This window comes from Scyliorhinus canicula, chromosome 9, assembly GCF_902713615.1.
Source record: "Scyliorhinus canicula chromosome 9, sScyCan1.1, whole genome shotgun sequence".
NCBI lineage: Eukaryota > Metazoa > Chordata > Chondrichthyes > Carcharhiniformes > Scyliorhinidae > Scyliorhinus > Scyliorhinus canicula.
Window position 1 is genome coordinate 115,598,878 of NC_052154.1, and position 288,358 is coordinate 115,887,235.

The 288,358-nt window shown below is 48.6% G+C and overlaps 2 protein-coding genes across 13 annotated transcripts; one reads left to right on the forward strand and one right to left on the reverse strand.

Moving 5' to 3' along the window:
* Window positions 1-1,612: 1,612 nt before the first annotated feature.
* On the forward strand, window positions 1,613-94,331 carry mdka (midkine a). Its single transcript, XM_038807437.1, has 5 exons — window positions 1,613-1,793; window positions 77,066-77,154; window positions 80,913-81,080; window positions 83,417-83,575; window positions 93,588-94,331. The coding sequence occupies exons 2-5, from the start codon at window positions 77,067-77,069 to the stop codon at window positions 93,611-93,613; spliced, it is 441 nt and encodes a 146-aa protein (XP_038663365.1). The 5' UTR covers window positions 1,613-1,793; window position 77,066; the 3' UTR covers window positions 93,614-94,331.
* Window positions 94,332-105,153: 10,822 nt separating this feature from the next.
* chrm4a (cholinergic receptor, muscarinic 4a) lies at window positions 105,154-223,596 on the reverse strand. Of its 12 annotated transcripts, XM_038807446.1 has the most exons (5): window positions 221,705-222,935; window positions 168,146-168,249; window positions 165,599-165,702; window positions 158,106-158,249; window positions 105,154-107,400 (listed from the first exon to the last, which is right to left on the reverse strand). In XM_038807446.1, exon 5 carries the CDS (start codon window positions 107,393-107,395, stop codon window positions 105,932-105,934), a length of 1,464 nt encoding a protein of 487 aa, XP_038663374.1. In that variant the 5' UTR covers window positions 107,396-107,400; window positions 158,106-158,249; window positions 165,599-165,702; window positions 168,146-168,249; window positions 221,705-222,935; the 3' UTR covers window positions 105,154-105,931. The 12 variants fall into 12 exon arrangements, 10 of the variants coding, with proteins under 10 accessions (XP_038663374.1, XP_038663377.1, XP_038663368.1 ...); XM_038807449.1 differs by lacking the exon at window positions 168,146-168,249; XM_038807440.1 differs by lacking the exon at window positions 158,106-158,249 and having other exon boundaries at window positions 221,705-222,932.
* Between the last annotated feature and the right edge of the window lie 64,762 nt (window positions 223,597-288,358).

Here is a 288,358-nt window from a genome sequence, read left to right on the forward strand (position 1 = left end):
ATTTTGCCTCTGCATCCTGCGGGTCGAGTTCCAGTCACTCAGGCTTGAGGGCTGATTCCATGATTGATCCTGACTGTTTCTTAAGTAGATTAAATTGATGGAACCATCAATTCACTAGACACGTGCTTTAAGATATGAACAGTGGTTTTAATCTACTTACAACAGAGCCAGCCTGTTCCGCGTTGAACTCTCGATGAACTGAACAACTGGCTCTGAGCATTGGTATTTATACAGCAGTCCAGGGGGAGGAGTCGTGGACGGAGCCAAGGGTGGAGCCCTGTACAAAGTCCTAAGCTTGCCCAGCGCTACTCCCCCTAGTGGTCGGGCAATGCAACTGCGCTTACAAATGCATGGTCTCATGTATATACAATACAGTGTGAATTACGGAGTTACATTCACCACACTCACTACCAAGCCTGCTGGAGAGAGGGCTCAGGAGAATCCACAACAGGACAAAGCAGTGGTGCTGTGAGCTCCAGGACCTCTGATGAACAAACCATACAGAAATATAACATTGAATGACAAAGCAAGTGAGATTGTGAGGACTAAGCAGGCTCACCTGTCATGTTAAAGATAAGTGAATATGGTGCGTCACGAAGGTTGGCCGGCGTGGGTCCTGACGGTTGGCCGGTTGATAAAAATGGGTCCCTGGAAAAATGTTTGAAAAACACTGGTAGAAAGTGAGATTGGGTAGTTTAGGCCTATGCACTCCAGAGTTTAGAAGAATGAGGGGCAATAAAATTCAGGTATATAAGATGAAAGAATATATGGATAAAGTAGATGTGGAGCGGCTGCTTCCTCCTCTGGGGCATTCTAGAACCTGTGGTAATAGTCTCAGGATAAGGGGGAGCAAATTTAAAACAGGGATGGGGAGAAACTACTTCTCCCAAAGGGTTGTGACTCTGTGGAATTCGCTATCCCAGAGTGTGGTGGATGCTGGAGTGAGAAAAGTTAAGGCGGAGTTAGACAGATTTTTAATTGGTAATGGGTTGAAGAGTAATGGAGAACAGACAGGACGGTGGAATTGAGGCTATGATGAGATCAGCCATGATCATATTAAATGGTGGAGCAGGCTCGAGAGGCTAAATTGCCTACTCCGAGCTCTGATGTGCTAAGAACTATTCTGTCTGATTTCACCTTCCAGCTCTTGGTCTGTAACCCTGTCGGTAACAGCACCTCAGGCACAATTCTGGTGTTCTTGATTAATAAGGAGATTTTTTGACTGATATGGAGATAAAGGATTACGGGGAGAAGGCAGGAGAATGGGGATGAGGAACATATCAGCCATGATCGAATGGCAGAGCAGATTCAATGGGCCAAATGGCCTAATTCTGCTCCTTTATCTTATGGTCAGAGCACCTCACAATCAGTGCACCAACTGATCAACATGCTGTGACTTTTTTGGACCCTCCCCTCCCAACTTGTGAAGACTGTATCGCTGTTAGAACTATACTTCAACCTTGTGTGTGTCCAAATCTTCAAACAAGAGAAAGGAAGCGAAGCGGGGTCAGGAATATCAAATGAATGCCTGATCTCGTAAGTCTAATGAAAGGCTGCGCCCCGCGACCAGCAACTCCCAAAGCCTTTGCTCAAGTTAACACTTTCCAATCCATTATTTTGAAAGGTGTTTCCGTCACGTGTGCGTGACGTCGCTGTCGGGGTAATTTAAATGTTTTTTCCCAGCTTCAATTAGTTTCAAAAGACTTAGAGAGACTGCAGAGAGAGAGAGAGAGGACTGACTGACTGACTGAGAGAGATCCTGAGCTGAAGAACCACACCACAAAGCCTTACAAGTAAGTCAGTGAATGAGTGGATGCTTTTAGATTTGACTGAAATGCCAGTCCTTGCTTCACCTTCAAGCTTTAAAACAACATGCAGAATCTGACTGACCTCTGACTGCACACGGGTTAGTTCCATTGTGATGTGTGTGTGTGGTTGGGGGGGGGGGGGGGGGGGCAAGAGAACGCTGCAAAGAGGCTCCAAATCTGCATTTCGAGGACCGATCCCGGTGGCTTAAGTTTGAACAATGTAATTAGGAGTCCATCTGGAATTGGGAGTTTCAATGTCCTGGGAAAACTGGCAGACGGATGGATGGGAGGGGGGTGAGGTGGGGGCAGGATTCCCTGAAAGTGGGGCGCGGATAGAAGTGCATGCGTCTCAACCTTGCTAGGGCAAGGGGTATTGGGGGGGGGGGGGGGAGGCTGTGTTAACAATGAACAAGTAGGCGTGAGGGGAAATGTACAGTGTGGAGGAGCTTTAGCTTTATTTGCTGCAAAGTAGGGGTAACTCTGATTAGAGCACTTCTAGTCATAACTGATGTAACAAAAAGTTGATGAAGTGGTAGGGGAGGGTGTGCGAGGACTGCTGGGCTGATGTAGTTGAGTGGAGACTGGAGAGCATTGGATATGAGAGAGTGTTGGACGAATGGGTATTCGGGTTCAATGGTCCAAACTGTTGATGTTGAGATTAGAGAAGGAGCGGGGGTCAGCAAGCGAGGGTGTTGGGTCTTTGAATGGGAGGGTTTGAGGTGGAGAAACTGAATTGGAGGGTTTGGGGGTCTTAAACGGGAGTGTTTGGAAGGGTTATCAGATGGGAGAGTTGGAGGGGTATTAGAGGGGAGAGTTTTTGGGGTATTAGAGGGGAGAGTTTTCGTGGTATTAGATGGGAGAGTTTGGGAGTATTTGAGAGAGTTTGGGGCTTTTTGAGAGTTTTGAGGTATTTCCGAGGTTGGGTATTGGAGGGGAACGTTTGGAGGTATTTGAGAGAGTTTGGGGAGTATTAGAGGGGAGAGTTTGTGGAGTATTAGAGGGGTTGGTTTGGAGGGGGTATTAGAGGGGGAGTTTGGAGAGGGTATTCGAGGGCGAGTTTGGAGGGGGTATTCGAGGGGGAGTTTGGAGGGGGTATTCGAGGGGGAGTTTGGAGGGGGTATTCGAGGGGGAGTTTGGAGGGGGTATTAGAGGGGGAGTTTGGAGGGGGTATTAGAGGGGGAGTTTGGAGGGGGTATTAGAGGGGGAGTTTGGAGGGGGTATTAGAGGGGGAGTTTGGAGGGGGTATTAGAGGGGGAGTTTGGAGGGGGTATTAGAGGGGGAGTTTGGAGGGGGTATTAGAGGGGGAGTTTGGAGGGGGTATTAGAGGGGGAGAGTTTGGAGGGGGTATTAGAGGGGGAGTTTGGAGGGGGTATCAGATGGGGAGTTTGGAGGGGGTATCAGAGGGGGAGTTTGGAGGGGGTATTTGAGAGAGTTTGAGGGGCATTAGATGGGAGATTTTGAGGGGTATTCAATGGGAATGTTTGAGAGGCATTAGCTGGGAATGTTTGGGGTATTTGAAAGAGTTTGTGGTATTAGATGGGGGAGTTTCGAGGATTAGATTAGAGTTTGTTAGGTGGGAGAGTTTTTTGGGGTGCATACAATGGGAGAGTTTGGGGGACACATTGGAAGGGTCTCGGAAAAGGATATCAGATGGAGAATTTGGTTCTGGCTTCCCCAATGTGGAATTGACAGTCAAGAGGTTCAGTCAGTTCATTCAGCAGTCGTCCCCCCCCCCCCCCCCTCCCCCTCCCCCTCCCCACCGGGAGGTACCATTCACTTGTTCCCTATTGCCTGGTGGAGTTCCTACTCTGGGTCAAACTGAAAAAACTTGATTTTTATTGTCAGCGTTTTATTGAGCTTCTGGGGCCCGTGGGTTGACTTGGTGTCCACGCGCCCCCCCGCCCCCCCCCCCCTTCCGCGGAGCTCCAACCCCGGCCAGGATGTGCGTTACAGTCCCAGTTTGGGAGAGGAGGGAGGGGTTAGCGTCAAGGTTAACACCAGCCGACTAGTCAATTGGACAGGGGCACGAATCCTGTTCTTTCCAACTGGGCAACTCGATCCCAGGAAATCCTTCAAACCAATGCCCAGAGGGGCGGAGATAGGGAGGGAGGAAGGGAGAGGGAAAGGGGTTGGTCACAGAAGAAACAAATGGAACGGAGAGAGAAACAAGAGAGAGAGACAAGGTGGAGGAAGAAGAGGAGGGAGCAGATAAAACTGCAGGGGAGAGGGAATTGAGAGATAAGTAAGCAGGTCTCCAGAAAGTAAATGGTGACTAGGCGCAGGAGCTAGCCACTGGGTTACACATGGACCTGGGAACACCCTAGCATGGTCAGGACAGAGGGTGGGCTGTGTCACTGAATGTTAGAGCTCTGTAATCAGCAAAGGAATGTGGAGGTTGGTTTGAAATGTGCTTAAGATGCCATTGCTCTCGACTCGCCAAAACACTCAACCGATGTTTTTCACACCATCGGATGGATGAGTGAGGTGCTGCTGATTTCAGAGAGAAAATTCCCAAAGAGAAAATAACCATTCATCCGTCAATAACAGAACTGGTCACCATTATACCAGTGTGGAGGACCTGACTACATACATTGGCCGCTGGAGTTGTTTATATAGAAACCCTGACGACACTTCTACAAATAATTCATTAATTATATGTAAACGAGTTTGGGGTGTCGAAGACTGAAAAGCCAAATTTTGTTAAAAGCCTCCCCCTCCCCGCAACCTCAGCCCCCACTACCCTGCTGCTGGGGTAAGACTTACTGCCACAATCCTGTGCACATTACACTAAGTGGAGCCAAATCCTGCCAACACTTAAACATTTCAGTACGGTTACTGGGGAGCAATAAGGGGAATGGGAGGCTTCTTTTACTCCACTTTGTCAAGCATGGGTACATAAACAACAAACACCTCTGCCCCAATATTGCCCTGACTCAGATCAGGGTGCAGACCAGGGAGCTGAAATGAACCCATCTTGGCCATGCCATTAGGAATCAGAAAGGAAATGAATGTGTCATGGGAAGCTGGGAGCTCTTTTTAGTAAAAGGGCAGTAATTCTGAGAATATACTGTTTAAAATAAATCGGGCTCCTTGCAGAGCTGTTGCCGTGGGTTTCTCTATTCAAATGGAACTGAGGCTTGTTCATGTAACATAAAGAACGATTTGCTTTTATATAGTGTCTTTCACAACTTCAGGATCTTCAGAAGTGTTTTACAACCAATGAAGTACGACTGCAGTGTTGCCTTTGTTGCGAAATAGGAAATAATTGGTGTTCCTTTGTGAGTTTTCTGATGTGATATGATTAATGCTCTGCGATCACACTGAAAAGTTTGCCTTTGTGGCCTGAAAAGTTACATTTTAAGAGGTGCAAACTGTAAATATGTGGCCTTTACTTGATAAAGGAAGATAGATGATAATGAAAGCTTTGAACACACTGCCACACTGCTTTAGTGAGTAACTGCAATTGCCTATTTCAAAAGAACTGCAACTTTGTGTCAAATTAAACCAAAGGCCTTTGATTAATTAAATACTACATTTTAAACTATTGATGTACATTTTCTCTCCAGTTTTAATTGAGCGGGTGGATATATAATTGCTCTTGGTGAGGATATGGGCTTTTTGGTGGTATTTGAGGGGGACAGGGTTTGATCTTTCCCCTGCTGTGAAAAAACTCAACATTGCACAGTTGACATTGGGAACTTGTTATAAAGACAACTCCATAGTTTAAAAATAGCAATCAGAAATCCACAGATATTTCTATCAAATTTTACTAAGTTTTTAACATCTGAAAATCCCCAGATGGCATTTGAATGTTGAATCTATTGGTATTTACTGCGCTGTTGGCTACTTCCTGCAATACCTCACAACTTCTCACAACAACTTTAGGTTTTTGCATTTCTCACCAGCAAATTTAACCTGCCAGCCACATTAGGTTTGTTCTAAGTGCTGGCCAGCTTAAACAGTCTATCAACTGCAAAAAGAAAATACTAGTTTTAACCGGATTGAAGCAGACCCAACTAACTGGGTCATGCACAGGCTTAAAGCTTCCTTGCATCAAAATGTATGCCAACTCGCAAAGTGAAGCTGTTCTTCATTCTTCTTCCCCTCCCCTCCCCCCACTCCACCCCACCCCCAATGAGTCTGTAAATCTAAACCTTGCACTCAGACAGCCACAAGCAAAAAAAAAACTGCTGGATTTTTGCCTCTTCAATAATGTGGGTCCCCATATTCCAGGTTGAAGCATTGCAAAGAATAGCACCAACCAGTGTGATAACTCCAAACGTTTTCTTTAAATCTCTGTTCTTTGCATACTTTGCGTAGAGTTTATAATACAGAAACAGGGCATTTGACCCAACTGGTCTATTCCATTGCTTGTGGTGCTAAGCTGAGCACTGACTCCTAGATTTGTGATGGGACCCAGATTTAAGGAGCAATGAAAATAGCTTTGATGTGTACCGTGCAAAGCTATAACATTGTAATGGGTGACTTATTTACTTCAAAATATGCTTTGTTTATCCCTCATTATATGGCACCTGGGTTACTTTACTGCTGAGAACTAGGTTCTTTTAAGGGGAAAAAAAGCTGTGTTGCTTGGAAACTCTGTTCAGTAACCATTGCCTCCCTGTAGATTGCAACAAATGGCCTGTTACCAGAATTATTTATGGTGCGGAAAATCAATGTAATTCTATGCAGCTTGAGGGGGTTTTGTCCCACATTTATCCTTTGCCTATTTGAAAACAACTTTCAAAGGTGGATGGGGTGGACAATTGGTAAAGGGTTCAAGGGTCAGCAAATTCGATAGGAGAAGCAGAAATGCGGAGAGGAAACAATGGCAAATACTTTGTAAGCCATTAATAATTGTCTTCCAGGCATCCAGCACCAGAAAACTGTAAGTTTTTATATTAAAGCTATCTGCGTGTGTTGCTAAACCTGCTGTACAGGATGGATAAATATTTCCAACTGCCTCAAAGTTGAGAGAGATCGTCTTCTAATGCCTCCCAGCTCAACGGTCCAGCTACAATGGGATAAAATGTGATTTAGCAGTCTCTAACCTCTTCCTCTCTAAATGACTGCTGAATGTCCTTTGAAAGCTCCCATCTGCAACCTGAGTTTTGGGCAATTGTATTAATCCTGGCTTTCCCCACTTCCACAGAAGGACAGTGGTCTGCTCTGACTGATGCTCGGAGGCATCCCCAGAAAGGCTTGAGGGGTTCCTTCTCCCTTTGGTTAATGGTAGAATAGGACTGAAGGGCATAAGGTTTGCTGACCCTTTCATGATTGCACAGCTAAGTTTGGTAATACACTGTGTGGAGGAATTACCATTGCAAGTTGAAATCTTTTGGGACATTGCATTGAATCATCTTTTGTGTAATCCCTCCACTAAATCTGGTTTGCAAGCCAACTCCAAAGTGCGGAAGACGGTTTATTCACAAAGGCATATACAGTACAGCAGAAATTCAGAGGTTAACCTGTTAGCTGGGATTGCAGTGAGAAAGACTGGCTTTTTGCATCTGCTCACCTCCATAGCCTTCCTTTCATCAATTTACACAGAAGTAGATTTTGTTTGAGTTCATGTTGACAGTTTAAAGGTGCTGGACATCAAGTCAGAGCCCAGAGGAATGTTGCAGAGTTGTAAGACCACCCTGATGAAATGCTCCAATGTTCTTTGTGACAGCTGCAGAATGATCAGATATCTATCACATATCATTTCTGGTCTCTTCATGTGGGGGAAGGTACACTCGAGGGGCAAGATATTTGTAACAACCCTGTTGTCCTTCTGTCCATTTGCTGCTATTGTGCTCTGCAAATTTGCGTGAACCTAGCTAATGAGACTTTTGCTGGCTTTTTGAAATGTAAGTCATGACATCCCAACACCGGAAGAAAAGGGGGTCAGAAAAGCAGGAGGGCCTTGGGGTGGAGTGGTAGTGTGTGTGGTAGACACAGACTAATGGACTTAGCGAGAAGAGTTGACTTAATGAGAAGGACCGCCTAGGCACTGACTTCCATGTAAAACAAAATCGTTGGATGGTTTACAATTTTGCAGCCCATGGATACATTTTAATTTTCAAAGTGTTGAAGATTTTGCCATGTCACGTACCTCCTAAATGTGCAATTACAACTAGTTTACTGACTCAGAGGGCAGCACGGTGGCGCAGTGGGTTAGCCCTGCTGCCTCACGGTGCCGAGGTCCCAGGTTCGATCCCGGCTCTGGGTCACTGTCGGTGTGGAGTTTCCACATTCTCCCCGTGTCTGTGTGGGTTTCGCCCCCACAACCCAAAAATGTGCAGGGTAGGTGGATTGGCCACGCTAAATTGCCCCTTAATTGGAAAAAAATAATTGGGTACTTTAAATTTAAAAAAAAGCTTACTGACTCAGCACGACAATAGGGCTCTGCAAGATCTTATCCTTTAAATAATAAAGTAAGAAATTCTTGGTGAAAGAATGCTTCTGACATATTGGAGTTTTTTTGGATTCAGCCAGGCCCTTGGGATGGTTGGCATTAGGCTTGAATGTGAAAATGTCAAAGTGTCTGCAGTGTATTTTTGTAAGTGTCTGGGGCTGCTAGTGATTCATCCTATTGTCATAATACATGTCTCTGTGTTTACAAATTGGCGAGCTGTCTTGCAAGAGATTTTCCAGCTGACTATGGCCCCTTTAAAGTTCTGTTCCCTTCAGAGCCGGTACTTTCAGAATGGCGACCTGTGGTTTTCTCTTCTAGCCTTTTGTTTATATCTATCTTGGAACAAAAGTGCTTTCTCTCATTAAGCCAGGCTTAAGGTTGAAAGGTTGACGTTGACATCACTGGTATGGTGGGGGTTTGATTAAAAAAAAAGCAAAACCAATTCTCGTGGGAGACTTATTGATCCTTACTGGGGAAAATCAAATTGCTCTTTAGAAGAATTGGAGTCAGTAAAACTTTTCTGATAAAGAGCTGTAAAAGGTTTCCACTTGGGAAGCATCACTCTGATCATAATGTTCCCCAGGTCTCTAAAGTTGTTGGATTCGGAGAGCTATTGTGAGTTTTTCCTGAGTGATATACCTGTAAAAGAAATGGTCAATCAAAGATTCTAACTTCTGGCATGTCCTAAAATACTATTTCATCTTGAGTTTTAAAAAGGTGTCGACAATGGTTATTTCAAAATCTTAAATTGGGGCAAAGATTGAAATGGCAGTGGCTAACTGGACAATGGCTTCAAATGTTGTACTTCACTGTATCACTCAAGCTCCATGAAGTTCAATCAGGAAATACTTCAGGATAGCAGAACTCCAGCAGATAATTTCTTCCACTCCTTTTTTTAAAAAAAGGTTGATGGGATGTGAGTTTTGCTGAAAGAGAGCATTTATTACCCATCCCTAATTGCCCTTGAGAAGTTGGTGGTGAACCGTCTTCTTGAACCACTGCAGTCCACGTGGTGTAGGCGCATCCACGGTGCTGTTAGGGAGAGTTCCAGGATTTTGACCCAACGACAGTGAAGGAACATCAATATATTTCCAAATCAGGATAGTGAGTGACTTTGAGTGGAATGTTCCCATGCATCTGCTGTCCTTGTTCTTTTAAGTGGTGGAGGTTGTGAATTTGGAAGGTGCTGTAAAAGTGAGTTGTTGCAGTGCATCTTGTAGATAGACACACTACAGCCATGGCGTCCCAGTCATGGAAAGAGTGAACATTTATGGAGGTAAGTGAGATGATAATCAAGCGGGTGGCTTTGTCTTGGTTGGTGTTGAGTTTCTTAAGTGTTTTATTGGAGCTATTCTCAATCTGGCAAGTGAACAGTATTTCATCACACTCCTGACTTGTTCCTTGTAAATGGTGGACAGACTTTAGGAGTAAGGAGATGAACTACTCAATGCAGAATATCCAGCTTCTGACTGCTTTTGTAGCCACGGTATTAATGTGGTTCATCCAGTAAAGTTGCTGGTTAAGGTGCCCCCAGATTGTTGATGGTGGGGAAGTAATGGTGGTAATACCATTCAATGTCAAGGGAAGGTGTTTAGAATCTATTTTGTAAGAGATGATCATTACTTGACACTTGTGTGCTGTGAATGTTATTTGCTACTTACCATCCCAAGCTTGAATGTTTTCCCGGCTTCCTGCTTGCAGGCGCAGACTTCCTGAGAATTTGGCGTGTTGCAAATGGAACTGAATGCTGTGCGACCATTTGTGAACATGCCTGTTGTGCATTTTAATAGAATATGCAAATGATCAAAGAACCTAATGTAAAGCAGCATGTGATTAACAGTCAGATAATCGTGTGCGTGAATGGTTGCAGCTATAAGACTGAGTAATGGGGATTGCTGAATCCCTGGAGTATACCATTTTGTTGAACATAGAAAATACAGCACAGAACAGGCCCTTCGGCCCATGATGTTGTGCCAAACTTTTGTCCTTGATTAAGAACAAATTGATCTACACCCCATCATTCAACTGTAATCCATGTACTTATCTAATAGACGCTTGAAGATCCCTCATGTTTCCGACTCAACTACTTCCATGCCCCCACTACTCTCTGGATAAAGAATCTACCTGTGACATCCCCCCTATATCTTCCACCATTCACCTTGAATTTATGTCCCCTTGTAATGGTTTGTTCCACCTGGGGAAAAAGTCTCTGACTGTGAATCATAGAATCCCTACAGTGCAGAGGAGGGTATTTGGCCCATTGAGTCTGCACTCCATCCAAGCCAACTTCCCTGCCTGATCCCAAAAACCCCTTAACCTAACCTACACATCCCTGGACACTTGAGGGGCAATTTAGCATGGTCAATCCGCCTAACGTGCATATCTTTGGACTGTGGGAGGAAACCGGAGCCCGTAGGAAACCCATGCAGACACAGAGAGAATGTGCAAACTCCACACTGTTACCTAAGACCAGAATTGAACCCGGGTCCCTGGTGCTGTGAGGCAGCGGTGCTAACCACTGCGCTACCATGCTGCCCTGGTGTCGGATTTCCTAGGGTAGGGTTCTTTGTTTTTGTTATTTCACTGAGGGCCTTTGAAAGACTAATTTCACTGTTGCTTAATCTGACTGAAGCAAAGTGAGGGATGGTGGTGCACATTGTGTCATGATGGGGAATAGATAGAGTAGACAAGCTACCTTGTAAGATGTATATATTAGTTGGAATCTTCAAATAAATTAAACCAACTTCTAGTTTACGCATCCTGTGTGTAAAATTGCTGAGTTTCAATAAAGGAGCCAGAAACACAACATGGTGGCAGTGGTTTGAGTTTGCAGACTATAGGAGGAGCCATAGGCAAGATTTGGTGCAATACAGAGGCTGCATGTGCATTGAAACCCCAGGAGGCAGAGTCCCTCTCCAGATAGTGCTTTGCAGAACCTGATTTGTGAGATAGCTGGATGAGTGGTGAATGGGAGCAATGAATTAGTTCAGAGTTGAGCTGTGTAGACAGTTTTTGAATTGGACAGCAAAGCTGCCAGGGCCATTGTAACATCCGGGGTGCCATTCCCATGTAAAAGACAAAAAGGTGCAAGTGGGAAAACAGCACACTGGGATGAGTGCGGCAAAAGCCTGAACCACATTCAAAAAAGGAGGAAACAGAATTAAAAAATAACAGCAGTTGCAATTTTGAATCTCTCCATGGAATTGAGAGCTTACAAATCCCCTGTATGTCGGGAGCATCTGTAAAACACAGCAAACAGCAGGAATGTGACCACCAAATTCCCCAGTGTGAATTGGAAGGTCACAGATGTTCTAACTGAATTTAGACCTTTTTAAACAAAAGGTGAAAATATGCTTTTTAGATTTATCCGTTGCAAAACCGGATAAACAAGCAGGAAAATAAGGATTGCCACTGGAAACGAGGGAATGCATAGAGTCAATACTTTGGACCTGTCAGAGGAGGATTCTTCTTGTCAAGCTGTGGAACATGCTGGAAGATCAGCTTCATGTAACGATGAATTTCAGAATACACCAATTGGATCACAAGAATCAATCGATAAGTTCTTCAGCAGGTGCCGTGATAAGGGCAAGGACTGTGACTTTTCAGAAGCTGCGTTGTCAGAATATATAATGGAGCTAGTTATAGCTTCAACATTGTTTGAAGCCTTCCAAAAAGACCTTTTGGAGAAAAAGAAAGGTCACAATATTGACATACTACAAAATGGTGGCAAAAATATGAAGCAACGAGAATTGGGCAGCAATTCCTGAAAGCATCAGCTACCAGTAATGATGCACTAGCCAGGACACAGAAAGCAAGCAAGCCATGTGGGAAGTCCCACCTCACAGCTGACCTGTATTCCAAAACCTTTTCAAGATGTTTTAAGAGGACAAAATGTAGGAAATCTGGTTCTGGAGGTGTGACCAAAGGTTACAATAAGATACCACCAAACCAAAAGTATGCAGTCTGCTGGCAACAGTAAAAGGAGTGTGGCAGAGACCCAGATAAGTGCAAGCACAATCACGAAGTTAGCGGACTGACAAACCTGGGTGAAGATTCAGAGTGGAGAGATCTTCAACCAGAAAGTGAACAGGCTTTCCACACTGAATGTGAACCGATGTGCTAATAAAGTCAAACTATTAGAGGCTTTTGCTACTATCAGCATCTTATGCCCGAAGAAAAGTGGTGAACACATGCTCACAGCCAAAGGACCGAGAGTGAATATTTTATGTGTCAGTATCCGGAAGCATATATATCTGGCTCATTATGAATCAATGATACAACCTACAGCCAAACAGACTATGTACAATGGATCACCCATTCCTTGCATTAATAAGTAAAGTCTTCATAGTCCCAGATGACCATAGGCTGCTTTCCCCTTTTAATAACCGGCTGAGGTTATTCATGAAGGCCCCGCCTTCTCAACCTTGTCCCTCGCCTGAGAAGTGGAATCCTCCGGTTAGATCACCACCAGTCAGCTCTCTGCCTCAAAGGGGAGAGCAACCTATGGCCCTCCGGGACTATGGTGCACCATCTTCAGCTGCTTCACCAATGGTCTTCTTTCCAACATAAGGTCAGAGATGTCTCTTTGAATAATGCTTGGTTAAATGATTGGAACACATATTGATGGTCTTCCTGCCATACATATGGGACACCTTTCCTCAGCAACTCCCTAAGTGATGATACTCTATCAGTGAGGGTGGGTATGTATGATGCTAAGAAAATTGAAGAATCTGAGACATCTCTGTAAGTCCTCTCTGCCCCGGGAGTAAGTATATGTTGTACATCACTGAGTCTGCCTAGGTCAGGATGGATTCCGAAACTCAAATAATTAAGAGCCACACTCACCTGGAATTTCCTGCTGTTGTCGGCGGGTCCTTCACGACAAACTGCAGTGTAGGTTCTGTACTGAGCATACATGAATGGGTATATGTTGTAACTGTACATATGCTGCTGGAACAGATCCTGACAAATGGATCAACTGGGCTGAATGGCTTGCTCCTGCTCCCAATTTGTATGAAGTAAGTTCTAGTTTTGCGACACCGGGTGGGATTCTCTGCCACGCCTGCCCAGCGACTGAAAATCCCCGCCCGAGATCAATGGGCCTTTACATGGTCCGCGTCGCACCAATGGCGATTTTGCAGTGGGCGGGGCAGAAGATTCCAGCTCACCATTGCAACAACTTGTCTCCTAAATAGCTTATGGACTCAATAAACTCAACAATAAACTCATTTCAACCAGTGCAGCACTGTAATAGCTGAGACCTTCATTTAACCCAGTGTTGCTCAATAAAAAAAACACTGACTAACCGCAGCTGGCAAATAGATTAATACAGGGCCACGGTTGCCTCATGGCGCCGTGGTCCCAGGTTCGATCCCGGCTCTGGGTCACTGTCCGTGTGGAGTTTGCACATTCTCCGTGGGTTTCGCCCCCACAACCCAAAGATGTGCAGGCTAGGTGGATTGGCCAGGCTAAATTGCCCCTTAGTTGGAAACAATGAATTGGGGACACTAAATTTATAACAACAAAAATAGATTAATACTGTTCACTTGCGCTCAGTACGGAACCTATACTGTACCTGTGTATATTCATTTGACAAACATTTACTACCTCAGGTAACAAAGCTCTCTCGATGATCAGAAAACACTCACACTGCTTGAAACAGATACACAAAGGAGGTTAAAAGTAAACATGCGTACCAAGTGTGATTATGGGCATCGAGGTCGCATATCCAATGGCTTTGTCTATTTTTATTTTACTTACTGTTCAGAAATGGTCAAAGTTGAAGCTGTGCACATCTGAACCTCACTATTTTTGTGTTGTCTGATTTGCCTTTCAGTTGCCTAGAAAAGTGTGAAATTGATGGATGAATGTAATTTGTTGAAAGCATTTTTTAGTTGTGTGAAGTGGCTAGAAAATAGGTTTTGCCCTTATGTTTCCACTTATCACTGCTATTCCACCCCCCCCCCCCCCCACCCCATTCCTCCAGTACCTTATTCCAAGAGACTCTGATGTATAATAGAAACTGTGTACTGAAACTAAAATTCCTCCTACATTAGATAGGATATAGCTCAAAAGTCTGGTATCAATGGTGTGCGACTTGAAGTGTTGAATGATTTAACTTAAAGGTGCGTCTGAGGAATGAGCTAGAGCTCCTTAATATCTCAGGTATTTTTGTTTTTCACTGGGAGTGTGGTGGAGGAGAATGCAGATGTCAAACATTGCTGGATGACATTCGCCACTAGAGAGGATAAAACATCATGGTCCAAAGGTGAAGCCAGATGATTCAATTACTTTCCAGAACAAGCCAGGTTTCAAAGTCATGGTCAACAAAGTGGGAGCAGCCACACCAGATGGTGTGAGTTTCAGATTGTGCTTTAGCCTTCGGGTCCACTGTTTAATTCTTGCGCTCCTCAACTTAAAAAAATATATATATTCAGAGCACCCAATTCTTTTTTATTCCAATTAAGGGGCAATTATAGCGTGGCCAATCCACCAACCTGCACATCTCTGGGTTGTGGTTGTGAGACCTATGCAGACATGGGGAGAAAGTGCAAACTCCACATGGACACTGACCCGGGGCCAGGGTCGAACCCGGGTCTTCGGCGCCATGAGGCGGTAGTGCTAGCCACTGTGTTTAAGGTGTGAAGCATTGTCTTTGTTTTGCAGAGATCAGGGGTGGGATTTACCGACCAACAGTCCGTGTGTTTATTGGCAACGGAAGTGGCCCACTTGAAAGATTTTCTGATCCCACCGTTGTCAATGGGATTTCCCATTGAATGCACACCTTGTCGCTGGGAAACTGGCGCGCCGTTGGTGGGACCGGATTATCCGGCCGGCGTGAACAGCTGGTAAATTCTGCCACAGCACTCTAATCTCTGTGAAGTTTTCATTTATAGTCAAGAGTGGTGAGAGTCAAGTTTGTAAGTCCTGGAATTGAGCAGGTTAAAGGGTGAATTGATTAAAGTTTGTCATATATTTAGGGGAACAGATGTAAAGTGGATCTCCCCTGGGAGATCCCTAAAAGTGCCGTTCCGTCTGGCCCCTGTTTGTAGAGACCAGTACTGAACTGTGCTCGTCCGAGGTCTCCAAGGCGAAGGGGATAGATCCCAGAGTGAGGTTAGCTTTCTCACTCTAATATGCAGATTTCCCAAGGGCAGGGTATACATTGCAACATCTCGCGAGATTGTGTAGATCAGGTAGATCCTGGGAGTGGGGTCTCGTGACTTTGTCGGCCATGTTGTGTTGTGGCGCGCTTCTTTCTGGGCGCAGGGTGGCCGTTCGAGCACTGGAGGAAACCCACACAGGCACAGGGAGAACAAGTAGACTCTGCACAGACAGTGACTCCAAGCCGGGAATCAAACCTGGGACCCTGGCGCTGTGAAGCCACAGTGCGAACCATTGTGCTACCGTGCCGCCCTTGTTGGGTGACTCCTGAGAATATAAAAATTGGTCCTTCAGAAAGTGCCATTTATGAGGGAATGAGTGCATGGTACAATCCCTGTGCCTCCTCCAGAGACGTCACTAAGCTGTCAGGTGAGTGGGAACTCTGGGCTGGATTCCTTCACCCCACCCGCCGCAAGACCGCCACGGGCCGGACACGGACCATGTAACGGTCCATTGACCTCAGGTGGGACTTTCCAGTCACCGGGCATACGCGACCGGAGAATCCCACACTCTGTAAATGTTGTCCAACTGACCCTGGAATGGATGGCCCATCATGGCCTTTCCCAAGGAAAGAACTGTCTGTGCTGCCTATTCACAGTGGACTACACTGAAGCACTTAAAGCACAGGGTGACTTCACAAGACACAGCCAGAGAAATGGCATCACCTTGGCATGACTACCTGATAAATGTACTTAGCTGCTCCAGTGGATATATGATGAACAATGTCACAGGGCTTAGCCCATCCACTTGCCCTTGTACCATCCACCTGTCAGGATGGCCACACAGTTGACTCTTGACCAGGTCCCTCATATCTGTACACTGTCATGGCATAACAGTTTGACTAACAGGGAAAACACCAGTAGGGTTGTCAGTGTTCATGGAGCACAGTGTGCTACCTTAGATGACAGCCGCAACATGCATGGCACCATGCACATGAGCAGAGGCATCTTTGCATTAATCATTGATGATCTGCTGAAATTGGTGCATGTAAGCACTCAAATGTGAATGAGAGAATTGTAAGATGCCTGGCTCGTGCCACATTTTGCTTTACGTTTATACTGAGAGAATGTCACACAGTGGAGACATTGGGGAAGGAGTGGATCCAGGTGTCCCAAGGTTCAGCGATCAGGAGCTGCAAATATTGGTGGATGGGGGGGCAGAAGAGGAGAGCAGTACTGTACCCTGCTGGCCAACCCAACACTCCAGCCACCACAGAGAAAGCTTGGTTTGAGAGTTCTGCTGCAGCAGAGTGGAGCAGGGGAGCACCAAAGATCTTGGATCCAGTGCCAGAAAAGGGTCCATGACCTGCTACGTTCCGGCAAGGTGGGTAATTTTGTTCATCCGCACACCGATCCGAGTGAATGGTCACATCAGCATGCTGCAGCTGGCACACACTTCTGCTTCAGTATTGCGGCTTGTATGTGTAAGCTGCTCATCCAAAGGGCGCACAAAACAGACGTGAATGAGCTCTCGGATGCACAAACACATTCAAGAGAATTCTCCCTACATGTGCAACATAACAGGCAAACATAAATTCATGTTGTCTTTGCAGTTGAAGAGGCCACAGAATGCCAAGGAGATGCCTGACTGGGGAGCGGGTCAGCCTGGCTGTAGCGAATTTGAGCCATTGAGCAGATAAGCATGGAAGTAACCTTTGGAGTTGGCTGTCGATGATGGTGAATTGTCGGCAGCAGGTGATAAAGGTGGTGTTAAGTGCACCTTGGAACATGGTGACAAAGGTGGAGGTCATGCTGTCAGTTCACTACAAACAAGAGGGCAGTGGCATGGGAAGGAGTGGAAGGATGGGCTTACATCACAAGGACAGTGTGAGAATGGTTAAAAGCAATGGGGTGCATCAGGGCCTGCTTTCACAATGTGAAGGGCTGTGCTGAAATAACTCTTTTTGTGTCTCACCCAGGTCTCAGCTCCACTCCCTCACCAATCATCATGCCCCAGAAGGTCGGATCATCCCTTGGACATGAGGAGGAGGAAGAGATGTCTAAGGAGGCAGCATCACATCAGACTGGCCCACACCCCATCAGTTCAGATACCAGCATAACACAGGGATGTAGTGTGTGAATAGAGTCAGTGACACAGAGTGAAAACCATTGTGCTAGTGTGCAGGAGGCATCAGAGTCAGATACATCTGTGCACAGTCTGCTCGGTGGAGGGGGGAAAGTCAACATGAAGCTCCAGTAGGCTGAAATGTGGAGAGTCCGGAGTCACCTTTTGGGCACAGTATTTAGGTAATCAGCCCCAGATGTGTGGACATCTGGAAGAGTTATTTGAGGCAGTGGCAGCTCTTGGGCTGCAAATGAAGGAGTCCATCACCATCATGAGCTCCACATTGTTTCAGGACTCAAATGCATGAACTCTGGCCATGAGAGATTGACCAATCTTATTGGGAGACACATGGAGCAGCACCCGGAGCGGATGCAAGAGCAGCCCCATTAATCCGACCTGAAAGCCATCCCAGGCCTTTGGAGGTCACTGAAGAGGGCAAGGTACCAGGAGCTCCTCAGCGCCTTCATATACCTCCCCAGCCCCTCTGCCAGTGTCCTCATCTGCTCTACAGGTGCCAGTGACCATTGCTGCCCTTGCAGAGCGGCAGTCTGAAGGAGATCCCCCAACATATGCCTGACCGACAAGGCCAGTCACCATGTTCTTCATGACTGTATAGACAGAGAAGTGAGCTGCCTGCCTGCCTCCACCTCCTCCGAGGCAACACAGGATGCACTTCATAGGAGTGCGCAGGGTGCTGTCTCTCCTAAATCACTCATGGTCTCACTGTGGTTACACTTTTGACTTTGTAAATATCAAAACTCAGTACTTTTTGAAAACATATACATACATTCTTAAATGTGTCTTGGTGTGTGTTTGTATAATACCAACCTCAATGGGAATGTTAACATAACAGAGGATGTCCTTATCAGTGACCGTGGAGGTGACATACTGTGATCTGCTCAGATTGACATCATCAGCAACAAGGGTGTGACTATATTTGCGAGGTGATAGAGGGCTTCTTCCTTCTCTGGTCTTTCATGTAAGGTTACAGTGAACAAAGGGTCAAGGGCTCAGGTGCACCTTGCATCATTCGTTGTCTATCCAAACTTGACTTTAAGGGAGGATCAATGATCAGACTGCTTGAATAGATGCTGGGCCTCAGGTGCTTTTCAAGTATGAGTGCTGGGTGCAAGTCGTTCATCCATAGGGCAGGATTACACATTGGCCAAGGTGTAGGAAACACAGGGTGAGAGGCCAGCTATGCTCCAGGGAATATTGTTTGTCTGTTGTCTACATTACTTTGGTTTCCTATCAAACCCAGGTGGTAGAGGATTTACATTGTGAGAGTAGATGAGGCTTCTGGAAACTGAGTGTTGCATGTGACATCCTCTCTGAAACTGGACCATGGGGTTAAACGGATGTTCAGCCAGCTCATCCACCGAGCTGTAGATCCACAGTTGTGGCCTCAACCTGCACAATATAAGCCAGGAAGTAACCTATCACACCCTGGACCTATACTTTATATTTAGATGGTGGACATGTTTTGGGGAGTCAGGAAGTGAGATACTCACCACAGACTATCCAGCCTCTGACCTGCTCTTTTAGCCTCAGTATTTAAATGGCTATTCCAGTTCAGCATCTGGTCAATGGTAACCCGCAGGATATTGATAGTGGGGGAATTTCAGCAATGGCAATGCCATGGGGAACTAGTTAGATTTTATCACTTGCTACATAATGGTCATTGTCTGGCACTTGTATAGCATGAATGTTACTTGTTACTTAGTCTCTGAGGACTTCCGGTGACGGCCATGGAATGAGTGGTCGCACACTTGGCTCAAGGTGGCTTTTAAGGACCATTTCCCCTCTTGCTGGGTGGATGTTTGGGTGGAAAAAGGTGTAGAGATGACTGAAGAAAGTTAAATGCCGCTGGTGGATGGATCCATGGCCCAGAAGTGGGTCAAGAAGAAGGGAGCAGTTGGAGCAAGAGATTGTTTGTGAATGACAGGTCAAGATGGTGGAGAGTAGTCAACAGAGCAACTGGTGGACTTCTAAAATGAGATGTTCGACTGGCAGAGGAGGGATGCCCAGGAAGATCTAGCCAAGATGGCAGAACCATTAAAAGCGGGAATTGATCATGTGAACCAGAGGCTGGAGTCCCAGGGCCAGGCTATTCGGAAAGTGGAGAAGGTGGTGGGTGAGCATGAGGAGCAGCTTACCTTGTAGGTGGCTGAGATTGGAATGATGCGGGACACCCAGAAGTGGTTAAAGGAGAAGGTAGAGGACCTGGAGAATCGCTACTGGAGATAAAACTTAAGAATTGTGGGGATGCCTGAAGGCATCGAGGGAGTGAACGATTGCTCGTATGTAGCCAGGATGCTGGAGAAGTTGATTGGGGGAGGGGGCTTTTGACTCACCCCTGGAGGTCAACTGGGCGCACAGGGTGCTGATGAGGAAGCAGTAGGCGAATGAGCCGCTGAGGGTGATGGTGGTGCGTCTTCACTGATTCCTGGATAAGGAGATGATATTGAGGTGAATAAGGCAGACGAGGGGGTGCACTGAGAAGGCAACGAGCTTCAGATGTACCAGGACCCGGGCATGGACCTGGCAAAGAGGAGAGCCGGTTTCATTCGGGTGAAGGCTGCCCTCTTCAAAAAGGGGGTGAAGTTTGGGATGATGTACCCGACCCGCCTCTGGGTGACTTTTAACAGCCGAGAACGGACAGGGGCTGGTTTAGCACAGTGGGCTAAACAGTTGGCTTTCAAATCAGAACAAGGCTAGCAGCGCGGGTGCAATTCCCGTACAAGCCTCCCCGAACAGGCACCAGAATGTGGCGACTAGGGGCTTTTCATAGTAACTTCATTTGAAGCCTACTTGTGACAATAAGCGATTTTCATTTCATTTCATTCATTTCAGAGGAGGCAACGGGGCTTTTAAGAGACAATGGACTGGCAGGTGAAGGCGGACATTGATCTGTGGCGGAGGGGTGAGGAGATGTTTGCTTTTTCGGTCTTTTTTCGTTCGTTAGTTGTTGGAGAACTTCTCTCCTTTGAGATATTTTGTTGGGCTTGGTGGCGGGATATTTGGGGAGCATTGAGGGTGAGTGCACCTTTTTTTCTTGTTCCATTGTTGTTTGGGTTATGGCGGTATGCGACGGGGAGAGGGGATCAGTGGGGAGCGAGGTGTTGGGAGCCTTGGCCGGGATGTACTCTCGGATTGATTTTTTTTGTGGTGGACAAGACGCTGCTGGTGGGGGTCGTTGACTTGGGGTACACAGTGATCATGGTTTCAGACCATTCATCGCATTGGGTGGTCTTGCGAGTGGACGGGGGGGGGGGGGGGGGGGGGGAGATAGTGCCTGTGAGGGAGGCTGGACGTAGGGTTGTTAGCGGATGAGATGTGCAAGCAGGTGAGGGCCGCCGTTCAGGATATCTGAAACTGAATGATACAGGTGAGGTCTTGGCCTCTACAATGTGGGAGGCGCTCAAGGCACTGGTTAGAAGGGGAGTTCATATCGATCTGGGTGCACAAGGAAAAGATGGAGCGCGCAGAGCAACAAGGCTGGTGGATGAGATTCTGCGGGTGAACCGGAGGTATTCGGACACCCCGGGGGCGGGATTGTTGAAGGAGAGGCAAAAATTCCAGATGAAATTCAAGCTGGTGTCCACGGGGAACACAGTGGGGCAGCGGAGGGCCAGAGGGGCGGTGTATGAGTATGGGGAGAAGGCGAGTAGGATGCTGTCCCACCAACTCAGGAAGCAGGAGGTGGCGAGGCAGATTGAAAGGGTGAAGGATGGGAGGGAAGAGTGGTATTGGGTGGGGATGAATGGGGCATTCAAGGAGCTTTACAGAAGGCTTTATGAATTGGAGCCCCGGCAGTGGGGAGGGAATGTGGCAGTTCCTGGATGGGCTGGAGTTCCCCACGGTGAAGGAGGACCTGGTGGAGGGGCTGGGAGCCCCTATTGGACTGGTAGGGGTGATGGAGCGCATGGGGGCGATGCAGGCAGGAAAGGCTCCGGCCCGGATGGGTTTCCTGTAGAATTTTATAAGATGTTGGGGGCTGTCTAGGGCCCTGCTGGTGAGGGCATTTATTGATGCGAGGGGGAAAAGGGGGAGCTCCGCCTCTACATTTTCGCAGGTATCTATATCCCTAATACTAAAGAAGGATAAAGTTACTTCGCAGTCCAAGGCTGGATATTGTCTAGGGTCTTGTTGGCTTTGGACATGGCCTGCTTCAATATCTGAGGAGTCACAAATGGTGCTGAACATCATCGGGCAGCCCTACTTTGGACTTTATGATGGAGGGAAGGTCAAACTGGCGTTGAGGAGGTAGGAATCATATTGGCAGACTCCCAGAGAAATAAAAATATAGAAAAACTATCGAACCAGGCGCATATTTCCAAAAAGGATTAAAAAGCTAAAAACTTCACTACACCAAAGCTGGCAACAGAGTGGTGCCAAATATTGGTAGCAGCCATCGAAGGAACTGAAAAGAAGCTCGCCATGTGCTCCGCCCAGAAAGATCTGGAACAGCACAGTGAACACTGTTAGCAAATCTCCTGCAACCCATACTGGTAGTGAGGTTGGACATGGCCCTCTTCGCCGACAAGGCATTTTGTGAAAAGGTGACACTGGCCGTCAACAACTACCTGAGTTGCAACCAAAATGAAATGAAAATCGCTTATTGTCACGAGTAGACTTCAATTAAGTTACTGTGAAAAGCCCCTAGTCGCCACATTCCGGCGCCTGTCCGAGGAGGCTGGTACGGGAATCTAACCGTGCTGCTGGCCTGCTTGGTCTGCTTTAAAAGCCAGCGATTTAGCCCAGTGAGCTAAACCAGCCCCTAAATGGGGAGGTTTCACCCTCTACATTCTGAGAAGCACTGAAGGCCATGGTCAAGGGGAGATAATATCACACAGGATGTATAGGGAAAGGCGATAGAGGGCAACTTGACAGCGGTTGATCAAATCCATATTGGAGGTGGATCGGCAGTCCCAACTTTGGAAGCACTGTTGGGTCTAGAGGAGGTCTGCAGTGCATCAACTCTATGTAATCCAGGAAGATGCTGGGACCAAATGGGTTCCTGGTGGACATCTACAACATTTTTGCAGCGGTCCTGGCTCCACACCTGCTGGGGATGTTCAACAACTCACTGTCGACGGTGGCCTTGCTGCCCACATTGGCACAGGCTTCGATCTCATTGATACTGAAGAAAGACAAAGACCTGGTGGAGTATGGATCAGACAGACCAAGCTCACTCCTGAACACTGACGCAAAGGTTCTGGTAAGGTGACCGGAGAGTTGCTTGCCAGAAGTGATTGCAGAGGATCAAACCGGATTTGACAAAGACCGACAGCTGACGGCGACCATCAGACGACTGTTGAACCTGGTCATGTCGCCACCCAGGGAGGAGACATCAAAATTGATCATCTCCCTGGATGCAAAGAAGGCCTTTGACCGGGTGGAGTGGAAGGAGCTGTTTGAGGTACTGGAACGGTTTGGGTTTGGGCCAATGTTCACCTCATGGGTGAAACTGCTGTACTGCGTTCCCATGACGAGTGTCTGGACGAGCACCACAATTTCGGAATTCTTCAGGCTGCATAGAGGAATAAGACAGGGATGCCCACTGTTCTTGCTTTCTATTCGCTCTGGCAATTGAGTCACTGGCTATCGCGCTGAGGTCGCTGAGTGGGTGGACAGGCATTCAGAGGGCAGAGTGGTTAGCACTGGTGTTTCACAGCGGCGAGGATTCGGGGTTGATCCCAGCCCCGGGATACTGTTCATGTGGAGTTTTCACATTCTCACCGGGTTTGTATGGGTCTCACCCCACAACCCAAAGATGTGCAGGGTAAATGGATTGGCCATACTAAATTGCTCCTTAATTGGAAATGTTTAAAAAATGTTAAATTAAAAAAGGACACAAACTAAACCTGAGTAAGAGCGAAAGCTTCCCGGTCAACCCCCAGGGAGGCGAGGCAGAGCTGGGGGCACTGCCATTCAAGTTGGCCCAAACTAAGTTTAGGTACTTGGGGATCCACATGGCCCACAACTGGGCCCAACTCCAAAAACTGAACCTAACTAGTTCAGTGGAAGGGGTGAAGATGAACCTGCAAAGGTGGGACTTACCCCTGCTTTCCATAATGGGGAGAGTGCAAATAATAAAAATGAACGCCCTGCCGAGATTCCTGTTCATGTTTCAGTTGCTCCCGCTCTTGCTCCCCAACTCATTCTTCGCCAAGGTACACAAGCTGATCTCGGCCTTCGTAAGGACAGGGAAGAATCCCAGAATACATAGAACCGACTTGCAGAGGGGACGACGCTTGGGAGGTGTGGCACTGCCAACCTCCTGTTTTATTATTGGGCAGCAAAGGTTGAAAGGGTGCGAGGTTGGCTTGGGGAGCTGGGCGTGGAGTGGGTTCAGGTGGAGGAACCATCACGTGGTGGGACTTCCCTGTGGGCGCTGGTTCACCTTGGCCAGGTTCTCAACAAGCCCGGTGGGGTAGCATCATTAAGTGCCTGCAGCCAACTCCGACACCACTTCAAGCTAAGGGTCATGTCCATCTCTGCACCAATCTGAAACAACCACAGATTCATACCAGCGAGAATGGATGCAAGCTACAAAACCTGAAAGGGGGTGGAGCGTGATGAGGTGTAGGGACATGTACGTGAACAGCAGGTTGACAAGCCTGGAGGAACTAATGGATAAGTTAAAATTCCCGAAAGGGAGAGAGTTCAGATGCCTCCAGATACAGGACTTTCTCCACAGGGAGGCCCCCTCATACTCTCAGCTGCCTAAGCACACCTTACTAGACCGATTGATATCACAGGATGAGTTGGGAATTGACGCTGCTAAACCAGAAACTGCACATTGTTTGCGCTACATGTACCTGTTTTATTGATACTCTCAACTTGTATTGTTGTGTATTGCTATGTTTGGAATAAAAATATATAAAAAGATAAAGTACCCTGCAACGGTAGTTTGGAGCTGGCGGTGTTCCAAAACTTGAAAGGAAACAGCCTGAGCTCAGGGGTACCTTGTTCAGAAAAAAAAGAAGTGAGGCTCTGCTAAATATCTCATGGCACACTGTGTTTACACAAGCCCTTTCCATAGGAAATATGGTAAGACCTTTTGGTAGCGTGGGAATGATGAGAACAGTGAGCGGCAGAGCTCATATCCTTAAAGGTTTGATTTATTTTGTGAATAAAATTGCAGCAGATACTGTAGTCCCAACTTTCTAAATACGGTGTTGGGGGGGGGGGGGGGGGGGGGGGGGGGGGAGGAAAGAGAGACAGTCAACCTCCAGCGAAGTCTGATGCAGCTAGAAAAATCCAGGCTTATAAACCTATCATGAGACCGTGGAGACATTGCAGGGCCACTTCTCAGCTGAAACACAACCAGCAAGAAGGTGATTCAATTGCAGTTCGTAGCTACTTTCAAGAAATAAGCTGAATACGTAAATATCTTAAACGATATTAGTGTGCGGGTTAAGGAGCGAAGCTATCCAAAAAAGGCTGTTAACAGAAAGCAACTTAAACCTAAAGAAGACTCGAGAACATTAATTTTCAAACCAGGGGTTGAATTGCGGGTGGGCCGTGGGTGTCGGTAGGGCCACGGAGCGATCAGTCGCGGCGTTCCCAATCGCAGTAAGTGCCCAAGGACTGTGAGCAGCTTTTTAAAATGCTGGCTGCGACCGGCTTTCAAGAATGCCGGCTTCCAGTGCATGCTTGCCCCCTCAGCCAGATTTAGCAGCACATATGCCCGGAACCCAGAGGAGCAGACCGCCTCCTCCCGACATCAGCACGCTGTCCCAGGACCAGATTTTTTTTAAATCGATGGGGATTCCTCCATTTTGTAGCTGCCATTAAGCGAACAACAGGACAGTGTGAAGAACTGAAAATGGATCATTTTGTAAAAGGAAGAGAGGGCCATTGACACAAACAGGCCAGGATCTCACAATTGATTCTGATGGAATGAGCCTCACAGGGGAGTCTATGGCAACACAAAGCAGTGCTGGTGTGAGCTGATCCAGGTCCTCTGGTGAACAGACTGAAGTCGGGAACAAAACAGTATAAAGACGATTTCTTGAGGTATGGCTTGTTAATTTTGCCAATACAAATCAGAATGCAAAGCCCATATGTTAAATGCAGGGAAGTACTGGCAAATGAAAGTTTAAAAACTTCAAAGGCAATTTGAAGAGTAGGCATAGCGAGTTCGAGGACAAACCTCTTGATTATTTTCAGAGGATGCAGCGAGAACTTAAATGGCCAGCCAAGTCCTTAGCAGAAATGTAACATTGAATGACAAAGCAGGTGAGATTGGGATGACCAAGCAGGCTCACCTGTTTCATTAAAGGTAAGCAATAATGGTGTGTCGTGACGGTCAGCCGGTTGGTAAAAGTGGTCGTGGGAAAATAAGTTTGAAACACAGTGCTCCAGAAATCACGATCTCTGTGGAATTAGCAGCTAAGGAAGTCCAACAATTAAGTTCGAGCACTAGAATTCATAAAATGCTGAGAACCAACCACAAACACCGGTTCAGAATTGCCACCGATGTGCAAAAACTGGGCACACAGCAGAAGACTGCTGATGTAAAGATGCAAAATGCAGGAATTGTGGTAAAAAGGAGCACATTGAACGTGTGTGTTGGGGAAAGAAGCAACAAGTTCCAAAGCAAAAACCAAGTTTCAAATGGAAAACCGAATCGAGGGAAAATAATCCATGTGATACAAAAAGGGCGCAAAAAAGGACTTGAGTCACGGTCAGATGGCAAACTGTCGTTGAATGTACTCATCATTGTAGGCGCAACAACCCCATTACTGGGTCACTCCTTTACGAGACGGGCAAACGGTGAAAATGGAGGTGGACACTGAACAGCAGTTTCATTTGTTTGAGAAATGTTACCAAGAAAGTATTACATATCACCGTAAAACCCTGAAAGATAATATTAAAGACCCATTCTCCGAAGTGGTTCAATTGAAGGGCTCTATCAATATAAATGTGCAGCTAAATGGACAGACCGCAGACTTGTCCCTGCACGTCGTTAAAGGTAGCGATGTCCCTGCACATCGTTAAATCCAGCCCTAATGGGGAGAACCTGTCTGAAGAATTCTAAAAAGGCCAAGATGAATCTCAAGTTGGAATTCGAAACAAGTCCACGTGTTTTTAATGAAGTGCTTGGAAGCATGAAAGAGATCTCAGTTAAGCTAAAGATTAAGGACGAAAGCCAAGCAAGATGCTTAAAGGCTAGGTCAGTGGCGTATACCATCAGGCCTAAAGTTGAGACAGAATTAAAGAGGCTGGTCAAGACAGGGGTCCTCAAAGCCATTAATGTAAGTGATTGGGCTACACCAATAGTAACTGTAATGAAGAAAGATGGTTCGGTACACATATGTGGCAATTTTAAAGTTACTATCAATCTGGTACTGGGTGCAGAACAAATACCCCTTGCCTTTATTTGATGATTTATTTGCTTGACTGGAGTTAGCATTTCAGTAAAGTTGACCTTAGTCAAGCTAATCGCCAGATAAATGTGGAACCAGATTGACAACAATATTTGACAATTGTGACACACAAAGGGCTCTTCAGATACAAAAGACATCCATTTGGCATCATGTCCGCACCTGCATTGTTCCAACTTGCTCGGGATCAAATTCTAAATGGGCTAGAAGGAGTTCATTGCAACTTTGACGATATCTTAATTACTGGAGAGAATAAAGAAGAGCCCTTTCAAAATTTAGATGCAACATTCCAGAGACTAGAAGATTACAGACTAGCAGTAAGGAAGGATAAATATGAATTCTTCAAATCTTCTGTTGAATACCTTGGAACGTCATAGATGCAAAGGGACGGCACAAATCATTATCAAAAGTAAAAGCCTTAACTGAGGGACCTACACCTCAAAACGTAAACCAACTTCAATCATTTTTGGGCTTACTAAACTACTCTGGAATGTTTGTGCCCAATCTAACAACTATTCTCAAGTCTTTACGCAACTTATTGTGTCAAAACAAGAAATGGAAATGGGCGAATTGGTGTAAGAAAGCCTTCGTACAAGATAAAGAGGCTCTATTAAAATCAAAGGCGGCACGGTGGTTAGAACTGCTGCCTCATGGCGCCAAGGACCTGGGTCGATCCCGGCCCCGGGTCACTGTCTGTGTGGAGTTTGCACATTCTCCCCATGACTGTGTGGGTCAACCCAAAGATGTGCAGGGTAAGTGGATTGGCCACGTTAAATTGCCCCATAATTGGGGGGAAAAAATCAGACGTCCTGATACATTCTGATCTGAAGTTACTCTTACAACTATCTTATGACACATCACCTTATTTTGGGAGCAGTGGTTTCTCACATAATAGCCAATGGTGAAGAGAAGCCATTAGCATTTGCATCAAGACCCTTGAACAAAGCAGAAATGGACAATATGCAGATAGAAAAGGAAGCTCCAGGCATCATTTATGGAATCAAATGTTTTGCCAATACCAATATGGAAGGAAATTTAATTTACTAATGGATCAACCACTGACACCCACTTGGGCCCTGCACCGGTGTTCCATCGCTAGCAGTGAACCAAATGCAGAGTTGGACATGGCTGTTGTCAGTCAGCGCATACATACATGATAAAATATTGTCAATCAAATCTCCTTGGGAAGGCTGACGGACTCTCTAGATTAACTGTTAACGAGTCGTCAATGAATAGTTCCAGTGGTAATATTCTCTTTTCCAAAGGAGTTGACAACATTCCTGTAACTACAGTACAAGTTAAGAAGCATACCAGAAATACTGTCAGGACTTAGGGAGATGGTACTTCGTGGCAAGACCACAAGAACAAACCTGGAGTTGAAGTCATATGTTACCCAGACTCAAACTATCCGAACAAGCGTTGTCTCCTGGGGAATGAGGATCATCATTCCGCCATTGTTAAGGAAACGTGTCTTAAATTAACTTTGTGAAGGCCGTTGTGGGAAAGTAAGGATGAAGGAGAAAGCCAGAAGTTATTTTTGGTAGCCAAGGCTCGATAGCAAAATCGAGGAGATGGCGGCCATGGGTTTGGCTTGTGCAAAGGTTTGAAACCTTCCACCACTAGTGCCATTACACCCATGGGAATGACAAAAAGGGCTATGGCAAAGAGTTCACTGTGGGGGCACTCTATTCCTCCGCGTCGGCTGCTGTGGACCTCTGTGATGGCCGACGCAGAGATTACCCCCCCCCCCCCCGCGCGCATATGCTGGGGTGACGCCAGCACATGCTGGCGCTCCTGCGCATGCGCCAACTCGCGCCGGCCGTCGGAGGCCCTTCGGCGCTGGCCGGCGTGGCGCAAACCACTCCGGCACTGGCCTAGCCCCTGAAGGTGCGGAGGATTCCGCACCTTTTGGGGCGGCCCGATGCTGGAGTGGTTCACACCACTCCTTCGCGCCGGAGTTGCCCGCCCTGCCGATTCCCGCAGAATCCCACCCCATAATCTTAATTGGTTTGTGAGAGGATTGTCTGACATATCAGTTTACAAATAAGTCAAATATTTAGGCAAAACTACTTTCTGTCTTTGGGGCGAAGAAAGGACTGCATACATGGGTAACCAGCATGCATATTGAAAAAATAATAATAATTTAAAGTTGCTGGCAAGGCTTGGATTTATTGCCCATCTTCAAACTGATTGGTTTGCAAGATCATTTCAGTGGGAAGAAAAGAATCAACCACCAGTTTCTAACTGGAGTCACTTTTAAAAATATTTGTTCATGGGCTGTGGGTGTTGTTGGCTAGGTCAGTATTTATTGCTCATCCCTAATTGCCCTTGAGAAGGTTGTTGAGAGCTGCCTTTATGAACCCCTGGAGGCCACAAGGTGTAGGTTCACCCACAGTGCTGTTAGGGTGGGACTTCCAGCGACAGTGAAGGAATGGCAAGTGGTTTGAAAGGGAACCTCCAGGTGATGGTGGTGTTCCCAAATAACTATTGCCTGTGTCCTTCGAGATGGTAGCGATCGTGGGTTTGAAAGGTGCTGTCTGTAGTTCAGATTGGATGAGGGTTGGAGTTTTCCTTCCTTAAAGGACATTAGTGAATCAGCTAGGTTTGTACAACAATCTGATAGCCTCATGTTCATAGGAATATGAGTAGGCCATTTAGCCCTCAAGCCTGTTCCGAAAATTACTAAGATTATGGCTGATTGCCAACCTTAATTCACATACCCCTTCTGACCCATTTCCCTTAATACTTTGAGACAACATAAATATATCAAGCTCAGTATAAAATGTGCATGGATCCCACATCAATTGCCTGTTTTGGAAGAGGGTTCCAAATTTCTAACATCCGCTGCATGAAGTCTTTTACAATGCCAGGGACCGAGATTCAATTCCCCGCTGGGTCACTCTCTGTGTGGAGTCTGCATGTTCTCCCCGTGTCTGCATGGGTTTCCTCCGGGTGCTCCGGTTTCCTCTCACAGTCCAAAGACGTACAGGTTAGGTGGATTGGCCATGCTAAATTGCCCTTAGTGTTCAAAAAGGTTAGGAGGGATTATTGGGTTACGGGGATAGGGTGGAAGTGAGGGCTGAAGTGGGCCGGTGCAGACTCGATGGGCCGAATGGCCTCCTTCTGCACTATATGTTCTATGATTTCAGCCTCTCTGAAAACTCCTGAAAGATCTGGCTCTACCTTTTGGACTCTGGGTGGGATTAAATACTGATTTAGAGGTGACAGGGTTCTCAACTTACTTCAGCTGTCACATGGTCCCATACATACTTGGAAAAATGAGTTAATTACAGTGCGGTTAATAATGAGTGAGAGTGGGCACCCTAACTTTTAAAAAGCTTTTTTAAAAGGGCAGGAAAGAAGTGTACATCGGGGATAGTCCCCCTATGGTAGTACCCTCCCTTCCTTCCTACCCGCCTGCTCTCTATTGTGGTTTTTCTCTTTTCCACAAAATAATCAGAAGAGTCTTGGGGTCAGAACGATTGTTTATTGACCAACGTGTTGGGAGAGCCCAGCTTCAGAGGTAGACCTCCAGAGCTGCCCCTGCCAACGTGAAGAATCAGGTAACATTTATAGAGAGTTTGGTCATGTAGGCAAGAATATTGTTTACATTAGATCATACCTGTTTTAAATTTTGCATTAAACAAGTTACGTTTGTATACCCAGGCAGAGTAAGTGTTATCTACCCTTATCTACCCTTCATTTTTCTATGGAACCCTCCCTAACCTCCCTACTTGGTGCCTGGCCTCGGATAGATGTGCCAGGCACTTAGAGTTAGGCTGAAAAACATGTTTGTTAATCTTTATACTGACTGTTCTTAATTGTGTCTTAAGAACAAGCTGTTTAAGGTTACTGAAACCAGGTTTAACTGGAACATGTTGCTTGACCCTTATGTTGACTGCTGCAGATGGTGCCAAGTTAGCTTTTAGCTGACATCTTTATGAAAATTGCTTTCGTATACTGTTATACACTATATAGAACTAAGAAAAGTACAGCACAGGAACAGGCCCTACGGTCCTCCAAGCTGACCATGCTGTCCTTAACCTAAAACCTTTTACACTTCTGGGCGCATATCCTTCTATTCCCATGCTATTAATGTATTTGTCAAAACGTCACTATTGTACCTGCTTCCACCATCTCCTCCGGCACCAAATTCCAGGCACCCACTACCCTCGTGTAAAAAAAACTTCCCTCACAAACCTCCCCTAAACTTTGCCCCTCACATCTTAATCTATGACCCCTCGTAATTGATTTTCCACCCTGGGGAAAAAACTTCTGAATATCCACTCTGTCTATGCTCCTCATAATTTTGTAGACTTCTATCAGGTCACCCCTCAACCTCTGTCATTCCAGTCAGAACAAACTGAGTTTATCCAACCTCTCCTCATAGCTAATGCCCTCCATACCAGGCAACATCCTGGTAAACTCCTTCTGCACCCTCTCCGAAGCCTCCATATTCTTCTGGTAGTGTGGCAATCAGAACTGAACACCATATTCCACGTGTGGCGTAACTAAGGTTCTATACAGCTGCAGCATGACTTGCCAATTTTTATACTCAATGCCCCGGCTATTGAAGGCAAGCATGCCAAATGCCTTCTTGACTACCTTCTCCACCTATGTTGCCATTTTCAGTGACCTGTGGACCTGTACACCCAGATCCCTCTGCCTCTTTTAAGGGTTCTGCCATTTACTGTATATTTCCCACCTGTATTAGACCTTCCAAAATGGATTACCTCACATTTGTCCAGATTAAACACCTGCCATCTCTCCGCCCAAGTCTCTAACCGACCTATATCCTGCTGTATCCTCTGATACAGTCCTCATCGCTATCCACAATTCCACCAACCATTGTGTCATCCGCAAACTTATTAATCAGACCAGTTACATTTTCTCTCAAATTATTTATATATGCTACAAACAGCAAAGGTCCCAGCACTGATCCCTGTGGAACACCACTAGTCACAGCCCTCCATTCAGAATTACACCCTTCCATTGCTACCCTCTGTCTTCTATGACCAAGCCAGTTCTGTATCCAGCTCACCTCTGATTCCATGTGATTTCACCTTCTGCCATGTCACGTCTGCCATGAAGGGACAACATTCACTGCCCTATCTTCATCAATCATCTTTGTCACTTCCTCGAAATTAGTGAGACACGACCTTCCATTCACAAAACCATGCTGCCTCTCGACTATACGTCCACTTGTTTCCAAATGAGAATACATCCTGCCCAAGATTAAAAATCCCTAGGATTAAGTGTTAATTGCCCTAATAGATTGTTGTTAATAAATCCTAATCCTAATAAATCAGTGGGGGACTGGAGTTTTTTGGCCACCGCTGGATTCTCCGCCACATCGGGAACTCCGCTGCCAGCGGCTGATGGCGCAGAATCCAGCCCATGGTGTAGTCTGATGAGGATAGTTCCAGGGAAGGGAAAGTACGACTATGAGAATCTCAAGACACTGGGACAATATTCATTGGTGCAGTGAAGGCTACAAGGGAAGTTGATAGTTTTAAAAATTATGAGGTGTTTTGCTAATGAGTTTTCAGAGGTTTGAGGAGCTTATCAACGTAAGATTATCACTAAGAGTGGGGAGCGAGGTTAGGAGAAATTTCTCAACAAAACAGATAGTTGCAATGTAATTGCGTAGGGTGTAGTTGAAGCAAAGGAAAGATTAGATAAACATTGGAAACTGAGGAATATGCAGGACTATTTTAAAAAACATTTAAAGTACCTAATTATTTTTCTAATTAAGGGGCAATTTGGTGTGGCCAAACTACCTACCCTGCACATCTTTCCCACCCAGACACGGGGGGGAATGTGTAAACTCCACAAGGACAGTGACCCGGGGTCAGGATCGAAGCCGGGTCCTCCGTGTCGTGAGAATATGCAGGATATAAGGAGAGTGTGGGGAGTGGCGTTAGTTTTGGATTTAATGGAGGTAATGGGGTCTAGCCCACTGCCTGGTGAGCAGGCGAGAGGCCACTGTACCCAGTTTCGAGGGAAAGTCCACAGCATTAAGTTCCCCCCAGGCTTTTAACTGGGCAGTGCTGACTTTCCCCGCGATCAAGGATCCTGGTCCTTGCAGCTGCTGCCCTCTTTTACAAAGCCCTGCTCAAAGTCTGAAAAATGGTGGCCTGGCGCCACAGCTCTCTCTCCTGTCAGGAGTAGTGGCTGTCATAAGGGAGTTACTTCTCAAAAGCCCTCACCTCTACCACTACCATTTTGAGTGGCTCGTGAAGAGCAAGGCCGCGGGTGACCAGGATCACAGATGGGCGAAGGAGTGGGCTGGATGACGCCCCGAAAATTGGCATATTATGCGGTGGTGGGTGTCTACCTTGTGGCCAGTGCCATCCATGAGCTCAAAAAGGTCGTACTCGGACCCAACGGCACAAATGGTGTTGCGAATGCGCAGGTGTGCGGTGGACTCCAATCTGCGCTGACCCTTGCTCAGACGGATATTTCACGCTGGCCCCAAGCCCCAAATCCCCCCTCGGGAGCCGGAGCTCCACAATCCCAGCTGCCTCGAGGAAATGCCCTCCGTGCCCTTTCGCAATGCACGGAGGGGTTTCCTGTATGGGCTGATGCTGCACACCCTTCACTCCCTTGCCCTTGCCCGTCACCCGACACGCCCCAAAATAGTTCAATGACTCTGGGGTGGAAGTCGCACCCACCAGGAGCTGCCAGCCAATCAGAGGCCAGCTGTTTTTCCATACTCAGCAATGCTACCAGGGAAGCGGTGGTTGCTGCGGGCCTGACGCCCAGCTGAGGCCTAGGATCGAGGAGGGATCCAGGCTTGAGTAACAGTGGGATTATAGTCATGAGGTTGGAGGTGTGGGGAAGGAGTTGTCAACGAGGGGTGTGGCTCTCAGTGGGAACCCCCTTTTCAATGCTGGGTTCCTTTTACAGTCACTGAGTGTGTGAAAATGAGGGACCACCCCCGCAGCCCGGAAGAAAATATAAGCTTCCTGCATGGTGAGTCCTTTAAGTGGGCGTTTAATTACCCTCCACAGGTTCCTGACACCGATTTTAATAGGGGCAGAGGCAGGACGTTGACAAGGTTCCGACCTCTATTAAATGCCTTCTGCCACCAAAATTGTCACATGGGAAGGCATTAAACACTGTCCATAGAACTGTTAACCATAGAACCCCTACAGTGTAGAAGAAGGCCATTTGGCCCATCGAGTCTGCACCAACCCTCTGAAAGAGCACCCTACCTAGGCCCACTCCCCCACCCATTCCCTGTAACCCCACCTAATCCCACCTTTGGACACTAAGGGCCAATTTAGCATGGCCAATCTACCTAACCGCACATCTTGTGCCTTCTTTCTTATTGTACAGTTCTATTTCTAATTGAAGAGGGAAGGAACTTCTAAAATTTACAAACCAGTACAGTTTCATTATATTATAGTTATGGTGCACATAGCATACTTTGCCACATCACTGTATATTAGAAATCAAATCTACCGTTTAATTTCTTATTTATTATTCATATTACTAGTCTTTATGTAGATATTAAGCAGATAACCACAGGCTACCTTTTGCACTCTGTTACTTCTGCTAACCTGTAGTCATTAGTTTACCGTAATATTTTGTGTGCTGAATCTCCTCGTGAAAAGTTTTTTCTGAAAAATTGGCGGTGGAATAATGCACCTCACTAACTTGGCTGGGAGGTTACAGAGCTGTATCAGGTACTGACCTCCAATGTACCTTTCCCATACATTGAGGGAACCTGAGCATTGATGTTGATGTAGAGCATGTTTTTCTTCAGCTGGGAATCTTGCCATCAAAACAGCTCAAAATAACATCTAGCATAAGCAGCTATGTATTGAAGAGCACATTGGCCTGAGAGCCCCAGCTGACTGATTTATAATGTTGTAGATGGATGTTTGGACATGAGCTGCCACATTGACCTATGCAGATTTAATGACACCAAGTGAGAGGAACGGCAGGTTTTTGTGACTAGATGTACGCTTTTTTTCTCTTGGCTGGATCCAATTATTCATTATTCCCTGTTCTCGGTTTTAGATGCTCAGTAAATCACTTTCGGCGATTCACTGCTAAATGTTTCCCTCGGGAGATAGCAGGAGGCTTTTGAAATCCATGCACTTTACTTAATGTATGGTCTGTTTTATTTTGCTTGATTTGTTCAGTGAATTATTAACCAGGATCTGGAGTTGAAACCGCGAATTAAGCAAAATGGATACTCGCTTTATTAAAATTGTGCTTGTTGCCGATGTAGTGCAGACTGCAACTTGCAATGACTATTTAGGTCTGAAATCTCATTGACCCTTCCTGTGCGTGACTACTGAGGCCTTACTTTATGGGGTGTAACATTGCTACTGGTCTGGATTCTGCATGCTTGAATTAACTGCATAAATGTCGAGGCTAAGGGAGCCAACGGGCGAGTTGACAATCCAGGAGAGTTGGAATCAGCACAATCCCATGTGGTGGTATGAATGGGAGTACTGCCATTGGTGCAGAGCATTGGTTTCCTATTGGCTCTGGCTGGTCATGTGCCTCTCGTCTGATTGGCTGGGACTAGTCATGTGACTGCTCACCAATTGGTCGAGAGGCAAGTAGACCCCGCCTCCGAGGCGGGGTATAAGTACCCAGAGTTCCCGGCGGTCGACCTTACTCTGTAGTCGACCACCGGGCTAACAACTAGCTGATTAAAGCCTAAGTTTGGACCTTCACCGTGCCTCGCGTCCAATTGATGGTACATTATCCCAATGCACCAGTTATCCTAGAGTCTCCAACTCTTCAAGATATCTTTTGGTGTCCCCGGGAATTGAAGATGCATCTCCCGGACACTGGTGTAAGGGGAAATAATCATTGGCGCATTAAAATAAGTTGTGTGAGGGGAGCATGGTGGCGCAGTGGTTAGCACAACTGTCTCACGGTGCAGAGGTCCCAGTTTCGATCCCGGCTCTGGGTCACTACGTGGAGTTTGCACATTCTCCCCAAGTTTGCGTGGGCTTCGCCCCCACAACACAAAGATGTGCAGGGTTGGTGGATTGGCCAGGCTAAATTGCCGCTTAATTGGAAAAAATGAATTGGGTACTCTAAATTTTAAAAAATAATAATAATTGTGTGGTTTGTTTTAAATTTTTTAGCATTTTTATTTATTTGCTATGAATATATAAAAGATGAGAAACTAAAGAATGTTTTACAGAGTGGGACAATTGGATGCAGAGGTCATGAAATGAAATCTCCAGTATTATATCCAACGAGAGTTACTTACACTGAACATCTCGCTTGTCCCTGTGTGGTCCCACACTGAAGGCAAATTAAGCAATAATCATAGAATAGGATTCCTACAACGCAGAAGGAGGCCATTCAGCCCATCATGTCTCCACCGATCCTCTGAATGAGCACCTGATCCCCGTAACCCCACGTAGGGGAAATTTAGCATAGCCAATCCACCTAACCTGGACATCTGTGGACTGCGGGAGAAAACCCTCGGCACCTGGAAGAACCCATGAAGACACAGGAAGAATGTGTAAACTTCACAGTCACCCAAGGTCAGAATTGAACCTGAGTCCCTGGCGCTGTGAGGCAGCAGTGCTAACACTGTGCCACTTCCCCCCCCCCCCCCCCTCCGCTCGCCCTTGATAATTCAGTCATTTTGTTTGTGCTCAGTTGAGGATGAAGACAGCTGCATGTTTTCTTCCTTTTATCAGCAGACCTATTTCTATGTACTTCAAGCAATAATAATGGACACCTGGAATTTCTTCAGACATTTTCCTGCTTTTCCATTGTAACCTCAGCTGAAAGCCAGGGATATGGCACAGATACCCACTGCACTTGTGACAGGAGGGTGGGACATGCCCTTTGTGCATGCTGCCCTCTTCTCATAACATAGAGTGTGAGCCTAACATGTTGAGGTTTGTGCTGTAATGGGGAGTTCCTTCGTTGGCTCTGCTTTTACTCAGTCTCCCTGCATGTCCCATCGAGTTTGCACTTTGACACGGTTCAGGTCGGTCTCTGGCAGTGTGTTTGATCTTTTGAAATTGATGATTGTCATTGTGTACTGCCCTCTGGATAAGATTCTGCAGAGAGGTGTAAAGTGCCCCTTACGATGGTACTTAATGGTGAATGCTTGCTTTTACACCTGTTATCTGACCGTGTTTGGGTGCTTTTTTCCTGAGTCATTAACTTGAAATATGCCCCTGAGGTGTAGTTACTGTCTCGTGCTGATTTAGTTTCGACCTCTTAAATTTGCCATCCGCATGGAGGCTTTAAAAGGAGATTTAAATAACACTGGCCTTCTCATAAAATCTACGCTATTGCTCAAGGCTTGTGTGGTACGATTAACTCTTCTGAAATCGGACTTTGAGTAGATCTGAAAGGGTTGACTGTCATTTTGTGCTGTTGATTCTGAAGTTAATTAAAAGTGACTATTGTAATATAATTGACTGTGCTTGAATATACTCCTGACAGTCTCTAGATTAGAGAAGTCCTTTGAGCGTGAAATGGTTTTCATCTGTCTCAAGGTTTCCCTGGTGCTGGTTTTCAGACGCTCAGAAGTTGACTGTGCTGGCAGGGGCCCTATGGTTAAAAGCAGCTTTTCCATCTTGGCGCTGTCACATTGTATCTAAGAGAAAGATAGAAAGTTTGAAATATCTATTCTTTACAGCCCCTGAGGCCTGCAGTTGAGAAATTAAAAGGGCCTGAGTTGGGGGTATATTAAAGACAAAACAATGCTGCTGCTTTTTGCGATTCCATGAGGAATAATGGGTTCCATTGTTTGCTGTGGGGGGAGGGGGGGAACACACACGCAACGGTGGTGGGAGTTGTAGGATTATGGAAAATTGAAAGCTTTTCTAAATTAACTATGTAACTATGCAGTTAAGTATCTATGCACCAATTTTCTGTTCCATTGAGATGATGGAAGAGAAGCTGGGTGTGTTGTAGGAGGGATTGCTAATTTACTGAGATCCCAGTTTGCACGATTGGCACAGACCAATTCCCTGCCCGCCTGTCTCTGCTGAACTATGCTATGGCTTTGTACCACTGAGCAGGTAGGTAGCTTCTTAATATCTTCCCAATGGAGGTTTGCTGAGCTTTTTTGAGCTAATCCTTAAAAATTAACATTTGAAACATGAGTGCTTCACTAATTGAAGTTTTAATCAAAACTCATAAATACTTCTTAACTTCAAATGGTCATCTCAATATGGTGATCAGATGACTTCCTTACTTAGTTGCATTTTGCCTGAGGCTCCATTTTAAGAGGTTGATTAATCTACTGATTGAACAGAATGGTGATGTGATGACCCAATTAAAATGACTTTGTCTCATTTCAAATTACAATCTTGTCTTGGACTGGTTCAGATTATACCTCACAAAATAATTCAAAAGGAGCTTTATTTCAAAGAATGGAACATTCACCAACTTTGTGATATATTTTCGTGCTTGTCCTTGATTTTTATTAAAATTAAAAAATACATTTGCCTGTGTATTTTTATTTTTGCAAACTATTGCTAAGCAGTGGTATCGTACAGTGCAGTATTCAGTTTGTGGGATTCTTTATGTCCAAAGGTGAATTCAAAATAGTGACGTAGAACTAATCTCCCCAGATTTTCATTTAAAAAGGAGACAGCCCAAGTCAAACTTCAAAGGCCTTCATTCTTAAAGAACGAGTCCCATCCAAATGGTTGGCTGCGTCCTTTTCAAGAAATGTGGACAATATTGTGCTAATCCGGCCCCTCACCAAAAGAAGGTGAAAGGCTTCAATTGTAATGAGCGGATTTTTTTGAATGAAGAGTAGCTCTTATTGAGAGCAGGGCGTCCAAATCTCAGATCAGTGCACACAGCTCGTTTCTTCCTGGACAGAGTAGTGTATTAGAGTATGTGGGGGGTGTGGGGAGTGGTTGATGGTATTAATCATAGGAGTATTCATACTGTGCTGTTCTCTGTGATTCTCTCTCGCTTATGCTGAGATCATGTAACCGAGTCTTCTGACCCAGTGAATAAAGGGAGCAAAGCGTGTAAAGGAAAATGGCAACTCACCAATGCATTATTTTAAATGCCTCCTTACACCTGGACCAGATCTGCACAATCAGTTGCAGTCCAGTTTTCTAATGGTTTTCCCAATCCTCTTGGTATTCACCAACTTCTTGTTTTGGTAGGTGTTTTGGTGTCTTTACTTCCACAGGCTGTACATCTAAAGGTAATAGGATAGGACATAGTCAAATCAAAACTGTGGGCACGATTCTCCGGCCTTGTTATGCTCTCGCTCGAGCGAAACAAGGCCGGTGAATAGCGGGAGAGGCTGAAAACGAGACACGCGGCAGCTTGCGATGCAACCGGCCCACTCCTGTTGGCAAAATCGGGATCTCGCCATAGCGTGACGAGAAACCAATTATCACCACTTATATTTCCATACAATTGATGGGAGCGACCCCCATCTCCAATGACCTCCCCAGCAAGTGGTCACGCTGGCGCCAATTAGTACGGGAGGTGTAAACTGTGAACCTGGCGGAAAGGTTTCTGCAAGGAGCCGAGAAGGTGAGGAGCCATCTTTTCTCACAGGCAAAGCGCCTGGGACACTGAGATTGCTGCCCCAGTGCTCGGCAGTCGCGGGGGGGTGGGGGGGGGGGGCATCCTCTGCAGGGGTGGGTCATGATGGGAAGGTGGGGAGGGGTAGGCGCTGGGGGTGGGGGGAGGCGACTGCATGTGGCTGCACCATGCCACCTCTGGATTGTGTGTACCCGAGGGGAATCTCTCCGTCTCCATCAGACCCACAGATCACCCATAGCTCCCACCAACTGCCAAGGCCTCAGGCCGTGCGGCCAAACGCTATTGATAATCGGATTTCGGCAATTGTGGTTAAATGAGCACTTCACATAACCCAATTTGGTTCTCGTGGGTGGGCCGGCCATGTAGCATGTTGGAGTCATTGACTGGTAGCCCAAACAGACTATGATGCTTGGGCACTGTGCCTGAACACTGCGGGAAGCAACACCACGCACGCAGAAGCCAACATCGGAACACTCAGGGGATGGGACACAGCTCCGGGGACATGTCTATGGCCGGAGGGTGGGTGGGTGCAATAGAGAGGGGAGCAGTGTCTGGTCCTGGTGACATTACGTTTGGGGTGCAGGGTCTAGGGTTCATTGAAGTGGGCCCACTGTGCCGGATGTGTGTGGGCAGGACGTTCCGGGCATGGGGGAGGTAGGGAGGAAAATCAGTGGATGAATGGAGGGTCTCTGGGTGGGAGCCACCACTGTTAGTTAGTCTAACAGCCTCTCTCAATCTCTTATAGATATTGAACAGTGTGGACGGTATTTTGGACCTTGCTGAACAGCTCTAGTGGTGCTGCTGGTAGGCCAGACACCGGAGACGGTGGCAGGAGCAGTATCAGCAGATGTTCAAGGCCCACATCTTGAGACCCAACCGCCCAGCAGGCCAGGGAGGGAGCCAGAGGGGGAGGCCTGTGACGGCTCAGGCATCGCTGGTCATTTGAACAGATGACGGACAGCACGTGACACAGGAGGCTCTGCCTCAACAGGAAGACGGCACCTGTGTCATGTCCTCACGGACATGGCACCATGAGGAGGAGGGCACCCGCTCCCGGTGGCCATCAAGGTCACCGCAGCTCTGAACTGTTACGCCTCGAGATCATTCCCGGGCTCGAGCGGGGACCTGTGTGACATCTCGCAGGCCACATTCTCTTCTGAGGGGGAGAATGAGGTTGATGAGGAGACGCCGGACCAGCAGGGGCTGGAGGGCGATCCCAGGGAGGAACTGGAGGACCAGCCAGAGGCTGCAGGACAGGCAGCACCGGCGAGGGTCCGGCAAGCTGGAGGGCCAGGGAGGCCCTCATACTCGCCCACTTCACTTGGGACATGGCCTAGTCCATCATCACTACCTTACCCACACCCCACCCCCATTTCCCACCCTCCAAGGATATGTGTCACATCGCTGGGACTGTTTTGGCACCGTCAGCAGGGGTGATGGTAACCCGCAGAGAGCCGGGTGTCAGTGCTCTTCAATCTATGCCAGTCTGACCCCTGCCTGTCTGCTGAGTGTTCGCTCACACCCCTTACCTACATGCCCGGGGAGCGAGAGATGCCTGGAGCGATGGGCCTTCGTGAGTCGGTCCGCATTGCGGAAGAAGGTGACCGAGGCTTCACACTGTTTGTGGTCAAGGGTTTTTAATGTGTCACAAGTATCCAACAATTGCTCACTTTCCCGATGGCGCCGCCCCACTCTTCCCACCAACGTTCTTCGCCTTCCATGGTCTACCACTACATCTGGGTGTGTCCCCAGGATGCACATCTGAGGTGACCTATGATGCCCCTGGCGGGCGTCCCCTGAGGGCTCTGTAGCTGGAGGGCTCAGGTGCACTTGTAAATGGCACATGCACATCCCACCCTGTCCCGTGTGCTGACGTCAAGACGTGGCCTCATCAGAAGGGCAGGATTCGGGAGAGCTGATGGCCACCATCCCCACTCAATGGGACGGATTCGGGTTGGCACCCAGCAGCCTCTCCTCCCGCATGGTGCCGCCTGGGGTTCACCTCAGGATGAAGGGGCAGCTGATTTTAGCCCCGGCTGCCCCTGCATAACCTGGCTCTGCCAGTCCTGGTGGCTCCCCGATGTCTGTGCCATGGTGATGCCCTCGGCGATGCTCCTCAGTGACTGGGCCATGCTCTGCAGCGCCTCGGCAATGCCCTCCTGCGACTGAGACATACTCCGCAGCGCCTCGGCTACTCCCATCTGAAAGCGGGACATTTCCTGCAGAACCTCATCAACGTGAGCCTGGTACTGGGCCATGTCCTCCAGCAAGATAGACATTCTGTCGAGATCCTGAGCTACGGCCGCCGCCAACTGCGCCACACCTTGGACACCTTCACTTATGTTGCTGACGTCAACAGGCTCTCCACTGCGGTCGCCACCCTAGCAGTGTCAGCCTTGGTGGCACGCATTGCCGGCAAAATCCCCTGCACCTGTAGCCTCTGGGACTCCTCCATGCGGCTATGGACCTGCTGGAGTGACGTTGACATCTCCCTCTGAATATCACGGCCGCTCCCTAACGTCTCCATCAGCTCCATGTAAACCTGTACCAGAAGCTCGGCATCTGGCTGGGACCCAGCTAGGTCCTGGGATGCAGCAGCCCTCTGACTGCTGTCTCGCCTGGCGTTACTGCCTGCACCTGATGTGCATCAGAAACTGTGTGGTGCTCACCAAATTGTGCCACAGAAGTCTGACCACTAACGTTTCCCACTGAGGAGCATGTATTTGCGCTGAGGAAGGGTGGGGATGACCGCTGCGCCGCATTGATCGAGCTCTCCTCCAAAGTTGTCTCATGAAGGCAGGGGAGGGGGCCACCCCCGGATGGGCTGGCACCATTGGCTGGAAGACATACTGGAGAATGGACATGTGATCAGTGAGAGAGATGGGTCAGACTCTATAGCAATAACAAGTCACATTTGATAGGTCCTCTGGTTGGGGCCCAGTGGTGATGATTCTGTCCTTCGGTCCGTTCCTTGAAACTGGTGAGAATTCATATGTCCGGTACCCATCCACCAGTCTGTGCCCACTCCCGCTGATTGTGGGAGAATGTTTCCTGTATATCATTAGCTGCATGCGTGGTCACAGTGGTGGAAGGGGTGGTGTTAAGGAAGGGATTGGGGGGTTGAAGGAAGAGAGGGTGACGGGAGGGTTGGGGGCTGCAGGCTGCATGGAGGGTTAGAGGGGATGATCGCATGGGGGTGGAAAGGTGTCTCGGTGGGGGGGCAGGACTGGGGTTGGTATACGCTCAGCCATGTTGCCCGATGTAGGTCATTGACCTTCTTGTGACACTGGCGGCCAGCCCTCCTGCTCACACTTCCCGAGCTCACAGCCGCCACTACTTCATCCCAGGCAGTGCTGGCTGCCCTGTGGCTCACCCTCCCGGACTCTCGGGGGAACAGCAGATCCCTTCTATTCTCCATCGCATCTAGGAGCCTCCCAGGTCCGCATCTCCAACTTCTGGGGCCTGCCGTCTTGGCAACATAGCTGCGAGCTGAGTGGGGTTAGCCGTGCAAGTGCTGCTTTAGAGCTGCTTGACCTTGTTTGGGGGGGGGGGGGGGGGGGGGCGGCTGGCGAGCGCGGTCCAGCTTTCATTTGTGGCGAGAAGTCCATGGAGGCTCGTTAAGTGGACCAATTAACGATGAATGGCGTTGCCAGTCCAAGCTCCGGGAAGCTCGCGGCAGTTCCCGTTCGCTATCACACTTAGAAATCATTCAGAAGAATTGCACCCGCTTTATCCAAATGTTTCTTTTATGTTAATTGTCAGATTGTTGCGCATTGATTGTCCACCCACAGTTGTCCTGAGTTAACAGTTTCATTCAACTGAATGGCTTACTAGGACACTTCAGAGGGAAGACACGATTAAATCACATTGGCATTAGACTGCAGTCATAAACAGACCAAACCAGGGAAGAACAGTTATTGTCCTACCCTCGATGGTATTAGCAAAGCAGTTTATGACAGTCCAGCAGTTTTCTGGACATTCTTTACAGATGGACAGTTTTCTGTTTCTAGATTGAAACACAATTGAATTCAAATTCTTATTTGCATTTGTGAACTCTTATTCTCTGGATCACTAGACTGGGCCTCTAGATTACTGGTCCAGCAACATAACTATTGCATCGCCATACCCGTTATGCTTATAGACAATAGTTTCTGGTGAGGTGGTATTTTGTGTCTTGATCCAGTGTAAACATAATGGGCGAGATCTTCCGGCTGTTCACGTCGGTGGGATCTTCCTGCCCTGCTGATGGCGTACTCCCACCGTGCGTTGCCCAGCGGCTCGGGGTGCATTCAATGGGAAATCACATTGATGGCAGTGGGACCAGAAGATCCCACCGCCGAACAACGTCGGGCTGCCTCCCGCTGAGAAATACACCGTGTCGAGACGAGAGAATGTCACCCAGTTAGTCTTGAGATATGGGTGGCACTGGTGAGGCTGCATTTAATGTCCAACTCTTGCTAGCTTGAGTTCATGAGGAATTAGCTACCGAGTTCACATTGAGGTCAGACCAGCTAGGGATAGAAGGCTTCCTTCCCTGATGAGCATTAGTGAACTAATTGGGGGTTTGGCCAGATTAGTTGAACTCTATTTTCTAGCTTGCCGTGATAACATTGGGCTTCATGGTTTCTGGATACGGTGAACCACTCTGCTATTGTACCTGCTTTGAAACTGTCTGTCTGTCAATGGGAGCAGAAAGGAAGCAGTGGACTATTGAAGTCAAGTTCAAACTGTATTTGAATGTCCCCACATCTAAAAGAAGTAATCACTGTCAACAATAGGAGCTTCTTCATATTGGAGCTTCTTCCAATATGAAGAGCTGTTACAAACAATTTTAATGTATTTGTGCTGGAAGTTGCAATATCATATGTCATAACCAACCTTTTGTGAAGGCCACGAAGAATCCAGCACGAGTCTCCACCCTCCCACCACCCTCCCCACCATTCACCTCGAAGGTTCTGGGTGAACCTTCTTTAAACCTCCATTTTCTTTATGGAGCTAAACAAGGAAACTCCTGGTAAGACCTCGCTTGAGTTTTGTAGAATACAGCCACTCGGTAGTGATTGTTTTCATAGAATTTACAGTGCAGAAGGAGGCCATTCGGCCCATCGAGTCTGCACCAGCTCTTGGAAAGAGCACCCTACCCAAGCCCATACCTCCACCCTATCCCCATAACCCAGTAACCCCACCTAACACCAAGGGCAATTTGGACCCAAAGGGCAATTTGGACCCTAAGGGCAATTTATCATGGCCAATCCACCTAACCTGCACATCTTTGGACTGTGGGAGGAAACCGGAGCACCCGGAGGAAACCCACGCACACACGGGGAGAACGTGCAGACTCCACACAGACAGTGACCCAAGCCGGGAATCGAACCTGGGATCCTGGAGCTGTGAAGCATTTGTGCTATCCACAATGCTACTGTGCTGCCCATGTTTTCATGGACATCTGCTCTGCCCAATGGTTGATTCACAGTGAAAGTGTACACGAGCGGAAATTAATATGCCCCCGGGTTGCAAATTACTTGGTTAAAAAAGTTAGCTTTTGGTGAATTTTGCGAGGCCATTCCTGGATAAATCTTTTTTTTAAAGCAAATACTATTTCTCAAGTCATTGTTCTTTTTCTCTCATCCCAGGATGTTCACTAAAGTTCATATGGTGATGTGCAGACCCATAGATAAATGCACGTATGTTCCTTTAAATCCACTGCTAAAAGAGATTAAAACTAGATTTTCTCAGCAGGAATACAATTCATCTGTATGAAAGGCCCCTACGATCAGTAATGTGGCTTGATTATTCGCAGTACTTCTCTATCCAGCTGATCTGATTACCAGGAAGTGGTTTAGAGTGCTAAATCTGGCCCCGTGAAGATAATTCTTTTCTTTTTATAAATTTAGAGTATCCAATTCATTTTTTCCAATTAAGGGGCAATTTAACGTGGCCAATCCACTTAGCCGGCCCATCTTTGGGTTGTGGGGGCGAAACCCACGCAAACACAGGAAGAATGGGCAAACTTCACACAGACAGTGACCCAGAGCCGGGATTCGAACCTGGGACCTCGGCGCTGTGAGGCAACAGGGCTAACCCACTGTGCCACCGTGCTGCCTGTGAAGATAATTCTAATCCCTCATCACTCTTCCTCATTTTAAAATTCACAAGTGGAAACATTCCTACTTTTATTTTCTGGAGGGTGGAGAGAGAGAGCAGCACTTGCGAATACTGCCAGCTTGTCTCTAATCGGTAAAATTTTGCACTCAAAAGAATATCAGGAAAACGGCTAATGTTGCAGTTAGGCATTGGGCAAGACTTGAACTCTTTAGTTCATGTTTGAGGATGATTGAAGCCTTTAGGACTCAGTTTCCAACATGGTTCCCCCATTACTTGGTACTAGTATTGGCTTTGTAATGGCCAACACCACTGTAATCTGTGCCTGAGGAAATATCTCCACTGGGGTTGGATGCACATCAAACAAACTCAGTTGACTAAACTTGTTTCTGTATTAATTTTTCATTGTTTATCTCTCTGAGGAGATTACATGTCTGGTTTGGAAGGAGGGTTATGTATTGTGGCTTACAAAGCATTCCAATTGGATGGGACAGACTATCCGTCAGTTTGAGTATGTTCAAATGAAGAAAAGCTGAGAGGAGTGTTAATTATCCCCAGGATTATTTTCACTCGAAGGGAAGGCTCAAAGATGTGATGAAGGGTTTTGATAAGGTGGTTCGAAAAAGATTACTACTTCTGGTTTGTTGAAGGAGGTCATTAATTTAAAACTGAATGGAGAGGCTGGGAAAAATCTCTCTTCCTCACTGAACTAAAGGTTTTAACGCAGAATTAGTTGCAGATTCTTTTAAGGGAAAATTGCCACCATAGTATGGGGAAAAACAAAGCATCAGACATGATCAGCCGCACGGTAGCACAAGTGGATAGCACTGTGGCTTCACAGCATTAGGGTCCCAGGTTCGATTCCCCGCTGGGTCACTGTCTGTGCGGAGTCTGCACGTTCTCCCCGTGTCTGCGTGGGTTTCCTCTTGGTGCTCCGGTTTCCTTCCACAGTCCAAAGATGTGCAGGTTAGGTGGATTGGACATGCTAAATTGCCCTTAGTGTTCAAAAAAAGGTTGGGAGGGGTTATTGGGTTGCGGAGATCGGGTGGAAGTGAGGGCGTAATCTGGGTTGGTGCAAACTCGATGGGCCAAATGGCCTCCTCCTGCACTGTATATTCTCCGGTCAGATTATGTGTGTACATACAATTGGACTCGATTATAAATTCTATTGAAGTATGCCATCCTGTTCACCTGAACATTCAGACTGGATCATTGGTTGATTTGGGACCATGAAGCTGGCTAGAAGCAATGATATTTGAACACCAGAGAGCTGGGAAAGATGGGAAAAGCACACAGACCGTGAGAAGGAGCAACAAAGCAAGTCGACTCACGAAGAAATGGTTCCTTTGTCAGTCCTAGTTTATTAATGGATTGGGAACTGGGTCTGAGGTGCGCCACTGTTTTGGGTTCAATAAATTAATGTCCATGACAGACCGGCTCAATGTGAACAGAAATCCAGAGCCGATGAACTACAACAGGCTTTCTTACTGTTTCCACAATCACCCCCAATATAAAGCACCGGGAACTAAGGCAGAGCAGATCAAACATGAAGTGAATATGGACAAATGTCTGTGGCAAAGTGCCTCTGGTATTCAGTTGTGCTCACAATGGGCATAAATTAAGGTTGGCACTTAATCTCAAATCAAACATCCTTCTTTAGAAGCAGACTTAAGCAGAAACATTGCTGAATTCCCTACCCTCTTTGCATTTTTTCTGACAAATGAAAAATAGATTTGCAGGTTTTCTTGCGTCTCCGAAAGATTTAACGCTGAGAACATCTCCTCTCTTTTCAAGGAAGGCCAGAATGGCATCTGAGAATTGCACTGTATTGGCGGTCTGTGCCTTAATTAGTGAGCAGGATCTCTTCCAGGCTTAGCAAACAAGGATATGCTCTGAGGCATGTTTAGTACTGCACTCTATTCCCATTCAAACACATTTGTTTAAGGAGTAAAGACTGTTCTTGGTAAATGAAAACACTAAAACTATTACTGGAAACAAGTCAGTGTGGATTAAAAAAAAAGTCCTTGAAGGAACATAGCCAAAAGGTAGCATTCATGAGGGCTTATCTCCTCGAAAACAACTTTTCATTTTGTGTCATTTAAAGCTGGTTGACACATTTTACATGCGACTAGGCTCAGGAATTGCTGTTTTCCAAAGCACCGCATCGGTTCATCACTGTGAACTGTAAATATAAAAGCAACATCCCTCTTTTTGAAAAAAATGTATAACCTGAGGCCTTATGGAGAGGCTTACTGAACATGCTGCTGGTACCCGGTTCTGACGGAGCTGGTGAGCTGCTTTAAGCCTGCAGTGTTGGAATCTGTAAGCACAACAGGCTATCTCATCAATTTGCACTCGTAGATGTTATGGTGTTGGGGGCGGTGATAGCAGAAGGAAGAATACTAGTTCAGAGCTGATGTACAGAAAGTGGACTGTCCATTAACATTATTTCAAACCGTGACGTGTCCTTCGTTTTAAATAGTGTTAAGATTTGTGTAGTGGGAGGGTCTGACCAACTGGGGTTTTGCCAATTGTGTACAGTGGGTAACTCCATTGAATGCTGAAGATTTACTTGACTGGGTGAAATGATTGAGAACCTCATTGCTGCAAGTGCATTGGCGCATGGTTAAAACAGTTCAGACAGTTCAAATGTTGGGTGGACACTTTGATTTGTACTCCTTCAACCCTTTCATTTTCATATGCCACCACAGCTGTATCACAAAATTTGGGTATCACAAAATTCAACTCGATTTGACTACTATGTCAGCCATATGTTGTTAAGTCCCTAACTTCCCTCAAATTTCCCTTTCAGTCTTCATTTCAAGGCCATAAACAATTGTCGGCCCTGCTCTTTGGATTGACCTCTACTTAAACCCTCTTGGAATTAGATATTCTACCCCCCACTCTCGCACTGATTCTCTTTCAGGGCACGGTTCGGTAAACTGAGCTCCAAGCTTTGACATTTTTTTTTCCCAGCAGAAATCCTTGAACACTGATCAGGCCTGTCTCTTTTTGTTAATCCTAAATGCTGTTGTGAATTTGTGCTCCATTCAGGCTGGCCCAGAAAACTGGGTTTTTCTTTATTCTTTCATTGCTGACAAGGCCAGCATTTGTTGCCCATCCCTTACTGTCCTTGATCTGAGTGACTTGCCACATAATTTCAGAGGGCAGTTAAGAGTCAGCCTCATTACTTTCGTCCCTCAAGGTGAACCAGATGGATTTTTTTAAAACAACAATTAACAATAATTTCACGGTCACCATTGCTGATGCTGGTTTTCAATTCCCAATTCTATTAATTCGATTCAAATTCCTCTGGATGCCATAGTGAGATTATGAGCCCATGCCCCCAGAGCCTTATCCTGGTCCTCTGGATAACTAGTCCAGTGATCCTACCATTAGGTCCCCATCTCCCTTTGTCACAAGAGCTTAAAGAAATTGTCCCAACTCCTTTCAAAGCAAATCTGACCACTGAAGTAAGAACGCTTACAAGCTCATGACATGGGACAGAAAACATTGGGCGTGTTTAACGACCTTACTAGTAATAATATAATAATAATAATAATCTTTATTAGTGATACAAGTAGGCTTACATTAACAGTGCAGTGAAGTTACTGCGAAAATCCCCCAGTCGCCACACTCCGGCGCATGTTCAGGTATGCCTCTGTAGGAAAGAGTCTGCCTCTTTTGGTGCGTTGAATAATTGGTCTTTTCCATTTAGAGAGAGTCGAAGATGGGCAGGGTGGATCATCCAAATGGCAATTCCTTTTGTATCCGTTTTTAAAATGGGATTCTGCATCATTTCTGGGCCCCGGCGAGAAATGTACTACCCTGCCCAGAGACCGACCACACAGGGGCCCACGATGACCTGGTCCACATTGGTGCAGACCAGTGCTAAACAGCGCTCACTTGGGGTCTCCGAGGCGCGGGTGTTAGATCCTGCGCCCTGGGTACATTCAAGTGAGCCTGACTGCATACTTGAATATGCAAACCTGGATCCCGCCCATTCCGTTAGATCTTGCGAGACATAACAGCGCCGTTAATCGGTCTCTCGCAAGATTTAATGGCCTCGTCGCGTCCCAAGTCAGGCATGACAAGGCCGTTAGATCATGACCATTATCAACTCAGTTTGGTTTAAACTGTTGGTGTAACCAACACTCCTTCATTTTTATTAAAACATAACAAAGTAGCTGGAGGTTGATGCTATGGGCAAAATTGACAATCATATTTTCAGGGTTGGGCTCAAGTGGATATTTCCCATTAGCAGGCTCTGAATATTTGTATTAAAAAATATGCATTCTTGTTAATTTAGGATTTTGATGCTTCACAAGAATAGGGGAAGTGACATTTGAATTTACACCTGATAAAGAAAGCATTGCTTGCCAGAAGTTAACTCAACAGTTCAGTTCCAGATTCACCTAACTCCTCACCATTTCACAGAAATGTTTTTTTTCCCACTTATTCTTCATGCTGATGATATTCCCCTCTCTCTCCTCCGGGAAGTCCAGCAGTCCTCCCAACACTGTTAAAGCTAACATTTCTCTGCTGTTCTGGATCCTGATTTCCATCCCAACACCCTTCCCTTCCCGAGCATTCATTTGCTTTTCTATATGATTCAATGTAGGACAATTAAAGTGGGATGTCTCTGTAAACCTAATGGGTGATGGAAAGGTGCAATTCTTTGTTTTGCCCCTCAATTAAGTGATCAGAAGGCGGTTTTTAACTTTAGTTGCCCTTTTTGCTTCTGAAAATAAAATGTTTTTACGTGTGTATGTGGTGTATGGAAAATGGATGAGTTAAGCATTTGCAAAACTGTTGGAAGAGTGGAATGAATAGCTTTGTATGCAGTGCTGGACTACAGGTTCAGCAGAGCCGATTACAAGTAGCACGGTCAGTTACTCAGCAACTGATATGAAAGTAATGCCCAAAGGAGGAGAGATTGAGTAGAAAGGACACAAATTCCAAGAATGTAGAAGCATTGACGGTGAGCTCATCGAAACATACTTTTAATGAGCACAGCTGAACCATGTCCAGGGTTTTCTTTAAATGATCCCATGATGGAAACTCATGGATAATGGAAATTGGAGGGCATACTTTCAGACCCCTCTGAAGCTCTTGATTAAATTGGTCTGCCGAAAACTATTCAACACCACTCTTTTCCCCCCCGCCCCGCCCCGATGCCAGTCCTTATGTTACATTCTTATAGAAATGTATATCTCTTTGAAATGTTTTGGTTATCATAACTTCTATGACAGATTGTGAGTTAATCCAGTTGGGGTCAATTCATGGTATCGGTCTTTGCAGCAGTTTAACCCATGACGGGGTGAGGACATTAAGTCCAGTGATTTATTGGAAGAATTATAGGAAGGCTATAATTAGGCCTTCCTTGTCTGTCGAGTGTTTGTCTTGAGACTGGAGTGTCATGGTAATATCGCAGGACTAGTAATCCAGAGGCCTGGTCTTGTTTTGGGGACAAGGGTTCAAATCCCCAAAATTTAAATTCAGTAAATAAACTGGAATTGAGAAGTTTGTATCTTAGTAATGGGTGATGAATCCATTGTTGATTGATGTAAAAACCATCTTGTTTACTAATGCCCATTTAGGGAAGGAAATCTGCCTTCTCTATCTGGCCTGGCCTACATGTGACTCCAGACCCTCAGCAATGTGGTTGACTGCTCTTTGAAATGGCCTAGCAAGCCACTCAATTCAAGGGTAATTAAGGGCAGGCAACAAATGTCCAGCAGTGTCCACATCCTTTGAAAGAATTTATTATTTTTTTTTTGAATCATCAAGCCTTGCATTTGCCATCCTGGTTGGAAGCTTTTTATCCAATTAAACTGCTCAACATACACCTAGAGCTGTGGAATTCCATGCTTGGTGTGGAGTTACTTGGTTACGGTGAAGCACGATATCCAGATTGATTATATGTGGCTGTGTGTGTGTATGCATATATAATTAGATATGAATAAAATTAAAATGGTGATTTGTTTTCTCTGCTTTTCCCCTCCCACCTCTACAGCCGATTTTCACGTAGAATCCAGGCTACTATGAAGAATGAGCATATATTTGAGATCTCTGAGAGCCTGAGGTTCAATATGAGTCAATGGGGTGAATTTTCATTTTTATACCAAGCAATAAAGGTGCCCATGACATCATTGCACTATTTAGCCATGTGTGGCAAAAAGGAGGCCAAGTAAAATTGAAGTCAGTGCATTCAGGGGTGAAACTTCCAACTGGAGTCATACTTATCACAAAGGAAGATGGCTGTGGTTATTAGCCGTCAATCACTGAGCTCCAGGACATCACCACATGAGTTCTTCAGAGTAGTGTCCTAACCAACCATTTTCAGCTGCTTTATCAATAACCTTCCCTCTATCCAAGATCAGAAATAGGGTTGTTCACTGATGGATGATTGCACAATGTTCAGCACCATTTGCGATGACTCAGATACTCAAGCAGTCCTTACCCATACCCAGCAAGAACTAGAAAACATTCAGACTTGGGCTGGTAGTGACAACGCAAGTGTCAAGCAATGACCATCTCTGACAAGTGAGAATCTAATCATCTCCCCCTGATGTTCACTGGCGTTACCATCACTGACTCACCTTCCATAAACATGGGGTATTACTGTTGACCAGAAACTAAACAGTCATATAAATATTGTGGCTACAAGAGGCGGTCAGAGGCTGGCAATCAGGTTGAGAGAATCAGCTTGCAAATCTTTCCAATACATCAATGGCAGGCAGTAAGTACGGGAGAGATTCCTGGTCAGCCATGTAATGGAAAGAATGCTCTACCATCACTATCCATAGCTCCAGGCTACAACAAGCAAGTAGAAATGCAGGTTGCCACAGCAACCCCGGACTCCGAATGAACTGTAACACACAACCGCCAACATTTATACTCCTCCTATTTTCGTTTCCCTGAAATCAATGGAAACCAAAACCATGCAGTGTCTAGAATGGGTGGCCAGCCCACTCCAGTCTGTTCTGCCCTTTGAAAGTAAAACATTCAGCCCCATTGTGTGTTGGAAGGGAAGAAGGTGCTAATGAGTAAAAGTGAATCCCACTAGCAATTTTCCCATATCTGATTTTCACATGGTTTCCTGGTACAAGCTTTTTCTTGGTTGAAAGATTATTCGCAATTCTATTTGAGATAGGAATCAGCTGCACTATGCTCCATGATTTGAAATATTCATTTGTGGCTACTGTGCTCTGGGAAAGTGGTCCTGTTGTGGTTCGAAAATGAAGCCAATGTAATAACCGTGCTATCCAGCGGACGTACTGATAATGCCATACCTGTCCACTGCTTTCTTTCTCCTCTTTGCTTTCATATTGGTGGCAACACTCCCTCCCCCGTCCCAAACAGGATCTTCTCAAGAAAACACATTTCCTGATGTTGTTGCATGAAAATCACAGTTCTGCCCTGGAGCATTTTGTTTTGAATTCTGCTTTCTCTTCCATTCTTACCCCTGATGTATTGCCTCACACTATTGAAGTTGCAAACTCCAAATCTCTTTCAGTGACCCTAAGGTACTTGAGCTGTTGCTAATGGTTGGAGGCATTCCTCGAGGTTTAGCCACGTGATGCCTGACCATGTGATATCTGAGGGTTATTGCACTTAAAAAGGTTGGGTGCAAGGCTGTTGAAGTAGCCTTTGCGCAAGGCCATTTGAGGTTTCATCGCAAAGTTTGATTTTCAACTTTCACAGCGCCATTTGGATTGTTTTTAGTGAGATGGTTGTACCACACAGTGAGGGCTGATGTGTATGTGCAGAGATCTGCTCACCAGACTCCTCTGCCTGTTACATTTGAACAGGTTATCTGCCTGTATTAGGGGAAAGGGTCCATTTGGTGATTAGAGACGGGCTCAAACAACTTGTAAACATGAGGAAAATTGGTGAAGGAGGGGAACTAGTTTTGATCTCGGATTGTCACTATGGATTTAGAGCCAGCGTAAAGACTCTTTTGCAGGATGTAGTCATTTGTCCCCAACTGGGAAGCACGGTTTAAGACATGTGCTGTTTGCAAACTTCGAATTTGATAGCCGGCATCGAACTGCTCAGAGACATGGGCGCGATTCTCCGCTCCCCACGCCGGGTGGGAGAATCGCGGGAGGGCCGGGCGACTCATTTCACGCCCCCCTACGATTCTCCCACACCCCGCTCGGAAGAATCGCCGCTCGCCGTTTTTCACAGCGACCAGCGATTCTCCGACCCGGATGGGCTGACCGGCCTGCCGTTCGCGACCGGTTCACGACGGCGGCAACCACACCTGGGGCGGCATTCTCCCCTACCCGGCGTGACGGAGGGTCCCGGAGTAGGGGAGTAGCGCCAACCACTCAGGGGTCGCGCCTCCCCAAAGGTGGGGAATTCTCCCCACCTTTGGGGGCCAGCCCCGCGCCGGAGCGGTTTGCACCAGAAGACTGGCGCAAAAAACCGGCACCCCCGGCAGCGGGGCTGGCCGAAAGGCTTTCGCCGGTCGGCGCATGCGCCGACAGTGACGTCAGCAGCAGCTGGCCGCTGACGTCACTGCCGGCGCATGCGCGATGTGGGGTTCTCTTCCGCCCCGTGGCGGACGCGGAGGAAAATAGTGCACCCAGGGCACTGGCCCGGAGTCTGAACGGGGGGCCCCGATCGCGGGCCAGGCCACCGTGGGGACACCCCCCCGGGGTTTAATCGCCCCCCGCGCCGCCCCCCCCCCCCCCCCCAGGACCCCGAGGCCCGCTCGCGCCGCTGATCCCGCCGTTCCAGAGGTGGTTTAAAACCTCGGCGGCGGGAGAGGCCTCCTAGCGGCGGGACTTCGGCCCATCCGGGCCGGAGAATCACCGCAGGGGCCTCTCCGATCGGAGTGGCGAGATTCCTGCCGCTGCCACTTCCCGGGTGGCGGAGAATCTCTGCCACGGCGGGGGCGGGATTTTAGGCGGCCCCAGGCGATTCTCCGATCCTGCTGGGGGTCGGAGAATTTCGCCCCTGGTCGCTGCCGTCGTGAACATGGGCGCCAAAGGCCCATTTGAAGCTTGTGGCGGGCGGAGAGGGGAGAGAGCACCACGGCCGTGCTCGGGAGGGGACTGGCCCGCAATCGGTGCCCACCGATCGTCGGGCCGGCGTCTCAAAGCGACGCACTCTTTCCCCTCCGCCGCCCCGCAAGATCAAGCCACCACATCTTGCGGGGCAGCGGAGGGGAAGATGGCCAGCGCATGCACGGGTTTGAGCCATCAGCCGTCGTGACGTCAGCCGCGCATGCGCGGGTTGGAGCCGGCCAACCTGCGCATGCGCGGCTGACGTCATATAGGCGCCGCCGTCGCATCCTTCTCGGCGCGCCGTCTTGACGCAAGCGTCAAGGCCCGGCCGCCGAGAATAACGGAGCGCCTATCCTAGCCCCCCAGGTGGGGGTGAATGCGGTGAGAGGAGCGGCCTCCGAGGCCGTTGTGAAACTCGGCCGAGTTCACGACAGCCTTCCCGATTTTTCCCGGGCGCGGAGAATTCCGCCCATGGAGCATGAGGCCGTTCAGGACTGTTATTGGTCTTGAGCTGACTTAGTTGGAGAGTTGAAAGCATTGCTCATATTCTAAGCTTCCTAAATTGTACCTCTGGCATTTTTGACACCTTAACAGTTGACAGCACAACATTTGTTGCAATCTGTTTTTCCTGAAGGCCTGAGGCCTTGGTATGGCCTGGAATATTTGCATTGGCTTGCCAGTTACATTGTCGCACTTTGTGAATTTGAGTTATTTCATTGTATAATGAAATGTGACAGGACTGCTTTGATGCACCAGTGGGTTGACTGTCATCCAGACATGGGGATGTGTCCAAATTGGACAGACTGAGAGAAAAAGACTGAGTGACAGAACCAACCATTATCACTGGCCTTTCAGTGACCAGCGAGTTTGACCTGTAAAACCATACAATGATTTTATTTTTGTTTTTGTTTTCCTTTTTATCATCAGCTGGTTTAATGGTTTCGACTTTGAATATATTTTGGCACAAGTTAGCAATCCAGAGCTGTATCAAAGGATTTGTACCAAGAGTCCAGTTACGAGTGCAGGAGCCTGTGTCTATTTTCCAGTGGGATTTTTTTTAAAACTGGCATCCCACCGGTCTTTGCACTGATACCAATGTCACGTCCTCCAGATCCTTGACTTCCCAAAGTGTGCAATGTTTCCGTATAGCTCAGTACCAATAATGGACTTGGAGTGACTGCTCATATGTAATTGTTGGTCCTAGTTCTGTGCCTTCCTGTATAGCTCCTGTATTTGTTGGTTGTGATTTTTAATACTATTGTCAATCAAATGCCAGCAGGTTTTTGATCCGAATAATTTGATGATTTTATCTATTCCCATTCTAGTTTATATATCTTTTAAAAAAAAACAAATGGCAGATTATTGCTTGGGTTTGTTATAAAACTCTAATTTTAATTTATTCGCAATATCCTGGAAGCATTGGAAACCCCTGATCCATAACCATAGAACAGGCACAGAGTACAGATAAATGGGGTCAGGGATCGCTGGGACCAGTCGGGCGGGACCCAGTGATGGTGGGGAAAAGTTGATTGCAAGGGCAGGGCTGATATGCAAATTGGGCACTGGGTGCCTGATCAGGTGCCCCCCACCCCACCTCAACCCCTCCACCTCAACCCCACCCTGTCGAGCCTGCAGATGGACCACAAGATTTTAGGGCATCAAACATTGGTCATTAATAGGCTTCAATTGACTGAAGGGAAGGTGAACCACTCACCACCTCCCCAGCCGCTGATAAAATACCAAAGGAGGTGGGCACATCCCGCCCAATTTTAGACCCCCTCACCTCTCTGCTCCTGATTGAGGGTTACATTAAATTCTGACCCATGTCCCAATGGACCACCTCATTTTTAAAACATGGATAGATGGCAATGAGCAAAAACCAAGAATGAAGGGAAGGACGTGCATTTATACAGCATCATACCCAACCTCGACTTTCCTGAAGCATCTTCCAACAAATGAAGTACTTTAGAAATGTTATAATTGTTGTAAAGCAGGGATTACAGCGAGTAAAGTACACACAGCAAAGCCCCACAAACAGCAATGAGATGGTGTGGAGATAATCTGTTTTAGCGACGTTGGTTGAAGGATGAATGTTGGCCAGGACACCAGGGAGAATTCCTCTTCATATTGCGTTGTGGCATATTTTACTCGAGGGCAGTTGGGGCTTTGGTTTCACGTCTTGTCTGAAAGACGGCACTATTGACAGTACAGCACCCCTTCAGTACTCAAAATGTCAGTCTAGATTAAGTGCTCCAACTTCTTGCCGTGGACTTTAAACCCACAATCTCCTGGCTCAACAGTGCTACCAACTGAGCCAGGCCTGACGAGCTACCTAATGAATTAGATGACAGTTGTTAAAGATTGCTGTTCTGTCATCTAAATCCATTTGAAATTGTTACCTCAGCCCCACTGTCCACTCTTAATCACTCCTCCAGTCCATGGCCATGAATAACCATCAAATGTGCTAATTAGCTGAAGTGTTGTCAGCACCTGGATGAGATGTACTGTAACCTAAAGTTGCAGGCTAATGACAGCATGAATTACGTGTGCTGTCAAAGCAATGCATTTTTACTCTGCTTATATTTCAGATCTTCCACTTTTTAAAAATCAATTTGTTTCAGATCAAATGATTAGATTACCCACCCCTTTTCTAAAACGTGTAACTGGATTTATCATTTTCAGCTCCTCACAGCTGTCGACTTGTTAACAATTGGTTAAATTGGCTGCATTGTGATTTTTTTTGCCATTTCCGCCTTCATCATCTATCGCCGATGAGCTAAGTGGGAATATTTAGGGATCAATTCAACTAAATGGGAACAAAGTCCCATAGTGAGCATGTTTTTTTTTCCCTCCCCCCTCCCATAGTGAGCATGTTTAGTCGCATGTTTCCCGGCGCTCGCAGTGCCGAGGAACACATGGCTTCTACAACACTATAAAGGGGACTATAAAGGCTTCTACAACACTATACAACTTGACTCGCGTTGTATAAAGGGCCTCAGTGGGGAATATGTGGCTGAGGCTACACATAGCCCCATTTTGTAAACTGAGGAGCTCCGCTCTCCGGAATTTCCCAGTGGAGCGAGAGATCTGACACCCCGATCTCTGAGGTCCCTGAAGCAATCCCCAACCTACCCCCTCCCCCCCCAAGCCCGAAAATACTATGGGAGGGTTCCCACGCACCCCCCCCCCCCCCCCCCCCCCCCCCCCCCCCCAGGCACACCAGCCCGATCGCAAAAAATGCCAGCTTGGCACCACTTACCTGGCACCCTGACAATACCCATGCCAGCTGTCAGGGTGCCAGGCTAGCACTGCCAGGGTGCCCAGGTGGCATCAGCAGGGCACTCTCCTGCCCAAAGGGCTTGCACGTGGAGCCTCCAATCCCCTGGGAGACCCCCATGAGTGCCGTTCCGTCTGGTCCTAGTTTGTGGAGCCCTGTGCTGAACAGCACTCGCCCAAGGTCTCTGAGGAGAAGGGGATGAATGGCAAAGCCTCGGGCACCTCGGGAATCTGCACATTAAAGTGAGACTAACAGTCTCGCTCTAACATGCAGATTTGCCAAAAAGTGATCCCATCCACAATGGGAAGAATTTACAACGCAACGTCTCGCAAGATCACTTTGGATCTCACGAGGTGTTGCAAGCCTGGTAGATCCTGGGAGCGGGGTCTCCCGGATTGTATCGGCCACGCTGCACCACAGCAAGCTGCTGTTCAGGTGTAATGTGACTTTTGGATCGCGCCCTTAGTGTTCATTGTCATGCTCTGTACTACAAACAACAGCACACACAACACACCAACACACATGGACCATTGGTTGATGCTGAGGCCTTTAGGGCCTCTCACCTTCCCCACACAAGACGATAGGAACATTTTGTGGTTTAGCCTCTTCACTGACAGCAGTAGCTGGACTTTCATCCATATTTTGTCTGCTTCTCCCACCCCCTGACTCTTTTTACTGAACACCACCTTGCACCATTCATTCCACTGCCCCCCCCCCCCCCCCCCCCCCCCAACACCCCACGCACTGTGACAGCCTAGTTTAATGAGTTCTGAGAATACCACCTGAAAAGTGCAGCCATGACATTTGCAAATAAATAAGATTCTTTTCGGATCACTGATCCTTAATGCATAACAGTGGTCGGTTCCCTGAAAATGGCAGGTTATGCAAAATGATGTTAAGCAAAATGTGTCCGCCATCTTATAAACATTATGCTTTTGGGTGGAAGACATTTTCATACAAATACGTACAGTAACATTTTAAAGTTAAGAAAATGGAGTAAAGGTCAACAATGGGCAGGATCCGCACTCTTCCCCCCCCCACCCTTTATCGCCACTGGCTGCCAACTGGATCTTCCTGTCCTGCCTGTCTAGGGCGTTTTACGTGACTCACCCGTCCCACTGCCAGAAGGTCCCACTTGGCAGTAAGGCCTGGAAAATCCAGCCCCAATATGTTTAGCCTACTGTGAGAAAAAGAAGAAAACATAGCATTTGGGTACTCTTTTGATTGTAGCCTCTTGTGGATTTAGGATCACAAGACTTTGGTGTCTATAAAATGTCAGACTGCTTATTAAATATCAAGCACTAATTTTCCAATTATGTATTGGGAAGGCCGAAGCCTTTGGGCGGGATTCTCCGACTCGTCCCCAGGATTTTCCATCTTGCCAACTGGCCAATGGGGTTTCCCATTGTGGGCAGCCGCACACCACATGGAAATCCCCAGGCTGCCGGCACAACGGAGAATCCTACTCTTTGTCTTTTGTCGTCATGACAAACTCTAGCCACTGCCTCCAATTCTCTTCCTGGCAATCGTCTGAGACACAACCTTGGTGTCACATTTGACCTGAGGTGAGCTGTCAACGATATATTCGTGCCATCACCAAGACCCCTTATTTCCACTTCCATAACATTGGGCGCAATTTAACGGGAACATTTCTAAGTGTAATTTTGGACACGATTGACGGAGTGTCTCACTTTTAAAAAAAAATGTATTTTATTCCAAACGTATATGAAAAGTTAGAACATATAAACAATTCAGGAAACCAACTTCCTAACATAGAACTATACAGTTGTAAAGATTTGTTCCCCCCCCCCCCCCCCAACCAGCACCACCCCCGTGGCAAACAACTCCTCAAACCTGCGACTAAACCACTATTAATAGAGATCGACAAAAGAAAACTAATTTAATGCAAATGCATTCTACAAACTGCCCTTGCAATAAGATGTGTTGTGTAAAAACAAAAAGGCGGACTTTATAAACACAGGCAGCACCCACTCAGGGACTGGTTTAGCACAGGGCTAAAGAGCTGGCTTTCAAAGCAGACCAAGGCAGGACAGCAGCACGGTTCAATTCCCGTACCAGCCTCCCCGAACAGGCGCCGGAATGTGGCGACTAGGGGCTTTTCACAGTAACTACATTGAAGCATACTCGTGACAATAAGCAATTTTCATTTTCATTTCAATTCCAGCCTCGGGTGACTGATTGTGTGGACTTTGCATGTTCTCCCCGTGTTTGCGTGGGGTTCCTCTAGGTTCTCTGGTTTCCTCCCACAATCCAAAGATGTGCAGGTTAGGCGGATTGGCCATGATAAAAAAAAATTGCCCCTTAGTGTCCAGGTATGTGTAGGTTAGGTAGGGTTACGGGGATAGGGTGGGGGAATGGGTCTAGGTAGGGTGCTCTTTCAGAGGGTTGGTGAAGACTTTGAGCCGAGATTCTATATTGCATTATAGAGATTCTATGAGATTTCGGGGTTGATAGAGGGGAGAGCTGTCACCAACAGCGAGGTTGCCTGCACCACAGAGGTGAGGATTCACTATCCCTTCACCCAGATGATCTGTCCGAAGTGAGTTGTTCATGCCGGACAAAATGGTCCTCACCTCTCACTGGCCATGTGTACATTCACTCGCAGGATCTCTATCCGATGGGGCTGAGCCATCCGGAGTCATTCCCATCACCCAGCAGAACACCTGTGAGGAGATCTCCGAGGAGATCACTAGCAAGGCACCTCAGCTGGTTGGGGGGTGGCGGCGGTGGGGGGGGAACGCAGAGACACTGTCTGTAGCTAGGAGAAATTGAAATGCCAAATGTTCACAATTAAAACATGTTACACCTGATACATATGACGCCTCTGTCACGTTAATCTTCACGCCAGGCCGACCTGCACCCCCATCCCCTGTTGTCCTCCGCTCCTCCCATCCATCGGGCACAGAGGTCCAAGATCAAATGCCTCGAATGCAGGCCATGTTTAGAGGATGGATGTGAGCATGCTGTCACCAGAAAGACAGGAGTCAGACTTTGGCATAAACTGTGGAGCACCAAAGCTTTCATCACAAAGAGTTATCATCACTCTCCTGACTCGTATCTTACCCCGCTGACAGTATGGTTACTGGCCCATCACCCTGGGTGATGTTACCCAGAGGGTGGAATAGGGTAGCCAGGAAAAGAGGGTGTGGGAGGGCGGGGGAATGAGGAGGACGGAAGGAGGGAAATATGGAGAACAGAGGGATTGAGGTGAAGGAGAGATTGGGGGATGGAGTGGAGGGATTGGGGAGTGGGGGGAAAGAAGGATTGGGGGTTGGGAGGGGTTGAGCTGATGGACATAGTCTCTTCCTATGAGACTCTGGCCAGAATGAGGGCCTACCTGGTCCTCCAGGCATACCAGAGTCTTGCCACGCCTGTCCTCCATCCTCCGGCTCATCCTCCATCCCCTCCTGGTCTGCCTTCTCCTCAGAAGAGGCCACATGTCCCTCCCTCTCCAGCATGTCGTCCCACTGCTGTGCCAGGTTGTGGAGGGCACAGCAGACCACCACAAAGCGTGAGTCCCTTAGGGTGGTGTACCACCAGAGTGATCCAGGCATCGGAACCTCATTTTGAGCAGTGTGGTGCACCCTCAATGACCGCAGGGGTGGCAACATGGACCTCATTATATCAGTCTTCTGCCTTTTCTCCAGCCAACCCGTCGTCCTGCGGTAGTTCTCGAAGATGTAGCTGCCATGGACACGGCACACACACATGATCCGGAGGTGGTGATTGCACACGAGTTGAACATTCAGGGAGTGGACCCCCTTCCTGTTAATAAAGGCCATGCCCTGATGCCCTGTTGTGTGCAAGGTGGCATGCATACCATCAATTACCCCCTGGACTGGGGAATACTGATGTTGGCGGAGAATCCTGCAGCTTGGGCATCTTGGTGGGCCTGGTCCAGCTCAAGGTGGACAAAATCTGCTATCCGTGACCTCACAAATGCAGTTGTGAGCTGTAGCCGCATAAGTCTCCACTCGAGTCCTGGAATGATCCGGTTACACAGAAGTTCAGGACTGCAGCGACCTTAAGGGCCACCAGGTGCAGATGTACTCCTCCTTCACGGGTTGCCAACGGCGTGGCACAGGTGCGGCACTGTCTCTTTGTTGAGATGGGAGTCGCCTGCAACACAGGTTGTCCGCCATCTCCTTGAAAGACCAACAACGCCGGTATACCTTGGGTCATCTCTGTGTCCCCGGATCTTCAGGGTGTGAGGTGGCCCCCTGCACATAGGGTGCTACCTCCAGCCTGCATCGATGGTGCTGCCTTCTCCGGCATCTGGCCTGGGCTGCCGCCAGCACCGCAAGTGCAGCCTCTGTGGGACCGACATAACCAGCCATATTGCTACATCTGTAAGGAATTGGAGAAGGCGAGAGACTGATAATCAGTTAGGGCTTCCACCCAGGACCCTCAGATCCCTCCAGGTCTTCCCCATCGTTATGTATCCTTTCTTCTCTCAGAGCACCATCCACCGAACCAGTTTTGCTGGAAAACCTCACTCTGCACACTCCCCCCGGCCACAGCAGGAGCCCCTAGACCCCCAGATCCCTGCCGGAACATGAAGGAGATCATGCTCAGGTGCCCTCCCCTGATCCACACACACTCCCTTTAGTCGCGAGGATATCCCCAGTGCTGAAGCCCAGCTCTTGAATGTTTGATTTTTGGTTGCTGTCTGTATGGTGCCGACGCTTCCAGAGTTCAGGCAAACAATTCAGACTTCAAAGTCTGATTGAAATGCGGATTGGTTGACAAATCCCGCCCATTGTCTCCTAGTTAAGCAAAGTGTTGGTTTTTAAATTCTCATCCTTGTTTACAAGGGCCTTACCTGTAACTATCTCTGTAATCTCCTCCAGCCTGAAAACCCTCTCTGAGATCTGCACTCCTCTAATTCTGACTTCCTGAACATCCCCGAGTTCATCACTCCACCAATGGTGGCTAGGCCTTTTGCTACCTTGGCTCAAAGTACTGGAACTCCTTCCTGAAATCTCTCATTGAAACTTTGACCAGGATTTGGCCATCTCGCCTAACTATCTCCCTTTATGACTTGGGGTTTTATAACCCTCCTGTGAAGTGCTCAGGGATGCTTTACAACACTGTCCATGGAGTTTGCACATTCTCCCTGTGTCTGCGTGGGTCTCACCTCCACAACCCGAAGATGTGCAGGGTAGGTGGATTGGCCACGTTAAATTGCCCCTTAATTGGAAAACATTTTTAAAAGAGGGATGTTTATTACATTAAAAGTGCTGTATAAATACATTTGGTGTAACTGTGTTGCTCCACATTTATATGTCAGTGCTTTTTGATTCTTGAGGTGGACTTTCTTGAATGTGGAACCAAATTTTCTCAATGATCAGTCAATTCAAATATTGAGCGTTTCGAATATAAATTTTTAAAAGTCAATAGCAATCTTGGGATATCTGATGCTTTTACTTGTGATCGAAAAGCAAACAAGTTTACAATTGAAATGTCCATTGCCCTTTGAGAGGCCCTTAATTCAAATCTTCTTGTGGAACAAAGTTCTTGTATTCTGACTGAGTTGCAGATCTGCTTGCGTTGTTGGTGTAGTAGTCCTGTAATAATGTCAATGGAATCATAAGCCAGGCAAATGATCTGGTGACGTGAGCTTAAATCCCACCATGGCTCCTGGGAAATTTAAATTCAGTCAACTAAACTGATCTGGAATGAGAAGTTAGTCTTGGTAATGGTAATTCTGCAACCACTGGATTGGTATAAAAACCCAACTGCCCTTTACGGAAGGAAATTTGCTGTCCTTGTCTGCCCTGACCTACATGTGACTCGTGACACACAACAATGTGGTTGGCTCTGAACTACCCTCTGAAATACCCTCCTCCTTGTGCGATATTCAAGAAGACAGCTCGCCAACACCTTCTCCAGGGAAATTAGGAAGGATGATAAATGCTGGCCTCACAAATGAATAAAACAAAATCAATAGTTTGGATCAATCTTGACATGGTGCAATTGTGTGAAACATTAATAGCAGGTGCCTAGTTTGCATATCTCCCATTTTTATCCCCATTGGCTGAAAGGTAGCTGACAAAAGGATTTTTCTGGTAAAATAGAACCCATGAACTCACCAATGCACCTTTTGTAGCATCTTCCAAAGCCATGGGGCGGAATTCTCTGCTCTCGCGAAAAATCGGGAAGGCCGTTGTGAACTCGGCCGAGTTTCACGACGGCCTCAGAGGCCGCTCCTCTCACCTTATTCACCAACACCCAGGGGGGGGCTAGAGCGGCGCTCCGTTACTCTCAGCCGCCGGTCCTTGACACTTGTGTCAAGACGGCGCGACGAGAATGACGCGACGGCGGCGCCTAAGTGACGTCAGCCGTGCATGCGCAGGTTGGCCGGCTCCAACCCGTGCATGCGCAGCTGACGTCACGACGGCTGATGGCTCAAACCCGCGCATGCGCGGTTGCTATCTTCCCCTCCGCTGCCCCGCAAGACATGGCGGCTTGATCTTGCAGGGCGGCGGAGGGGAAAGAGTGCGTCCCTTTGAGATGCCAGCCCAACGATCAGTGGGCACCTATCGCGGGCCAGTCCCCTCCCGAGCACGCCCGTGGTGCTCACTCCCCTCTCCGCCCCCCCCCCCCCCCCCCCGCCCCCCAAGCTTCAAACCAGCGTTTGGTGCCATGTTCACGACGGCAGCGACCAGGTGTGATTGCCGCCGTCGTGAACCGGTCATGAACGGCAGGCCGCTCGGACCATCCGGGTCGGAGAATCGCCGGTCGCCGTGAAAAACGGCGAGCGACGATTCTTCCAAGCGGTGGGGGGGGGGGGGGGGGGGGGGGGGTGAGAATCACGGGGGGCACCAGGGGGGCGTGTCGTGAGTCGCCCGGCCCTCCCGCGATTCTCCCACCCGGTGTGGGGAGCGGAGAATCGTGCCCTAAACCTCTACCACCCAGAAGGACAAGGTCAGCATGGGAACACCACCAGCTGCAAAATTTCCTCCAAGCCTCTCGCCATCCTGATTTTGAACTCTGTCACCGTTCCTTCACGTTCACTGGGTCAAAGACCTGGACCTCATTTCCACAGTGGATTTTCCGACAATACAGGGACTGCAGCAGTTCAAGAAGGCAGCTCTGTTCTCCAAGGCAATTAGCAATGGGCAATAAATGCTGGCCTAGCTAATGATGCCCACATCTCATGAACAATCAAAAAGCAAAATTGAGTACATCTTCAAACAAAGGGTAGTGGAAGTCTGTAACTTTCACTCCCAAAAAGTTATTGCGGCTGGGGAAAATAACTGATATTGATAAATTGTTGGAAACACTCAGCAGGTCTGGCAGCGTCTCTGGTGAGGGAAATTGAGTTTTGAGTTTGATACAGTGAAGAGTCATATCAGACTTGAAACGTTAACTATGGGTGCAATCTACCCCAATGAACAGGAATGCGACGTGGCTGGTAGATGCCGGGAGAGGTATCTCACTGAGGCATGCTGACCCGGGATCTATCAGGCTCCCAGAATCTACCGGCCTCCCCAGGGAGACCGCAGCCGGATGCCGTAATGTGGACCAGGTAGAACTGCATCCGGTTGGGGGGGGGGGGGGGGGGGGGGGGGTACTGAGTGGTCAGGGACAGGGCGGGGTGGCCCCCTGGTCCTCTCCCTTGAATACGGGCACCTTGGCACTGCCACCCTGGGACTGCCAAGTTGCCTGAGTGGCACTGCAAAGCCAGCAAAAGCACTGCCAGGGTACCAGGGTGGCGGTGCCAGGGTAGGATGGTCAAGGCCTGAGGGGGACCATGCCCATGAAAGGAGGGTGGAAGGAGGGTATGAAGCGTGGGGGATACAGGGTGAATATGAAGGGGCTTCCAGAAGGTTGGGGGGAATGAAGGGTGGGAGTCCTGGAAAGGTGGGAGCCTGAAAAGGCATGGGAAGGCCTGAACAGGGGGGCCCATCATCAACCCTATAGCGGGGTGTCATCACTTGGGGGGGAGGGGGGGTGTGGTGTAGTGCCCATGTGTGTGGGGGGGACGACATTACCCCAGGATGGAGAGGAGGGGAGTGGTGTGGGCCTCAAGCCCACCTAGAGATCAGGACACCCTTTCAAAATGGTGGCCCGATCTCTGAGGAGCCGGCCTGGCCAGCGAGTTCAGCTCCCCAGTGATGAAAATAATTCCATGCGTGGGCTAGTCCGGTGAGAAACTCTGCAGGGTCCAAGAAAGTGACTCAAAGTGTGCTTAGATAGGGGTGGGGAACTCGCCAACAGAGTCGGGGGAAACTGCCAACAAAGCCTACCACAAATGACACTGAGAAACTTTTTTGTTAGGTCGCGCCCTCTTGCTCCACAGCTACTGCAGGCCTGCTGAGTATTTCCAGCACTTTCTGATTTTGTTTCAGCATCTGCAGTATTTTGCTTTTATCTGATCAATTGTTATTGGGGAAGGTCAACTTTTTTTAAATTGAATGGAGGAACAGACTCAAGGGGCTGGCTGCATTATCCTGTTCTAACATTCTGAACCAGTATACGACAGTGTATGTCAGTCTGCACTAACCAAGCAAATTAAAAACCAACAGTGTGCTGAACTTATTTGTGAGCTGTTAGTTCTTTTGCAAGAAACACACTTAAGCCTTATATTCAAAGATAATAAAGAAGGTGTTAAAATTGCTCCCATGTTTGGTGGGCCAAGAATTAAAAAAGACAGCAGGCCTCTCATTTTACGTTTGTGCCTTGTTCCTTGAAAGCATCTGTCCCAGCTGTTTTCTGGTCACTGTCTTCCAGCCTCAGGCAGCTGTTGAAGGTGGTGAGCACTTTCCCTTCCTGCTCTGTGAAACATCTGAGGGTCTCAGATGTAAATGTGTCGGAACTGTAATGCAGCTGTGACACCCGGTCACACTGTACGTTGTTGTTTATTAAATCTCGAAGATGACCTGCAGCCTGATCAGCCACTGAACTTGTTTTCCAAATGCACCATTTGATCTGTGGCATTGAGCATAAAGAGAAAGATCGTATTTGTATCTATTTTTGATTCTTACCGTGGGAGAAAGGGTTTGGTCGGAACGAAGGAGACTTTTTTTTGGCCCAGAGGTGAAAACAGATGCTAAATGTGTGCAATGCTAATAAATCTGAATTTAGTACATAATTATGGTAGTAATTGCTGATTACCTTCATTTGAATTTGCCTGGAGGTGCTAGCGCATAAACCTGCAAGTTCAACACACATTGCTGATTAGGCCCCTTTCTTGTGGGGCAGTACTTCCACTGAGGGTGTGGCGTGTGCTGGCCTACACACAGCAACATGTTACTAGCTGGCTCAGAAACCCAGGGAGTGGCCACATAGGTTCTCTGATGGGGCCCTGGAGTTGCTGGTGGAGGAGGGTTGCCCTGTACCAAGACGAGGGAAGGACATCCCCTCCTCGCCCCCTCTACCTGCATCAGCTGCTGCTGACCTGGCTTTATGTTCGCCTCCCATTCCTTATCCAGACCACAGGGTCCACCTAGCAAGGTGCCAATGACCAATCACTGCCTTTCTTCTGGTGACTCCTATAAGTTATCCAATCAGGTGGTGTATCTCAGTGCTTACTCTTTTTAGGGTGAAGCCCCCAGGAGTTTTCAGAATAAATGTTGTTCAAGCGTTGGTAAATGGCACGATCCAATGGCCAAGCTGCACCTGAAAAGCAGCTCGCTGCAGCGCAGCATGGCTGATAAAAGCCGGGAGACCCCGCTCCCGGGATTCACCCGACTCGGAATGCCTTGCGCGATCTAACGCGGGATCACTTTTTGGGAGATTTGCATATTAGAGCGAGGCAGCTGGCATTTTTAACTGGCGTCCCGATCTCTCATTAAACTGGGGAGTTCTAGCGAGATGAGCTCCCCAGTGTACACGTGGCTATGTGTGGCCTTGGCTGCACATTCCCCGCTGAGGCCCCTTATACAACACAACATAGAACATAGTTGCTTAAACAAGCAGGTAAACATGCTCACTTTGTTCCCAATTAGCTGAAACACATCTAAATTCTTGACAAAGTGTCCCAGAGAGTCTCCTGATGTGTTTCAGAGATCCTCTTCACAGCTCCAGCTGCAAGTGAGCATGAAATAGCGAGTAACCCTTGAAGTAACGTTTGAAATACTGATATCAATGCCATGTTTACTTGCTGTTATGAGAGGGAGTTAGGACAGGCACTAGTCACCAGAATGCTACACAGCCTCCATATTGAGTGCTAGCAGCCAAGTGACTCAGCTGTTCATCAAGCTTCCAGTCAACCATTCCTAGAGCTGGCTTCAATTCCTCCCCCCCCCCCCCCCCAAGCAGCCCCCACAGATACAGGGGTTGCCCCTCAAGAAGCTTTAGGGGCTCATCCCATATGACCATCAGCATCAAGGTCTCCTCCCCCCCCCCCCCAAACAAAAGTACAACCCAACCCCATGGGGATCCCCAGCATTGCCCCCAGCAGAGGTTGGCACTGCCAAATTGGCCTAGCAACCTGGTATTGCCAAACAGCACCAGGTCAGTGCCAGAGGCAGTGCCAGGGTGCACAGTTGGCACCAGCAGTTCTAGGGTACAGCACTACCCAGCAGGCATGCATCGAGGAGCCTCCAATCCCCTGGGAGACCCCCCACGAGTGCCTGGTCCCCGTTTGTGGAGACCAGCACTGAATAGCCGAGGCCTCCAAGGCCAGCGCTGGCTTCAATTCATTTACCAAGGTGTTGATTTGTGTTAAAATGCCAACTAACCAGTGTTGCAATTTAAAATCCAACTCAGGCCATCTCAGAGAATCTTTAATACCTAAAGTAATCACTGAAAGCGCCAGTGAGTATTTCAATGTTTGCTTTTTCTTATTGGGCAGAGAACTTCAAAATGAGTTTAAATGGAGCTTAAGTTCCTCTCTTTGACTTGGCAATACTTTCCTTATCACTAGCTGAGTGATGGGCAGCTTACTGACAGGACTCTGCATGTCTCTTCAAGCCATTCTGTGTTGTTTTCAAAGGAAATATATGGTCCTGTTTAGGCTCCAAACAGTAGGCTTCATGGCACTGGGGAAGCCAACCTTTCCAGAATACAGTGCAAGTTACTAATCATCTATCTTACACTTTTAAAATAATTTAATGTTTCATATTAAACACAGTTTACTAAAAGAGGGAAGTTGCTGTATGAATCTCAGGTTAATTTGATACGTCGTGCATCTGGGGCTGATATAACCTTTACAGTGAGCACTTCAAGGTTAATGTCCAATGCTATATAGAGAACAGGATCAGTGTGTGGTAAGGCCGCTGGCCTTACTAAATGTCTTTCATCATTACCCTTTTGTACTCAGCATTACATTCCAGTCCTAGGCGTTAAGGATATGCACCAGTAATGGACAGTGAACTGTATTTGTTAAATGATAACAGTTGACACTGGAGGGAGTAGGGGTTGGGGAAGGTGGAAGGGGGGGTGGGGGGGGCCTGATTGCCACAGGCAGTCTTGTTAGTGATGGATATTGCCTTCCTGCCCTGTGATTCAGGCATTTCAAATCCTCTATTGCCTTTTATTTTCAGCCTTAATGAGTGCGAACTGCCATGATGCCCAACATGTGGAAAAAGCCAGGGGGAAAAGTTCAGGGGTCACAGCTGTTGAGCATTTCTCTACAAGGCTTGTTTTAAGAAAGCAAACTTGTAGAATTTGTCAAAGTGGCTTGGTGGGGGGAGAGAAAGAGGAATGGAGAAGTAACCAAGGAATTTGGATCTGATTGTAATCTGGACTGTATGCTGTGTAAATAATCAGAGGGCAGATGGATTAGTGATGGTTTACTGCTTGAAAGACTGATGTCTACCTTGGAGTATGGTCATAGATCTGTTTGTAGAAATACCCTTGATGCTGGCTCACTTAGTTATGCGTTCTGACAAGCATACTGTTGTAAACCTTCTTAATATCCTCAGCAATGATTCATTATTATCCATTGACTGGGGTAAGGTGAAGGGGGAGGGTGATGGATAAGAAGGAAAAAAAAACCAAAATGACCTGAAACCTGTGAAATACTTCAGACACTATTGTAGGAAATGCAGCAGCCAGGTTGCGCCCAGCAAGGCCTTACAAATGGTCGTGTGATAACGATCTATCTGGTTAGGTGATGCTGAGGGATGACTATTTATTCATTTATTGGTTCATAGGTGGTGTGTGCCACTGGCTAGACCAGCATTTATCACCCATCCCTAATTGTCCTCAAGAAGGTGTGGTGAGCTGCCTTCTTGAACCGCTGCAGTCCATGTGGTGTGGGTACACTCACCGTGCTGTTAGGGAGGGAGTTCCAGCATTTTGATCCTGTGACAGTGAAGCATCGGTGATATATTTCCAAGTCAGGATAGTGAGTGACTTGGAGGAGAATTTGCAGGTGGTGGTATTCCCATGCATCTGCAGAGGGTCGGAATAAATACTGACCAGGACAAGGAATAGGTTCTCCTGTCGTTTTGCTGGCCACAAGATTAATGCAATGGGTTTGGAACTGGCTCAGTCAAGGGTATTGTTTGCCTCTGTTCTACTTGTGCCCAATTGCAAATGTTTCTGAGCTGCTTTACTGAGCATGACCTATGAAGGTGGGCCTTGTTACTCAGTACTTTATGATACCATTAGAAAAGCCTTGATTGGGTTGGCTCACGACCTTTTTGAAAGATTCATTTCAGGAGCTACAAAACTGAGTTGACTGGGTGAGAATGTATTTGCTTCTTTTTGATGGCAGTGTTTCAGGCAGACAAGCTGGCCCTAAAAGATTGAAGGGGCTGCTTCTTGGGGTAGAGTGCCAGTGTGCAGACGCTGCTGCTAACTCTGCCAAGATCCCTAGGCTCCTAGTTTTGAGTGATTTAGGTTCCCCCCCACCTGGTATCACTGATCTTGCAGGAGGTATTGGTTGAGCTTATGTCTGTTCCAGCAGATTCCTGCCTGGCCTACAGTGGGAATCTGTTTGAACAACCTCAGAATTCTGGGCCTGGCATGTGTTTCTATTTTCTCATTGACTAAACATTTTGGTACGCTGTTTTATCCTTGAGATATATATGAAAACCCTCGGATATAACTTCCAACGACTTCACGGTTACTTCAGTAAAGCTGTACATTAAAGCTAACAACAATTCAACAGAATTTCTTTGTGTCAGAAACCATTTGATTTTCTTCACTGCATGACTGATATTTCTCACTGATTATTTGCTCCATCTCCTGCCAAGTCTTCCATCACCTAAAATCGTTTATCCACTTGAACATTTCCAACAGCTTCCTGTCCTCTATCTGCTCTCATACCTCAGCCCTTAGAAATATTGTGTGCAGAAGCTTGAGGAATAGGAAAAATCTATTTGGCTGAATGTAAATTGCAAGGGCCTGACCAATTATTTCTCCTACAAAATATTGGCAATGCTGCAAATCTGAAACATAAACCAGAAATGCTGCATATACTCAGCAGGTCTGGCAGCATCTGTGGAGAGAGAAACAGATATGGGGTGGGATTCTCCCGTACCCGGCAGGGTGGGGGGTCCCTGCGGGACGGAGTGGCGTGAACCACTCCGGCGTCGGCATGCCCCAAAGGTGCGGAATCCTCCGCACCTTCAGGGGCTAGGCCGGCGCCGGAGTGGTTTGCGCCCCGCTAACCAGCGTGGAAGGCCTTTGGCGCCACGCCAGCCAGGGCCGAAGGGACTCCGCCGGCTGGCGCGAGTCCGCACATGCGCGGGTGCATCAGCGGTTGCTGACATCATCCCCGCACATGCGCAGGGCAGGGGTCACCTACACGTCAGCCATCGCGGAGGCTGACATGGCCGACGCGTAGTAAAAGAGTGCCGCCCATGGCACAGACCCGCCCGCTGATCGGTGGGCCCCAATCGCGGGCCAGGCCATCGTGGGGGTACCCCCTGGGGCCAGATCGCCCCGCGCCCCCCCCAGGACTCCGGAGCCCGCCCACGCCACCAGGTCCCGCCGGTAAGGGGCCTAGTCTGATCCACGCCGGCGGGATCAGCAAAAAACCAGTGGGACTTCGGCCCATCGCGGGCCGGAGACTTCGGGTAGCCCCGGGGCCCATTGAGTCACGCAGGTCCCCATCATTCTCCAGGCCGGGCAGTGCGACTCAAGCCTCGCCGACTTTTGGAGGGCCGGAGAATTCGGCGGCCGGCAGGGCGGGATTCACGCCGATCCCCGGCGATTCTCTGACCCGGCGGGGGGTTGGAGAATCCCGCCCTTAATGTTTGAAGTTGACAACCTTTCATTTTGATTTCTCCAAACTAGGTGGCACGGTGGTTAGCACTGCTGCCTCATAGCTCCAGGGAGCCGGTTTCAATTGGGTGACTGTGTGCAGTTTGTACATTCTTGCCGTATCTGCCTGGGTTTCCTCCGGGTGCTCTGGTTTCCTCCCACAGTCCAAAGTTATGCAGGTTAGGAGTTTTGCCGATGCTAATTTGCCCCTTAGTGTCTAAAGATCTGCAGGTTAGGTGGTGTTATGGGGATAGGGGGGGTGCTGTGGCCTAATCAGGGAGCTCTTTCAGAGGGTTGGTGCAGACTCGAAGGGCCGAATGGCCTCCTCCTGCACTGTAGGAATTCTGTGATACAACCGCAGTCACAGAATGTTGTCCACATCCTTTGCAACCATATGATCGCAGTTATCATCATCTTGAAGTTTAAACATGCACTCACTCCACCATCAGCAGATCGTGCGTCTAGTGTTCCCTACCTACAAGATGCAGTAAGTCATCAAGGCTCCTTTAGCGCCCCTTTAGCAGCACCTCTCAATACCTCCGGCCTCCACCAACCAGAAAGACAAGGACAGCATAACACCATTCCAAATTACACACCATGCCAACTTTATTGCTGTTCCATCAGCGTTGGTGCAAAAAGCCATAAGCGGCCTAGTTTCCAGTGGAGAAATGATCCTGAATTTTTAAGGGAGAGTTATTTGCACACCTTTCTGGTTTCTTCTCTGATTATTTGAATAAGGCAGCTTGTCAGCATTCGCTTCTTCATTAACGTGCGTGAAGGGTGCATTTTTTCTTTTAACACAAAAAAAACCTGCCTATTGCGTGTGGAACATTTGGTTGGCAAGCAGTAAATCATTGAAGCATCGCACCAGGAGAAAGGATTGATGCAAGCTGTCGTATAATGTGTTAAATAGTCTCCTTTTTTAAGAGCAGGAATCAAGGGTTGGCTGCTGCCAAACTGGTCCTGCATCGGGAACCCTTGTGAACAACAGGGACTTGTTCCCCATTGACATGTTGAGGGGGGTGCTTGGCAGTTCACTCCTACTTCATAAAGCTTATCGGCAGATACTGCTGCTTTAAATGCCCTTCATGTCCGCAAAAACTATTTGTGTCCGCGTTACTGACAAAGATGCAGATGGGCTGATTTTGAAAAGATCCATTTCCAATGTCTGAGCCGTTGTTTACCCACTTCCAGGTGTTTCGGAACAGTCAGTGCAGTCATTGTGTGAAGCGTTCCAGGCGGAAATTGTCAGTAGTTTATTGGCGACCTCAATACTCCTGTGTCATTTACTGGCAACTATGCATTCAATGTTGTAGAGACAGGGAGAGAGACCTCACTTGTGTATCGGGTAGCTGAATTTATCACCTGCCATTTAGCACAATGACCACTTTGGATCAGTGGAATAGATCCCTCTGCACAAATTCCGGAGACTTGCTGTTCATTTGATCTGGGCTGACAGAAGAATTCTTTACGAGCTGAAAAGTTGGCAAGTTCTGTTGTGGACCCTCCTTCCTGGGTGGCATTGTAATGACCACCAGTGAGAGCCCATTGTAAATTCTGACTGCTTGTGGTGTGAAAGTAAGGCTGTTGCTCAGCATAAACTGCTTCTGCAATCTAATAAGCTTTTCTTAGCTTCTTACAGAACTTGCTGACCATTTAAACCAGGACGAGCTGAGCTTTTGTCAGTTAAACATTAAAAATAAGTAGTTAGTCTTGCAACAGGTGCAAATGCAAAGGTTCTCTGCAAATAAGCTTATTTTCTTTGAATGAAACACTTCTCATCAAGGAGTTTCTGATATTGAACTGGCTCCAGCAATATGTGGTACTGATGTATGACTGAAAAAATGAGGTGCATGACTTTGGAAAACCTCATCCAGTGTTGGTGGAAACATGTCGAGAAAAAGAGCCTGTTTTAAGCCACTAGAAATGACATGCGGCTGATCGTAAAATCACAAATCAGGCAACTTAAATCAATTTTGAAGCAGAAATGTGCAGACTCCTCCTGCATCCAAAGCCATTTCTCAGGCTCTCTGTGCTAGAGTAGATCTTTAGCTCCCTCCTCTTTGCTGCTTTGTCTGGGTGCCCGCTGACTGTGTGGAAATGGCATTGCCGACTTGCAGCCTGTATTAACAGCATTCTACCAACTGACTACCATCACCATCTGGCAAATGAGGCCAGAATCTTTTGGATGTTTCCTTTTTACAATGTGGCTTCGCTACAATGTATCAGAAGGACAATGCTTTTCGAGAAGCCATTGCTGAACAATTGGGGTGGCTCAGTGGTTAGCACTGCTGCCTCACACCACCAGGGACCCAGGTTCAATTCCAGCCTTGGGTGACTGTGAGGAGTTTGCACATTCTCCCCGTGTCTACATGAGTTTCCTCCGGGTGCACCGGTTTCCTCCCACAGTCCAAAGATGTGCAGGGGAGTAGGCCCAGGTAGGGTGCTTGTTTGGAGGGTCGGTGCAGACTCGATGGGTCGAATGGCTTCCTTCTGCACTGTAGAGATTCTATGATTTAATGATAAAAAGGAAACAAAAAAAGGGACAAGGTTACTCTACCTGGAACATGGTAATGGCCACATTCTGTCATTGTCCCTGATTTTCAAAACCCAATTCTTTCTGAAATGTCTACCCGCCAATGGTAAGATGGACATTATCATTTTACCTGCACCACCGTTATCATGTACTGATTTCAATTACTCCTCCTTTAACCACAAGAATTCTTCTGCTCTACTCCTGTGAAGAAAACATTAATTTCTTACGACTGGGTTGTTCAATGTTTATGGGGTTACTTGGGTATTTTGTTCCAGTACTCATTATTTTTTGTTTATTTGTTTATGAGATGTGGGCATCGCTGGCTAGGGCAGCATTTATTACTCTCCAAAATTGCCCATGAAAAGGTGGTGGTGAGCTGCCTACTTGAACGACTTCAGTCAATGTAGGTTCAGCAACACTGCTGTTGGTATGGCAGTTCCTGCAATGATTTGGCTGCAGTGCATCTTTCAGGTAGTACATAGTACTGCTGCCACTGTGAATCAGTGGTGAAGGAAGTGAATATTTAAGGTGGAGGAGGATGGGGTGCCAATCAAGCAGAGTATTCTGTCCTGGATGGTGTTGTTGAGTTTCTTGAGTTTTGTTGGAGCTGCACTCATCCAGGCAAGTGGAGAGTATTCCATTCCACTCCTGACTTGTACCTTGTAGATGGTAGACAGGCTCTGAGGGGCAGGCAATGAGTTTCTCTCTGCAGAATTCCCAGTCTCTGATCTGTTCCTGTAGCCACAGTATTTATATGGCTAGTCCAGTTCAGTTTCTGATCAATATTTACCCCCAGGCTGATGCTAGTGAGGGATTTAGCGATGGTAATGGGCCATTGAATGTCAAGGGGAGATGGCTAGATTCTCTATTGTTGGAGATGATCATTGCCTGGCACTTGTGTGGCACAAATGTAACTTGCCATTTATCCCCCAAAGCAGGATATTGTCCAGGTCTTGTTGCATTTGGAGATGGGCTGCTTCAATATCCGAGGAGTCATGAATGGTGCTGAACATTGTGCAGTCAACAGCAAACACCCCCACACATCTTATGATAGAGGGAAGGTCATTGATGAAGCAGCTGAAGATGGTTGGGCCTAGGACACTACCCTGAGGAACCCCTGCAATGATGTCTGGGAGCTAGGATTACTGACCTCAACAACCACAACCATCTTTGTGCTCGATATGACTCCAACCAGTGGAGAATTTTCCTCTGTCATGGACAGATGCACCTGTGACAAAAAGATTGGTTAGGTTGAGGACAAGTCACTTTTTCCCTCTTGTTGGTTTCCTCACCACCTATCTCAGCCCAGACTAGCAGCTATGGGGCTGAATTCTCCGATCCTGCGGCTATGTCCGTAGGAACCGTCTGGTCTTACGATTAGCAAGTCGGCGTCGCCCCCGCACCGACCCTCCGCCCGTTGGGGTGCTAGCAGCCGCACGGCTTAAAGCCCCCGGCTTTGCCTACGGTTACGGCCGCAGAATGGCCGGGTCCGTGGCCGCGCATGTGCATGGCAGCGATGTGGTGGCCGTCAGCAATCGGAGAATCCCACCCATGGTCTTTCAAGGCACGGCCAATTCAGTCTGTCATAGCGCGACTGAGCCACTCTTGGTGATGAACATTGAAGTACCCCACCCAGAGTTCATTCTGTGCCCTTGCCACCCTCAGTGCTTCTTCTAATTGGTGTTAAACATGGACGAGTACTGATACATCAGCTGAGGGGGACAGTACATGGTATTCAGCAGGAGGTTTCCTTGCCCATGTTTGACCTTCACCATGAGACTTCATGGGATCCGGAATCAATTTTATGGACTCCCAAAGCAATTCCCTCCCAGCTGTCAAACACTGTGCTGTCAACCTCTGGTGGGTCTCTCCTGCTGGTAGATAGGACATACCTGGGGATGGTAATGGTAGTGTCTGCAATATTGTCTTTCTTGAGTGCCGACTATGTCAAGCTTGATAGTCTGTGGAACAGCTCAACCAATTTTGGCATAAACCAAGTTCGGAAGGAGAACTTTGCAGGATCGACAGGGTTGGGTGTGCCATTGTTGTATCCGGCGGCTAGGTCGATAATGGGCGGTCCATCCAGTTTTATTTTGTTTAGTCTTCACAACAGTTTGATATAACCAAGTGGTTTGCTAGGCCACATCAGAGGCAGCCACATTATTCCATGTCTATAGTTGCATGTAGGCCAGGGCAGGTAAAGATTTCCTTCCCAGAAAGGTCATTTGTGAGCTACATGGGCTTTTATGACAATGGTTTCATGGTCACCATTACTGAGGCTAGGTTTTCAATTCCAGATTTATTCAATTAATTTGATTTCCACCAGCTGCCGGGGTGGGAATTGAACCCTTGAGGTTTGGGCCTCTGGATTACTCGTCCAGGGATATTACCACGATACCATCACCTCCCCTCGTTACCCATAGACTTTACAAAGTGGCAGCAGGTTTTCAATGTTTGGGGAAAGGCAAACACTGACTCTTGGTTGTGTCCCTAATGCAGTCAAAATGTCCATTGTGACCCACACCAGATCGCACGAGTGACCTGATATCCTTGGCCCAGTGAATCAATGATGCTGTATCATTTCTTTCCTTCCCAGAATGCAGCTGCGTGTCCTTTTCTCGCTGGTTCTCATGCTGCTTATTGTCCTGATGACAGGGTCCTCTGAAGCTGGCAGGAACAAAAAAGGTGAGTGGGACATTACAACTCAGACAATTTTTATTTTGTCTTAGTGCAGTGTGCTGTGCATTTTCTGAGTTTGGGCTCCAGTGTTGACATGAAGAAACATTTTGGTTCTGCCTGGAAGTGTGGATCCTTGATGTGTTTCTGTTTAACCTTGAGCGGTGTTTCATTCCTCAAAGGGTGCCAAAACTGCTCTCTCACATTTTTTTTAGTATCGTCTGACTACCCCCATCTGTTGCAACTAAAATCCTAATGCATGCTTTTATTACTTAAAACTGAACAAGGGTGTAATTTTAACTCGACCCCTGACTGGGGGGGGTTTCAGGTTTGGATCTTACCCCTGAAATTCCACTCGATGTCTAAGTATGCCCTTCTTTCTCTAATCCAGTGCTTTTCCTAAGTGTAATCGGACGACTAGGAACATAGGAATTAGGAGCAGAAGTAGGCAATTCAGCTCTTTGAGCCTGCTCGCTATTCAATCTGATCATGGCTGATCTCTTCCTCGTCTCAAATACACCTCTCCACCTGTTGCCCATATCCCTTTAACCTGTTTTTTAAAAATCCGAAATATAGCAACCTCCTTCTTAAAACCATTTAATGACTCAGATTCCACCGTACTATTTGGCAGTGAGATCTACAAATTCACCACCCTCTGCGAGAAGTAGTTTCTCCTCATCTCAGTTCTAAATCTACCGCCTCTCAACCTATATCTGTGACCTCTCATTCTAGATTGCCCAACAAGGGAGAACATTTGGTCTAGGTTTACTTTATCAATCCCATTTGGTATTTTATACACCTCGATTAGATCCCCTCTCATGCTTCTAAACTCCAGCGAGAATAAGCCCAAACTGTTTTATCTCTCCTCATATATCAACCCTTTCATCCCCGGAATCAATCTGGTGAACCTCCTCTGAATTTTTTTTTTTAATTTTAGATTACCCAATTATTTTTTCCAATTAAGGGGCAATTTAGCGTGGCCAATCCACCTACTCTGCACCTTTTTGGGTTGTGGGGGCGAAACCCGCGCAGACACGGGGAGAATGTGCGAACTCCACACAGACAGTGACCCAGAGCCGGGATCGAACCTGGGACCTCAGCGCCGTGAGGCGGTTGTGCTAACCACTAGGCCACCGTGCTGCCCTAAACCTCCTCTGAATTGCCTCCAATGCCACGACATCTTTCCTCAAATAAGGAGACCAAAACTGGACACAATACTCCAGATGTGGTCTCACCAACATCCTATAAAATTGTAACAACACTTCTTTACTTTTACTCTCCAGTCCTTTTACAATAAATGCTAACATTCCATTTGCCTTTTTAATTACATGCTGTACCTGCATACTGACATTCTGCGATTCATGAACAAAGACACCCAGATCCCTCTGCCAGGCGCATCTTGAATCTGCTTTCCATTTAGGTAATAGGCTAGATGGCTGGTTGCTCATGTGGAACAAAAGTAAATGGCAGCTTGTCCCTCAGATTAGCGGCCAATAGCATGGTACTTCGCTGGAACTCCTTACCATCTTTAAAAAATTTTTTAGAGTACCCAATTCATTTTTCTTTCCAAATAAGGGGCAACTTTAGCAATCCACCCACCCTGCACATCTTTGGGTTGTGGGGACGAGACCCATGGAAACACAGGGAGAATGTACAAACTGCACACTGACAGTGAGCCAGAGCCGGGATTGAACCTGGGACCTCGGCGCCATGAGGCAGATGGATTCCGGGGATGAACGGGTTGACATAAGAGGAGAGATAAAACAGTTTGGGCTTATTCTCGCTGGAGTTTAGAAGGATGAGAGGGGATCTAATCGAGGTGTATAAAATACCAAATGGGATTGATAAAGTAAACGTAGACCAAATGTTCTCCCTTGTTGGGCAATCTAGAATGAGAGGTCACAGATATAGTTGAGAGGCGGTAGATTTTAGAACTTAGATGAGGAGAAACTGCTTCTTGCAGAGGGTGCTAACAACTGCACCACCGCACGTCCCCTACTTACCATCTTGGCAACCTGATGCCATTTGCATGGTACTCTGAGGTGGAAGCCAGATGCCCCTCACATGTTGCTGAGAAGTGATCTTTTTTTTTCAATTAATTTGTGTTGCTGGCTGGGCCAGCATTTATTACCCATCCCTAATTGCTGGGACATTTCAGAGAGCATTTAAGAGTCATTGCTGTGGATCTGGAGTCGCATGTAGGATGGCAGTAAAGCTAGCTATCAGTCTCTAAAGTCCTGGCCCACAGGATGTGAAAGAGAGTCTGTTCAAACTCCTATTGCTATGTGTCAATGTGTTCTTCCATGGAGGCAGAGTCACTAGCTGCGATCTGTGTCTTCCCAGCCAATTCTTAACTGACCTGCAGGTCAATAAAGCTGCTACCTGCCCTGTTTGAGGCCTGCAACGAAGAACGTGTTTCCATGGTAGTTGACAAATGACAACTGTGGACTGCCACCTGTTACTCAGTGACTACCTCGGAGACTGAACTCAGTCTGCATGAAGATGGAATAGGCCTCAAATTACTCTTACTCGAGTGCCAATGGGTTGCAAACCCCATAATTCTATGAAGTCATGTGCAGGCCAAATTTATCAGAAATCAAAATCAGGAGAAATGTGCTGTCAACTCATTAAAACCATGTCATAATATCAAAAATCACCTCCATAATCCTCATGTCATCGATAAACCTGAGATTAGTTTCACCTTAGAGTCCAATTTCATACATGTTAAAAATAACTTTCTTGCATTTATTAATAGCCTTCTGTGTGTCACTTAATCAAGGCCTTCTGGAAATTCAGATAAACAATAGCTGGAATTCTCCATCCGTCCGCTCTGGCGGGATTCTCCTGTCCCGCTGCAGTGAGTGGAGTTTTGGCTGAGTGCCAAATTCTCCGTTGTCGCTGGCAGCAGTGGCGGGTGAGCCTCGGATCGGATAATTTCGGCCAATACCTGTAATGCTCCCATCATGCTCTAACTGTCATTTCTTCAAAGAATTCAACTAATGGACATTCTAATCACCAATTTTGTTCAGCTCAATTGTATCTCACACCCACCCCTAATTTCTTGAATTATTTTGTTTTGCATCTCTGTTAAATTAAGAGTTAGTTTGACTATGGATCCATGGTTAACCATTTGAAGCTTTGCCTTACCACCTACCCTGCCAGGGATGGGTGTGAGATGCAGTTGAAATGGACAAAACTGATTTATTGGGTTGGTCAAAAGAGAAGCAGAAAAATAAAAGAGGCTTCTGAATCAATGTGGCAAGGATAGTGGGGTCATTTTAATCTAAAAAGCAGCAGTGGCATCAAGAAGGATTAAGGATTTTGTGGAGTGCTTTTAGATGAATAAAATCTGATATTCTCCTGAAACATATTCTGAAATCAAGCTGCAGCACATGAAACTCACTTCCAGGTAGGGTGATGGAGACTTTTAAAACTCTGCAGGTGTTATGATGCAGTTGGGTATTATGGCGGTGGATTTGCCAGATGGATGACCCAGTGTGTGATGGTTGGCCTCTCTCTGTATCTCTATAGATGGCCCTGCGTAGGCTGGGCGGCCTTGATTCATATCTTTGTCTTCTGTATGAGTTAACTGATGTGCTGTACTCAAACTGCAGAAGAAAGTTGCATAGAGTCCAATCGCTTGTGAACTTGAGCCAATCCTAAAGAATGGGCTTTGAACTCTTTCGCTTCCACTTAATTTTTGCCACCTTTTTCCTGAACCAGCATCTAAAGTGCACAGCCTCCTACAGTATCATATTCTCTTGCAGAGAAAGGGAAGAAGTCTAGCTCAACCTGCAAAGAATGGCAGTGGGGAACATGTGAGCCGGCCTCTGGTGACTGTGGCAATGGACTCCGTGAGGGAACCTGCACGGAGAAGGAGGAGACCAAGATTGTGAAGTGCAAGGTGCCTTGTAACTGGAAGAAGCAATTTGGAGGTAAAAATTTTGTTTTTAGAACTGCTTTTAAATAGTATCAGCTTATTCTGACCCTTTACTCTATCTTCCTGCCCTCACACAGTAAAAAAAAAACATATTTCCCATCATGGCACACAGTAAAAAAAAAAACATATTTCCCATCATGGACATCTACCTCAGGCCATAGCTGATAGCAATTTTCAACAGGCTACAGTGGGGTGCACAAGAGCCACAGGAACTCCCAGGCACCCTGATAACCTGATGATTACTGCTGAGGTACAGAAGTGCATCAATTACTGTGTGGTGCACTTTATTATTGGACCAGTTGCCCCTGGCTCCTTTATCACTAAAGCCATATGTTCATGGATACATTTAACCATCTGGTTTCCATTACTGAGTCATAGACCTCTATTGTACATTATTTCCAGTGCAAAATCTTTTATTGGCTGGTTTAAATTGCTCACTGCTGGAACAGAACAACTTTGAGCTCAGTGTTCAATGTATGGCAGTTACTGTAATGGGGTAATTTTAGGCTATCATTGCACTATTTGTTTCTTGTCTGCAAAGAATTGCTTTTATTATTTCTGCATCCTATTCATTTAGGTTACTCATGCATTCACTCCTATATAGTCATCGGTAAACAATTTAAGTCATTCATTCTTTTTGGCTTTCTCATCCTCACCCCATTTATTTTTCACACACTCTTTTCCTCACAGATGCTGTGGCTCCCTTTCTTTTACTCCTGCTTATTTCATTGGTAGCACTTTGAGTCACAAGGTTCCATGGTTCAAATCCCACTCCAGGACATGGACAGAAAAATGAAGGCTAACACTCCATTGCAGTACTGGGATTCTGCTGCACTGTTGGTGGTGCTGGTGTTTTGACAAGATGTTAAACCAAGGGTCTATCTGCCTGCTCTGGTGGATGTGAATGATTCTGCGGCACTATTTTGAAGAAAAGTAGGGAATTTCACCCCAGGGTCTTGGCATCTATCCATCAATCAACATCACAAACAGATTATCCGGTCATTGTTGTTGTAGGGCGTGGGATACAGTTCGGCAGGTCTGAAGAAGTCTTTGTAGTCATATGCAGTCTTTATTAACTCTTAGAATGATTTGCAAATACACAGTAAAAGGTACAAGCCACAAGCTGTCTCCGTGCCTGCTGGTATACATAGGCCTGTCCAACACTAGACTGACTCTGAGTGTGGATCATTTAATTCACTGTGTCAGTGGCTCTGCACTCTGTCCCACATTAACCTGATTGGTGCCAGACTTTATCACATTGCTGTTTGTGGGAGATTGCTCTTCACAAATCGGCTGCCTCGTTTCCTGCATTACACAGTCATGCAGGAAACCCTTGTAAAGGAATTGACTGACTGTAAAGAACTTTGAGGTGTCCAGTGGTCATGCAAAGCACAATATAAATACATGTCTTTGGGCAGGATTTTCCAGCTCAGACACCAGGGCCGGGATTCTCCCCTAACCGGCGGGACGGGGGGTCCCAGCGTAGCAGAGTGGCGCCAACCACTCCGGCGTCGGGCCTCCCCAAAGGTGCGGAATTCTCCGCACCTTTGGGGGCTAGGCCCGCGCCGGAGTGGTTGGCGCCACGCCGACTGGCGCCAAAACCGGCGCCAACGGCCTTTGACGCCCGCCGGCCGGCGTCGGGGCTGGCCGAAAGGCCTTCGCCGGTTCGCACATGCACCGGTGCATCAGCTGCCGCTGACGTCACCACCGGCGCATGCACGGTAGGGGGGTTCTCTTCCGCCTCCGCCATGGTGGAGGCCGTGGCGGCGGTGGAAGAAAAAGAGTGCCCCCACGGCACTGGCCCGATCGCGGGCCTGGCCACCGTGGGGGCACCCCCCGGGGTCCAATCTCCCCGCTCGTGCCGCCAATCCCGCCGCCACCAGAGGTGGTTGAAACCACGGCAGCGGGATTGGCCTCTCAGCGGCGGGACTTCGGCCCATCGTGGGGGTCGGAGAATTTCGCCCCAGAGCATTATTGTGGGTGGAACATTTGGAGAGCCATTCAAAGTCAACAGTACTGTCCCACCCGCCATGATGCCCGCTGGCTTCAGGGCTGGGAAATCTCACCCTTTCTGTTTCTCCTATATATGCACTCAAACTTTCAGTCTGGGAAATGCTGAAGAGCAGGTGATGTCAGACAGGAGACATGAAAAGTGAAAAACAAAATAGTTAAATCGTTGATGGCCAAAGACTGAATTCGGCCCATTAGACACAGGTGGCTTTCAGCGACTAGCCAGTTTGGAGAACTACCTAACTTAAGCTACTGACCCTCACAAGCTAGGGAATGTAGACATCACTGTTTTGGGTTTCTGACTTGAGTATATCTTCACAGGTGACTGCAAGTACAAGTTTGGAAACTGGGGTGAATGCGACATCGAGACTGGCCTAAAGACTCGCAATGGAACCCTAAAGAAGGCACTCTTCAACGCAGAGTGCGAGCAGTCGGTGAAGGTGACAAAGCCCTGCGATAAATCCAAGTCAAAATCAAAAGGTCAGTACTTGTCCTTTTAGAGGGAGGAGTTAAATGGCCACTATCTTTTCATAGAATCCCCACAATGCAGAAGGAGGCCACCCGGCCCATTGAGTCTGCACCAGCCCCTGGAAAGAGAATCCCCACCTAAGCCCACACCCCCACCCTATCCTCATAACCCAACCTAACCTTTTGTACAGTATCGGGAAATATAGCATAGCCAATCTACCTAGCCTGCACATCTTTGGACTGTGGGAGGAAACCAGAGGAAACCCACGCAGACACTGGAGAAAGTGCAAACTCCACACAGGCAGTCACCCAAGGCCAGAATTGAACCTGGGTCGCTAGAGCTGTGTGGCAGCAGTGCTAACCACTCTGCCACCGTGCCGCCCGAAGTGAGTCTCTGCAAGCTTTTGGGGGACTGTAGCTTAGAAAGTGCAACTTCACAATCTGTGCTAGTCGAATGATTACTAGGGCTTCTGTTTCTAAACCAGCTGGTGAGCACCATGTCAATGATTTGGGGCTGTATTCTCCGCTGTCAGGATTCTCCGTTTCATCGACAGCCTGGGGATTTCCCGACGGCGTGGGGCCACCCACAATGGGAAACTCCATTGGCTGGCTGGCGACACGGAGAATCCCGCCCAAATAATTTTGAAGGAATAAGGGCTAGTCTAGTGTGTATCAGTGGTTGGTCTACCTTGAGTGGTTTATAAATTGTATCCACCTACTCTCTTGTACTTTTGATGATGGTTACTCCCACTTTTAAATTCAGTAAGGAATGTGACATACTCAACCAGGAGAGAAGATTGAATAGGACACTCTTTCACCTGAATTCATAGATCATAGAATTTACAGTGCAGAAGGATGCCATTCGGCCCATCGAGTCTGCACCGGCTCTTTGAAAGAGCACCCTACCCAAGCCCACATCTCCACCCTAACCCCATAACCCAGTAACCCCACCCAACACTAAGGGCAATTTTGGACACTAAGGGCAATTTATCATGGCCAATCCACCTAACCTGCACATCATTGGACTGTGGGAGGAAACCGGAGCACCCGGAGGAAATCCACGCAGACACGGGGAGGATGTGCAGACTCCACACAGACAGTGACCCAAGCCAGAATCGAACCTGGGACCCTGGAGCTGTGAAGCAATTGTGCTATCCACAATGCTACCGTGCTGCCCTAATGATGAGGATGGTGATGGCCTGTGTAAATTTCAGGAGCGATTCTTCAGTTTCACCCAACAGTCTCTACGTACTGCACGAGTTTCCATTTTCTCAAATGTAACCAGTCAAGAACCGAACCATCCGTAGGGTTAGAAGACGGCCCCTGATCTGCAGTTTATTCACTGATCCCAGAAGGGATAGAATGGGCTCCACATTGGACATCAATGTTCGTCAGCTGAGGAAAATAGGCTTGGGTTTTCCACCAGATTGCTATGGAATAATACCTCACATCTTCTAGTGCTTTTTTATTATTTAAAATAACATGTCCCAAGATGCTTCATAAATCAAAATTAGGGGGAATGAATGGCAAGTCACAGACAGAGAGAGAAATTAGCCAGTGTGTTTGAAAGCTTGAGCAAAATGTTAATGAGGATCAGGGAGTTCCATTGGAGGCCTTGGTGCGGCAGGAGAGGAAGAGAGATACCATTCACACACAGAGGGCCAGGAGGTCTGCCAAGCAAACTTTGCAAAGGCAGTAGGAGTTGTTAGCTGTGGAAGCTGGGAAAGACTGCCAAAGCTGTGGAGGAGCATGGGGAGATGCTGAGGGTCATGGAAGAGGCCTTATCAAGGCATGAGGATCAACTTGCCTCGTTGGAAGCTGAGATGCTGCTTATGTCAGACAGGAATAAGGACCTGAAGGCCAAAGTGGAAGATCTGGAGAACAGGTCCAGGCATGTGAACCTCAGAGTGGTGGGCTTGCCAGAGGAAGTGGAGGGCCTGAGGTGAGCCGAGTATTTCTCAGAAATGTTCCCTCGGTTGGTGGGCAGTGATGAAATATTCGCTGCACCGGAGGTGAACAGAGCACATCTGGCCTTGCAGTAGAAGCAGCGGCTGACTGTGCCAATGTGGGTGATGATCGTCCAAGTTACCAGAAAAGGAGCAGGTCCTGGAATGGGCCAAGCAGAGCCGGAACATCGATTGGGAAGGGCACATGGTACGAATCTACCAGGACATTGATACCAAACTGGCAAAGCGTTGTGTGGCTTTAATAAGGCGAAGGCGGTGCTGTTCAATAAGGGGAGCTAGCAGTGACCAAGGTTTTCTTTTTTGGTCTCACCCATTGGGTGGGGAAGGCGGCAATTTTAGGTGGGCCTAGGCCCTAGAAATTGTTGCTGAAGGTATGACACATCATGGTGGACCCGAGGTGGGAGGCCCCCAACAAGGTTAGTCACCTGGAATGTGCGCGACCTGGGGGGACTGGTAAAGAGGGTGAGGGTTTTTGCTCATTTAAAGAGCCTGGGGCTGATGTGTTTTTTTCTACAAGAGACTTGCTTGCGGGAACAGGATCAGACTAGGCTTTGGAAGGCCTGGGTGAGCCAGGTGTTTCACTTGGGTTTTGATAGTGGTGATTTTAATTAATAAGGGGTTCAATTTCGGGCAGAGAGTGTGATCGCAGATCTGGATGGAAGATATGTGATGATGGTAGGGTCATGAGAGGGGAAGCAGGTGGTTTTAATGAATGTGTATGCCCCGAATTGGGACGATGTAGCGTTTATGAAATGATTGTCGACTATGGTGTTGGACTTGAACACCCACCAATTGATTTTGAGGAGAGATTTGAACTGTGTGTTGGACCTGAAGGTGGATCGCTCTAGGGCGAGATCATTGGTCCCGGCTGGGATGGCGAAGGTATTTATGGAGGAGACGGCAGGGCAGATCCCTGGCGGTTTATGCATCCCAGATGGGAAGGAATTCCCGTTTTTCTCTCAGGTCCACAAGGTGTATTTGAGGTTTAATTATTTTATGATGAGTTGGGCTCATCTGGCTGGGGTTAGGAAGGCTGAGCACTCGGCGGTAGTTATTTCCGACGATGGCCCACATTGGGTGCACGTGGTGTTGGAGGTCGGTCGAGAGCTCCCTAAAGGTGTTGGTTGGATGTTGGGTTGCTCGCAGACTTGGGGTTTTGTGTGAGGATCTAAAGGGCCATATGGGAGTATGTGGAACATAATGATAACGGGGAGGTTTCATCCTCGATTTTGTGGGAGGCGTTGAAGATGGTGATCAGGGGAGAGGTTATTGCGTTTGAGGCACATGTGAACATGGAGGCGAGGGAGGATCAACAGAGACTAGTAGATTTGATTCTAGAGTGAGTTATAAGTATGTGAGGGACCTGAGCCTGGAGCTTTTGGCGTACAGGAAAGAACTGAAAATGTAGTTTGACTTGCTTTCCACAGATAGGGTGGTGCTGCAATTGAGGCGGGCGAACAGGGCAGTGTATGCCTATGGGGAGAAGGCCAATCATCTTTTGGCGCACCAACTGAGACAACAGGAGGGAGATTGTTCAGGTTAAGGATTTGGAGGGTAGGATGGTCTCCGCCCTGGAGAAAATGAATGGAGTGTCTAGGGCCTTCTACAAGAAATTGTATTGGTCGGAGCTGCCGGAGAATGAACGAGGCATGGCAGTGTTTCTGGGGATCTGGTGTTTCCCAATGTGGGGAGGTGCTGAATGTGCCATTGTTCCTGGAGTAGATTCAGGCAACATTGAAACAAATGCAGGCAGGGAAAATGCTGGACGGATTCCCGGTGGAATTTATAAGGCGTTTTCAGATCAGTTGAGTCCATTGTTGTTGGGCATGTTCATGGACTCCTTTGCACAGGCCACCCTTCCAGGGACTGTGCTCCTGAGGAAGGGCAAGGACCCCACTGAGTGTCTTATTCTCCCTGTTAAACATGGATGCCAAGTTATTGGCCAAGGTGTTGGTGTTAAGGTTGGAGCCTTTCCTCCAGGAGGTAGTCAGGGAGGATCAGACAGGGTTTGTGATGGGGCGCGGGTTATTGTCGAATGTGTGTCAGTTGCTGAATGTGTTGTTTGCCACTGCGGTCGGGCTGAAGATAATTGTTTTGTTTGACATGGAGAATGCGTTTGGCCGGGTGGAGTTGCGGTACCTTTTCATGCTGTTGAAGAAGTTTGGTTTAGTCCTGGATTTATACAGTGGGTGTGGTTGCTGTATGCAGCTTTAGTACCAACACCATGAGCTCCAAGCCCTTTGGGCAGAATTGGGGTACGAGGTAGGGGTGTCCGATGTCTCGCTTGTTGTTTGTATTGGCAATCGAGCCGTTGACCATTCTTTGAGGTCCTCTAATGCTTGGATTGGGATCTTTAGAGATGGGATGGAACACCGGGTGTTATACACTGACAATTTGCTGCTGTACGTGAGGGATCAGGGGACATCCACAGGGAATATTATGGGTATTTTGCATCACTTTGTTGCCTTCTCCGATTACAAGTTGAACATAGCGAAGAGTGAACATTTTGTGGTCGGGCATAAGGGTGAGAAGGATTGGGGGGGGGTTGCCGTTTCGGTTTGTGGGAACTAGTTTCTGTCACCTAGAGGCCTCGGTGGCGGGGATTGAGGTCGCTTTGGAGTTTAAACTACACTTGCCTGCTGTGAGGAGTTAAGGTGGACTTGCAGAGTGGGACAGTCTCCCACTGTCATTGGTGGGCTGGGTCCAATCGGTTAAGATGAACATCTTGCTGCGATTTCTATTTTCAGTGTCTCCTGGGCAGTATGTTTGGCATATATGCATGAACATCGGGGGAAGAGGTGAGTGTGGTGGAAGAGGTGAAGTCGAAACGGGTGGAGGAGTTGGGCCAATACTAGAGGAGGGGGTGTAGAGTGAGGCTCTGCAGAGGGTGAATTCTACATCTTTGCGTACAGTAAGAAGTCTTACGACCAGGTTAAAGTCACCAGGAGCTGCGCTCCGAAAGCTAGTGATTCAAAACAAACCTGTTGGACTTTAACCTGGTGTTGTAAGACTTCTTACTGTGCCCACCCCAGTTCAACGCCGGCATCTCCACATCACATCTTTGTTATTCAGTTAAAGGTAGTGTTTCAGGTGCACTCGCTAAGGCAAGGACGAGCCTTTTTTTGAGGGGATGGAGAATAGCTGTAAGCGCTGTTCAAGGGGGCCTGCACATCACACACACACACACACACACACACACACATGTCCTAGTCCTGTTCTAACCTGGTGAGTTTCTGGAAGTCCTTATATATGATACCATCCCAGCAATCCTAAATATTGAGCTAGAATCCTGCCCCCTGGTGGCCCTTTTGGGGGTTTCAGATATGCTGGAGCTGCGGATGGATGCAGAGGCAGATGTTTTGGCCTTCGTCTTGTTGGTAGCGTGAAGACGGATCCTGTTGAGTTGGATGTTGGCAACCCCGCTGTGTGCTTTTGCGTGGCTGGGGGATTGGTAGGAGTATTCGCACCCCGAGAAGGTCAAGTATACCGTGAGGGGTGATTGAAGAGTTCTATCAGAGGTGGCGGCTGTTTATTTGCATTTTAGAGAATTGGTCACTGTTAGCTGTTTGCAGGGGAGGGGGACATGAATGGCTGGGGTGGTTAGTTTCTGACTGTTTTTTGTTTTATTTTTCCTGTTGTTTTTTAAAGGTATTTGTTTGTGTGTTTGGAATTTTGTATAAAATGTTAAAAACTTAATAAAAACATTAAAAAAAAATCTCTATCAATATGACTTATACCCAATAGTCATTGCTTCACCCCACCCTCAAGCGCTTAACACTGCTATAAGATTCTCCCAGAATACAGCTTGCCAGCTATTCAGCCACGCCAGTCACATCGCCCAAACACATTGAGGAACATTTCCCTCTCTCTTGCAGGGAAAGGTGGTGCATCCAAAGATATGTGCAGGTTAGGTGGATTAGCCATGCTAAATTGGCCCTTCGTGTTCAAAGATGTACAAGTTACGTGGATTGGCCATGATCAATGTGCAGGGTTGCAGGGATGGGACAGGGGAGAGGACCTAGGTGAAGTACTCTTTTAGGGGGGGGGGGTTGATGCAGATTTGATGAGCCGAATGGCCTTTTCCTACACTGTAGGGATTCTATATCCAGAGGCAGCAGCAGCCCACTGGTGTCAGGTGTGGCTAAAGTGTTTGTTGGATTGATAGGCCTGCCACAAAGTGGCAGCCAATATTAAGCGTGCAGAACCTTTTCTCTCCCTCTCCCTATCCCAAAGGAAAACTCTGCAAATGGGTCTATTGTGCTGCCATTATCATTGGCATACAGACACCGGCCGAGCACCACTTTTGTGTGACAAATGTCACACAAAAGCAGCAAAAACATAGACTTACTGATGGATTCCACCTGGATGGATGAAATCCATTGGCCGCTTTGCACATTGTCTGCAGTGGAGGTGGCAGGCGACATGTCTCGCAGCACACTAGCAGCCCCCCTGTGGTCGGGCACAAGGCAGGGCCCTCCTTGGCAATCCTCCTGGCATCTGGGCACCCTGACAGTGCCACCCAAGCACCCGGAGGTGCCACCCGGGCATCCTGCAAGTGCTACCCTTGCAGTACCATTGACAGCGTGTCATGCTAATAGTGCAGAGGTGCATGGGTGCCCGGTTGGCACTGCCAGTGTCAGGCCCAGGAGGGGGGCCTTTCCCATTAAAGGAGGAATGAGGGGGGTTCCAGGGCCCACGTGAAGGTTGGGAGGATGGGTGCAGAAAGCTATGGGGGGCCTGAAAGGATATGGTGTAGAGATCGTGGCAGCCAATCAAAATGGGACCCCAATCTGCAGGATGCCGGTCCTGTTGGCAAGCTCAGCTCCCCAGTACAGGAAATCAACTCCTCCCCGAGGACCAAACAAACGACAAAATGCCGGTGAATAGCAGGATGTATCTTAGTGTATCAGCCAGTGAGAAACGTCCCGCCAGACGTGCCCGAAAACGGACTTCAGTTTCATGTCTGCTGAATCATGCTCTTTGTCTTGTTGAGATGATGAGATAAAGTTCAGGGCTGTGTCTTCATGATTGGTTCTATTAAATGGTAAGGAATCCTGACACCTGGACTAAAAGGAATATGGAAAATGGCAATAAATTACCCAATGTGAACCGGATTCACTCTACTTCAGAAATCTTTGCGAGCTGCTGCAGGAAGTGCAGTTTGAAGGTGGATGCACAGAATAGACATAGGACTAAACATAATAGACTGGTGAATGCACAGAATAGGCTAATGTTAAATGTCAGAGAATGTGGAGTCACAAATCAAGTAGCAAAACTGATTGCTATCTGGCTTTACGACAGAACGTAGAGTGGGAGTAAAGGGTAGTTATTCAGCGTGGCACAGGTGGTGAATGGAGTTCCATGAGGAGCAGTGTTGGGACCACTGTTGTTCACAATTTATATTCAAGATTTTTACTTTGGAATCGCAAGTGCTATATTTGCAGATGACACTAATTTGGTCGGGGGTGCGGGATGGGGTGGTGGTATAGTCAATACTGAAAAGGACTGTAACAAGTTAGAAGAAGATCTGAACAAACTTGCAGAATGGGCATATAATTGACAAATGAATTTCAGCATTGAGAAATGTGAGGCATTCCATTTTGGAAGAGGTTGCCTATTACCTAGAAAATAAGAATTGAAGTGATGTGCGCCAAGGCATGCAAGGTAGATCATGACATGGCCTCCTCCTGCTACTATTTTCTATACTTCTATATCAGCCAGCATGTAACAACCATTTGATCCCAGTGATGTAATTTGGATCTCAATGCTCCAGCTAACATTCCCTCTTTGGTTCTTCATCTTTTTTTTTCCCCTGGCTTACTCCTCGTTACTGACCTCGAACAGGTTTTGGAACAGGCTGACGAACTGCCCCCAAGTATCCAGGAAGCCTTCCTCTGACCCTCGGATGGCGTACTTAATCTTCTCCAGGTGGAGAAATTCCAAGAGGCCAGCGAGCCAGCCTGCAGCTCTGGGGTGATGCTGCCGATCGCCAGCTGAGCAGGATTCTCCGCCATGCGATTAGGGGAGCGAAAGCAAGGGCGTTGGCCCCCATTCCCATGTATGAAGAAGAAGTTTTAAGGCAGCAAATCTCTTACTTCACCCTGACAGGAGTACAGCATGTGTGATATCACTCAGGGAGTGCTGACTAATGCCTGCCACCTCTAACAAGCAGCCCTGCAGCCACAAAGCAGGGTCAGCATTTCATTTGAAGGCAGCTGTAGCCATAAACCGGCTGGATCCTTCAAGGCTGGAGAGTATATCTAACACCTTCCAGTTTGTTATCCAATGCTGCATAAGAGAGGTGACTGGACAGGGGAATGGAGCAGGTGGTGTGCGCATATGGCTTCACTGGAATAAAAGGATTCCCCACTGCACAGGGAGTCATCAAGTGCATTCACATAGATTTGCAGGGGCTCCATCTATATGGAAAGATGAATCACAACCGCATAGTGTTACACTTCAAGAACATGCTGTTGGTGTGTGACCATCAATGTGCACTTCGTACAGAACATTAGGGACATTTAAACACTGGACCCTGTTCCTCCACTCAATGAGATCATGGCTGATCTGTGACCTAATTTCATAAACAAACATCTATCAATCTCAGTCTTAAAATTAACTTTTAATATTGTATCAATGGATAACTAGCTTTTACATTTTGACACCAAGCCCTAGATTCCACAGCCAGTGAAATAGTTTCTCTCCATCAACTCTATTGGTTCTCCTCAATATTTTAAAAAACCTAGATCAAATGACCTCTTGGCTAAACAGTGGCTTGTGATGCAGGTCCCTGCAAATGTATGTGAATGCATTTGATGATTTGGTTTGGAATGATTTATCATGTTGATTTGGACTGATTATATGTTTTGTAATGATTTTTATTTCACCATTGTGACCAAAAGGATGCTGTGTTGGTGAGCCACAGTGGGAAGGTAATTGTTGGTGAATGGGGAATTGGGATTGTGCTCACTGGTGCCACAGTCAGACGAATGAATCGTGCGAAAGCCTGGCCAGAAGGGGCTGCGTAGGTGGCATCCAACTTCCTCTTGTTCAGCTGCTTCCTGTACACCTGTTGCAAGAGTAGTTCCCTCACCTTGGAGAGATTGTGCAGGCTGCAGAACAAAACAAACAAATGTGGGCAGCACTCCAGCAAGCACTGCAGGGCTCCACGTGAGGGGGCCCATACCGTGGAGCTGCTACTTCAGCATCCCAGCAATCTGCTGGCATTTTGTGTGGCAGAATGGCTCTCGATATATGCGTATTGTCGGGTGCGACAGGATCAGGCGCTGAAGTCATGAGCCAGATGGTCCACTGATAGCTCTTATTTCCCAGCAGCCACTGATTTGACGTGGTGGCCTATGTTACAGTGGACAAGCATGGAATAAAGTCATCTTGACTGCTTGCCAAGATGTTGCGTATTCACCTGTATGGAAGCAAAACATTCCAAAGATAGTTAATGGATTCAGTAATTGGGATATTCCATTCTAATTCTCTTCCCACACCTAATGATTCACTAAGGCAGACCTTTGTCTGTTTCCATAGCTAGTAATTACTGGAGCAGGTCAGTAGTCTGTCGCCAGGAGCTTATAGTTTGAGGGGGGCCACTCCACATCAAGTGTGGCTTACCAGAAGTCTCTCCCGCTCTTACTGCCAGCCATTAGCGTGTTGCACCATTTTGAAGGTTGACACTCCACCTGTTTGATCGTGTTGTGACCGTATCTTCCTTGGTCATCAAATCCTGGGTGGGACTCGAACCCAGAGATTCTGGCTCAGAGGCAGGGATAACCCCCCCCACCCCCTAATGTGCCACAAGCCCTCCTGAATGGGGAAAACTGTGGCAAATGGATTTCAGTGTAGTGTACATGAAGCTGATACTCTGAGCCTCAGGCAGAGCGGATGGAAGAATTTGGCAGAGGAATGTTTGCCGTTGGTTAAGTTGACAGTCTGGGTGGGGTTGACCTGTGCTCCAGAAAACAGGAGTTACATGAGAAAAAATAAATGTGGACTTGTTGTGAAACTGTAATTCCAATCTTGCTCTTTTCTTTCTTTTTGAACAGGTAAGAAGGGAAAGAAGGGCATGTGAGAAGTTCCTAGAAACTTGACAGTATAACCCACCTTCTTGTTGATCTGAGCTGCAGCACAATCGAGACAGCCACCCCTCACCAAAATACCTTTTACCAAGCTTTGTTGTAATCTTCTAATCTGTAGAATTTAATGTAAAAGAACTGCCTTTTTAAATTGTTGCTTTTTTTTAGTCTCTTTTTGCTTATAAACCTGAGACTTTGGCATGTGTACAGTACATTTCTGCAACTATATAATTTCCATGTAGAATGCCTTACAAATCTCCGGGCTTGTAGTGGTGTTATTGTCATGTGTCACTCGTCCCTTTTAATCACTTTCGAAATGCTGATGTCGCCTGCCTTTGCAGAACTCTAGACCTTTAATGTTTCCCAGCCTACCTGCGCTGAATGCGCCCAACATTCTTTTTACAAGAACAGGTAACTTTTTTTTAGATTTGAGCTACATCTTTAAGCGGCTGGTCAGAAGAGAATCAGCCATTTTGGTTTATTGACGATGCTGTGGTCTTGACAGGGGGAGTGCATTGTAACTCTGAAATGATGTAACAAATGTAGCATAACTAAACTTTTGAATACTCATTATGTTTCAAAGCCATGATTTGGAGATTTGGAAGGCACAACGTAGTTCATGAAAAATAATGCATTTCCTGTCCTAAATGTTTGCCATTCACTGAAGAGATCCTGGGCTAGAGATTTTTTCAATAAAATCTTTTTATAAACTTCTACATGTGTGCTTTCTGAGGTGATTGCAGACCATTCCTTGCCCCTAATGCTCAGGGAGAGGTTGAGCACTGGTAAATGAGCTTAAAAGGACACAAACTGAAAGGAGTTGGGACATATTGTAATTGTTTTAAAAGCTTTATTATGTATCAGCTACACCCAGTTGGTAGCATTGCTCTCCTTCCACGTTACAAGGTTGTGGATTGAAATTTCACTGCAGGGACCTGAACACAAACTCCAGGCTGATACTCTAGTGCAGTGTATAGACAGTGCTGCACTGTTGGAGCTACCACCATTCAAATGCAACATTAACCAACACATATCTACCACTCGGATCAGCAAGGAACTGCTTCGTTGAGAAAGACACCCTTCTACTTATTACCATATCTCTTCATATCCAGTCTAGAGTGGTAAACCTGACCAACCCATCCCCTTCTCAGTCTTATCTAGTCTGCCACCTTCAAAAATGAATCGGGTACTCTTAAATTTATAAAGAAAGAAAAAGGGAAACAAAGGGATTGTTTCCTTGCCCACGAATCGGTGCAGATGCATCACAATCACCCATGGTTGTTCACCTGCCTTCGGTTTCCTTCTCAGCGTCCTGTATGCGCGCTCCACCTGTGGGGAATAATTAAAAACCTCCTCATCTACCAGCGACCGCAGCAATTGTGCCACATAATCCAATGGTTTTGAACCTTCCATACCCTCTGGGCAACCCACTATCCGGACATTCAGCTGCCGCTCCAGCTTGTCCACTCTATCCCGTACCTTTGTAAAACTGCCGGCAATCAGGGAAAGCTCTGCTTCTTTCATGGCCAGCCAGTCCTCACGTTCGGCGACAGACTCCTCCATTTTATTGGAGCGAAGCACCCTGGGATTCCAACCGCTGCTCACCCCTCTCCACTGCTGCTTTTATCAGGTTAATAGCCCTTACCAGGCCTTCAGAAGTTTCCAGTCTCTGTTTTTTAAATTGGGTGGTTGAAAAGTCCATTAATTGAGCTGGAGACCATTGGGCTGGGAGCATAGGCTCCGGGCCTGCCACCATTGCGCCTTCGACCGCGCTCTCCAGAGACTCGCGGTCTGCATGTGGCCATTTTTTCCTCCTGTTATTTTTGGATGGATGCATGTCGGGTCACTCGAAACATTTTCCAGCACCTTTACTGAGTGGAGCTCAGACTTTGGGATTTTTGGTTTAAAAATAAAAAATTCTCCGTGCGGGAGCCACCAAGTTCACGGCTGTCTACCACATGGCCGCCACCGACAGTCTCCTGTGGAGAGTTATTGATAAACTCAGTTTTACAGCTCAGGTTAAATTGACCCCATTGAATGTCTCGAATGTTAATGTTGACTTGTGACTCCGGTTACACTCTTGCCAGCCTTTTAGCAGTGAAAGCAAACCAACAGTCTCTTTAGTGAGATTGCCTCCCTGTGGGCACACCTCTTTTGTTTGGAAGAAAACAATAAAACCCATAATCATTCGGAATGCGTTTGATCGATCCTTTCAATGTCAAAATCATGTCTCAAGAGGAAATGCTTCACAAAATGCTTGCTTTCAATCAATAGTTTTAAAGCATGAGGCAAAACTATGAGGGGCAATGGAGTAGTGGCAGTAAGTGCATGGATATCTCCTAAAGGAGAAGAAACATAGGCGATTGGGGTAAATTCAATAGATTGTACTTCCTCTTTGAGATAAGAATTGTAAAGACTCCTACACACATGTATCCATGCATGATAGTGTTGGGGGTGGGTGAGGTGAGGATGGAACCCAGCAGGGTATTAGAAATCGCATCTTGCTGGTCATCCAATCATGAATGTTCAATAGCCACTATCCATTGGCCACAGGTTGATTATCAGAATCCAGTAGATTATAATATGGGACCTCTTGCGTTGCATTAATGGGCGAGAGGTTCATGGACCAGACTGGAGGAAATAGTCCCTTTGATATGGTGATATTTTCCCAATTCAAGGGGGTTAATATCATGCTGAAATTTGATGCAACAGTTGTCTTGGAGCCTCAAGGAAGTTCCCTTCAGGTCCGGGAAGGGAAAGGTACCACTCTTGATAGTCTTGTTGTCTCTGAAGAATGGGGATGCAGTGATCTTTCAGGGACCTGCACAACTCCTCAATAGATTTCACGTCAAAATTGGAACTAGCACTATTACCAGTGGCACCAATAGAAAAATAGTTACTGAGTCTCATATGTAGGAGGGAAAAGTAACTCAACAGTGCTTTCCTTCAGTTTGATTTCAGGAGGTAAGAGTTGTTAACTTGCTACGTTACCACATGTGACTTATTTCAGCTGAAGTATCTACATATTTAATACTGCTGATTCATTCTCATTTCAAAAATCACAGCCTGATGAGGTCTATTTGCTCTGTGTTCTTAGGAGAACATTCCCAGCTTTTCTAGCCTCTCCGTGTAATTGAATCTCTGGCCTTAAATCACCGTTGCACCTTCTCCATGACTTTCCCTGAAGTGTGATGCACAGATTGGGCACAATACTCCAGATGAGGTCATTCGGGTGGCACGGTGACACAGTGGCTGTCTGTGTGGGGTTTGCACTTTCTCCCCATGTCTGTGCAGGTTAGGTAGCATCATGGGGATAGGGCAGGGGAGTGGGCCTGGTTAGGGTGCTGTTTTGGAGGTCAGTGCAGACTCAATGGGCCAAATCGCCTCCTGCACTGGAGCAACTCTATGGTTCTATACCATTAGATCAACGTGTGATTGGGCAAACACTGGAGACTAAAGTAACCCACGGGCGAAATTTAACTAGATAGTAACAAAGTCCCATAGTGAGCGCGTTTAGCCGTGTGTTTCTCGCTGAACATAATGCTATTAAACATCATTCGGGTTAGATAGGTGGCCTTAGCGGGGACCAGGCGGCTGAGGCCACACATGGCTCCGTTTTATGTACTGAGAATCTCCGCTTGGCAGAACTACTCGGAATAGCGAGACTTCGGGACGTCATTTAAAAATGACATCCTAATCTCTAGAGACCCCTCATGACCCCGACCCCGACACCCCCCCCCCCCCCCCCCCCCCAGCCCCAACTCGCTGTGGGGAGGCCCCCCGGGTCCCCCCACACCTCTCCAAACACCCGCTCAGGGCAACCTGGCCTGATTGCCACCACATGAAAAATGCCAGCTTGGCATCTTGGCAGCGCCAACATGGTACCCTGGCAGTGTTCTTCCAGCTGTCAGTGCTACCTGGACACCTTGGTAGTGCCAGGCTGGCACCCAGCTTGTACTGTCAGGGTACCACCCTGCACAAAGGACATGGACTTGGGGGCCTACAATCCCCAGGGAGACTTCCACGACTGCCGTTCCATCTGGTCCCCACTTGTGCAGACCAGTACTGAATGGCGCTTGCCCAAGGTCTCTGAGGCAAAGCCAGTGGATCCAAACGCCTCGGATGCTTTGGGAAACTGCATATTAAAGTGAGACTAGCTGTTTCGCTCTAATGTGCAGATTTTCCAAAAAGTGATACCACCCATATTGGGTGGGATTCACATTGCAACGTCTCGCAAGATCATATTGGATCCCACGACGAATTGTGAACTGGGTAGATCCTGGGAGTGTGTTTGTCCGATTTCTATTGGCCACTTTGCGCTGCGGCGTGCTGCTTTTCGGGTGCAGTGTGGTCGTTCGATCATGTCCCACATTTGAAAATCTGTTAATGGATCAAAGCGTAACCAATATAGGAGATGAAAACTCAATTTTATTGTCATGTAGTAGCTCATTCTGCATAAACCACTTCTAAAGGATTTGGAAGCCTGAATGTTTCTAGCTAACTTTTCCAGGAAAATGCTGTGAAATGTTTCAGATTTTTCATTGGCTCTTGTTTCAAGTAAATCTCTTGAACCGGAGGCTGAGAAACATAATCAGATTATAATTTTCTGTTCTTTCTGATGGTCGGCATGAAATCTGTCACCGACTCCATGAGTGTAACTCTCATTCTTTTTGTAGAAAATCAGCTCCCAGTGGGCATTTTCCAATGGGTGGGTGCAAAACACTGTCCATAACGTGATCCTGAGCGAGGAATCTCGTTCAGCAGGATGGCTGGTGTGGGAAATAAGAATGTCATCTTGGCGCTGTATCGAATGCTCTTCTCGATGAATTTCATTTCAGGAACAAGTACGAAGCCTGCAGCTGGGTTAGTAGTAGCATTACTGGGGTGGAATCCGGATCTTTAAAGTGCTTTGATCCTGGGGCAGGGTCTGATTCTGGATCGGGGTCCAATCCTGAGGATGCAAAGGTGGGGCCCGATCTTGAGGGTGCATGAATAGGATCCGATCGGGGTGGAGTCGGATCATGAGGGTGCAGGTGTGGGGTCCGATCCAGAGGGAGCAGGGGCCGGAAGGACGTATTTAAGTTTGGTGGGCTGGGAAAAGCCAAGAAGCAACCCTTGCCTTCATTCAGTTCTTTAAGGGGACACTGGGAGCAGTTGTCAAATCCATTAATTCAAATTCAAGTTAGATCATTTATTTCAGAAATAACATTCAGGGTTCTAGTGTGTGGCCAATTTGAAACATGGTGCTTGATAATTGTAGAGTGCTTGGAAAGCTAAAGCTTCCATAGCTACAATGGAATTGGAACTATGGTTCTCAAAGCCCTCTACCACTTGGGTTTTCCATTAAAAGTGTCTGGGTCTTTTGTACATTAATAGTTATGATTATTGATCAAGCAGGGATATCGCTCCTCACTAGTTAGATGAAGATTAGGCTTATACTGTGCAATGATGGAGGAGTGTCATTTGTTAGCCCTGGACTTGGCGTCGCCTCTAACCAAAGGCCTTTTATATCCAGTCAATTCAAACCACAACGATACTCACTCTCCTACCTCATTGGTTTATTTTCGATTACATCGTGAAGGGATGTGGTCATCAGCCAAACTGCTGTCCACAACAGCATGAGATGTGATGTATGTATTGAGGGGGATTTTGAACCCCCAAAAACTGGTTGGAAGCTTGCCCACCCTGAATCTGTCCACTTCCATTTTTGGATGGAGGAAGGTCTCCTTCACAGATACCCTGAAGGAGGAAAGATGCAGAGCTGGCCATCAGAGTGTGCGTGCCACTAAGGACCCTCTTCAGGAAGAGTTTGTGAACAAGTTCCCTTTATCTGTGATCATCTGCGGGTGGATCTAATGAGAGAAAAATTTAGCTAAGTTATATCTGAGCCTACTATAAACAAGCCCGACCATCATAGCCCCTCTTTCACTTCTTGCCATTTATCTCTCCTCCACAGTGTTCCAGATACCAATTTTAGAGGCATAGTGCAAATCATCCTCAGATCTTTCTTCAGTTAATCTATACTTACGGTATCAATCTGAAGCAGTCTTTGAGGAGAAAGCTTTGTTCCATTCTACTGCTGGAGGTCATAATGCCTCCCTTTAGAGTTTGAAGATACTTGCCCTTTCAGACCTTAGCTCCCTACTTCTCACTGCTCTCTCAGGGACGGTAAGTTTTGAAGTGGTTGCCTGGTACTTTCCATCAGGAACCACCTGGGCCTCAGTTGACCCCTATCTCAGAGCAGCTGATCCCCGAGAGGGACCCACAACAGCTGCATCTCATGTGTTTCTGCAAGGATAGCTTGGCTCTGATTCCTTTCTAATTCACGTATATCTGAAGAGGCTTGAAGGTGGCCACAGATGTGGCATTGAGAGGCTGCGTTATCATGCAAGTGTTCATCTCCCAGGAAAATAGACCCAAATGGTACCTATCAGATCATTGAAGCCTTGAGAGATTACTCTCTCCACTATGGGGTCCGAGGCATCTTTGGCAGCTTTTGCAGCTCTATATCAGAACCTGCAATTTGACTTAATGCATCTATTGTAGAAAGTTTTGGCGCTATCAAGTGCATTTAAATTAGCTGTTTGTCTCTGAGCACATCTGCATGCAGTTAATGGACTTTTCCAACTGAACTAAAATCTACAACACATTCAAGGACACCATGTCTAATGCATACAGATAAGCAAGATTCTGCATAAGCTTCCTACTCATAAATGGTGAACCCAAAAGGTCAGGATTCCAAGGCTCCTCAGCCACAGGTTGCTGACCCTTCAGTCAGAAATGACCACATTGTACACTACCCCAAATTCACAAACTGAGCTGGTGGCACAGGTGAGCAGGGGCTTGGTTCCACCTGAGGAGGTGTCCTCCCCAGCTTTGTTGCTGCAGTACAACCCAGGACAGATATGAGAATGAGAGGAAAATTTGGATTGATGAGCTGTACAAGGACAAAAGCTCTTTCAGAGCCTAGTCTTCACCAGTGTATTGTGAAGACAAATTTCATTTATTACACAGAAACCATGAGAAGATGAATTTTAGCACCAAGTTGAAAGTGGTACACCCCATCCTCTTTTGCTTGTAGGCTTGCCCATGAGTTCCAGGGCTTTCGATTTATAAGGGCTAAGAAACCAGAGACTTTTGGGGGAGGTGGTGGTTGGGGGGAGGGGGGGGGGTGTCAACCACGACATGGGGCAGTTCTCTGATTGTGGCTGTGGAACTACTTACTCCCTGAGCAAGAAAGTGGACAGTGTGAAAGTTGTCTGCTCAGTGACAGCCAGTGGGTATAAGAAAGTACTCTTTAGCAAAGGGTCATAACGGATGCAGCAAATAAGCAACTACCTGTCATACGAGTCTCTCACTGTTTCTCTGCATAATTGGCTGTGAGTGAAATAATACTTCTCGGGGAACAAAGAGGATGTGAATGATCTTGTGTCTTGTGAGAAGTTCAGATTTGTAGCATATACTGTTCAGCTCACAGAGGGTTACAGTGGATGCAAATAAAAAACATTATTTTGATTCAATGTCATATTGCTTTCTCTTAATTTGTCTTGTATGTCCATTTAAACCTCTACTTGACACTACCTAATTGCATGGGGCACCTCCATCAACTGGGCTTACATCAGACTTCAGTTTTGCCTTTGTTTCAGTGCTAATCAATTGGTACCTTCCTGTATTTCAGACAATGAAGCAACAGACCTAAAAGTATTGAGTACACTACTTGTTTAAACATCCATTGTGAGATCTGGTGGAACCACACTGGTTGGGCCTCAGTGTCCACTCTTCAAAGAACTCAGTAAACATGGTTTAATCAGGAGCACAGAAATAGCCATGGTTTATTTTCTCCACCACCAACTGTATCCTTAAGTCCCTCTTCTCTTTGTCCCATTCCCTTAGCCCCCAATAACCCCACATCCCCCCCCCCCCCCCCCCCCCCCCCACTCCCAAACACTTGCCTCCAATAAATGTGAAGGGAGCTTGTGGTTTTATTTGCAACAAAGAGTGAGGCCATCTCTAAGCTCCTTTGCAGCTCATCCCGCTAACCCCCCCCCCCCCCCACCTCCTCTTTCACATCAAAACTCCCCAAAGGCTCCCCTTGACCGAACCTGATATTGCACCTCTCCCGATTATCTCTTCCAGCCTTCCACACACCCTCTAAACTAACCTTGTCCACACCCTCTCCCACTCCCACTGAAGAGTTGGCATTTTAAATCCTCCTTGTGTCCCTTGCATGTTCAACCAAACTTTCCTCTTCCATTGTCAGCTGGGACAGTTCTTGTTCTGCCTCACTCTTACCCTCTAATCATATCCCGCAAAGGCTTCACTTCCTGTTACCATATTTTGGGTACAATTTAACTAAATGGGAACAAAGTCCCACAGCGAGCATGTTTAGCTGCTTGTTTCCCGGCACTCGCAGCACCAAGATACACAATGCAATCGAACAGCACTCAGGTTAGATAGGGGGCGGATCACACGGCTGAAGTCATACATAGCCCCGTTTTCTGCACTGAGGAGTTTCCCTCACCTGAACCCTTCAGTGTAGTGACAGATCGGGATGCCATTTTTGAGTCCAACCTCTGGAGCCCCGCCGTGACCCCTGACCTACAACTCACTATGAGGGGGTTCCTAGGCACCCCCCCACACCCATGCACACCACCCAGCCCAATCATCATCACAAGAAAAATACCAGCTTGGCACCTTGGCAGTGCCAACCTGGTACCCTGGCAGTGTCCCTGCCAGTTGATAGTGCCACCTAAGCACCTTGGTAGTCCTAGGATGGCACACAGGTGGCATTGCCAGAGTGCCAGGGTGGCATTGCCAGGGTGGCTAGGTGGTATCAGAAGTGCCAGGGTGCAACCCAGATCTCAGGACACGCACCTGAGGTCCTCCGATCCCCTGGGAGACCGCATGAATGCCATTCTGTCGAGTCCCTGTTTGTGGAGACCAGAGCCGGATTCTCCAAGCCGAAATCGCGCTCGGCACAGGGGCGGAAAATGGGGCATCAGACCCGCAATCTGGCCCAATGCCTTAACCTGATTCTCCACAGACTGGAGAAACGGTGCCAGTTGTGCGAGCGCTATCGAGGCGGCGCTGGTCGGGGGCCATTTAAAGAGGCCCCCGTGATGATTCTCCGCCGGCAGCTGGCCGAGTTCCCGCCGGCGTGGTTCTAACATGGTTCCACCTGACGGGCACTCAGAATGGCAGCTGCCGCGGCTGCCCTGGTGGGGAGCTAGGGGATCCGTCACCAGGGGGGATCCTCCAGGACGGACAAGGTTCAAGTCGGGAGCCACTAATTGGCGTGCGTGCACGATCTGGGGGGGGGGGGGGGGGGGGGACACAGGACCACCACCCTAGGCAGCCACCGCACTTACGCGCGGACCCGCGGCTGGAAGTGCAGGGCCCCGTATCGGCAGCCGGAGCTACGTGGAGCACTCCATCGCCCTGCTGGCCCCCTTCAGGTAAGTGAATCACTGGGTCAATAGACCGAGTCCACCAGGCTGTCCGGGCAGCAGGGTTTGCCGACATCGGCACACACAGTAAGATCTACTCATGCACAACAGCACTACAAACTAAACTATCTCTAACGCTAACGCCTATACTTAACTTTGGGTGCCCACTCAGTCAGAGGAACAGTTGTTCGGATCTGAGGCTGTTGGGTTCGAAGAGATACAGGAGAACAGCTACGGTTGTCCGTCTGGTAGCGAGCGTTGACTTTGAACTTACTTGCTTCTGGTGATGCTGGTGGATGGGTCTCTCCACCTGAGAGCGAAGTCCATGAGAGCGATTCTCTCACAGGGGTTCCTTCTTATACTTGGAGGGGCTTTGCGCCTTAAACTTGATCCCAATTAATTGGGCCGCTTCTCGATCATTGTTATCGATTTTAACCAATAAAGGGGGGGGTGCCCTGATGGTTGGGTGTGTCTTAGGTGGCCGTTGGCCTTGCCTTGTTTGTGTCTTTCGGTTGGGATACTGGCGCCGGGATGTCTGCGACAGTATCAATTACCTGAATGTTAGTCCTTTGTTCCTTGGAGATGGGCTATCAATATGTTAATCGACCCAGAGTTTCGATTCCGTCTGGTAACTGCTTCCCAAATATACATTCAGGCTCTGTGCCTGTTTGTCGTTTAGTATTGTCCACATTTCCCTAGAGTCCCTGTGAGCGTCCATTTTGTGTTCTGAAAGTGGCCATCCCAGATGGCTACAATACTAAACACTTGCTCCGGACATAGCCTCAAAATCGGAGAATCAAGCCCATTGTCTCAGAAAAGGAGACTCCCACCAATTGTCTATAAGCAACTGCCATAATCTTCCTATCTTTCCAACAATTCCACACCCTCTCCAGCTTCTATCTCAGGCTGAGCTGGACTGCTTGCAACGTTTGGAATTCGATTTGGGTTTGAACTGAGCATCTGACCTCATATTCTCTCCACCTCCACAACTTTGCCTTCATCTGTACCTGTACCCGTGACATAGCTATGCACTTATCACCTCCAGATTATACTATATTTCTCTAGATGACTAGTCAACATTATCCAATGGTAGCACAGTCGTTAGCACTGTTGCTTCACAGCACCAGGGACACGGATTCCATTCCCTGCTTGGGTCACTGTCTGTGCGGAGTCTGCATGTTCTCCCTGTGTCTGCATGGGTTTCTACTGGGTGCTACGGTTTCCTCCCACACGTGCTGTTAGGTGAATTGGACATTCTGAATTCTCCCTCAGTGTTCCCGAACAGGGGCTGGAATGTGGCGACTATGGGTTTTCATAATAACTTCATTGCAGTGTTAATGTAAGCCTACTTGTGACACTAATAAAGATTATTATTATCCCCATGTAAACCTTAGTTCGTCCAAAACTAGGCTGCCTGTACGATATCCCAATCAAGTCAATTAATTATCTCCAAACTCATTAATCTACATTGGCTCCTGGGACTCCAATCCCTTAAATATAAACTTTCTAGCTTGTGTTTAAATCCTTTCCAACCTCAATAACCTCTTCCTCCCAAACCTATTCATTGCCAGCCACCTGCCACTCTCTGTCTCACACACCTTGAGGAATTCAGATCTCTAAAGTCCAGCATTATAAAACCTGCTGCCCGATCCATGTCATTGGAGTCTGCACGTTCTCCCTCTGTGTGCGTGGGTTTCCTCCGGGTGCTCCGGTTTCCTCCCACAGTCCAAAGATGTGCAGGTTAGGTGGATTGGCCATGCTAAATTGCCTTAGTGTCCAAATTGCCCTTAGTGTTAGGTGGGGTTACTGGGTTATGGGGATAGGGTGGAGGTGTGGGCTTGGGTAGGGTGCTCTTTCCAAGGGCCGGTGCAGACCCGATGGGCCGAATGGCCTCCTTCTGCACTGTAAAATTCTATGAACATTCCGGCCAGTATCCTCTGTTTTGCTGCTTGGCCACTCCTGATGGGACAGGAGTCAACCTTCTCCCCAAATACTTGCTATCTTCTAGATATTAATACCAGATTGTAATGAAGGGTACAAAATGGTGAAAGTAGTCCATCACTCATCCACAAAACACACTCCAGCATGGGTGAAGGTTTTAAATATTTATATTGTAAATAATATTAAAGGTAAAAGTTACACCAGCCACAGCATTATTGGAAAGATTACAAGAAGTTCATTATACTATATGCCCTGACCTCAAATTCTCCATTGCTAAACCAGTTTCATTAGAATTAAATTATATATAATTCTGATATCAGACCTTGTTGTGGGCAGTGACAGCCTCCTTGTGTCTGCTCACCATTCCCTGTCAGAACAATATCAGTTTTCATACGGCCTTGTTCGCTTGGCCACGATAACGTTACATTATTTAAATAGCTGAGGGTGAGGAAAGGGCTGTACTTTAATCTTGAAGCTTAGGTGATGCCCAATAAACTTTTTTGGGATCTCTAATATCACCCATTAAATGCCAGTGACAGCATTAACTCAGCCATGTCTAGATATCTTACATTTTACATTAGTTTTTGTAGCAGTAGTTTACAAGTCTTGCAACACGTCATGTCTCTGCGTCCTGACACGACTGGAGTTGCTGAGCTGAAGCTGGGCACAAGGAAAAGCACAATTCGGACTTGGTCTACCACTAGCACCTACACAATATTAGAATGAGTAATGATTTTTTTTTCACACTGTCATGTCTTTGCTTCTATGGTATGTACATGCTTTACTTAAGGAAGGGAAAGAGTAGAATTTTAGACTGAAAATACAAGCACAGTGTAAGTCTAGTATTTCAGAAAATACTGCTTAACAACACTTCCATTTTTAAATCCATAGCAAATACAAATTGCGGGCCAGACTGTGGCATTCACTTTATCTTGCATTACTAATATTTTTGTATTTGCACAGTAACAAGTGTTTGAAAGTCTTCTTGAAGGTAATGTTGCAGAGGGCATAACAAGCTGGATTGACAGTGCTGTTGATGTAGCACAGCCAGTATCCAATGACCCAAACCGTCTCAGGTACACAGTTTCCACAGAATGTGCTGATGAGAACCATGACATTGTAGGGAGTCCATGTTAATATAAATGCCAGAAGGATTGCAAAGATTGTCCGCGTGACCTTTTTCTCCCTGGCAGCCACCTGGCGTCTCTTTCGCACCTGGCTTCTCGCAATGTTAGCGAATTTCCTGGCGACAATGCCTGGCTTGTTCGCCGCTGCGTTGTTGGTTGCATTTCCTGGCATGATCTCGATGGCTGTCACGCATTCACTGCCAGTCTGTTTGGTGACTATCTTGATCCTTGACCATTTGGAGCTCTGCATTTTGGACAGTTTAGGTGCTTGTGTGTGCTGTATGACATCGCTTGTGCCTTTCTCTTTAGGATTGGGTGGGACAGTGCTGGCTGAACTGGACTCATTGGAGGTCTCCTTCTCCTCACGCTGGCCTAGGGACACTTGTTTTGCAGAGGGCTTTTCCTCCATCTTTCCATTCCGTACAGTGTCACTGGAGGAGTCCGTTGTTGGTTTGGGAGAGTTGTTGTTATTCTGCTGCTTGCTGAAGTGACTCTTGAGGAAGTTGGAAGGTCGAGATGTATTCTCTTTCTGACTTTCAGTCCTATGGCTTTTCATTCTACTCCTGCTAGCAAAGGAGACTTGGATGTACAAAACAGTCATGATGACAACTGGCAGGTAGAATGCTGCGATGGCTGTGCCAAATGTCACAGCCGTGTTGGAGAAGAATTGAATGTAACACTGTCCTTCTTTCACCTGCCGCTCGCCAACAATGAACTGCCAAAAGAGTATAGCTGGAGCCCACAAGATGAAGGAGAGTATCCAAGCTGCTGCTATCATCAGCCCAGCCATTTTGGTTGTCCTTCGAGCCGGATAGGTGAGTGGCTTTGTAACACAGAAGTAACGATCAAAACTGATAATCAACAGGTTCATTACAGAAGCATTGCTCACAACATAGTCCAAAGCTAGCCACAAGTCACAGACAACAGCCCCAAGCGGCCAATAGCCTTTGATGATGTAGACTGTATACAAGTTCATAGAAAAGACTCCAATAATCAGATCAGCACAGGCCAAGCTGAATAAGAAGTAGTTGTTCACAGTCTGTAATTGGCGATTCACTTTGATGGATAACATGACTAATATGTTGCCAACCACTGTCACCAAGCTGAGGGATCCGGTCACGACAGCTATAAAGACAATCTCGACAGTCTTGTAAGGGCTGGTCCATGTCATTTCTAAAGTTACATTTGAGTTGTTAGCTCCAGCGGTCTCAAATGTGGCATTCTCCATTGTTAGCAAGATGGTTTCTTCAAACGTGTTATACATAGAATCTGAAACATAGAGAAAAGCATAATTAGAATGGTGAATACCTGCTCCCTTGTCCTGAATGGCCTACCAGTGGCCAGCCTTGCACTGTGAGGCCTTCAGTTTACCGTCCCTTCCTTACTTTTTTTTAAGGATGTATAGTTGAATGCATAAATCTACTGTTACAGCTGTGTAACAAATAGCGAGTTTTGCAGCTGGAAACTGAGGGATTATTAAAAATTGTGCACGTCATGGACATATGTATTATATGTGTTATGTTCAAGCAACAGGTGTTCCATGAAGAACATAGGAGCAGGAGTAGGCCTTTCAGCCCTCCAAGACTGTTCTGCCAATCAATGGGATCATGGCTGATCTGTATCCTAAGTCTATCTGTCCAGCATGGCTCCATATCCCTTAACCTTTTTGGTTATCAATAGTTTCTCTTAGAATTAAAGCGATCCATTGAGTTTGCATCCATTGTGAGAAAGTTGCACAATTCTCCCACTCTTGTGTGAAGAAGTATTTCCTAACTTTATGCCTAGGTAAGCTGGCTCTAGTCCTTGTTCAGGACTTCCCAGCAGCAGAGAAATCTTCTATCCTGTCAATTTTTGCAAAAATATTAACGTCTATCAAAACATCTATATTCCAGCAAATACAATCCTGCTTCATCTGATCTATCCTCTTAATTTAATCCTTGGAGCCTTGGAAATATTCTGAAAAATCCCCAGTGTGCTCATTCCATGGCCAATATATCATTTTGTCCAGAATTGCTCGTTGTACTCCAGATGTGATCTAATTATGTCTGTAGCGTAACTTTCAGTTACCCGGTTATAAAGAGTTACATTCACTTCACTTTTTGGATTATTTTTTATTTATTATATTTTCTTGATATTAATAATGTAGACTGCATACAAGTTCGTAGAAAAGCCTCCAATAACCAGGTCAGTACAGGCCAAGCTGAATAAGCAGTTGTTCGATGTCTGTAATTTACAATTCGCTTTGATGGATACCATAACTGTCGAGATCGTCTTTATAGCTGTCGTGATCGGATCCCTCAGCTTGGTGACAGTAGTTGGCAACGTATTAATCATGTCATCCATCAAAGTGAACTGCCAATTGCAGACTATGAACAACTACTTCTTATTCAGCTTGGCCTGTGCTGATTATTGGAGTATTTTCTATAAATTTGTATACAGTCTACATTATTGGTTTCTTGGGGCTGCTGTTTGTGACTTGTAGATAGCTTTGGGCTATGTTGTGGACAATGCTTCTGTAATGCACCTGTTGATTATCAGTTTTGATTAGGGATCTTCACTGATATGTATACATGGGAGAGGGTAGAGCTGCCGAGGGGGATTGAGTTCAGGTATTTGCAGGTTAGGGACTTTGCACGAAAGGTCTGGAGGGGGTTCCCTAAGTTGCTGGTATACACCCTGCTGGAGTGACTACTGCTCCCAGATGTGGAAGGGGAGAGAAGAATTGCAGATATATACAAGTGGCTGGGGGATCAGGGAAGCAAGCGGGTCGTGAAGATCAAGGAGAAATGGGAAATGGAGTTGGGAAGGGAGATCAATTGGGGAGTATGGAGTGAGGCACTGCGGAGGGTAAACGGGATCTCTTCTTGTGCAAGGATGAGCCTGATACAGTTTAAGGTGGTGCACAGGGTGCATATGACTCGGGCGAGAATGAGTGGGTTCTTTCAGGGGGTAGCAGATAAGTGTGAGAGGTGTGAGCGGGGGCCAGCAAATCATGCACACATGTTTTGGGGTTGTGAAAAATTGGGAAGGTTCTGGGCGGGAGTGTTCGCGGTCTTAGCCAGGATAGTGGAGGAGGGAGTGGACCCTTTGGTGGCGATATTTGGGGTTTCAGAGAAGCCGGAGCTCATGGAGAGGAGGAGGCCGATGCCGTGGCCTTCGCCTCTCTGATTGCATGGCGGCAAATTTTACTGGAGTTGCAGTCGGCATTGCCACCGGGGGTAGCAGCTTAGTTGGGTGACCTGTACGGCTTCCTGTGGTTGGAGAAGATAAAGTATGAGGTGAAGGGGCTCTGAAGGGGGGTATGAGAAAAGGTGGGGGATATTTGTGACCATGTTTGAGGAGTTGTTTGTCTCCGGTGGGGAGGGGTGAAAAGGGAAGAAATCTGTACAGACTGTGTAGATGATTGCTGGGAAGTATGTTTCCCGGGGTGTTTATTTTCTGTAACCTGTTGTGATACATGTTTGTAATAAAATACATTTTATAAAAAAAGATATATATACAATTATACACATGGATCCTCACACACATATATATAGATATATATATAGATCTTCATTGATTATGTATACATGGACCCTCACTGATATGTATACATAGATCCTCATTGATAGATATATATAGTTATATATATGGATCTTCGCATACATATATATACACGGATCTTGATTGATATGTATACATGGATCCTCACTGATATGTATACATGAATCTTCACTGATATGTATACATGGATCCTCATTGATATGTGTACATGGATAGATATTTATACATGGATCTTCACTGATAGATATATAGTTATATACATGGATCTTCACTGATATGTATGCATGGATCCTCACTGATAGATAGATATATATTGTTATATACATGGATCCTCACTGATATGTCTGCATGGAACTTCATTGCTATGTATACATGGGTCCTGACTGATAGATATATATGGTTATATACATGGCTCCGCACACATACATGTAAATGGATCTTCATTGATATGTATATATGGATTCTCACTGATAGATATACATGAATCTTCTCTGATATGTATACATGGATCCTCACTGATATGTATACATGGATAGATAGATATATAGTTATATACATGGATCCTCACACACATATATATGCACTGATATGTGTACATGGATCCTCGCTGATAGATAGATATATTTATACATGGATCTTCACTGATAGATATATAGTTGTCTACATGGATCCTGACACACACACACATATTTGTGTATTATATATATGGACCTTCACTGAAATGTACACATCGATCTTCACTAATATATATCCATGGATCCTCACTGATATGTGTACATGGATCTTCACTGATAGATATATATTTATACATGGATCATCACTGATATTTATACATGGATCCTCACGAATAGATATATATTTATACATGAATCTTCACTGATATATGTACATGCATCCTCACTGCTAGGTAATATTTATACATGGATCATCACTGATATTTATACATGGATCTTCACTGATAGATATATATAGTTGTATACATGGATCCTGACATACACCTGTATGTGCATTATATATATGGATCTTCACTGTTATGTACACATCGATCTTCACTAATATGTACACATTGATCTTCCTAATATCTTTGAGCCTCTAATATTTCTCACTTTTCAACAATTTTAAAATGCGTAAGCACATCCTTTTTTGGGGCCAAAACGGATGATCTCACATTTATCTGCATTGAAATTTTGCCCCTCCACTGAATCTATCAATGTCCCTTTGTATTTTTGTTCCCTTGTCTGCACTACTTACTATGTTACAGATCTCTGTATCATTGGCAAGCTCTCACCATTTTGAAGTCACTAATAAATATAGTGAATAGTTGAGGACCATTCCTTTCCAATTCAAGCATGCATCCATCAGCTCTACTCTTTGTCTTCTATTGCAATCAAATCAATCTATTATCTTCAATTCCATTCAATTTAATTTGAGACAACAACCAGGATGTTTATCAAATACCTTCTGGAATTCCATATAAATGACATCCATAGATTTTTCCTGTCTACACCTTGAGTTACTTATTCGAAAAATTCTATTTGATTCATGAGACATAACCATGGAGACCAGCTTCACTGAGGCAGCCTCAGTGCAGCACTACAGGGAACAATTATAACTGGAGATTCCATGCTCCAAAGGAGGGCCAGTGGTTAGGGAAGACCTCCACGCTCCAGCCCCCAACAAACCCAATCCCTCTGAGCCCACCCACCCCCAAGCACTGAGGAAGCAGCTCTGGTGCCTTTGAGCTGCTTGCCAGAAAATGGAAATGGCTACTTACCTCCCCTCAGTAGCCATTGCGCCAGCTTCTTGCTTTTGAAAAGGAGTACTAAACAACGGCTGCATAATTTTCCGCTGGAGAGCTAGGTAATTCCCGGGAGGCCGCTGAATTCAACTTCAAGGTCGTTAATGAGATTGAAATTAATGCAAATTAGGGTTATTGATATACTCGCCATTTTTTGGGCGAGAGCCGGAACTCACAATTGGGAGGGGGCCAGATGAATCGCAAAATGGTTTGTGCTCAGTGCGAATCTCGATTTTGCCCTCTCTTGCTATTCACCCGTGCATTCGGATCTGTGCCGGGCACAACACCATCATTGAATCCAAATGGGGATTTAAGAATGTTGGTCATGGTTGAGGTGCTAAAGGAATGCTTTATCACGGAGGAAGATGCTGCCAAAATCTTTGTGAAAGAGAAATTATTTGAGACACTAAATATAAAGGCTGATTGTACTCAAAGTGTTAGGTCACCAGGACCGGATGGGATGCCTCCAAGAATTCTGTGGGAAGTAAGGCAATTATGGAAAATGTGGAAGAACAGGCAAAGTAACCTTCCAATACTCCTTGGATACAGTGGCTCATTTAAATATGTATACACCGGATTCTCCTGTTGTTCGGGACGTAACGGCATCGCTTGGGTGACCTCGCCAGGGCGTAGTTTAGAACTGGTCCACACTAATGTGGACCAGGCATAACGGCACCTGAGGGTCTCCCAGGCCATTTGAGACTGGTTGGTGGTTGGGGACAGGGCAGGATGGCACCATGGCATTCCTTGCTGGCACCTGGGCACCTTGACAATGCCAGCCTGATACCTTGGCACTACTAACCTGGCACTGCCAGGCTGGCAGGGGCACTGCCAGGGTGCTATGGTGGCACTGCCAAGGATCTGGGCCTGAGGGGGTTCATGCCCATGAAAGGGGGGTAAGGGAAGTACGAAGGGTGGGAAGGAGTGAAGGATGGTGGTCCTGAAAGGGGGGGGGGCGCGGAAGGGGTGAGGGGAGGCCCGAAAAGGGAGGGGGGGGGCATCAGTCACCCAAAGTGGGGTATCCTCACCTCGGGGGAAGAGTAATGCCCATGTCCCATGTGTGTGGGGGAGTGACATTGTCCGTGGGTGGGGTGGGACCCTCATGCTCAATTAGGCACTCTATGATTGTATGATTCTTTCAAAATGGCAGCCCGATCTCTGAGGAGCTGGTCTTGATGGCGAGTTCAGCTCCCCATTGCTGAAAAATTTTCTAAGTGTGGTCTTGACAGGGGAGTAACTCTGTAGGGCTCAAAAAAAGACAACGGGCGGGATTTAACTAAATGGGAACAAAGTCCCATCACGTTTGGCTGCATGTTTCTTGGTGCTTTCAGCGCCGAGAAACACGCTATAAAATGGCACCTGGGGTAAATAGAGGACCTCAGTGAGGAACGGGCGGCCGATGCTGCACTTGGCCCCGTTTTGAGCACTGAGGAACACTGCTCGCCACACTCTTCCGTGTAAATGGTGTCCCGATCTCTGGAGCCACTGAAGTGACCCCCGACCCATCCCAAGTCCCAATGCATTATGAGAGAGTCCCTGGGCTCATCCCCACATCCCCCCAACACCTGTGCAGGTGGTCCCCGGCCAGATTGCCACCGTGCAAAAGTGCCAATGTGGCATGGGACCTTGGCAATGCCAACCTGGCACCCTGGCAATGGCCCTGCCAGCTGGCAGTGGCACCTGGGCTGTGCACCCGGTGTGGATCTCACCCAAAAAGCCGGTAGGAAACACCCCACCAAACCTGCCTAAAATGACACCTTGGAATTTTTTGATTGAGTTCCGCCCAATGTTTTCAGTCTGGGTCATTCTTTGTGAAAGCTCAGAACATCTAGCAGAGGAACTTTCTCATGCTAATCTTGTGTGTGGGATAGCATAATGGGCAGGGCAGTTAAGGGACAGATTTAGAAACATTCATAATAGTCTGATTCGCAGCTGAGACAGAGGGAATGTTTAGGTATGAGCTTTAGTGGATCAAACACCTTTGTAGCCTTCACGTTTTTGTTGTGCAAGTCACCAGGACTGATGGGATATAATTGTCTCCCTCTGACCTTTGTTTGTCAGGAACTGCACTCAGACTCTTGCTCTTCAACAATGGCATACAGTTTGCTTTGCTCAGGGTTGTACTGATTTACATTGATGGGAGATCCTGGGAATCCCAGTGGTACACACATAAGAAAAATGTCAGGCTGGTTAAGACACCTGGTCCATTGATCCTGTACCACACAATAGAGTTGCCTTGTGCATCACAATATAAAACCTTCACCTCCCACCTCATGTTAAACCAAAAAGGATAACTACCATTTCTGGCTTTCGCATGATCGGTGCAAATGCTTCAATCTCTGCAGCTGCCTTCCGCTGCAGGGAGGAGATTACCAAGCAGAGGGAGATGTTAAAGGATGTTAGCTTCTGTAATAATGCTCATTGGGACCACGGGGATGACTGATTGATTTCCCCTTGGACTTCGGAGAATATTAGTTCCCATGGTGAACAGGTGGAGGCCCACCCAGCTGGAGCCCGTTTGCGGAACCTTGAATTGTAGCTCCCAGACCCATAATGACAGTTCCCAATTATCCTGGGCTGGGACATTACTTTTGTGTGCTGTGGTAGCGGCTTTATTTTCAGTTTAAAATAAACCAGTTTGGCCTTTCACTCCGTGCTTCCTATAATTATTCCAGCTTCCAATCCACATTTTAACCAGGAGGCTTTTCTATCACAGCATGCTGTAGGAAAGATCAAGTCCAGTTCCCCACGGTCTGTAGCCGGGTGTATATTAGCTGAGGATCTGGGCAGGAATAGAAAAGCTTCATACTGAACTAAAATGACTAAAACCTGGAGCAGTTATTGACACTGAGCAGATGTCTCCCAGCTTCTAGCAACCACTGCACTTTTAAGACTGGATAGCATATGGCCTATCCACACTCTCGGTCCTTGTCAAGCTGAATCATTGCCAGTGCACACCTTGCTGGTTGGCCAGCCAAGCACTTCAAACTAACACTACCGGAAGCAGGGTTTGATTTTTCTGCTTGAACAAATCTGCAGCATTTTGTCTCCAGTTTCACTGACCTATTTGTGCAATCTGTGCATCTTTTAACCATCGTCGCATTTTTTCCACCAGAATAACTGACAGCTGCCTGGTGCCTCCCAAGTTATTCCCTGGACTAATAGTAACCTGTAACATTTCTTTTGTGCTTAAAGTACCTGATTGGATCGAATGGGGAAGTTTCTTTGCGGTCTATCACTCACTCCTTGGATTTTGAATAAAGGAGATGTTATTGCCAAGTGAATCCTCCAGTTAGTTCAGATGAATGGTCCACTCCAGTTTTTAAAACAAATTTGCAAAATTATAGTTATTATTGAAATCCTGCCACAGCCAGGGACAAAATCTTATCAAGGTCATATATGTCAGCCTATCATCCGAGGTAAACAATTCCTCCTTGTTCTTTTTGAACTGTCTGTAACCTTTGAGATGGTGACCACACCATCCTCCTCCAGTTCAATTGGGTGGGACTGCACTTGCCCAGCTCTATTATCTATCTAATCGTATCTTGAGCAACACTTAGAATCACCTTCTCTACTTACTCCTGCACCATTACCTCTGATGTCCCCGAAGAATTTATCCTTGGCCCCCTCCTACTTCTACTACACCACCATCTATCTTGACCCCTCCACTGCATCCAGATATTCAGCCTGCTTGTCTATCATTTAATGGTGCATGAACTGAAGCTTCTTCCAAGTAAATATTAGAATAGAATCCCTACAGTGCAGAATGAGGCCATTTGACCCATCGGGTCTGCACTGACCCTCCGAAAGAACACCGTCCCTCGGCCTACTCTCCCACCCAATCCCCGTAAACCTGCACATTGATCATGGCAAATCCACCTGACCTGCACATCTTTGGACTATGGGTGGAAACTGGAGCACCTCGAGGAAACCCATACAGACATGGGGAGGGTTATGGGGATAGGACGGAGTAGTGGGCCTTGGTAGGGATCTCTTTTGGAGGGTCAATGCAGACTCAATGGGCCGAAGGGCCTCCTTTTGCACTGTAGGGATTCTCTGGATTCTATGGACCCTAAATGCCCTTAGCTGGGCAATATGGTCACCTCAACAAACCAAAACCCAATAAAGTTTCAATGATTAAATGACGGGGCGTTAGGCTATGAATTAAACATGGCAGGTACAGTTACGTGTTGTATCTTGTGTTTCCACAATTAGGCCAATTCAGTGCTTCTGCAATGGCCAAGTGCAACATTTAAATGCCCATACATTCATTCATTACCAGGTTAGCTGATCTGAGCTGGGGTACTTGCAGGGACACTACAATGGAGTTTGGTGCCCAGGACTTGCAAAGAGTGTTGCAATATCTCTTTAAGAGAGAATATCCTAATGGATGAATAGCCAAGATGTAAACCATGTGGCCAGAAGGCATTGTTCAGAGGAGTTTTCAGTTTAACTGGCAGCATGTGGTGTGGAGGAACTGCAGCTGCACTTTCCTGTTGACAATGGCTGTTGAACGTTTATGGTAAATCAATCTGCTGAGAAATTCTGTACCACATCTTCAGATTAAACTGAACCTACCTTCAATTTACCAGTGCTTTAGGTTGTGGGGATGAGACCCACACAGGCAAGGGAGAATGCACAAACTCCACACGGACAGTGACCCAGGGCCGGAATTCGAACCCGGGTCCTTGGCTCCGTGAGTGCTAACCACTGCGCCACCGTGCCACCCTCAGTTCACCAGTCCTGTTTGAGATTGGTAAATTCGTATTAAGCAAACATAAAAATGCACTCAATGATTGAGCGAAGAGGTGCTAGACAATGAATTAAACATGAGCGGCATAGTTGTGAGTTGTAGCTTGTGTTTCTACAATGAAGCCAATTCTTTGCCTCCGCTATGACTTGGCGTTCAAGTGTGCAACATGTAAGTGACCCATACATTCAGTAATTGCATGGTTAGCTGTTCTGAGCTGTGATACTTGCAGGGGAAATACATGGGATTATATTGCCCTGGACTTGCAAAGGGATCCTGCTCTTTCATATGTGTGAGAATAAGTGGCGGTCTATGCGAAAAGAGGATTGAACATTTGTCCATAATGGTCTCTGTGGGCAAATAACCTCTTTAACTTTCAATGTCTTAGCACATGTAAGAAATGGCAATGTAGCCAAGATCTCTACAAGTCAGGGGTGTGGGAATGATTGTGCACACTACCTCCATACCTTGGCACCCTGGGCTGTTGGTGGGATCAACATACATTGAGCTGAAACAGCATTCTGTTTAATGTAAGGGTTTCCAATGTAAGGGGCAGCACGGTGGCACAGCGGTTAGCATCTGATCATACTTCAGTATCTGATCATCTGAGATAATTGGCCTCCAAGAACCATCTTCCTTTAATCTAGGTATGACTCCAATTATTGGAGAATTTTCTGCCTGATTCCCATTTGCTTCAATTTTCCAAGGCTCCTTGCAACTTAACTCTTGCTCAAATGCTACTTTGATAACAAGGGCAGTCACTCATGCCTTTAGCTATTGAATTCAATCATTGTCCATGTTTGTACCAAGGCTGTAATGATATCTGGGGCTGACTGATGCTTTTCACTAGCACTGGTGGGGAGTCCTTCCTGGTGCTGAAGGTGTGTTCAGTTGTGTGAGGTTAAAGAAGGGCCTTGCTGGAGTGTGGAGCACTAAAATAGCAGTGCCACTGTCATATCAGTGTTTCATCTCAAGTCTAATATCAGGATTTGTCGATTTTGCATACTTCGGACACTCGAGGTTTGTATCGATGCCCTCACCAAAATGGCAGCTGGCACAGATAGCACCAGAACTGAGGGGGATTCTCCGGTCTCCGACGCCGAAATCGTGTTCGGCGATTAGCCAGAGAATCCATGTTGGCGCCGGAATCGGGGGTGACTCTATTTTTGCGATGCTCCACCTCCTCCAAAATGGCATACTCTAGGAGTATGCTGGAAGCCATTTGGACGGTCTCAGGATGTTACCTGAGACCCTCCCCCGATGCTCCGCCCCCGACGGGCCGAGTTCCCGGCAGCGTGGGTCACTCATGCTATTTTTTGTCAGGAACTCAGTGTGGCTGCTGCAGACTGAGTCCAGCGCTGGCACAGTTGGGGAAGAGCCGATCTGCGGGCGGTGGGGGGAGTGGGGGCTTGGGCAGGGGCTGGAGGCACTGGTGGGGGTGGTCTGGGGTGGCGAGCCTCGCCAAAGGGGAGCACTATTTGGCAGTCTGGGTCCGCGCACGGCTGGCGCCATGTTGCACGGTGCGGCCGCTGCAGGCCACTGCCGTGCGCATACGTGGCCACGGACCCGGCAATGTCCGGCCTAATCGGCAGCTAGAGCTGGGTTATCTACACTACCGGAGTGCTAGCCCCCCACCAAATGGGGGATTGGTGGCCGATTTGCGCTGTGTTTTCAGTCGTATAAGGCCATCGTTCCCACGCTGGCATCAGCACTTAGTCTCAGAATCGGAGAATCCAGCCCAGAGTGTATGAGTCGCAGATGCGGGAGACAAAGCAGTATTCGTGGTGCTCGAAAATTGCATATTTCAGAGCCAGATGTAACTACAAATAAATTACTTTTAATAATAATAATAATTTTTACTGTCACAGGTAGGCTTACATTAAGACTGCAATGAAGTTACTGTGAAAAGCCCCGAGTCGCCATATTCCGGCGCCTGTTCGGATACACAGAGGGAGAATTCAAAATGTCCACATTACCAGCATGTCTTTCGCGACTTGTGGGAGGAAACCGGAGCACTAGGAGGAAACACACGCAGACACGGGAAAACGTGCAAACTGCGCACAGACAGTGACCCAAGCCAGGAATCGAACCTGGGACCCTGGCGCTGTGAAGCCATAGTGCTAACCACAATTTCAGAAGGGTTTAAGGTGTGGAACATCTTATTGTTCTTGTTTTGCAGGTCTCCAGTCTTTGCTCCCTGAGACAGATGCCGCATTTGTTAACTAAAAAATAAAGTGGGCAGCACAGCAGTACAGTGGCTAGCACAGTTGTTTCACAGCTCCAAGGTCCCAGGTTCGATTCCCAACTTGGGTCACTGCCTCTGTGGAGTCTGCACGTCGCCCCCGTGTCAGCGTGGGTTTCCTCCGGGTGCTCCGGTTTCCTCCCACAATCCAAAGATGTGCAGGTTAGGTGGATTGGCGATGCTAAATTGTCCTTACTGCCCAAACAAAAAAGGGTAGGTGGGGTTACGGGGATGGGGTGGAAGTGTGGGGTTAGGATGGAGGTGTGGGCTTCAGTAGGGCGCTCTTTCCAAGGGCTGCTGTAGACTCGGTTGGCTGAATGGCCTCCTTCTGCACTGTAGATTCTATGATTCTACTATGCTACCATGCTGCCCTCGGTATGCTTCTGTGCTTCAAATGCTTCTATGGTTTGTCAGCGACATGGCAGCCTTAATTTGTGCAACATTGAGATGAACATTCAGTTAATTAGTATTCCATTATTAAGACACGGGCCACTCTGATAACATCACCACAGTGAACATGTGCATTGGGCAGATGGACAGATTTTGGCCCTTGTGCAAACATTGTTCATTAATTCCCTTCTGTTGTTGTATGGTTCATGGATATCTCAGTAACCCCTGCACTCATCCAGAAAACATTGGTTAAAGAGGAACAGTTACAGCTGGGGCCATATCGTGCCGTTCTGCACCCAGGTGCTGCAAACTGAACAAAGTATTTACTGACCGCAGCAAGGGAACCGATGCTTGAGCGCAGGAGGAGTTGTGTTGGTGATAAGAGAATCAGGTGCTGATCTAGGATTGTGGCAGCTGTAGAAATGAGAGCCATGCCCCGAGTTTGTATATTATCCATGATCATGGCACTTAAACAGGATTGTAAATAAATTCAGTGAGGGCGCTTTGGGACATCCCTCTTGTAAGGACTTGTCAATTCCTGTAAGCTGATGTGTCACTTTATTTGCTTTGGGGAAAAGCATTTTTATCGCCTTGCCTCGTACACCCCGAAGGAATGAAGCCCACGGGAAATTGTGTAAGTGTACATTCCATGCAGAATAATGTTTAGATGTCAATTTGTCAAAATATTCACCTTTGAGATTATTTTCCTTCAACTTATTCTATACTTCGAAGCTAATTTTATGTTGGAGAAAGGTGTGTTGAATATTGAAATCTTAAAATGAATCCAGTGTAGCCAAAAAGAAAAGCAGAGAATGAGGAAAGACTGTCCCTTTTGATTCAGCTCATTCCTGTCGAACTCCCTCATAAGGAAAAAAAAAGGACAGGGAAAGGAAGAACGAGACAGGATTTCCTTACAGATCAATTCTTCAACATGGCTATATGGCACCTTTTAATATGGTGATGGTGAAACATTCTGAGAACAATGCTGAGAGGCTGGTGGAGGAGCAAAGGTATTTGGCGCTGCACAAATTGCCAAAGGCTAATGCTAAAGGATTATTGAAATGGTTCACAGAAGCATAGAAACAGTCAAAATCGGAGCAGGAGGAGGCCATTCGGCCCTTCAAGCCCGCTCCTCATACATCAGTCCCGTCATCCCAGGAATCAGTCTGGTAAACCTTCACTGCACTCCCTCTATAGCTAGAACATCTTTCCTCAGATAAGGAGACCAAAACTGCACATAATATTCCAGACGTGGCCTGACCAAGGCCCTGTATAATTGCAGCAAAGCATCCCTGTTCCTGTGCTCGAATCCTTTGGCAATGAAGGCCAGCATACCATTTGCCCTCTTTACCGCCTGCTGCACTTGCTTACCTTCAGTGACTGGTGTTTGAGGACACCCAGGTGTCGTTGCACGTTCCCCTCTCCTAATTTATGGCCATTCAGATAATAGTCCGCCTTCTTGTTTTTGCTACAAAAGTGGATAACCTCGCATTTATCCAAATTATACAGCATGTGCCATTCATTTGCCCACTTACTCAACTTGCGAGTGAGTGGGCAAATCATGGCCTTTATTTCAACAAAGAACTGAATGCAAAGGGAGCAAGTAATGCTTTGATTGTAGCGTCTTGGATCTCATCTATAGCATTGCATTCCCCTTTGGGCATCAAACCTCAGAAAAGATACACTGGCATTGGAAATGTTAATGTGTCACTTCACCAGAATGACAGGGCAGCATGGTAGCATAGTGGTTAGCACACTTGCTTCACAGCTCCAGGGTCCCGGTTTCAATTCCCCGCTGGGTCACTGCCTGTGCGGAGTCTGCACGTTCTCCCCGTGTGTGCATGGGTTTCCTCCGGGTGCTCCGGTTTCCTCCCACAGTCCAAAGATGTGCAGGTTAGGTGGATTGGCCATGATAAATTGCCCTTAGTGTTGGGTGGGGTTACTGGGTTATGGGGATGGGGTGGAGATGTGGGCCTGGGTAGGGTGCTCTTTCCAAGATCCGGTGCAGACTCGATGGGCCGAATGGCCTCTTTCTGTACTGTAAATTCTATGCCAAGAGTTCAAAGGATCAAATTCTGAAGACAAGTTGCATTGTATTCTCATTAATGTAGATGGTTTAATGGTATAATCAAACTGTTTAAAATGATAAATGGGTTCAATGAGGTGCAGGAACACAAATTGTTTCTTCTGGTTGGGAATCTTCCACAAGGGAGCTAAATTTTAAAATTTGAATTCGGCCATATGGGAGTGAAATTAGGAAGCATATTTTCATACAAAGGATGGTATAAGCCTGAAACTCCCTCCCCAAAAGGCTACAAATGATAGATCAATTGAAACTCTCTGGACTGAGATTTATAGATCAGCCTTAGAGCAAGCCTGAGAGCATTCTCCTGTTCCTACATAATGTCATCCTTGAAAGCATTAAGATCAAACCTGCAGTATGGGGTTTCAAAATTCTAGTCCTGGTCAATATAGAGGTAGTCAGTGCAATGGACTTACAATTTGGCATTAAGGCTGGTATGGGATCTTCAATCAATAGAGATTGAAGATGTTTTAGTTACAGTGTAAGTCTTGCTTGGGAGAGGCTGCAGTCTGCTCAATTGATGTAATGACTACAGGAGACTTGCTGATCTGGTGTAATGGTGTTCGGCATATTTGGGACACTGCTCAGGAAAGATGTGAGGAGTGAACCATGCACCCTTAGTTTCAATCTCCAGTCAGCTAACTGTGTTACCTTAGCACACCTGTGTTCATACCCCATCATCATTTGTTTTAGTTACAGGAAATCTCAGATGTTGCCAAGCATATACTTTTATACCTTCTCTCGAAAGCAGGTGCTCAGGATGATCAGCACTAAATTAATACATTCACATCTATCATCCATCATAGTAACGACTATGGGACAGAATGATGAACACTAACTGCAGCCCGTAAGTACTCCACTGCTTGTTCAAATGTCCATGTTTGTTCTAACTGGAATGCAAACACAGCAAGGTGATGAGCAATTGGTGAACATTATTCACGTTTTTAAACTACGTTGGGTAGCTCATGGTCCCAAAATGAAAGAGGCCAATGGGACTAAGTTAACTTCAACATGAGGATTAACTACTTTACATTTAAAACTGTTAATTTAGGGGACTAATTGCTGGGCAAGGTAGAGATCGCTCAGCAAAAAGGCAAATTCCTGAAGTGCACATTTTACAGTGCACAAGCAGGCCATTTGGCCCATTGACTCTGTGTTGACATATTGCTGGAGCAATCCAAAAGTTAATCCCATTCTCCTGCGTTTTCCATCACTTCAAATGCTTATCCGATTTTGGTTTATAGGCTGCAATGATTTCTGCCTCAACCACTCCCGGTGGCAAAGCCTTCCATAATCTTAACAACCTACTGAACAAAGAACAAAGAAAAGTACAGCACAGGAACAGGCCCTTTGGCCCTCCAAGCCTGTGTTGACCATGCTGCCCTTCGAAACTAAAATCTTCTGCACTTCCGGGGTCCGTATCCCTCTATTCCCATCCTATTCATGTATTTGTCAAGATGCCTCTTAAATGTCATCATCGTCCCTGCTTAAAGCAATTACTGCTTAAAGCAATTTCTCTTAACCTCTCTCTTCACATGTAGTGACTTCCAAGAAGAAATAGTCTTTCTCCATTCATTCTATTTATTCTCTCAAAATCTTCCATAATTAAAAAAAAAGTTCTCTGCTCCTGTGATAACTTGTCTGGTATCTCATTAATGATAGGACCATCTTTGACGTGACAAAAGTCAGCATGGGTCTTGAGAAAAAGTTATTTTTAGGTTTGCTAAATAAACTTCTTCCAATTTCTGGCTCAGAAGGAGTGTTTTAGAATTCAAACCAACCTCATTAAATCATCAGCGCATGTTCTTTATGTCCAAGCATAGTAACAACCTGAGCTTTCATGGTAGGTGCAATACTTCAGAATTTACCAAATGCTTCCTTCTGATAGAGAATCCGACCACTTGAACTGTGTTTCATTTCGGTTTGCTTGTGCTTCTCAGGGGTGAACAATGTCACGCTCTTTTACAGTGGCTGACAATGCTGATCTGAATATTAGGAGCAGAGTCTAGGCATGACTTTTATTGAATTGGAGTTACCCTTTGCTGTGAGCTGTGTCCAAAGAAATGTGAATGAGCAACTGGAGCACAGCCCTGGCTCTGACAGAGGTAGGTTTCAATGAAAAGGCAACTTTAGAATAGGGAAGGTGATGATGTAGTGGTATTGTCACTGGACTAATAATCTGGAGACCCAGGGTAATACTCTAGGGCCCTGAGTTCAAATGATGGTGAAATTTGAATTCTGTTAAAAATCTGGAATTAGTGTCCTAAACTGGTGGATTTTTGCAGACCTTTTTTTTTGCATCATATCAACTATCTTGAAAGTGGATCTAGAGCCATGCTCGTTGGTAGCTGTGTTTGGGGTGTTGGACCAGCCAGGGTTGAGGACTGGAATGGGGCAGATGCTTTGGCATTCGCTTTGTTGCTGGCCCGGAGACGGATTCTGTTGAGTTGGAGGCAAGTGACACCGCCTAGCTCTGCAGCGTGGATTTGATGGAGTTCTTGTACTTTGAGAAGGTCAAGTTCATGGTGAAGGGCTTGATCGATGGGTTCTATCGTAGATGCCGACCATTTATACTTGAAGGAGCTGGTCACTTAGCTGTCAGTGGGATGGGGTAGGAGGGGGTAGTTCGGGTGGGGGGTTGTTTTTCTCTTTTGATTTTACATTGCTATTGTTATCTGTTATTGGGGTTGTGATTTGTATAAAATGACAAAAGTCCAATTCAAATATTTCTTTTTTAAAAATGTTTAAATCTGGAATTAAATCTAATGACCATGAAACCATTGGGCCTGTTCAGCACAGTGGGCTAAACAGTGGCTTGTATTGTAGAACAAAGCCAGCAGTACGGTTCAATTCCTGTACCGGCCTCCCCGAAGGCGACCAGGGGCTTTTCACAGTAACTTCATTGAAGCCTACGCGTGACAATAAGTTATTATTATTGTTGTAAACACCCATCTGGTTCACTAATGTCCTTTAGGGAACAAAATCTGTTTTCCTCAGTAATATAGTGAATGCTTAAAATATTCTCGGGAAGTGGACTAGCAAACCCCTCAGTTCCAGGGCAATTAGCGATGGGCAGCACATACCAGCCAATCAGTGACATTCAAATCCCATTAATTAATTTTAAAGGATCAGGAGGATTCAATAATTCAGCTCAAGATCAGATTGGGTCAGACCAAGGGGTTTTACAGTGTATATGCTGCAACTTTGGTTGGAATATTGTGTGCACCTCATAAAGAGTTTGATGGTTGAGCAGCATGTGGAAGAATGGTTGGTGGGGACCCTCCACTTTCCTGCTTCCCCCCCTCCCGCAATTAGGTCCTTGAGGGAAGGCCTGTGAACGGCCTTCCTGTCTGCTGCCAACTGAGGCCCTTGTATAATATAATTATATCATAATCACCTGGCATTGGGAGGGGGAGCCTGCGGAGAGCTACCGTCTTCCCTTATTGCTGGCCCCACTCCTCCGCGGCCCTAGCCCTCCTACCATCACGCACCTCTGGTCTGGGATCTAAAGACCTCGAGTGGATGTTGCACCAGCTTCAGCAACAACCTTACCAATGGCACTGCCATTCAGTTGGACGGCCTCCGATTGGCTGAAAACTCTCCGGTCTTCCAACCCCCGGGTCCTTAATTCTGATGGAACGCCCGCTGCTGTTAAGTGCCCATGTGGAACAACATGTAGTGGGTTTTCCCTAAAAGGGGTGAGGAGGGTCTCTCGCCAGCACCCCAGCTGGCATCTGAGACCCATATCACCTCCACAAGATTTCCTCCATGTGTTTGCTCTGGCTGAGGAATGTAGAACAAGGGGGGAGTGTCTCAGGACAAGGGACCAATATTTTAGGACCGGGACAAGAAGAAATTTGTGTGCTCAGAGGGATGTGGATCCTTGGAATTCTCTACCCCAGAGGATTGTGGGTGCTCCATTGTTGAATAAGTCTAAGGCTGAGATATATTTCTGGTCTGTCAGAGAATCACAGGTTATTTATGAGGAGCAGGAAAGAAAGGGGAATTGAAGCCCAAGATCTGCTATGGTTATAGTAAATTGGAGAAGGCTCAATGGGCCGTATGGTTGACTTATGTTCCTATTTTGTTTTTTACAAATATTTTTATGCACCATATTTTCATCATTTCCACCATACAACATAAAGAAAACAAAAACAGAACCCCAACAATATAAAACCAGTGGTAAGCCATGGTAACCGGATCTCCAGCACTGAGTCTGTCCCTGTGGCTCAGAAGGGAAGGAGGGAGAGCAGGAGAGCAATAGTTATTGGGGACTCAATAGTTAGAGGGGCAGATAGACGGTTCTGTGGCAATGAAAGGGACTCACGGATGGTATGTTACCTCCCGGGTGCCAGGGTCCATGACGTCTCGGGCCGTGTTTTCAGACTCCTTAAGGGGGAGGGGGAACAGTCACAAGTCATGGTACACATCGGTACCAACAACATAGGTAAGAGAAGGGATGGGGATTTAAAACAGGAATTTAGGGAGCTAGGGTGGAAGCTGAGAGCCAGGACAAACCATGTTGTCATCTCTAGTTTGTTGCCAGTGCCACGTGCTAGCCAGTTGAGGAACAGGGAGAGAGTGCAGATAAACACGTGGCTGCAGGGATGGTGTAGGAGGGAGGGTTTTAGTTACGTGGATAATTGGAGCACATTCTGAGGAAGGTGGGACCTTTAAATGTGTAAATATTCTCGACCTCTTCACCAGACCCCTAACCTCCTCACGTTCCACGTTACTATTCTGACCGGGGTCTCTCACCCCCACCTGCCTCTCCTATTCTCCATCATCATAACTCCGGGCCCCGCCCACTGGACCTGGCTCCCATCAGCCCTTTGTTGCCATCAAACCCTTCCCCTCTCCCAGAATCCCCCATCCACTTCCTCTCGAACATACCTCCCCCAGTATCGATCCCATCCCCCACCTTTCATATCTCCCAGGCACATTGAAACCTATTTAACCAGGCTCAATGGCCGTGGCCCCTCCCCCCACCACACTCCCATTCATTAGCCAACCTTTGCTTGCTAGTGTGGAGGCACCTGCCCAGGTCTCCCTCCTCCCAATCCCCTCTCCAATGGACCAAACCCTGGAAAACAAAGTCACTCAAACATAACCAGTGCGCAAAGACCGTGCCCCAGAAAAACACCATTACCCTGAAGCCCAATGTTCTCACACCCACTGAAACCCATAGCAGAGGGTACACTACCCTTCCCCATCAACCAACCCAAAAAACAAACCCCCAACTGTCCCCCCCCACAAATACAAACAAATAAACATCCTTAAATAACGAACAAGAGATAAGGCTGTACACTACATTTCACCCCCCCCTTCCTTGAGTCCAGAACCAAACTTCAGTCCCATCTCTCATTTTAACCACAGTCCTCCAGCTTTCCCCATCTCAAACTAGAAGTCGTTCGAATTATAGGCCACCCTCAACTTCACTGGACAGACCACACCGAACCTCACACCATCACTGTAGAGTGCTGCCTTCACCTGACCGAAGGTTGCTGGCCTTCTCGCCAGCTTCGCAGTTAAGTCCTGGCATATACGAATACCAGCTTCTTCCCACTTCACCTCACGCCTTTGCTCTGCCCAACTCACGACCTTCTCCTTGATGTGGAATTTGTTAAGCAAATTATGACTGCCCTTGGCGGCTCGTTTGCCTTAGGCTTGGTCCTGTGTGGCCGATGAGCATTGTTCAATTCATACTGGGAGGGTTCTTCCCCCTCGCCCAACATCTCTGCTAACATCTTCACAAAGTACTCAGTCGACCTCGGGCCCTCTATCCACTGTGGCAAGCCCACAATTCTCAAATTCTGCTTCCTCAACCTGTTCTTCAGGTCCTCCATCTTGACTCTAAGTCCTTTCTTGGCCTCCACCACCCTTCTATGTTCTATGTTCCACAGCTCCTCACCCATCGAGGGGAGCTGGTCACTATGTTGCGTCAGAGCTTTCTCCACCCCCTTCAGCTTCTCTTCTTGCTCCCATATCACGGCCAATGTCTTCAACACCGCTGCCTTCACCGGGGCCATCACCTCCTCCACCAGTTCCTTCATCACTGCCATCATCTCCTTACGCAGCACCTCCATATCTTTGGTGAACTGCCTCTCAAACACTCCAGCCATCACCCCAGTCAATGTCTCTAAGGTGAAGAGTGGGGCCCAAACCAGCAGTATCCAGCCTCCGCCATCTTTCCTGCTGCCGGTTGACCCATTCACTTGATGGTGAACATTCCCTCCCCCCACCTTCCCGGTGTTTTTTTCTGTTTCTTTGACATTCCCCTCCTTCCCTATGTCTTCTTGAACCAGCTTGTTTCTTGAGCTACTCAAGTGCGACTTCCACCGACATGATGCCACCTAAAGTCCATTTCCTATTTCTCAAGTTCTTAGACGTTCAAGAATAGAATCTCTACAGTGCAGAAGGAGGCCATTTGGCCCATCGAGCCTGAGACCCACCCTTTGAAAGAGCACTCTACCACTTCCCCACCCTATCCCTGTCACCCTGCACATTGATCATGGCCAATCCACCTCACCTACACATCTTTGGACACCAAAGTACTCAGAGGAAACCCACACAGACGTGGAAGATCATGAAAACCCCACACAGCCAGTCACCCAAGGCCAGAATTGATCCCGGGTCCCTGGTGGTGGGAGGCAAGTAATGAATGTAGGAAACTGTTATATATTATCTTTTATTTTTGTGGCAGTAATGCTATTAAAAAATCCCTGGTTTGAAATACATACAGGCAGTGTGGCTCCCAAACCTGTAATTAAGGAGTCGTAAAAGTGAGATAATCATTGCTGCTAACCATTCACTTTTTTACACAACATTTCACCCCCCCTTCCTTGAGTCCAGAACATTGGATATTTTTTATAGAAAGACTTCACAGCGGTAGGGCCCTGGCGTGTAGATCAGTAATTTAAAAAAAATAAATTTGGAGTACCCAATTATTTTTTTTCTAATTAAGGGGCAATTTAGCGTGGCCAATCCACCTAACCTGCAAATCTTTGGGCTGTGGGGGTAAAACCCACACAGACCCAGGGAGAATGTGCAAACTCCACACGGACAGTGAGCCAGGGCCAGGGTTTGAACCCGGGTCCTCAGTGCCGTAAGCTGCAGTGCAAACCACTGTGCCACATGCCACCCTCGGGTGTAGATTATTTATGAAGGAGTAGTGTTTAGTCTGAACTAAGCAGGTCATGGGACATCTTAGTGGGATACTGATGATGTAATTTTTAAAAAAAATAATTTTTATTGGAATTTTTTACAGAAAATATAAAATATAACAACAAACAATGAAATGCAACAAAATAACCCATAACAACTGTAACACCCCCCAGACCGCCTCAACGCATGTATCATATCCCCCCCACCCCCCAACCCCAACAAAGAACTTAAAAATAAATTAAAATTAAATAAACAAACATAGTCATCGCCCCCCCCCCCCTTTTCACTCCTCCTTACCCCCCCCTCCCACCCGGGTTGCTGCTGCTACTGTCCCAGTACCCTATCGTTGAGCCAGAAAGTCGAGAAAAGGTTGCCACCGCCTAAAGAACCCTTGTACCGATCCTCTCAGGGCGAATTTGACCTTCTCTAGCTTAATAAAACCCGCCATGTCATTGATCCAGGTCTCCATGCTTGGGGGCCTCGCATCCTTCCATTGTAGCAAGATCCTTCGCCGGGCTACTAGGGGCGCAAAGGCCAGAACACCAGCCTCTTTCGCCTCCTGCACTCCCGGCTCCACCCCAACCCCAAATATCGCGAGTCCCCATCCTGGCTTGACCCTGGATCCCACCACCCTTGACACCGTCCTCGCCACCCCCTTCCAGAACTCCTCCAGTGCCGGGCATGCCCAGAACATATGGGCATGGTTCGCTGGACTCCCCGAGCACCTGACACACCTGTCTTCACCCCCAAAGAACCTACTCATCCTCGTCCCAGTCATGTGGGCCCAGTGCAGCACCTTACTGATGATGTAATTAATGGGAGGAGCCTGGTCTGTCTGTAGTTTTGTATTCTGCTAGTAGATTTTAAGTTGAAAACCAGTTTGTTATAGGATTTGTGTCTAAGACAGAAGGATTTTCAGGTTGTTCCTGAAATGATAACTTTATTTGTGTGTGGAGTTTGAACTGTATTGGATGGAATATAGATAAAGACCGGTGTAAATAATGAGCTAAAAAAAATTTTTCATTTAAGAATTGTTTAGCTGATAATTGTGAAGATATTTATTTGATGTTAATGTGGTTAATTCTGTGTTTAAATGAAAGTTGTTTTGACATAAAAGATACCTATTGGTCAGAGTCATCTTTCCGGAGGTGAAGAATCCTTTCCGCACAGTTTTACAAATTGCAAATTGTTTCCGGTTTCTTTGGCATGGGACCTCATAGGACAGCTACTTTGATAATGGACCCTGCATGTCGGCCCTGCAATTCACACTGCTGCCTGATAGGATACCAGAACACACCTCAAATTTTGTTGGAATTCCGGTTCTGGATCCTATCTGGTATCCTATCCTATCCTAATATCCCAAAAATTATAGAGGGTCAGGGGGCTGAGTTGAGTATGGTTGCCATTACAAAAGAGATGGTGCTAAAAAAGCTAAAAGGTCTTAAAATTGACAAATCTCCTGGCCCCGATGGGCTACACCCTAGAGTTCTGAGGGAGGTGGCTGAAGAAATAGCAGAAGCGTTGGTTGAGGTCTTTCAAAAATCACTGGAGTCAGGGAAAGTCCCGAACAATTGGAAGATCGCTGTTGTAACCCCATTGTTCAAGAAAGGATCAAGACAAAAGATGGAAAATTATAGGCCAATTAGCCTAACCTTGGTTGTTGGTAAAATTCTAGAATCGATCGTTAAGGATGAGATTTCTAAATTCTTGGAAGAGCAGGGTCGGATTAGAACAAGTCAACATGGATTTAGTAAGGGGAGGTCGTGCCTGACGAACCTGTTAGAATTCTTTGAGGAGGTGACAAGTAGGTTAGACCAGGGAAACCCAGTGGATGTGGTCTATCTGGATTTCCAAAAGGCCTTTGATAAGGTGCCACACAGGAGGCTGCTGAGTAAGGTGAGGGCCCATGGTGTTCGAGGTGAGCTACTGCCATGGGTTGAGGATTGGCTGTCTGACAGAAGGCAGAGAGTTGGGATAAAAGGTTCTTTTTCGGAATGGCAGCCGGTGACCAGCGGTGTCCCACAGGGTTCAGTGTTGGGGCCGCAGCTGTTCACCATATATATTAATGATCTGGATGAAGGGACTGGGGGCATTCTAGCGAAGTTTGCCGATGATACAAAGTTAGGTGGTCAGGCAGGTAGTGCTGAGGAAGTGGGGAGGCTGCAGAAGGATCTAGACAGTTTGGGAGAGTGGTGCAGGAAATGGCTGATGCAATTCAACGTGAGAAAATGTGAGGTCTTGCACTTTGGAAAAAAGAATCCAAGCATAGACTACTTTCTAAACGTTGAGAAAATTTATAATGCCAAAGTACAAAGGGATCTGGGAGGCTAGTCGAGGATTCCCTAAAGGTAAACATGCAGGTTGAATCTGTGATTAAGAAAGCGAATGCAATGTTGTCATTTATCTCAAGAGGGTTGGAATATAAAAGCAGCGATGTGCTACTGAGCCTTTATAAGGCTCTGGTTAGGCCCCATTTGGAGTACTGTGTCCAGTTTTGGGCCCCACATCTCAGGAAGGACATACTGGCACTGGAGCGTGTCCAGCGGAGATTCACACGGATGATCCCTGGAATGGCGGGTCTAACATATGATGAACGGCTGAGGATCCTGGGATTGTATTCATTGGAGTTTAGAAGGTTAAGGGGAGATCTAATAGAAACTTACAAGATAATACATGGCTTAGAAAGGGTGGACGCAAAGAAACTGTTTCCGTTAGGCGAGGAGACGAGGACCCGTGGGCACAGCCTTAGAATTAGAGGGGGTAAATTCAGAACAGAAATGCGGAGACATTTCTTCAGCCAGAGAGTGGTGGGCCTGTGGAATTCATTGCCGCGGAGTGCAGTGGAGGCCGGGACGCTAAATGGCTTCAAGGCAGAGATAGATAAATTCTTGATGTCACGAGGAATTAAGGGCTACGGGGAGAATGCTGGTAGGTGGAGTTGAAATGCCCATCAGCCATGATTGAATGGCGGAGTGGACTCGATGGGCCGAATGGCCTTACTTCCACTCCTATGTCTTATGGTCTTATGGTCTTATAGGCAGCAGTGTGAATTGCAGTGCCGACATGCAGGGCCCATTATCATAGTAGCTATCCTATGAGGTCCCATGCCAAAGAAGATAACCTGCGTGGTGCCATATCAATTTCTGATGCCTTGCAGAGTCCTGTCTTGTTTGACATCAGCATAAAATGCAGCTATTATCAAAATCTTTGAGAAGCTTTATTTCACAAAGAGGATTGGGCGCGATTTAACAGGAAAAAAATCTATGTCTAGTTTTGGGCATGTTCAGTGGGTGTTTCTTTGGAGAGTACAACGCTTTGAAACACCCCGTTATTCTACAGAACTTTGCCATTTCTTTTTTTTATATAAATTTAGAGTGCCCAATTTTCCAATTAAGGGGCAATTTAGAGTGGCCAATCCTACCCAGCACATCTTTTGGGGTGTGGGGGTGAAACCCACGCAAACACGGGGAGAATGTGCAAACTCCACACGGACAGTGGCCCAGAGCTGGGATCGATCTTGGGACCTCGATGCCATGAGACAGCAGTGCCAGCCACTGTGCCACCGTGTTGTATCACTTTGCCATTTCTTATGGCCTCAAGAGCGTTTCTCTCCTCTGAGGGCACACTTAGCATTATTTCCTGCTGGTGAGCCCTGAAGGAAAGGCTCCTTGCAGATCGCGGTGCCAATTTGGAATTCCCTGTGGGCCCATCCCTGGCAATGCCAACCTGACATGTGGGCAGTGCCCCTGGGCATCCTGGCATTGCCCGGGTGGCACTGCCATTGTGGCACTGCCAGGGTGCCAGGATGGCAGTGAGAAAGTACCCAGATGCCTGAAGGTGTACCAGGGTGCCACCCTGCCCTGTCGCCGAGTACCCGAGGGGTCTCTAATGGCTTGGATCCCCAAGTGCCATTACAACCGGTCCAAGTTTGTGGAAACCAGTGCTAAACGGCACCATGGCGAAGCCCTGAGAACGGATATTTAAATAAGCCTAATGGCTTAGTAGTTAAATCTCGTGAGGCATTTTGAGCGTCGCAAATCTCACGAAGGCCCCTGGTAAGATTCAATAGCCTCATCCCGACATCAAGTCGGGCGCGACATGGCCGTTAAATTGCGCCCGAGGAGTCTGACAGAGAATCGTGTAATTCAGCCCTGGGATCAGTTGTGTTTTACTGAACCTCTTAAATCGATGTACACCCTATTGTAACAGCCAATCACTCTCTATTTAGGTTCAATTCTAGGTGTGCACACATAAACATAAAAATTAAATTCTGCAGAGATTTCAAATGATTTTTTCCAAAGTTGAACTGGGTTGAGCTCACAGGGACATTTATCAACTTTTTCTAAAAATGCAGCCAGCAGCTATTTTTGGTGGCAAAGCTTGATTTGATTGATTATAGAAAACTTGAAAACTTCCAGAAATTTAAATCATGTTGCCATCAGTATTAATGAGACGGAAAGGGCTGGCAAACTATCCATCACCCAGATTTGCCGTTCTTCTGTGAATGGAGATGCAGCAGGAATGTAGTTAATCTTTGTCGTGGCTGAGTGCAGTGGAAGGGGTTACCTTGAGGGAAACCTCCATATCTGTTTAGATCTGCCTTCCCACATAAAAGGCTGGTGCAGGGTAAAGAGGTGTGTGGTGAGACCAAGCAGATGGAGCCTACCACCTCCCTGGAGAGGAAGGGGGAAATGCCTCAAGAAATAAAACACCACTCCCACCTAGTTCAGTAGGGGGGCCGTGTGCATTTAGATAACTAGCAGTAAAAATTGGAGGCTGTTGCTTCTCTATTGTCCATTTTCCATTACTGCAGAAAGTCAAAATCTACCTCATGGTTTATTCAAATAAAAGTGAAACTAAATCATAATTTGGTTAGCCTGGTTAATTGTACTGTTAAAATCCTGCGGGAAAGGAGTATGAGGAGAATGTCCAACTGCAACTCATGCATTACCATGTGATTACCAAACATCCCACAACTCCTTTGTCAACATGTTTGTTGTTTGGAGGGAGCAGAATGGTATCTGGTTTGTGTTTAATGACGGCAGAGCTTCGTCAGGGTCTTTATTGAACTGCCTTAAGATGTCTGCCTCCAGAGAGACAGCCTCATGGCACAGTCACATGATGACTACAGGAAGCCAGATGTGACATCAGACTGTTTACATTTCAAAACCCCAGAGTCCATCAATTGGGCTTCACCATAAGATGGGGTTCCTTGCTCCCACGTGTGAGTTCTGTGCACGCCAGTGAGTGGGTTGGTTATTGATCTGCATGAGGAATTGGATCCCAGTAAGAGTGGAGGTGTAGGGTTAGGGGAGGGGGTGTGGGTGGGTGGATAGGTTACCCAGTCACAGGCTCTGTGGAGATCTGTGACCTCTGTCCAGGACGATTGGCCATGATGCAGTACCCCTAATAAGTGTAGATAACAGGGTGGCATGTGGCGCAGTGGATAGCACTGGGACTGCGGCGCTGAGGTCCCGGGTTCGAATCCCGGCCCTGGGTCACTGTCTGTGTGGAGTTTGCACATTCTCCCGTGTCTGTGTGGGTTTCACCCCCACAACCCAAAGATGTGCTGGTTAGGTGGATTGGCTATGCTAAATTGCCTCTTAATTGGAAAAAATATATAATTGGATACTCTAAATTCATTAAAAAAAAGTGTAGATAACTGAGCTTTAGTGGAGTGAGATATGTGCAGTGGAGGATTCATAACTGATTCCCACCCCCCGACTGCCTCCCTCATCCTGATCCAGGGAGCAGAAAATACCGAGTGGCCATTCTCTTAAAAAATATATTTTTGTTAAAGATTTCATATTATAAAACACCAAATAAAAAATTCATACAAACAAAATACCATTTGCAAACTCCTTCCCTTGAAGTGAAAAAAAACCCAACCGTAGAACTACCCTCTCCCCACCGACTGTGATCAATTCCGAATGATAAAAGACGGCGGAATTCTCCGTTCCAGTGGCTAAGTGCTGGCACCAACGGAAAATCTGCGGGTGGTTCACGACAGGAACATCGCTGCAAATCCTCACCGATTCTGGAACTGGTGAAGGGTGAGCACTGACGCCACGTGAACCACCCGCAGATAGTGCGGAAAACGACTGGAGAATGGCCTGGTCCCGGGCCGCGCATGCGCAAGGCTGATGGCCTGCACCATTCGCACCGTCAAACATGGCAGTGGCCATGCTGGATACCTAACCAGCCCACCCCCCTGCAACCCCCCACCAATCCCGGATCCCGGATGAGTGTGGCAGCGCTGGACACAGTCTGCAGCCGGCACACCGGGTTCTGTACCGCTGGGACCATACATGGCCCGCACCATCGGGAACTCGGCCCATCGGAAACAGAGCATCACAGGTGGACCGGCGAATGACATGCAAATGGTCTTGTGGCTGAGCGCGGCGTGCGTCCTGATGACGCCGGTTTGGAGGGGGCGGAACATCGCAAACCGGCATCAAACCGGCGCGTGTCCGATTCTGGTGTAGGAATCCATTCTCTGCCTGATCGTCGATCCCAATTTCGATTTGAATCCATTTAATCAAGTCCCAAGTCCATGTTCCTTGACAAAAGCCACCACCTCCTCCAACATATTGAAAAAATGACCTTTCGACCGAGAAGTCACTCTCAGCCTCGCCGGGTACACCACTTAAAACCTGCCTCCACTCCTACGGAGTATTGACTTCCCTTTATTAAAAGCTGCACGCCGCTTCACTAACCCTGGTCACTCTGAGGGTAAATCTGATGATGCCTCCTCTCCACCTCGAGTCCCGATGCACTTTGGCCCATTGAAGAACCCACTCCTTCTCCTGGATGCTGTGGAATCCAATAATCACCGCCTGCGGAGGCTCATTCGCCTGAGGCTTCCGCCAGAGTCCTCGGTGGGCCCGATCCAACTCTGGAGGGGACACTCGCTACCCCCCCTCCCTCCCAAAGGCTTGGCCAATATCTGAGAAAAATGTTCAGTTGGCTTCAGGCCCGCCAACCCCTCCGGCAACCCCACGATTCTGAGGTTCTGTCTCCTCGACCTGTTCTCCAAGTCATCTAGCACAGTGGCTAGTACTTCTGCCTCACAGCACCAGGGACTTGGGTTCGATTCTGGCCTTGGGTGACTGTCCATGTGGAGTTTGCACTTTCTCCCCATATCTGCCCAGGATTCCTCCCATAGTCCAAAGATGTGCAGGTTAGGCGAATTGGTTGTGATCAATGCATGGTGTTAGGGGGATAGGGTGGAGGAGTGCTCTTTTGGAGGGGCAGTGCAGACTTGATGGGCTGAATGGCCTCCTTCTGCACTGTAAGGATTCTATGGAATAACTGTCAGATGCTGCAAATATCTCCTGCTCCAGGGTAAGGAGCTAGGTGAATAATTTTTATGACTATAATCACCTTCACATTCATTGGCAAAGCCATCCGTACCTTGCTTTGAGGTGGCGCTTGTGATTGTGACAGCTGAAAGTGTTTGTGTGCCCTCTGTCCATTCTCCCTATCACGCTATATCCCAAGGAAAATGCACTGATGCAACGATGTCTGGAAGCAAATGGTTTGTTGAAGTCTGGACAATGTTCTGAAGTACCTGCCACAACATTCCCTGTAAAATTCTGCCACTGTAAAGAACTCCAGTGTCCCACATACCTGGTGGAGTTCGTGCTCTGCTTTCCTCGTGGAGAGCAGGTCAAAGTCCACCTGTAGCTTTTTCTTCTCCGCCAGGAGCTCTACGGTCGGGCCTCAGAGTATCACCGGTCCACCTCCAGTATGGAGTCGACTAGCTGTTGCCGAGCCACCCTCTCTTCCCTGTCTCTCTGTGCTTGGTAAGTGATAATTTCTTCCTTGAACACAGCCTTCAACGCCTCCTAGAATGTGAAGGGTGAGACCTCCCCATTCTGTTTATGAGTAATATACTCTCTATGGCCTGTGATATTTTCTTGCAGAAAGCGTTATTGGCCAGGGGGGGTCGTGCCCAACCTCCACCTGGGGCGTTAGGCATGGACCGTCTCCAACCTCACATCCATATAATGTGGAGCGTGGTCGGAGATTACGAGATTACTTCGGCGTCACCAACGGGGTCTCGGTCTTCCAACGGGAGATGGACCGAATGGTTGACTGGTACGGACTGCGGGCCACTTTCCCATACCTGGACAATGTCACCATCTGCAGCCACGATCAGCAGGACTATGACGCCAACTTTGCCAAACTTTGCCGGGGTTTCGGTCCCAACATGGCTGGCAGCTCCAGGACCTGTTCTCCTCCGTAGACACGTTTGACTCCACAAGGCGGACCCATTGGTTGAGAGGGTACAGCTACTTCACACCAACCCGCAGTACGCTTACGTAGCGTACCCCAACGGCCGCCAAGACACAGTCTCCCTCAGGGACCTGACACCAGCTGGTTCCACACACACACCCACTCCGCCCGGCGCCACCCTCCCTTCTCCTGGCGCACCCCACCACAGCCCCCGCTCCAGGACAATCCGTCCTCCCCTTGCTCCCACCCGGGGATGAAGAGGATTTCAACACGCTCCTGGAGTCACCGAAGACTAAGCCGCCGCCGGAGTCGCCACCAGCACTATGACACTCCCGACGACAGATCAAGGCATCGGACCGTCTGAATTTGTAATATTATCTGTACTTTTAAAACGCAACTTTCTGTATATAGTTCTCCACCACCCCCGCCGGACCCATTTTTTAAACAGGGGGGGGAATGTGGTAGTCACCACTGATATATGTTTATATAGGTGCTTTACGGTAAGGTACGGGGGTAGATCCCTGCCTGCTGGCTCCATCCAGTAGGCGGAGTATAAATATGTGTGCTTCCCGTACAGCAGCCATTTCGTCAGCTGCTGTAAGAGGCCACACATCTCTGTGTAATAAAGCCTCGATTACATCCTACTCTCGTCTTTGCGTAATTGATAGTACATCAGCCATTAAGTCCCCTGACCTTCCAGGTGACTATCCTTTTTTTAAAAAATAATTTTTATTGAATTTTTCAAAATACAAACATTTTAACCCCCCCTACATTCACATTTAAATTATAACAAAACAAAGTCAAACCCCCCTACTTAACAAGAAAAAGAAAAAAAAGGCCCCCCCCCCCCCCCCCCCACCCGCCCGCCCCCCCCCCCCCCCCCCCCCCCCCGCCGGCGAACCGACAGTCAGACCAACTTATCATTTCTAGCAGCGTCCTCGGGCAGGCCTTGCCCGTGCCACCACCGCTCCCGTACTTCCTTCGTCTTTGTCCCCCCCCCCCCCCCCCCCCTCCTCCCCCCTCCCTCCCGCCCTCCCCTCCCCTCCCGGGTTGCTGCTGTCATGGCCTCAGTTTCTATCTCTGATCCAAGAGGTCTAGGAAGGGTTGCCATCGCCTGGAAAACCCCTGCACCGACCCTCTCAGGGCGAATTTGATCCTTTCCAATTGGATGAAGTTTGCCATGTCGTTTAACCAGGTGTTAACACTCGGAGGCCTTTCGTCCCTCCACTGAATCAGGATCCTCCTCCGAGCCACCAAGGACGCAAAGGCTAATATTCCAGCCTCTCTCGCCTCCTGTACCCCCGGTTCCACCCCAACCCCGAAGATCGCAAGTCCCCATCCTGGCTTGACCCTGGACCCCACCACTCTCGACACCGTCCCTGCCACCCCCTTCCAGAACTCCTCCAGTGCCGGACATGCCCAAAACATATGTGCATGATTCGCAGGGCTTCCCGAACATCTAATACACCTGTCTTCACCCCCGAAAAACCGACTCATCCTTGTCCCCGTCATGTGGGCTCTATGCAGTACCTTAAATTGAATGAGACTTAGTCTCGCACATGACGACGACGAGTTGACCCTCTCCAGGGCGTCTGCCCATGTCCCGTCCTCTATCTGTTCCCCCAGCTCTAACTCCCACTTATCTTTCAGCTCCTCTACTGGTACCTCCTCCACCTCCTGCATAATCTTATAGATGTCCGAGATCTTCCCCTCCCCTCCCCAGACCCCTGATAGCACCCTATCACTCACCCCCCTGTCGGGGAGCGCGGGGAACCCCGCTACCTGTCGCCTGGCAAATGCCTTCACTTGGAGGTACCTGAACGTGTTCCCCGGGGGGAGCCCAAATTTCTCCTCCAGCTCTCCCAGGCTCGCAAACCTCCCCTCTATAAACAAGTCCCTCAGTTGTCTAATACCCGCCCTCTGCCAGCTCTGGAATCCCCCTCCTGTGTTTCCCGGCGCAAATCTGTGGTTCCCTCTTAGTGGTGCCCCTATCAGACCTCCCACTTCCCCCCTGTGTCGCCTCCACTGCCCCCAGATCTTGAGGGTGGCCGCCACCACCGGGCTCGTGGTATACCTCGTGGGAGAGAGCGGCCATGGTGCCGTTACCAGTGCCCCTAAGCTTATGTTGCCGCAGGACGCCCTCTCCATGCGCTTCCAGGCTGCCCCCTCCCTTCCATCATCCACTTTCGTACCATCGATGTATTTGCCGCCCAGTAATATCCTGAAAGGTTGGGTAACGCCAGCCCTCCACTATCCCTACTCCGCTCCAAAAAGACCCTTCTAACTCTCGGGGTGCCATGTGCCCACACATACCCCATGATACTACTCGTTACCTTCTTGAAAAAGGCCCTGGGGAGGAAGATGGGCAGACACTGGAACAAAAACAAGAACCTCGGGAGGACCGTCATTTTAACTGACTGCACCCTCCCTGCCAGCGACAGCGGCACCATGTCCCACCTCTTAAACTCCTCCTCCATCTGTTCCACCAGTCTGGAAAAGTTCAACTTGTGGAGGGTCCCCCAGTTCTTTGCCACCTGCACCCCCAAATACCTAAAACTTTTAACTGCTCTTTTGAAGGGGAGCCTCCCAATTCCCTCCCCTTGGTCTCCCGGGTGTATTACAAAGACCTCACTTTTCCCCAGATTTAACTTATATCCCGAAAAGTCCCCGAACTCCGCTAGTATCCCCATTACCTCCGGCATTCCCCCCTCCGGGTCTGCCACATACAACAACAAATCATCCGCATAGAGCGAGACCCGATGTTCCTCCCCTCCCCTTGTCAGTCCTCTCCACCCCCCTGAACCCCTCAGTGCCATCGCCAACGGCTCAATCGCTAATGCAAAGAGTAAGGGAGATAGGGGACATCCCTGCCTAGTACCTCGATGGAGCCCAAAATATTCTGACCTCCTCCCGTTTGTTACCACACTTGCCATCGGAGCTGAATAGAGCAGTTTTACCCACTTGATAAATCCCTCCCCAAACCCAAACCTTTCCAACGTCCCCCACAAGTATTCCCACTCCACCCTGTCAAATGCCTTCTCCGCGTCCAGCGCTACCACTATCTCCGCCTCCCCTTCCACTGCTGGCATCATAATCACATTTAACAATCTCCGGACATTTGTGTTAAGTTGGCGTCCCTTCACGAACCCCGTCTGGTCTTCATGGACTACCCCTGGCACACAGTCCTCTATCCTGGTTGCCAGGACCTTTGCTAACAGCTTGGCGTCAACATTCAGGAGGGAGATGGGCCTGTAGGACCCGCACTGGACCGGGTCCTTGTCCCGCTTCAAAATCAAGGAGATCAGGGCCTGCGACATTGTTGGGGGCAGTACCCCCCCCTCGCGCGCCTCATTGAAGGCTCGCACCAGCACTGGACCCACCAAGTCCACAAATTTCCTGTAAAACTCCACCGGGAACCCATCCGGCCCCGGCGCCTTCCCCGCCTGCATCTGGCCTATCCCTTTAATTAGCTCCTGCAGCTCTATCGGCGCCCCCAACCCTTCCACCAGCTCCTCCTGTACCTTTGGGAACCCCAATTTGTCGAGAAAGTTCTTCATTCCCCCTCTCCTCTTCGGCGGTTCAGACCTATACAATTCCCTATAGAAGTCCCTAAAGACCCTATTCACCTCTTGCCCCTTCTGCACTACGTCCCCACCCCTCTCTCTCACTCCCCCAATCTCTCTGGCTGCATCTCGCTTACGAAGCTGGTGTGCCAGCATCCTGCTCGCCTTTTCCCCGTACTCATACGCCGCACCCTGCACCCTTCTCCACTGCATTTCCGCCTTCCTAGTGGTCAGTAGGTCGAACCTGGCCTGCAAGCTACGCCGCTCCCTTAATAGCCCCTCCTCTGGCGCCGCCGCATATTTCCTATCTACTTCTAGGAGCTCCCCCACCAGCCTCTCCCTTTCCTGCCTCTCCTTCCTCTCTCTGTGTGCCCTTATGGAGATCAGCTCTCCTCTAATCACTGCTTTCAAGGCCTCCCAGACCGTCCCCACCTGCACCTCACCTGTGTCATTCGTACCCAGATAGTTCTCAATGCCCGTTCTCACCCTTCTGCACACCTCTTCGTCCGCCAACAGCCCTACATCCAGGCGCCACAACGGGCGTTGGTCCCGCGCCTCCCCCATGTCCACGTCCACCCAATGTGGTGCATGGTCCGATATCGCAATGGCCGAGTACTCCGTGTCCTGCACTCTCGGTATCAGCCCCCTGTTCAATACGAAAAAAATCGATCCTAGAGTACACTCTGTGGACGTGGGAGAAAAAAGAATACTCCCTCGCCCTAGGCCTACCAAATCTCCATGGGTCTACCCCTCCCATCTGCTCCATGAACCCCCTTAACACCTCTGCCGCTGCCGGCCTCCTATTCGTCCTGGAACTCGATCTATCCAGCCCAGGGTCTAACACCGTATTAAAGTCCCCTCCCATGATCAGGCCCCCTGCCTCCAGTCCCGGGATGAGGCCCAGCAGGCGCCTCATAAAACCCGCGTCGTCCCAGTTCGGGGCATACACATTTACCAGTACCACATTCTCTCCCTGCAGCCTACCCCTCACCATCACGTACCTGCCCTCCTTGTCTGCCACCACCTCTGCCGCCACAAACGACACTCTCTTTCCCACCAAAATCGCCACCCCCCGGTTCTTGATATCCAAGCCTGAGTGGAACACCTGTCCCACCCACCCCCTTCTCAGGCGGACCTGATCTGCTACCCTCAAATGAGTCTCCTGCAGCATTGCTACATCAGCCTTCAGTCCCTTCAGGTGTGAGAAGACCCTTGATCTTTTGACCGGCCCATTCAGCCCCCTTACGTTCCACGTGATCAATCGGGTCGCAGAGCGACCCGTCCCTACTCCCTGTCGATTAGCCATGTCTTGTCCCTTGCTCGCCCCGGGTCATCCCTTCTTTTCTGACCCGCTTCCCATAGCGATGGCCCCCCCCCCCCCAACCCCCGGCTCTCCCCTTCTCGTCCCTGGTCTTTCCAGCAGCAACCCGGTGTCCCCCCCCCCCCCCCCCCCCCCCCCCTTTCCCCCCCCCCCCCCCCCCCCTGGCTAGGACCCCTCCTAGCCGCGATGTACCCCACATCGTACTCCCGAGAGTCAGCTGGTCTCCGCTGACCCGGCTGCTCCTGCCACATTCCGACTCCTCCCGGTTCACCCCATCTGCGCCCGTGAAAGATCCCCTTAAAACCCCCGAGAAAGACCCGCATAATCAACCCGCTCCCCCCCGTCCCGTCTCCCCAACTTAACGATATAAATACAAATACCCAATGGCAACTAAATACATAAATACTTAACTACATACTTAAATAACAAAATAATTAACTAACTATCAACTAACCGTGTGCCCAACCATCACCCTCCATCAAACAGTATAAATAACCGCAGATAACCATAACCCGAAAAGAAAAAAAGAACAAAAAACCCCCCCAAGCCCCCAAGGAAAAAGGGTAAGAGGGGTAAAGAACTAAGGGAAATTGGAAACGGGAAAAAACACCCCATAAGAAGCCAACGACCCACAATAGAGATTTCAACAGTACAAATATACAGAAACACCCAACCACTCGAAACCTTCAAAATATTCAGAAAAGTCAACCGTTCGAGAAAAAACACCCCAAACAATCCACGAAACTGTAACCCAGTTCCGACCTGGCCTGAAAAAGAAAAGGGCCACTTGCTCAATCAAGAGTCCCCCGGCGGCTACGACCGCCGGTGCTCCCAGGTTTTAGTTCGTGTCCAACTTTTCCTCTTGTACAAAGGTCCAGGCCTCCTCTGGGGACTCGAAATAATGATGTTGGTCCTTGTAGGTGACCCACAAGCGCGCCGGTTGCAGCATTCCAAATTTGATCTTTTTCGCGTGTAGCACCGCCTTTGTCCGGTTGTACCGGGCCCGCCGCTTTGCCACCTCCGCACTCCAGTCCTGGTACACCCTTACCGTCGAGTTCTGCCACTTGCTGCTTTTCTCCCTTTTAGCCCACCTCAGGACTTTCTCTCGATCACTTAGCCGCTGGAACCGCACCAGCACCGCCCTCGGGGGCTCGTTTGCCCTAGGCCTCCTGGCCATGACCCGGTATGCCTCTTCCAATTCCAGGGGCGCCGGACCGGCCCCTTCCCCCATCAGGGAGCTCAACATCTCCGCCACATATCCCGGGAGATCCGACCCCTCCAGGCCTTCTTCCAGGCCCAGGATCCTCAAATTTTTCCTCCTCATCCGAGTGTCCAGCTCCTCGAAGCGGCTCTGCCACTTCATGTGGAGTGCCTCGTGCACCTCCACCTTTGCCCCGATGACTGTGGCCTCCTCCTCCCTCGCGGTCATCTCCTGCTGCAGATCTTTAATCGACGCCTCTTGGATCGCCTGGGCTCCCACCAACCTGGTGGCCGTCGCGTTCATGGACTCTAAGAGTTCCACTTTCCTCTCCGTGAAAAAACGGAGGAGAGCGGCCTGCTGCTCCTCCGCCCATTTCTTCCACTCCTCCGATACACCGCCGGCCGCCATTTTGATTCAGGTGACTATCCTGATGGGAGATTTTTCACCCCCCTCTCCTGCAGGATCAACCATACTTACCTGGTGGACGTGCCCCTGCACTCGGGGTTTCTTTTTGTTCGGGGGACGTCCAAGATGGACGCAGCACAGTTCCCCCCATGAGGTTGGCCCCTGCGCTCTGGGGTTTCCCTCTGTCCAGGGGGCCCCCAATATGACCGCCAGTGTGTGGCAGCCACGAGGGAAATAGTCCAGATTAGGGATAGCAAAGGCAAATTACTAGCAGAGCGGGAAAAAGGTCAACAAGGCATTTGAGACCTTCTTCTGGGACTGTACACCTCAGGGCCCCCGGCATGGGACTCGGGGATGAAACAGTTCCTCGATGGACTGAACATGCCAGTCATGGGGGAGGATAGGTGACAGGGCCTGGAAGCTTGGAGAGGTAATAGAGAGTATCAACTCCAGCAGGCGGGGAAGGTGCCAGGACCGGACGGTTTCCCGGTAACTTCTACAAAAGATTTGCGATAGTACTGGCCTCGCACCTGCAGGAGATGTTCACAGACTTGCTGGCGAGGGGCACCCTACTGCATACACCAGCACAAACTTCCATTTCGCTGATACCTAAGAAAGACAAAGATCCAACAGAATGCGGTTCCTGCACACCCATCTCGCTGCTAAACGCAGATGCGAAAATACTGGCCAAGGTCCTAGCCAAAAGGCTGGAGGACTACGTACCAGAAGACCAGATGTTCTTTGACAAGTGTAGACAATTAACATCTAACATCAGGCGCCTGTTGAATGTGATCATGACCCCATCCGGGAGAGAACACCTGAGATGATCATCTCCCTGGATGCTGAAAAGGCCTTCGACAGAGTCGAATGGAAGTACCTCATAGCGGCACTGGAGCGGGTCAGACTTGGAGCAGGGTTCACCGCCTGCTCCAACGCTCCCATGGCAAGCGTACAGACAAATACCACCAACTGTAAGTACTTCCAGCTGCACAGAGGCACAAGGCAGGGATGCCCGTTGTCACCGCTGCTGTTCTCCCTGACGATCGAACCACTAGCGATCGCGCTTAGGGTGGCAAAGAATTAGAAAGAGTTCCAGAGAGGAGGCAGAGAGCACAGAGTCTTGCGCTATGGGGATGACCCTCTCCTCTACGTTTTGGACCTACGAAACAGCATGGAAGGAATCATGGCATTCTTTAAAGAGTTTGGAGCCTTCCCGGGCTACAATCTTAACCTGAGCAAAAGCGGGATCTTCCTGGTGAACCCGCAAGGGGGAGGGACAGCGCTGATGGGGCTGCCATTTAAACAAGGCCGACACAAATTCCGCTACCTGGGGGATCCAAATCGGCCATGACCGGACACGGATCAGCAAGTGGAACCTGACCAGTCTGATGGAGGAAGTTAAAAAGGACCTGCAGAGATGGAACATACTCTCCCTCTCCCTGGTGGGGAGGGTGCAGACAATCAAAATGAACGTACTGCCCAGGTTCCTCTTCCTGTTTAGATCTATCTGGATCTGCAACCCCAAGGCCTTTTTCAATTCACTAGACAAACTGATTATGCCGTTTATATGGGGCGGGAAGAATGCAAGAATCCCAAAGAGAGTACTGCAAACAGCGAGATCCATGTGTGTGTTGGGGAGGGGGGGGGGGGGGGGGGGGGCTGCAATATTCACACTGGGCAGTGACCGCAGAGACAGTAAAGGGGTGGATAAAGGTGCCAGAAGCTGATTGCATGCATATGGAGGAGGGCTCTTGCGGAGGGACCTCCTTCCATGACTTAGAACATAGAACAGTACAGCACAGAACAGGCCCTTCGGCCCTCAATGTTGTGCCGAGCCATGATCACCCTACTCAAACCCTCGTATCCACCCTATACCTGTAACCCAACAACCCCCCCCCCCCTTAACCTTACTTTTATTAGGACACTACGGGCAATTTAGCATGGCCAATCCACCTAACCCGCACATCTTTGGACTGTGGGAGGAAGCCTGAGCACCCGGAGGAAACCCACACACACAGGGGGAGGACGTGCAGACTCCGCACAGACAGTGACCCAGCCGGGAATCGAACCTGGGACCCTGGAGCTGTGAAGCATTTATGCTAACCACCATGCTACCCTGCTGCCCCTGACTTAGCAATGGTGGCACTCCCATCCCCACATAATAAATATTTAATGAGCCCAGTGGTGGTAGCAACGCTCCAGTCGTGGAACAAACTGAGACAACATTTCAGGCTGACTGAGATGTCCGACAAAGCCACCATCTGCAACAACCACAGGTTCGCGCCGGCGACTATAGACAGGAGGGACAGGTGGAGACAGGACGGAGGGACGCTGACAGTTGGGGACTTTTACACCAACAACAGTCTAACAAGGCTCAAAGAACTGACAAAGATTCCAGCTGACAGGGGGAAACAAACTTAGGTACTGACAGATCAAAAACTTCCTACGAAGGGAAACAAGACGTACTTGAGACCACCACGGCAATCACTGCTAGAGGACCTGTTGGACATGGACATACTAGGGAAAGGGAATTGCGGGGACATGTATGGGCGACTGCTAAGGGGGGCCAAAACCCAACTAGACAAAACGAGGGAGAAGTGGGAGGTGGACTTGGAGTTTGAAATGGGGCGGTGACTCTAGAGCGTGGCACTGCACAGGGTCAACTCCACCTGTACATGCACAAGACTAAACCCAATGCAGTTAAAAGTGATACACAGAGCTTACTTAACAAGAACCCGAATGAGCAGGTTCTTCCCGGAGGTGGAGGATAGATGTGAACGATGCCAAGGACACCCGGCGAATCACGTCCACATGTTCTGGTTTGCCCCAGAGTTGCAGGGCATTGGACAGCCTTCTTTGAGGTAATGTTCAAGGTGGTGAGGAGGAGGGTGGAGCCATGCCCCAGAGTGACGTTCTTCGGGGTATCAGAACAGCCAAATCTCGTCATGGGGAGGAGAGCCAACACCCTTGTCTTTGCCTCCCTAATCGCCCACCGGAGAATACTGCTCCGCTGGCGGTCAGCAGCACCACCCAAAGCTGCAGACTAGCTCTCCAACCTGTTGGAATTTCTCCAAATGTTGAAAATTAAATCTGTACATACTGTAAGAGAAAAAAACTACTATGTATGTATGTAAATAGTTGAAACCGACTGATGTGTAAATAATTTCACTTTTTCTTTTTCTTTTTGTCGCCTGCTGTTTGTCCATATTTATACTTGTTTTTGTATACCAAAAACTCTATAAAAACTTTGCAAAAAAATGAAATTGAGGAATGGAAGGTTTCGGATATTTACAAGGAACTGATGGAGTGGGAGGGTGCCCGGGTGCACGATGTTGAGCGCAAATGGGAGGAGGAGTTGGGAGAGGAGCTGGGGGCTGGGACATAGGCTGAGGTCTTGAGGAGGGTGAAGGCGTCCTCGTCGTATGCCAGTTTAAAGTTGTGCATAGGGCCCACGTGACGGTGGCGAAGATGAGCACGTTTTTTGAGGGGGTGGAGGATAGGTGTGGGCGGTGCGTGGGGGCCCTGTGAATTACGTCCACATGTTTTGGGCATTCTGGCAGTGGTTCCCAGATGTTCTGTCCGAGGTTCTGGGAATGAGAGTGGTCCTGAGTCCAGTGCTGGCAATATTTGGTGTGTCGGAAGATCCGGGAGTGCAAGGGGTGAGAGAGGCCGATGTATTGGCCTTTGCCTCCCTGATAGCCCGGAGAAGGATTTTGTTATGTTGGAGCTGCCAAAGGCAGGTGTATGGGTGAGCAACCTGGCAGAATTCCTGTGGTTAGAGAAGATCAAGTTCGCTCTGCAGGGGTCAATAGAAGGGTTCACTTGGAGGTGGAAACCTTTCAGCAATTTCTTCAAGGAGCATTGTGGGGCCAGCAAGGGGTGAGGGGCTTTCGCGGGGTGGGGGGTTAAAAAGGGGAAGGTGGGATGTGATGGGGGTTGGTGTCAAGAGGACTGCAGGATTGGGGTTGTTGGATGGGTTGATGTGTGATGTACCATCAATTGGACTCGAGTCGTGAAGAAGTTCCATATATCAGGCTTTAATCAACTAGTTGTGTGCTCGACAGTCGACTTACAGAGAAAGGCCGAATGCCGGGTCCTACGGGTTCTTATACCCCGCCTCATAGGCGGGACTACTTGCCTCTCGGCCAATGGGTGAGCAGTCACATGACTAGCCTCAACCAATCAGCAGAGAGGCACATGACCGACCTGAGCCAATGGGCAGTGAGTGCTCTGCACCAATGGCAGATAGGTACCGAAAACCTCCTAGTTATACCACCACATTCACCCCTTGTGGAGTAAGAAACGGGGGGGGGCCAGGAGTAAGAAGGGGGGGGGGGGCTGTTGGACTGGTGGTATGACTAGAGAGAACGAGGTGAACCGAGGTAAATGGCGGCTGCCCACTGGCTCGCGACGACTGTGCAGATACAATGAACGGCAATGAACAGTACATAAATAGAACAAAACGAAAAAAAATGTGCAACTTGTACATTGGAACTCTGAATGAAACGAGGAGTCCGATAAAAGTCCAGTGGAACATCAGATCAACGCGATCAGTCTGTTGGGCGCCCTTGATTTTCTGCTGGACCGTCGCAGCGGTGCCGGTGACATCGGGCCGGTGGCCGTCCTTGACTCCGGGAGCGGCGATCGTGATCCTGTGTCCGTACCCCTGGTCGGTGCTAGCGAAGCTCTGGCCGGGGGAGGGGGTTCCTGTGCGCTAGGTTGCAGGGGCGCCGGGGGGGGGGGGTTGGGACTGGGCAGAGGGTGTTGATGTGGGTGGTTGGGGCCGCACGCCGGCGGGTGCCAGGTCTCGAAGGGAGACCGTGTCCTGCCGACCGTCGGGATACTCCACGTACGCGTACCGCGGGTTAGCATGGAGTAACTGGACTTGTTCCACCAACGGGTTGGACTTGTGCACCCGCACGTGCTTCCGGAGCAGGATGGGCCCGGGTGTGGTCAGCTAAGTCGGGAGTGGCGATCCGGAGGACGACTTCCTAGGGAAAACAAGAAGACGTTCATGAGGTGTTTGGTTTGTGGCAGTGCAGAGGAGAGACCGAATTGAATGGAGGGCGTCGGGGATGACCTCTTGCCAATGGGGGATAGGGAGATCTCTGGACCATAGGGCCAGTAGGATGGGCTTCCAGACTGTGCCATTCTCCCGCTCGACCTGCCCGTTACCCCGAGGGTTATAACTGGTCGTCCTGCTAGAGGCGATGTCCCTGCTGAGCAGGAATTGACGCAGCTCGGCGCTCATAAAGGAGGACCCCCGGTCGCTGTGGATGTACGTGGGGTAGCCGAACAGGGAGAAAATGGAGAGGAGGGCCTTGATGACGGTTGTCGTGGTCATGTCGGGGCAGGGGATGGCGAAAGGGAAGTGGGAGTACTCATCAATCACACTTAAGAAGTAGGTGTTGCGGTTGTTGGAGGGGAGGGGACCCTTGAAGTCCATACTAAGACGTTCAAAAGGGCGAGACGCCTTTACCAGATGCACTTGCTCGGGGCGGTAGAAGTGCGGTTTGCACTCTGCGCAAATGTGGCAATCCCTGGTCACGGTCCTGACCTCCTCAATGGAGTAGGGCAGGTTGCGGGTCTTGATAAAGTGATAGAAGCGGGCTACCCCTGGATGGCAGAGGTCCGCATGGAGGGTGCGGAGGCGGTCAATCTGCGCGCTGGCGCAGGTACCGCGGGACAGGGCATCAGGAGGCTCGTTGATCTTCCCAGGACGATACAAGATATCATAATTGTACGTGGACAACTCAATCCGCCATCGCAAGATCTTGTCGTTCTTAATCTTGCCCCTCTGTGCATTGTCAAACATGAAGGCCACTGACCGCTGGTCTGTGAGGAGGGTGAACCGCCTGCCGGCCAGATAGTGCCTCCAGTATCGCACAGCTTCAACTATGACCTATGCCTCCTTTTCCACCGAGGAATGGCGGAGTTCGGAAGCGTGGAGGGTCCGGGAGAAGAAGGCCATGGGTCTGCCCGCTTGGTTGAGGGTGGCCGCCAGAGCTACGTCAGACACGTCGCTCTCGACCTGGAATGGGAGGGACTCATTGATAGCATGCATCGTGGCCTTTGCGATATCCGCTTTGATGCGGCTAAAGGCCTGGCGAGCCTCCATCGACAGTGGAAAACTGTTGGATTGGATGAGGGGGCGGGCTTTGTCGGCGTAGTTTGGGACCCACTGGGCGTAATAAGAGAAGAAGCCCAGACAGCGTTTAAGGGATTTGAGGGAGTTGGGAAGAGGGAGTTCCATCAGGGGGCGTATGCGTTCGGGATCGGGGCCTATCACTCCGTTACGCACTACGTAGCCGAGGATGGCTAGACAGTCGGTGCGAAACACGCACATATCCTTATTATACGTGAGGTTAAGGAGTTTTGCGGTACAGAGGAATTTTTGGAGGTTGATGTCATGGTCCTGCTGGTCGTGGCCGCAGATGGTGACGTTATCAAGATACGGGAAGGTCGCCCGTAAACCATATTGTTCAACCATTCGGTCCATCTCCCGTTGGAAGACCGAGACCCCATTTGTGACACCGAATGGAACCCTTAGAAAGTGATAGAGGCGCCCATCTGCCTCGAACGCGGTGTACTTGCGGTCACTCGCGCGGATGGGGAGCTGGTGATAGGCGGACTTAAGGACCACCGTGGAGAAGACTTTGTACTTCGCGATCCTGTTAACCAGGTCGGAAATACGAGGGAGAGGGTACGCGTCCAGCTGCGTAAACCTGTTGATGGTCTGACTGTAGTCAATGACCATTCGGTTTTTCTCCCCAGTCCGAACTACCAGCACTTGGGCTCACCGAGGACTGTTGCTGGCCTCGATAACTCCTTCCTTAAGGAGCCTCTGGACCTCAGACCTGATGAAGGTCCGGTCCTGGGCACTGTATCGTCTGCTCCTAGTGGTGACGGGTTTGCAATCCGGGGTGAGGTTCGCAAACAAGGAAGGCGGGTCCACTTTGAGGGACGCGAGGCTGCAGACAGTAAGGGGTGGAATAGGGCCGCTGAATTTAAAGGTAAAGCTCTGCAGGTTGCACTGGAAATCCAGTCCTAAGAGTGCCGGTGCACAGAGGCAGGGGAGGACGAGGAGTTTGTAAATTTAAAAAACCCTCCCCTGGACTGTGAGGTCCGCAACGCAGCACCCGTTGATGTGGACGGAGTGCGACCCTGAGGCTAGAGCTATCTTATGCTTGACTGGGTGAACGGGGAGCGCGCAGCGTCTTACCGTATCGGGGTGGACAAAACTCTCTGTGCTCCCGGAGTCTAGTAGGCAGCTCATTTTGTGTCCATTGAGAAGGATCTGTGTCATCACCGTGGAGAGCGTGTGTGGTCGCGACTGGTCAAGAGTCACTGCAGCGAGTCGTGGCAGGAGGTCTGGGTCGTCTTCTCTTGCGGAGTAGTCGCTGGTGGGGGTCCTCTGTATTGATCCAAAATGGCGGCGCCCGTTGGCCGCACGTGGGGTTGGGGCCCCAAGATGGCAGCGCCTGTGGGTCACTCGTGGTGGCTAGAGGCAGGGGCAAAGAGGGCCGTGGGTCGCTCGTGGTGGCCGGGAGCGGGGGCAGAGAGGCCTGTGTGCCACGCGGGGCCCTGGAGGAGCGTGGTGGGGGGGGGGGAGCAATCCGCGGTCGCTGCGCGGAACATGAACGACCGACTTTGATTGGCAGGCCACTGAATAGTGACCTTTCTTACCGTAGCTCTTACATACTGTGGAGTGGGCTGGACAGCGCGGGCGGGGGTGCTTGGCCAGGCCACAGAAGTAACAGCGGGGCCCCGTGAGCTTATCGGGGTGCCCCGCAGCGCAGGCCTGGGGGGGGTGGGTCGGAGTCGGCGGGGAACAGGGGGGTTGTGTGCCACGTTGCCCAAGGGGTTGCCGCGCGCCCGGGGGCATATGCGCGGGCGTTTCGGTCGGCAACCTCCAAAGAGGATGCGAGGGTCCATGCCTCAGCGAGGCTTAAAGTGTATTTTTCTAATAGTCGCTGGCGTATTGCAGAAGGTTGCATGCCTGCAACGAAGGCATCCCGAATTAACAGTTCCGTATGTTCTGCCGCAGTAACTTGCGGGCAGGCGCAGTTTCTCCCCAAGACAACGAGGGCCCGATAAAATTCATCAAGGGACTCACCAGGGGACTGCTGCCTTGTAGCCAGGAGATGCCGTGCATAGACTTGGTGAACAGGCCTGAGAAAATGTCCTTTCAGAAGGTCCATGGCCGCGTCATAGTCTTGTTCATCCTCAGTCATCGGGTAGACGGCGGTGCCCACGCACGAGTGGAGGATGTGGAGTTTCTGTTCCTTGGTGGGTTGGCTGCCTGTGATGGAGAGGCAGCTGTTGAAGCACGCCAGCCAATGTTTAAAAGTTGCTGACGCATTTGTAGCATACGGGCTGATGCAGAGCCAGTCTGGTTTGATCCGAAGCTCCATTTCAAAATTCTAGTTGATTAAATTGATGTACCATCATTTGGACTCGAGTCGTGAAGAAGTTCCATATATCAGGCTTTAATAAACTAGTTGTGTGCCCGACAGTCGACTTACAGAGAAAGGCCGACTGCCAGGTCCTACGGGTTCTTATACCCCGCCTTGTAGGCGGGACTACTTGCCTCTCGGCCAATGGGTGAGCAGTCACATGACTAGCCTCAACCAATCAGCAGAGAGGCACATAACCGACCTGAGCCAATGGGCAGTGAGTGCTCTGCACCAATGGCAGATAGGTATCGTAAACCTCCTAGTTATATCACCACAATGTGATGGGTTGCTATTGCTCTTTGGTTGTTGTTTTAACATTTTGCATATTTATATTTTTTTGAAAAGCCTTGAATAAAAATAATATTAAAAAAAGCTTAGATTATGTGCTTCGGTCTCTGGAGTGGGGCTTGTGCACATATAACCATGGTGGCTTGGTGGCTCAGTGACACAGTGGTTAGCACTGCTGCCTCACAGCTCCAGGGACCTGGGTTCAATTCCAGTCTTGGGTCACCGTCTGTGCGGAGTTTGTGTCTGCATGGGTTTCCTCCGAGTGCTCCGGTTTCCTTCCATAGTCCAAAGATATGCAATTTAGGTGAATTGGCCATGCTAAATGGCCCCTTAGTGTCCAAAGGTTAGGAGGGGTTACTGGGTTAAGAGGATAGGGTGGAGATGTGGGCTTAGGTAGGGTGCTCTTTCAAGGGCCGGTGTAGACGCGATGGGCCACATGGCTTCCTTCTGCCCTGTAAATTCTATGATTCTATAAACCTGGTGACTCAGAAAGTGGTATATTGAGCTACTCTGCATAATACGGGCACCGGGAGAAACACAGAAGTAGGCCTCTCAGCTCCTCGTGCCGTTCCCGGGATCAGGAGATTCTACTGACAGTGAGCCCCCGCCGTGGGTTTCCCTGCGGCCGGGGGGGGGGGGGGGGGGGGGGGGGGGGGGTGCATACAACGGGAAACCCTGTTGACAGCGAGGGGACCAGGAAATCCCGACACCGGTCAATGGCCGGCTGCCTCTGCCATTGCGAAACACGCCGGAGGATGGGGTGGGGCTATTCCTGCGCCTCATTTCTGTACATCATTATCCCTCCTTAGCTTCAGACCCATTGTCTCCCTGACCAGACCAAAACCTACTGATCTTCAATCTGAAAGCTCCAGTTGTACCAGAACCTACAGCCTTTTGTGGGAGGGAGGGATTGATTTCTACTGTACTTTGTATGGAAAAGTGCATCCTGGTTTCACTACTAATTTTAAGGTTATATTCCCTCATTCTTCACTTCCTCACCAGACGAACTAATTTTTCGGTATCTATCCTATTTTGTTTTCCAGCCTGGTGAATCCATTTCACATTGTAAAATTCTCCGTCAATTAGTTCATTCCACAATTTTCTATACACCTTTATACCAATTCATGACCTGAGTTTATACACCTCTCAATACAAATGAATGGGGAAAATGTTGGGCGGCAGGAGAAATATCTTTCCCTTAAAAAGTTCAAAGTGTCTTCAGTGTCAATAGTGCCATCCGTGCATTTCTGAGGAACAAGCCGGTGTATGAAACAAAATAAGCAGATCAAACATTCCAACAATGGCCCAGAACAGCAATTTGATTGAAGTCTGTTACTTCCCACCGGATAGAAAACTACAACATAATAATAATAATAATAATCTTTTATTGTCACAAGTAGGCTTACATTAACAATGAAGTTACTGTGAAAAGCCCCTAGTCGCTACTTTCCAGTGCCTGTTTGCGAAATGAGCCGGTACGGGAATTGAACCCGCGCTGCTGGGCTTGTTCTGCATTACAAACCAGCTGTCTAGCCCGCTGAGCTAAACCAGCTCTTTTGGGAGTGGCATTGTCCTCAGTCAGTAGGAGCTCCTCCGGCTTTTCTTCCATCCCTGCGTGCCAGCCAAATGGCCTCCACTGTGGATGGACTGAGGAATGTACATCACAGCAATGAAAAGGGTCACTTTAAAACGTTCGCAGCAAAGTCGTAGATCCATTTGTAAGACACTTCAAATATATTTGCTGCTTCCTCACCAACTTGCGGTCATTATTGACTGCAATGTTGTATCAAAGAGAGTGATTTTCCCCACTTTTATACCAGGCCAAAGAATGACTTCATAAAAACCAAACAGACAGACATTAATAAAGAAGGCGATTTGATGGTTCTAGAGGTCTATATGTTTTGTGGTCAGAAAGGTGCCAACAATCTGCTTTTTATTGACCAAATTGATTGAATGGTGCATGTGACAGGATACATACCAGTGGTGGGCAACCTGCAGCCGAGGGGCCACATGTGGCTCATCTTGGTTCTGAGTGTGGTCCACGAGACATTTTGTTAACCGTTGCCCATGCGCAGGGATACAACATTCTGCTGATTTCCATCCGCAAAGTTTTTTTCACACCGGTATGACTGAAGTGATAGGCGAGTAAAGCAAGGGCAAGTAAAGTGAGGTGTGGGCTGATTGCAACAACATTTTAAAAAAATATAAATTTAGAGTACCCAATTATTTTTTCCAATTAAGGGGCAATTTAGAGTGGCCAATCTACCTATCCTGCACATCTTTGGGTTGTTGGGGTGAAACCCACACAGACATGGGGAGAATGTGCAAACTCCACACGGACAGTGACCCAGGGCCAGGATTCTAACCCAGGTCCTCAGCGCCACAGGCAGCAATGCTAACCACTGTGCCACCGTGCTGCCCTCAATTGCAACATTGACTGTGAGAGCCATGTGCTCTCTCTGCATCCAAAGTGTAAGTATTTCTTTTGTTTTCACCATTTAAAGTTGATAGTTCTATATAAGCATTTTCTATAACTTGTTATGAAATATTCAGCATATATGAAATATTCAGCAATATCAAATGTGTTTAATCATGGGGTCACGGTTAATGAACAAGCCTGACTTCCAGCTTGCAGCCCACTGAGATGAAGGTGGACCACTCATGCTGCCCACTTGCCATGCTAGGCTGCCCATCACTGATATTACCCAAGGACTGACCAAAAGAGTGCCCTCCTGTGTATTTATCATTCGATTACTGGAGAGTTGGTCTGCAACAATTGGTTGATTCCTCCTGGCTTGTACGTTTGGCACAGCCTTCTGATCAATATACATTTCAAAAATCAACCAATGGCAAACAAAATCAATTCCCCTTTCTCTCTTGTGTTTTTTGACCTGATTTTTTTTATTTTGCTATGTGCATCTGTCAGTGTGTGATTTTAAAAATTCACTAGGAGCCTTCCCTGGGTGATCCGTTGCGCTGATGCAAACAGGCCAGGAAGTTTCTATTGCTATCTGTTTTGAGTTTGCCCATCTCAGCAAGAGATCCAGCTGGAGGCGGAACGATTAACTTCAACTCTGGGAAGAGGTAAATCAGTGAGACCCTGCTTGCTGTTCAGTGACGGGTGAAGGAACCAGGGGGCAGCTGAGGAGAATTTATGTTAAAGCAATGAGTTGTTATTGTCGGGAGTACACTAACAGAAAGGAAGGGGAAGGTGATCCAATGGGTGTGATTCTCTGGCCTCGCTACCATCTTGCATTTGCGAAACGAGGCCGGTGAATAGTGGGAGAGACCAAAAACAAGATCCACGCCAGACGCTAAACAGTGTGCGACGCAACTGGCCCGCTCAGCAGGTGAAATCGGGATCTCGCCGTAGTGTGACAAGAAACCAATTATCACCACTTAAGCCTCATTTCCATATGATTAACGAGGGCCACCCCATATCCAACGGCCTCCTGCCATTCACCGGCCTCCCCAGCAAGTGCTCACGCTGACGCCGATTAGTACTCCTTTAGAAAAACGTGAGCCTGGTGGAAAGTCTTCTGTCTGGAGCCGAGGAGGTGAGGAGCCATCTTTGTTCACAGGCAAACAGCCCGGGGGTGCTGGGATTGCCACTCCAGTGCTCGGTTGGGGGGTGAGGGACCCTTGGCTGGGGGACCCTCGGCTGGGTGTTGGGGACCCTCCACAGGGGTGGGCCATCATGGAAGGATGGGGGAGGCACTGGGGGGGGGGGGGGGCTACAGGGGGGCAACTGCTCACAGCACCACCATGCCAACCCCTGGATTATTTATACATTTCGGGGGCAACCCGTGTGTATGCCCGTCTGCCCCAACGACCACAGATAACCCCCACCAACTGCTTAGGTCTCTGCCGTGCGGCTGAAGGCTATTGCCAATTGGGAATTGGCAATCGTGGTTAAGTTTGAGAACTTCATACATGCCAAGAGAATTCCCTTGGGTGGGCAGGCCATGTAGCATGTGGGAGTCATTGCCAAGCATCCCAATTGTGTCCTGCTGCCTGGACACTGCTCGAACAATGCTGAAGGCGACACCACACACGCAACATCCGAACACCCAGGGGGTGGGACACAGCTCCGGGGACATGCCCACGGCCGGAGGGTGGGTGAATGCCACAGAGAATGGGGGGGGGGGGGGGGGATGCCTGGAGAGATGGGCAAAGGGTCCGGACGCAGCCTGCATTGCGGAACGTGTTTATTGTGTTGTACAATACCCCACTTGCGATGGTGCTGCCGCCACACCCCCACCCCCCAACATCCCCTCCCCCACCTCTACCTACCACCCCACCTCCTCCCCTCCTCCCTTGGTGCCCTCAGTGATCCACAACGTGCTTGGCCCTCCTAGCTTTACCATTATGTCTCGGTGTTTCCCCATGATGTACATCTGAGTGGAGGCTGACAGCTGCTTACCTCGTCTCGTGGCCTTCGATGTTCCTGGCGGGCGTCTTCTGGGGGCTCTGGGGCTGCAAGGCCCCAGCTCACTTGCGGGCAGCACATGCACAGCCGAGCCAACCTGTCCCATGTGCTGACCTCGCGACGCAGCCTCATCAGAGAGGTGGAACTTGGGGGAGCCGGTGACCACCATCACCACTCCATGGGACGGGTCCGGGTTGACACAGCGCCCCCTCCTCCCTATCGGTGCCCATAGGGCCCTGGGGTTCACCTTGCGATGGAGGGGCAACTGGGTCAGGACCCGGCTACCCCTAGATCATCTGGCTTTTCCAGCCCTAGTGGTTTCCCATGGTCCGCATCATTGTGTCGATTCCCTCGGTAATGCCCACCTGCGACTTGGACAAGTTCCGCAGCACCTCGGCCATTCCCATCTGAGAACGGGACATGTCCCACAGAACGTCATCAAGGTCAGCGTGGTACTGGGTGACATCCCCCAGCGAATTGGTCATTCTGCCGAGACCCTCAGCTATGGCCGTCACCAACTGGGCGATGCCTTGGACACCTTTGCTCATGGTGCCGATGTCGTGCACCAGGCTCTCCACTGCGGTCGGCACCCTGGCAGTGTTGGCCTCGGCACAACTCATTGCCGGCGCCATCTGCTGCGCTCCTAGCCTCTGGGACTCCTCCAGTCGGTTATGGATCTGCTGGAGTGACACTGACATCTCCTTCTGAATGTCCTGACTGCTCCCTATCATCTCCATCAGCTCTGGGTACCTCTGTACCACAAGCTCAGCATCAGGCTGGGTACCCAGCTGGGTTCTGGGATCCAACAGTCCCCCGACTGCTGTCGCGCCTGGGAGTTCCTGCCTCCACCTGATATACATCAGCAGCAGTGTGGTGCTCACCAGATTGTGCCCCCGGATCCTGCCCACTGGCATGGCCCACCGAGGTGTGTGTATCTGTGCTGGTGGAGGGTGGGGATGACAGCTGTGCAGCGACTATAACAGTTGCATCCTCGGAGTTCTCCTCTGAGGTGTTCTGCTCGGAGTCAGCAAGGGGTGCCGCCCAGGATGGGCTGACAGCATCGACTGGAGGATCTGTGGGAGAATGGGCATATGGTCAATGGGAGGGATGGGTCAGTCAGTAAGGCAATAACAACTCACATTTGCCAGGTCCCTCGGGTGGAGCCCGGTGGTTCCTCACCTCTGTGGCGTCCACCAGCCTCTGCGATGGTGACCGATCGGTCCTCGGCCACTCAGGTCACCTCCAGGGCCCACTCCTCGAAGGATGTGAGGATTCTCAGGTCCGGCACCCCTCCTCCAGTCTGGGCCCTCTCCCGACGGTCATGGAAGAGCTTTTCCTGAGGAGACACAGAGAGGGTATAATTCGCCACATGCGTGGTTCACAGTGGTGGGAGAGGGGTATGAAAGAGGGGTTGGGAGGATTGAAGGGGGAGGTGGTGGAGGAGGAGCTGGGAGTCACATGGGGAGTTGGGGGGTGGATGCTCCCTTGGGGGGGGATGTGAGGCTTTGTTATCCACTCACTCGTGCTGCCCGGTGTAGGTTATTGACCTTTTTTTGGCAATGGAGGCCAGTCCTCCGGTCACACTCCCCGAGTTCACAGCTGCCGCCACCTCATCCTCGGCAGCAGTGGCTGCCTTGCGACTGACTCTCCGGGAAGCTCAGGAGAACGTGCTGCTCGATCTTGTTAGTGGGGGGCTGGGGAGTGTGGTGCCGACGAATGAGCTGGCGAGCCTTCTTTTGAGACGAGAAGCCCGTGAGGCCTCCTTAAGTGGATCAATTATCATTGAATTGCGTTGCCGGCCTCGCTGGATCGGACGCCAGGAAGCTCCCAGCATTTCCTGGTCGCTACCACACTTAAAATTTTTTCCGAAGAATCGCGCCCAATAATTATGTTCAAAATGGGAGGCAGTAGTGTTGTCACTAGACTAATATCCCAGGGTAATGCTCTGGGGACCCGGGTTCAAATCCCACCACGACAGATGGTGGAATGTGAACTGGTGAAAAATCTGGAATTAAAGGTCTAATGGTGAAACCATTGTCGATTGTCATAAAAACCCATCTGGTTCACTAATGTCCTTTAGGGAAGGAAAACTGCTTTTGTTACCTGGTCTGGTCTACATGTGTCTCCAGACCCACAGCAATATGGTTGACCCTTAAAATGCCCTCTGGGATGGCCTAACGAACCACCCGGTTCAAGGGCAATTGGGAATCGGCAGTGAATACTGGCCCAGCCAGCGATGCCCACATCCTATGAATGAATAAAAAAGAAGAGCATCAGATAAGTAACTGAACAAAGAACATTTTCTCAGCACCGGGGAAAGATCAGATGTTGGGACCAATGTACAGCTCCTTCACGGAGGCAGCACAGGCACCAGAGGCTGGACAGCCTCCTTGTGCACTTTATCATTCCACGATTCTAAGATACTGGATCTGGGATTGTGAGGAGAGGATGGATCTGGGAGTGGGATTGTTAGGAAGTATCAGATTTAAGATTGGGATTGTCATATGGTATTGGATTTGAGATTGGGATTGTGAGGAGGATTGGATCGGAGCGTGGAGCTGGTTTATTCGGAAGTATCGGATGTGTTTGGCAGAGGGTTACAATACATTTTTCAGCATGGACAATGTCGGGGATTGCGTTGCTATAGTGATGGACTATTCCATGTTGTCACCAGAGTACACAATGAATCTCTGCCTCACAATGGGAAACTAGGCTCGGCATTCCCAAAGTGTCTTATTTTCTTCAATGAATGTGTATCATATCTCAATTCCAACACTTACTTTGAGAGGAATCTTTCACTGATTGAACTGCCACCCTACCCCCACCTTCTGTTTTGTCCCAACACCCCTCACACCGTCTTGGGCAGTAAGTTTAAACCTTTGAATCGCAAGCTGTGGTGTCAAGATATGGATAGGAGCTCCTTACAAGGGGGTGGGGTGGTACAGGTGAGGGCAAACGCAGCTGGGGGTCACGGGGGCAACTATTCCAAAAATTCTGGTGGCCAGCCTGGAGCAGTAGTGATGGGGGCCTGTGAATTGGACTGTCCCATGTTCCCGATAAGGAAAATGTCATGGGAGCTAAGCAACAAATGTACAACTTACAGAAAAATAAAGTTAGATGGGTAACATATTAGCTTCTGTCGCCCACTGTTCCCTAACTCATTGTTACATGTGGTCGGTCAATTTGAGACATGAAAACCTCCTCTACATGGAAATTAAACCCAGCAGGCATGGGGTCCAGCGGTTTTATTAAAACGCAATGTCTACGCTGCTGCTAACTATAAGTAGTTGACGTGGAGCCATCTCCTCAGCTCTGGTAGTTAATAGCCCTGGATCTGATCCCGTATCTGGGATTCATTACTTATTTATATTGGGGACTGTTAAGGCTTGTTTCTGCTTCTCTATGTGAAAGCTTGGTGATGAGGCTGTAGTGCCCTCTGCTGGAGACCCTGGAAATGCCACCATGCCGACAGTGACAATGATGGAGGGAGCACAGTAAGAAGTCTCACAACACCAGGTTAAAGTCCAACAGGTTTGTTTCAAACACGAGCTTTCGGAGCGCAGCTCCTCTGAGGAAGGAGCTGCGCTCCGAAAGCTCATGTTTGAAACAAACCTGTTGGACTTTAACCTGGTGTTGTAAGACTTTTTACTCTGCTCACCCCAGTCCAACGCCGGCATCTCCACATCATGATGGAGGGAGATAGTGAAAAAAAAATGAAGCAGAAAGAAATGGCTGCCAAGGGCATCTTCGGCGAGCAAATTGCTGACCATAAGGAGATCAAGGGACAGGACAAAAAACGTAGATCAATGAGAAGATATCGGCAGGGCAAATACAAATTTTAAGCTGCACCTCTGATTAATCCATACCTGTGAAAGCATAACTCCAACAACAACTCGCATTTATATAACACCTTTAATGTGGAAAATTAATAACAGGCACTTTGTAAGTATATTATCAGACAAAGATTGACACTGAAGCACAGAAGAAGATAGTCGAATGGACGACTAAAACTCAATCAAAGATGTGGGTGAGAGGGAAGAGGGAGGTCAAGGTAATTTCTTGCCAGTGGGATCTTCTGGGTTTCTCGGCGGCCGGGGGAGGGGGGGGGGGGGGGGGGGGGGGTGATGGATTCAATGGAAAATCCCATTGACAGCAGCAGGACAAGAAGGTCTTGCCAGAGGCCAATGGCGGGGCACCACTTGCCGGCATGAATTATTCAAAATACCAGAACAATGGCTCTATGTCATAAAAAGGTTTAAAGGTGTGCATTTATATGGCAACCTATTACATCCCTTGGAGCCTTTGTGTGCAACAAATTAGTTTGAGATTACAGTCACGTTTTGCAATTACGTGGTGCACAAGAAGGTGATGAATGAACAGTTAATCCAATTTTAGCAGTGTTGCTTTTAATGGTGCCCAGATGGAAGCAAGCGGAGAACCTTCACTGAGGGTCAGCCTGCCACTCTTTGGGAAAAATGTCTGCCTGAAGTCCTTATTTAATAGAACATCAGTGTTACTAGGTGTGCATTTTAAAGTGTTTGATTGTGTGGGAAATGGTTAAATAGCACAGATATTACTTGTGGCACTGATATGCCTGCAGCTACAGGTGAAGCAAGAGAGTATTGTGGACAATATTCATCAGTGATAGTGCCTCTACTGAGCCTGAAGTAAGCTTTGCTGATAAATTCTCTGAAGGGATTGACACCTCCTTTTCCAAAACCCCCTTTATATCTCAATAATTATTCTGCAGAAATGAGTATTCCACATGAGGCACAGGTTCCCTGGAATGGAGTGAAAGATCCTCTGTGTGAAAATATTTGGTAACTTCACATAGAATCATAGAATCATGGAAACGCTGCAGTGCAGAAGGAGGTTATTCGGCCCAGCCAGCCTGTACCGACCCTCCAAAAGAGCACTCTATCCAGGTCCACTCCCCCACCCGCCCTGCCCTATCACGCTAACCTCATTTGAATATCCCTGGACACTAAGGTGTAATTTAGCATGGCCAATCCACCTAACCTGCATATCTTTGGACTGTGGGAGGAAACCGGAGCACCCGGAGGAAACCCACCCAGACACTGGGAGGATGTGCAAACACCAAACAGACAGTCACACAAGGCTGGAATCGAACCCGGGTTCCTGGCTCTGTGAGGCAGCAATGCTAACCACTGCGCCACCATGCCGCCCTTCAAGGCCCACTGCAAGACTTTGCGTGATGTAGGTTGAGATTTCGGCACGTCGCTGAATGGAGTTGCCATTTTTTGGATGAATTGCAAAACTGAGATCTTGTCTATCTACTCAGGTGAACATTACATTTTCATAATATGAAGATGAACAAGAAATTCATCCCTTATACAGCATCACTAGAACAAATTTAATAGTCAATTATTTCATTGTGATTTTTGACCTTGCTGGGTGCAAATGGTTGCCTCATTTCACCTAAACAGTGACTGAACTTTATAATAATCTTTATTGGTGTCCCAAGTAGGCTCAAATTAACACTGCAATGAAGTTACTGTGAAAATCCTCAAGGCACCACACTCCGGCGCCTGTTCGGATACACTGAGGGAGAATTCAGAATGTCCAATTCAGCTAACAAGCACGTCTTTCAGGACTAGTGGGAGGAAACCGGAGCATCCGGAGGAAACCCACGCAGATACCGGGAGAATGTGCAGACTCCGCACAGACAGTGGCACAAGCCGGGAATCGAACCTGGGACCCTGGCGCTGTGAAGCAGCAGTGCTAACCACTGTGCTACCATATGTCATTGGCTGGGAAGTATTTTAGGATGCCTTGAGGATTTGAGAGGAACTTTCTTATCAATTAAAGTATATTAAACAAACTAAAGAACAAAAAAAGAGCAGCCCCTAAAAGGGGATACTGCATTAAACAGAAACAAATTGCAAAGGAGACAAAACACCGAACCAAAATGTGGCCACCCCATGCTGCCAGGAAACATGGGCGGGAGAGCGCTGCTAGCGGGAACAGAGAATCCCGATGGTGGAGTATTCCGGCCCATATCTTTCTATTAGTCTTTCTGTAATGCACAAGTTAGGTCTCACCTCCACTTCACAGCTTCCTGTTTTCTGAAAAATTGTATTTATCATATTCCTATGTTTTTTTCATGCATGGAACGATCTGACTGGATTGTATGCAGAACTGTACTTTTCACTGTACCTCGGTACACATGACAATAAATCTATATCTAAAAGAGTCTTACAGACGAGAACCGCTACCTCGTATTCACTCTCTTAATAATCTTAATCTTTATTATTGTCACAAGTAGGCTTACATTAAGCCTGCAATTAAGTTACTGTGAAAAGCCCCCAGTCGCCACAATCCAGCACCTGTTCGGGTACACAGAGGCAGAATTCAGAATGTCCAATTCACCTAACAGCACGTCTTTCGGGACCTGTGCGAGGAAACCGGAGCACCTGGAGGAAACCCACATAGACATGGGGAGAACGGGCAGACTCCGGGAAGCCGGGAATCGAACCTGGGACCCTGGTGCTGTGAAGCAACGATGATAACCAATGGCTACCTTGCTGCTCCACTCCACAGATGCTGCCAGACTTGCTGCATTTTCCCAGCATTTTCTGACCTTATTCCTGATTTCTCTCCCTGTTAAAGGTGGTTGGAACTCCTGCAAGAACAACCAGGCTGATCTGAAGTTGCACTGGTTGGAATAGGGGAACGGTAAGGTGTAAAGCACTCGAGTGGGATCTCAAGATGCTTTCTATGGCCTATTTTAAATGCAGGCCATAAAGGTGTGTTTTTATTGCCATCCGTCCCATAATCTTTTAAACCGCTAATTTCAGGAAGGATGAAAATCGGGGTTGGGGCGGGGGGGAGACAGCTGATTTTAATTTTTCAATATTGGTTTTAATAGGAGGCTGGTGGCTCCATAATGTGTTGGTAGATTTGCCGTAGAATTTTTTTTTTTTTTTTTTTTTTTTTTTTTGAAGTTTTTTATTTAACACAAATTTGTAACAGTTACAAAGCGAAAAATGGCCCTGTGCAAAGAGCCTTAACATAGTGAAAACGAACAGTGGGAAAGAATTTGCCGTAGAATTAGCGTTAATAACCTGACATTTTTAATGAGGCCTGGTGGTGAAGTGCTTCGCGATGCCTTTTCAGGGGCGCAGGCCTTGTGATAGGCCCCGTCCTCTCAGCTTCCAGCTCAAGCAATTCAAATCCAGCTTGAGCGTGCAAGAATGGGAATTCTGCAACAGTAATCGGGTGTTAAAGGAGAATATAGTACAGAGAATCTTCAGTATAGGGCGGCACGGTGATGCAGTGGTTAGCACTGCTGCCTCATGGTGCTGAGGACCCGGGTTCGATCCTGGCCCAGGGTCACTGTCTGTGTTTGCATGTGTCTTACCCCCACAACCCAAAGATGTGCAGGGTAGGTGGATTGGCCATGCTAAATTGCTCCTTAATTGGAAATAAATCAATGGGATACTCTAAATGTATATTAAAAAATAATTTTCAGTATAGAGGAAATTTACTCTTTACTCCGCATCATCTGCCCCCCCCCCCCCCACCCCTGTCAACAGTTGGGAAAGTCAACCAGAGTGCAATAGGACTTGTGTACCTCCAGTGGACACATGGGAACAAGGTGCACACGCAGTGCCGGCGAATAAAGGAGTTATTTGATCTTTAAAGGGAATTTCAAATAGACGTCTTTGTCTTTTCATGTGCTGCCTGTTGTTTCATCTGAGTGAATGGTCTGATCTTTGTGGAATAACCAGGGCCTGCCACTCTTCAATCCATTCGCGGCTGCGGCATTGCAGCACAGCTAGCAGCTTTCCATTTCTCTGCTTCTGTTCCCCATGGCAACAACACTGAAATGACCATCATTGCCGGTGGTCTGAACACAGACCTGCGGAGAACGTGGGACGCTCTCTTCCAGAAGGCTGGGAATGTTGGGATAATTAGAGCTTTCAAGACTGAGTTTGGTCGATTTCTATGAGGGTGTTACGGGTATGGGGACAGCGTGGCTAAACAGAGTTCTGGGGCAGGTGGGACATCAGTTGATCAAAGGGCAGAGAAAGCCTGAGGGGCTGAATGGCCTACTTCACACGTCACTCCCAAACTCTAATGTTCCCCCAGCTTTCTTGTGTGAGAGGTTTTTTAAGGGGATTATCTCCAGTTTCCATGTGCAGCCATTAACCTGTTCTCAAGATATTAGCAGAATCATTTTTTGTCATTTCATTGGTATTTACAGCAACCAGCTGAACATTAACCTGACCCTCCTGGGGTCTGCCTATTTACAGTTTATTTCTTTCTTGTGGGATACGCCAATCAATGGGCACTGGATGCATTAGTGAGAGGTGTGGACAGAAAAAGAGCTGCCACATTTGCATGGCAGTAAAAGGAGGTCCTGAAGGACCACTCTCAGAGGGAAATGGGAGGAGGTGGCCAGGGAGGTCAATTCCTAAAATCTGGAGCGAAGCAACAGTGCCATAAGAAGTCGAGCAACCTCAAGTAGGTGGCCAAACTTACTGAATGCATCTACACATAAACATCTCCCACCCAACACTTCTTGAACCACACCCCCATCGTTTACCCGTCGCTCAGGTCTCGGGCATGACATCCAGATACCACACCTCACCCTCAGATATAATCCAATGATGCCAATCTCACACCCACCATTCGCTGTCCCCACATAGCCTCAGCTATTTAGCTATGGCAGGAACAGCACCTAATCATGGTGCTGTGCAATCACTGATATTCAGGTTTCTCTATTGCAGGACAGGGTGGTCCATAACAGGAGGGCAAAGAACAGGACTGGTGGGGGACAGGGAGGCCTGCATCAGGAGATAAAGCTCTCTGTATCAGGGAATGTGCCATCCAGTGCAACTGAGAGCATTCAGGATGATGGAGGATTCCTGCCTTATGACTCTTCCCAACGCCCAGGTCACCCTCACCCTGTTATCTGGCATGATGAGAAAGCTGCAGGTGGTGTGAGCATGGATCACCCAAAACCGCTTTGCTCAGCCAGACCTTCCCCTTCCGATTTCCCTGATTTCACACATCGCTGGCCTGCTGCTTGCCCAGCTACTGCAGCCCAAGAGGAAGAGAGAAGGCAACAGCACGGCACTGCTGGAAGGTGCCCTGTCACTCGATCAGACACTCATGACCACCAGCTCAGATACTGGGACTGAGTTGGGTCATTCTGCAGATCACCAGAGGGTGAGTTCACAGACACATTCTGCTCTCAGGGGCTCAGGTGAAGACCTCAATGAGCGGCGTACGGGAGAGTGCTGATGGGCAGACATATTGAGTTGCCGGGAGCATTGGTTGGCCTGCCAATCAGCCTTCTATCACTACCAGAGAGCATGGTTCCAATTCAGCAGAGGACTTTGCAATGGGCTTACCCTTTCTGCTCCGTCTCCCTGTCATGTTGCAGACCCAGAGCCACTGCTGCTGCTTCCCCATACCTGTCGCAGCCTTGGTTGGGTCAGTTCACTAAATCCACTGCCCTCTCTGTGGGATGCACCTGCAGCCAAATCCAGGAGCTCACCGCAACACCTCCAACAGCAAACTACTTCCAGACACAGAGCGACAGCACAAGTTCTTAAAGATGTTCTTACCTGCAATTTGAGTGCCTGACCATTTAAGGAACAGTTATACTGGGCCCAACTGGTAGCTCAGCGTCTGTTGTTTGGAGAGTTAAGTCTGCATTCATTGCAAGGGCCTGCTTGGTCCAAATGAGATAAATGTCACATTAGCCGGCTTGGTTGTGTGAATCATAGAATCATAGAATTTACAGTGCAGAAGGACGCCATTCGGCCCATCAAGTCTGCACCGGCCCTTGGAAACAGCACCCTATCTAACCCCATACCTACACCTTATCCCCACACCTCCACCCTATCCCCGTAACCCCACCTAACCTTTTTTGGACACAAAGGACAATTTAGCTGCCAATCCACCGAACCTGCACATCTTTAGACTGTGGGAGGAAACGGAGCACCCGGAGGAAACCCACGCAGACACGGAGAGAACGTGCAGACTCCGCACAGACAGTGACCCAAGCCGGGAATCGAACCTGGGACCCCGGAGCTGTGAAACAACTGTGCTAACCACGATGCTACCATGCTGCCCGTGGTGTCAGGATACTGATTAATGCTTCACAGGCATCTGAAGCATGCTGGGGCCACCTGCATGGGCATCATTTTGAAGAGGCCATGCCACATGGACTGGCCTCGAAGCATCTGGCAGCATTGCTCACCCCAGCACAGGAGAGCTAGATGTCCATTGTGCCACTTCCAGTGTTGAATTTTGCTCTCATCTGGTCATTATCTCATTGCTGTTTGCAGGATCTTCCTATGCACAAATTATCTGCCGTGTTCCCCACTTTACAAAAGTGAGTACACTTCAGGGGCGGGATTTGAAGGAATCTCCCAGAAGGAAAGTTAGTCCCAAACGGATTGACATTAAAAGAGTTCGCCCCCTTCCTCAGGCAGATTTAAGGAGGTGAGGGCTGGACTTTCGCCCCTGTCAGTGGGTGGAGGTCCCACCCCTGAGAGCTGCCAGCCAGCCTGATTGCAGATTGGCAGCTTCAGCAGGCCCAGCAGTGTCAGAGCTCAATAGTAGGCACTGCCAGGAGCTGCAACTAGGCTCATGAAAATCGAGGATGGGTCCCGGACATCAGGTATGTTCTGGGCTTTTTGGATGGGGAGGTATCGGGGAGGCTAGAGACAGGGTGTAGTGCTGGGGAGGGGGAGTTCTTTGGGGTACAGGCAGGAAGTGACAAAGGGAGGGTAACATCTAGGCAGGGGGTGCCCCCAGTGTAACAGGTCACCTCTCACAGGATGTACCCGCCATTCCTTCCCACGTTTTAACCCGCTAGGTTAAAAAAATTGCCTCACAACTACTGCCCACAGCAACCATATTATGGCATGAATTGTCAAATATTCAGGCCAGTTGACCTGTTAATTATTTTTTTAGGTGGCGGGGGGCTGTCTATTTCGGCACCCACTCTCCTACTACTCTATGGGAACCAGGCCTGGGCTGGATGGGAAAGCAGTGGGCTAGCCATACAGCGTATTTTATTTGCCTCCCCACCACTAGAAACGTGCCCGGAGTTTTGGGTGCTGGGGGCAAGGCTGGCGGGGTTGTAAAATTCAGCCTTTAAAATGCTTTGCGATGACCTGAGGTTGTGAGAGGCACTGAATAAATGCAAGTTTGCATTTTAATTTTTATTATATTCAAGTTTCTTGGAACATAAGATCTGTTTGCTGCTTTCTGTGCAACTACTCTCCAGGGAGGAACATCATATTGTCACCAAACGGGAGGTTTCGTTACACAATAGGGGTGATTGTCTGAGTATACAGTCAAGGAATAAGCATCATATTCCACCACCACTAGTATTGCAAGATTACCTTCAAAGCCTACAGCCCTGAGTTGTGACTGCGTAAGAGACAGGAAGAGACAATGGTAATTAGGTGTACATTCAGATGGAAGGATTTTCTAGTTAAATTAGCCCATGGATCTTCAATGCCTGCCAGAGACAGGCAGCTGTGAGTAGATTTGCCTTCAATGTTGGCATCTGCCATTGCTAATGTATAATAATATTCTAACATCGGTCTAATGCAGTTACTGAACACTTAAATGGGCACAGGAGACATCATGAATGGCTAATCTTTGAGAAGAATAACCATCTGCCTTTAGGTTCTGAGTAAATTACATCATATTCTTACATAGATTTCTGCAGCTGTTAATGGCAGCTCCCTCTAGGATTGATATATTAAACATGACTGAGGTGTACTTCTGACTGTATCCATTTAAATGGGTGTGGATGACTTTAGTGCATTACCAGCACTAAAGTCTTGACACCTGTGCCAATAGCCACTTTTAAGTTCATTTTGTCTTAACAGTATTCATTGCTTATTCTTGTGTTGCTTTAGTTGGCTGGTTTTAATTGTGGACTGCTTTGGTTTTTGCGTTTTACTGCTTTCTATTTTACATTTGTGGCCATAGTTAATGAGTTATCATAAATTTAAAAAGCTTTTAATGGGATTAGAAAAGTACAGATGTCTTTTTTGCTCTTGAGTCGTGATCTGGGTGACCAAGATGCTAATTTGTGAGCTCAAGGCTAAACTCAAGGATGGAAAGCCCAAAGTAAACTCCTCACCCACCTGATCAGTGCCGCTGACAGAACCAATTGTCATTGTTTGGAGACATCAGTCAATCTTCTGCCAGATGTACATCATGGGACTGTGAAATTTCTTTAAAGATTAGGCTGTCAAAAATAAATCTTGTTTAACAAAAAGCTGGCCAGAGGCACACAATGTCAGTAATATCATTTTCTGGATCATGGGGCACCCCAATTTAAACCTAAATGCTCCTGGGGGGGGGGGGGGGGGGGGGGGTTGGGGAAGGGGCGGTGTCAGGTTGGATGCCCATTTTACATCCGCTTGCTATTGCACTCTATTGAATTTAGCGGGCGGGGTGTAAAATAGTTATCTGATCCGAACCCACCCTACTTGCTTTAAAGGGGGCTTTATCTATCAAAGCTCATTAAAATGGAATGTAATCATCTCTCATCAAGTAATTCTGTTCTGGTTCAATTGTGGACTTTGAATGCAGGCTCCAACAAATAAAGGAAATTTCAGTTGTAATTTTAATTCCTTTGTCTCCACTGCATGACCTCATGTCATGTTGCTGAGACTCTGTGGAGCCTACGTATCCAAATTATTCAAGACCAAGAATTCAAACAAATACTGTCATTTTTCTTAAGCATCTTATTATGTGATACAGTTGTGATTTTAGAATAAATGTATTTTGTTATCAGTTCCTTTGATAAGCCCAAGGTGATGTGTTATAGAAAATATTTTTATCTCCGACAATGGTTTCATGTTATTATGTTGTGCATTATTGCTGCCTTCATTTTCAGCAATTCACATTTGTATCTTATAATATAATTTAGCATGAAATATGCAATCTTTCAGGATGGTATCTTTCTGTAATCAACATTGTATGTTATCATCCCACACATTCATTCAAATCTCATGAGCTGGGTAAATGCTAGCCCAATCACTGGAAGGAAGGACAAAGTATAGAAGTTTTAGTTTATAGAAAGCATGAATGAAGAATATTAAGGGACATCCAAATTGTAAGGCTGACGAAACCTGAGGATTTTAGCAATGGAGAATCGAGTGCTGCACTTTTTCTGCGTCAGTTTCTAAGTGCCAGCACCAGCAAGCTGGTTATACAATAGTTCAGGACTGTTGCTGATTATAATTTCCGCTGCACAATCCCTGCAACACACCTTTACGTCAATCTCAGTGCAATTATGATCTGAATTTTGTGCTCCTTACAAAGGCCATTTGACAGTGTTATTGAGCTACACTGAGTAGTTTTGTGTTGTGGACTCTTCCTTGGAACTAGAAGGTTATAAAATGAAATGAAATGAAAATCGCTTATTGTCGCGAGTAGGCTTCAATGAAGTTACTGTGAAAAGCCCCTAGTCGCCACATTCTGGCGGCTGTCCGGGGAGGCTGGTAGAATGCTCTAGTAGTTCACTAGTTTATGAAACCAGAATAAGATAAACCACTAAATTCAAAGTGCTGGCACTATGTAATTAAGGGCTCTCGTGCTTGTCAGACAACAAACATTTCTAACGGTCTGTGGTAAAGAAGAAAAGGAAAGACTTTTATTGTGTCTTGTATGACCTTTCCAACTGATCACTGCTGCGATGTAGGAAGTATGGCAACCGGGATGTGCACAGCAAGGTCACACAATCATTAAGGAGATACTGGTACGCATTTTCACAGTGATAGAGGGGCTTTGCACCTTAGACAAAATGGCGCTGGAGCCCTGATTTCAGAAGTTCCACCACCGAACATGACACCCACCATTTTCGCTGAAGGGGGCAATGGGGACAGAGGTAATGGGGGTGGGTGTAGTTTATACATGCATGGTTCATGGAGGCAGTGGCATATGAAAAATGCACTTTTCAATCAGAAGAATTTTCATCACGCAGATATCGAAAACACAACTTGTGGGCTTTACAAATTTATTTTTATTTATTTAAATTTAGAGTACCCAATCAAACCCAGGTCCTCGGCACAGTGAGGTAGCAGTGCTAACCACTGTGCCGCCATACCGCTCGGGCTTTACAAATTTGAGGAAATGATCTAAACCCACCAAAATTCATTGGAGAAATCAGGAAATGTTTTGGAGTGGTTTAGGTACTACTTTGGAATGGTTCACCATAGACATGAATGTGTATAAATGCTGTATAACGTCTGTGGAACTGCCAAGTCAAATGTCCTGCCCTTTAAATAAAAAAAGCCTGTTGTGACTTTTAATTGAAATAATTTGGTACTTATAATTTCAATATTGGTTTGTTATGATATACATTAGTTATCATTATAAAACTAGTACTTCTTTACTGCTTCCACAACCTCTCATTATCATGGTGAGGGATGGGGGGGGGGGGGGGGGGGCTGAACTGTATGTTTACAGATTGACTAACAGCTCCAAATGTTAGAACGGGATTAGCTGTCTTTAATGTGGGGCTCTGAATACAAATGTTTGGTTTTATTGTGGATTAAATACTTGCAGGGGTTTAAATATATTGAATGGGTTTCTATCATTGGGAGTACCTTTTAATGTAGTGAGGTCCGTAATAGGTACTTAGAATTTTATTTAATTTAATCTCAGCATCACTCCCAAGGTCTGCCCAAACTGGATACTGGGCGAGTTATCATGGAAGGTATAAAAGCATAAAGTGGTGGATAGGAGGCATGGGTGGTGTGGTAGCTCACTGGTTAGCACTGTTGCTCCACAGCGCCAGGGACCCAGGTTCGATTACCGGATTGGGTAACTGTCTGTGCAGAGTCTGCACGTTCTCCCCGTGTCTGCATGCGTTTCCTCCGGGTGCTCCAGTTTCCTCCCATAAGTCTCGAAAAATGTGCTTGTTAGGTGAATTGAACATTCTGAATTCTCCCTCTGTGTACCCGAACAGGCGCCGGAGTGTGGCGACTAGGGGCTTTTCACAGTAACTTCATTGCAGTGTTAATATAAGCCGTGTCACACTAATTAAATTATTAATATGGATTTGGCATGAGTTGGTACAAAATTGGCGTAGAGTCTGTAAAGGGCTATGAGGTGAGTGGGAATAATATGTTGACATGTGTTAGGGTAGGGGCCATAAAGTGGTATAAAGATTATGGGGGTTGGTGGGTGCATAAGGTGGCATGGAGGGCAGTGAGAGGCCATGGAGTGGGTGGGGGGCATGATCTGGCTTGAGTTGGTATGGGTTTGGCAGTCGATGAGGGAGTGCCCAGGGTGAGGGTCGAGAGCCCTACTGTTTTTATGATAACTGAAATGAAGTTCCAGAGCATGAAGATGGGCTTTTTAAACATCCCGTTATGGCATTCAGCAGACCCTGTAACTGTTTACCACATTGTTTCCAGGGGCGGCAGACTCAACTGCAGCTAGCTCTGCAACCCCTCCCCACCCTCCCATCCCCTCTGAGCAAATATACAACATTTTGGGGAGGTTTTGCCTGAACTGGGTTTGGGGAAATTTCTACACATCCGACTAATGAGCAAAATCAGACCAACTATGTTTCAGTGATTGGTTAGACTGCCACTCCTTTTCCTCAATATTGCACCATTGTTTTTTTCTAGCCCACTTCAGATGGCGGGGAAGTGGGGTGGGGGCAGCAAGTCTTGGCTTAATGTCTCATTTAAAAGACAGCACCTCTGACAGAGCAGCACTCACGCAGTGTTGTACGGATGGGTCAGCCTAGATTTTATGTTCGACTTCCGGAGAGAACCAACAACCTCTGGACTCGGGGAATGGTGCTGCTGGGCCACATCTGGGTAGATCAAAATCCACATGGCCAGTTGCTAATGTACCACTTCAAGGAATTATAATTAGGTTTAATGTGTTGCATATATTTTGTTTCCTGATTATATTTTTTCATTACCGTGTTTGACAGCATGAGGGAATGCAATTAACACCAGCCGTGCACCTGTGGTCTAACTCCTTTAACGGTACTTCATAGTAATTTGGCTGTTGTGCAATGGCTGGTTCACTAACTCCTCCCCTGCCTGCGGCCCCAATGATTTCATTAGCATTCATTATTTCAACAAAAAAAAAATCATGTTTAAAAAGCACAGCATGAAGCAAGCAGTAGCTGAGTAAAAAACCTTTCTTTCCTCTGGTAAATAGTCACCATTTTTTAAAACTAGTTTCTGACGGATCATCTTTCAGGGCCTAGGGCCACCGGCACAGCGGCTCACACTGCTGCCTCACAGCACTAGGGACCCTGTTTCAATTCCAGCCTTGGGTGACTGTCTGTGTGGAGTTTGTACATTCTTCCTGTGTCTGAGTGTATTTCCTCAGGGTGCTCCGGTTTCCTCCCACAGTCCAAAAATGTACAGGTTAGTTGGATTGAACCATAGAATTTCTACAGTGCAGAAGGAAGCCATTCGGTCCATCGAGTATGCTGTGACCCTCTGAGGGAGTACTTCACCCAAGCTCACTCCCCCGTCAATCCCATTAACCCCTTAATCTAACCTACACATCTTTTTTGGACACTCAGGGACAATGTAACAAAGCCAATCCACCTGTGAAGCGGCAGTGCTAACCACTGTGCCACTGTGTTGCCGATTGGCCATGATAAATAGCCCCTTAGTGTCCAAAAGGTTAGGTGGGACTACTCCGTTACGGGGATGGGGTATGGCCTGTGTCCAGATTGGGTGCTCATTCAGAGGGTCGGTGCAGACTCAATGGGCTGAATGTCCTCCTTCTGCACTGTAACGATTCATTGTACCTGCCCAAATGCAGTATATATCATTGGAGCTTTGCATTGACTGGGCGAGAAAAAAACAAGGCCCAACTGGTTCTACCATCCTGGTATTTGTAGGATACGATCGTACTGGAGACATTGACGAACCAAAGTAATCAATCGCGAGCAATTTGTCAACAACTTCCATGAGGTGAGGAAAATCCCAGTGTTGGAGAGCATTGGAAACCATGGGTTCAAACTCACCTCTTCCTCCCAAAGATGCTGCAGTTAGTACAGCATATGGACGGGATTCTCCGGCCGCATCTGCCCGGCAACTGGAGAATCCCGCCCGAGGTCAATGGAGTTCTCCATTGTCTGCCTGTGGCGTTCTTGTGGTGGGAGGTGTGGAAGAATCCAGCTCTATGTCTTAAATTGCCCATTTACCATGCCCAAAACCAATTATCTTCTGAAAAGAAAATCCAGTTGATTTGCATCTGCTTCCATTGTCTCCCTATAGCTAGCCAGTTCCACAGATTGGCCATCCTCTAACTGCTGTTCCGTGGACTCATTTTGAATTTACCCCTCTTTCAAACGCAGGCTGAGTCATTTGGATCCACTCTTCCAGAGAAAGGGAAATAAATGGCAATTATTGTGGAACGCATTCGGCTCACTGTAATTCTGGAACAATGGGATGGATTTCCACACAGCCGCAGAGACAGCACTGGAGGCCCATGGGCCGGTAAATACTTTGTATCACCAACATGTCAGTATGCTGGCATTTTGGAGCAGGGATTGTAGGGAATGGGGATTGGTGGGGGGTTGGTAGAGGTGGTAGAGAGTGTGACGGTTACCGTGCCTGCAAGTGGCAGGTAACCAAATATGCTACCTTAAGGGCTTGTTATGGCCACTCTTTGGACACTGACTGAATCTACCAGTCTGCATGTAAGCCCTCTTCTACGTCGAAACACAGCTGAGGAATGGAGGTTGCCTCCCACTGGTGGACTGAAGGGACTACTGCTCCTATCCTGCAAGAAACCCCTCCCCTACCCCCCATCACAACTGGCATAGGGCCACAGCTCCAGCAACTGGCTGTTCAGAAGAGTGTTGCCCTCCATGATAATGGCCCAGCAGCTGTGGGCTCTTTGTATTTATAAATTGTATTTACAAGGTTCCCAGCTTGAGGCACCCTGGGTCGAATTCTCTGTTCGTGCAACTAAGTGCTGACACCAACAGAGGATCCAGGGTGTTCCACGATAAAAAACCGGCTCCACACCCGCGTGTTTCCGGTACCGGTGAGGAGCTATCACCGGCGCTGCATGAAAAACCCGTGGAACACGCGGGAAATGGTAGAAGAATTGTCAGGTCCATGCTGACCACACGCAGGGCTGACAAGTTGCAGCCATGCGAGCACCTACACCCCTCACCCCTCGCGCCTGAAAAGATGGCGGCGACTGCACTGGACCACGTGCCCATCCACCCTGGCCCCACAGCCCATCTCCCGGTCACCCCCCACTACTCCCTCCAGCTCTGGCAGAAGCCCCCAGCCAGCGGCATGGCTGGACACTGTCCGTACACCCTGCCTTTCTCGCCGCAGCCACCACGCCAGGCTCACAACTGTTGAGACAACACGTGGTCCGCACAGTTGGGAACTCGGCCCATCGGAGTCGGAGCATCGTAGATGTACCCGATAATGAGATGCGAACACGGTCACAATTGCGCACTGCGCATGTCACAATGATGCCGTTTTGGAGTGGGTGGAGCATCACGATTCGACGCCAAGCTGGCACCTGCCGTGATTCCGGCGCGAGAGCTATTCTCCACCCGATCGGTGTTCCTGATTTTGGCTTTGGGCGAAGGAGAATCCCGTCTTTGTCTTTCACCTGCCGACATTGGCAGCTTCCACCTCTGAAGGCAGAGCTGTCGATCCTGCAGTGCTGGAGGGCCTCTTATTAGCCCACTTGCCTCGGGGGTCCGCCAATCTTCATTAGACCAGAAATGGCTTCCTCTTCCAATATCACTCCCAGGATCTCGTCATTAGCATTTCCAGGTTACTGAATCAATTGTGGCATCAGGATCAGGACCCTGATCCAGCCCAATCTTATTCTTGCAGGAGCAAAATATGTTTCCTATAAATCCTTTTGTTGCTCAAAAGCAACTTTTCAATGAATAGTTCCTTTAAATTGTTGGGAACATCCATGAAGTGCTATACTGAATGTGGAGGAAGGCCTGAATGATTCCTTCCAGGCGGTTGCATGGTAGAGGATGGACTCAGTTTAGTGGGAATATTGGTCAAGAATACCAAATCATAACATTTCCTCACAGCTAAGGTCTATCTTTTCACTATTTTGGTGATGTGTCCTACCAGCCATCTCCTCACCATTGCTAATCCTTCCCTCATTCCACCACCTCATGGATTGTCTCGCCTCTCTCTTCAATGTCTCGTTCAGATGGTTCGCCTGGGATTGGATACCTGGTGAGGTAATGCAGCTTCAAATCTGTACCCTGACACTCCATTGGGCACTGCCCATGTGTACCAATCTATTTAATTCCCAGGCATCAGAGCTGTGCTCTGCAACTCCATGGGACACTGCCTTGTATGCCAATGTACTGTATCTCCAGGATTTAAACCTTCAAAAATTGCCTCAATATCTAATACTGCAACAGAATCTGTGATTAATTGCCATGTGTTATTAATAGGAACTCAACGTATACTATGAAGGCCCTCACTATATCATAATCTTATGCTTAATCTCCATTTTGGAAGTTGTCCAGGAATAGCTGTGCCTATGGTAATGTTTAAGCACGTTTCACTTGTTTCAATGTCGTCACCTCCAACGTGCATTTGTGCTGGTCAATTAATCACAGGTGCAACACACTAATGCACAAATCACCCAACTCAGTCAATTACTGTCGGTTCAAACTGACTTAAACAAGCCAGTGACAATTTAGGCATCGCCTTTCCTTTCTATACTGCACTTGGTGTCCTGTCACAGAATAGCTTGCCTTTGTTTGTGACTTTAATATGTGCTCTGCATTTCTTTGTGACTATGAAATGGCTGGAATAATCATGATTTGTTGCCCATTTCTATGATAATAACAAGCTGATGTGTTTCACTAAATTATGTTTTATTTTTCAGATGTGCTCAGAACTTGGCACTCTTTCTGGTAGCTTTTAAATCATTGAATGCGGAAGGAGAGGCTAAGAAAGTGATTAAAAGGCACAAGGGATACAGGGCTTCATTCCAGGAGGTAACAAGTACAAAAGAACCTTTACAAAACATGGGTTTGGTCTCAACTGGCGTACTGCGGAGGGACTTCTGATGACGGCATGTCGGTGGAGGTCGCACATTGGGTGGCTCCTGCTCGAGGCTCTGGTTTTTGGATTTTCAGGGGCCGTTTTTGAACAAGCTGATGCAGAAAGGTACAAGGAAGGTGGGGGATGTCGAACATCCAGGAGAAAGCCGCTGGAAAGAAGGGGGCGAACGAGAGTTCACTGACGAGTGTGAGTTCGCTGTAGAGTGAACGGGTGAGCCCAGCAAAGGTAAAGATGGCGGAGGTTGGGTTTCTGGGTGGGGCCGCTCCCCTCACAGTGAAATCTCTGACTGAGGTGACGGCTGGAGAATTTGGGAGGCAGTTCACTAAGCATATGGAGGTGCTGCAGAAGGAAATGATGGCTGCGATAAAGGAGTAGGTGGAAGAGGCGATTGCCACAGTGAAGGCAGCAGTATCGAAGACGTCGGTCGAGATACGGGAACAAGGAGAGGCGTTGAAGGAAGTGGAGAAAGCTCTGTCGCAACACAGTGATCAATTCACCTCGATGGGTGAGGAGCTGTGGAGGATGGTGGAGTGTAACAAAGGGCTCAGAGCAAAGGTGGAGGGCCTGGAGAACCGGTTGAGGCGGCAGAACTTACGAATCGTGGGCCTGCCTGAGGGGATGGAGGGTCCGAGGCCAGGCGAGCACTTTGCTAAGATGTTGGCAGAGCTGTTGGGGGAGGAGGAAGAACCCTCCCAATATGAGCTGGACAGGGCTTATCGGTCGTTCAGGCCCAAGCCAAAGGCAAACGAGCCTCCAAGGGCAGTTATAATTTACTTCCATACGTTTCACGTTCAGGAGACGTGAGTTGGGTGAAGCAAAGGCGTGAGGTGAAGTGGGAAGGAGTTGGTCTTTGAATATCCCAAGACTTGACGGTGGAACTGGCAAGAAGGTGGGCGATCTTTCAATGGGTGAAGGCGGCACTCCATAGCAATGGTGTGAGGTATAGCGTGGGCGACCTGGCAAAGCTGAGCGTGACCTACAATTTAAGGCACTTCTACTTTGAGACAGTGGAGGCAGTGGTGGTATTCGTGAAGGCTAAAGGACTGGGACTGAAATGAGAGATGGGACTGAGATTGGGACTTGGCTGAGGGGATGGGGACTGTGCCTTTATCTCTCTTTTTGGTTGTTTCTTGTTATGTATTTGTGGAGGAACAGCTGGGTTATTAGGTTGGTTGAAAGGGGGAGGGTAGTTTACCTTTGTTTATTGTTTATAGTTTGTTACAATCATATTGGCTTTGGGGTTATGGCAGTTTTCTGGGGCGTGGTATTGCACTGGTTTTGTTTGTTTTTGTTTTCAGGGGCTGGGTCGTGGAGGAGAGGGGCCTGGGCACAGACCTCTACACCAGCAAGTGAAGGTTGGCTAGTGAACAGGAGTGTGGTGGGGGAGGGGCCATGGCCGTTGGAACCTGGTTGTACAGGTTACAATGGGCCTGGGAAGTGTGAAAGGTGGGGGGATGGGATGATACTGGGAGAGGTATTTGCAAGAGGAAGTGGATGCGAGGACTCTGGGAGGGGGAGGTGGGAGGGGTTCGACGTTAACAAAGAGATTGGGTGCAACTTCGATGGAAAAGTGTATCTGAAGGTCAGAGGAGACGTTCCTCCCAGGAGTGGCATTTCTGCTGGTTATCAAACCCAGCAGGAGATGGTGAAAGACCTGGCTAAGGAGTTGGAAGAGACCTGTGGCACAGCCGCTATTGGAAAGATGATGGAGGGGGAAGGGCCAGTGAAAGTAGCAAAGCCCCAGATGGAATGGTTGATGACCTTCATCAAGGAAGAGTTCTGCCAGCAGAGGAAGGAGATGCAGGAGGATCAATCGAAGGCCATCGAAGGGGTTGTGACACCCTGAAGAACTCGATGGAGAGGGTGGAGAAATGTCAGGAGGCGCAGGGGTCGCAGATCCGAGAGATCGAGAGGCTGATGTCAGACCACAGCAATCGGGTGGTGGCATTGCAGGCGGAGGTGGGGCTCTTAGGAGACCTTTACAAGACATTGCGATCAAAGGTGGAGGAGCAGGGAAATAGATCGAGAGGGCAGAATCTGCGGATAGTGTGCCTGTCTGAAGAAGTGGAAGGTACAAGTGTCACGGGGTACAGTTTGAGGAAGCTGGCAGGGCTGGTGGTGGAGGGCGTGTTCGACAAGGGCCCTGAGGTGGACAGAGTGGACAGGTCTTTGAGGCAGAAGCCAAGAGTGGAGGAGCTGCCGCAGATGGTGATCGTGAGGCTCCACAAGTTTGTGAAGAAAGAAAAGATTCTGCAGTGGGCCAGAGAGAAGCACAACTGCGAATGGGAGGGGAACAATGTCCGAATATACCAGGACATTGGAGCTGAGCTGGCAAAACGGTGTGTGGGGTTCAGCAGGGCCAAGGCAGTGCTATATCCACAGCACATTAGGTTTGGGGTGCTCTACCAAGCAAAACTATGGGTGACCTATGAAGGCCGGGAATACTATTGTGAAACCCCAGAAGGGGCCAACGACTTTATCAACAAACATAAACTGGGGGAGAAATGAACTGAACAATTCTGGAAGAGTGAAATGCTGCCACTTTGAAGTAATTGAGAATATGGGTAGAGTGGGGTTTGGAGGGCTTCCTTTCCTCCGATGTGGAGGTTTTTTCTTATTTTTACTGTTGGGTCGACAAAGTAGCAGGGCTAAAAATTGTGTAAGGGGAGGGCTGTCCCCCCCCTCCCCCCTCCTGCTGCCTTTTCTTTGTCTTTGGAGAAGGTGACCTGTGATTCGAGATGAGCCTTTGTTTGGGTTGGGAGGGGGGGGGGGGGGGGGGGGGGGGGGGGAGTCAACCGGGAGCCTTCTTCTCAGAACAGAGAGATGAGGGTGGGGGAGGGGTTGGGGGGGGGGGGGGGGGTCAGTGGGAGCAGCCTTTGGGCAGGAGTTGCCACGCTGGTAGGTAATGCTGGTGAATGGAAGTGAGTTGGGGGAGAAGGCTGAGAGAGGTGGCCATAAGGGGTAGGGTGGAGGGGGGGGGGGGGGGGGGGGGGGGAGGGGGAGGGTGGGGTGGAAGGGAGGGCAATGCGATGAGGCGAGGTTGGAGAAGAAACATAGTCAGAGGCAGAGAATGGGGCCATCTTGGATGGGCTAGGTACAGGGTGAAATTAACGGGGATACAACCAAAAGGGGTTATGGCAGGCGGTGGAGGGGAATGGAGGCGCAAGCCTTCGATCAGGCTGATAACATGGAACGTGCGAGGGCTCAATGGAAAGATCTTAGGTCTTTGTGCGCCTTTGGAACTTGAGAGCGGAGGTGGTCTTTCTGCAGGAGATGCACCTCCGCATGATCCTTTAAAACTGAGATGAGGATGAATTTCTTCAGTCAGAGGGTGGTGAATCTGTGGAACTCTTTGCCGCAGAAGGCTGTGGGGGCCAAATACTCAGTGTCTTTAAGACAGAGATAGAGAGGTTCTTGACTAATAAGGGACTCGGGGGTTATGGGGAGAAGGCAGGAGAATGGGAATGAGAAAAATATCAGCCATGATTGAATGGTGGAGCAGACTCAATGGGCCGAGTGGCCTAAATCTGCTCCTATGTTTTATGGTTTTATAGGAGAAGCTGAGATTGTTTTCATTTGAGAAAAGAACATAGAGAGATGATTTAATGGAGGTGTGTAAAGTATGAGGCGTCTGAGTACAGTAGGTAGAGAGAAAATGAGAAAAGATCCCCATGGGAGGAAACAATAGCGAACACCGATTTAAAAATGAAAAATCAATGAAGGCCACGTGAAGAAAATCTTCTTTATTTGGATCTGGAATGCACTGCTTGAGAGTGTACAGGAGGTAGATTCAAAAGGGAATTGGATACACTTGTGGGGCGGCACAATAGCACAGTGGTTAACACTGTTGCTTCACAGCGCCAGGGTCCCAGGTTTGATTGTTGGTTTGGGTCACTGTCTATGTGGAGTCTGCATGTTCTCCCCGTGTCTGCGTGGGTTTCCTCCGGGTGCTCTGGTTTCCTCCCATAGTCCTGAAAGATGTACTTGTTAGATGAATTGGACATTCTGAATTCTCCCTCAGTGTACCCGAACAGGTGCCGGAGTGTGGCGACTAGGGGCTTTTCACAGTAACTTCATTTTGTGTTAATGTAAGCCTACTTGTGACACTATTAAAGATTATTATTATTAGAGAAAAAAAACATTGTTGGGCCATGGAGAAAGGGAAGGGGAGTGGAACTATCTGGGTTGCTCTTGTATCTCCTCCTGTGTTGTAATCATTCTACGATAAGAAAATTAAAAGAAAGATTGATAGATTGACGAAGCGTGACCATTGGATGACTCAGAGCGCATTGCAGCCACTGAACTATGTTTGAAGTGAAGTCGCTGGTGTAATGCAGGAAACCTAGCAGCCAATTTGTGCCCAGCAGGTTCCCACAGAGAGCAATTTGGTAGTTACCAGAAAATCAATTTTTAGTTGTTAATTGTGAGATAAATATTGACCAGGGGAGCACGGAGAACAATCCTGTTCTTCTTTGAAATATTGACACCGGACCTTTTTTTTTTTTTTAAATAATTTTTATTGAAGAAATTTTTCAAAATACAAACATTTTAACCCCCCCTACATTTACATTTAAATTATAACAAAACCAAGTCAAACCCCCCTACTTAACAAGAAAAAGAAAAAAGTCCCCCCCCCCCCTCCTCGCGCGGCCCCCCCCCCCCCACCGCCGGCGAACCGACAGTCAGACCAACTTATCATTTCTAGCAGCGTCCTCGGGCAGGCCTTGCCCGTGCCACCACCGCTACCGTACTTCCTTCGTCTTTGTCCCCCCTCCCCCCCCCCCCCTCCTCCCCCCTCCCTCCCACCCTCCCCTCCCCTCCCGGGTTGCTGCTGTCACGGCCTCAGTTTCTATCTCTGATCCAAGAGGTCTAGGAAGGGTTGCCATCGCCTGAAAAACCCCTGCACCGACCCTCTCAGGGCGAATTTGATCCTTTCCAATTGGATGAAGTTTGCCATGTCGTTTAACCAGGTGTTAACACTCGGAGGCCTTTCGTCCCTCCACTGAATCAGGATCCTCCTCCGAGCCACCAAGGACGCAAAGGCTAATATTCCAGCCTCCCTCGCCTCCTGTACCCCCGGTTCCACCCCAACCCCGAAGATCGCAAGTCCCCATCCTGGCTTGACCCTGGACCCCACCACTCTCGACACCGTCCCTGCCACCCCCTTCCAGAACTCCTCCAGTGCCGGACATGCCCAAAACATATGTGCATGATTCGCAGGGCTTCCCGAACATCTAATACACCTGTCTTCACCCCCGAAAAACCGACTCATCCTTGTCCCCGTCATGTGGGCTCTATGCAGTACCTTAAATTGAATGAGACTTAGTCTCGCACATGACGACGACGAGTTGACCCTCTCCAGGGCGTCTGCCCATGTCCCGTCCTCTATCTGTTCCCCCAGCTCTAACTCCCACTTATCTTTCAGCTCCTCTACTGGTACCTCCTCCACCTCCTGCATAATCTTATAGATGTCCGAGATCTTCCCCTCCCCGACCCAGACCCTGATAGCACCCTATCACTCACCCCCCTGTCGGGGAGCGCGGGGAACCCCGCTACCTGTCGTCTGGCAAATGCCTTCACTTGGAGGTACCTGAACGTGTTCCCCGGGGGGAGCCCAAATTTCTCCTCCAGCTCTCCCAGGCTCGCAAACCTCCCCCTCTATAAACAAGTCCCTCAGTTGTCTAATACCCGCCCTCTGCCAGCTCTGGAATCCCCCTCCTGTGTTTCCCGGCGCAAATCTGTGGTTCCCTCTTAGTGGTGCCCCCTATCAGACCTCCCACTTCCCCCCTGTGTCGCCTCCACTGCCCCCAGATCTTGAGGGTGGCCGCCACCACCGGGCTCGTGGTATACCTCGTGGGAGGGAGCGGCCATGGTGCCGTTACCAGTGCCCCTAAGCTTATGTTGCCGCAGGACGCCCTCTCCATGCGCTTCCAGGCTGCCCCCTCCCCTTCCATCATCCACTTTCGTACCATCGATGTATTTGCCGCCCAGTAATATCCTGAAAGGTTGGGAAACGCCAGCCCTCCACTATCCCTACTCCGCTCCAAAAAGACCCTTCTAACTCTCGGGGTGCCATGTGCCCACACATACCCCATGATACTACTCGTTACCTTCTTGAAAAAGGCCCTGGGGAGGAAGATGGGCAGACACTGGAACAAAAACAAGAACCTCGGGAGGACCGTCATTTTAACTGACTGCACCCTCCCTGCCAGCGACAGCGGCACCATGTCCCACCTCTTAAACTCCTCCTCCATCTGTTCCACCAGTCTGGAAAAGTTCAACTTGTGGAGGGTCCCCCAGTTCTTTGCCACCTGCACCCCCAAATACCTAAAACTTTTAACTGCTCTTTTGAAGGGGAGCCTCCCAATTCCCTCCCCTTGGTCTCCCGGGTGTATTACAAAGACCTCACTTTTCCCCAGATTTAATTTATATCCCGAAAAGTCCCCGAACTCCGCTAGTATCCCCATTACCTCCGGCATTCCCCCCTCCGGGTCTGCCACATACAACAACAAATCATCCGCATAGAGCGAGACCCGATGTTCCTCCCCTCCCCTTGTCAGTCCTCTCCACCCCCCTGAACCCCTCAGTGCCATCGCCAACGGCTCAATCGCTAATGCAAAGAGTAAGGGAGATAGGGGACATCCCTGCCTAGTACCTCGATGGAGCCCAAATATTCTGACCTCCTCCCGTTTGTTACCACACTTGCCATCGGAGCTGAATAGAGCAGTTTTACCCACTTGATAAATCCCTCCCCAAACCCAAACCTTTCCAACGTCTCCCACAAGTATTCCCACTCCACCCTGTCAAATGCCTTCTCCGCGTCCAGCGCTACCACTATCTCCGCCTCCCCTTCCACTGCTGGCATCATAACCACATTTAACAATCTCCGGACATTTGTGTTAAGTTGGCGTCCCTTCACGAACCCCGTCTGGTCTTCATGGACTACCCTGGCACACAGTCCTCTATCCTGGTTGCCAGGACCTTTGCTAACAGCTTGGCGTCAACATTCAGGAGGGAGATGGGCCTGTAGGACCCGCACTGGACCGGGTCCTTGTCCCGCTTCAAATCAAGGAGATCAGGGCCTGCGACATTGTTGGGGCAGAACCCCCCCCTCGCGCGCCTCATTAAAGGCTCGCACCAGCACTGGACCACCAAGTCCACAAATTTCCTGTAAAACTCCACCGGGAACCCATCCGGCCCGGCGCCTTCCCCGCCTGCATCTGGCCTATCCCTTTAATTAGCTCCTGCAGCTCTATCGGCGCCCCCAACCCTTCCACCAGCTCCTCCTGTACCTTTGGGAACCCCAATTTGTCGAGAAAGTTCTTCATTCCCCCTCTCCTCTTCGGCGGTTCAGACCTATACAATTCCCGATAGAAGTCCCTAAAGACCCTATTCACCTCTTGCCCCTTCTGCACTACGTCCCCACCCCTCTCTCTCACTCCCCCAATCTCTCTTGCTGCATCTCGCTTACGAAGCTGGTGTGCCAGCATCCTGCTCGCCTTTTCCCCGTACTCATACGCCGCACCCTGCGCCCTTCTCCACTGCATTTCCGCCTTCCTAGTGGTCAGTAGGTCGAACTGGCCTGCAAGCTACGCCGCTCCCTTAATAGCCCCTCCTCTGGTGCCGCCGCATATTTCCTATCTACTTCTAGGAGCTCCCCCACCAGCCTCTCCCTTTCCTGCCTCTCCTTCCTCTCTCTGTGTGCCCTTATGGAGATCAGCTCTCCTCTAATCACTGCTTTCAAGGCCTCCAGACCGTCCCCACCTGCACCTCACCTGTGTCATTCGTACCCAGATAGTTCTCAATACCCGTTCTCACCCTTCTGCACACCTCTTCGTCCGCCAACAGCCCTACATCCAGGCGCCACAACGGGCGTTGGTCCCGCGCCTCCCCCATGTCCACGTCCACCCAATGTGGTGCATGGTCCGATATCGCAATGGCCGAGTACTCCGTGTCCTGCACTCTCGGTATCAGCCCCCTGTTCAATACGAAAAAATCGATCCTAGAGTACACTCTGTGGACGTGGGAGAAAAAAGAATACTCCCTCGCCCTAGGCCTACCAAATCTCCATGGGTCTACCCCTCCCATCTGCTCCATGAACCCCCTTAACACCTCTGCCGCTGCCGGCCTCCTATTCGTCCTGGAACTCGATCTATCCAGCCCAGGGTCTAACACCGTATTAAAGTCCCTCCATGATCAGGCCCCCTGCCTCCAGTCCCGGGATGAGGCCCAGCAGGCGCCTCATAAAACCCGCGTCGTCCCAGTTCGGGGCATACACATTTACCAGTACCACATTCTCTCCCTGCAGCCTACCCCTCACCATCACGTACCTGCCCTCCTTGTCTGCCACCACCTCTGCCGCCACAAACGACACCCTCTTTCCCACCAAAATCGCCACCTCCCGGTTCTTGATATCCAAGCCTGAGTGGAACACCTGTCCCCACCCACCCCCTTCTCAGGCGGACCTGATCTGCCACCTCAAATGAGTCTCCTGCAGCATTGCTACATCAGCCTTCAGTCCCTTCAGGTGTGAGAAGACCCTTGATCTTTTGACCGGCCCATTCAGCCCCCCTTACGTTCCACGTGATCAATCGGGTCGCGGAGCGACCCGTCCCTACTCCCTGTCGATTAGCCATGTCTTGTCCCTTGCTCGCCCCGGGTCATCCCTTCTTTTCTGACCCGCTTCCATAGCGATGGCCCCCCCCCCCACCCCCCCGGCTCTCCCCTTCTCGTCCCTGGTCTTTCCAGCAGCAACCCGGTGTCCCCCCCACCCCAGCCCCCCCCCCCCCCCTTTTCCCCCCCCCCCCCCCCCCCCCCCCCCCCCCCCCCCTGGCTAGGACCCCTCCTAGCCGCGATGTACCCCACATCGTACTCCCGAGAGTCAGCTGGTCTCCGCTGACCCGGCTGCTCCTGCCACATTCCGACTCCTCCCGGTTCACCCCCTCTGCGCCCGTGGAAAATCCCCTTAAAACCCCCGAGAAAGACCCGCATAATCAACCCGCTCCCCCCCGTCCCGTCTCCCCAACTTAACGATATAAATACCCAATGGCAATTAAATACATAAATACTTAACTACATACTTAAATAACAAAATAATTAACTAGCTATCAACTAACAGTGTGCCCAACCATCACCCTCCATCAAACAGTATAAATAACCGCAGATAACCATAACCCGAAAAGAAAAAAAGAACAAAAAACCCCCCAAGCACCCAAAGAAAAAGGGTAAGAGGGGTAAATAACTAAGGGAAATTGGAAACGGGAAGAAACACCCATAAGAAGCCAACGACCCACAATAGAGATTTCAACAGTACAAATATACAGACACACCCAACAACTCGAAACCTTCAAATATTCATAAAAGTCAACCGTTCGAGAAAAAACACCCCAAACAATCCACGAAACTGTTACCCAGTTCCGGCCTGGCCTGAAAAGTAAAGGGCCACTTGCTCAATCAAGAGTCCCCCGGCGGCTACGACCGCCGGTGCTCCCAGGTTTTAGTTCGTGTCCAACTTTTCCTCTTGTACAAAGGTCCAGGCCTCCTCTGGGGACTCGAAATAATGATGTTGGTCCTTGTAGGTGACCCACAAGCGCGCCGGTTGCAGCATTCCAAATTTGATCTTTTTCGGTGTAGCACCGCCTTTGTCCGGTTGTACCGGGCCCGCCGCTTTGCCACCTCCGCACTCCAGTCCTGGTACACCCTTACCGTCGAGTTCTGCCACTTGCTGCTTTTCTCCCTTTTTGCCCACCTCAGGACTTTCTCTCGATCACTTAGCCGCTGGAACCGCACCAGCACCGCCCTCGGGGGCTCGTTTGCCCTAGGCCTCCTGGCCATGACCCGGTATGCCTCTTCCAATTCCAGGGGCGCCGGACCGGCCCCTTCCCCCATCAGGGAGCTCAACATCTCCGCCACATATCCCGGGAGATCCGACCCCTCCAGGCCTTCTTCCAGGCCCAGGATCCTCAAATTTTTCCTCCTCATCCGAGTGTCCAGCTCCTCGAAGCGGCTCTGCCACTTCATGTGGAGTGCCTCGTGCGCCTCCACCTTTGCCCCGATGACTGTGGCCTCCTCCTCCCTCGCGGTCATCTCCTGCTGCAGATCTTTAATCGACGCCTCTTGGATCGCCTGGGCTCCCACCAACCTGGTGGCCGTCGCGTTCATGGACTCTAAGAGCTCCACTTTCATCTCCGTGAAAAAACGGAGGAGAGTGGCCTGCTGCTCCTCCGCCCATTTCTTCCACTCCTCCGATGCACCGCCGGCCGCCATTTTGATTTTCTTCCCCCGCTTTTTTTGGGGAGCTGCTGCCGTTTTTCTTGCCGCTCCGCTCCGGGTACCGACCATAAAATCGGTCTAGTTCTCCTCAGGGGACCTTCCCCCACCGGGATTCGTTTTTTCAGCGCCGTTGGGGCCCTCCAATTAGCCCAAAAACACCTTTGTTGCAGGAGCTTCCAAATGTGCGGCTTAGCTAGTCATAGCCGCAACCGGAAGTCCGACACCGGACCTTTGACACCCACCTGAGACGAGCAATGGGTTTTTGTGCACCTTATAATTTTTAAAGGGTCTATCAACATCTCTGGTCTGTGGTGGGGCTTAACCGCTCTGCAGCTAGCTGAACCTGATTTGTACTGAAAACCCAAGTTCAATACCCTGAGGACTCACAGCAATCCTTGAGGTAAGCATGCAGGTGCAGTAGGCAGTAAAGAAGGCAAGTGATACGTTGGCTTTCATTGTGAGAGTTTTTGAGTACAGGAGCAGGGATGTTGTTGAAAATATATCGGGCCTTGGTGAGGCCACACCTAGAATATTGTGTGCAGTTTTAGTCTCCTTTTCTGAGGAAGGATGTTCTTGCTCTCAAGGGTGTGCAGCGATGGTTTACCAGGCTGATTTCAGGGATTGTGGATCTGATGTATGAAGAGAGATTGACAAGGTTAGGATTGTTTTCGCTGGAGTTCAGACGAATGAGGGGGGATTTCATAGTGACTTATAAAATTCTAACAGGACTAGACAGGGTGGATGTAGGGAGAATGTTCCCAATGGTGGGTGTGTCCTGAACCAGGGGGTCACAGTCTGAGGATTCGGAGTAGACCATTTAGGATAGAGATGAGGAGACATTTCTTCACCCAAAGAGTGGTGAGCTTGTGGAATTCATTACCACATGAAGTAATTGAGGCTAAGACATTGGATACATTCAAGAGGCGACTAGATATGGCACCTGAGGCGAATGGGAACAAGGGTTTTGGGGAGAAAGCAGGATTAGCTATTGAGTTGGATGATAAGCCATGATCGTGATGAATGGCGAGCAGGCTCAAAGGGCTGAATGGCCTCCTTCTGCTCCTATCTTCTATGATTTTATGTTTCCCACTGTCTCCAATCATAGGTTAAAGTCTGCTGCCCTTTTCTGACAATTGAGTGAAGTACGAGTGAAGTACAACTTCAACCCTTTGCAGCTTTGCCTGTGATGGATTCTGTCCTCATCCTTTCTGTTCTACTGGTCACTTCATGACCCTCAGATCTTGAATGGCAGTCCAGAATGCCAACAGAAACAACCTCTCCCTCTTCTTCCTCCTTCTCCACTTGATGCTCCATCACAGACACAAACCCTCCACCACCGCCGAACAGTGACAGCCGTGTGAACCATCTACAAGGTGCACTGCAGTAACTCGCCAAGGTTCCTTAGGCAGCACATTCCAAACCCACAACCACTACCATCTCGAAGGACAAGTGCAGGAGATAACTGAGAACCTCACTACCTGGAGGTTCCTCTCCAAGTCACTCACCACCCTGACTTGGGAATATATCGCCGTTCCTCCACTGTTGCAGGGGCAACATCCTGGAACTCACTCCCTAGCAGCACTGTGGGTGTACCTACACCTCAGTGACTGCAGCAGTTCAAGAAGGCAGCTCACCACCACCTTCTAAAGGGCAACTCGGAATGAGCAATAAATGCTGGCCTAACCAGCGACACCCACATCCCATAAATGATTTTTAAAAAAAACCCAGGTTTGGAAGAATTAGCCATGAATAATGTTGTGAATTAATGATTGTGCGAATATAGAAATAATGGCCGCAATTCTCCAATCCCGCGGCCAAGTTCTGACGCCGGCGTGGAAAGCGGCGCAAACCACTCTGGCATGGAAAGCGGCGCAAACCACTCCGGCGTCAACGGTCCTCGATGGTGAGGTATTCACCCCTTCCTAGGGGGGCTAGGTCGGCGCCAGAGTGGGCTCCGCGGCTCCAGCCGGCATGGCATGGCCGGCACGAGTTCACGCATACGCGCCGTGGCTGGCGAGAGTTCGCGCATGCACGTGCGTTCCCATCTCCGCACCGGCCCACGGGCAATATGGCGTAGCCCTACATGGGCCCTACGCGGAGGAACATAGGCCCCCACGGAACCAGCTCGCCCGTCGATCGGTAGGCCCCGACCGCGAGCCAGGCCACCGCGGAGGCACCCCCCGGGGTTGGATCCACCCCCCCCCCATCCCCACCAGAACGGACCCCGCAGACAGAACTTCCAGGTCGCGCAATGTAGGACCATATGTGACCCACGCCAGTGGGACTCGGCTGAACTCGGCGGGCACTCAGCCCATTGAGGCCCGGAGAATCGCCAGGGGGGGGCGCTTTCAATGGCGGCGATCCCGCGGGTGCCCGAGAATCAGCGCCGGAGAATCTCGTACCGCCCCGGGGATTCTCCAACCCAGCGCGGGGTCGGAGAATCCCGCCCAATATTTCTGAACATCCTGGGCGGGATTCTATGATCCTGAGGCCAAGTGTTAACGCCGTCATTAACGCAGTCGCGTTTCACGACGGTGTCAACAGGCTCTCGGGAGCAGCAATTCTGAGTCCCTCAGTAGGCCAGCACGGCACTGAAGCGACCCACGCTGCTCCAGCTGCCAATGCCGGCGTCAAATGGGCAGCGCGGGTCTGTGCATGCATGCTGCGAGCGGCACGGTTGCGCACATGCGCAGTGGCTCCCTTCTCCGCAACGGCCCTGACCTTGAGAGGCCACGGCGGAGGCCTCCCCAGGGGTCGGATCCCCTTCCCACCCCCACCAGGCCACTCCCGGACGGAGAATTGCCGGGGGGGGGGCATGTAGAGCGGCCTTGGACCGGCGTCACGTCGACCCCGCCGCCGCCAATGGTGCCCATTCTCCGCTCTCTTGAGAATCGGCGGACCGGCGTTGGGGTGGCATCGCGCGATTCGTGCCTGGCCCGGCGATTCTCCGGCCCTGCAGGGGCTGAGAGAATCCCGCCCCCTTTATTTGCATTTCCACAACATGTGAGGAGACAATTTTAACAAGAGAGTGTACATGACTTTGGACTTGAAAAATGGGTTTAATTGCAAATCTTATCGAATGTAATTATATGTTTGTGGGCTGTGTGATGTTCTTTTGTCATTGGATTAACCATGTTCTCACATTTGTTTTTGTTTTTTAAAATAAATTTAGAGTATCCAATTCATTTTTTCCAATTAAGGGTCAATTTAGCATGGCCAATTAATTTACCCTGCACATCTTTGGGTTGTGGGGGTGAAAACCACACAAACACGGGGAGAATGTGCAAACTCCACACGGACAGTTATCCAGAGCCGGGATTGAACCTGGGACCTCGGCGCCATGAGGCAGCTGTGCTAGCCACTGCGTCACCGTGCTGCCCTTATGCTTAACATTTTTAGCTGCAATGGAGTACATAATACAGCAGCAACCCACCAGAGTTCAAGGGCTCTGTGCTCAAGCACCTCTTCTTGCTTTCAGATTAGTTTAAATGGATTTTTTCAACAACTAATATAGCAGCTTAAACATGATGCATCATCTCAAGTTGCTTCACAGGACCATTATAAAGTGAGTAAACATGTTCAATAGTTTAAATTAATGTGAGAAACAAGAGTAATTCTTACACCTTCTCCGATAATGGTAAAAGAAAGATTAATTGTTGACTCAAGCACACTGTGGTAGTATGACTAGAGATATTACGGTAACTAGCAATGCCGAGACACCATTGGTGGAGAAGGCTCGCTGCTCATTGGCCCAATGGTATGTAACACTAGTCACCCATTGGTTATGGTTGTAAGGTACCTGAGCTGCTGGGGAAACATCTTGTCTATTAAAGCCTTCAGTTTCAGACTACAACCTCGTTTCTGTGGTCAATTGATAGTGCATCAATTTAATAGACAAGATTTAAAGGATGGAGCTCCGCATCAAGCTGGACTGTCTACAACTCAGCCCCCACGCGGCTAACGCATCAGCAACCTTTAAGCACTGGTTAGCATGTTTCAACTGCTACCTCGGCACGGCAGAAAGCACACCCACGAGGGAGCAGAAACTGCAGATCTTGCACACGAGAGTGGGCTCGGACATCTACACGCTCATCGAGGACGCTACTGGCTACGATTCTGCAATGGAACTACTCAAAGGATATTATATCCGTCCAGTAAACCAAGTCTACGCCCGGCACCTACTGGCAATGAGACGGCAGAGCCCTGGTGAGTCACTAGACAAGTTCTATCGTGTGCTCCTCATGCTAGGGAGGAACTGCAGCTGCCCACAAGTTTCGGCGAACGAACATACTGAACTATTGATCCGGGATGCTTTTGTTGCGGGTATGCAGTCCCCACAAATCCACCAGAGATTGCTTGAGGAAGAAACTCTGGGCCTCAAGGAGGCACGGGCCCTCGCCGACTCACTGGACGTGGCCTCCCGAAACGCCCGCGCATACACCCCTGACCGCGCGGCAGCCCCCTGGGCAGTGTGGAATTCCCCCTCAGCGGACTCTGAATTGCCTCAGGCCTGCGCTGTGAGACGCTCCGGCAACCCCGCTGGGCCACGTTGTTATTTCTGCGGGCAGGCGAAACAACCCCGACAGCGCTGCCCAGCCTGTTCGCAACGTGTAAGGGGTGCGGCAAAAAGCGCCATTTCATGGTGGTCTGCCAGGCCCGGGTGGTCTCTGCGGTCCCGGGCGGCGAGTGCGGATCGCCGCTCCAACCCTCTCCATGGGCCCCGTGCGGCCCACGACATCGCCAGCTTCCTCCCCCAGCGCCATGTGGGGCCTCCGGACGCCGCCATCTTGCTCTGCCGACGCCACGTGCGGGGGATGGGCACCGCCATTTTGTCCACCCTCAGCCATGTGCGACCAGTGGGTGCCGCCATCTTGGACTGGCTCCAAGGACCCCAGCACGGGTGACCACACACCGCCCGATGATGATCTGAACTCCTGCCACGGTTGACATCGGTGACCTTGGACCAGTCTCGACCCTGCACTCTTTCCACAGCAACGACGATGGTATTGATCAATGGGCACGAGATGTCCTGTCTACTCGACTCTGGGAGTATGGAGAGCTTTATACACCCTGAGATGGTAAGACGCTGTTCTCTTCCTGTCCACCCCGTCAATCAAAAAATCTCCCTGGCCTCTGGCTCCCATTTAGTTGAAATAAAGGGTATTGTGTAGCGAACCTCATGACCCAGGGAAGGGAGTTCAAGAATTACAGGCTCTAAGTCCTCCCCCACCTCTGCACGGCCACACTCCGAGGGTTGGATTTTCAGTGCGATCTTCAGAGTCTAATGTTTAAATTTGGAGGCGCTATACCACCCTCACTGTCTGCAGCCTCGTGACCCTCATGGTCGACCCCCCCCCTCCCTGTTTGCAAACATCACCCCGGATTGCAAACCCGTCGTCACCAGGAGCAGATTGTACAGTGCCCAGGATCGGACGTTCAGCAGGACCAAGGTCCAGCGGCTTCTGAGGGAAGGGGTCATCGAAGCTAGCAACAGCCCCTGGAGAGCTCAAGTTATGGTGGTAAAGACCTGGGACAAGAACAGGATGGTCATCGACTACAGCCAGACCATCAACAGGTTACGCAACTGGATGCGTACCCCCTACCCCGTATATCCGACCTGGTCACAGGATCGCGCAATGCAAGGTCTTCTCCACGTTAGACCTAAAGTCTGCCTACCACCAGCTCGCCATCCGTGCGAGTGATCGCAAGTACACTGCGTTCGAGGCGGATGGGTGACTCTAACACTTCTTAAGGGTTCCCTTCAGTGTCACAAACGGGGTCTTGGTCTTCCAGTGAGATTTGGACCGAATGGTCGACCGATACGGTTTACGGTCAACATTCCCCTATCTCGATAATGTCACCATCTGCGGCCACGATCAGCAGGGCCACGACACCAACCTCCGTAAATTCCTCCAGACTGCAAAACTCCTGAACCTAACATTTAACAAGGATAAATGCGTGTTTAGCACCGACCGCCTAGCCATCCTCGGCTACGTAGTGCAAAATGGAGTGATAGGCCCCGACCCGGAACGCATGCGCCCCCTGATGGAGTTCCCCCTTCCTCACTGCTCCAAGGCCCTGAAGCGCTGCCTCGGGTTCTTCTCTTACTACGCTCAGTGGGTCCCCAACTATGCCGATAAAGCCCGTCCTCTTACCAAACAACTACTTTCCCCCTGTCGACGGAGGCCCGCCAGGCCTTCAGCCGCATCAAAGCAGACATTGCAAAGGCCACGTGAGCGCCATCGACGAGTCCCTCTCCTTCCAATTCGAGAGCGACGCGTCCAACATAGCTCTGGCGGCCACCCTCAACCAAGTGGGCAGATCCATGGCCTTCTTCTCGTGTACCCTCCATGCTTCTGAAATCCGCCACTCCTCGGTCGAGAAGGAAGCACAGGCCATAGTAGAAGTTGTGCGACATTGGAGGCATTACCTGGCCGGTAGGAGGTTTACCCTCCTCATGGACCAACGGTTGTTAGCTTTCATGTTCGACAATGCACAGCGGGGCAAGATAAAGAACGATAAGATCTTGCGGTGGAGGATTGAATTATCCACCTATAACTACGGGATCCTGTAACGTCCCGGGAAGCTAAATGAGCCTCCTGATGTCCTGTCCCGTGGCACATGTGCCAACGCACAAGTGAACCGCCTCCGAGCCCTTCACGAGGACCTCTGCCAACCGGGGGTCACTTGTTTCTTCCATTTCGTAAAGACCCGCAACCTGCCCTACTCCATCGAGGAGGTCAGGGCAGTCACTAGAAACTGCCACATCTGCGCGGAGTGCAAGCCGCACTTCTACCGTCCGGAGAAAACGCATCTGATAAAGGCTTCCCGTCCCTTTGAATGCCTCAGCATGGACTTCAAAGGGACTTCAAAGGGACGACAACACCCCCCTCATTGGCCCAATGGTATGGAACACTAGTCACCCATTGGCTAGAGCTGTAAGGTAGCTCCGCCCTGTAAGGCGGGGTATAAGAGCCCTTGTATTCCCCACAGCTTCCTTTCTGTACCTGAGCTGCTGGGGAAACATCTTGTCTATTAAAGCCTTCAGTTCGGACTACAACCTCGCTTCTGTGGTCAATTGATAGTGCATCACACACTACCCGAGATTAATTTAAATAATAAGCATGCATTTTGTTTCACACAGAGTCAGGGCATTCCTGCTGAAGCAAACTAACTCTTGGTGCAGGAAAAGACCTTCAATGTGCTTGAATCACGACACAGTGGACATCTTTTCAGACAATATTCTTCTGGAATCAGCTGCAAAACAATGCACTTGAGCAGCCTAAAAAACATCCCCGCAGATAAGATATGTCAGGGTTGTATTTGAGATCTACCCTGGTGATATGACAAATTATTGAATTCAGTTTGAAAGGATAACACTGGCACATCACATACACGGGTGAACATAGAACATAGAACGATACAGCGCAGTACAGGCCCTTCGGCCCTCGATGTTGCACCGACATGGAAAAAAACTAAAGGCCATCTAACCTACACTATGCCCTTATCATCCATATGCTTATCCAATAAACTTTTAAATGCCCTCAATGTTGGCAAGTTCACTACTGTTGCAGGTAGGGCATTCCACGGCCTCACCACTCTTTGCGTAAAAAACCCACCTCTGACCTCTGTCCTATATCTATTACCCCTCAATTTAAGGCTATGTCCCCTCGTGCTAGCCACCTCCATCCGCGGGAGAAGGCTCTCGCTGTCCACCCTATCTAACCCTCTGATCATTTTGTATGCCTCTATTAAGTCACCTCTTAACCTTCTTCTCTCTAACGAAAACAACCTCAAGTCCATCAGCCTTTCCTCATAAGATTTTCCCTCCATACCAGGCAACATCCTGGTAAATCTCCTCTGCACCCGTTCCAAAGCTTCAACGTCCTTTCTATAATGAGGCGACCAGAACTGTACGCAATACTCCAAATGCGGCCGTACCAGAGTTTTGTACAACTGCAACATGACCTCATGGCTCCGGAACTCAATCCCTCTACCAATAAAGGCCAACACACCATAGGCCTTCTTCACAACCCTATCAACCTGGGTGGCAACTTTCAGGTATCTATGTACACGGACACCGAGATCCCTCTGCTCATCCACACTACCAAGAATTTTACCATTAGCCAAATATTCCGCATTCCTGTTATTCTTTCCAAAGTGAATCACCTCACACTTCTCCACATTAAACTCCATTTGCCACCTCTCAGCCCAGCTCTGCAGCTTATCTATGTCCCTCTGTAACCTGCAACATCCTTCCGCACTGTCTACAACTCCACCGACTTTAGTGTCGTCTGCAAATTTACTCACCCATCCTTCTGCGCCCTCCTCTAGGTCATTTATAAAAATGACAAACAGCAACGGCCCCAGAACAGATCCTTGTGGTACGCCACTCATAACTGAACTCCATTCTGAACATTTCCCATCAACTACCACTCTCTGTCTTCTTTCAACTAGCCAATTTCTGATCCACATCTCTAAATCACCCTCAATCCCCAGCCTCCGTATTTTCTGCAATAGCCGACCGTGGGAACCTTATCAAACGCTTTACTGAAATCCATATACACCACATCAACTGCTCTACCCTCGTCTACCTGGTCAGTCACCTTCTCAAAGAACTCGATAAGGTTTGTGAGGCATGACCTACCCTTCACAAAACCATGCTGACTATCCCTAATCATATTATTCCTATCTAGATGATTATAAATCGTATCTTTTATAATCGTCTCCAAGACTTTACCCACCACAGACGTTAGGCTCACCGGCCTATAGTTACCGGGGTTATCTCTACTCCCCTTCTTGAACAAAGGGACCACATTTGCTATCCTCCAGTCCTCTGGCACTATTCCTGTAGCCAATGATGACCTAAAAATCAAAGCCAAAGGCTCAGCAATCTCTTCCCTGGCTTCCCAGAGAATCCTAGGATAAATCCCATCAGGCCCCGGGGACTTATCTATTTTCACCTTGTCCAGAATTGCCAATACTTCTTCCCTACACACCTCAATGCCGTCTATTCTAATAGCCTGGGTCTCAGCATTCTCCTCCACAATATTATCTTTTTCCTGAGTGAATGCTGACGAAAAGTATTCATTTAGTATCTCGCTTATCTCCTCAGCCTCCACACACAACTTCCCACCACTGTCCTTGACTGGCCCTACTCTTACCCTAGTCATTCGTTTATTCCTGACATACCTATAGAAAGCTTTTGTGTTTTCCTTGATCCTACCTCCCAAAGACTTCTCATGTCCCCTCCTTGCTCGTCTTAGCTCTCTCTTTAGATCCTTCCTCGCTTCCTTGTAACTATCAAGCGCCCCAACTGAAACTTCACGCCTCATCTTCACATAGGCCTCCTTCTTCCTCTTAACAAGAGATTCCACTTCTTTGGTAAACCACGGTTCCCTCGCTCGACCCCTTCCTCCCTGCCTGACTGGTACGTACTTATCAAGAACATGCAATAGCTGTTCCTTGAACAAGCTCCACATATCCAGTGTGCCCAACCCTTGCAGCCTACTTCTCCAACCTACACATCCTAAGTCATGTCTAATGGCATCATAATTGCCCTTCCCCCAGCTATAACTCTTGCCCTGCGGGGTATATTTATCCCTTTCCATCACTAACGTAAAGGTCACCGAATTGTGGTCACTGTTTCCAAAATGCTCACCTACCTCCAGATCTAACACCTGGCCTGGTTCATTGCCCAAAACCAAATCCAATGTGGCCTCGCCTCTTGTTGGCCTGTCAACATATTGTGTCAGGAAACCCTCCTGCACACATTGTACAAAGAACGACCCATCTAATGTACTCGAACTATATCTTTTCCAGTCAATATTTGGAAAGTTAGAGTCTCCCATAACAACTACCCTGTTACTTTCGCTCTTTTCCAGAATCATCTTCGCCATCCTTTCCTCTACATCCCTAGAACTATTAGGTGGCCTATAGAAAACTCCCAACAGGGTGACCTCTCCTTTCCTGTTTCTAACCTCAGCCCATACTACCTCGGAAGAAGAGTCCCCATCTAGCATCCTTTCCGCCACCGTAATACTGTCCTTGATTAGCAGCGCCACACCTCCCCCTCTTATGCCCCCTTTTCTGAGCTTACTAAAACGCCTAAACCCCGGAACCTGCAACAACCATTCCTGTCCCTGCTCTATCCATGTCTCTGAAATGGCCACAACATCGAAGTCCCAGGTACCAACCCATGCTGCCAGTTCCCCTATCTTATTTCGTATACTCCTGGCATTGAAGTAGACACACTTCAAACCACCTACCTGAACACTGGCACCCTCCTGCGAAGTCAAATCTGTGCTCCTGACCTCTATACTCTTAATCTCCCGTACCCCAAAACTACAATCCAGGTTCCCATGCCCCTGCTGAATTAGTTTAAACCCCCCCAAAGAGCACTAACAAATCTCCCCCCCAGGATATTGGTGCCCCTCAGGTTCAGATGTAGACCATCCTGTCTATAGAGGTCCCACCTTCCCCAGAAAGAGCCCCAGTTATCCAGAAATCTGAATCCCTCCCGCCTGCACCATCCCTGTAGCCACTGTTTAATTGCTCTCTCTCCCTATTCCTCATCTCACTATCACGTGGCACGGGCAACAACCCAGAGATAACAACTCTGTTTGTTCTCGCTCTGAGCTTCCATCCTAGCTCCCTAAAGGCCTGCCTGACATCCTTGTCCCCTTTCCTACCTATGTCGTTAGTGCCAATGTGGACTACGACTTGGGGCTGCTCCCCCTCCCCCTTAAGGACCCGGAAAACACGATCCGAGACATCACGTACCCTTGCACCTGGGAGGCAACATACCAAACGTGAGTCTCTCTCGCTCCCACAAAATCTCCTATCTGTGCCCCTGACTATTGAGTCCCCAATTACTAATGTTCTACTCCTTTCCCCCCTTCCCTTCTGAGCAACAGGGACAGACTCCGTGCCAGAGGCCCGAACCCCATGGCTTACCCCTGGTAAGTCGTCCCCCCCACAAGTATCCAAAACGGTATACTTGTTAGTCAGGGGAATGACCGCAGGGGGTCCCTGCACTGACTGCTTCTTCCCAGTCCCTCTTACAGTTACCCATCTATCTCCAGTCTTTGGTGTAACTACTTCCCTGAAGCTCCTATCTATGACCCCCTCTGCCTCCCGAATGATCCGAAGTTCATCCAGCTCAAGCTCCAAGTCCCTAACATGGTTTTTGAGGAGCTGGAGTTGGGTGCACTTCCCACAGATGAAATCAGCAGGGACACTGACGGCGTCCCTCACCTCAAACATTCTGCAGGAGGAGCATTGTACTGCCTTCCCTGACATCACCTCTAGATTTAAAAAAAAAACAAGAAAAAGAAAAAGAAAGGAAGAGCTTACCTGATATTCCCTCAAACCCTGCTGCCGCTGAAAGGTAAGTAAATTTAAAGGCACTCACTCACCTTCACGACAGGCCCCTGCTCCCGCTTCCCAACAACCGTGGGTTTTTTTTGGTTAGAGGAGGAGGTAGGGTGGGAAACACTGACGAAGTGTTTCGTGTTTAATTGTCACTTGACAACAGCCCCTCCACAAACCACCTTCAAATTAGGCTGACCGCACTGCACATATGCAAATTTCCCCAGAACAGCTGATCAGTAGCTCTGCTCTGCTGCCCTCTGCTGGATCGAGTGAGTGTTAGAGTTTGTGTTAAATCTGGACAAGAAACTTTCTACACATGGACACATAACAGAACAGGAACAAACGACACAAGGAAAGCATTCATTCACCTTTAATAAGTCACACCTCATTTAAACATGATTTATTGATTAATATTTTAGACTTTGCGAGTGGACCAGCGTTAATTCAGATTGCTGCTGGCAACGACTGTCCCTCAATTCGGGGATGACTTCTACTCAGTGTCACTAGTTTCTGTTGTGGGCTTCATGTGACTAAACAGGCCAATTGTCAACCTACACATCTTTGGGCACATGGGACAGGATATTCCACAAGGTAATTTTCTTCCTTCTCAGCTGCTGCTCTGCCTCATCAATAAGGCATTTGGACTCAAAGCATGGTGCAGCTTGATGGACATGTTGTTGCCATTTTGAATAATTGGTACCAAGCTCATCCAATTGACATTAATGTCACGGAAGTCTGGCTTCAAGGAGAGCTTCAGAGTATCTTTGTAGCATTTTCTTTTCCCTCCCCAGAATGAGTTGAGAAAACAGGACCTGGTGGGGAGACACTTTTCAGCTAGCATCCAGTCCATCGTAGTTGATTTTGCAGGAGTTCTGTTTGATGTTTGTGGAGCTGGCTTCAAGAGGACTTCCAAGCATTTCTTTGACAGACCTTCCATTGAATCCAGCTTCAGCTTTGTGGCAGCACGGTAGCATAGTGGTTAGCACAAATGCTTCACCGCTTCAGGATCCCAGGTTTGATTCCCGGCTTGGGTCACTGTCTGTGCGGAATCTACACGTTCTCCCCGTGTGTGCGTGGGTTTCCTCCGGATTCTCCGGTTTCCTCCCACAGTCCAAAGATGTGCAGGTTAGGTGGATTGACCATGCTAAATTGCCCTTAGTGTTGGGTAGGGTTGCTGGGTTATGGGGATAGGGTGGAGGTGTGGACATGGGTAGGGTGCTCTTTCCAGGAGCCGGTGCAGACTCGATGGGCTGAATGGCCTCCTTCTGCACTGTAAGTTCTATGATTCTATGATAAAGTGAAATATGACTCCAAGTTACAAAAGGAATGCTTCGGTCAGATGACCAAAAAAACCTGGTCAGAGGTGGGTTTTCAGAAGCATGTCAAAGGCGAGATCGAAAGGCAGTGATGCAGGGAGAGAATTACAGAGCTTCCAGAGGCTGAGTGTACTGAACGTAGGGCCACCAGTAGCATAACAATTAAAATCGGGAATACACAAAGGTCAGGATTAGATGAGCTCAGATATCCCGGTGGTTTGTGGAGCTGGAGAAGATTTCGGAGATAGGGAGGAGCCAGGCCCTGGAGGTATTGGAAAACAAGGATGAAAATTTAAAAATAAAGATGTTGCTTGACTAGGAGTCAATGTAGGTTAGTGAGCAAATTAATTGTTAATGATCCTCTCCGATGTTTAACTTCCTGATCTCAGTCTTGCTGTTGTGAGACGATGGAAAGCAGAGGCCCATGGAAGTGACAAACAGCAGCAACACTACACTCACCTCGGTTTTATAATGCTCTATCCACTCTTTTTGAGGGCCACAGGTAACCTAGAGAAATCTCAACACCTCCCTTTGGTTTTTGAGATGCACTGATATTTTGAATATTTTGGTATCTGCGAGGTACAGGTAAAAACATCTCTTTACTTTCAATAATTTGCTCCACGAAAACCTGAAGCTCATTCTTCAGGATACATGGATTTTTACACATCACTTCGCTTCTGTCGTAACAATTGGACTAATTTGTTAATAAAGGGCAGGAAGTTAATTCCAGCTGTTGAGCTTTTCTATTTTCACAATTTTGTATAACACCCCATTGGATAGATGAAGATAGCACTTCGTATATTCAGAACAGCAAAGCACTGAATCTGAATCATTCACCTGATGCTAACTGAGGGCAGCGGGCCCTGCATTTCTCTTGGTGGTGAGCACTGCAGGCTGGAAAATCCCACCTTCCTGATACTCAGTAAACACTGCAAAATAAAACACACTCGTAGTGGTGCAGTGGTGTAGCATTCACAATGTGACAGAATGACAGGAGGTGCGTCTATGCTTGGGCTCTGTACCTGCTGCATTCCTAACATTGCTTGTGTTCTTGTGAGGAACTGCAAAATAGGCTGTGGCACTTAAGAATATTGAGAAATATTGAACTACAAAGTACCATTTGGGTCATCAAACACGACCATCCTCCCCTCCACACACACACATTCTATATAATTTGGCTTATAATGAGACCTGTTCAAACTGATAATCACCAAAGTGACCAAAACTTCCCATTGGCATAAATCCTATACCGTGATGTCTCCAGACATGAAACCTCTTAAATAAGGGACCAGTCCAAATTAATCTTTTTCAACTCTCACCATTATTTCCAATAAGTAAGTCCTTTGGGAGAGTTTCTCGAAAGGTAAAATTCTCGCACATTTCGTACTCGTTAACGATTAATCATTTGTCAACAGCAATGTGCTTTCAAACTACTTCCAGTTCAGCTGTGAAAATATTATGCTAAGTTTATTAAGGTAGAGGTTTGTGTAAGACTATATTTTTTACATTTTCTGTATAGCTTGTAAGTTGTGCATTCCTGTGCATTTCCTTTGCTTCCATTTATTTTATTTTATTTTTGTTATTTGGTCCATGGACCTATAATTGCAATGAGCCTTTCAGCAGAAGGCTCGAGGTTGAAACAGTCTGCTTGCCGGTAGCACAGTAGTAAGCACTGTTGCTTCACAGCACCAAGGTCCCAGGTTTGATTCCCGGCTTGGGTGACTGTCTGTGCGGAGACTGCACATTCTCCCTGTGTCTGCGTGGGTTTCCTCCGGGTGCTCCGGTTTCGTCCTACAAGTCCTGAAAGACATGCTGTTAGGTGAATTGGACATTCTGAATTCTCCCTCTGTGTACCCAAACAGGCGCAGGAGTGTGACGACTAGGGGCTTTTCACATTAACTTCATACTTGTGACAATAAAAGGTTATTATTATTATTACTATTATTAGCTCCTAAGATCCACTTGGTGCTGAAGAGTCTAGTTACTCCTCTCCAAAATACAAAACCTGGGAACACTGTGTTCAAATCTAATAATCTTTATTATTGTCACAAGTATGAAGTTACTGTGAAAAGCCAATAGTCACCACATTCTGGTGCCTGTTTGGGTAAGCTAGTACGGGAATTGAACCCGCGCTGCTGGTCTCGTTCTGCATCACAGCTATCTAGCCCATTGAGCTAAACCAGCTAGCTTTGGTGGGTTTGGGTTCAGTTGGTTAACTGGCAATTAGTGAGCTGGCCAGGGACAGTGTTCTGCCTGGCAACAGTCAATTTTTGGTTCCTGCATGATGCTTTCTGAGAAAACTTAGCTGAAGTGTTTGGACCTTGGAAATGAAAGGAGGTGGGCAGGATACTCTCAGCCCAGGGCCGGGCCGGAGAATCACTATGACTGACGCGAATCGTGCCACGCCGCCCCGTCACTGACACACGAATCTCTGCAGAGCGGAGAATCAGTGCAATTGGCACCGGTGTGCTTGCTCTACACAGCACCCCCCCCCCCCACCAATTCTTGGCCCAGGATAGGCCAAGCGGCCGTCGTAAAAAACCCGAGTCCCGCCGGCGCCATTCACACCTGCTCTCAGCTGGTGGGACCTCGGCATGGAAGGGTCTGAGGGTGGTCTGTTGGGGGGGGGGGGGGTCCGACCCCAGGGGGGCCTCCGATGTGGCCAGGCCAGCAGCCGGGGCCCAGCGATCAGCAGGCCAGCCTGTCTGGCTGGGGGCCTCCTTTCTTCTGCGCCGGCCCCTGCAGCCCTGCACCATGTTGTGTCAGGGCTGGCATGGCGAAGGGAGCCACTGCGCATGCGCGCTTTGGCGCCGGTGCCACTGCGCATGCACGGACCCTGCGACGCCCAGTTGATGCCGGGATCAGCAGCTCAAGTGGCGTGGGTCGCTCCAGTGCCATGCTGGCCCCCTGTAGGGGCCAGAATTGCTGAACCTGAGGCCGTGTTGACGCCATCAAGAAACGCAATGGCGTTGCCGACAGAATCCCGCCCACTATTTCTCTCTCCTGCTGAAGTGAAAGAACCGGGGCTGGATTCTCCGCAGTCCTGCGCCGAAATCGCAGCCAGCGCTGGGGCGGAGAATCCAGTTTTACGCCGTAATCGGGCTCGGCGCTCGATCAGTGATTCTCCGAAAATGGGCGTGACTGCAGAGTACGCTGCATGGCTGGGGACCCAGTGACAGAGGCCAGCCCAGCTATTCTCCACTCCCGAGTGGCCAGGTTCCCGACGGCTTGGAACTAACCACCTATTGCCGGTCGGGATGCTGGCGTGGTGGCTGCGGACTCAGTCTGCGGCCGCCCTTGTCAGGGGTGGGGGGATCGGACATGAAATTATAACTGAAAATCGCTTATTGTTACAAATAGGCTTCAAATGAAGTGACTGTGAAAAACCCCTAGTCGCCACATTCCAGCACCTGTTCGGGGAGGCTGGTATGGGAATGGAACCGTGCTGCTGGCCTGCCTTGGTCTGCTTTAAAAGCCAACTATTTAGCCCTGTGCTAAACCAGCCCCTGGCCAGGGGGGGGCTTATAGTCGGCCTGGGGTTCAATTCAAGCGGTTTGATGCTCGGGCACGCGGCCGATCCGGAGGGGGGGGTCTCCTTTCTCTGCCTCCGCGGTCCGTGTCTGCCATGGATCTCGGACTCCAAACCGGAAGTGCGGGGTCCCGTATCCACAGCTAAAGCTGTGAGATTTACTCCAGGTCCCTGCTATTCCCCTGCAGGGCATTGAATTAGCTCAACCTTTTTACAGGAATCTCTGGAGTAAAACCCCACCGTTTTTACGCCGGCATGGGGACATATTCCCATTTTTGGGAGAATCCAGCCCCTGCTCTGTCACTCTGAAAGCAGTGTGTGCCTGCTACATCCTTTGTTGTAAACCTGAAATGATCCTGCAGAGAAAGTTGGTAACCTTTCCAGAGAAAATCATCTCAAGCCTAGAAAGTAGAAGCGCCAAAACAAAAGCCTGAACTTCAGGAAGGCATTGACTGGAAGTCGTCCCAGCGCATCAGAGATCCTTATCCTTTTATTTTCTATCGCTTTGCACCACCCTTTCCCTTCTGCCTTGTTTGTCTGTGTGAGCATGTCGAGAGCGGGGTGAGCTAGGAAGGGGGATTGGGAAAGGCGATAGTTACACCTTCTGTCCATTTAATTATAACACTTTACACAATAAAAAGTTACTTGTGTTTTAAAGTTACAAACCTGGTGACAGTAGTTTGTTGGGCTCAACCAAGGACTTTGGGCATTTATAATAAAATCTAATTGCACCTGTGCTGCGGTTCCAGGTCAAGTGGGGCTGGATTGACCGTGCACTAGCCCAGGGTGTCATGAAAAGCTCTAGAGTGTCAGCTTCCAACTCTCATGCAGCAGGTATGGAAGCCATTCCTCATGCCTACTGAGTGGGACCAGATCCATGTGAGAACCTGTGATGGAACGAGATCCACACAGGGACCTGGGATGAGAGCGAATTCATTTGAAAATGAGCAGATATGACCGGATCCATGTGAGGATTAATGAATAGGAGTGGATTCGCATGACATGGATAATGAGAGCGACTGGATCTTTTAATTAGAGCTATTGAGTGAGCCTCGCATGATTTATTTCCTTTTTGGGTTCAGTTCAATTATGATCAAGCACTACATCTGACCCAATCACTCCCTTTTTCCAAAAGGTTTTGCCACATCTATTGGCCCAGCATTCTAAATAATTCCAAATAAACAGGGGGCGGGATTCTCCACCCCGCCAGTCCCCCTTTCCTGTGCGGCATGCCCTCGCTGGCAGCAGGATTCTCCCTCCCTTTGTGGCCACCCCATGCCATCAGGTATCCCGTGGGCATGGGTGCACTGCTGCTGAAGTGGAGGATCCAGCCAATGGGGAATCCCGCAGAGGATTTATGTGTTAGTGCCTGTTTTCACTCACAGCCATACTCATACAGTCGCAGTCCAATTGTCTGACTGCCTGATCCTTCCTTACTTTTTTGCCTGGGTGATAGGCCCGGCTCACTGTAACCTGGGTTCAGCTGATGCCACCCTCTTCTTAGCCTGGGTTACTGACTTCTACTCTCCTCTGGCATCCAGTAGGATCTGTGCATGTATGTTACATCTCCCATCTTCTTTCATGAGTTAGTTACAACATTTTGATCTTTCCTGGACCTGATAGATGGGAAAACATTGCTCCCACATTAGTTTAGGTCCACGAGATGGGAGGTTTCCCCCCCCCACAATCTGCAACCCATGAATCCCAAAGAGCTCTAAATGAAGAAAGAGAAATTGATGCAAATAAGCAAAACATCTGGCCTGCAGGTGTCCTTAGGTCAGACCTGCTCAATAGGCTGCGATGCTTGGATATACCCTCAATCTTGAGCGATGTATTGTTTAGCTGCTTACCTAGGCCCTAGATTCTCAACTACCCTTCTGAATATTAAATTCAATTGGATTTATGCATCATGTGCATTTCCTAATAGTAAAGCTCTGAGGTAGAAAACTTTCTTTCTCCGTACAGGGTGATCCTCATTTATATATTTTTAATTCAACATGTTTTCTTTCAAATGATTCACAAATTTAGTTTGTGAAAGAAAATGTTGAAACGTATCCATGGTCGTGTGACTCTGTGTGTTTAGGTATTGATGTCTGATGATCTAAATATTTAAATGATTACCTGTCAATGTTCTATAGAATGATAAGGTCACCACTAAAGATTCAGAATCCATTTCTCACCTCAGATCATTCAACCTTTGTCTACACACTGCTCCTGAGAGAGATGGCAGCTGTGAAAGAATGATTTTTCTGAGTCAATCAGTTCCAACACTGGGGGCAAAAACAGTGTCTCTAGCACATAATAAAGACTCCACACATAATAAAGACTCCACGCATAATAAAGACTCCAGTCTGCATCTGTCTTACCACACTAAATATTTTCATAGGTTGTTCTATGTAGAGCTGTTAAATGGGAAGGCAATGAATGCTTGCTTAACAACTAAGTAAATACATGCAACTTATCTATTTTTCCATGCGCTGTTTCACGGTCTTAATAAATCGGATTATCCAGTCATATATTCTGCAAACTAATCACTTTTGTGGCAGAGGAGTAACCATTTGTGCTTTACCCATGAATCGGACTTAAGTTATCGGGCAAGATCTTGCTGAAAAAATAATGGCATGTTAATGATGTTTGCTCTTGCAAGAGAGGCAAGGTGAATCTCAGAAATCATTCTGCGCTTCAGTTATCATGCCCTCAACTAGCCTGGAACTTTTTCAGAACTTGCTGGCTTTACACATTAATTACCCATTGAACTTGATACAGAAAATTGAGTCTGGCATTCAAGAGCATAGGTATCCTTTGAAAAATTTGACCCCCAAAATGCAACAGCAATCAATCTCGTTGGCTCAGAAAATAAACAATTTAAGGTATTCAACCATATTCCTGCATCAGGCAATTTATTGTTGGTGATTTACAAACTTAAAGTTTTAAATATGTAACCAACCAATCAGCACTCTCTTCATATGCAGTATAAGATGTTACCCTCTTTAGGATGTGATATTCTTGCAAAACTGTCCTGATGAGTGCAACATGAAAAGCTTCGACAGTAAGACTCTTTTTTCAACAATACACAAGTTCTGTACTCCCAAGAGACTGTTTTTAATTATTTTTGTCTTACTTTTCCTTTCCGTCTCTCTTTTAGTTCAATCTTTGTTTGCCTCTCTTTATTTCTCTTTCTGTACCTAACTTGACAGTAATTCAGCTTCCTTCTCATTCATTCCTCTGTTTCTTTCTCATTCCTTAAATCTCACTAAGTTCCCAGATCACCTGTTCTCCTCTTCATTATCAGTGGATATCAATTCACATTGTCAGCAAGTTGTAATCCGAATCTTCTTCGACCTGATGGTTTAGGAAAAAGAATCAAGCAGCTTCCGGCACAATTCAGTGGCTTCATCGCTGCTGACTGATGTTGGGACAAAGCCGTTGAATCTCACGAGATGTCACAATCTGGATCTCGCCCTCACTAGGCGTGGTCCAGATCAGCATATTTAAAGGAGCTGCACGGCTCACCCAGTGCCCTGGACTCAGCCATGCCTGGGTGACCTCACCAGGCACCGTTTAGTACTGGTCCACACAAACATGGAGCAGATGTAACAGCACCTGGGGGATACCCCTGGGTGGGAAGGGGGGAGAGGTTAGGGTGGCACCCTTGCTCTTTCTCTGGTACCCAGGCACCTTGGCACTGCCAGCCTGGTACCCTGGCAGTGCCACTGTCGCACTGTCAGGGTGTCCGGGTGGCATTGCCAGACTGGCAGGAGCACTGCCAGGGTGACAGGATGGCAGTGCGAGGGTCCCCAGATGTTAGGTTGGCACTGCCAGGGATCAGGCCTGCGGGGCATTACCAGGCCGAAAGAGGTTGAGGCGAGGAGGGGGGGTTGGTTCCAGGGTCCTCCTCAGGTTGGGGGTTGAGGAGGGGTGTCGAAAATAGGGGGCCTGAAAGGGTGTGGGGAAAGATCGGGTCAGCCTTCTAAAATGGCGCCCCGACCCTCGAGCAGCTGGTTAGCAGGAAATCCCTCTAAGTGCGGGCTTTTCAAGGAGAATCTCCCTGAGGCCAGTGTTGTTGAATTGCAAGACGTTACTTGATATTGCAGGCGCCAAGAAATACCCCACTAGACATGGACTTTAACTCAAGGTCGTTGAATCGGGCCCAACATCTCAAGATGGCCCCTTATTCTTGCACCACTTGACAGCTCCTGACAAGTGGGTCAAACTGACCAATGGTCCAGTGCATTTGTTTTAAAATCGCAGCTAGGTGAAACATCATGACCGTCAGTATATACATTTGAGTTGTGTCACATTTGGTAAAATCAAGTTACAAAATACAGGCAAATTGTAAATGCTCGATACATTGTAGCTGGTTCAGAAGGTCATAGCTTTGGAACATAGCCATGGGGGAGCAAGTTGCTATCTCTTTCTCGAGGCCTGACCGCCAATATAAACATAGCTTTGCTTTCCATTTCATGTAGCAGAAGGAAAATGGTGTGCATAGTATTTGGGTGTTTATGACTGTAACGGTTAATGTAGGATTGGGGAAACAGTACTACCCACAAACGGTGCCACGTGGGAGCAGCGATGTGTGGTAGAAGTTGGTCAGAAGATAGCACTAGTCAGGACTGAACCATGAACTATTATTTTTCAACCATACAATCCTCTAGACTTCTTCCATGAGGCCACATACAAGCTTACAAAAATATACAAAAATGTATATATATGACAAAGCAAATATGGGAACAAAATAACATAATGCCAGGCACAAAAATCAACTGGTCATTGAAATTGGTCAAAAATAGATTTTGGTTCAGAAGACAAGGAAAGACCCGAAACCAATAGCAATAGAACAAGTTAGTCCTTTCATAAGGAATGAGATTTAAGAGGAACTGAGTTACGAAAAGAAGTCCCTTCTGTTGGGAAGAATGAATGGAGCCGTGCTGTTCCATACAATGGGTTACAAACAATGAGCTCTCTGAAACTAGCGCATGGAGGTTACAATAATCGCTATTTTAAATTGCTGGGGTGGATGCAATTTATGAAAATGTAAAGATGCCAAAAGACCAGGACAGAGCATAACACATCAGATCAATTATGTTCATTACACATATACTTACCTGTGACTCATAATCTTCCGTAAGGAAGCATGCACTTCAATTAAAAGAAAACCCGTAAATGCTAGAAATCAGAAATAAAAGCAGAACATGCTGGGAATATACAGCAGCTGAGTGCTTTCTTATTACAGATATTAACTTGCATGCATTTTCTGTTTTCTGCATTGAATTTGTAATGATGTTGTTATTAAAAGCAATTGGCCTCAGATAACCATACAGTCACATTTTCTCAATGCACCTTTAGGTTTACGCAGGCAGCCACAAGAGAAAGATGGAAAAAAGGGGTGGAATGCTATACCATGATTAAAGGCAATACACAAGACAAAAGAAACCCTGCAGGATAGTAGGCTCCTTCAATGGGGGATTCCTAAACAAAAGAAAAGACCATAATTAGTTTCATAAACAAGGGCTCATCATGACATGGGCGAAGTTCTGCCTTTCACCTGCACATCATGACAATATAAGGGGACCAAATATGCTCTGAGGAACCGGAGCACCAATGATGCCTTTGATGATAATGTAACCGGCATTACATCTTCACAAGGCTGATTAGGCTTAATGTGTTAAGGAGAATAATTTTCTCGAAAAAAATCTAAACGCATACATCCATCACTCACCATCTCCCATAGAGTCTGCAGATGTTGCTAGTCATCAGCCCAATAGCATTGTTCAGATGTACTCTAGTGTCACTGAACCTTTACAAACAGCCTATTGCAATTTAGGATTTTTAAGAGAATCATTTTCTCTTTCAGTCTCAAAAGACGGCTTGGGGTCGATGCGCTGTCCTTATTCAATCATTTAGCCTAACGACTAATAATTATGGGTGGCATGGTAGCACAGTGGTTAGAACTGTTGTTTCATAGCGCCAGAGACATGGGTCAATTCTAGGCTTGGGTCACTGTCTGTGCAGAGCCTCCCGTGTCTGTGTGGGTTTACTCCGGGTGCTCCAGTTTCCTCCCACAAGCCCCAAAAGACATGCTGTTAGGTCATTTGACATTCTGAATTCTCCCTCAGTGTTCCCGAACAGGTGCCGCGGGGATTTTCACAGTAACCTCATTGCAGTGTTAATGGCAGCCTACGTGTGACAATAATAAAGATTATTATTATTATTATTAACAAGACTGGTGCATTCAAAGGATGCCAAATTCCTCAGGGTTCCCCATCTCCCTGTTACTCGAGTGGGAGATTGGTAGAACATCCTCCACCATCCTCCCATCCCACGGCACCAAGCAAAATGGCTGACATCCAGTCAAACAGAGTCTCTAGAATTTCTGGGAGTTTTTTATTTGCCTTGTAAGAGTTAGAACCCTCATGCATCCCCCATAAGACAAACAACAGCAGAATAGAACTAAGGCTAGGGAAATCTTCAACCGAAGATACTCCCCTCATGTTGGACACGGGCCTGCACCCTCATTTGATTTCTGAGAGAATTTGTGCAGTTCACCTCTTTTTTCAGGGAACTCTGGCTGAGATTGAGAGGACGAACCTGAGAATCCCCATCCTCACTCTATGATGGGCAACAGGGTGCCAAATCTTCTGGCCAGTTCACGCAGACATCACAATATGTCAGAAGTGACCTTCATCACCTTGAGGGACAAGACCAGCAGGCATATGGGAACTCTCTGACCACGAAGCTCCCCTCCTGATTTGGAAATACACCTCTGTTCCTCAAAACATCATTGGATAAAAATCCTGGAGCACGCAGCCAAACAGTATGAACACCTTGACCACTCAGACTGCAGCAGTTTAAGAAGAAGGCTCGCCTTCTCATAGGCAACCAAGAATAGGTAATAAATGCCAGCCTTACCAGTGAAACCCAGATCCCAAGAATGAATTTTAAAAAAACAATGGATTACCCAGCCAGATTCATGCCCAGTGTATTTTTGGACCTTTGATTTCTCACACCACTTTTGTTATTAGTCTGTCAATTGGAATTGAGACATAGAACAGTACAGCACAGAACAGGCCCTTCGGCCCTCAATGTTGTGCCGAGCCATGATCACCCTACTCAAACCCACGTATCCACCCTATACCCGTAACCCAACAACCCCCCCCCCCCCAACCTTACTTTTTTATTAGGACACTACGGGCAATTTAGCATGGCCTATCCACCTAACCCGCACATCTTTGGACTGTGGGAGGAAACCGGAGCACCCGGAGGAAACCCACGCACACAGGGGGAGGATGTGCAGACTCCACACAGACAGTGACCCAGCCGGGAATCGAACCTGGGACCCTGGAGCTGTGAAGCATTTATGCTAACCACCATGCTACCCTGCTGCCCATGTTCTGCATCTTCACATTATGCAGTCCTCCATATGACAACATTTCTAAGCTCTGAATGGCCAACTGAATTTAAAGCCTCATTTCTAACCAGTCGCTTCTTTTCGAGTTAGGATTTCAGATGACCTCCATAATCTGATTAGCAATTGGAGATTATTCTGAGCCATGTATATAATTTTATTTTTGTCAGCACGGACAATATATAACGATGTTACACACCATGAGAAATAGATGCAAATGGAGGTGGTTCAGCCCTTTGAGGTTGCTCTGCCGCTCAAGGTGATCATGGCTAAACTTACATCTCAACTCCATCTTTGTGAATTATCCCCAAATCCCTGTATTCCCGTAGTATCTAAAAGTTTATCCGATATTAGGTATTTGCTTCATCTATATATCTCTCCCTCACCATATAACTTTCCAGGAAAATCTATTGCCGTTTGTCTTAAACATACTCAACAAGTGAGCATCCTCTGGGGTTGAGAACGCCAGGATGTTCGCAACCCTTTCACTGAAAAAAACATGAAAGAAAGTTGGCACCAGTGAGGTATTTTCTACAGTTGTTTCAACAATATATGTTAGATACTCAAATTGGTAGCAAGTAACCTTCATGAACCTCTGCCTGGGAAATTACATGGTGAAGGAGAGATAATGGACGGGATTCTCCGTTGACTGGCGCCAAAATCGTGTTCGGCGATAGGGCAGAGAATGGGCTCCGGTGCCCAAATCAGGGCCAGTGTTGGTTTGATGTCAGTCAGCCATGCTCCGTCCCCTCTGAAATTGCATCATCGCATTGCACACCGGGCACGTTGCAAAGGCATTGGCGAGTCATCGGCTTGCCCTCCCGCGATGCTCCGTCCCCAGTGGGCCGAATTCTCGATGGTGCAGGACATGTGTGGTCTCAGTCGTGTGGGAACCCGGCGAGGTGGTTGCGGACTATGGCCAGCGCTGCCACACTTGGCTGAGATGCGTGCTGCTTGCCGGGGGTCTTCTGTGAGGGCTGGGGGGACTGGTGGGGGGTGGCCAGGTGGTGGACTGTGGGGTCATGGATGGCAGTTCGGGTCCCCCCTCGGCCGTCGCCATATTGTGCGGCACGACTGCTACACGTCATCAGTTGTGCACATGCGCGGCCCAGGATCAGGCCATTCTCCAGCTGTTTCGGCACGGGAGTGAGAGTTTCAATCGGAGCCGGGGCTAGCCCCTCACCGGTCCATGAATCGGTGAGGGTTTCACGCCTATTTTTTGATCGTAAAAGGCCACACATGCGCTGCCACTGGCACATAGCTGCTGAAACGAAGAATCCAGCCCCATGAAAAATGAAAATCGCTTATTGTCACAAGTAGGCTTCAATGAAGTTACTGTGAAAAGCCCCTAGTCGCCACATTCCGGCGCCTGTTCGGGGAGGCTGGTATGGGAATTGAACCTTGCTGCTGGCCTGCCTTGGTCTGTTTTAAAAGCCAACGATTTAGCCCAGTGTTTATTTAATATGGATGAAGCAAATACCTAATGTTGGCTATTATCTTTGAGTATCACTTTATATACTGAAAGCTTGGTTGGTTCAGTCACTGTTAGGTATTGGTCCCTTGGTGCTTGAATATTTGGAACTTGGGGAGTAGATTTCACTTTTAGTAAGAGCAGCGATTTGGTGCCAGCAGATCACTCACTTGATTTGCACCCCATCCAATCTTACAGTCCATTTACATTTGACCAGTGGAATGTACAATAGGAAGCTGATTTGCAACCATCAAATTTCCACCTCAGCCAAGAGTAAAAATGATGTCCTTTGTTTTCAATCGGTGTGCAGTGCAGAGGGAGTGCAGCAATATCTTTCAGCTGAGGTGTCAACCTGAGATTCCATTTGCCCCCTCAGCTGGGCACAAACATTTATTTGAAGAAAAGCAGTGGAGTTCTCCCCGTCTCCTAGTTCATTCCTCAACTGTGTATCACCATTTATTAATTGGTTGCCTGTAAATCTTTGTCAAATGCAAATTAGCTGCTACGGCTACCTTTAAAGCTAAACTTTGTTTTTTTTATTAATTTAGGGGACCCAATTATTTATTTTTTCCAATTAAGGGGCAGTTTAGCGTGGCCAATTCACCTACCCTGCACATCTTTGGGTTGTGGGGGTGAAACCCATGCAGATGCGGGGAGAATGTGCAAACTCCGCATGGACAGTGACCCAGGCCCAGAATAGAACCCGGGTCGTCAGCGCTGTGATGCAGCAGTGCTAACCACTGCACCACCGTGCCGCCCTGGCCTTTCGAGCTAAACTTGAGAAAGAACTCTGGTGGGTGCTGTTTCAATGAGAAGCCACTATTCTGAAACACTATGGCTGGGATATTCTGCTCCCGCCCACTGTGGGAATGGAAATTCCCACCAGAAGTCAATGGGCTTTTAGCCGGTACATCAAATCTTTCGTTCTGCTCAGGAACGCTTCCCATCGCTGGTGGGACTGGAAAATCCCAGCCATTAACCCTGTTTCTCGCTGGCTAGATGCTGCCAGACCTCCTGAGGATTGCCAGGATTTTCAGTTTTTATTTCCGATTCCCAGCATCTAAAATATTTTATTTTGATCAAAAGTAATGCATTAGTTGCGAGGCACTTTGGGACATCCTGAGGACATGAGAATTGCAGTACAATTGTACACTCATTTGTTATTCCTTATAGCATGCAGCAGATAGAATTAAGGTCTCTTCCCTGAAGCATGTTAAAGCTATTTAGTGCAATGAGGCTAGGCAGTTTAATCTAGTTATTGCCGAACATAAATCCAGTTATGAAACTATGTTAACATTGGTCATCAATTTGGCAGTAATTCAGTAATCTCATTCTACTGCACCATAAGGAAGCTTTATCTTACATCTGGTTTCTGCTGCACTGGGCTCTGAAGGGACTTGTTATAGAATCACAAAATTAATGTATCAGACAACACGGACAGATGCCATTCTGCCCATCACGCCTGTTCTGGCTCTTTGAGCTATCCAGTTGGTTCCATTTATTGGCTCTTACCTCATAGCCCTGCACATCTTTTGCTTTTTGAGTTTACATTCAAGTTGCTTTCAAAAGTTATGACTGAATATTTTCCCACCACCATTTCAGGTAATGCTCTCCAATTCACAACAACTCATTGCATTGAAACACAATTCCCTTTGGTTATCAAACCCTTTGCCAGTGAAAATAGTTTCTCATGATTTATTCTACCAAAACCCTTCAAAATTTGGAACACCTTCACTCAATCTCCAATTAACCTTTTCTACTCACAGTTCCAGTTTGTATAGTCCATCCGCATAACTGAAGTTCATTAACCCTGGGATCATTCTGTTAGATCTCGGCTGCACCTTCGCCACCTTATCATGTGAGCAAAGAATTTATTTTCCCTCCACTGCCGAACATTGTCTTAATGAATGCACGGGCACTGCACCCAGACAAATTTTTACAATGGCACAAGTTTGTTCTGCCTCATTCCTGCCACCTTTAGTCGCCTGGTCAGTTTCTTGTTTACTGGTATCCTTTTGTAAGGCTAATCGGCAGTCTCGCCAAAGATTATCTGAAGCGAGTGTATGCCACGCATTTGTTCCTGGAGGTATCCAGAGATTACTTTATGTACTTTTGAAAATAAATTGTTTACTATAATGTAATCTTCACTGACAACTCAGCATTAATCCTGAGAGCAAGAGCGAAAATGGCAATTATCTCTCCCCGGCTCACCCTTCCAGGTAGCTGTATGAGAAATGATACGAATAATATAGCTATGGAACAACAATATGCAACATTCCATCTTGGAAGATTTGAAAGGTTAACTTTCATGGATGAGCAGGAGGTAATCTATCCATAAAATGTCCCCCGCCCCCTCCCCCCATCAATAACACCATTGACTCTTCCATTTTGCAGCCTCTTTCACCAATTCCATTCCAATTCTCTTCCCTCACTTAATGGTGCACTTAAGCAGATTTCTGTCTGTTCCATGGTAGTTATTCCTGGAACAGATCGCTAGTCTGTCGCCAGAGGCTTATAGCTTAATAGACGCCACTCCACATCACGGGTGGCTGACCAGGAGTCTCTCTCACTCTTACCACCAGCCATTGGAGGATTGGAAGAATTTTGCAGGTTGATACTCAACCAGTTTGACTGTGTTATGAATGCACCTTCCTTGACCATCAAGCCCTGGGGTGGGACTTGAACTCAGCGCTTCTGGCTCAGTGGCAGGGGTGCTGCCCACTGCACCAGAAGATCTCCCCTCTTTCATCAATCCTTCCACCAGATTCCCTGACAAGGGGATGTTCTACCCATTAATTCATCCACCAACTCCTTCAAGACAGGGTGTCTTAGGGTGGTATTATAAGCGCATAAAAACAATCTAACGCAGAAGTAAATCACTGCTGCCTCACAGCACCAGGGACCTGGGTTCAATTCCGACCTTAGGTGACTGCCTGTGTGAAGTTTCCAATTTCTCCCCGTGTCTGCGTGAGTTTCCTCCGGGTGCTCCTGTTTCCTCCCACAGTCCAAAGATGTGCAGGTTAGATGGATTGGCTAAGCTAAATTGGCCATAGGTGGGGTTACAGAGATAGAGCGGGGTTTGGCCAGGGTGGGGTGCTTTTTCAGAGGGTTGGTGCAGACTTGATGCGCTGAATGACCTCTTTTTGCACTGTCGGGATTCTATGATTCTAAGGAGACGATTCATTAGATGGATAACTTTGTTTTGACAGATGTGTTTTTATGGTCTCTCAATAACTGCTGACATTGTTTCAACATTGCATGCCGATGGCACACAGGATGAAGAAATGTCTTCTTGTGACTGGTCAAATGAGTCCCTAGTGGTTAGTTAAGAACATCAATCTAAGAGATAACTGTTACTGATCCTTTTTTCCCAATATAGAGTTCTGCCTTAGTGAAAGGCATATCACAAAGCATCTACTGGAAAAAAATCAATGTTTAGTTAAATCCAATGAAAACCAATTATATGTTCTTTCTTCCTTTCCTATTCTAATACATTAATCGTTTCCTTTGTTGATCCAAAAAGAAATGCTTCAAGATTAGATTGGAACCAAAAATTACCACTATTTTTCTTATATATTATAGGAATTATGCTGACTGCATATTGCCAATGGTGGGTTCTCTCTGTGTTATCAACACAAGACTATTTTTAGATCGGAGAAAATGAGCTCCTTGAATGGTTGGGCTTAGCCGTTAGACATGTATAGCCCATTTTGACCTAGCCTAGTTTGGAGCTGTACCCAGATCTCTTTCTAGTGCGACAGACCTCAAACCTTCTGCAACAGGTCTCAAATGAAAATATCAATGCAATGATTTAACAACAACATGCATTTATATAGCGCTATTAGCATAAGGAAACATCCAAAGTTCCTTACAGGAGCACAATCAGACAAAACTTGGCACAGATAAATCAAGAATTTTAGGATGAGGTAACCAAAGACTTGATCAAACACAGATGTTCCAAAGAGTGACTTAGAGAAGGGGAAAATGTTGGGGGCAGAGAGGTTTAAGGAGGGGAGTGCAGCTGCCAATGCTGGAACAGTGGAAATCAGGGATGCACACGAGGTCAGAATTAGAAGAGGGCAGAGACCTCGGAAGGGCTGGCAGACTTTCGATGAGGTAACTAGCATGGCATCATTAGTACCTAATCGCAACTGTTGGATAATAAGCACTTAGGCATTTTCAGGTGCCATTCCAAGTTATTGTTTCTACTATGAGTATTAGTTGGAAAACAGTGAGAATGGGCTAAGTTTTTACAAGGTTTGAAGATGGAGGTATACAGATAAATTCACTGTACTTACTCAAATATGACATGGTATGTTATGTGGATTAATGAAAAGCCACGTATATAACGTTCCAACACATAATAATAATGGTACCCATCAGTCAATTATGTTTGGTTTATTTGTTTCTATTATGACAATAACCCATCCACTAATACTGTAACCATTGGCTTTAACCTCCACTATTCATTGTGCAGCCATATTCTTCCAATACTTACAAAAAGTTCGAATGAAATACCAACACCATTTATAATGCATTAAAAAAGAGGAATTATTTCTTGCTCTACCAATGTGTCTAGGTTTGTACGGTAGTTATAAATCATTCAAATTCTCTACAACAGGTTGCAAGGTCACCTGAATCTCAGTGTGTTTTTGCCCCCAAAGCATTCTCCCAGGCATTTGTTAACCCATTTAAAAAGAAAACAGAGAATAAAGTGATGCTTAGCCAACTTATCTGTCTCTAATCCAGGTTATTGTATAAATCAGAATGACTTGAAATGCTGTGCATTAACTCCAACTATGCTACTCCAATTAAAATCTATTTCAAGCAACAATGCATAAATTACTTTAATCAAATCATCAAGCATATTTACAATTTTTCTTTACTTATCTGAAAGAAAGATTTATCTAAGGATTTTTTGAAAATAGTTGTATCATGAGCTTTTTCATTAACAGTATTCATTAGCAGTTTACAACATAAGCATTTCCTTAGTTTGTTTGGGAATGGTATACAATGGAATGAATTCTATCAGTGTCACCATTTGAAGTTTATACAAGGGAATGATTGGGAAGTGAGTTGAGTACTGGATCATGATTATACATGGATCCAGGCATGTGTTTACCTGTGGTTAGTTATTGTCATTTGTACCTATTGTAAATGCTGCACCTGGCTACCTAGTAATAAGAAATGACAATTCTGATCATTGCGGCCGGCTATTCCATTTATTATGTTAATTATCCTAGATCCATTAGTGGCATTGCATTATTTTGCTTTTAATGTCATTGAATAAAATGTATAAAGAAATAATTATTTCCTGGGGTACAATTTTAATCAGGGCCAAAGACTATTATAAACACAACGTAGCTGGGAGACATGAGCTACACACTATGATTTCCTGATACCATTAGCTGCTAATGATGAAGATAATTAAAACATCTTTCTTGCTATTGTGCTGTAAACGCACATGACAAAGCAAAGGATTTAACAGGGTATCCCACATTCCATATTTAAAATCTGCATGATCCCATTTTGTCAATGTGAAAATGACTGAAATATCCATTTGAAATGGGGAGAATTTACACATGGCTGTTCTGGAGAGCTTGGTGCTTTTAGTGAGACACAAATTGTAGCTCTTAGTGCGCTTGCTTCCAGAAGGGTGCTGACCTTAACATTTAAGCAGAGGAGAGAATTATTTGTTGTCAGGGCAAACCTTGTTTTTTAGGGAGATTGCTTTTAAAGAAGGGCAGAATTGTTGCTTTTGGGAAATAATTTTTAGTTAGAAGCTAAAGTACAGGAGACTGCTAAATAGGATATGAGCCCATGGTATTAGTGGAAAGGTACTGGCATGGATAGAGGATTGGCTGACTGACAGAAGGCTGAGAGTGGGGACAAAGGGGCCTTTTTCAAGATGGCAGCTGGTGACTAATGGTGTTCCACAAGAGTCAGCGTTGGGACCACAACTATTCACGATATACATTAATGATCTGGAAGAAGGAACTGAGTTGCTAAGTTTGCAGATGATACAAAGATATGTAGAGGGTCAGGCATTAGTGAGGAAGCAGGGAGGCTGCAGGAGGACTGGGACAGGCTATGAGAGCGGATAGTGAAGTGGCAGATGGAATACAATGTGGAAAAGTGTGAGGCTATACACTTTGGTGGTAAGAATAGAGACAGTATGTTCTAAATGGGAAAAGACTTTGGAAATCTGAAACACAAAGGGACTTACAAGTCCTAGTTCCAGATTCTCTTAAGGTTATCATGCACATTCAAATGGCAGCTCGGAAGGCAACTGCAATGCTTGCATTCATGTCGAGAGGCTTCTGAGGCTGTATAAGGCTCTGATCAGACCCCATTTGGAATATTATGAGCAATTTTGGTCCCCGCATCTAAGGAAGGATGTGCTGGCCTTGGAGAGGGTCCAGAGGAGGTTCACAAGAATGATCCTGGGAATGAAAAGCTTAGTCATATGAGGAGCAGTTGAGGACTCCGAGTATGTAACCATTGGAGTTTAAAAGAATGAGGGGGATCTTATTGAAACTTACAGGATACTGAGGGGCCTGGATAGATTGGACGAGGAGAAGATGTTTCCATTCGTAGGAGAAACTAGAACCCGAGGGCACAGCCTCAGAATGAAGGGGCAATCCTCTAAAACAGAGATGTGGAGCAATTTCTTCAGTCAAAGGGTGGTGAATCTTTAAAAAAAATTAATTTAGAGTTCCCAATTCATTTTTTCCAATTAAGGGACAATTTTAGTGTGGCCAATGCACCCGCCCTGCATATCTTTGGGTTGTGGGGGCGAAGCCCATGCAAACACGGGGAGAATGTGGAAAATCAACACAGATAGTGACCCAGAGCCAGGATCGAGCCTGGAACCTCGGTGTCATGAGGTAGCAGTGCTAACCACGGTGCCACCATGCTGCCCCAGAGGGTGGTGAATCTGTGGAACTTACTGCTGCAGAAAATTGTGGAGGCTAAGTCACTGAGTGGCTTTAAGACAGAAATGTATATAGATGTTGTTTGATAAGTGGATCAGAGGTTATGGAGAGAAAGCAGGAGAAGGGAGATGAGAATCATATCAGTCATGATTGAATGACGGAGCAGACTCGATGATCTAATTCTGCTCCTATATTTTATGGTCTCATGAATAACTTCATCTTTTGGGTAGGGGAGCAGCTTCCCACGAGGATCTGAATGTGTTCATAGGTTAAGGAGGATCATTCTTGATGAGCGCTAAGGGCTCAGTGTGGCATGGGGGTTGCTTCTAAATAGAATCTGTCATCTTTTGTCTGGTTCATGGGTAATTTGAGATTAGGACCAACCATGTCAATCTGAGAATGGAGCTGAACCTTCCTAATTGTTGAAGCAGGTTAACCCTTGATTGGTATTGCTGTCCCTAACCTTCCTTAGGCAGGTGTTCATTGGATTCCTCATGGAGGATAGCAGACTGGATTTTGATGTAGAAATATCCGTCAGGTTAACAGTATTGATGGCTCTATATTGAAAAAAGCCACTTCCCATAACTGGAAAATCAAGTTAATTGCTGAAATATGGAAGTTACTGTCAGTGATGTCCTGCTTCTCCATAAGATGTATCTCACCATTTAACACATTATGAGGCGCGACACGCCTTCACCTACCTTATGGATGACACTTGACAAGTTGACACTGTTCGGGCTTGTTCATTCCAGTGAAACAAGCTGATACATTTTAATCGCGGCCAATTCTTGGCCAATTATTGAGGGCTCTAAAAAATGAAATAATTTATTTTCATAGAATCGTGGAATGATACAGAGAGAGACCATTGGTGTCATGGAACCTGTGCGAACCCTTTGGCCAAACTATCCTTGCTCTTTCCCATAACCCTTATTGTTGTCCCTTCAAGAATGTGTTTAATTCTCTTTTGAGTGGTGCCACTGAGTCGATTCAATTGTCCTTTTCTGGCAGTGCATTCCACATCACAACAACTTGCTGTGTAAATGACGTCCCTTCATGTTATAGCAAGTCATTTGTAATAAGCTGCATGTGTGGTGCCTTCGCTATGGCGAAAGGGTGCGAACATGGCAAGTCGAAGAATTGATTCTAAATGCGCGTTTAATTATTCATCATCTCGTCCTGTGTCTGAGCACAATCCAAGATGCAAAGGGACACATCTGCCCTTATCAATGTGATGTAGCTATGTTGGTGTGAGCAGGGAGTGCTCCTCCCCAGCTTGCTTGGACATGCTTTAAACGACTGGAAATGTCTTAATTACAGTCGGAACTGACAATTTGGAGGCATTTGTGATAAGGTTAGATAGTCTTTAGATTTTGAGGCTCCTTTCAGTGCATTGATTTTATCTCTGGCGGTTACCTACGTTGCGGCTTGAATAGTTAAAATTGAGTTATGTTCGGCTGTATAGAATTTGCCCATCTTCTGTCTGGAGGGTGAGTGTTAGCGTTCGTTTCTCTGTGTATTGATGGATTGGGTTATTACGCGCGCGTTTAGCAGTTTAGTGAGAGTGGAATTGTCTATTGTTAGATTCGCGGGGTTTAGAATTTCTGAGTTGCTGTATTTGTTGAATGGTTTCGACATGGACTGATTTTGATCCAGGTTTAGTTTAGTTTATTGAAATGAGGAGCTGTGTGTGTTTGCTTTATTGACTTGTTTTTTGCTATCTATTTACCTTAGATTTGTTGGCATTACATGGTACATTGAGTGCAGTGTCCACTTCTGATCGGCAAGCAGAGATTCTCCTTCAATTACGCCGGTTTGGGTTTGCACCTTGATCTCTGCTTGGGGGGGGGGGGGGGGGGGCAGAGTTTCGTTCGAAACATCCTGACAACCCGAGAATGTATCATTTGTTAAGTTGCCAAAGTGAATGGAACTTTTGCTGGCGTGTTAGCTGGTGAAACCTTTAGAAGAGAAGGCTTTGGATGAAGACTGTTCCAATATTTCTCCACCCCACTCTGTGATTTGAGATCTTGTGAAACGCGGTACAAAAGAACTCGATTTACATCATACCCAACAACCATTAGATACATTAATTGCTGTTTTTATCTGAAGTGACAAATTGGTTTTTAATCAATTCGCATAGCATTGTGTCACACCGTTGTACTGTGTGTGAGACCTTCGAATCAGTGTCTCAGATTTCCAAACATGATTAAACACGGGTAAATTTTCACATTCTACTGCAAATTAAAAGGACTAATAAAAATACATTGACTTCATTTCCTATTGAGGTAAACGCCATGTATCATTAAGATTACTCCACATCAGCTTCCCTGTTACTTATTACACACAAGGCTGAATTTGACAGGAGGGAGAGCACCGTTTTATACGGTTAGCCGCTTTGCATTGACTTGTGAGATTGAGTCAATGCCCCTGAACATGAGGGTAAGGGATACGCAAACACGCTCCCCAAGATTTTAGGAATACCTTTTTTTCTGTTTGGCAATGATTCGAAGTTGCATCAAACTTTGACCCTGCTCTCAATTCAATAACAGGCATTTAGTGGCATATCATCCGCCGACATTCAGTCCCAGGCGTCTTACTGTAACACATGAAGAGCGCTTTAAGAGAGAGGCACTGTGGAAGTGGCAATGCTAACTGTTGTTACACGGTGTGTCCTTGTCAGGTGCACACTGACCGAGCCAAGCGCCTGGAACTGTCTCACTCTGAAGACAACTTGCCCAACATCATTTTAGAAGTCTGGAAAGCAAACACCACTTACCTGAAACCTCCCAGAGCCATCATTTTGGATTCGGGAAATCTCCGAGATGCAGTTACAATCCTTGGGAGTATGTGAGCCGGAGTTTCCTGAGCTCGGATTGTCTGCGGAGACTCTACCTGCCCGTGTGTCTCTGCGAGCTGGGGATTATCGGCAAGCGCTTGCAGCGTCCGTCCAATCTGGTCTCCAGCATTTCTTTTCTGAGGTGCTCTGATTTGTGTCTGAGGGAATTCCTTCCCCTCTCGCCCTACTGGGCGTTGAAGTGTCCCGTCCCCCTTCTCAGTGAGGAAAGGGGAGTGGAGCTGCCGGCTCCCATGTACTGGTGTTCACAGAAGCTGGTGGAGGCTCAGCAAGATGTGCTGTAACTCCGCCAAGCACTGACTTTTTCCACTCCATGGAAATAGCGGCAAGCCAATAGAGGTGATGTAATGCAAATACAGCCAATCAACATGGACTGTCCCGACCCCCTAGTTATAACCCCCCTCCCCCCAGGCTATTTAACATTGAACATTAAACATCAAGTTAGAGTACATCAAGTTAAAGCTGCTTGAATCAAACTCACCATCTCATGGATTTATGCTGCTCTGTGAGCAGTAATCAGCCATTAAGTCGCTTTGAAGGTTCTGTGAAGGTTCTGCGAGTATTCTAGCGATGGGATTGGGAGCTGCTGATTGATACCACGGAAAGCAGGGAGGTGGAGACACAGGGCATCAAGGAGCATTGAAACACGTGCCGCCCCACTGGCTCACCAAAGTGCAGCTTATGCAAAGCGCTTCACGCTCGATGGAGACTGGATTGAGAAAGGGGACCATCTATCATTCTGGAGCTTTTCCTTGCCAACAGCCTCGGTAGCTTTAGTGAAATGTGATGAATTTCACCGGTTAGCTGTTGGCTCCCAGGTCGCCCCGCCCCGTGTAGGGGGGAAGCTATTGAACTGATCCAATTGTGGAACATAGATTAGCCAAGAATTGTAGCATTGGTCAGTCCGCTTTCCGTTCGTGTCACTGCAGCTTCCCCGCTCTCTCTGCTTAGAGTTCCCCGCTGGTACTGTATTGGTGACAGTGTAATAGCCACAGGGGATTTGGTAAATGGCAATTTCTCACGGGGGGGACCATGGTATGTAGATTGAGAGAAGAACATATATTATATCGGAGGAATCAAGCGTAGGTGACACACTAGAAAGTAGAAGCGATCTACTCCAAACTAACCGGGTAATTAATTTGAGCAGGAGGCTAATGAAACACTTGGGACTGTTAAAATCTTCAATATCTTCATCATTCCGGGGCAAACACATATCCTAATCAGTTATACTGCTCGATCAAGTAGCATCCAATCGGCCCCGGAGCAACTCAACTTCATTCATGTAAAACTGCCTTCAAAGAGCAAACCGCGAGGTTATTTAATGATATGTAAAGTTGCTTGTTTTGAATGAGAATTCTGTAAATTGTGTTCATCTCAATCTTAATCCTAACCGAAACCATAACTGCAAAATTCCGCGTGCTAATTAGCTGCTCTTAACTTTCACCCTAACTGGAGACAAATGACCTCTCGCCAGTAGTGCTGTAAATCCGGAGTCCAGCTCAAACTCCGGTCGAATGGGCTGAGTGCAGCCAGTTTCATGCAATTCTGAAGCAAAAATCATCTTTCAAGTTCATTTCTCCAGGTTGGTGTTAGTAGGAAGTGAACGCCACCAATCTCCAACAGCCAGGGGGACGGAAAGGAGCACAGCAAATATTTAGATTTCTGAGGGCGGGAGAAATATGTATCCCAATAAAATAGAACGATTGCTTGAGCTTGTACTGAGTGCAAAGTATTCCTCTGAAGAGTGGACATACTTGTTTTTCTCATTCAATTTACAGCACAGAGCCAAACTATTCGACCAAACCCCTCAGTGCTTTGTGCTGTACAGGAGTATTTTTCTCTCTCTCACACACAATATTTCTTCGAATTCTATCAGCATATCTTTCGACCCTTTTCTCTCATATGTTCACATCTTGCTTCCACTTACACATTAATCATTTCTGCCTCAATGTCCAACAGGGTAGCAAGATCCACTTTCTGAGTAGATTTCTCTTTATAATCTATCTGTACGTGCCATCTCGGTCCTTTGACAGGTAGCATTGCAATGATCGAAGCGTTTTTGAATTGAAATCTCCAGACCAGGTTACGAAACAACAGATTACAAAAGTAATTGCGTCTCTTGTAGATCCACTCACTCCCAGTGAAGGGAAATTGTTATGTTAATATCCTTTGTCACTTCTGATTAACCCCCATATATTTCAAGCATTAGCATCCTTCCATGAAAAGTCTGGCACAGCCCTGTGCGATTCCAGAGAGGAATCATTGCTTTCATGCATCGCCACAAACATTTATCCTTCTGCATCAAGTCAGGGATTGTTTAAGGGTCGGGAACTTATTTCCCTGCCTCGTCAGCTGGCTTTGCTTCTGACTTATTTTTAAGAATGTGTGAATTATTTGAGCTTCATACCCCTTCTATTACTCTACTGTACAGCGGGGTTCTCGGCGCAGTCCCTGTATGTCGGGAAAGTCAATTGTTTTGCAAACAGCATTTCAGCACCGGGGACAGAGCCGCTGAGCTACCAGTGCTGCTGTCCACGGTCCTGAAACACCCCTGGGAACTTGGCAAAATCGAATTGTGCCAGAGCTTTGCCTTACCCACTGAATCAGCACCGAGCCCTTGTAATAGGTTTGACTGACAGCCGGCAGTCATACCCACAACTCTTCAGGCAACATAATGCCGAAGTGATTAGCTGTCAGCCCTAGTCCAGCCAAAGCACTGTGGCCTCTAAAGAGATTGTGGGCTCGAGACCCACTTCACGGATTTGAGAGCATCAGTCAGGCTGGCACTTCAGCTCCGAGGGAATGCTGCAACTTGTGTGTTGAATTAAATGTTACACTGAGGCTTTATCCCACCTTTCAACCCTATCTAAACAATGCTGTGGGTTAAACGGGAGAATAACAGGGGTTCCAGCCAATTGTTATCTCACAACTAAAGCAAATTAGCAGGTTATTTCCTCGCGGGTTTGACAGTCTTTGTTGAGCTCAAATTGGTGGCTACTGGCTGCACTTGGAAAGTACCAGATTGGCCCAGTAACTCTGGGTCATTTCCAGGTTCTAAAAGATGCTATATAATTGTCAGTCTTTCTTTGAATACATTGGCACTTTGATCATTTAAGGCTGTAATTTCTCTAATCTTTTCCCACCGCACCACGGCAAAATACTTTTCTCTTCACTTGCCCTTGAGTTGGGACAGCGATGTCGGGGAGGGATTAGAGCGGGGGGGGGGGGGGGGGGGGGGTGTTAGCCGTGTTGCTATGCTGTGTGATCAATGGAAACAAAGGAATTAACTAAAGAATGCCACTGGGTTGTGAACTCCGTGGTCAATGAGCTAGGGCTGTCTATCGTTTGCATACCCCCTCGCTCATCAAATGTGGTTAATATTTTCATGAACTCTCCTAACTACAAAGTAAACAATAGCTCTACAGCACCGCCGGCGTTTGCATTAACTTAGTGGCGTGGAAAACTTTCAAATGATCTTCTGCCAGCCTGCATTTGAGATAGATTATGTTTAATTATCATCGATTATTATCACTGGAGCAAGGAAATCAGATTTTTCATTAAAAAAAGATTACTAAAAACAAACCTTGTTTTTACAAAGGATATTTATCAGGATAATGTTTTTGGTTTAATAGACGACGGATTCTGTGCTAGATGTTAATGTAGGATGATCTAACAAAATGGGCAGAACAGACTGCAGATGTTCCCGGTTTCCAGCCCAAGGCGTGTAAAGAAACCTGGGAAATGTGACGGATGGTGTTTTCTTTGAAAGTGGAGTTCAGTCAGCTGAACTGTCACTGTCTTTATCATTTGTTATCACGGGAGATGGTATAGAGTAGACGTCAGCAGGGTTAAAGTGGAAAAGCTAATTCACTTATAAGGAGACTGAAAACTAAACTGGTTGTTTGAAGAGTGACACAATTAATTGCTTCTTATTCCCCGTCTTAGCCCGAATGGAGAGGTGATGCATGTAGAGTGTTAGGGTGTGGACAGCGTGAGGGGTAAACCTAAGCGAAATTCACTGGGGACATATATCGTGTAAACTGGGGGAGGAGGGAGAGGGGCACATAGTAATGAGTGGTGAGGTCAGACTTGCAGAACGTGGAAACATGAGATGTGGAATTGGGAACACAAAGTCCCAGTGGAAGCTATGGTGGGCGAGAAAGGTGGAAAGGGGGGAAAACAAGCGCAGAAAGCGGAGGGGCATCATCAGCACTAGAGACAGCCTGCAAATGATAACGAGAGGCAGTGAGATTGAGTAAGGAGACCGTTTTCAGAATGGCATTTAGAAAGTGTCAAAAGTGCATGAACCAAAAGCAGTAAGACTCCGGGAAACCGGAGGAAAGGGTTGAGAGGCACAGCATAGGATAGACCGTGAGCGAGAGTTTAAAGGGGCATTTCACACTGGGCAAATGCATTATGCCAGTGTCCACCGGCATGGCCAATAGATGGCATTGTAACCATTCTCGGATCCCTTCCAGTAACCTGCGCAAACTCTGCCTAATTCGAACCAGATCCAAACGTACCAAACAGAATAGACTAGACTGAGTCAAAAGACAAAGTATCCCATTCCTCAAACCATTGGATTTCTTCAATCTATTTGCATGACAAAAAACATGGCAACTTATTCACATTACTGACCACTGAGGAATTAACATAAAGTTAGTGTGCAAAGCGTGAAACTCTCTTGCAAATCATATTAAGTTGCTCACACACATACACATGCTGTCACAGATGGTATGCTCTCAGTTGATGTGTACAGCCCATGTTTCTACCTTGTTTTTTATGTTAGGTCGCTATCGGCGGAAAGAAACACCTTTCAGCTACAGTTACATGTATTCAAAAGGATCTTTATGGATAATCACGTCGAGGGAGAAATTGTGCAAAAAGATCATAACTCAGAGATATGGGCAGGTGCCAATAAAATTGGTTTAAAGTGTGAGGTGACTTGATGCAAGTTCCTTGCAGTAGAGATTGACTTCAGTGCCACTCCCAGCCAGTAACATGTGAACGGACCACATTCTGTTGCCTTCTGCAAAAAGGAAAGTGCAAGAAAACGGATAGAAAGCCCCGACTACCGTGACATTTTGGCGCCTGCCTTTGTTCCCTCTCCGTTTCTAATCAGCTTATTCCCTCTGCTCGCCAGTTGGACCTTACGGCGTTGGCAGATGGTTGGATTGCTCGCCCCAGCCATCTGCTGGGGATATTTGGAGTCTGAGCCCAGCAGCTGGCTCCGAGAACCGTGCGGACTCCGCGTTTCTTGGGGGGGGGGGCTGAGAAATCTAACGTAAGGAGAAACAACATATCAAAAAGAATTGAGCTGCTGTGATCTGTCTGCCTCCTGGGGGATGGAGGAGAGGGAAGCGTGGTGTAAAATGGCAAACTAGGTCTAACAGGAACATAGTCGAGAGCAGTCAGCCAAGTTTCTATAAATGATATCGAATAGCAAACTGAGTGTTCAGTATTTCGAAATGAAGACAACATTAGTGTGCACTGCAGCAGCATCGTGTTAAAGCGGTTGGGATTGAACAACCCTCAGCAATAAGAGATTCAGCCAGGAGTAAAAGTAAATTAGGCAACTGTGACACACATTTTCAATGTGACCTCTGTCCCTCCTATTTGGAAGGGAGCTTATATTGGCGCCTTACAGTCACGATGGTTAATATTGGTGGTGAGTGTAAGGTATTGATCATTGAATCGCTTATTTCTCATATCCCACTATTCCTGCGAGACATTTTCCATTGCCATCTCACTCTTAATCCTGGCGGTATTTTACGGAGGGTGCGAGAGAGTTGTCACTTTTCCACGTGACTGGGCAGACACCCCCCCCCCCCCCCCCCGTCCCTGAAATGTCAGCTAAATTTACATCCAAAACCCATTCCTTCTAAAGAAGGCTGAGGTGGAACATTTTAATACGAGATCATGGGATTTCAGAGAGAATCTGGCTTCCAGTGAAATGGTCCAGCTCAGTGCTGGTCATAAAACCGCCTGCCAATGACGATTGTCATCCTTCATAATGATCAATAATTCAGAATTGGAACCTGAAATCACAGATTCACAGATTAAATACATCCCCCAAAGGAAAGTGGGTTCTAAATATTGAATAGCGTGTGTACTATGAATGGGTTTTATTTATTTAATCAACATTTCAGCTCAACCAATTTGGAAGCATTTCAATGTTTTGTGCCTATTTCTCTTGCATCTTCTTCAGCCACACAAAGCAGCTCTCATGTTTCAGGGTAGATCAACTGGCTGGAGCAACATAGAGCTGGTTGGAGGGTCAGAAAAGGGGCTGAAACGAGATGAGGGCTTGGGAAAGTGAGGAATGTTGTCCTATGCCATTAAAGGATAGCATCATGCCATGAGTTTAAGAGAGGTGAGTCATTGAAATCCAGCTTCAGTTTCACTTCAACCTGGAGCGGAGCACAGGCACACAGCTCAACTGCCTATGTTCTCAAGCTTTCTGTCTATGTGCCTAGAATGAATTAATGAATCCACCATGTGTTTGCACAATCCCGGATGAATGATTGGTGCCTTTATATTAGCCTGAAGTTTCCCGGCAGTGTGGGGTGGCTTCAATGGGAAATCCCATTGGCAAGCAGCAGGCTGGTAGAATCCTGATGCCAGTGAACAGCTCACTGCCAAGAAACATGGGGTTGGGGGACCAGAGATTCAAGCCCATTATTACAACACACACAACATGGTGTGTAGTTTGGTTCCTACCAAGCAACATGGTGCACATCATAGCAGCAAAATTCAGTACAGGGCAACATGGCCTCAGATTGAGTTACATGGCACCAGATGACCCTCGATGTTCTGGTCAGACCACAGCAGAGTCGCAGTGTCAGAGAGCGTTAAAATTACAGGGAGAGGAGACAAGAGGCAGCTGGTAGTTTTGATTCTTTTGTTTCCTGCACTGGGACAATCTGAATATCTGGGTGATGTGGAAATTCTCTTAAAGTCCCCTATAGTATAACTAAACCAAATATCCTGGGTGGGATTCTCCGTCAGCCTACGCCGGAATTGGGAAACACCATTGGACAGGGAATCGGTTCTGATGCCGAAAATGTGGCAAATGCCAGTTTCACGCCAAATTGGATTTCTCCATTGCCTCACCAATGGCGTTAATGCATTTGACTCTGCACGTACAGTAAATGCCATTGGCATATTATTAGCGGGCCCAGCCTGGTACTCTCTGGTGCCTCCGCGATTCTCCACCTCCACTGGGGGGAATTCCCGATGGCAAGGTTCACTTGTGCGTTTAAAAATTACAAAACAGTAATTGGCTGATGAGGGAGAGGAGGTAGGACATGGAGAGGAGGTAGGACATGGAGAGGTGCGAGTGTGGCTGCCGGTCCTGACACTGGCAGGGCTGGCTGGGGTGGGGGGCTGGGTGTGAGGGTTGACAAGGGGATGGGCCTGTGGCCGGGTCCCCCCCCATGGGACTGGGGCAGTGTCCAGGCAGAGAGCGCCATTGCAGCTCCCTGCAAGGCAGCCATCTTGCTGCGGACCCCACTGACTGCCCCTGGTTCTGCAGAGTGCCAATGGCCGTATGGGTGCCCCTGAGCCACCACTCCCCGACCCCCACATGCCAGCCCCCATCCACCACCTTACCACCACTGCACCCGAGCCCCCACCCCTCACCACTCCATCCCTGCACCCAGCCCCCACCCTCCACTCCACCCTCAGCCATATCACCTCCCCAACCGGCCGCCATCCGCCGACGGAGCCTCACACGGCCCGCTCAAGGGCAATATCCACACTAGCCCCTATGGGGGGGGGGGGGGGTGTCGGATGGGAGCCACGGAGTGTATGGCTGGCACGGGCAGCACCCGCTGATGGTACCTCTGGCAGCTGGGACAGGTGCCAGGGCCAGAGGCTCCCACACTGCTGGGCACCAATGGCGCCAGGGCTAGGGGGTGGGACATCTGGGGGCAGGATCTGAATTACCAACCGGGGCCACTGTGTAGCCTTGTGGACCTGGCTGGGCATGGGGGTATGCACCATGCTAATATGTCATCCTTTCACCCCCTGCAGACAATGGATATTGGAGTTCAACCAGCAATGGTGGCCTTCCTGCTCATCCCTGCAGCCCTGGGGGATGCCCTACGGCTGTATGAGCTGGCACTGCTCTAGGAGGAGGAAGCTGCAGTCGAGGAGCCTACCCAGAGCAACATGGAGCAGCTTCTTAGGATGGAGAGCCAGCCACCCAACAGGCCGAGGAGTTGGTGCAAAGGCTGCACTGCATGAGGGCTTGTGTGTACTGGCAGCAGGACAGGGCATATCGATGAAGAGCAGGGAGACAGTGCAACATATTTGCCAGATCGTGGTGCACCTGGCACTATGGGGGAATGGGGGAGGGCCCCCCCTCTCAGTGTCCTTCACGGTGATGGTGACCGTGAACATTTATGTCACGGGCTCCTTCCAGGCGCCGAATGGGTACCTGCCTGGAATCTCTCAGATCTCGGTGCACAGGTGCATCCATGCCATCACAGAGGCCTTATATGCCCAGTCGGCACAACACATCAATTTTGATGTGGACCGCACCTCCCAGGATGTCAGACAGCGGGGTTCGCAGTCATCGGCGATATGCCCCAGGTCCAGGGGGTGATCGACGAGATCCATGTCACCCTACGAGCACCTGCAGATGACAATCCGCTCTACACAAACCAAAAGGTGTTCCATTCGATGAACATGCAGCTGATATGTGACCACCAGATGCATATCATGCACTTCTGTGCCTGATACCCGGGAAGTGTGCACGACACCTTCATCCTGGCAGACTTTTTAAAAAAAATAATTTTTATTAAGATTTTCAAAAACATATCAAAAACATAAAATAACAATACGAAAACCATATTAACAACAACAAGAAGAAAAAACACAATAACCCCCAAAGCCAACCCCCCCCCCCCCCCAGTAACTACAAAAAGAAGAAATAGATAAGCACTCGGCATATTCAATAAACACAATACACATTTCTCCCTTCCCCCGTAACAAACCCCCCGGGTTGTTGCTGCTGCCGGCCAATTTTCCTACTGTTCTGCCAGGAAGTCCAGGAAAGGCTGCCACCACCTAAAGAACCCCTGTACTGATCCCCTCAGGGCAAATTTCACCCTCTCCAATTGATGAACCTCGCCATATCATTGATCCAGGCCTCCATGCTTGGAGGCCTCGCATCCTTCCATTGAAGCAAAATCCTCCGCCGGGCTACTAGGGACTCAAAGGCCAGGACACCGGCCTCTTTCGCCTCCTGCACTCCCGGCTCCTCTGCAACCCCCAAAATTGCGAGTCCCCAGCCTGGCTTGACCCTGGATCCTACCACCCTCACCACCGTCCTTGCTACCCTCTTCCAAAACTCCCCCAGCGCTGGGCATGCCCAAAACATATGGGCGTGGTTCACTGGGCTCCCCGAGCACCTAGCACACCTGTCTTCGTCCCCAAAAAACCTACTCATCCTTGTCCCGGTCATGTGGGCCCTGTGCAGCACCTTGAACTGTATAAGGCTAAGCCTCGCACAGGAAGAGGAGGAATTCACTCTCTCCAGGGCATCTGCCCATGTCCCCTCCTCAATCTCCTCACCCAGCTCCTCCTCCCATTTACCCTTCAGCTCCCCCACCGAGGCCTCATCCACCTCCTGCATAACATGGTACACGTCCGACATCCTCCCCCCTCCAACCCACCCCCCGAGAGCACCCTGTCCCGTATCCCACGTGGGGGCAGCAGAGGGAATCCCTCCACCTGCCGCCCAGCAAACGCCCTAACCTGCATGTACCTAAACATGTTCCCCGGGGGGGAGCCCAAACTTCCCCTCTAACTCACCCAGGCTCGCAAACCTCCCATCCACAAACAGGTCCCTCGACCTCCCAATACTGTACCTACCCTATGCCAGCCACGAAACCCACCATCGATGCTCCCTGATACAAACCGGTGGTTCCCCCGTGTCGGGGACTCCCTCGAGCCCCCCGCCTCCCCCCTATGTCGTCTCCATTGCCTCCAAATTCTGAGGGTGGCCGTCACAACCGGGCTCGTGGTATACCTCATTGGAGGGAGCAGCAACGGCGCCGTTACCAGCGCCTCCAGGCTCGTGTCCATGCAGGACGCCATCTCCATCCTCTTCCATGCTGCCCCTGCCCCGTCCATTACCCACTTATGCACCATCGCTGTGTTGGCAGCCCAATAGTACCCACAGAGGTTGGGCAATGCTGCCCCGCTCCAAAAACACCCTCTCACCCTCGGAGTCCCATGAGCCCATACAAATCCCATAATACTCCTGTTGACCCTCCTAAAAAAGGCCTTCGGGATAAGGATGGGGAGGTACTGGAACAGGAACAAAAACCTTGGGAGTACCGTCATCTTGACGGACTGCACCCTGCCCACCAGCGACAGCGGCAACATGTCCCATCTTTTAAATTCCTCCTCCATTTGCTCCACCAGCCTAGTGAGGTTAAGTTTGTGAAGGTCCCGCCAGCTCCTAGCCACCTGGACTCCCAGGTACCGAAAGCTCCTCCATGCCCTTTTCAGCAGGAGCCTACCAATCCCCTTCTCTTGATCCCCCGGGTGCACGACGAACAGCTCACTCTTACCCAGGTTGAGCTTGTACCCCAAATTCCCTCAGGATCTTCATCACCTCCGGCACTCCCCCCACTGGGTCCACCACATGTAGCAACAAGTCATCTGCGTATAATGACATTCTGTGCTCCTCCCCACCCCGCACCAGACCCCTCCAATTCCTCGACTCCCTCATCGCCATGGCCAGGGGCTCAATTGCCAACGCAAAGAGCAAGGGGGACAGGGGACACCCCTATCTCGTCCCTCGGTATAACCGAAAGTACTCCGATCTCCTCCTATTCATGGCTACCCTCGCCATCGGGGCCTCATATAACAGCCTCAGCCAACTGACAAACCCCTCCCCGAACCCAAACCTTTCCAGCACCTCCCACAAGTACCCCTACTCAACCCTATCAAAGGTCTTCTCCGCGTCCAATGCTACCACTATCTCCGCCTCCCCTTCTACCGCCGGCATCGTGATAACATTCAGAAGCCTACGTATATTGGTGTTCAGCTGCCTTCCCTTCACAAACCCCGTCTAGTCCTCATGAATGACCCCCGGCACACTGTCCTCTATCCTTGTGGCCAAGATCTTCGTCAACAGCTTGGCATCCACATTTAACAACGAGATCGGCCTATATGATCCACACTGCAGGGGGTCCTTGTCCCGTTTAAGGATCAAGGAAATCAGCGCCCGTGACATATTCGGGGGCAAAGCCCCCCCCCCCCCCCCTTCCTTGCCTCGTTAAAGGTCCTAACCAACAGGGGGCCCAGCAGGTCTGCATACATTTTGTAAAATTCGACAGGAAATCCATCCGGCCCCGGCGCCTTCCCTGACTGCATGCTACTTGTCCCCTTGACCAGCTCCTCCAGCTCAATCGGCACCCCCAGCCCCTCCGCCTGTCCCTCCTCCATCTTCGGGAATCTCAGCCTGTCCAAAAAGCGCCCCATTCCCCCCTCCTCCACCGGGGCTCGGACCGGTACAATTCCCCATAAAAGTCCCTGAAGACCCAATTAATGTCCACCCCCCTTCGCACCACATTGCCTCCCTATCCGTCACTCCACCAATCTCCCTGACCACATCCCGCTTACGAAGCTGATGCGCCAGCATCCTACTCGCTTTCTCCCCATATTTGTACACCGCTCCCTGTGCCTTCCTCCACTGAGGTTCCGCCTTTCCGGTGGTCAGCAAGTCGAACTTGGCCTGAAGGTTACGTCGCTCCCTCAGCAGTCCCTCCTCCAGAGCCTCCGCGTATCTCCTGTCCACCCTCACTATCTCCCCCACCAACCACTCCCTCTCTCTTTGCTCTCCCCTCTCCCTATGGGCTCGGATGGAAATCAACTCCCCTCTAATCACCGCCTTCAATGCCTCCCAAACCGTCCCCAACCGGACCTCCCCATTATCATTGGCCTCTAAGTGCCTCTTGATACACCCCCGAACCCGCCCGGCCACCTTCTCATCCGCCAGCAGTCCCACCTCCAGGTGCCAGAGCGGGCGCTGATCCCTCTCCTCCCCAGCTCAAGGTCTACCCAGTGCGGGGCATGGTCCGAAATGACTATGGCCGAATACTCGGCATCCTCCACCCTCGAAATCAGCCCCCTGTTCAGGACAACAAAATCGATCCGGGTATAGGCTTTATGCACGTGGGAAAAAAATGAATACTCCCTGGCCCTCGGCCTCGCGAACCTCCACGGATCCACCCCTCCCATCTGGTCCATAAACCCCCTCAACACCTTAGCCGCCGTCGGCCTCCTGCCTGTCCTGGACATGGATCGATCCAATGGGGGATCCAGCACTGTATTAAAGTCCCCCCCCAGTATCAGGCCCACTGTCTCTAGATCTGGAATGCGGCCCAACATGCGCCGCATAAAACCCGCATCGTCCCAATTTGGAGCATAGACATTCACCAGCACCACCAGCTCCCCCTGCAACCTGCCGCTCACCATCACGTACCTCCCTCCACTGTCAGCCACCACCTTTGACGCCTCAAACAACACCCTTTTCCCCATTAGAATCGCCACCGCCCGATTTTTTGCATCCAGCCCCGAATGAAACACCTGGCCTACCCAGCCCTTCCTCAGTCTAACCTGGTCCGCCACCTTCAGGTGCGTCTCCTGGAGCATAGCCACGTCCGCCTTCAGCCCCTTCAGGTGCATAAACACCCGGGCCCGTTTAACCGGCCCATTCAACCCCCTCACATTCCAAGTTATCAGCCGGATCAGAGGGCTCCCTGCCCCCCTCACCTGCTGACTAGCCATAACCCGTCCCCTGCCCGCCCCAGGCCAGCACCCCCCGCTCGGCCCGTTCCCCACGGCGGCAAACCCCCACCCCGGCCCCCCCTGCATACTCCAGCTCCTTCCTAGCCATTTCAGCAGCAACCCGGTACCCATCCCCCATCCCCCCCCCCCCCCCCCACCCTCCTCCAGGCTAGAACCAATCCCAGCCGCATTACTCCCTCCGTAGCACTCCCGTGAGCCAGCTAACATCTGCTGACCACGGCAGCTCCCGCCACACCTCCGACCCCTCCCAACGTGGGGCTACTCCTCCTCCCCCAGACCCATCAGCAGACCCTCCCCCTCCCGCTCTTGCGCGGGAAAAAAGCCCGCGCTTCTCAGCTCCGACCCCGCCCCCCATCCACCCTCAGCGCGGGAAACAGAAGAAAAGCCCGCGCTTTCCCTCTGCCCGACCCCGCCCCCGCAAAAAAGACAGCACCCCACCCACCCAAGAACCAACACACAACCAGCTTAAAACAGCATGAAAGAGCCTAAAACAGAGACCCTTCCCACCAAAAGTCAGCTCAGTTATTTACAAACCCCCGACCCTCAGTCAGAGTCCAACTTCTCGGCCTGCACAAAGGCCCACGCCTCCTCCGGGGACTCAAAATAAAAGTGCCGGTCCTTGTAAGTGACCCACAGACGCGCTGGCTGTAACATGCCAAACTTCACACTCTTTCTGTCTTCGTCCGGTTGTACCCGGCCCTCCGTTTGGCCACCCCCGCACTCCAGTCCTGGTAGATCCGCACTACCGTGTTCTCCCACTTGCTGCTCCGCTCCTTCTTGGCCCACCTAAGCACGCACTCTCGGTCAACGAACCGGTGGAACCGCAACAGCACCGCCCGTGGCGGCTCATTCGGCTTGGGGCTCCTGACCAGTATTCTGTGGGCCCCGTCCAGCTCTAGGGGCCCCTGGAAGGACCCAGCTCCCATCAGCGAGTTCAACAAAGCGACCACATAGGCCCCGAGGTCTGACCCTTCCAGCCCCTCCGTGAGGCCCAGGATCCACACATTTTTCCGCCTCGACCGGTTCTCCATCTCCTCGAACCGCTCCTGCCACTTCTTATGGAGCGCCTCGTGCATCTCCACCTTTACCGCGAGGGCTGCGGCCTCATCCTCTCTTTTGGAGGCTTGTTGTCGGAGCTCCTGGATCTCCACCCCCTGGGCTGTCTGCGTCGCCAACAGCTTGTCCGTATTCCCCATCAGCGAGTCTAGCAGCTCCACTTTTAGCTCCTGAAAACAGCGCTGGAGAGTCTCCTGCTGCACCTGCGCCCACTACCTCCAATCCTCGAGGCCTCCGCCGGCCGCCATCTTGATTCTCTTCCCCCGCTTTTTCTTAGGCGCTGCCACCGCTATTTTGCTGGCCCCACTCCTGGTCAAGACCATAGACCATTGGGGATCCGCTGCAAACACCTTCCCACAGTCGAGAACCGTCGAGCAAGTACCGCTGTGGGCCCTTAAAAGAGCCCAAAAGTCTGTTCCTGGCGGGAGCTGCCGAACGTGCGACTTAGCTCCGCATAGCCACAACCGGAAGCCTCTATCCTGGCAGACTTGATGGTTCCCGGCCTCTTCAAGGCGTCTGGGTTGGCTCCCAGATGACAAGGGTTATCCCCTGCGGTCGTGGCTGATGACACCTATCTGGAGATCACAAACCAATGCAGAGACCCGTGACATAGACGCCCATGCAGCAACCAGGGGCGTGATTGAGCGGTGCTTTGGCCTCCTGAAGATGTGGTTCAGGTGCCTGGACTGCTCTGGAGGGGCCCACCAGTATGATGCAGAGAGGGTTGCCCGCATTGTGGCAGCCTGCTGCACAGGTGAGGGACGTCTTGCTCGAGGAGGAGGATGAATAGCAGGCTTCGTCCGACTAGGGGATGCGGGGGAGGGCGAGGATGGGAAGGACATGGGGCCGACCCTGGCACGTGAGGCCACTCGACGTGTCTGCCAGGGCCCATGCACATGGGACACTCTACTCGCCTCCAGGCTCACTGACTGGGTGGGGGGGGGGGGGAATTGGCCAGGGGCACAGACACCACGTCCCACCCCCACACCCAGCACCCACCCCCACCGGCCAACCACACCCCGCCTGCAATTCCTGCTGTGATACATATTTTCTGCACTATGGGTGCGGGCCCTGGGTTGGCAGTAACAGCTGGTTGGTCAATGGGATGGAGGATGATGACAACCCCTCTGCAATGAGCTCTGATGCTCTGCATCATTTGACAACATCTGACTCCTGCCCATTGTAGCACTTTCCACCATCCACCTGCGTGATCTCTGCATCCGAGCTGGCCATTCCACCACACGGTCCCATTGATTCCCTGGGGTGGCTGGGGTGGCAGAGGTGGAGGAAGGGGGGGGGGGGGGGGGGGGGGGGGAGTGGGGGACATTGGAGCGGTGAGCGCTGGCTGAACTCCGGCCCCTGGGTCAAGCCTACCCCCAACGCCAGCCCATTCCCCCCCCCCCCCCCTCCCCGCACCCCCTCGGCAGCCAGGCTAGACTATCCCACCCTTCACACCAGTCTGACAGAGCACTGACATTATGCACAGATGTTTAATGTTAGGGTAATATATACAGATACATGCCCTAGCCCCTATCACAAAACTACACCCTGCACCCGTATCAACTTAGCTGGTGTCCATCTTTCTGGCCTTGCGGGCCCTAACGCTATGTCTAGATGGATCCACGAACGGTACACCAGGAGTGGAGGTGGTCCTGCGACCTGGGTCCCCTTTGATGGGTATCTTCTGGGGCGACCTGGCCAGGTGCCCTGGCTACTGCTCGGATGTACTAAGAGGAGTGGTGCCGCCCTGTTCTGCACGCTGCTCACCAGATGCACCAGGGACAGGAGGGGGAAATACAAGATGCTGCAGTGTTTCGGCACCTCTCCTGGGGGAGACACCAGCACGGGCCCATAACCTCCTCCTCCCTTGGGGTGTCCGGTGGCCCCTGGGCTACTCCATGCGATGAGGTGCAAGCGGAGCTAACCCCTGATGCTCCATCGCCACCAGGCACTGCCTGTTCTGGAGGCCCACTGCTGTCTTGACCAGGTCTGCAAGCTTTCTTAAACATGCATGCTTTTGGTTAACCCCTCGCCCCCTTGTTCACCATTGGCTTAGTAATTCTGAGTTGTGACTCTGATTGGCATTCCATCTCTACATTTTTTACCACCATTTCATGTCAGGCATTTTATACCAGGCATTTTATACATATTTATTTAACTTACTGGTGGCTGTGCTTACATTGTTACATTGTCACATTTGTGGTTTGGCTTTAAAAACTGCTGTGTCACTCTGAATATTCAATATTTTCCCACAGTTTCAATATTTCCCCACAGCCCCCCATTTGATACTTCTGAAAGTTAAATGAGAATGAATCACTAAGAGCAAGCAAGGGAAAATAGCGCAGAGGGACACATTCACAGATGCCTTTGATGGTCCCTCTGTTTAGGAACAGTCTGCAATGCTGGAATGGGGCAAGCTGATATACTATGGTGGGTCAGAAAGTCTTGAGAGGTACAACAACACTTAATAAGCAGAAAAACACAATAAAGAATAAGAATGATAATGAAGAATAACATCAAGCCTTGAACTAATGAGGTTCCCAAAGAGCCCAGCCATCCAGTTGCCCAACTCCCCAAGGTGGTGGATGGAGGTTGTTTGGCACGGCATAGCTGGTATGGTTGGTCAAGGGAAAGCAAGGAATGCACAAACTTAAAATCAAGCAACGGATATACAATAAGGTTAATCATAATGGCAAATAAGAATTGTCCTTTTAACAGATCCGAGTTTTTAAAAAAGTATTTTTAATACTCCTCCATTTTCACTTTTTCTCCCAAATTTACACCCAACAATAAACAATAATCAGTAACGAATGCAATGTCAATCCTCATATCAATAGAAACGATCCCATCCTCCCACTACACCCCAGGCATTAGCCCGCATGTTAACATAAACAAATGACAAAAAGGAATTAGGAATCACCCATAGTCACCATTAACACATACAGTCCCCCCTCAACCCTCCCAGCCCCACTCCCCCTAATGTTCAATGTGATCCAATTATCGAAAGTGCATAATGAATAACGCCCATGAATTGTAGAACCCCTCCATCCTTCCCCTCAGTTCAAATTTGACCTTTTCGAGCGTCAAGAATTCTAGCAAGTCCCCCCCCGCCACGCCAGAGCACAGAGTGGAGAGGCTGATCTCCACGCTAACAGATCTGCCTTCAGGTAATCAACGAGGCGAAGGCTACAACATCTGCCTCCGGGCCCGGTTCCAAACCCAGCTGGTCTGACACCCTGAATATGGCCTCCCGAGGGCCCGGGTCCAATTTCACGTGTATCACTTTTTTTTAATAAATGTTTTTTATTGGGTTTTTGAACATAGTATATTCACAGTTATGTACACAGATTAATATATATATATAGTAGAGAAAAAAATAAATAAAATAAATTGATAGGATATTGTACACGAGCTCATCAACAGCAACTCTGTACAGTTAGCAATATTAGGTTTAACAAATAAGTAGTCATCTGTTTGTGGGGTAGGGGGGAGAAACTGGGGAGGTACATATACATTTAGGTGCCGGAGAAACAATTACAGTAGTTATGTCCAATACAGAGAGGGCAATACAAGAATGGATCTGGTGTTGTTGCTTGCTTCTCCCGGGCAATTTTCGTTGCCGTTGTCTTCGCTTGTTCACCTCCGCTTCGGTCATTCATCCCATCTTTCGCCCGTATTTGCCTTGCTCTCTGTTACTGTATTTGGCGAGATTGTTGTCATTTTCCGTGCTCTCCTTCCGGTTATCATTCCATCGCCTTCCCCCCCCTCTCTCTGGTTCCCCTCTATTGTTCCCTGTCTCATCACTCTTTCACTCTTCCCTCTTCTCCCCTCCCCCCTTCTGCCCCGCTTCCCCCTTCCCTTCTTCTGTGGTTCGTCTTTCTTTTCTCATAGGTTTAGCTGCTCCCTCACCCCCCCCCCCCCCCCCCCCACCCTGTGCCGGGTTTATCCCTCCCTCTCACACCTTGGCTACTTTCCCCTGATTCTTGGCTACTTGGCTATTATTCTGCTTGTTCATTGGCCACAAACAGGTCCCGGAAGAATTGGGTGAATGGCTCCCACGTTCTGAGGAAGCCGTCGTCTGACCCTCAGATGGCGAATTTGATTTTCTCCATTTGGAGGGACTCCGAGAGGTCGGACAGCCAGTCTGCAGCTTTGGGTGGTGCTGCTGACCGCCAGCCGAACAGGATTCTACGACGGGCGATCAGGGAGGCAAAGGTAAGGGCGTCCGCCCCTCCTCCCCAGGAATAGATCTGGCTGGTCTGAAACCCCGAAGACAGCAACTTTCGGGAATGGCTCCAACCTCATCCCCACCACTTTGACATTGCCTCGAAGAAGGCTGTCCAGTACCCAACAAGTCTGGGGCAAGACCAGAACATGTGGGTATGGTTGGCCGGGCATTGTTCACATCTATCCTCCACCTCCGGGAAGAAACTACTCATTCAAGTGCTCATTAAGTGGGCTCTATGTACCACTTTTAGTTGTGTCAGGCTGAGCCTTGCGCACGTGGAGGTGGAGTTGACCCTATGCAGTGCTTCGCTCCAGATGCCCCACCCTATTACAATCCCCAGGTCTTCCTTCCATTTCTTTCTTGTTGCGTCCAGTACGGTGTTGGCCCTTTCTATCAGTCGTTCATACATGTCGCTACAGTTCCCTTTATCTGGGATGCATGTGTCCAGTAACTCTTCCAGTAATGTCTGTTCACATGCACCACTTTAGAGATCACCCTAAAAACCTCCTTCCAGTAATTCTCTAGCTTTGGACAGGACGAAAACATATGAATGTGGTTTAGCCCCCCCTCTCCCACCTGCAACGTTCACACACATCCTCTACCCCTTCAAAGAGCTTGCCCTTTTAAGGTGTGCTCTGTAAACCACCTTCAGCTGTATCAACCCCAACCTCGCACACGAGGTGGAGGTGTTCACCCTCCGGAGCACCTCACACCAGAACCCCTCCTCCATACCCTCTCCCAAGTCTTCCTCCCACTTTGCCTTGATCCCTTCTAGCGGTGCCTTCGCCTCTTCCTAAATAGTTCCTTAAACTGCCAATACTACCCCCCTCTCCAGTCTCCCTGTCGGCAGCACCCCCTCCAGCAATGTGGAGGCCGGCTCCACCAGGAAGCTCTGTATCTCCTTTCTGGCAAAGTCTCAAACCTGCATGTATCTAAATATCTCCCCCCTGCTCCAGCCCATACTTCGCTCCCAGCTCCTTCAATCCTGCAAACCGACCCCCAAGATACAAATCTTTTAGCGTCCTAATTCCTTTCTCCTCCCATCTCTGAAAATTTCCATCCCACTTCCCTGGCTCAAATCTATGGTTCCCCCGAATGGGCATTTCCCTTGACCCTGCCCCCAACAGATATGAGTTTTAATCACAGTGTGCTTATTTATCATGAGATCCAAGATTTTTTCCTCTGGACTTTAACAGCTGTTTGGGTGGTCAGCGGCACTTGATAGGGTCCTTCCCACTTGGCATGCAGAGATTCTTTATGTATTTTATTCACATAAACCCAAACCCTGGGGATGGTATCATGTCCCACTTATGGCGGGCTGCCGATACCTATTGGTAAGCAGATCTAATAGCATTTGTTAGATTCTGACAATATTCCAATACGCATTACTCATCAAGTGACAATTGGCTTTTCGCAAATCAATGGTTACTGGCAGAGACATGGGCCTTCCTGGTATAATTTCTTTTTTTTAAAGTATTTTTGTTAAGGTTTTGCAGAATTTTTCATGATAAAACAATAGAAACAATAATAACAAAACAAACTAAAGTGAATATTAACATAGTGTAAAAAGAGAATATAGAATAACAATTAAATAGACATTACCCCACGCGACCCAGTCTTCCCACACTATCCCAATGAAGCACTCACGCCCCCACCCCTCCCACGCCCCCCTACAGATTGCTGCTGCTGACATTTTAATTTTCCACGAGAAAGTCGACGAACGGCTGCCACCTCCAAGAGAACCCTAGCGTAGACCCTCTTAAGGCAAACTTTATTTTCTCGAGGCTGAGAAACCCAACCATGTCGGTAACCCAAGTCTCTACACTCGAGGCTTCGAGTCCCTCCACATTAATAAAATCCGTCTCCGGGCTACTAGGGAGGCAAAGGCCAAGACGTTGGCCTCTTTCGCCCCTGAACTCCTGGGTCTTCTGACACTCCAAAGATCGCTAACTCTGGACTCGGCGCCACCCGTGTGTTAAGCATCTTGGACATTGCTCTCGCGAACCCTTGCCAGAACTCTCTAAGCTCCGGGCATGCCCAAAACATGTGGACATGGTTTGCAGGGCTGCCCTTGCACCTCATACAACTGTCTTCTGCCCCAAAAAACTTGCTCATTCTTGCTGCCGTCATGTGTGCCCGTGGACCACCTTAAATTGAATTAGACTGAGCCTGGCACATGATGAGGAGGAATTAACCCTGCCCAACTCTGCCCACAGACCCCCTTCCAACCCTCACCTAGCTCCTCCTCCCACTTGCCCTTGAGCTCCTCCACCGGGGTTTCCTCCGCCTCCTGCAGTTCCTGGCAGATATCCGACACCTTCCCCTCCCTCACCCAGGTGCCGGAGACCACCCTGTCCTGTATCCTCAGTGGCGGCAGCGTCGGAAAGGCCACTATCTGTTTTTTCAGGAAGGCTCGTACTTGCAGATATTTAAAGGCGTTTCCTGGCGACAGATTAAATTTGTCCTCTAGCGCCTTCAAACTAGGAAAGCTTCCGTCTATGAACAGATCTCCCATCCTTCTGATGCCTGCCCTCTGCCAGCTCTGGAACCCACCATCCATCCTACCCGGGACAAACCTGTAGTTGTTGCATATCGGGGTCCAGACAGATGCTCCTTCCACCTTCTTGTACCTCCTCCACTGTCCCTAGATCTGCAGTGTCGCCACCACCACTGGACCTGTGGAGTAACGGGTCGGCGAGAACGGCAAAAGAGCCGTTATCAAAGCTCCCAGACTCGTACCTTCACATGACGCCGGCTCCAGCTGCTCCCACGCCGCCCTCCGCCCCCATCACCCACTTCTTAATCAAAGCTATATTGGCCACCAAGTAGTAGTTGTGAAAGTTCAGCAGCACCAACCCCCCCGACTGCACTCCAACAGCGATCTCCTTACTCGCAGGGTCTTATTCGCCCACACAAAGCCCGTAATGATCCTACTCACCCGCTTATAATTTCAAACGGACTTAGACCCATAGTTCTATTCAGAGTTGCCCTTATATGGCACAGGACAATTGGTAGTGTCTGGGGCAATGGTATTCCTGCCCGATGATGGTTGGCAAGTCGTTGTTTCAGAGTTTGGTTCATTCGCTTCACTTGCCCTGATGATTGTGGGTGATAAGGACAACACAAGTCCCAGGTAATGTTTAGTAATCTGCAGACCTTTTGGCAGACAGCACCTGTAAAGTGGGTTCAATGCTGGTTGGGAGTCCCTATTGGGGAATATAACCCTTACAGAGCACCTTGGGCATATGATTGGCTAGGACAACTTCCACCCACCGTGAGACCATGCCAACTACCGTGAAAATATCAGTGTATCCTTGACATGGAGGAAGGGAGGTATAGTTGACCTGCAAATGCTGCAATAGTCTGGCAGAAGCAGGGGCCTCAGTTGAAGCATTACTGTGGTAGGTCTGGGATTATCTTTCTGGCAGACCACACAGCGGTTTGCTACCAACTGGGAGTGTTTCTTGAATCCCCGACCCCACCTGCTTTTCTAGAAATGTGCCGTCATTTGTTGCGGGGCAAGCTGCCCCCATGAGTGAATCTGTTGGGATTAAAAGGGCTTGTCAGTACCTCTTTGCCTCCAGATGTCATCACCACATAGCTTAATTTCTGCCTCAATCCATGTCAATTTTTCCTCTCGAGAGCACTTGCCTTGCATTGTATGTCGGTCTCGAGTCAGACTGATTGCTCCCAATCTGCATGTCTGTGTTGGTTCCCCTGAGGAAGCGCCTTGTGAGGCGGCTTCTTTGACTTCCTGGTCGGCTAGGGCGTTTCCTTGAGCTTCTGTGATATTTTCCTTCGTATTGGCCTTTCACTTCAAAATGGACATTTCGCGGGGGCAGTTGTGTAGCTTCTAGTGAGTCTCATAACTCCTTCCCATTTTGGATAGGTGTACCAGCGGTAGGGAGAAATCCTCTTCTCCCTTCCCATTCCATTCCCATCATTGGGGATTCCTAGAGCCAGTGCTGAACACAAAGTCTTTTTTAGATTCGCAAAGGCCTCTTGTTCTTCTCCTGTAAGGGCACCAACTTCTTGGATTCCGCTTTCCCTTTAAGAGGTCATTCAATGGCTGTGTGTAGGAGTCGATCCAATTCCGGTTAAAGTCACACAAATCCAAAAAGGACCTGAGTTCTTGGATAGTAGTGGGCTGTTTGGCAGCCCAAATCCTGGATAAGTTCTCTCTTTCCTTCTCAAATCTTTTAGCCAGGTACACAAGATCTTCTTGGGCAATTTGTGCCTTAGCGATACTGGCTTTATGTCCTCTCAGGTAGAGGTGGTCAAGCATGGTATGTAGGTCTTGTTCCTATTGTTCTTCCATGCTGGATGCCAATAGAATATCATCCACGTACTGGATATCCATGGAGGGCATGATAGGTAACTCTCTCCAATGGTTTTGTAAGGCCATGTGAAATACCATAGGGCTGTGGTGAAAACCCTGCTGTAGTCGTGTCCAGGTGTACTGTTGCTGTTGGACGGTAAAGGTGAACTCTGGATGAACCTCAGGTGTCAATGGCACCGACCAAATCCATTGGCCAGATTTATGACCGAGAGCCATTTATGTTCCAACGTTAGGGCATTAAAAATGGTGGAAGGGTCGGCGACCAAAGGGCCTTTTGATCAATACACTGTTTGGCCTTCCTGTAATTGACTGTCAGTCACGAAGTCCTGTTGGGTTTCCATACTGGCCATATGGGGCTGTTACAGGAACTATGTGCTTGACCAGCATGTCACGCTCTTCTAGTTGGCATAATGTGAAGATTGTCATAATATCCTCTCATGTATATAATGAGATGCAGACAGGCAGTGATTGACACATAGGATGACCAGTAAGCATACAACACAGTACAGCCAATCACCAGTCAGGACACTACCGCTATAAAGCCAGAGGGCACTAGGTTTCCCGCTCTCTCAGGGCCCAGCTACTGAGACAGTCAGAGTCCACAAGCTAGACAGTGCAAACACCATGCGGTAGCTAGTAAGTCTGGTCAGGCTAATACAAGGTCTCCAGTCAGTTCAGTATAATGTCGACCCACAGCTGAATATGTATAGCAGTTCCATAGTTGAATAAAACAGTGTTGGATCTTCTCCAGTGTTAGACGTCTGTTTCTAACTTCCCTGCATTGAGTGCAGTCCATATCGAACCAACCTTCCTATCACATCAAAGATGCTGTTAGGGAAAGTGGGGTTAAAGAAAAAATAAAGGGTTTGCATTAATAACGCACTTTTCACAAACACTGTAAACCTCAAAGTGCTTTGCAACCAATGAAGTACTTTGTAATGTGGGAAACACAGCAGACAAATACTCCCCACCAACTATAAAGAGAGAATGACTAGATAATGTAATCAGCCATGATCTTTTCGAATGATGAAAATGCACTGTGCTATGGGATTTCAGTGGCACTGTTGTGGTGTCTCTACCTCTGGAGCAGATGTTCCTGGTTCACATCCAATGCCAGGGCTTTTTGGCTGTAGAAGGAGCACTCACAACATGGTTCAACACATCCCACCACTTCCCCACTATTCTCCAAAGGGAAAACATGTATGAGAGGAAATGCTAAAGAAACTGCCCTGTTATCACATTTCTTACAATAGATTCCTGCTTTTCCCACTACTGATGTCAGGCTAATTGGCCGATAGCACCCTGTTTTCTCTTTTCCTCCTTTCTTAAAGTCTTGGGTTATGTTTGCTGTCTTGATGAGTAGATAGAGCATGTATCTATTGAATTTTCCACAAAGCAGCAACCCCAACAATACAGTGTTCCCTCAGTAGCGCACTAAAGTCTCTAACTCAAGAGATGAGAGTTCTCTGATCGAGCTGAGCTTACGCCATGCTGCCAATTTACTGGTGCTAGACAATTGTGAGGTACAGGTAATTGAGTAATTAGTAATTGAGAAGTAATTAAGCCAAGAAAGCTTTAACCATCCCTTCTTCGAGGCTTTTCATCCCTGCAGGAATTATTAATAGGGCCATCCAGTTCAGTTTTTAGTTGATTGAACTTGGATAACAATAGTGGGTTGCTGAGAATAAATTTCAAAATTTTTTTCACAAATAAAAGGCCAGAAAAAAATAGATTCTACCTGTGGCATTCATTGGTGAAGTTATAGGATAGACAGTATGGTAGGAATTCAATAATTAACTGAGGCCGCAAAATATTCAACAAGGTGTCAAGACTCTTTTGCGGATAAATTAAGACAGAAACCAAAACTTTCTACAATCCTCATTAATGACCGCTCTTTATTTTAGTTTGTAGCTTTTATTGTGGTTATATTTTGCGGGATGTGGGCATTCCTGTCGTGATCAGCATTTATCGCCCAGTGAGAAGGTGGTGGTGTGTTGCCTTCTTGAACTGCTGCAGTCCCTGATGTGTAGTTCCAGGCAGCACTCTGTGTGTACCTACACTTCAGGGACTGCAGCAGTTCAAGAAGGCAGCTCACCACCACCTTTTCAATGGGCGAGTAGCCCTAGATTCATCACCATCACCAAAGGGAAACTAGAGATTGACAATAAATGTTGGCCTAATCAGTGACGCCCATATCACGTAAAATTAATTTTAAAAAAGAGTTGAGGTGACCTTAAGTTGCGAGTGTCCGTTTGAGACTAATGCCTTTTTGGATCAAATTAAACCTTTTGCTATGACTTAAAAATGAAAAAAATGAAATTTCAATAGACTACCTGGAAAATATATTCAGGTAACTCCATACTCCATACCACAGTTTTGAATGGGTATAAAGCTGAAACTCATTGCTTTGTTGTTAAGTATATTTGTCCTTTTGGAGTCGAGTGATACAAACCCACATTCTAAGTTCCAGTACTGGTTTATATCTGAACCTGGGCTTCCTCTGAAACCAACACATGTACGGAAGGTGGGAGAGAGGGAAGATAAAACAGCCCAAGAATAAAAGATGCCTCTGCACTACTCAAGTGAACCATCTGGTTAGTCCACCAATCAATTGCTGCATGGCTCAGGGGAGGAAAGGAGGTAATACATGCAAACCCAGGGACAACTCATTTAAAGGCCTTCATTCTGTTTCATCCGATGTAGTTAGTTTGAAATGACAGAATTGGTTTCACTAATGTTATATGCTTAATTTCCTCGAAGACCATTATTTTTAGATAATAGCAATTTGTTGTTGCATAACCATTATTAAGATTATTTTCCATTTTTCCATAAAATTCAAGTCTTCCATGTTATGTGTCAGCGAACTAGTTTTTTAAAAACGCATATTATTCAAACATGTATCAAAGTAGGTTACAGCAAATAAGCACCCCGGGAAACATTCTTCCTAACAACCAACTATACAGTTTGTACAGATTTTTCTCCTTTTCCACCCCCCGCCCCATCACCCACCCCTCACCTCCCTTCGAAGAACAGCTCCTCAAACACAGTCACAAACATCCCCCACCTTTTCTCAAACTCCCCTGCTGAGCCCCTTAACACATACTTTATCTTCTCTAACCGCAGGAAGTCAGACAGGTCACCCAACCATGCTGCTACCGCCGGTGACGCTGCCGACCGCCACTCCAGCAAAATTTGTTGCCGTGCAATCAGAGAGACAAAGGCCAAGACATCGGCCTCCTCCTCTCCATGAGCTCTGGCTTCTCTGAAACCCCAAATATCGCCACCAAAGGGTCCGGGTCCACTCCCTCCTCCACTATCCTGGCTAAGACCGCGAACACTCCCGCCCAGAATCTTCCCAATTTTTCGCAACCCCAAAACATGTGCGAATGATTCGCTGGCCACCGCCCACACCTCTCACACTCATCTGCTCCCCCTGAAAGAACCCACTCATTCTCGCCCGAGTCATATGCACCCTGTGCACCACCTTAAACTGTACCAGACTCATTGTTGCACAAGAGGAGGTCCCGTTTATCCTTTGCAGTGCCTCACTCCATACGCCCCAATTGATCTCCCCTCCCAACTCCACTTCCCATTTCTCCTCGATCTTCACCACCTGCTCACCTCCCTGCTCCCCAGCCACTTATATATATCCCCAATTCTTCCCTCCCCTTCCACATCCGGAAGCAGCAGTTGCTTCAGCAGGGTGTACCCCGGCAATCTAGGGAACCCCTTCCAGACCTTTTGTGTAAAGTCCCTAACCTGTAGATACCTGAACTCACTCCCCCTCGGCAGCTTTACCTTTCCCTTAGCTCCTCCAGACTGGAGAAACCTTCCTCCAAATACAAATCCCTCACCTTGACCAGCCCCACTTCCCTCCACCTCCTGTATACACTATCCATCCCCCCCGGCCCAAACCCATGATTCTCGCACAGTGGCGTTAGCACCGACATCCCTTCCACCCTAAAATGCCTCCTCAGCTGATTACATATGACTGCACCACTGGGCTCCCTGAATACCTACTTGGAGCCATTGGCAATGCTGCCATCACCATAGCCCTCAAACTAGACCCCTTACAAGATTCCTCCTCCATCCGAACCCACTCTACCCCTTCTCCTTCCCACCACCGCTGCACCTCGTCCACATTCGCCACCCAATAATGATGAAGCAAGTTTGGCAACGCCAACCGCACCACCAGCCCCCCCCCCCCCCCAACTGCTGCCTCTGTAGCAGCGTCCTCCCCACCCTCAGCACCTTTCCTGATTGTGTCCACTTTCCACAAAAGGCCTTTTGTATAAAGATCGGGAGAGACTGAAAGATAAACAAGAACCTCGGCAGAATATTCATGTCAGCTAACTAGTTAACGGTCGGCTTAATACCCTGAAGGAGAGTAGTCCTAGATTCATCACCATTGTAAGACTGATGATTCTGCATTTACATCACATAAATCAGAAACAGAATCAGTTTCAAAAGGTTGGTATATCCTCCTGGGCATGTGCTTGAGATGACGATTATACCTGACTTGCTGTAAATTGCTAACTTTAAGATGCAGTGCCCCTCTATTTTTATATTTCTGCAAAGTAGTTTCCGCTTTGCAGATTGCATTTAGCAATCACAGTTATACATCATTCTGGTGTTGGATCATATGCTGACTCTTGCAGGCAGTGGTGTAACTCCAGCACAGTTTCAAACACAGTTTGAAATGTGCTTGTCATAATATCCACTCATGTATATAATGAGGTGCAGACAGGCAGTGATTGACATACAGGACGACCAGTAAGCACACAGCACCGTGCAGCCAATCACCAGACAGGACACTACCACTATAAAGCCAGAGGGCACTAGGTTTCCCGCTCTCTCTGGACCCAGCCACTGAGACAGTCAGAGTCCACGAGCTAGCCAGTGCAAACATCATGTGGTAGCTAGTAAGTCTGGTCAGGCTAATACAAGGTCTCCAGTCAGTTCAGTATAGTGTCAACCCACAGCTGAACATGTATATCAGTTCTATCGTTGAATAAAACAGTGTTGGATTTTCTCCAGTGTTAGAGGTCTGCTTCTAGCTTCCCTGCATCAAGTGCAGTCCACATCGAACCAACCTGCCTGACACATCATGGTAGCAGAGTGATACTGATATTGACGGACCTACCTCGAGTGAATCAGCATTGACCAGCAATCAGCCATCCGGTGAAATAGAAAACATCCAGCCTCCTCCGCAACTCCGCATCTCCAGCAACCTCGGCGCCAACTGGAAAATCTTCAAGCAAAAGTTCCTCTTGTACATCGAGGCCTTCGACCTCGAAGCAGCATCGGATGCCAGGAAGATCGTGCTATTTCTCTCCACAGCGGGGGACCCGCCATCCACATCTGCAACTCTCTTTCGTTCGCTGAAGGCGAAGACAAAACAAAATTCAAAACAGTCCTGCTGAAGTTCGACAGCCACTGCGACATTGAGGTGAATGAGAGCTTTGAACGGTACGTTTTCCAGCAGAGGCTTCAGGGTAAGGATGAACCTTTTCAGTTCTTCTTGACCCATCTCCACCTCCTAGCGCAGTCATGTAACTATGACTCTACGGCTGATTCCATGATCCGGGATCAGATTGTTTTCGGGGTACACTTCGACTCCCTTTGGCAGCAGCTCCTGAAAGTCAAACAGTTGACCCTCCCTGTCGCTATCGAGACATGTGTTGTCCACAAGCATGCTAAGAATCGTTACTCCCACATCAGGGCGGCAGAGACTGCAAAGCTGGCCTCCCACGAGGCAGAACGGGTGCAGGCCATCGCACAGATGCAGGGCCTCAGCATCAAGGAGAGTGGCCATTTTGCGTGCTTTTCCTGGGTCCCTGCGCATGCGAGCCACAACCGAGTGGACGACGCGACCGACAACTAACTGCGCAGGTGCGTACGTCAACCGACCGCACTGCGCATGCGCGATGGTGCGCGGAACGTGCTGACGCCGGCGGCATGACGTGTTCGAATTGTGGCTTCGCCCACTTAAAGCAGCAATGTCTGGCAAAAGGATGTCAGTGTCTACAGTGTGGCAAGCTTGGCCACTACGCAGCCCTTTGCAGATCTGCTGCACAGCTCAGCAGCCAGCGATCCCAGCTACGGCGCAGAAGTGTCCGCTCAATACAACAAGGCATGCCAGATTCCGATCCCGACAGCCCAATGGACCCTGATGCTGAGTGCCTCAAGACCTCATACCGGGTGGGCATCATAATGACACATGCGCTGCCTTCCACCGCAACGGCGAAACGCCTCTCCATCCTCAGGATGGATCCCGATGACGAGTGGTGTGCTGTCCTCACAGTTAGCAAGACTCTCATCCGGTTCAAACTGGACACCGGTGCATCGGCGAACCTCATCTCAAAATCTCACCTCGACACCATCCGCATCAGGCCAAGCATTCTTCCACCGGCATGCCAGCTCCTTGACGACAATGGCAATGCCATAGCTGCCAGTGGCTCATGTCAACTAGGGGTATCCAACAAGGCGATCAAGGTGATGCTGCGGTTTGAAATCATCGGGCCTGACAGAGCATCCCTGCTCGGTGCTCGAGCCTGCAAGCTCCTGAACCTGTTACAGCGAGTGCACACCATGTCATCATCACCTGCAACGGCCTCGCCTGATGGAAAATTGCAAGCCGACATAGATGACATCATCACGCAGTACCACAGCGTATTCAATGGGATGGGCACGCTCCCATACCGATATAAAATCCTGCTCAAGCCGAACGCCACCCCTGTAATTCATGCACCACGCCAGGTGCCGGCACCCCTCAAGGATCGTCTGAAGAAGCAATTACAGGACCTCCATGACTAGGGCATCATATCGAAGGTCACAGAGCCCACAGACTGGGTCAGCTCCATGGTCTGCGTAAAGAAGCCGTCAGGGGAGCTTCGCATTTGCATCGACCCGAAGGATCTAAACCGCAACATCATGCGGGAGCATTACCCGATACCAAAACGTGAAGAGTTGACCAGTGAGATGGCTCATGCCAAATTCTTTACAAAGCTGGACGCCTCCAAGGGTTTTTGGCAAATACAGCTGGACGCGTCCAGTCACAAGCTGTGCACGTTCAACACTCGTTCGGTCGCTACTGCTACAACCGGATGCCCTTTGGCATCATATCTGCGTCCGAAGTATTTCACCGTATCATGGAGCAGATGATGGAGGGCATCGAGGGGGTGTGAGTGTACGTTGACGACATAATTATCTGGTCCATAACAGCCCAGGAACACATCGCTCGCCTCAAGAAGGTATTCCAGAGAATCCATGAACATGGTCTCCAGCTCAACAGGGCCAAGTGCTCATTTGGTCAATCGGATATCAAATTCCTAGGTGACCACATTTCGCAGCAGGGCGTGCAGCCAGATGCCGACAAGGTCGCGGCGATCAACGCCATGAAGACCCCGGAGGGCAAGAAGGCGGTCCTCCGCTTTCTCGGGATGGTCAACTTCCTCGGGAAATTAATTCCCAATATGGCATCCCACACCACGGCCTCCACCATCTCGTCAAGAAGTCGACGGAATTCCAGTAGCTGCCCATGCATGAAGAGGAATGGCGTGAGTTGAAAGCAAAGCTCACCACAGCCCCGGTTCTAGTGTTCTTCAACCCAGCCAAGGAAACCAAGATATCAACTGATGCAAGCCAGGACGGCATTGGGGCGGTGCTCCTTCAGCAGGATGACTCCTCGTCCTGGGCTCCAGTGGCGTATGTCTCCAGGACCATGATGTCCACTGAGCAACGGTACGCTCAAATTGAGAAGGAGTGTCTGGGCCTCCTGACAGAGAGAGTCAAGTTTCACGACTATGTTTACGGCCTGCCAAAATTCACGGTAGAAACGGACCACAGGCCTCTAGTCCACATTATCCAGAAGGATTTAAATGACATGACACCTCGATTACAGCAAATTCTTCTTAAGCTACGCTACTATGACTTCGAACTTGTCTACACGGCAGGCAAAGAGCTGATCGTTGCAAATGCCCTATCCAGGTCCATTACCACACCGTGTGAACAAAGTAACTTCATCTGCCACCTAGAAGCGCAAGTGCAGTTGTGTGCCACCAACCTTCCGGCCTCTGATGAACAGGTGGTCCAAATTCATGAGCAAATGGCCAAGGATCCTCTACTGCAGCGTGTGATGCAGCACCTTACCCATGGCTGGCAGAAGAGACAATGTCCCCAGTTCTATAATGTAAAAGACGACCTGATGGTGGTGGAAGGCATCCTTCTGAAACTCAACAGGATCATAATTCCTCAGAGCATGCGAGCTATGGTGCTAGGCCAACTCCATGAGGGTCACCTTGGGGTTGAGAAATGCCGACGCAGAGCTCGGGAGGTGGTCTATTGGCCGGGCATTAGCCAGGACATTGCCGACACAGTCCTCAATGTCCTACCTGTCAGAAGTTTCAGCCAGCTCAACCCAAAGAAACGTTGCAGCAGCACGAGATCGTGACCTCTCCGTGGTCCAAAGTAGGTGTAGACCTTTTCCACGCCAAGGGGTGTGACTACGTACTCCTGGTCGACTACTTCTCCAGTTACCCAGAGGTGGTGAAACTGTCCGACCTCATGTCGAAGGCGGTAATCAAAGCCTGCCAAGAAACATTCGCCAGGCATGGAATACCGCTCACGGTAATGAGCGACAACGGTCCTTGCTTTTACAGCCAGGAATGGTCTGATTTTGCACAGTCCTACAACTTCCGTCACGTAACCTCCAGTCCCCACTACCCGCAGTCAAACGGGAAGGTCGGAAAAGGGGTCCATATTGTAAAGCGGTTGCTGTGCAAAGCTGCAGACTCAGGCTCCAACTTCAACCTGGCACTGCTGGCATACAGGGCAACCCCACTGTCCACTGGGTTGTCTCCAACGCAGATGCTCATGAATCGCACTCTGAGGACCACAGTTCCAACCATCCATGTTCCAGACCTTGACCACCTCACAGTCTTACAAAAAATGCAGCAGTCACGGGCCCAACAGAAAGCCACATACGATGCTCATGTCGTGGATCTACCCGAGCTGGCCCCTACTGATCATGTTCGTGTCCAGTTGCCTGAGGGCGGCTGGTCAGTCACAGCTGTTGTGATCAAACAAGTGGCCTGAAGATCGTTCCTTGTCCACATGGCTGATGGCTCCCTGCTACAGTGCAACAGACGGGCACTGCGAAGAGTTCCACGCCCGCTACCTGACCGAAGTGCCCCGCCGCCTACGATGCTTCCTCCAGACGTACCCTACCACGAGGCCACTGATCTACCAGCAATCCTGCCAGCCCACGCGACCACTGCGATGGCAGCAATCCCGCCTATCCAAGTGCAGGCGGCTCCTGATCCACCTCTGTGGCGATCGACAAGAATTTCTTGCCCACCACAAAGACTAAATCTATAGACTGAACTCTTATACATTTTGTGACTTCATCAAATTAACCTCTGTAAATATTGTTTCGTTTGCCATGTATCTGCACTATCAACACCTTCCTATGTATATACATTCATCTGGACACCTTTTGTATATAGTCAGGCATATGTATATATATATATACGCTCACACACCCTAGTATTTATTTATCTAAAAAAAGTGGCGAGATGTCATAATACCCACTCATGTATATAATGAGGTGCAGACAGGCAGTGAATGACATACAGGACTACCAATAAGCACACAACACAGTGCAGCCAATCACCAGACAGGACACTACCACCATAAAGCCAGAGGGCACTAGGTGTCCCGCTCTCCCTGGACCCAGCCACTGAGACAGTCAGAGTCCACGAGCTAGCCAGTGCAAACACCGTGCGGTAGCTAGTAAGTCTGGTCAGGCTACTACTAGGTCACCAGTCAGTTCAGTATAGTGTCGACCCACAGCTGAACATGTATATCAGTTCAATCGTTGAATAAAACAGTGTTGGATCTTCTCCAGTGTTAGACATCTGTTTCTAGCTTCCCTGCATCAAGTGCAGTCCACATCGAACCAGCCTGCCTGGCACATCAGTGCTCAGGCATCACTTGGGCCACCTAGATATATCATGAGCTGAAACAGAACTTAGTTAAATCTTTTTAGCACAGATATTTCTGTTTATACTTCCAATGCACACGCATTGTGTGTGAGCAAATGTGCACAGAGCTCTCTTCTGGCTTGTGAGTACAGTAATAAATGGTTTTTGCCAATTGTACTTTGATAATGTTGCCATCCCTCATAGATCACGGGATAGAGGTTGTCCAACCGATCTGAAACATGATTCAAACTTTGCAATAAGGACACACACCTCTGAAAATTATACTGTTCCATTTATGAAATCACATCTATTAGAAAACACTGTTAGTACTAGCAAATGTTTTGTCACGGAATAATTGATCAGATTTGGTATTGTACCGTCTGCGCAAATCTCAGTTAATTTCTATCCATATACAATGTAACTATTTAATCACATTTTCCTTGCACATCAATCTCAGTGCTTGTTTGTGAAGGTTATTAATTGGTCAAATTGCAGCAAAGGAGTGATACTTGTTAGCAAAGTGAACTGTGCTGCTGATAGAGATGTTGTTGGTTATTTTCCAAGCATCACAGGTGCACCAGAAAGAGAAACAGTGTAAGTCTCCAATACGCAGAAGAACTGATGTGCAACAGTGGGCCATTTAGCTGCTCAAGCCTGTTTTGCCATTCAATTAGTCACTGTAATTGTTGACCTGTATCCTAACACCACCTAATTCACCTTAGTTCTTGAACCTTTGATCCCTTTGCCGAACAAAATAATATTAATCTCTGTTTTGAAATTGTCAATTGGCGTAGTCACAACAACATTTTGGGGAGGAGAGTTCCAGGTTTCCACTGCCCTCCTGCAGGATGCATACATCTTACAGACTCTTGTAGGAGATGTTCTCTACACAGGAAATGCACTGGAGCAGAGGGCAGATTGCTCAAACAAGCATTACAATTACAGATACAGTGAAATTACTCTTCCTCCTATACACATGTATATCATATATACATATATATGCATTTTAAGCATCTTCCATTCCATCTCTTCAACCCTGTAAAGACATTCAAGCTTTTGTAACAGAAGTTTTTTGAACAGAGGCCACTGACCCTCTTGGATTCTGGCCCCGCATTGATCTAGATCAGTGTTTCTAACTTTTGTTCCCACTTTTGCCAACTTGCTGACCTATGGGAACCACGCCACGTTCACTTACCCAGTCTATCCTGAGTCAAGGCAATGTTTGGGACACTACAGTGTTCTTGCCCCGGACAAGGGAAGGAAGGAAAATCAACTAGTTTTCCTGTTCATATTCACCATTCAGTAGTCCCTGGTGCAGTGAATTTTTGTCAGCATTGAGTGAGGACAGGATCAGACATGTACAGCTGTGATCGACGACCTACCATCTATGAAAATTCACTGTCCAGGGCCACACATGAGAGATATTAAGAAGAACAAAGAACAAAGAAAATTACAACCCATGAACATGCCCTTTGGCCCTCCTAGCCTGCACCGACCATGCTATCCATCTGAACTAAAAAACCCTACCCTTCCAGGGACCATATCCCCCTATTCCATCCTATTTATGTATTTGTCAAGACACCCCTTAAAAGTCACTATTGTATCTGCTTCCACTACCTCCCCCAGTAGAGAGTTCCAGGCTCCCACCACCCTCTGTGTAAAAAACCTGCCTCACATATCTCCTTTAAACCTTGCCCCTCGCACCTTAAACCTTTGTCCCCCCAAGTAATTGACTCTTCCACCCTGGGAAAAAGCTTCTTACTATCCACTCTGTCCATGCCCCTCATAATTTTGTAGGCTTCTATCAGGTCGCCCATCAACCTCTGTGATTCCAGTGAGAACAAACCAAGTTTCTCCAACCTCTCCTCATAGCTAATGCCCTCCATATCAGACAAGATCCTGGTAAATCTTTTCTGCACCCTCCCCTAAGCCTCCACTTCCTTCTGGTAGTGTGTCGAGCAGAATCGAACACTATATTCCAAGTGCGGCCTGACGAAGGTTCTATAAAGCTGCAACATGACTTGCCAATTTTTAAACTCAATGCCCCGGCTGATGAAGGCAAGCATGCCGTATGCCTTCTTGACTACCTTCTCCACCTGCGCAGCCACTTTCAGTGACCTGTGTACCTGTACATCCAGATCCTTCTGCGTCTTAAGGGTTCTGCCATATTTCCCATCTGTATTAGACCTTCCAAAATGCATTACCTCACATTTGTCCAGATTAAAGTTTATCTGTCATCTCTCCACCCAAGTCTCCAAATGATCTATATCCTGCTGTATCCTCTGACAGACCTCATTGCTATCCACAAACCCACCAACCTGTGTGTCATCTGCAAAATTACTAATCAGACCAGTTACATTTTCCTTCAAATCATTTATATATACTACAAACAGCAAAGGTCCCAACACTGATCCCTGAGGAACGCCACTAGTCACACATCCTTCCACTGCTACCCTCTGTCTTCTATGACTGAGTCAGTTCTGTATCCATCTTGCCAACTCACCTGTGATCCCATGCAACTTCACCTTCTGTACCAGTCTTCCATGAGGGACCTTGTCAAAAGTCTTACTGAAGTCCATGTCGACAACATCCACTGCCCTACCCTCATTAATAATCTTCGTCATTTCCTCGAAAACCCGATTAAATTAGTGAGACACGACCTCCCCTTCACAAAACCACGTGCCTCTTGCTAATACGTCTACTTATTTCCAAGTGGGGGTAAATCCTGTCTCAAAGAATCCTCTCCAATAATTTCCCTACCACTGATGTAAAGCTCACCGGCCTGTAATTACCTGGATAATCCTTGCTACCCTTCTTAAACAAAGAATCAACATTGGCTATTCTCCAATTCTCGGACCTCCCATGTAGCCAGTGAGGATACAAAGATTTCTCTCAATACCCCAGCAATTACCTCCCTTGCCTCTCTCAGTATTCTGGGGTATATCCCATCAGGCCTTGAGGACTTGTTGACATTAATGTTTTTTTTAATAAACATTTTATTGAGGTATTTCTTTGGCATTGTAACAGCAACAAAATCAACAATGTACATTGTGCAAATACTGCCTCCCACTCCTACAGGTCCTACCATTGTTTATCCCCCTAATCTATGCTAACCTAAGCCCCTCCACCCCCCTTCTGCTGACGATTAATTCTCTGTGAGGAAGTTGGGGAATGGTTGCCACCTCCGGGCGAACCCTAACAGAGACCCTCTTATGGCGAACTTAATTTTCTCCTAGCAGAGGAAGCTAGCCATGTCCGAAAGCCAGGTCTCCAATTTCGGGGGCTTTGAGTCCCTCCATGTTAGTAATATGCGCCTTTGGGCTATCAGGGAAGCAAAGGCCAGAACATCTGCCTCTTTCTCCTCCTGAAGGATCCTGTGACACCCCAAAAATCGCCACCTTTGGACTCATTGCAACCCTTGTATTTAATACTGCGGTCATGGCATTGGCAAACCTCTGCCAAAATCCCCTCAGTTTTAGGCATGCCTAGAACATATGGACATGGTTCGCTGCCCCCCCCCCCCCCCCCCCCCCACACACACTTCGCACACCTATCCTCCACCCCAAAGAATCTGCACATCCGGGCCACCGTCATGTGAGCCCAGCGAACGACCTTAAATTGGATCAGGCCTGGCACATGTTGCGGTTGCGTTGACCCTGCCCAATGCGTCCGCCCAAAGGCCCTCCTCGATCTCTCCCCCCAGCTCCTCCTCCCACTTTTGCTTCGGCTCCTCGGTCTGCGTCTCCTCCGATCCCATAAGCTCTTTACATATGTCCGAGACACTTCCCTCTCCTATCCATCCTCTAGAAATGACCATATCCTGAATCCCTCTTAGCGGCAGGAGTGGGAAGGTTGGCATCTGCCTCCGCAGAAAGTCCCGCACCTGTAAATATCAAAATTCATTCGCCCCCGCCAGTGTAAACCTCTCCTCCAGCGCCCTCATACTCGGGAAGCTTCCTTCCATAAACAAGTCCCCCATCATCTCGATCCCCGTTCTCCGCCAAATTCGGAACCCACTGTCCATCCTCCCCGGGGCAAACTGATGATTATCGCAGATTGGGAACCATACCGATGCCCCGTCTGCTCCTACATGTCTCCTCCACTGCCCCCAGACTCTCAGGGCCGCCACCACCAGTGGAGTACGTGCTGGCGGGAACAGTAGAGGTGCTGTCACCAACGCCCCCAGACTTGTGTCCTTACAAGAAGCCGCCTCCATGCGCACCCATGCCAGTTCCCCTCCCCACCAGCCACCTTCTCACCATGGCTATGTTAGCTGCCCAGTAGTAATTGCTGAAATTTGGCAGCGCCAGCTCTCCATCCCCCTGACTCCGCTTGAGCATTGCACTCTTCACTCGCGTGGACCTGCCCCCCACACAAAGCCCACAATAATCTTATTGATCCGCTTAAAAAAGGATGAAGATGGGGAGGCATCGGAAAACTAATAGGAATCTCGGGAGGACCGTCATTTTTACCGACTGAACTCTACCCGCCAGAGACAACGGGAGCCCATCCCATCTCCGGAAATCCTCCTTCATCTGATCCACCAACCGGGCCAAGTTCAATTTATGTAGCTGGTGCCAATCCCGCGCCACTTGGATACCCAGGTACCTGAAACTGTCCCCTGCCGTCCTGCACAGCAGTTCCCCCAGTCACCTCTCCTGACCAGTCGCCTGGACCACAAACATCTCGCTCTTCCCCATATTGACCTTATACCCCGAAAACCGGGCCGTATTCCCCAAAAATTTCTTCCATCCCCTCCATTGGGTCTGAGACATACAATAGTAGGTCATCCGCATACAGTGAGACTCTGTGCTCCACCTACCCCCCTCTCCCCCCCCCCCCCCCCCCCCGCCCCCCACCCCGGACCAGTCCCTTCCAGCCCCTTGAGGCCCTCAGAACAATTGCCAACAGCTATATCGCCAGCGCAAACAACAGTGGAGAGAGGGGGCATCCCTGTCTCATCCCCCGGTGCAGTCTGAAATAATCCGAAGTCGTCCTGTTTGTCCATACACTTGCAACCGGAGCCAGGTACAGCAATCTAACCCAGTCAACAAAGCCCCTTCCAAACCCGAACCGCTCCAGCGTCTCCCATAAATAATCCCACTCAACCCGATGAAAGGCGTTCTCCGTGTTTATCCCGACCACTACCTCAACCTCCCGACCTTCCGGGACATTATGATCACGTTTAGCGGCCTTCTTACATTGGCCACCAGCTGCCTGCCCTCAACGAACACCGTCTAATCCTCCACTATAACGACCGGTACACAGTCCTCAATCCTGGAGGACAAGATTTTGGCCAGATGTTTGGCATCTACGTTCATCAAAGAAATCAGCCTGTAAACATAACTTCGGGTCCTTGTCCCTTTTAAGAATGAGCGGGATCATGGCCTGTGACAGCCCCTCTTTCCTTAACCTTGTTAAACACCTTCATCAGCACCGGCCCCAATATTCTGGAGAACGTTTTACAGAGCTCGGTTGGGTACCCATCCGGTCCCGGGGCCTTACCCGACTGCATGTCCTCCACTTTATCCTCCAGCCCGATCGGGGCCCCAGCCCTTCTACCAACTCCCCATCCACCTTTGGGAAAGTCAGCCCATCCAAGAAGTGGCTTATCCCCTCTGGCCCCGCAGGGGGTTCCGACCTATACAACCTGCTATAAAAGTCCCGAAAGGCCTTGCTCACCCCTGTCGGGTCCCCAACTAAGTTCCCATCCCCGTCAATAACTTTCCCTATATCTCTAGCTGCTTCCCTCTTTCTGAACTGCTTTGCCAGCATCCTGCTGGCCTTCTCTCAGTGCTCGTAAATCACCCCCCCTCGCCTTTCTGAGCTGTTCCACCACCCTCCCTGTGGTTAACAAACAAAATTCCACCTGTAGCCTCTGGTGTTCCCTTAAAAGCCCTGCATCTGGAGCCTCCGCATACCTCCTATCAACTCGTAGAATCTCCTTTACCAGTCGGTTCGTTTCTGCCCTATCCGTCCTGTCCTTGTGAGTCCGGATTGAGCTCAGCTCCCCTCTCACCACTGCCTTCAGCACTTCCCAGACACCGCTGCTGAGAATTCCCCCGTATAATTTTCCTGCACGTAATTCAGCATACACTTCCTCAGCCTCTCGCACAGTGCTTCGTCCGCCAATAACCCTACATCCAACCTCCATTGCGGGCGCTGCTTGCTATCCATACTAACCTGCAGGTCCACCCAGTGCGGAGCATGGTCCAAGATCATAATCGCCGAGTACCCCGTGTCCACCACCCCAGCCAGTAGGGCCTTGCCCAAAACAAAGAAATCGATCCGGGAGTACACCTTATGTACGTGGGAGTAAAAAGAAAATTCCTTTGCCCTCGGCTGCCGAAATCTCCATGCATCCACACACCTCCCCCCCCCCCCCCCCCCCTCCCCAATCTGCTCCATGAACCCTTTCAGCTCCTTTGCCATTGCTGGCACCCTGCCCATTCTCAAGCATGACCGATCCAGGCCGGGATCAATAACCGTATTAAAATCCCCTCCCATAATCAGCTTGTGCGAGTTTAGGTCCGGAATCTCACCTAGCACCCTCTTTATAAAATCCCTGTCATCCCAATTTGTCTCATATACGTTGACCAGCACTACCTTCATCCCTTGCAGCTTGCCGCTAACCATGATATATCAACCTCCCACATCCGAGACTATTCTTCCCACCTCAAATGTCACCCGCTTGTTAATCAGAATCGCAACCTCTCTAGTCTTTGTATCCAGCCACGAATGGAAAACCTGACTAATCCAGCCGTTCCTCAACATAAGCTGGTCCACTAGTCAGTGCTTCTCCTGCAACATTACCACGTCCGTCTTCAGTCCCTTCAGGTGCGCAAACACACGTGCCCTCTTTACCAGCCCATTTAGCCCCAGAACATTCCAGATGATAAGCCTAGTTGGGAGGCAAAGTGCCTCCCCCCCACCCCCGCCGATCAGCCATCCCCCTTCTTGGGCCCACCTCCAGCCCCAACCCCCGCCTTCCTCAGTGTCCTTCCATCAAAGTCTCTCCCTCGTCAGCAGAATCCATCCACCCCTCCCCTCCCCCAGCAGCACTACTCTAGGGGGAGGATGGGGCGGGGGGGGGGGGGGGGTGGGGGGGCGGGGGGGTGGGCGGGGGGGGGGGGGGCGGGGGGGGGGGGCGGGGGGGGGGGGCGGGGGGGGGGCGGGGCGGGGGGGCGGAGGGTGGGGCGGGGGGGGGCGGGGGGGATGAGCGGGGGGCGGGGCGGGGGGGCGGGGCGGAGGGTGGGGCAGGGGGGAGGGGGAGGAGGGGGAGGAGAGGGGGAGGAGGGGGGCGGAGGAGGGTGGGAGGAGAGGGGGAGGAGAGGGGGAGGGGGGGAGGGGGGGTGGAGTTGGGTCCAACCCTTCTGTAACCTCATGTCCATGTACTACAGAGTGTGGTCAGAGATTACGATGGCGGAGGATTCCACACTTAATATCCCTGGAAGCACCATTTTTCCTACAATGAAAAGGGTATACGAGAGTAGGCCTTGTACATGTGGGAGAAGAAAGAGAATTATTTTTCCCTCGAGTGATTGAACCTCCATGGGTCCACCCGCCCTTCCCCACCTGTCCCATAACCCCCCCCAAGATGAGTCTGTTGGTGTCTAGGTGAGGGATTTTGGCCGTAAGTTTCTTGAAGAACCCCGCGTTGTCCCAGTTTGCGGTGTATATTTCTACCAGAACTACTGGGGCCCCTTCCAGGGTCCCGCTGACCATATTGATTCACCTCAGATTCTGGATCTTTCCACCGGCCTACTGAGGCCTCTCACATTCTATGTAGCTGTCCTAATGGGGGCGTTCTGCCCCTCCCCTCCTGGGGGTCAGCCATACTCACCCTGTGGGCCTGGCCCTGTTCGTTCGGGACTGTCACTCACTCTTTGTCTGTTCAGGATGGCCACTGCCTACATCCTCGTTTTTGCCGTCTCCATGTGTGACATGTTGTAACCGGCACTCTACGCTCCCCCCACTCTGCCCACCCCCTGCTTTCTCCCTGGCCCCCCTCTATCCATGTGCTCTCCCCTCCTTGTCTCCCTCCCCCTCTTTTGACTCTATCCCCCCAATCAGTCCCGCGTTTTCTCCCTTCTTGCTTTTTGTTTCCCCTGAAAATCTATTTTTCCTCTCCACCACCTGCCAGGTGCTCCCTCCCACCCAGGAGTTGTGTCACGGCTCCCTCCTTTGCTGTACCTACATACACCAGCCTGTTCGCTAGTGTCGTGGCTCCCCATAATGCTAAATTCCCCACCATCTACTTCTCCCCCCCCCCTCCGCACCCCCACACATGGTCACCCTTGACCTCTTGAGTCTTTAAAGCGCAAGCTACTGCTGTTTACCCAGTTCATCTTTCTGTACAAACGTGTTGGCCTCCTCCGGGGCGTTGAAATAGTCCTCCTTACCCTGATAGGTGACCCATAGCTTGGCGGGGTAGAGCATGCCAAATCGCACCTTGCTTTTATACAGTGTGGATTTGGTGCTGTTAAATTCTACCTGCCGTTTGGCCAGGTCAGCTCCAATGTCCTGGTACCAGTGGAGAGACTGTCCTTCTCACTTGCACATTTTTGTGCTTTTCGCCCATCTCAGGATCCATTCCTTATTCTGGTATATGTGGTTCCCCGGCCTTGAGTCATTGCCGTAGCGACCTTTGGGCACTGTCCACCTTCGGGGGCTTGGCGAAGCACTCCTCCCCAACCAAATTTCCCAGCATCACTGCTAAATACTCTATGGGCTTCCTCCCCTCCATGCCCTGTGGCAGCCCCACAATCCATATGTCCTGACCAACTTCATCACCTCAGCTTTGATGCCGCAATCCGATCACCCTGATCCATGGTGGCTCCCTCGAGATCTCACATTGTTACCTCTTGGGCTGCAAGCCTCCACTCCAATTTGCCCATAGCATCCTTCATGGGGAGTGTCGCGGCCTCCACTGCCGCCCATGGCTGCCATGAGGCCCTCCTTCATTACCTCCCTGTGTTTCTGGAGCTCTGAGGTGATGAAACTCATCATTTTTCCAACAGCACCTGGGTCTTCGCTGGGAATTCGATGGGGTCGGCCATCGCTGGTTCAATGTCATCACGCAAGCTTCCCTGCTCCAAGGCCGAGGTTTCTCTCTCTCACATTAGCTTATTTTCGGCCAGGTTTCTGCTTCCTTGGCATGTTGGCTAACACTGCGGTTGATGAGGGGGGTTGGTTCAGGTGATTTTCTTTCCTTTTAGTGCCTGTTTGTTGGGGTTAAAGGGCCTTAACTGAAGTTCTTAGATGAGAGACACCGGGCGCGATTCTCCCAAAACGGGAGAAATCGTAAGGCTGGCGTCAAACCCGGGCGGGTTTGACGCCAGCGCGCCCCTTCCCGACCGGGAACCGATTCTGGTCCCCGGTCGGGGCTAGCAGCCAGACGCCGCAAGCTCCGGCATCACGGGCTTAACGAATTTCGTTAAGCCCGCTTGCCGGAGTTAGCGCCGGCTGACGCGTCATATGACGTCAGCCGCGCATGCGCGGATTGGAAGACTCCAACCCGCGCATGCGCGGATGACGTCATCGCGTATTTGCGCAAAACCCGCGCATGCGCGGGCCGGGATGCCCCTCAGCCGCCCCGCGAATGGATACTACGGGGCGGCGGAAGGACAAATAGTGCGCGGGCATCGGGCCCACTGCCGATCGCGGGCCCATGGCACCCTTGGCACGACCGTGGTACTGCCGTGCCAATCGGTGCCATGGTTATAAAAAGCGAGTTGTTCCCGCCGTTTTTACGAACGGCCAGACCAGGTATGTTTGCCGTTCGTAAAAACAGCGTAAAGGGCTGGGACTTCGGCCCATCGAACAGCTGTGAATCGCTGCCGGCCGTAAAAAAACGGCGGCAGCGATTCGTGTCGGGAGTTGGGCGGGGGGTGGGGGAGAATAGCGGGAGGGCGGGAAAAATGTCGGGAAGGCCCTCCCGCTATTCTCCGACCCGTCGTGGGGGTCGGAGAATTTCGCCCACCTTTTTTTGTGAAAATGTTTTTATTCAGGTTTTTTATTTTATACAATATAAAATAAACAAGTCTGTGCAGACCAGATACATTTTACAAAAGCCAAATTTTGGCGATAAGCCCCAAGACTCTACCCCCTGTCATGTGAGAGTACCTTTAAGAAATGGGTGTTTAAGAAATGTATCTTTAAGAAATGGGTGTTTATAAGTGATGTCAGAGTGTGGGTGGAGCTGGGCTGTCTGTCAGCTTTTTACTTTTGTTTTAGGCTGTTTGCTGCACGGTGTGTTTTAGTTTTGTTTTCAGAAAACTAGCTGCAGTCACAGCGAGAAGGGGTATAAGTCTTTCGCTATTTCATCTAAAAATTGAATTGATCCTTTGGTGATTTAAAACTAATAACTGCTCTCAGTAGTGTCTTTAACCTGATGTGCTTCTGTTTAAAGGTTTTTCAAAATTCTTATGGATGTTAAAGGAACAGCTTAAGAATTACTTAGTGTTGTATTCTTTGGGGGTTGTATTTGAATTGATGGTTGCTAAGATGTTGACTGTATGTTTTAAAAAGGTTAACTTGAGTTCATAGAATAAACATTGTTTTGCTTTAAAAAAATACTTTTCCATGTCTGCTGTACCACACCTGTAGAGTGGGCCATGTGCTCCCCGTACCAAAATCTATCAAAAGTTGTGGGTCAGGTGAACTCCATGATATACTTTGGGGTTCTCTAAACCCTGGGCCACAACACCCCTTAACCTCCCTGTCCGCCTTGTCTTTTATCTATTTTATTTAAAAATATTTTTATTGAATTTTTCCATCTCCCCTCCTTTCCTATCTGCTATTGGCCTCGAACAGGCCACGCTTTGTGGAAGCCATCGTCCGACCCTCGGATGGTGTATTTGATCTTCTCCAGGTGGAGAAATTCCGATAGTGCTGCCAGCTAGTCCACAGCTGTGAGTGGTGCTGCTGATCGCCATCCGAGCAGGATTTTCCAGCAGGCGATTAGGGAAGCAAAGGCCAGGGCATTGGTCGTTTTCCTCAAATGTAGTTCTGGCTTGTCAGATACTGAAGACTTCCACTCTCAGGCACGGCTCTACCCTCACCCCCACAACCTTGGACATCACCTCAAAGAAGGCTGTCCAGAACCCGACAAGTCTGGGGCAGGCCCAGAACATGTGGGTGTGGTTCGCCGGGCCTTGCTGGCACCATCCACACCTGACCTTCAGCTCCGGGAAGAACCTGTTCATTTGGGTTCTGGTTAGGAACGCTCTGTGCACCACTTTGAACTAGACTTGCGCAGGAAGAGGTAGAGTTGGTCCTGCTCAGTGCTTTGCACCAGAGTACCCACCCCACCTCCGTCCATAGTTCATCCTCCCATTTCTGTCTTGCTCCGTCTAATAGTGTCCTCGCCCTTTCTCACAGTCATCTGTAAATGTCCCCATAGTTCCCCTTCTCCATCCCGTCCCCCTCCAGCAGTTCCTCGAGCATTGTGTCTCTTGGGGCCCTTGGGTACCTCGTCGTCCCCTTGCGGAGAAAGTTTTTGATTTGTAAATGTCGGAGTTGCTGTTCGTTCAGTCGTTCAAGTGTCTCCGTCAGCCCGTCCAGGGTTGCCATTCTGTCCCACGTGTAAAAGTCCCTGACCACTAGCATCCTCTCGTCCTGTCTCCACTTCTTAAAAGTGGTGTCTACCATGGCTGGTGGGAATTTGTGGGTACCACAGATGGGGGCCATGGTGGACATCTGGGTTAAGCCGAAGTGTTGTCTCATCTGGTTCCAAGTTTTTAACGTGACCACCACCACTGGGCTGGATGTGTACTTCACCGGGGTGGGGGGGGGGGGGGGGGGCGGGAGCGCTGCCAATGCGAGGGCTCAGTGTTGTTCCCATATAGGTGGACTCCTCTATCCTTACTCATTCCTTGCTTGCTTCCCTTACCCATTCCCTCACTCTCTCGGCTGTGATTGCCCAGTGGTAGTACTGCAGGTTCGGAAGAGCCAGGCCGTCCATGTTTCTTCTCCTCTGCAGTGTATTTTTGGAGATTCTTGGTTCTTCCCCCCCAACACAACACAAACGCCATGATCATTGTATCTATTTCTTGGAAAAAGGCCTTGGGTTGAAGATCGGTATGGACCTAAACAGGAAGCAGAACCTTGGCAGTACGTTCATCTTGATCGTCTACACCCTCCCCACCTGGGAGAGCGGGAGTGCATCCCATCTCTGTAGGTCCTTTTTAACTTCCTCTGCCAGACGAGTCACATTCCACTTGTGGATCCGTGTCCAGTCGTGGGCTATCTGGATCCACCAGTAGTGGAATTTGTTTTGGGCTAGTTTGAATGGTAGACCCTCCAGCTCCGTTGCTCCCTCATTCGGGTTCATCGGGAATACCTCACTCTTGCCCAGGTTGAGTTAAAATTAGGGTTAGGGTTAGAAGACCCCAAACTTCCAAAAGCCTTATGATTTCCTTCAAGCCATTTTGTGGTTCTGAGATGTAGAGGAGCAGGTCATCCACACAGAATGAAACTCTGTGCTCTCTGCCTCCTCTTAGTATGCTCTTCCAGTCTTTTGCGTCTTACAGAGCGGTCGTCAGGGATTCAATTGCCAGGCTGAACAGGAGTGGGGACAGTGGGCATGCCTGCCTGGTGCCTCTGTGCAACTGGAAGTATTCAGAGCTGGTGATGTTGGTCCGAACACTCACTGTGGGGCGTTGTACAAGCGTTTCACCCACGAGGTGAACCACGTCCCGAGCCCAAACTGCTCCAGTACCTCTATGAGGTACTTCCATTCGACTCTGTTGAAGGCCTTTTCTGCATCCAGAGAGATGATCACCTCTGGTGTTCTCTCCCTAGGTGTGGTTAATATCACATTAAGCAGCAGTCTGATGTTCTCAGTCAGCTGGCTATCCTTGGCAAAGCCTGTCTGATCTTCAGCGGCATCTTCTGATATCACTACAGTTCTTGTTCAGGACTTTCACGAGTATTTTATCATCCATGTTAAGCAGTGAAATGGGTCTGTATGATCTGCATTCCGTCGGGTCTTTGTGTTTCCTGGGTATCAGTGATACGGTGGTCTGGGTTAGCGCAGGAGGCAAAGTGCCCCTTGCTAGTGAGTCTGCGAACATCTCCCGTAGATGCGGGACCGTGGGCAGGTGTGAATTTTGTACAGAGGTCTGCCGGGACTGAATAGAGCTGTTGCTCTCCGTGACCTCTCCCAATCCTATTGGTGCCTCCAGCTCCCTCCGTCTGACGTCCCCCACGACTGACATGTCCAGTCCATCGAGGAACCATTTCATCCTCGCGTCCCCATCAGGGGGCTCAGAGGTGTACAGGTGTACAGGTGTAGAAGGCCTCAAATGCTTGGTTGACTTTTTTTGTTTTGGCTACCTGTCTGCCTCTGCTGTCTTTTACCTGCGCTATTTCCCTCGTGGCTATCTGCTTTCGCAGCTTTCTCAGCTGGTGAGCCAGCAGGCGGCCAGCCGGGTAGCATGGTGGTTAGCATAAATGCTTCACAGCTCCAGGGTCCAAGGTTCGATACCCGGCTGGGTCACTGTCTGTGTGGAGTCTACACGTCCTCCCCCTGTGTGCGTGGGTTTCCTCCGGGTGCTCCGGTTTCCTCCCACAGTCCAAAGATGTGCGGGTTAGGTGGATTGGCCATGCTAAATTGCCCGTAGTGTCCTAATAAAAGTAAGGTTAAGGGGGGGGGTTGTTGGGCTACGGGTATAGGGTGGATACGTGGGTTTGAGTAGGGTGATCATGGCTCGGCACAACATTGAGGGCCGAAGGGCCTGTTCTGTGCTGTACTGTTCTATGTTCTATGTTCTCTCCGTGTTCATAAATTGTCCCCTGTGCCTGGTGGAGTTGGCTCACTGCTTTCTTGGTAGATAACAGGTTAAAGTCCATTCGTAGCTTTTTCCTTTCTGCCAGAGGCTCTATGTTCAGGGCCTTGGAGTGCTTTCTGTCAACCTCCAGAATGGTTATTAAATATCAGTTGTTGCCTAGCCACCCTCCCTTCCCTACCTTTAAATGCTTTGTAGACTATAACCTCTTCCCTAATCACCGCCTCAGTGCCTCTCAGAACTTTGAAGGTGAGACTTCCCATTCTGGTTGTTCGTAACGTACTCGCCTATGGCAATTGATGTTTTCCGGCAGAAGACCTTGTCGGCCAAAAGGTCCATGTCCGATCTCTGTGCGGGTCGTTGGGCACGGTCTGTCTCCAACCTCACATCCATGCAATGTGGAGCATGGTCAGAGATGACTATCATGGAGTATTCTGCTCTAACTATTTCTGGAAGCACCAATTTCCCCACTGCAAAGAGGTCAATACGGGTGGACACCTTGTGCACTGGTGAACAGAATGAGAATTCCTTCTCACTGGGGTGTAGGAAACACCATTGGTCCAATGCCCCCATCTGCTCCATGACTGCTGCCAATTCCCTGGCCATGTCTGTCTTTGGGTCCTGTATACAGCTAAATTCCCATCACATGATCAGTCAGTGTGTGTCGATAGCGATCATCCTTGTCGCCGTAAACGCCGTCCCCGTACTAATCAGTATAGCTACCCTCCCAGCCCTCATCCTGTGTCATGAATGGTATGTCTGTCCCACCCAGTTCTGCCTTACCCGCAGTCGGTCCATCTCCTTCAGGTACGTCTCTTGGAGGAAGATTATACTTAGGGGCTTTTCACAGTAACTTCATTGCAGTGTTAATGTTAGCCTACTTGTGACAATAAATATTATTAATTAATTATATTGGCTTTCAATCTTCTCAAATGGGCGAAGACTCTAGGTCTTTTCACTGGACCCCTAATGTTCCAGGTGACTATCCTGATGGGATGTTTCTTTCCCCCCCACTTCCTGCGGGATCAACCATACTTACCTGGGTGGATGCGTTCCTGCACTCTGGGTTTTCCCTTTGTTAGAGGGCCATCCAAAATGGCCAAAGGTTGACATTCTCACCATGAGGCTGGGCCCCTGCGCTCCGGGGTTTCCTATTGTCCAGTGGGCACCCAACATGGCTACCAACTGTGTGTACACCATGTGGGTGTTCCCCTGCACTCCGGCGTCTCCCTTTGTTTAGGGACACTCCAAAGTGACTGCTTATAGCGCCATCTTGTTCCTTCAGTCTGCACCTTACATGCTGAAGCCAATCTGAGACCCATCCCTTTATTTTCCTTGTGTTCCCCGTGTGTTTCCTCTTCCATCCTCTGTCCCCCTGCTACTCCGTCCCTCACCATGTGCCCCCTGCCCCTGAGGTCTCCCCAACCCACCAGACACTCGCACCCTGCTGGGAGGTGTGCAGTGCCCCTCTCCCCTTGCTTTTATATTTATTGTGCTGGGTTTCCTTGCTAGTGTGGTGCCCCCCCCCCCCCCCCCCCTCCTGGGGCTGATCCTACCCCTTTCCCATGCCCGCCAAATATCTGTTCCCTCTGTCTCTGCCTCACCCTCTCCTGCATTCGGCTGCCCTCTTCCTTGTGGTCTGATCTTTCTGATGCAAGTGAGGCAGTACAATCCCACGCAAACATAATGGGGTCCATCCCAGCTCTTTGTTCCCCTCTTTCCTCCTCTGTTTTACCCTCAGAGTTGCCTTGCCTGCCCTTGTCCAGGCCGTTTGCCTCTGCCGGTGTGTTGAAGTAATGTTTCATATTCTGGAACATGACACAGAGACTGGCTGGGAACAGCATTCTAAATTTTATCCCGCTCCTGTCCAGGGCCAATTTCACCTGGTTGAAGTCGGCCCTGCACTTTGCCAGGTCTTCCCCAGTGTTCTGATGGACCCGGATTCTATGTCCTTCACAGCTACCTGCCTTCTTCTGTCTCGCCCACCGCAGGATCCTCTCACGATCCTGATAATGGTGCAGTTTCGCAATTATCGCCCTTGGTTGCTCCCCCGCTTTGGGCTTCGGCCGGAGCGATCTGTGCACTCTGTCGATCTCGGTTTGGGGAAGTTGTTCTTGCCAACTAGGTTACCCAGCATTTGCGGCACACTTGATCCCCTTTGGCAGGCCCACAATCCGGACATTCTGGCGTCGGGACATATTCTCCTGGTCCTCGACTTTCCCCTTCAAGCTCCCCTGGGTTGCCACCAACCTTTTGATCTCTGGCTCCAGACCGGCGATGCTGTCGCTCCGGTCTGTCCACGCCTCCTCCAGCTCTAGGATCGTTTTCCCCTGCGCCTCCACCTTCTTCCCCAGTCCTTCGATCGCTGTCTGCGTGGCGACCAACGCCTCTGTTACTGCCACCTTGACCGCCATCTGGATTTCCACCTTTATTGCCTCCCTCATCGCCATCAGTTCCTTCATTAGGAACATCTTTCATACATCTCCAGGTGGGAGGGGGTGATGAGGGGGAGGCCGTTGTTCAGGTTGTCAGTCTCCCTCTCTCCGGGGTGGGCGGGGTTTCTCACCTCGTGAGTCCCCCGACTCGTCCATTCGCTGTTCGTGGCCTTTCCCCCTGCTCCTGCCACCCCTGCGGCCTCTCGAGCTCCAATTTGCTGGTACATAGAACATAGAACAGTACAGCACAGAACAGGCCCTTCGGCCCTCAACGTTGTGCCGAGCCATGATCACCCTACTCAAACCCACATATCCACCCTATACCCGTAACCCAACAAGCCCCCCCCCCACCTTACTTTTAAGGGCACTACGGGCAATTTAGCATGGCCAATCCACCTAACCCGCACATCTTTGGACTGTGGGAGGAAACCGGAGCACCCGGAGGAAACCCACGCACACACGGGGAGGACATGCAGACTCCGCACAGACAGTGACCCAGCCGGGAATCGAACCTTGGACCCTGGAGCTGTGAAGCATTTATGCTAACCACCATGCTACCCTCTGTCCTTTCCCTTTCTTAATTGTGGGTGAGATGCGACCGTATTTTCAGGCTAATTTCAACCAGAAGTGCCTATTTGGTTCTGGTCTGGAGGAGAGCCACTTGATGTGAATTTGTTCAGCACATCACCGCCACCGGAAGTCACAAGAGCCACCTTTTGCGCGACCGTTCAGCTCATGGCTGCCACTAGAAGTGTTGTAAATTCTTGTTTTTCCAGGGAAGTGGCTTCTCCCTATCAATTACCGAATTGTTACAGGCCGTGGGCCCTGCAGCCCTTCTGACACCCGCCCACGACCATCCCACGGGTCATGACCCTCCCTTTGAAACCCTGATCCAGATTAAGGATTACTATTGATTTAGAGTCGAATATTAAAAATATGGCTACAAATCCTCGATTCTTCTCGTTGCTCCTTAGTTTAATTGAAACTTATGCTCGGGTTATAGGTTAGCTTTTGTGCACGACAGGTGCAATTTTGTGCATGACAGATGCAATTTAAAAAAAATGAATTTGACTAATGAAAGGTCAACATAATCACGCTTAGGGCAGAGTTTGAAATTTGACACAATAGCCAGAAATGGCCCTTAAGAACTCACTTGCCCATCACCTGCCAGTTTACTGCCTCCCCTAATTTTGAGCTTTGATCATTGGGCTTTTGATTAGGGAACAAAGCAGATATTTGTTGGTATGCTGCTGCCTCATTTTTAAGCTATTAGACTGAAGGTTTGTTTTGTTTGCCAGACAAGGTGAATTGAACAGATTTGTTCCAGTTTTATAATTTTATGATTTCACATTTTATGACAGTGGAGATTTTAATAAAACAAAGAGACAAACGGAGGAGGACGGTTAAGATGACCGCTGTCATTTGCTTTTGAATTTATTGTCGGGGCCATCGAATCAATTGGATCTAAGTTTGACGAAATAGGCCCGCAGCAGAGGAATGAGTTGGAGAACTAGACAAGCTTAAGCAAGAATTTTCAACTCGACAAAGAAGCATGGGCAGACAGATAGGTGAGGGTTTGAAATACAAGCAAAGATGGGTATGAGATTATTACAGTACCAACATATGAATCAGGAGTAGGCCACTCAGCCCCTCTAGCCTGCTCCGCCATTAAATAAGATCATGTCTGATCTGATTGTAACCTCAACCCCACATTCCTGCCTCCCCCCCTCCCGATAACCTTTCACCCCCACCTTGTTAATCAATCACTGGTGAAAAATTGAATTTTTTTTTACAATCTAAGGAACCAATGCAAATGGAAAATTCAGCTTCAACAAACCAGTGTGACCTCAGGACAGTCGTGCTTTATCACGCCTGGCAGTCTGTTAAATATTTGTTTTATTTTAAGTGTTTAGTATTTCTGGAACATGTTTAAACTTTAGTAATAAAAGCAAATTACTGCGGATGCTGGAATCTGAAACGAAAGGGAAACTGCTGGAAAATCTCAGCAAGTCTGGCAGCATCTGTAGGGAGAGAAAAGAGCTAATGTTTTGAGTCCGATGTCAAAGCTAACAGACAGAGAGAGTGGGAAATATTTATACTGTGGCGTAGGAATGAAAGGTGAGTCATAGCCACAGAAACCCAGGGAAACTAGGTGCTTGGTTTCTATGAAAGTTGGTTTCTGTGGCCATTAGCACCTAGTTTCCCTGGGTTCCGAACAGCGTCCGCGGGTCCCCTCCCCCCCGCGCTCCTCTAGGGCCGCGTGTGGCCCACGGACCTTGCTGCTCCCACCCCCCACCGCCACGAGTGATCCCGGATGCCGCCATTTTGGGCCCCCGACGCCACGTGCGATCCCCGGGCGCCACCATTTTGGGCCCCCGACTCCACGTGCGACCCCTGGGCGCCGCCATCTTGTTCACCCCCCCACCACGTGCGGCCGACGGGCGCCGCCATCTTAGATCGGCACGGAGGACCCCGCAAGTGACTACTTGCTGTTGGATGACGACTCTGAGTTCCTGCCACGACTTGCCTCTGTGACGTTGAATCAGTCACAGTCCCGCACGCTTTCCACGGCGACCACACAGATCCTCCTCAACGGTCACGAGACGAGCTGCCTACTGGACTCCGGAAGCACAGAGAGTTTCGTCCACCCCGAAACGGTAAGACATTGCGTACTCCCCATTCACTCAGTAAAACACAAAATCGCTCTGGCCTCTGGTTCGCACTCAGTCCAGATCATCGGGTGCTGCGTAGCGGACCTCACGGTCCAGGGGAGGGTTTTAAAAAACTGTAAACTCCTCGTCCTTCCCCGACTCTGCGCGGCAGCACTCCTGGGACTGGACCTTCAGAGCTTAACTTTCAAATTCAGCGGCCCTATTTCCCCCCCTTACTGTCTGCGGCCTCGCGTCCCTCAAGGTCGACCCCCCTTCCTTGTTTGCAAACCTCAGCCCGGATTGCAAACCCATTGCCACCAGGAGCAGACGGCACAGTGCCCAGGACCGGACCGTCATCAGGTCCGAGGTCCAAAAGGCTTCTGAAGGAAGAGGTCATAGAGGCTAGCAACAGTCCCTGGCGAGCACAAGTGCTGGTGGTTAGGACTGGGGAGAAAACCCAGATGGTCATCGACTACAGTCAGACCATCAATAGGTTTACGCAGCTGGACGCGTATCCTCTCCCCCGTATCTCCAACCTGGTTAACAGGATCGCGAAGTACAAAGTCTTCTCCACGGTGGACGTTAAGTCCGCCTACTACCAGCTCCCCATCCTCGCGAGTGACCGAAAGTACACTGCGTTCGAAGCGGATGGGCGACTCAACCACTTTTTAAGGGTTCCTTTCGGTGTCACAAACAGGGTCTCGGTCTTCCAAAGGGAGATGGACCGAATGGTTGACCAACACGGTTTACGGGCAACCTTCCCGTATCCCAACAACGGCACCATCTGAGGCCATGACCGCAGGACCACGACGCCAACCTCCGCAAATTCCTCCGTACCGCAAAACTCCTTAACCTCACTTATAATAAGGATAAGTGCGTGTACAGCACCGACCGTCTAGCCATCCTCGGCTACGTAGTGTATAACGGAGTGATAGGCCCCGACCCCGAACGCATGCACCCCTAATGGAACTCCCTCTCCCCAACTCCCTCAAAGCCCTCAAATGCTGTCTGGGCTTCTTTTCATATTACGCCCAGTGGGTCCCCAACTACGCCGACAAAGCCCGCCCTCTCATCCAGTCCAGCACGTTTCCCCTGTCGATGGAGACCCGCCAGGCCTTTAGCCGCATCAAAGCAGACATTGCAAGGGCCACGATGCGCGCTCTCGATGAGTCCCCCCCATTCCAGGTCGAGAGCGACGTGTCTGACTTAGCTCTGGCGGCCACCCTCAACCAAGCGGGCAGACCCGTGGCCTTCTTCTCCCGGACCCTCCACGCTTCCGAACTCCGCCATTCTTCGGTTGAGAAGGAAGCACAGGCCATAGTTGAAGCTGTGCGATACTGGAGGCACTATCTGGCCGGCAGGAGGTTTACCCTCCTCACAGACCGACGGTCAGTGGCCTTCATGTTCGATAATGCACAGAGGGGCAAGATCAAGATCGACAAGATCTTGCGGTGGAGGATCGAGTTGTCCACGTACAACTACGATATCTTGTATCGTCCTGGGAATCTTAACGAGCCTCCCGATGCCCTGTCCCGCGGCACCTGCGCCAACGCACAGGTGGACCGCCTCCGCTCCCTCCATGCGGACCGCTGCCATCCGGGGTAACCCGCTTCTTTCATTTCATTAAGACCCGCAACCTGCCCTACTCCATCGAGGAGGTCAGGACTGTGACCAGGGAATGCCACATCTGCGCGGAGTGTAAGCCGCACTTTTACCGCCCCGAACAAGCGCATCTGATAAAGGCTTCACGCCCCTTTGAACGTCTCAGCATGGACTTCAAAGGTCCCCTCCCCTCCAACAACCGTAACACGTATTTCCTAAACGTGATTGATGAGTACTCCCGCTTCCCTTTCGCCATCCCCTGCCCCGACATGACCACGACAACCATCATCAAAGCCCTCCACACCATTTTCTCCCTGTTCAGTTACCCCGCATACATCCATAGCGATCGGGGGTCCTCATTTATGAGCGATGAGCTGCGTAAATTCCTGCTCAGCAGGGGCATCGCCTCCAGCAGGACGACCAGTTACAAACCTCGGGGTAACGGACAGGTCGAGAGGGAGAATGGAACGGTCTGGAAGACCGTCCTACTGGCCCTACGGTCCAGAAATCTCCCAGTCTCCCACTGGCAAGAGGTCCTCCCAGACGCCCTCCATTCTATTCGGTCACTCCTCTGTACCGCCACGAATCAAACACCTCACGAACGTCTTCTTGTTTTTCCCCGGAAGTCTTCCTCAGGGACCCCGCTCCCAACCTGGCTGTCCACCCCCGGGCCCATCCTGCTCCGGAAGCACGTGCGGGTGCACATGTCCGACCCGTTGGTTGAAAGATTCCAGCTATTCCACGCGAACCCGCAGTATGCGTACGTGGAGTATTCCGACGGACGACAGGACACGGTCTCCCTTCGGGACCTGGCACCCGCCGGAGTGCGGCCGCATCCCCCAGCACCAGCACCCCCCCCTCCAGTCCCAACTTCCCCCAGCGCCCCCACAACCCGGCGCACAGGAACCCCCTCCCCCGGCCCGGCCACCGCTAGCCCCGACCAGGGGTACGGACACAGGACCACGACCGTTGCTCCCGGAGTCACGGACGACCACCGCTCCAACGTCACCGGCACCGCTGCGCAGGTACAGCAGGACATCGAAGGCACCCATCCGGCTGATCGAGTCAACTTGATGTCCTGATGGACTTTATGGGCTCTTGTGTTCTTGCATATGTTCCTTGCCTGTTTTTTCTTTTTTTTTGTTGTTGTTCCCTTGTACACTGCAAATAGTAGTATTTCTTTCTTGCACGTTAGTCGCGGGCCAATGGGCAGCCATAGATACCTCGGTACAGCTTTGAACATCTCTAGTCATACTACCAGTCTTACGGGGCACACCTCCCCCCTCTCTTCTGCCTCTCCTCCCCCCCACCCCCTCCCCCGCTTCTTTCTCAACAAGGGATGAATGTGGTAGTATGACTAGGGACATTACAGTACCCTAGAACCAAGCTGCCATTGATGCAGAAGTCTCGCTGTCCATTGGCCCAGGCCTCTCTGCCAATTGGCTGAGGCTACTCATGTGACTCCCCGTCGATTTGCTGAGAGGTAGGTAGCTCCGCCTACAAGGCAGGGTATAAGAACCCGTACCAGCTGGCAGTCGGTCTTTCTCTGTACGTCTACTGCCGGGCACACATCTAGTGTATTAAAGCCTGTTATTTGGAACTACCTCTCACCTTGTGTCCAAATGATGGTGCATCAGTGGCAGTGGTTGTCATGTGGGCGGGCTGGAATTGCAAGGTGTGCACCTGAAAATCACACACCCACATCGCCGCCACAAGCTCACTTCTTCAGCCCATCCTCCCTCCTTCATTCCCCATCTCCCCTTTTTTACTTATCCCCTCTTCTTCACCTACCCCCTCTTCTTCACCCATCCCCTCTTCTTCACCCCACTCTCCAGCTTTCACCCCCATCCTCCCTCTTTCAGGCCCACTTCTTCAGCCCATCCTCCCTCATTCACCTTCCCCTAACCTCCCTCCTTCACAGGGCATGGTGTGTTTCATTGTTAATCCACTCCTTCATAATCCCAATGTTAGTTACATGTTTTTATTGGGGAAAAAAGTGACAATGTCTGTAGTCACAGTCAGTGTGAATCAAAGGTGTAGAAAGTTAATAGAGCTGCTTGTAAACTAACCTATCCTATAAAGTGAGCATTTTATCAAAGGAAAATCACATAGAAAGATTGAGGACATCTCACTCGCATACTGACAATGCAATATATTTTAGATGTGGAAATCTTGTCATGGCGTGTTGAATATATAAAAAAGTGGAAACTCATTGAGCTGCACCAGATGCAATGACAGCTGTAGATTAACACCCACAGTTTGAATGAATACCATAGTTTGAATGAAAATTGAGCTGACCGAACACTTTGAGAGCATGCAGGTTTCGATGAACTATCAGACAAAAGAGACAAGGAAAGTTATGGAGAGAGTTGCTGTCTTGCAGCACCAATGAAAACTGCAGGGGAGGAACGAAACCCTGTGACGGAAGAGGGATTTAACAGTAAAGGTAATTAGATTATGCCGAGCTGAAAATGGAGGGAAGCTGGGAGAGATGCAGGGGCCAAGAGAGAGGGGAAGAAATAAGGGCAGAAAATGAAGACACAAATGGGGATGATATATTTTGTGGGGGTGCCCAGGTTTAGCGGTGGGCAGGATACTTGGCAATCTGTGTATGAAGCACAAGTGATTTAGTTCTTCGGTTTTTAACATTTGAAATCTCGTACATAAAACAAAACAACACTCAACTAACCAGTACATATATGACTCGATATATAACACCCATTTCTGCCCTCCACCCAAACTCCCTCCACTTTTAGCAGCTGACTATGATCAACTCTTTAAAGTGAAGAATAAACAGTCCCCATCTCTTATGGAAACCCTCAATCTCCCCCCTCAAGGTGAACTTAACCTTCTCGAGATACAGAAACACTTAGGTCCCCCCCCCCGCCAAGCCGAGACACAGGGTGGAGGAGCTGACCTCCACCCCAATAGGGCCCACCGAGCAATCAGCGAGGCAAAGGCTGAAACATCCACCCCCACCCCTGTCTGCAGCTCCAGCAGGTCCCACACCCCAAATATGGCCCCCAGGGGTCTGTGCGCCAAGTCCTAGTGCAAGATCGCCGACACAGATGTGATTCCGTTTTATTTGCACTTTTGGTTCTTAATCATTGGTTTGTACTGTTTGACTTTTGTGGAACCTTTGGCTGTTTGCGCTCTGATTGGGTGAGAGGCTGAGCGAGTGGGGCAGGTGAGGCCCGGTTGGGTGTTGTATAACATGATGGTGGAAGGAATGAGTGCGTTGAAAGTTTCATTCGTGTGGCCATGTCCACGTGGAGCAGTTCAGGTACTCCCTGCACAGCTACAACTGTTTGTGCTCGGCAAGTCTGCCTTTTGTCCAGTAAGCGGAATGTTTTGTGAACGGATAAAACACTGGCTTTAAGTGGAATCTATATTCAGTATATAAAAATAACCTGGAAAATGTTTATGTGGTGAGGGAATGGGGGAGAATAAAAACACAACTAGTAAAAATGAATAAGACACTGCACACACACATCCACATTCTCTCAGTCTTACTCCATTTCTGGTTGAGGGGGGTTTTACAGACACTGGTTTCTGCATATTTGTAGTAGCCCTGTTACTTTTCTTTTCCCACTCACCCCCCCACCCCCCAATGATTCTTGCTTATATTGTGACATGATGTGTTTTTCTGTGGGCAGCACGGGAGCACAAGTGGCTAGCACTGTGGCTTCACAGCGCCAAGGTCCCAAGTTTGATTCCCCGCTTGGTCACTATCTGTGCGGAGTCTGCACGTTCTCCCCGTGTGTGCGTGGGTTTCCTCCGGGTGCTCTGGTTTCCTCCCACAGTCCAAAGACGTGCAGATTAGGTGGATTGGCCATGATAAATTGCCCTTAGTGACCAAAAAGGTTAGGAGGGGTTGTTGGGTTACGGGGATAGGGTGGAAGTGAGGGCTTAAGTGAGTCGGTGCAGACTCGATGGGACGAATGGCCTCCTTCTGCACTGTACGTTCTATGTTACTTTAGGTGGGTTAAGACTTCCAAAAAGATGACAGACTGTGAAATGTTCTGCAAAAACAATAGACATTTGTAGACTCTGGAAGGATTTCTAAGTGTGGTAGCGAGTGGGAACTCTGCGAGCTTACCGGTGCCCAGCCCGGCGGGGTCCACCGGCTTCCCGCTGCAAATAACAGCTCGCCAGCTGATTCACCGGAATCACGCTCGCCAGTCCCTCGCTAACAGGGTAGAGCAGCATTTAAACAGCACTTGCACAGCCAACCCCACTCAACGCGCAGCCATGGCGTCGAGGCGATCGGCCCCATGATTCTGGGATGCAGACCGGGGAAGCTCCTCGATGCAGGGGAGGCCAGGAGGGATGTCCTGTTCCCCCGAGGGTCCCTGAGGGTGAGCCACAGGGCAGCCAGCGCCACCGCCAGCACTGTGGGTAGCACTGTTGCTTCACAGCACCAGGGTCCGAGGATCGATTCCCGACTTGGGGCACTGTCTGTGCGGAGTCTGCATGATCTCCCCGTGTCTGCGTGGGTTTCCTCCGGGTGCTCCAGTTTCCTCCCACAAGTCCTGAAAGACGTGCAGTTAGGTGAATTGGACATTCTGAATTTTCCCTCAGTGTACCCGAACAGGTGCTGGAGTGTGGCGACTAGGGGATTTTCACAGTAACTTAATATTAGTGGTAATGTAAGCCTACTTGTGACAAAACAAAGCTTATTATTATCGGAACCTGGGATGAAGTGGCAGCAGCCGTGAACTCAGGGAGTGTGACCAGGAGGACTGGCCTCCAGTGTCGCAAGAAGGTCAACAACCTACACCGGGCAGCACGGGTGGGTTGACACCAATGTCACCCCCGCCAAGCCTACCGAGACCTTTCCACCTCAGCCCTCCATGCAGTCTCCAAACTTCCCTCTGCCTTCAAACCCCTCCAATCTTTCCTTCACACCATCCCTCCCACCACGGTGAATCACGCATGCGGCTAGCCATGCTCTCTCTGTGTCTCCACAGGAGACCTCTCCCACAATCGGCAGGAGAGGGCCCAGACTGGTGGAGGTGTTGCACGTTTTACTATGGGCGTAAAACGCGTTTATTGGAGTGTATTAACACGCCTCCGAGTTCGACGTGTGCTTAACACTGCTAGGCTCTGTTATATGTAATTATTTAGCTCTGGAGTCGCCAGTTGCCGTATAGGCAACGTCACAAGTATTCCAAGGTCAAGTTCAAAGTAATAAAGACGATACACCGATTAGTAAAGTTCAAACGATCAATATTTATTATACAGTTATAATAAATACTCATGCACACACTAAGAGACTAAGCTATAACTAAACTTAAGCAAACAGAATACTTATCTAACAGGAACAGGCAAGGTCAGAGAACGAGGCCTTCGTCCTGGTCTTGGTACTGCAGCCTTCAGCAAGCGTTCTGGTACTTGGGAGTCTAGTGGGCTTGGATCGCGTAGCGAGCGTTGAACTTACGGTTTCGGCGGCTGGTGCTCAACGGCTGGAGTCAGGATGCGAGATGTCAGTCAGAGCCGGAGCACGGGTTTAACAGACCGGACAACACGAGGTCCCTATCTTTTATAGGGGTTCCATTGTCCTTCCCTCTTCTCGGGCGGGCTCTACCTATTGGATCAATTTCTTATCGATACTGGATTAATTCCCCAATGCGAGGGGGTCTCCGTGATGGAGGGGGCGTTTCTTATGTCCTTTTGTTTGGAGGTTTCTGGTGCCTCGATGTCTGGGTCTTGATTAGAATGTGTCCATTCAGAACCAAATGTATCTATTGTGTGGGTGTTCAAGTCTGATGGCCTCATTAGCATGCAAAGCGTTTTGCCATTTGCACCTAGCTAAGGTCTTTTCACCTGAGCCCAAACTGGTTTCTGCTGCTGCAGAATGCAAACTGCTCTTTGCAGACTGCTGTTCTGGCTAAACTGTCTGTTTCCCAGCAGTCTTCCATTTTAGTTTGGCTCAGTGTCCATTTTGCGTGGCCAGCATGGCTACATTCCCTCCTTGTGATCCTCACAATCATACTATTGTGAAGGATCACCTATGTACTTTGCCTCCTTGTGTTCTGACCTCTTGCCAGTTCCTGTTCTACTCTGTTCTAAACTATGGGAAGAAGAGAAAAATTTTTTTAACTAACATCTCTACTTGGCCCTATGTCAAAAGGGACATGCATTACTACAATTGGGAACCTCTACCTATCACTATTAACCTTAACCTTAACTTAAACATTTAATCACTCTAAAATCTTAACCATTCACACCACAACATCACACTTCCCAACTCGGCAGTCGAGTATGGAACAATATAATACATGGCTGAATTTTATTTACAGAGTGTTGTAATCAGTGAGGGGTTGAGGTGTTTGGTGGAATCCGAAGATGGGGGATTGCACTCTATAGATGGGTGAGGTGCTGGAACGAGAGGCTCTCCTCTTCCATTTCCTCAACCTGAGGGTCTGCACTAGGATGATGAGGATCGCGATCACCAACAGTGATTCGATTATGTAGGACATGGAGTACCACGTCATGAATTTAGTACACCAGGTCTGAACCTCGCTGATCAGAGCTGAGCACTGGGGGTTTGCTGTAATTGAAACATTTACGGTGGGGGTTGTGGGGGAAACGTGTCTTGTTTCCACACATATACATATGACATTAAACAGTAATAAGTGGGCTTCCATCATCTTTTGTTGTTCTTCTTCTTTCTCTTCCTTCTTCCTCCGGTATTGACAATCCTGGCTTCGACCTCTGTCTCGTCCTTTGAAACCTTTGGGATCAAGCACAGTATCTGTCAATACACAGTTTAAGACCTTTACTTGTTAGTGCATCTGTCTTTCAAAACCCAATTGACCCTTTAAAATGACTGGCTAAGTCACACCCTGTGACTCCCCTCATTTTTTTTTTTTTCAAAAAGCGAATTTAAAGACCAGCATACACCTAACAATCCTTCCTTCTGCGAGCCGTCTCGCAGGCTTTGCTGATTTACCATCCGAATGTTCCCGGATGTAAATAGCATGTGGGATGGCGGCCGAAGGGCTACCTAACGTAAAATGAAAACAAACTTGGAAACAAACATCCGAATGAGTTGCGTATGGGCCGCGACGGGTATGAGTTGGATGGGATCCCCGGGTAGGGCGTGCTGTGCCATACCCGAGCTTGGCTGACCAAGGGTTGGTTCTCAGACAGGGCGGGTCCTCAGTGCCGTTTGTCCACTGCCTGAGTAACCTGGAAAGAAACGGGTACGAATGTGTTGACCATGACTTGCAGCCTCTATTTCGCCGAATAGAGGGGCACCTAAAAAAAACCAAGGGAGCCAAGATGCTCCAACTGAGGACATCACTGAAGTTCTCAGAGATATCTGCAGATAAACTATTTGGCGTGTGGCCTTACAACTTTGGAAAAGATCTCCAATCAAACCGAAGTTCTCAAAGGTATCTGCGGACAAGCTAACGTGTATGTGAGGTGGTCACAATCTTTTCAGCTGAAAAGAAGATGTCCATCCTCCAGCTGAAACATTTACATTCCTGAAAACAAACAAACATAAAACGAAGACAAACATACGTGCAGGTTCCATCAGAAAGGACATCGTTTCCCTCAAACGATTCCTATCTTACATCATCTGGACACCTCACTTTGATTCTGCCTCTGTGAACAGGGTCACAAAGGGGTTGCCGTGTCGGGAGTCAGACACCGTGTCGTCCTGCTCTCCCGGATCCCACACCCTTGTGTGGATCAGGCATGCTATTTTGGAGTTGTGTGACCGGGGGTCACTTTCATCATTGCGGACAAGTCTGTAGGAATTGTCCCTGTGCCATTGTGTGGCGTCGAGTGTGTTGTCGGGGTAGTCGGGGTCGGGTGGTGGTTCTGGATATTTGAGGTAAGTGACTTCCATGGGGTCACTGGAGTCGGGGTCGTAGTTGGTGCAGTGTGGGCTGTATGGCTGTGTGGTGTCGCTGTCTTCAGAGTCAGTGTCAGTCCTGCTGTCTCTGCTGTGGCAGCTTGTGGGCGTGTCGGGGCGTGGTCTGTTGTGGTCTGTGGGCGGAGTCGTGGGCGAGTCCGTTGATGAACTGGTCTGTGAGGGGGATGGTGGAAAGGTGTCTCTGGTGGGCGGGGTGGAGTGTTCTGCTGCATCCAGCAGGACATGGTGAGCATGGTTGGCCTGTGTTCCATATGCCTTTAACTGGTTTATATGGAACCACGCGGTCTTCCCATTAGGATACTTTATCCTGTAAACGGAGGGGCTAATTTTGTCCGAAATTGAGTAGGGACCGGAATATTTTGGAGCCAAAAAACTGCTGGGGTTATAAACAGATAACATTACCTGTTGCCCAACCTGGAATTCTGTGGTGTGTACGGTCTTATTGAAACAGGCAGTCCGTTGCTGTCGGCGTTTCCCTAGCTGGACTGCGGCGGCGATCTGTGCAGACCTCACAGTCTCAACTAGTTCTTTAACTGCCTTTTCATGTGTGAGGGCCGTCACTTCGGGGCTTGTCATGTCCAGTCCTAAAAGGAATTCTGTACCTTTCATAGGGCGTCCGGTCATGAGTGTGTGTGGTGTGTATCCTGTAGATGTGGAGACAGTGTTCCTTATGAACATAAGTGCAAAGGGGAGCACTGAATCCCATGTGGAATTGTTCTGTTGAACCATTTTCCTAAGGGTAGTTTTTAGGGTCCGATTCATGCGCTCCACAATCCCGCTGGACTGTGGATGATACGCAATGTGGAAGTTCTGTTTGATTCCGAATATTGTCAGGACGTTCCTCATGACCCGTCCTGTAAAGTGAGATCCCTGGTCCGAATCGATACTTCGGGGTAAACCCCATCTCGTGAAGACGTGGTGGGTCAGGATCTTTGCAGCTGTCTTAGCTGTGTTTGTTCGTGAGGGAAATGCCTCTACCCATTTGGTAAAGGTATCTATCACCACCAGAACGTATTTATAGCCATTCCGACAAGGGGGCAATGGACCTATAAAATCGATCTGGAGGTTTGTCCAAGGGCCGTTAACTGGGCGAGTATGCCGAAGTTGTGCTTTCTTAGAATACCTCTCCGGGTTATTCTGAGCACAAATCAGGCAATTCTCTATGTAGTGCGTTACATCATTCCTGAGATTAGGCCACCAACAGAGTTGCCTGAGGTGCCTCGTTGTTGCATCAATTCCCTGATGCCCGTGTCCGTCATGGAACAAGGCAATCATCTGATTCCTGTCCTGCTGTGGGACCACATAAAGTTGGTCCTTAATGATCACACCCTCATGTGTGGTCAGTGCGTGTTTAAAGTGCTCGTAAGCAGGCACAAAGTTTCCCTTGAAAACCTCCCTGAGGTCTCCGTCCTGTTTCTGTGCTGCTACAAGGTCTTTAATATCAGTCTGTGAGACTTGGACTGCGCTCACAGGGGCGCTAGCTGGTGCGCTAGCTGGGGGGGTCCATAAGTGTCCTCTCCTGGAACCTGCCTTAGCCAACGCGTCGGCTTTTACATTCCCAGGGGGTGATGACCTATGGTGGCTGCGAACTTTTATGATGCCGAAGGTCCTGTCCTTCGCTTTCTCTAGGATATGCTGGAGTAAAGGGGCTGATGGAAGGGGTTTTCCGTCTGCGGAGACAAAACCTCGTGTCCTCCACAGGGGCAGAAAATCTGTTAGGCTATTGCAGACATATAAGCTGCCTGAATATATGTCTGCTGGGCTGGGGAAAGAATCGGGGTGGTCCACTATGTACGCTATGGCTGCTAGCTCTGCTGCCTGCGCGCCTAAGTGACCTGGTAACTTAAGAGCTATCTCTTCGAGAGCGCGCCCCTGCGCGTCCTCTACATAGATGCCGCATCCTGTGATACGCTCACCATTTAAAACTGTGGAGGAACCGTCTACATAAATCCTCAAGGGTCCACACGTGTCTGTGGGCTGGGGGCTTTGTTTCGGGTTCCCTATCTTCCTGGGGGGTGTTTTGGCTAAAAAGGGTCCTGTGTTATGCAGGGGAGCTACAATTTCACAGTCATGGGGCTGTCCGGGGTATTGGAGGTTGTCTGCTAAGTATGTGTGTGTGCGTGTCCGTTTCACTGTAATGTCCCGTCCTTGTAAAAGTAGGGTCCACCTAGCTGCCCTAATCTGGCTAACTGAACCGTCCTTCAGTCGACCGTCTAGTAGTAGCTGTGTGGGTGTATGTTCGGTTAGAATGGTGATGGGGTTGAGTCCGGTGATGTATGAGAAATACTGCACTGCCCAGAAGACAGCAAGGAGGTGCCTCTCACAGGCTGAAAATCCTTGTTCTACTGGGTCTAGCAGTCGGGAGGCATAAGCCACTGGTCCTAGCTGCTCGTGCCGTTCCTGAAGCAACACGGCCGAGAGGGTCAGATCTGTGCTAGCTACCTCGATTGCGTACGGTGAAAGTTGGTCGGGGACTAGCAGCGCGGGTGCTGCACTAAGGGCTCGTTTCAACTCTTCCACAGCGCCTGTATGCTGCGGAAGCCATTCCCAGGGGGCTCCTTTCTTAAGGAGGTCTGAAAGTGGGGCGGCTTTTGTCGCGAATCCGTCTATGTGGTTCCGACAATAGCCAACCAGTCCTAAAAACGACCGGAGGGCTGATACATTCTGGGGAAGGGGCAATTTGACAATCGAATCAATTCTTTTGAATTCGATCTCGCGTTTGCCGTGCGTGATGACTGATCCCAAATACATCACTTTACTTTCCAATATTTGGGCCTTTTTCGGGTTAACTTTACAGCCAATTTCAGTTAAGAGTTCCAGGAGTTCGGCCAGAAGCGAAATGTGCTCTGCCTTTGTGTCTGTCTGCAGTAGTAGGTCGTCTACATACTGTACCAGACATTCGGGTCGGGAAAATTTTTCTAATCCACTTGCCAGCTGTCGGTGGAAAATGGAGGGTGAATTGTGGAATCCTTGTGGGAGGCATGTCCACGTGTACTGCTGAGTTTTGAAAGTGAATGCGAATTTGTATTGGCACGCTTTTGCCAATGGTATTGACCAGAATCCATTACTGATGTCCAATACCGTGAAGTACTTGGCGTTGAGACCCTGCTTGAGCATGGTCTCGGGACTAGTAGCTACCGTTGGGGCTACTGCGGGGGTTACTTTGTTGAGTTCCCGATAATCGATGGTCAGACGCCATGATCCATCGGGCTTCCTCACTGGCCAAATAGGGGCATTGTTGGTGGAGGCTACCGTTCTCAGTACACCTTGGTCCAACAAGCTGCCTATAACCTTTTCTATTTCCACCTCTGCCTCGAGGGGAAATCTATACTGCTTTTGCGGTCGGGGGTCCTGTCCGGTAACATGTACTTGTCCAGTCATTCTGCCACAGTCATGACGGTGACTTGCAAATGCTGTCCTGTGTTTGTTTAGTAGGGCCTTAATTTGTCGGTCGGTGTGGAGTGTAGTCAGGTCGAATGAGTACTCTCCCACTGTGCTAATCCGATTAGCGTAGTCTCCTACTGTGAGGGTGGCTGGTGCTCTGTCTGATCTAGCCATTCGCCAGACACACTGGTTCACTGGGTCGAACGACAAGCTATGAGCGTTCATAAAATCTATCCCCAGGATGTGCTCTGCTGTCCGGGGAAGATTTACTAAAACTACGGGGTGTCTTGTGGAAATGTTCCCTAGCTGGATCGCTACGGGTGCTGTGATATGTCCCTGCTGCGAGTGTCCGGTGAACCCGCTAAGTGTGATGGTGGAGGTGGTCGGCCACGTGTCTATGTGTGCCGTGGTTGTGGAGTTAATGGTGGTGCGGGATCCTCCTGTGTCCCACAGTAACTCTATGGGCTTCCCTTTGACTTTCGCCGTGACTACGGGCCTCCCTGATGAGTCCCATAGTGTGTCACAGACCCAAGTGGGGGAGCCCGAACACCGTCAGTTCGTCTCGTCCACATTGGTGGGTCCTGACTGTACTGCTACATTGTGGATGGGTTTTGCTTTGTTGCGGTTCAGAGTGCCTGTCTGCTGGCCTCTCTGAGATCGCTGGGGTGCATTACACTCTTTTGCCCAATGCCCTAACTGTCCACAGTTATAGCATTCCTGTCCTTTCTGTTGAGGGCTGCTCTTGCCTTCATTTACCCATGCGGGCTTCTGGTGCTCTCTGACTGCTTGGATATCTGCAGCAGCCTGAGCCTCTTCTGGGGATCTAACTTTTCCTTTTCCCTGAAGCGATTGCTCCCAAGCGCGGGACAATCTTTTCAGGACCCATTTTTCGTTATGGGCCTCTTCTGAGGGGTCGTAACTATTGCAAGCGCTCTGTCCTGCTTCTGTTGCGTGTGAGATAATTGTGCGCGTCCACTTAACTATGTTTTCGCGGGTTAAATGCGCTCTATCTAGCTGTCCGAAAACTGCGCTGAAATGAATCCACAGCCTTCCTGCGAATGCTGTGGGGTGTTCGGATCTCTTCTGCCTGCACTTATTCAATCCTTCTACGGGGTCACCTCTATTGTACCCGATGGCATCTAAAATGGCAGTGTGCATCTCCTCTAGGCTGCCTCCTGCCACGTTCTGTGGGTCGGGGAGGGCTGCCACTACACTCTGGTCTAAGCTCAGCACGGTGAGCTTAACCTGCTCTCTCTCATCCAGGCCGTACATGGTAGCCTGCTGCTTTACTTTAGCGAAAAACTGGTGGGGGTCTGCGGTGGGGAGGAACGGAGTGATCTTTTCACAAGCGTCCCTTAGCTGGGTTACTGTTAAAGGGGTGGTGTAAGTTATGTCTGGGGCGCCTTCTGATTCGGCTTTCCTCTGTGTGGTTACGGGATTCATGGGTGCGGTTATGGTCTGAGCTGTGGGGGGTTGGGGTGCCTGTCGTTTCTGCTGAGCTGCGGGCGCACATGTTCCCTGAACATAACGCTGCGCTGTCTCGCTTAATTCCTGCCAATCTGGGGCATTTTCCCCATCTAACTGAGCTCCAAAGGTGCTTTGGAAGCCATTCTGCACCGAAAGCAGAGATTGCAGTTCCGCAATCTGTTTCCTGCATTTCGCGTGGTCAACTGTGCTTTGTCTTTGTTCGGTCGTTGCAGCGTGGAGTGCTCTCAAAGCTGCTTTGAGATCAGAGCATTGCCTCTGCAATGCCTCCACCTGCTTTTCCGATTCCTGTCTTATCAGAACGGCACGTTGCACGTCCTGATAGGCTTTCTCATACTGGGTCTGGGAACTGTTCAGATGAGCTAGACAAGACTGGTGAGCCCTCTTGGCATCATCCACCTCTCTACCCTTCTCTGCCAACTTCCCTTTTAATTCCAGGTTTTCTTTCTCGATGTCCCTGACATCGACCTTACTCATCCTATTCCTCTCTTCTAAATCTGTCCGGAGCGTCCTGATGACCTCCTCTGCGCCTCGCAACTGTGCCAAGCAGGACACAATCGCCATCGGCTTGCGTGCTTTACCTAAACTCTTTTTGTGTATCTGAGAGAGGTTCTCCCACCAAGTATGACCTATACTCCCGGGACCTGTCTCCTCATTTGCACAAAACTCTTTCCAAAGGGGCCATCCCTTTCCTTGTAAATATTTGCGGAGTTCCAGCTCCCACGTGGGACACTGGCCTACCCTGCTACTGCTGCTGGTCGCTGCGACCACAAACTTTGCTGGATCCATCAGACGTTCCATTGCCTGCATGGCCATTTCCTCTGACTCTCTTTTTATAATTTGGAACAGGGGGTTGCTGGGGTGGTGTTTCGAAAAAAGGGTACGGCTTACGCTATTTTCCGTTAACAAAACTACCGAAAGTTTGTCGCAACAAAAAGCTTTCAGTTTTACCTTACAGCCCTGTTAGTACGCATGCACTAAAACACACTTCCGAATTTCGCTTATTATTTTGAACACCTTGAATACTTGTGATCTCTTTCTTTCTCTGCAATTTGGAGTTCTAATTCAAATTTCAGGGTCCTGGACACTGTGGTGTTTCCACTTACAACAGGGTCCCGGCGGATGTCGCCACTAAATGTTGCACGTTTTACTATGGGCGTAAAACGCGTTTATTGGAGTGTATTAACACGCCTCCGAGTTCGACGTGTGCTTAACACTGCTAGGCTCTGTTCTATGTAATTATTTAGCTCTGGAGTCGCCAGTTGCCGTATAGGCAACGTCACAAGTATTCCAAGGTCAAGTTCAAAGTAATAAAGACGATACACCGATTAGTAAAGTTCAAACGATCAATATTTATTATACAGTTATAATAAATACTCATGCACACACTAAGAGACTAAGCTATAACTAAACTTTAAGTGAACAGAATACTTATCTAACAGGAACAGGCAAGGTCAGAGAACGAG

Coding starts and splice junctions, on each gene's coding strand:
- chrm4a (XM_038807439.1), bottom strand. CDS start 153,594: ATGAGCCACATGTGGCCCCTCGGCTGCAGGTTGCCCACCACTG. Junction 107,401..153,551: donor CTGCAGGTTGCCCACCACTG/GTATGTATCCTG, acceptor TCTATGTTTCAG/ATTCTATGTATAACACGTTT.
- mdka (XM_038807437.1), top strand. CDS start 77,067: ATGCAGCTGCGTGTCCTTTTCTCGCTGGTTCTCATGCTGCTTATTGTC. Junction 81,081..83,416: donor CTGGAAGAAGCAATTTGGAG/GTAAAAATTTTG, acceptor ATATCTTCACAG/GTGACTGCAAGTACAAGTTT. Junction 83,576..93,587: donor ATCCAAGTCAAAATCAAAAG/GTCAGTACTTGT, acceptor CTTTTTGAACAG/GTAAGAAGGGAAAGAAGGGC.